This window comes from Vidua macroura, chromosome 3, assembly GCF_024509145.1.
Source record: "Vidua macroura isolate BioBank_ID:100142 chromosome 3, ASM2450914v1, whole genome shotgun sequence".
In the NCBI taxonomy this organism is placed as follows: domain Eukaryota; kingdom Metazoa; phylum Chordata; class Aves; order Passeriformes; family Viduidae; genus Vidua; species Vidua macroura.
The window spans coordinates 85,640,237-85,873,341 of NC_071573.1; the positions used below are offsets into that span (position 1 = coordinate 85,640,237).

The 233,105-nt window shown below is 40.3% G+C and overlaps 2 protein-coding genes across 4 annotated transcripts; one reads left to right on the forward strand and one right to left on the reverse strand.

The window, feature by feature from the left end:
• Nucleotides 1-122,577: 122,577 nt before the first annotated feature.
• B3GAT2 (beta-1,3-glucuronyltransferase 2) lies at nucleotides 122,578-141,387 on the forward strand. Its single transcript, XM_053973269.1, has 4 exons — nucleotides 122,578-123,214; nucleotides 134,326-134,470; nucleotides 140,817-140,965; nucleotides 141,045-141,387. Exons 1-4 carry the CDS (start codon nucleotides 122,675-122,677, stop codon nucleotides 141,129-141,131), a joined length of 921 nt encoding a protein of 306 aa, XP_053829244.1. The 5' UTR covers nucleotides 122,578-122,674; the 3' UTR covers nucleotides 141,132-141,387.
• Nucleotides 141,388-141,596: 209 nt separating this feature from the next.
• SMAP1 (small ArfGAP 1) lies at nucleotides 141,597-232,841 on the reverse strand. 3 transcript variants are annotated; one of them, XM_053973266.1, is made up of 11 exons: nucleotides 232,364-232,841; nucleotides 205,661-205,794; nucleotides 204,876-204,961; nucleotides 201,853-201,928; nucleotides 189,764-189,838; nucleotides 185,518-185,598; nucleotides 163,796-163,880; nucleotides 154,396-154,523; nucleotides 145,824-145,992; nucleotides 144,875-145,206; nucleotides 141,597-142,580 (listed from the first exon to the last, which is right to left on the reverse strand). In XM_053973266.1, the coding sequence occupies exons 1-11, from the start codon at nucleotides 232,479-232,481 to the stop codon at nucleotides 142,446-142,448; spliced, it is 1,419 nt and encodes a 472-aa protein (XP_053829241.1). In that variant the 5' UTR covers nucleotides 232,482-232,841; the 3' UTR covers nucleotides 141,597-142,445. The 3 variants fall into 3 exon arrangements, with proteins under 3 accessions (XP_053829241.1, XP_053829242.1, XP_053829243.1); XM_053973267.1 differs by lacking the exon at nucleotides 189,764-189,838; XM_053973268.1 differs by lacking the exons at nucleotides 185,518-185,598; nucleotides 189,764-189,838 and having other exon boundaries at nucleotides 232,364-232,840.
• Nucleotides 232,842-233,105: the final 264 nt, after the last annotated feature.

Here is a 233,105-nt window from a genome sequence, read left to right on the forward strand (position 1 = left end):
TCCTGTGCCCTGGGAGTGTAAACTGCACTAAAAAGGGCCAGGGCCTCTGAGGAAACACTCACTGATGTTGCTGGCTGAAGCACCTGCAACTCCAGACTTTGAGCATGTCTGCTGTAAAAATGCTGCTCTTGCCTGAGCACAGACCCTCCTGAGTGCCAGAGGCACTTGTGAAGTTTTGTTGGTGCTCATTCCAAGAGTAAGAGCCTAAACTGATATCCCAAATTTAGCTGGCCCTTAGTTAAATTAAGCCTGAGCAGCTTCTGGAGGAGGTGCAACAAGGGCTGATGAGCTCAGCACCCTGTGCCTTGCCCACTGCCTCCCCCAGCCCAAGGGCAGGCAGCCAGTGTGGAGCTCAGCCACACAGCCTGTCGGGGCCTTCAGCTGTCCCTCCCACCTGCATCTCGCAGGGCATCCATTCACATCCTTTGCTTTATTCTGGGGGGCGAAATCTAGAGAATTTCCAGCTGCTGGGGTGATGGTGACACACAGAGCTCATTGTGCAGTGGAGGGGAGAGCACGCAAGGAGGGACCGAAGTGGCAGCGCTTGTGTCTGTGCAAGGTGAGCTGGGAAGCACTTTTGTTATGCACAGAGTGGTGGTGGAGACAGCCAGAATAAATGGCAACTACCTCTGTGGTTTAGGGAGCTAAACTACAAAGTTTTGTTTTGAAATTGTTCCACTGAAATACTTTTCTAACAGAGCTGTGCCATGAAACTGGGATGAGAATGTTTTTATTTTGAGGATCTTGAGAAAGGTCTAAAACATCTATAAAGGCCACATTAATTGCAAAAATGTGATTTAGCTAACCAAACCTGGGAATACTCTTCTTAAAATTACATTTTAATTTATTTATTTTGCTTTGTTTGCCAGGGATGGGTAATAAACTGGAAGAAAAAATATTTAGTATCTTCATTCTCTGGGGTTAATCAGGCCAACTATTATCCCTGCAAAGTTAAAGCAGTAAGTATGACTGGAGAGTATCTGCAGTTTAAAAATAATCATCCAAAGAAGCAGTAAAAGTATCTACCAAAGTATTTTGCAACTAAATAAAGACACATAATGGTATTGCTTTTTAGATGTTACATTCACATATCTTCAGAGTTGCATTACATTGTAGGCAAAACTTCAGCATGACTTTATTGCCTCATCTGTACTTATAAGGGAACTGGAGCTTCAGCTCCATGAAACCTGTTCTTTAACATAAGTCACTCTTCAGTGGGGGCAGGTGGATTGGATGTTTAGAAACACTGGTGTGCCCTGCTTTGTCTGCCCCTTGGAGGGCTGTCACTCCTGGCTGGCACAGTCTGGGGCCAGAGTCATGGCCCTGCTCCCACCTCTGCAAAGATGCTGTAATCCAACATGCCTCATTGCCCCAAAAGGAGATGAGCTGAAGATCTGACCTTCTCAGAGGGATCTGGTCAGGATCCAGGGCTGGCGTGGGGATTGTCCTGCCTCACCCCTGGGCTCTGATTCCTGAAGGCTGTTATGTGCCCTGTGAGTTTATTGACCTGTCCAAGAGCAGTAACTTCCAACAATTAATGGCAGCTCAGATCTTTCCGTATGTTTAATCTTGGACTGCACTTTAAGGTGAGGTTAAAAATAAAACTATTTTTCACTTTGAAAAGCCAATTTAAGAAGGTTTAATTAGGCCCAAGTATTTACCTCTGATAAACTCTCAGAATGCTTTTAAAATATTTTTTATATTGTATATGCAATGCATTAGGCATTTTTGCAGGAAATATTCTATAGACATTGTAATTTCTAGTCTTACTGAATGTGGGGGAAATGTTTAAAATTCAACTGGCTCTTTCTATTTTTATTTAATGTATAAATCAGACATAATTCATGCATAGTTCCTTCCAGGTTTAGACATTTATTGAGCACTATGTATGGTTATAAACATTTTGTGACAGCTGTTACAAATCTTAGAATAGAAAAAAAAAAAAAAAACCCTCACATTTTCATTTCTCCTATTTCCTCTGAAAGCTTACACAAGGAAGCCTTGAATTCTCAGCATCCAAACTGGCAGCTGAAATTAGAGCCTCGAATTACTTCTGAGAACTAGGACTTGGGATCCTTAGTCCTACGTGGGACCCTCAGTCCATTGTAGGCAGATCTGTAGTACTTAGCTAACTGAAAATGCAGAAATGTAGTAGAATTGTTCAAAACTATAAGGCACCTAATGCTGATACTTAATAACAGGTGCTCTTAGGAAGTCAGTGAAGGGTTTTTCTGCTTCTAAGGGAGCTCAGAAGCAGTCTAGTTCTTCAGTCAGGTTTTAAAATATTATTATGGACCCCTGTATTTTAACTCTACTTAAAATAAGTTTCTATTTTTCTCCTTTTCTCTTTTATGGTAAGGACACCGTGATAATGGAACTTTTTTTTTTTTTTTTTTACAGTTTAAAATGTCAAAATAACCCCTTTGTTATGCTGGCACACATTAACAACACCCACCTCCCCACCTCTGGTGGCTGCTTCTTACTCCTCCTCAGTCAGCACCATACCACGCCCAAAGCTGGCATTTCTCAGTGATCCTGCCCGGGTCTGTGAGTGCCCAACACCATGGAGGTGACCTGTGGAACTGGCACAGGGGGGCATGGTCCTGCATGGCCTCAGGCACTGCTGTGGAGCTGATCACAGCCAGTTCTTCAATGAGGAAAGCTATATCTACAGTAAACATCTGGTTTTTTCTTCCTCCTCCCCTAATTTGACCCTTTTATATGGTTAAATTTTGAGGCAATTCCCAGCACTTGACCTCCTCCCAAGGCTACACACTGCCTGGTCTTGGAGGGGACACTACATTGCAGTTTCTTGCTGTTCTTTCCTTGCCCAGCTCCTGCTCCCTTTTCCAAAGCAGAAGCAGCTTCTCCCAGCTTTCCACGTTGCCTGTCTAAATGATAGGTGGTAGCCTGTCTGTGCATTGTTATGTGTTTTGGGACTCTCTGCTCAATCACTGTCCATATTTTCAAGGCCTTTGCTGTTATCCCACCTTTAGACCGTGCAGCCACCTGGTGCCAAGCTCTGCTCACCCACGACCCCTGTGCCAGGCGGCGCAGCCTTGCCAACACTGAGGAGCAGCAAGAGAAGGCCACAGTCCCTTGGGAAACAGAGAGCCCAGCCCAGCCCAGCCCAGCCTACCAGAGGGTTCCATTGCTTCTAAGGACAGAGGTGTAGGAGGTTGCAAAAATGAGCCTTCCTCTGGCTTTATATGAAATTTCCCAGAGGGCCACACTCAGGTATCAGAGTTTGTTTATGGTAACAGAGGCCCAGTGCTATAAAGCTGGCAAGAATACGTCCCAAAAGTGCTTTTTTGAAGCTTTTCACCACTTTGGATAAAATGCTGCTGACAACATTTCAATCTTGAAGTCTCCTGCAACAATCAGATAATTAAGAAATGTTGCTGAGTCACACCCTCTTAGCGTAAGTGCCTCCCTGGGGCACGGCTGGGAATGCTGCTGCCTATTTCAGATGTGTCCCCAAACACGGCAGATGGGCATGATTGAGTAACATACCCAGTGGCACATTCTCTGCTGACTCATTTGCTGCACTGCTACTGAGATAATAGGGCTCCTACCAGGTAAATTCAAGGCATAGTTTGGAAAGAACTTTGCAAAGATCTTTTAATATAAACTCAGAAGAATGATAAATTTATATAGTAAAAGTCACACTGTAGTTCAAGGATCTTTGCTGGAGAGCATCTGTCTCCTCTGGGACATGTTTGTTGAAGCTAGATGTAAGATGAAAGCTGTGTCAGAGACTATTCTCCCATTGGCGCCTGAGTAAATCCCAGTGAGCATCATACACTTTTTTCAGAAATAATTTGGGAAATTATACAAATCCCAGTGTTTTGGTATAAACAGACTGAGAGCAAAGGTAAAAATAGGATTTTGCTGACTGAATCCTTTGGTATAAAATTAAAATATAGAATTTTTAAAATATCATATCAAATGTGAAATTTGTGACCAGATAACTCCAGTTTGGTGGTTGCCTAACCCTAAATTGTCTTATCTATTAAGTGAAATGTTTCCAGCATCCCTGAAATCCCACTTGTGGGCAGTCTCTGATGGTAAAATTCCAGCATCAAGAGGCAGCTGGGAATTAATGAAACATTACAAGGTTCTGTACAGAGAGATGAGAGAGCAGACACAGAAAGGAGTGTATTGAAATGGAGAGTTTCTGACCCAAGGATATTTTTTAAGTAATGGCTTGAGAATGAAAAGAGGAGCTTTCATGCCACTGTGAGGTGGGGTGTGGATAGACTAGAGGTGGGCACTCCCCTTCTCCCTTACTCTCTTTCTCATCCAGCACTGACTGGATGTCACTGGCATGGAGATAAGTAGAAATGATGAGTGTTTCAAAAGAGGCTTATGTTACATTCAATATCTGATGCGTTTATGGATCTACAAATATAATTTTGCCTTCCTGTAACTTGAACTAAAGGCTTTATTTAAAAGTCCTGAGCCTACCTTGAACAGGATTTCTGCAAGGGTGGAAACTTGTAAACCCTTATGGAACAACTATCCTTATGATTCTTCATTTTTTTGGTCCTGAATGCACCAACAGCCTCTGCAGTATTCCATGTGGGGTTTGGTTGTCTGTGTTCAATGCAGCCCTGACCCGTTGCAGTGCTGTAACGTGGGATCACACCACTGCAAAAAGAGCTGTGTGAGAAAACCAGGAGACCCCTCAGTGGGCACCTCCACTGGAGCTGGCATTGAGCTCAGGCACAGGTTCCTGGGCTTTGCCTGTGCCCAACCATGCTCCTCACTGAGCCTAACAGGATGGCTTGGCTCATGGCTTGTCTGGACCTGCCTCTTCATTATTGTTAATTTTTTTTTTTTTTTTTTTTTTTTTTTTTTTTTTTTTTTTTTTTTTTTTTTTGTTATTTGGAGACTAGACAAGGGAAAGAGGAAATTAAACAAAGCAATTGAATAGTGTTTGCTGCAAATGTAATGAGATAGCCTGCTTGTAAAACACTCTGATGCCTCAGACACCCGCCTGGAGAGCCCCTGAGAACATTTTCTCCTCCTCAAACACCCTTGTCCCATACCACAGCCCCAGACCATGGCACCAGCCAGAGCAGCAGCTGTGAGCGTCTGCATCACTACTGGTGCTTGCTCCCTTCTGGCTCCACAGCCCAAGAGCCTGCTGACTTACATCATGGCCCATGGCTAGTGGATTTACTTGCACTTCTGGCCTCAGGCTTTCTCTTTCCCTATTATTACTGGGAAAACTTGAGTTTTCCTTGTCCTTGCTGCTTGACTTTGTCCCATTTGTTTGTCCCATTTCCCTTCACTCACTCTTGTCTGCATTCCTTTTCAACAAAAAGTCTCAGAAGACAGCCCAATATGAGGCTGAAACCAGTGGCAGTTGCATATGTTCACATCTATGTTAGTGCCAGTCCTGTTAGCCATAGCTGTGTCACAGCCTTTCTCTCAGCCCTGGTAATCATGTGGATGGTGGCTTCACTCAGCTGCAGACTGCATTGGGCCTGCAGATACCACCCCAGGCTCAAAGAGTCAAAACTCACAGCAGAAAAACAAGGTAGTTGTCACAATGTTTAGGATTTACACAGCACTGTTCACACAGGTCTTGTCAGCATTTTGATTTTTATGTTCATTTGGCACTGTTTTCCTCCTGATTTTGCAAGGATAACTATGGCCAAGATAAGAGAACCTTTGCTTCTCTTTCAGATTTTAGTCTCCTGTGAGAGAGAATTAGTGAAAATCAGCTGAACCCTTGAAGTGGTCTCTTTTCATGGCTGAAAAGTGGGAAGCTGTTGAGAGGTTAAGGTCATTATTTGAAAAATAATCCTCAGTTTCTGAAGTAAAGGATTCTTTGATTTTCTGTCTCAAATTTGCTTTGCCTCTCTCTCCTTTATATATATCTACAGTGAAAGATGAAAATATCTCAGGATGGGGATGGCTTGTAAAGAAATGCAACGAGACCATAGGAAACTGATGAGATGCTTTCTCTGGAAGCCAAGCTGCAGGACAAGAGAGGCAATTCACAAGTGGTAGAACAGCTGGCAACTCCAACCCACACCATCTGGATTTGTGTGATTTTATGATATTTATTGTCACTAACTCTGAGAGGAGTATGAATAGAGCTGGCTGCAAATGGAAATGAGCTGGCTTTTCAATAGAGTGGATTGTGTGTGGAGCCTTGGCAGGGGGAGCATCTGACACCAGCTGGCCAGCCATGCAGTACCTCTTCACTGGTCAGGCTGGCTGTGTGAAGCAACAGCAGAAACACTGTCAGTCAGGCAAGGGAAGTCCTGCTGGAAAACTGGCATTTCAAATCTATCATTTGGAGAGGGGAGATATAAAGTTGCCAGCTCTCCATCTTTATTCTTGTGTGAAGCTTGTGAGAGGCATATCATTTTTCCTGAAAACCTTAACATCGGTAAATGTCAGATTACTCCAGAATCTTACAGTTGAAAAAATTCTTTTTGAGTCTTATGGTTAAGAAAATCTGTGGCCCACCTCAACCTAACACCTGCAGAAAATGGAAGAATCCCTGAGTGCATTTTTTTTTAAGTCCTCTAATTTGAGACAGTTTGTGGTTTTGGGGTTCTTATGTGTGACAGTGAAAACAGTGAGTTGTCAGTGTTGAGCATATTTGTGTAAGTAGTGTGATTGCTGCTTTAGGAAACTCTTCTCTGAGGTGCCTGTTTTGCTCCATGAATGCCAAAGGGAACACTGCTGCTCCTAACACAGCTGTCCCAGTTGGAGCTTCCAACTGGGAGAGGAAGAATTTAGGCTTTTATGTTTCTGTTCTTCATCTGTGAAATGGGATAACATGGTTTTCTCCTTTCTTCAGATCAGCCAAAGGATAAATTATTCTTCTTCTGATACCACAATCTTGGAATTTTATGAAAGTTCAGCTGGTCTTACTTTTACTTTCAAATGTTTTTACTTCTAGAGGGGCATTAGAAAAGCTTAAAACTTCAAGTCCTTCCTTCCTGCCTTCCTGCCTGCCTTCCCTGCCTTCCCTGTTCTCTTTTCTGGGATTCACTAGTATTTGTAGTACATCAATTTACAAAAGCTGTTAGGCTGAAGAATAGTGTAGTGATACATGAATGCCAGAGAAGATGGAGTGCCTAGCAGACAAAAATACATCTTATGTCTTGCTTGGGCTGGCTGCAATGCCTCAAAAGCAAAAGGACAGAGAGTGGCACTGGCTTTGCTGTCCTTAGCTAGCAGAAATGGGTAATAAAAGCAACAGCAGAGAGGAGTGAAAAGATCTGGCACTGGCCATATTATATTAACAAAATAGCCTCTAGAGAAGTCTGCAATGGGGACAGAAATATCTTCAGCATTGAGTAACTAGTAACTAGTACAGTAACTAGTGTGTTAAGAGGACACTGAGGAGAAGACCAAGTTTGTGTATCTAACTCAGGCCCCACGGTGAAGTTAAATCAAGAAGCAAAGAAGGAAACTCAGCTGTTTCTGTCAGCTCTCTCAGCATGGGGTGAGCTGGCTGTGCATCCATTAAAAAGGGAGAGTTCTGCTAGAGGAGCAGCAAGAGGGTCAGAAGGCACAGCCTATGTGAAACATTTACTCTTCTCCAAAAAAGGCCCAGAGCAAAACCAACCTGTGCCTGGGATGGTCCCACTCTGGAGTGCCCTGTTCCACTCTTCAGGATCAGGGTTTGTCTCTGAAAACATCTGTGCAGCTGTGAAGGCAAATGGAGAAGAGGGGATCCTGAGCAAGGTTCAGACAGGTTCAGCCACTCAAAGCAGCTGCCTGCACAATAGAAGTTTTGAAAACCATTGTGAGAGAGAAATGCTCTGTTGAAATGAATGCTTCATGTAGGTACATATTAGGCATGCCTTTCTCAAGGGAATAGAAGAGCCCTGACAGCAGGAGTGCTCGAATAGACAAAGCATTTTCAAATCTCTCTTCCCTTACTGAGTGATATCACTCTTCCACTTCAAGATGAAGGACTGGGAATTTTTCAGTCTGACATTGAGTTCATCCATTTTACTGGGACATTTTACCAGTTTTTATGCCCCTCTGGTGAAATCTCATTGTGGCTGAAAAAATAGCAAATCTCGAGGCACACATTAAAGAAGGGGATCCCAGCTGTTCTTCCTGGGCACAGGACACCTCCTGCTCTGAATGCCTCGTGTGTGTAAGCCAGGATCTGTCCCTCCCAAAGGCTTTTCCTGAATGAGGCTGTGTAATACTAAAGAAGTTCCTTTATGATAAATTTCCCAAGGGCATTTTGAACAACGTTCCATCACAAAACTGTAAGTTTATTCATTTTGTATTGCGTTTTATGGAAGGAGGGAAAAAAACAGTCCTGTTTCACAAATGCTGGCATGTGCAGACAGAGGGAAAGATAAAGTGGACAGCAGCATCTTCTCTTTTTCCTGATCAGACGAGCTCACCTAGAGCCCCAGCTTCCAGCAGCAGCTCAGACATTCCCAGGCACAAAGTGCTGATTTGTGACAGGTTTCAGAGGGTGAAGAGGGCAGGCTGGTGCTAGCCCAGGCAGCTGTTCTGGGCTTCCCAAAGGTCTCTCTCTCCTTCACCTCAGTAGTCTGTGCTTCATGCCACAGGAGACTCAGTGTCTGAGTGAGTGAGTCTTTATGTGTCCTCAGCCATTAAACAAAGCGTCAATGTGGTCTTGAAACAAAATTATTCAGTTGAAAATCATTGTTAGAAATCATTCAGTCAGATCCATAACACTGTAATTCCTGTTCAGATATAGTACAAATTGTAGGTGAAAAACGATTTCACTAATTTATATTTTATATATTTTATATTTTATTTTTCGCCTTTCACCAATATTTTATATTTCACCTTTCACTAGGTGAAATATATTCAGATATATTCAGATATTCAGATATAAATATCCAGATATTCCACAGGCAGATAGCACATCCACCAAAGAATAGAAGAGTTGTATCTTTTCTTTTTAAGTGCTGCTGTTGAGCAGACAAATGGAAACGTGACCATTATATAGAACAAGATGTGCAGTTAAGAGAACAAATCCTTCAGATCCTTGGTAACAAGATTGTGTTTAAACATATTCAGCATATTGTCCAGGCATGTCCAGAAAAAAACAGTCTTATGATCAATATGCCACAAGAATCTCATATCTCATTTTTAAATTTTTCTCTCTAAGGGATTCATTTTTGATCCTTTTGATCAGACAAGAACAATTACTGTGCCTCTAAGCACTTCCCTGCCTCTAGTCTCCAATTAGTCACATCTGATATCATTTTTTCAATGTAAAAATAAGGTTATCTCTTCAATTGTTTATGTCTAAATCAGGCAATGCTATCATAACTACAGACCAACAGCCAGCCCAGGGCTTTCTGCATTCAGGTTTTCAGAATCGTTATCTTTTAAAAACTTTTTTTCAGGGCTGTAGGAAAGCCACTGATTGAATTTTTGTTTGCTTGAGATGCTTTTGTTTGCTTTTTTGTTTGTTTGTTTCCTGGTGTTTTGAGAAGAGGCTAAGCCAAGAACTTGGCTGGCTGTGTTTCATTTCGCTAAACAGGGCTTCTGAGATCAGTGGTGTACCAATCCCAAATAGAGCCTGTACTTAAATGCAGTAAATTCCAGAATTATCTCCTCCATACTTTCCCAGTTTGTTTACCTCTTTTCAAAACTTTGAACCCTGATATGCATCTGTTCTTCATCTGTTCTTTCAATTCTATCACGGAAAGAGGTTACAGTGTTCACAGTTTTTTGGTTTTCCTTTCTAATTTCAGTCAGGCCTCGAAGGCAGGAGTTTTTCACCTACACATGTACAAGATGAAAAGGATATTGGACATGATGGCACATGAGCTTATTGTTGAAACACTTCCCCTCCCCATCAGGGTATCCTTTTCCTTTAGGCAAGTACCAACAAAGATTGCCAACCATTCAAAATGAAATGGTACTGGGAAAAAAAAAAAACTATAACTTTTTATTCAAAAAAGGTCGTGAAAAATGAAAGAAAAGGCTCACAAAATCCCCAACTCTTCTCCTTTCATATGGGGCCTGTCTCTTCCTCTGATCTGGGGCAAAGATGGGCTCTGCTGCAGAGCCAAGCCTGAGCCTCACTGTGAGGACGCAGACCCTCCTACCCAGTGTGCCTTTACTGCCCCAAAGACCTCAGAGGTGCAAATCTCCTGCCCTCACCCTTGTGCATGGCACTGCCAGGGAGCCAGAGCAGGAGATACCTGACAGCAAAGGTAACACAGGCAGCCAACAGCAGCTGCTGCCTTCAGCTTCGAGATCTGTGAAATCCTGGGATCTTAGGAAGACTCCTGGGAGCTCCTTGGAGATAAAGCTAAAAGTTAATTACAGGAGGTTTGCTGAGGACTTTTTGATCTGGGGTGTTGTGGAGAGGCTCCCAAGTCTTGTCAGCTTTGGGATTTTCACCTCGGGGAGGTCAGGGGAGACATGGAGCATATCAAGCCTGACTACACGGATCCAAGGGTGGTAGCCAAGGGCGCAGAGGCCAAAGCATCAGTGAGAGGACCATCAGTGAGTACCATCACCACGTGAGTACCATCACCATGTGAGGACCATCAGTGAGTACCATCACCAAGGTACCATCAGTGAGAGGAGGGTCTTGAGGCAGAGTGGAGGAATCCTATATGTCCACAAAGGGATTGCATAGTTGGTGGCAACAACAAGATTTGTATTCAAGAACTTGGAAGCCTTTCTGATGATTGTGAACTTCTGGGAAGGGATTTTATTCCTCTGACCAAACAGGGAAAAAATGTCCTTGCCGATGTGCTGGCCAACCTGGAGAAGAGAAGTTGTACAGTAGAAGTGATGGAGGAGAGAGGTGATGATGATTTACAATAAAGTGAGGAAGTGACTGGCAAGGAAAGAATGTGGGGTGATACAGATGAGAGATCTTACATCCAACATAAGGCAGAAAGAAGAAATGGGGCCATCCTGATGGTATGCACACAAATAAGGTCAGTCTCCATGACAGCATGGTGGGGCAAGACCTCATTCATTTTCTGGGAAATCAGAACAACTGGGAGTTGCCTTTATATCAGAGAGCAAGTAGGGTGCAGCTGTATCTGCCTTGGGGAGGGCAAGGAGCCAGCTGAAAGCTTATGGGTCAGGGTTAGAAAGTAGATCATCATGGATGACATTGTGATGGGTGTCTGTTACAGACCACCTGAGCAGGAAGAAGTAGAAAAAGCCTTCTTCAGACAACTGGAAGAACCAAAACACATGAATGGTGTGTATATATAGCCAAAACCAGAAAAGTTTTAATACATAATCCTGAGACAGTGGTGAGGCACCATGGGATATGGTCTCCTACCTGGGAGGAAGCCTGGCCCTCAGCAACTGGAGACCTCATTGCAGGTAGAGTTGTGTGGGAGGATGCCACAGAACCAAGGATGCTGTGCCAAGTCTCAGGCACAGCACCAGGCAGTACCTGGTTACTGCCCTGGGGCTCAGGCTGGGGACAGTGATGGTGTCCTTGTGGCAGGACATGCAGTGGGAGCTTTGGCAGGCAAAGGAGTTGCAGAGGAGGTGAGCAGCTGCACACTGTCAGGACAAGTGAGCAAGAGATCAACAGGCTCTTTGCAGAGGCTGAACAGCCCCCAGGTCCCCTCTAAATGGAATTATTCATAGAAGCATGAAGGAAACGGTGAGCACAGGTAATTTAGTGATAGGTCATATGAACAGATTTGTAGACCTACAGTAACTGAACCTTAATAACACTGAATAATGCTGAAAGGATAACCTAGAGGTCTCAAGCCAAGGTTTTGTACTCAGCTTTGAGGATGATGTGGAGCAACAAGAGTACTGAGATGGCTAAAAATATAACTTGCAAAGAAATATTAAACAGACTCACACTGTTAACCGAAAGAAGACAAATCGAATGAAAAAACATTGTAGGAGTCTGCAAATGCTTCAAACTATACTTGGACAGTTCCAAAGAGGAAAGTAATCACTTAGTCTGTACTTGTGCTAGATATTGCAAAAATGCAGCATTCTAAATCTTCACAGACTAGTAAAACACTGGCCTTTTATCTATTGCCATGTGGGCAGCCTATCACATGGAAAGCCCCTAGCAGCAAGGAAGGAGTTTTTGTTATGTGTTTTCACCCACTGAACAAAATGCTATAACCCACTACACTTACCTGAGTTCCAGATGTGGATAATTGCCTTTTGCTTGTGGAAACAAATTGTCTCCTTGGTTTGCCCATTTCCAGGAGAAATCTGGGAAGCTTAGTTTTACCTTCAGGTTCCACATTGCTTTGCAGCAGTATTCTTTAGCTGAGGCAGATGGTGGCAGCTCAAAGCATTATCAGGCTACATGTCTTCATTAACAGAACCCTAAGCACAAGAAGGAAATGAATATTCATGGAACCACTGCCTCCATAAACGTAAACAAACATGTAGGGGAAGTGAGGCAAGGGATTAGGAGAGTTAGTTACAAAGAGATGGAGTTTTTAGGGTATGTTTTTATCCCCTATGGAAAATATCTAGCTGAGTGAAGATCCTGTATTTTCTCCACACCCCTATCTGATGGGTTGATCTTGGCCAGCTGCTAGATACTAAACCAGCTGCTCTCTCACTCCCCAGTCCTCAGCAAGATAGCAGGGAAAATAATTATCACGGATTGAGATAAGGACAGGGAAATTGCTCACTGTTTACCATTATGGGCAAAATATACTGACCATGGGGAAGATTATTTTAAGTTATTGCCAAACACAATAGAGTTGGATGATGAGAAGCAGAGACAAAACCTAAACCATCCAAAATCCCCACCTTCTTCTCAGCTTCAACTTCACCCCTCCATTCCCAAGTTGTCCAAAGCTGCCATTAAAGAAGGTTCACATTCCTATGCAGGAACTTGAAGAAGCTGTTGTGGTTAGATGCAGCTGACCATAATATGTACAATATATTGAACAGAAAACATAATAATGGAATGTATACGTTCCTGTTTTCTTTCTTTTCACTAGTAAAGAAGTGTGTTCCTGTAAGGGTTAGGAAATAAGATTATTTTTGTAACTTACATTTGTCTTTCTCATTTGTCTTCTGAAATTTCCCTTTAACATACTGGACAGTACCATTCATCATTGTATGAAAGCAGCCAGTGACCAACAAAGACCCAGCTAAGTAAAAAATTGGACAGGCACCTCTCCAATCCCCCCCAAATTGCTCATAGGTGTCCCTTACATATACTCTCAACTCTTTGGTGCTTGAAAGGTGAGGAGCCAGAGAATACAGCTCATTTTTTTGACAGAAGGTCAGTGCTTCCTCAATAAGCCCAACACATGGAGGAGACCTCAGACCTACTCTGCAAATGCCTGTCACTTGAGCAGTAGATGTGTGGCAGCCTGGCTACACCCTGGCCATTGCAGACTCTGTGGGCATGTTCATAAACTTCTGTTCAGGAGCTCTGGGACAGAAATGCATCAGGTCTGTGATATAGGTCTACTCAATAAAAGTCATATTTTAAAAAGCATCTAACTAACAGCATAAGGTGCATAGTCAAGAATCATACATTCTAGAGTTTGCTTCATCAGAATAGGATTTAGTGTATGTTTTCCCATAGTGCTTACATTGTTTGTGTTTTAAAATTTACAGTGTTTATGGCTGTGGGCTCCCTGAGGTTTGCTACTAGTTCGATAGAGAAATATTATCTAATATCTTATCAAAATACGTACAAGGTCATTTCAATCTATCATTTTTTTAAGCAGGAGCCCTACAGAAAACAGCTGAACAATAATCATACTAATGGTCCTGAATGTGCTTGTATCAATATGTTATTTCACTGCACAAAGAAATCAATGTTATTAAAAAAAAAAAACATAGCAATTATAGGGACAGCCAATTTGAGAGTGCTATTTACTGAATAGCTAGTGACCGATTTTCCAGTCCTCCTATTTAAATTAATGAATATTTAAAGATGAGACTAATTCAATTTCCTTAGAACCTGCCCAGTTTCATTAACACAGCAGGGAAAACACAAAATATGTACTTGAATGCTTTATTCTTCAGGAGAAGCAATTCTACCTCAGATGTGTGGAAGATTAAAAGAAACCAGAGATTAAAATTGTATTAACACATTTTGTAGCACTCCTGTTATTTTTCAGTCTTAAACTCTGGCAAATGAAAGATGGTTGAAGTCCTATTTTTGAGACTTTTCATACAATAATATACAAGCTTTATGAGAAGGCTGAAAAAACAGCTTTTTTATTTTTTTTTTTTTTTTAATCACTAAGCAGCAACAACCATTTGGAGGGGAGTGTGACTCCAACATGGCAAAGCCTTGTGCTGGCTAGGATGTCTCCCAAGTACAGTGATACTGTATTAAAGCCATTTGGAATGCCAGCATGCTTCGCTGTGCGTGGAGACTGTAAATGATACCAAAGCAGTACCTTATCTGGGTAGAACAAAGGCTGTCCAAAAAATGTTCCTTTCTTTTTCTTTTTTTTTTTTTTTCAGGATGAATTTCATTTACCTTTTCAATGGATTTTAAATCTTTTGTAAAATACTCCAAGGGCGCATAACACAGTGTGAGACTTGTAATCAGCCTGAAAAGAGTGACAGAAAGCTGGCTCATTTGGTGTCTCCCAATGCTTTCCTTTATTCTAACCTGTCTGTTTACAGCTGAAATCAAAGGAAATTTGAGTTTTTAACTCTTACAGCAGGTAGCAGAAAAAAGCATAAAGGAACCTGAGCAAAATATTTGAAGTAAAATCTACATTCAGAAGAAAATCAAGGGCATGACTCACCTGCAAAAACCAATTATTGTACATGCATAACCTTCTTTTGTTGTTGACTCACCTGACAAGTGAATGCCTAGATTTAACATGAAAAAAATACCATGCTTAGCTTTTCATAATGAAAATAACTAACTGAGTAAAGACAATTTGGGGGCAGGAAGGGAATTTATTAGCTGTTGAATAGTATGAATAACAAGGTCTTGGTGTGGAGCTCTAGCAAGAAGAGCTGAAGTGTCTATGGCTGATACTTACCAGTCTGTTTGTAAAAGCATAATACAGGTCAGAGGTGTGCCTCAGCCAGCTTTGGGTCCCTAAGGAAGTGTTTGCAAGGAAACATTTGTGGTTTGCCTCTTTACATCCTGCCTAAATAAATAGATGCATATATTTTAGATTTTATCTTCAACCTCTTGGGATGAACACTGTCTTTCTGTTCTGTGTTGGCACAATAGCTGCTCTGCTGCATGCCTGGGCTTTCCAGGAGAAACAAATTGTGTAGAGGAACAGAGTGAAGTCTGGCAATAGCTACCAAGATGAGAAATATATCACTGTATCAGGTCCCTTTGTGTGAGACTGTGACAGCTGCATTTTGCCTTTCTCAATTCCATCTGGAACTTCATGCACATGCTTCCCTAGGGATATTTTCTTTGCCACTGTGTTGTGGTTTAACTCCAGCTGGCAACAAAGCTCCACATCCACTCACTCACTTTTCCCCAGTGGGATGGGGAAGAGAATTGGAAGGCTAAAAGTGAGAAAACTTGTGGGTTGAGATAGAGACGGTTCAACAGGTAAAGCAAAAGCCTCACATGCAAGCAAAGCAAACCAAATAATTCATCCATCAGTTCCCGTAGGAAGGCAAATGTTCAGCCATCCCCAGGAGAGCAGGGTCCCATCATGTGTAATGGTGACTTAGAAAAGCAAATGCCATCACTCCAAAGGTCCCTTCCCTTCCTTCCTTCTGCTTCCCCCAGCTTTACATGCTGGGCATGATGCCATATGGTATGGGATGTTTCTGTGGTAGCTGGCATCACCTGGCCTGGCTGTGTCCCCTCCTGAGTCCTTGTGTACCCCCAGCCTCCTCACTGGTGGGGTGGAGTGAGGAGCTTGACTCTGTCCAAGCACTGCTCAGCAATGACTAAAACATCCCTGTTATTACCAGTATTTCCAGCACAAATCCAAAACACAGCCCCCCATTCCAGCTACTCTGAAGAAAATTAACTCTACCTTAACTAAAACCAGGACACACTGCTATTTCTTTGTTTTCTCTTTAAAATAAAAACATAATTTAATTTTTAAGAAATACATGCTGAAGCCACTAAAACCAGTCTTTTTCATACAATGTTATCAATATTAAATGCAACTACTTTGCTCCACAGCTAGAGCACAGAACAGGAGGGATAGGCTATTGTCTGATAACGTAATTGAACATCCCCATTGGTACACACCTACATAACCTGAAGGTCTCTGTATCTAATATAAAAGTTCAAAATAAAAGTGAATGCTCACACTGTATGTGAATCAACTAAGACAGTACTTTCAAACAACTAAGAACTTCAAAATCAATAACATTAATAAATGGCTTCATGAAAAACATGTCCTCTGTAAGTCTGAGCAGACTCTAATGGAAGTAAAATTAGAACCCAAATTTTCTAAAAGAGCAGGTGTCAAGCCATGCTACAGGTTATGTACTTGTTCTTTCATCCAGCTTTGCTCATCAGGGAGAAATTTTGCTTTTCAGGTCCTCTGTAGGCTACACCTACAGAGCCAGACACAGCTGGCCACAAGGGAACTGAGCACCCTCTGGAGGGCCAACTCTCTTGTTTAGTTAGGAAGCGTGCTTCATGGAACAGCTTCAGCTCATTCCAGCTGCACATCCCCAGACAAGGCTCCCAGTGGGCACTCTGGGTGTACCTGGTTTGCATGGTAAGGTTTTGGTAGTGGTACTGCTGCAGGGGTGGCTGCTGTGAGAAGATGCTAGAAACTTTCCCCCCTGTCCAACAGAGCCAAGAACAGCCAGCTCTGAGATGGACCCACTGCTGGCCAAGGCCAAGCCCATCAAGAGGTAGCACCTCTTGAATAAGGTACTTGATAAGGGTCAAAAAAACTTCTGCAGAAATGCAGCCAGAGATAGGAGTGAGCATACATGAGGGCAAAAACCCCACAGACCCCGAGGTCAGTGAAAGAGGAGGAGGAGGTGCTACTGATGCCAGAGCTGAGATTGCCCTGCAGCCCATGGAGGGGACCCACGCTGGAGCAGGTGGATGCACAAAAGAGGTTGTGATCCATGGGAAGCCCTTCCTAGGAGCAGGCTCCTGGCAGGATCTGTGGCCCCACAGAGAGAGGAGCACGTGCGGGAGCAGGTTTGGTGTCAGGAGTTGTGACCCCATGGGGGACCCTCACTGAAACAATTCATGAAGGACTGCAGCCTGTAGGAAGCAGCCACACTGGAAAAGTTCATGGAGGATTGTCTCCCAAGGGAGAGACCCCATGCTGGAGCAGGGGAAGAAATGTGAGGAGTCTTCCCCTTGAGGAGTGATAAACTGACCAGAGCCCCCATTCCCTGTCCCCTTGCACCAGTGGGAAAGAGGAGGTAGAGAAATCAGGAACAAAGTTGAGCCTGGGGAGAAGAGGGGGAAGGCAGGGAATGGAAAGTGTTTTTTTGAGATTTGGTTTTATTTCTCATTACCCTACTCTGATTTGACTTACAATAAATTAAATTAATTTCCCCAAGTCTGTGTTACCTGTGATAGGAACTGGTGAGTGATCGCTCCCTGCCCATCTTTTGTTATATTTTCTGTCTCCTGTCCACCTCAGGAGAGAAGTGATAGAGCACCTGGTACCCATCCAGGGTCAACCCAAGACACTGGGTAAAATCACCCTGCTTTGGGACAAAAGAGCATTCTTTAAAGAGCCCTTTGCCCATATTATTTGTTAGTTCTGACATGGTCATGAAGACCAACATCCAAGAAAAGCAACTACTGCCACGCACAGACAGGGATGCAGAATCACAAGGTAGATCAAATGGTAGCCAGTAGGGTTGTTTCCACTTATGGCACTCAAAGATTTGGCAGTTAGTGGTAATTTTACTTACATACCACAACAAAAGCTGTGATTAATTAATTTGTCCATTAAGCTTTGGGCAGGACATATAGAGTCACTTAGAATCTGTAAGAAATTCTATAATTTCTACAGAAAAAGATTGCTCTTTTTCAGCCAAATTCACTTTAAACCAAAACCCACCAGCTTATTCCAAACCAGATTGATCTGCTGTGCAATTGAAAATGTAGAATTTGCAGGGGAACGGGTGCGGACTGTGCACATCCTTTCAGCCATCTCTGGCATGGGAGTGGCCACAGTGAGCAGAGGCTTGTGGCACTAGGGCCTGAAATAGTGTTGCATATTTCCAGAGTCACTTTGTGCTTATCACATTAGACATTTTCATGAAGTGCAATGTCAGTTCTGCTCCTGAGTACAAAAGTACAACTGAACCCAATATTAAACTGTGGATTAAACCTTTTAGCTCAGACATCTAGGCATTCATGTTCTCTATTTGGCAGTTTATGTAAACAACAGCATTTCTGGCCCCATTAAAAAAGACACAGGAATTGAATTTTTTTCACTTACATTCAGTTTCAGTTCTATTCTCCAGAAATAGTTTTCTAATCAACAGCAAAACACTCCCCCAGTGGCAAATTTGATTTTGAAAGACAAGCTGTTTTCTTAAAGGTGATTTGGTAACATGTGAAAAAGGACTGCCATCAAGAAGTTACATTACAAAACTGATCTCTGTCTAGTAAATAAAAATAAGATACATAGCAATCTTTCTCTTACTCTAGCAGAGATGGTTCAACTAAATAATTTTCATCCTATCAGTGAGGAGGAGACTGCTTTTAAAAATCATGTAAAGTGCTTCAGTAGTGTTCTTTTGAGCTTTGACAATGTCACCATTGAGCGTGGTGATGTTCAACACAGATATCTGAGAATGCTGACTTAAGAAGCAGCATGTCTGCACACTTTTGTTACATTTTTTTCCATATCAAAATGAGCTTCACTTTGGTGTGGTAATGTAGGAGCTTTTCCAGGCTTATCTGTGAGGAGCTGCAACCAGATTAATATTAGTCCTCTGTATTATTTAAAAGGATCCACAGTTCTGCAAGCCACTTTATTTGTACAGAGCATATTTTTAACAGCAGCAGCTTCTGGTATTTTCTGCTTAAACTGCTGGGATTATGTGAAAGAAGCTGGAATTATCTCAGCAGATGTTTTGTCTGGACAAGACCATAACAAGTGTGATCTTCCTGTATGAAACTTTGGATTAAAAAAAGCCATCCTACCATGGTCATCATTCCAACTGATCTGAGACTACTGCATCCTCTTCTCATTTAAATCCTCTCTTACAGATTTGGAAAAATGATCCCTTTCAAAGACCTGAATGTGTGAAACACAAGCTTCAAACTCACTGGTGAGGTTGTTTCTTTCTTTCTTTCTAAACTTCTCAGAACTGAAGCTGTATGGGATATTACACCATGAATGATGAATTGATGAACTGTTTTATTTTGTAATCTTTCCAAAGCAGGGACATCAGTGTGAATGTTACTGGTAGCACCCTGCATCCTTGTATATATTGCATTTCAGCATGAAGAGCTGGCAAACGTGTATGACAATAAGAAGGACACAGTGGTAAGGGAGTCTTGATGGAGCTGTCTGAGAAACTGATCTTCTTTACACAGCATGAATTTTTGTAACAACTGAATTCAAAAACAGACACCCACTTCCAGAAGCTGGGAGTACACAGGCTTATTTACAGAATCTCTGAATGTGTGCTGTAAACTTGACTCTAAAAATGGATTTTGTGCTTGTAGCAAAGGACAAATTGAATATAAATTCCAAGTGGAAAAATCTACTTCTGTTGACGGGTGCATTAGTAGTAGAAGGAGTGGGTGGGGATATCTTCTCTGCTTGATATGAGAATTTGTACAGTTCTGTGTTGCTACACATCTCAACTAGCACTCATGATTTAACAGAAAGAAATATAGTGGAAACTAGCTGTTCAGATAACCTGTGCATCTAATTAGACACCTTCAGAAGGCATCCAGCCTTCCTAGATGCCTGAGAGTCGTGGGAATAATTGTCTCCTGGCACTGGCTTTTTAACTTCGTTGACTGGATAGAGACCCAGAACTATTACGTTAGACAAGACACCTGTGTTTTAGATGACTAAATTTAGATTATTTAAATTCTATTTGCAATGTCCATGTTTCCTAAAGGATGTTCACATGCTGGAGATCGTACAAAAATTATTTTGCAACTTTTGGAAAAACCTTTCGTGTTATTCACACAGAGCTTGATGAATTTAGCTTATCCAAAAGACACTCAAAATAAGAGGACTATAGTGTAATTATATAAGGGAATAGATTAGGTATTGAAAGATCTTCTACTGAGGAGAAAGAGAGGGCAGAAGGAACAGCTAGTTGGAACCTAGAGTGAGTCACCCTCACTCTCTACTCAGTTTTGTAAGCAGTCTGAATGAATAATTTGGGAACAACTTTCAGGGAAAGGGTGTCTTCTCCATTGCTTGGCACATTCAGGTTGGAGCTAAATGACTTGCTGAAGTACATGCTTGCTGGGTTTGGCTGGGATAGAGTTATTTTCTTCAGCTGGCATGGGGCTGTGATTTGGATTTGTGCTGGAAACAGTGTTAATAACAGGGATGTTTTAGTCATTGCTGAGCAGTGCTTGGACAGAGTCAAGGCCTTTTCTGCTCCTCACGCCACCCCACCAGCAAGGAGGGGGTGCACAGGGAGTTGGGAGGGGACACAGCCAGAAGAGTTGCCCACAGCTGACCAGAAGGGCATCCCACACCATCTGATGTCATGCTCAGCATATAAATCTGGGAGAAGAAGAAGGAAGGGCTGGACCTTTGGAGGGATGGTGTTGTCTGCCCATGTCACATTACATGTGATGGTGCCCTGCTTTCCTGGAGATGTCTGAACACCTGCCTGCCCGTCGGGATTGGTGAATGAATTCCTTGATTTGTTTTGCTTGCACATGTGGCTTTAGTTTTACCTATTAAACTGTCTTTTCTCAGCCCATGAGTTTTCTCACTTTAACCCTTCCCATTTTCTCCTCATCCCATCAAGGGGGAATGAGCGAGTGGCTATTGCTGGCTGGGATTAAACCACAACAACCTACTACAGTGAAATCCAAACTACTGTGCTCAAAACAAGGTTGAGTGGATAGTTTTCTCAGCCTGCTAGCTTGAGAAAAAAGACGGTAGCTTAAAGACATGAACAGGATCACAGGGAACGGTCCATTTCACAGGATTGGATTACAGTATTCTTCTAGAATTTAAAAGGAAGATGAATCTAGTCAGTCTTCTTTTCAGCACTTGCTTATCTGTTCTTCTGCCTGATTAAATGTTTACAAGGTGGGAGAATCTTAACTTTTTTTTTAACACTAGAAGCAAAACACCTCGCATCACAGTATGAACAAATGATGCCTAGCAACAAGAAATACAGTGCAATGTGGGCTCCTTGGTTTCAGATTTCACTGATTAGTTTTTATTTTAACATATTCGATATAAAGAAATAAAATTCATGACTGCACCATCTTTCTATTTTATGCTGTAGAGTTTCATTCTATAGAGCAATGTATTGTTGCTGTTCACTAGCTCCTTAAAAATGTAGACATTGTTTCTGCTACTTCACAGAAATAATCAGGTTTTTTTCAGTTTCCCCTGTGATATATGGAAACATAATATATACACATGCTTTATACCCTAATCACATTAGTTCCATCTCTCCTGTCACCTCTCTTCTCACTACATTATATCCCCAGTTTGCACATATCAGAGAATCACAAGATCATTTAGGTCAGAAAAGATCTCAAAGATCCTTGAGTCCAACCTGTGACCAAACAACACCATGTTAAATAGACCATGGCACTGAGTGTGACATCCGGTTATTTCTTGGACACCTCCAGGAATGGGACGCCACCACCTCCCTGGCAAGTCCACTGCAATGCTTAATAACTCTTTCCATGAATAAATTCCTGGTTTCAAAACTAAACCTTCCCTGGTGCAGCTTGAGGCCATGCCCTCTTGACATGTCCCAGGTTGCCTGAGAGAAAAGACTGACCCCCACCTGGCGATAACCAGGCTGTTGTAGAGAGTGATTCTTTTCTCCAGCATAAACACCCCCAGCTCCCTCAGCTGCTCCTCACAGGACTGGTGCTCCAGACCCTTCACCAGCTCCATTGCTCTTCTCTGGACTCACTCCAGCACCTCAAAGTCCTTCTTGCAGTGTAGGGACAGGATTTGAGGTGCAGCCTCACCAGTGCTGAGTACAGGGGTGCAATCACTGCCCTGGTCCTGCTGGCCACACTGCTGCTGACACAGGCCAGGATGCCACTGGCCTTCTTGGCCACCTGGGCACACCCTGGCTCATGTTCAACTGCTGTTGAGCAGCACATGGTCAGTTCATACACAGGTATTGCCCTCTTTGCTGCTTCCTGTGGTTGCCTGGCTAATAAAGCTGTAGAAAAATACTCTGGCTTATCACACAGGCTGCTGTGATCCTTTGATTGAAGCTGTATCTGTAATCCTGTGCCGTCACCCCTCACTGAAGGTCATATGTGTGATTCCTTCACAGTGGTCCTAGGTCATTTCAAGGGGTATCAGTATAGAAGAGTCACAAATGCTGGTGATCCTAAAGACTTGAGGAGAGGATTCTCGTGCTGTGTGAGGGGAGTCATCAACAAATCATCCCAGAAGACATGGTAATTAACTGGGGTGGGGTTAGATGGTCCTGCTTAATTCAGCATGTGTTCTGTCAGGCACCTAATCAATCATCATCTCCCAGAACATCCTGAAACCATTGTTGTAAGCCTGAGGTGAAATGGGTCTATAAGTTGAAATTATATGAGGAAAACATTGTCCAAAAAATCTTGGAAGCAAAAAAAAAAAGAAACTTGGTTTGGGTTCATGGACTGAATGTGTCTCCTTGTTTCAGACAATAAGGATTCCTTTAGAGCAGCTGAATAGCAGGTTTCACAGCATCCCTCAGGATATTATGAGAAATTCAATAGTTGAGTTAGAAAATTACTGTGGGGATAAAAGGAAAAACAATCTTGCATTAGACATGCCAGTTTTTACTGCTCTTTGTTAGCATTCTCATCTGAATCCTTTTTATCAAGACTTTTCAACTGCCATTTCCAATTACATTGGACTGAAATTTGTCCATCAGGATGGGAATGATTGATTGAAATTCTATTTAAGTTTCTTTAACCTCTTTCAATAAGAAGAGGAACAGTGAACTGTTTACTTTAATATGCTTTCAGAGTTTTCCTTGTTCCACTGTGGGAGCTCTTCAGAAAGTAATTTGGTACAGTGGCTTGAGGTGAGACTGGTGAACTCCTGAAACTGATGGTCACAATTCTGGCATTCTTTCTTACTGGGCAAGGTCTTTGGGGTGGCTACACCTCTTTACTTCTGCTTTGCCTCCTCCAGCTACTTTATATGTGTGAAGACAGTGATAGGAAGAAAAGCCAAAGTGCTTCTCTTGTGTCGTTGCACCATTGTGACCTATTTCTTCCATGCCCCACTTTATCTTTCATTTGTTGTCATCACTTTCTATGTTTAGTCTCATTAATATTTTAAGGTCTGAAGTCAAGGCCTGTCACCTTTATTTGTCTATGAAGTTTCAGGAACGTTACTTGTGCTTTGCAGGTAAAATTAGAATAATAAGTAATATTAATACCAGTTTAAGATTCTGAACACTGGGCACTCTATCTGCAAAATATATTCCTTTCTGCTTTTTATTATTATCCATTTTGAAGTGGCAGCTTAATACTTCAAGTGGACTAACAGCATCTCTCAAAAGCACAGTTTAATTGCAGCATACTATTTTTTTTCTTCCTTTGTAACTATGAATTTGATGTAGACCAGCAAAACTAAAAAAAAAATTCTGTCTATCTAAGTGTCATTTGGAATGGGATTTATCAGTTCAAATTCAGGTTCTTGCAATGTAGGTATCTGCATGTAAACAAGGCATGTAAGATCCAATTTACCTGACACAAATCCTTCTAGGGAGTTCTGCTTAGTCCCTGTGCTATGCAGGGCTTCTGGCCAAGTAACTCATCTCTATGGTGAGGATATTTCAAGTTAGGTAAGATAAATACTTAAATACTATAGTGGTGCTCTCTTCAGCATTTTTGTGCTCCAATTCCAGTCTCAAGGTAAATTGTTGCTTACTTTAGAATTCTAATTAGCACCTTAAAAAAAAAAAATCATAAATTGGATGAGTGTTGCAATGAGTGAACTTTTCTCCTGTGAGGCAGCTCCTTCCTGGTAAGCACTTGTTTGGATAGTGTGGAAAGGAGGATGACTGGGGTCCTGCAGTTTGCAATATTCTTGTCATGTGGCTAAGAGCTGCAGTCTATAAAGCTGTCTGTCTGGTGGATTTTTACCAACAGACATCTCATTTGAAAGTGAGACTGGAAGAAAGGACATCACTAGTAAACAGTATCTGTCTATGTTAGGAGCCTGTGCTTGTCTAGGGAGTGGTTTTGATCCCAAGGTACTTCAAACAGCATATCTGGAATGTTAAGTGACTAAAATACTGCAAGGGACAAGCTATTACTTTATGTCAGCAAGGACTGAAGCTTGCAGACACTTGTAAGTTGGCTCCTCTCACTGAAAATGTCAACATCAGCCAAGCCTCAGACTAATTCAATTATTTTCCCTTTACAGTGTGATGTCCAAAGGAAGAGTTCACAGTGCTTCAATGTCTTCAGCTTCCCTGCACATTTCAGTCTGTCTCACAGAATGATGCCTTCAGATCTGACCCCCTGTCTGCTTTGCTGAGTGCAGAGAGCAGCCACAGGAACTGATGAGTGTCATGATTTCCCTTGGTCATTCCATTGCTCTGCTTTTGAATAAATGTTCAATTTATCAGTGTCTAGGGTCTATGTATTGAGAACTCCAACTTGTAGGGACTAGTAAGAAACAAAATTCTCTATATTAAGAATATTAAATTTATCTGCTTCATTGAAGGATGAAGCAGATTGAATAAAGGAGTGGTCATTGCACAGACCCTGGGGGCTTAGGGCATCAGTACAGGAAATGTTATTATTTGTTGCTGTGTATTTTAGAGTACTTTCAAAGTTTGAATCATCCTTGTAATTTGAAATCAGTTTGGATTTATCAGAACTTATCAAAAAATTGGCAGAAATTAAAACCCAGAACTTTATAAAATCTGAAAGTGTTTGAGCAAGGCTAGCAGAGATGAGTGAACATCTCTGCAATTGACACAGAGATGTTGCAGAGAAAAAGGGTAAAGATTAGGTTTTGGACCAAAATGTTGATGCTGTAACTGATCTTCTATTCTTGCAGCTTCCTTGAACATACCACTGAGGCTTTTGGCCTTTTAGCCAAAACAGGGAATTGAAATAGCAAAGCATTCTCTGGTATGGCAAGAAAGTGCAACAGAAGCTAGAGAGCTTTTCCCTTTTTAATATCAAATTCACCATGCCTCAAGAGAATAGGTTTGAGTTTGTTAATTAAACTCTCCACCTCTTTGCTGCCAAGATTTAAAACATTTTTTAGCTACTTTATCAGCTACTTTATCAGCATTTACATCCCCTGCTGCCATCCAGCATGTCATCCTTTTCTTTGCTCCTGTGTTCAGCAAAGGTCCATCTTCACACTCGTGGTAAAAACAAGACTTCTTTTACAAGGTCAGTGCTTTTTTTCTGCCAGAGTAGATCTGTCAGCAACATAGATCCTATTCTAGATTTGCTAAAGCTTTTTGATTATACCTGGGGGTGACTTCCAGCAATGAGACCCGTTGCTGGAGGCACCGTGCCTTGCTGGGTCACTACCTGGAGGAAATCCCATGACCTTGGTTGTCCAAAAAGCAGTTTTCAAGAGTTTCTTCTTTTGAAATTAATTCCCTAAAATGGGACAAGACTGCCTTCTCTCACCCAGAGCCATAGCTCTCTTGTGCTAACTGTAGGTTTCCTGTGGGCTACCCCCTCAGCCCTGCCCCAGACACAGAGTGAGATCCTTGTGAGATTTGTAAGAGATTTATGGTTGAGTGGCCTGTAAAATCCACAGAGCTTTGGAGAAATGTCCCACCCTCCATTGTCTAAAAAGAATGTCTTAATAGATTAATATAACCATATCATATGCTTTATTTAAAGCATTCATATGCTTTATTTACTTTATGCTTTATCTACCTGCTTTATTTTTCAAGCTGTCAAGTACATATTACACTCCTCAAACAAACATGTAAGGAGAGATCCTGCCAAGAGCTGAAATCCATATTTGGCACAATCCAGTGAATAATGTTGATTATGAGATAAGAGTGGAGGAGACACAAGGGATGAGAGCTGTTGCTAAGACAGGTGTTTGGCAAAATTGGGAAAGAGATCTTCCAAAGAAATTTGGAAGACCTGAAAGCACTGACAAAACTGTTTTGGGCAGAAGGAAAGATGGCCCTAGATGGTTGGGAGGGGAGGACAACAGAAAACAGTAAGGCTTACTTATGGTGGTAGAAAAGTGAAAAGAGTAGAGGAAACAGAGTTAAACTAAAATTGTTTAGAAAATCAGGACTGAGGACTGGCATCCAGGTCCAGTCTGTGAATTGAGCCCTGCAACCACAACCAATTTAAAGCAGTAGCAGAAACCACATTTTTGCACAGCTGGAAGTAGAGCTTCAAACTGCTCCCCTGTGCTCCTATTTCTAAGACTTGTATAGATTATTGTCTTCTCTGTTTCTCTTTTTACTAAACCCATTTCAAAAGTTTGAATAGGTAGTGAAACAAAACCACCAGAATTCAGAAAAATTTACTGCTTTATTATAAATTACAATTCCTAGTCTAAAATGAAATACATAGAAAGAATGATTGGCAGTCTTCTGCTTTACTTCTAGTATTTACTGTCTGCCATTTTTTCTGCTATTATGTGTAAACCCCCTCCCGCCTTGTATCTGTCCTTATGATGTGTATTAAAAATATTCTATGTCCAGGGACAGCTAAAAGGAGAGAGTCCCATACAAAGAGAGGAACTGCACAAAGGCAGGGTCAGAAACATTGCCAGACCCAAAGAAATAATAAGAAATAGGTTGGGAGGCATATGGCTAAGTGATTTACCCACTGTCACGGCGGGGAAGCAGGAAGAAGAGGACAACATGCCTGTTGCCTCCACCCAGCACAGATTTGAGCAGGGTGCATACAGCAGCTCTGCAGCTCGGCAGCCTCACGTTGCCTTGGCCACTGCCCAATTTAGCAACCTTGGCAGCTTCCACAGGCTTGTTCTTTCCCCTTTTTCTTCCCATTATACATGAGTCACACAAAGAGATCCAAACCCACACATCTCTTCATTAGCTTCTGCTACTTTCTCTAAGGGGGATGTGTGGGTTAAGTAAAACATCTCAACCAAGCCAGACACCCTGTTTATGGATCTCAGAGTAATCTCATGCATTTTGCAGGGTTAATCTGCACAATTCAACTACAAAATCCAAAAACCAATCAAACAGCAGAACTAAATACTGGACAGGGTAATTTGTTGTTGTCCACCAGAAACCGAAAAGAGGAAGCATCATCTTTCTTCCAGGTTCTGCTGCGCTTTCATTGAGGCAACAGCAGCAGGATGAGTCAACATGCAGCTAAATAATCTATGTTGGAACAAGGGTATCTCTGGAGAGAAATCTTCCTATCTGAATTATATCTACACCTGCACAGGAGTAAAACATGGAGTTTCCTTTTGTACAACTCCTGGGAAACATGCAGCAGCTCCTGCACTCCTCTCGAGGGTGGTTACTAGTCCTGCTGTGCAGTAAGGACAGTGAGCTCTTCAAGTAGTTTGGACTTGTGGGAGAGTTTTTTAATCAGCTGAGCCTGTAATCCTTCACAGCTGCAATGAAATAGCCTCTGACACAAGGAGCAAAGGGATTTCTTTGGAGAGATGTAAATGTGTCCTATATTGCTAGTTAGGCTGTGAGATTCTCAGTCTAGAAAAGGCAACCACATTTGCTATTTTTGCACAATAGAGGCAGGTTTTAGCTGGGGCCTCTTCCTGTATGTATCATATCACAACCAGGAATAAGTAGCATAATTTTACCTGTGTTGAGAACTGTAGGAACTTTCTGGGAAGAAAGAGCATGTGAATAGCCCTCAGCAGAGACAGGTGTGAATTGCTAGGCAAGACATGTGTGTGGAAACAAGTGCCTTTGCCCACATTGGTACAGCAGGGGGAGGTGGCCCAGGTGGAGCTCTTAGTCAGAGCTGGATTCTCTTACTGGGCTCTGTCCTTCTCTTCATTCACTGCATCCAAAGGGATGCCACTGCTGCATTCCAGCTGAGTCACCAGAGTTGCTGTCACTTGTCACTTAAGTGAATTCTACCCCACACATCTGTATAAAAGGGGATACTGGCATGACTACTACTTTTTTTGATGATGCCAAAGAAAGCTACTTCTTAACATGAATACCAGTAACTCGCTATCTTCCTTAAATTTTGCTTTTATTACAAATATATGCAATACATTTATGGGATATAATACAATGTCAGCAAATATTGAGTAAGGGGCTTTTAAAGGTAACATTATAAAATAGTTGCTTCTTACCTCTCATTATTATTGAGCAATAAATTTCCACCCAGTATGCACAGTCTTGTAAAAAGGTTATTGTCCCTAGGCTAATAATTCTGCCTATAATAACAAGTGATAGGACATGGTTGAACAAATTACACATTTCAGAACAAAGCCCACTAAGGCAATTTTTTTAAAAATAAAGAATACTTACACTGGACTGCCTTCAAGATATAGTTTTAGTTGTCCTAAATAATTGCATTCTCTAGATATTTGGTTAGTTAGGATGTTACTTTCTGATGTATGTTGTATCATTAAAATCAATGACCATAGGATTTTAAAATTACGTTGGTTACTTCTTTAATCTGCAAGAAAGGGTCAAACCTTAGCAAGGTGAGCAACCACCATCAGAAATTCTCACTGGGCTATAGTTAAAGTAGAAAGCTACAAAGCAGCATCTGCATTCTAGAGAGACTGGGGAGTATAGGAGCTCATTGTGTGGACAAGAAGAACAAACAGGAGCTCCTTTTCATAACATCTCTAGAGTTTTCTTCCCTGACTAAACCCTCTCCGAAGCTGTTTGCTGGGCTAGTTCTCCTTTTAAGTCTCCCTGAATCCTCTAACCCTTCATCACCTGAAAAAGAACTTACTGACAAGCTTGTCCAGCTAATTTTCCTCAACTATATCAGTTTCCATAATGAAAGAGACTTTTCCCTATAAACTGTGCTTTGCTTAGTCACAGGCAGTGGTTGGAAATCCCTGTTTACTTCACCATTTACATGCAAACTCACTGGGAGAAAAAGCATGAGGATTAGTCTTAAAAATACTCTGCAGTCTGCTCTGCACAGGGGAGGCCTCCCCTTGAGTCCTGTGTGCAGTTTTGGACATCACAACATGAAAAACATATTGATCTGTTAGAGACAGTCCAAAGGAGGGCAATGAGGATGGTGAAGGGCCTTGAGGGGAAGCTGCATGAGGAGAGACTGAGAGCATTTAGCTTGTTTGACATGGAGCAGACAAAACTGCAAGAGATTCTCTTTGCTTGAGGCTGTCCCTCAGTGCCACAGAATGTCCCACTGGCTCACAACATGTGCCCTCTCAAGCAGCACACAGGGCTGCATATTTCTTTGTATGGAAGTTGTCTTCTCCCATGAACAAATCTACACAGAACCTAGTCAGAGCAGTTTTGTTTTTTAAAAGCACATAAAATGCTATACCTTTAAGCATGAGATAGCATAGCTTCGGTATTATTTGGTTCAGCTTCCCAACATTATCTGAAGTGTCTTGAAGAGTATGAAAAGATGATCATAACGGGAACAATTCACTTCAAAATTCACTACTAAAATATGCCTAGCCTTATGACCACTGTACAGTCTGTCTCCCTTTTTAGGTACTTTGACCACTGCTAAGAAAGCGGCTGTGGGATATCACTTATCCTGGAATATTTTTACTAACTATTAATAAGAAACCTAGGACTTGACTTTATTTCTGTTTATACAGAAAACACTTCAGACTTCCGTCCGTTTGCTACTTATCCTTTTATTTATTTTCTTACTCTGGAACATAATCACTGTTACTATTGTTTCTCAATAGAATTTGAGACATGATGGCATCCAAAATCTTACTTCAACTGGGAACAAGATCCCCTAGAACTGGAAAGACTATGGATACATGTGAAGACATTGTCTGCATCCCAAAATTTTAAAATGGAATTCAAAACAAGTTGTAAGGATGAAGAACTAGATGAAAGATGAGCACAGTGGTGAGCTGAATAATCACAATGCTGTGGTTACATAAAGCACATAAGCATATGTGTGCTGCCAGGGTGACTAAGGCTGACTCTATAAGTATAATATAAGAAGACCCCAAGAATATCAGCTTCAGTGTGTATTGGCTATCAATGGATGACCAATTTCTTGAAGGCTACACATGTAGGCTGCAGAAAGCAGTGATGTCTTGAGCAGGGTTTTGAGCAGGATCACTCTGGGCTGAGCACAGCAGGTACAAGGAGAGACGTGCAAAGATTACAGTCTTTTGTGAGTGAGACAGCAAAGGAAGCCTTCAGTGCTGGTAGCATGATAATGAAAGCCATAAGGGTGACAGGTTCTAAGATAAAATCAGTAAAGTGGGACAAGGTAAAACTGTGCAAAGCCTCAATGTAACATCTCAAGCTCAGTAGCAGGAAAGGGGAACTTGTGAAGACTTCCAACAGGGTGGGAGAGCTGGGCTGCTGCCTCAGAAACACAAGGCTTTAGTCTTACTTTTTTATAGTTTGAAAGTAATACAGGCAAGGGAAGCAAATGTATCACTGTGGGCTTGGCTGTTATGGGAGGTAAGGTGGGTCTGAACAGCAATGTGTGAAGCATCAAAAGTGATTGCTCTAGAAGGAGTTCTTGCTAGATTTGAATGTGGTCTGCATGTTTGGAGAAACAAGGAAAATAAAGCATGCAGTGTCCAAAGCAAAGCAATACAAGAACAGTGGCAGTGGCAGTAGCTGTAGATAATGAGAGTTTGAGGATTTGACAGAGAAGAGGAGTTTTGTTTTTTCTCAGTTAAGCCCATGATTAGATATCTCCAAGGGGGGACATTGAATACAGACCAAATTTCAATGCCTGGTGAAAGTGGGTAATGGAAGAGGTAGTTTTGAATTGCAGCAAGCTGTAGAGGAAAAAGGCTAAAGTGAATTTGACTGGAAAGTCACCATTCTAGCTGATCATGGAAAGCTTAAAGGAGGACAATAATTTAGAAAGAAAATTTATTAATTTGCATAGAAAGCATCTATGGAGGTAAAAGACAGGTATTTTTGTGGAGATACCAGCTTTCAGGTTGACTGTTTTAATAGGTCTTATAATGCTTAATTACATGTAGGTCTTTGTTTAGGAACTCAGGGAGAGTGCTTTGTGATTCTTTACAATGGAACAATATAATTATTGTGGATCAGCTCAGCATCTTCATCCTTCCCTCACACTACAGTGGGACGTGAAAGCTACATAGTTAAAAGGATAAGCTATTGTTCCAGAAACCAAAGCTCGATAAAACGCAGAACAAGTTTGCCATAAGGCTACAATTAAATTAATAAAAACCTTGTGATATAAAAAGCTTTGGCAATGAGAATGAAGAAACAAGAGGCTTGCAAGATTTTAACATGTAATTATTGCTAATAACCTAGATTTAATGTAGAATTCTTCAAATTAAAAGCTCCCAAAATGTCTTAGATACTACCTTGTAAACGGTTTTTAGGGTTTCATTCAAAAAACCTTTTAAGGGTTTCATTTTGAGCTTTTTATAGTTGGACAAGGTAGTAACAGTACTTGCAAAATCACCACAGTGAGTAGAAAGGAAATCACTGGCCATTCAAAAAACATGGTGCAATTTTGCCTAGCCTTGAGTGCAAGCCCTCCATCGCATATCTTCCAATTACTTCACTGGGGTTTTTTTTCGCTTTTCCCACTCCCAAGTTCCCACTCATTTCCCTTTCCTTCACTGTCATTCTTTCCTTAGTTCTCATGCCATTTTTCATGATCCCTTCCTGTCAAAAGACAGGCATAATATGGATCTAATATGACAGAGTGTATTTTCTGTATTTATTCTTGCATTCAGTGTCAGCTTTGCTCAGTGAGGGTGTAAATGCAGGGGGACAAGGCACAGTGCTGTTTTAGGCCAAGCAAAAGCCCAGGACTGGGCAGGCACATTGCTGATTGATCCTGGACACACCACAGCCTACCTGCCAGAGGAGTAAGAAACTCAATGGCAAATGGGAAATACATTAAATTAAAGGATGTCTTTATACAAGTGACCTGTTCTTGTTTGTTTGTTTTTTTTTCCTGGGGGAACACAATCCAGCTCCACACCAACATTTTTTTTTTAAAGCAGCTTGTTATTTTAGAATAGGAAGTGAAGAAGAGCAAATTAATTTCCTGAAGGCACTTCTAAATGTAAAGAAATCACTCCTCTGACTCCTTTGCCAAGTCCTGTATATAGCTGGTCAGGACTCACATATGTCATCTGAAATAAACATTTACAAAAGCACCACATCCCCATCACAGTCATAGAACACTGTTGTGAAGCTGGCTTATGGGGAAAGATCAGGAAAAATCTCTTTTTCTGGTGTTTCCTTGCAAGCACTTTGCTCTCCTGGTGACAAGCACTGCTCAGTGCTCATTTATTATCTATTTAATACACTAGAATGTTCAAGATAGTGTTGCATTTCCATTACTGAGGCTAATGGAAATATATTTTTGCTATTGTTTATTTTTCCTTTCCTGCTGTGTTACAGACCAGACATAGTCAGGTGGATTTTTTCAAAATAGCATTCATTTTCAGTGGTCTGATGGATCCAAGGTGCAATCACTAAACTTCTTTTCACCAAAATGTAAATTGATGTGCCAAGGAAAATCAGCTCAGCATGACACTGCCATCTGAGAAGGGTTCTGGAAAGGAAAATGGTTTGGTCCTGGCTAATGCAATTTTTGATCCTGATAAAGCACTATATATTTCTTTGAATCTGGTTATTAATTCCAACACTGTAACTTCACTTATCAGGTCTGTTAAATATCCTCTGCAGTTCTAATTTCTGCACCACTGTTGTGGTTTGACATGGAAGTGAATTTTTTCCAGGAAGTTGGGTCAAACCAATCAGTGGTCAGGTTTGGATATTGGCACCTGGAGTGACCACTGAAAGTATGGACACGCCTCTGAGAACACAGGGGGTTAAAAGCAAGAACTCCCAGGAGAACTGTCTCTTTTGGTTCCGGTCGTCAGAGAGTGCAGACTCTCCCCTGCCCAGCTACGGGCTGGGTGGGGGAGGGGAAGCCATGCAGCCTTGTCCAGGTAGGCCGAGGGGCTGAGGGTCTGGAACCGAGCCAGCTCCTGTGGACGGAAGGGTGGAGAGAAGTGGAGATGCCTTTGCCCCCCCCCCCCCCCCCCCAAGAGGGAAAGAGACAGAGAGCCTGGCGGCACCTGGAAATTTGCCGGCAGAGGAGAAGGAGAAGGGGGGGGATGGTGCCCAGCGTGGGAGGCGGAACGCCGGACCGAGATATCAGCCGTCCAAAGAGTCTGAACTTTTAACCCTTTCCAGGAAATGAGGGCTTTTTAAAAGTATTACTCCTCCTTGATTTGTAGTGGAAGAGAGATAGTCCGGGAACTGAGATGTTAGAAGAAGAAATATTTAGGTGGGAAGAGATGATGAAGTAGCTTTGGCTGGACTTTTCTTGTTAGCCATGGACTGAACCAAAATCTCCTGCAATAGAGACTGCATTTTAGGGGGATGCAGTGGTGACTCAAGGAGACCTGCTTCAGCTTCGAGCAGCACAAGAATGGCGAGAAACGAAGAAAGCTGAAGAGGGAATGGTGATACCCTCTGTCTTCGGGAAGAAGATGAGTCCTGTTTTTGGACCCCTCGGCCCCAGGGGAAAATGGGGGGGACTGTAGTCCCAGGATGAGAAGCTGAACTGTTGTATCTTTGGGTCTGTGGCAAAGCATCCTTAAAGGAGCCCTATGAGCAGTCTGTCCATGCACGGTGGTGAGAGCACTGTGACATGGAATGGAGAGTGTCACACTGGCAGATTTTTTCCGGGCGGTTGCCATGTGTGACAGGGAAACACAGGGGGGCAGCTGTGTTTCCTGGGGGGTCTGTGGTGCAAGAGAGACTTCTCTCTCCCTTGATAGCTTGAGTATTGGTTATCTGAAAGGTGGTAATTTGATCAGGAATCCCGGGTGATGTTTCATGCTGGGTGTTTTTGGAATTGGGAGGAGGAGGGGTGGTTTAAAAGGTCTTCATCCTGGATTTAGTTTATGTGTTTTCTGTATTAGTAGTAGTTTAATAAAGTTTTTTTTCCTTTGTTATTAAGCTTGGGCCTGCTCTGCTCTGTTCCTGATAACATCTCACAGCATTTATTTAGGGAAGGTGCATTTTCATGGGGACACTGGCATTGCGCCAGTGTCCAACCATGACAACCACTTTAATAAGATTTGATTCAAACAAAAAAAGCAAGCGTGACACAAATGAAACAAAACACTTTTATGTATTAACAAAACTGTAGTAAAATCTCCTTCCTATAGTCTTTTTACATTCATCTATTTACATCAGAAAGCAAGAAGTTTTATATGTTTATATTTCTCTGTTATCTAGTAAACTGAAGCAGGTCTTCAGTACTGCATCAAATACAAATTCTGAGCTAAGTGGTCATTCATTGCTGCATCAAGATTAATTTGACAATTTGTATAATGGACCAGGGAATGTAGTGTGGAAATATAGAACCCAGTCTTGTAAAATGCTGAAATCCCTGATTTGAATGGAAATTGAGGGCATTTGGACTCAATTTTGAAACATTCAATTCTTGCTATCATCTTTATGTTTATACTTGCCCAGCAAACTTGTGTTACCTCAGACCAGAGTAAAACTCCCAGAGTCAAAATCAAACACAAAAAGAAGATGACAAAAATGCAACAGGACACACTTGTGCTGGAGTTCATTTAAATTTCAAAACAAAACTTCTCACAAGCTGAGTTCTGTACAATACTTGAGTAGGAAATTAGGAATAGAAAAAAGTGTGTGGTAGACTGTGTGTCTGTCATACCAGACATTTTGGGGAGTCATGAGCTCCTTGACTGAACCTGACATGGACACTCTGTGTGACCATGAGTAAGACTTTGATTTTCCTTCGTGTAAAAATCAGCAAAATGTTGGGTGGATGGGAAGGTTGAGTGATGCTACCTGTGCATTCCCACTTGCTTCACTAAGTGGAAGAAAGGGCAGCAATTGTATATGAAATATGGAGACAGTCATTTGAGGAAGGTGTTCCACAAGTTCAATTTTGATCTTAGGCAACCTATGAAGTCCTACTCTAGAATAAACCGACTGAACACATTAATATCTTGGTGGCAGAGATCCTACAGAGCAGAGAACATTCCCTCTATCCAGTCAGAGATTTCCAGAGGTCCAGATGGAAGAGAAAGAGCATGATAGGGTTTTTTATTATTTATTAGCCCTTTCTAGTTTGCTGTAAAATATTCTGGGTCATTTGATGTACTTGTATTTGCACTCCTTCCATTGATATGGGTGCTGCTTCTGTCTCTTCTTTTAATGATGCAAATAAATAAAGACAGACCAGGGCCCTGGTGATGGTGTGAATGGCTGTGTCTGGGGATGTGTGGAAGAATGAGTGTTTGCATAGCTGGAAGAGAATGTACTGCTTCATATCATTTATCAGAGAAAGCTGAGATCAAAGTCTTGGGGAGAGAGAATAAACATGAAGCTCTTGTGCTAGATATGATTTCAGCAATCTCATTTCAATTATAAAAGCCACGTAAACAGCAGGAGAATCATAAGGGCAGCACTAAGCAAAAATGTGTTCACATGAGTCCTGATTTAGCAGTTCTGGCATTTTTATAGAGGATGCTTCATCTTTGTCATTGCTATGGGAATAAAGAGGAGAGGAAATAATAAGAGCCTCCTGAATTTCCTCTGATTAATCCCCTATATTTTTTCTTGTCTATTAGCAAGAGTTCAAAAATAACTGCTAGACATAACAGTTTGACAACACAAGGGAATTATCAAGGGAATTTTATATCCTCATTAGCCCATCATGGAAAATACAATTTCTCTGATATTGCATCCAGATCACTCCTTTTTCAAACACCTTAAATCAGTAGCAGTACTGTACTGAATTTGAGGCCAGAGTGAGCATTACATTGTTAGAGAGTGGCCTTCTGTATGACCAGGCTGAAGGCTTTCTCCCCACTGCATTTTACAGTAAGCCAAATAGCTCATTTTTAATATAATGATTTTCCTAAATGCCTTCAAGACCTGATGTGAATATAATGAGAGAGGGAAAACTACCACTGAGAATTTTTAGCAATGGCCAAGCAGACTCATCATTAAGAAACTGTCTTGTTCCCCATTTAAATTTGTCTGCCTTGCTTCCTGGCATGACTTTCCCAGAATGGCTAAAGATGCAGTCCTCAGTATTTTTTCCTAATAAGGGATGTACACCTTGCAGTTAATTTGCTTCTCAAGCTCCCTTTTGATACACAACACAGAGAGACCTTTTGAAGAATTAGGTCAAACAACAGGAACTGTGACACAAAGCTCAGCATAGTAACTAGACTGTAAAATACTGAAAATGTCCTTACCAAGAGCATTTGCTCCCACTCTCAATCATTACTGGGAAACTTTTACACTTATTCTCTAATATTTCAACCTTATGCCAAAATGAGTTGCTACACATGTGGAACAACCCCTTACCAGGCTCATTTGTCCCTGGTGTAAAAGTATCTGTTTGCCACTGCTCAGTGTCCTCTCTTAACACTAAGATTGGCATTTTTCTTCACAGTGGCCTCATTTCACTTTTTCACTCTTCCTAATCCCTAAGGAGGGATGCACCCCTTTTCTTGGTGTGGGCTAAAGTTTATGTTCCTGTATATTAGGATGTACTAGGTGCATGAAAATATTTGCTTTATGAATGGGCTTACATATTAAGTTATTCAGATTCCTTCTCAAAAGTCTGTTTAGCCTTCCTTAATATTTGCCACTTCAATGGGATCATCCAAAGTTTCTGTCAGGAATGATCTCTGGATTGTCTTCAGATCTTTGCACAACTTTTGGTAGTATTTAGTCTACAGGCAAAGTTTGCAGAATATTTGCCAGTGATTCTCCACTGAAAGTTGCTTTAATTTGGATTGCTAGACAATTTTGAATCCATTCTAAGATGTATTTTTTACCATAATGGTGTCTTTTACTAAGGAGTCTGGATGGATTACAGGTAAGTGGTATCTTTAATAACTAAATTTGCAAACCTATCAGAGAGGAAATTGTGTTTGACTGAGCCTATTTCCCATGCTTTACCAGTATTAATTATACTGTCAACATTTAGTTCTTTAACTAGTAAGTCCCAAACAGCTGTCAGATTGATGTCAAGCACAGCCCACATATAATTACCTGGGTCATTCTGCTCCCACTATGAGTATTCGTGTTCTTACTCTGCAGGAATTTTCATGGCATATCAAGGCACAAAGGTAGCAGTGAGGGACAAATCTCCATAGTTCATCATCGACCCCACAGCTGATTCCAAGTTTGCAGGAGTTTTTATGGATGTCATTGCACTCTCTGAGTCACTGAAAATAGCTAGGACTAAGCTGTTATGAAATCTTCTCTTTCCAGGCAAGGTGCACTGCGTTCCTGTGTATTAAAGAGTACAATTATCCTATGGCTGAGCTGTCATTCTCAAACCAGATTACTTTCCTGCAGTTTAACATGGAGAACTACAAAGCCTTGCACTGCTATCTGCATTTTCCTTCCTCCATGTAATGGCTAATTCCTGGAACCAATTTTGTGGTTCCATTAAATCCCTTAATGCTTTCATCAGAGTTCCAGGTCAAGGCTCATCAGATGAGCAATTGCTAGACATACTGGATAATGATTTACATTCAATATAAAAAAAAAAAAAAAAAAAAAAAAAAAAGAAAAAAAAAAAAAGAAAAGAACACTCCACAGATAAAATATGTTTTAATAAGGGACTTCTTTACTTTATTTCTTACACAATGATTTGTGGTGTCAGATATTAATTCACCTCTCTTCTCCCTTAAACAATTTATTGAATATTAGAATAAGCAGGGAAGGAGAAATGGTGAAAATAAGGAAGTAATAATCAAGATTCTAGGGTTTAATGAAAAAATAAGTGAATGAGAAATTTGGGGTATTCTGATGGAAATATTGCAAAAATAAAATGCCTACTGTTCTTGAGAATTTTGAAAGTTGTTCTCAAATTCTAAAAATGTAGCCTTTTCATTAAAAAAATGTGTAAAATTTATATATACATATATATATTTCAGTAATTCACAACTCTTCTACTGATTTTTAAAAGCCATCAAAAATTATTTTGACCCTCTAATCAGACTTACTACAATATAAAGAGGAACTCCAACTTATTTCTTGCTTCTATCCATCTGGTATCAGTTGGTAAAGATCAAACTTTTTAGAAAGACATCCCTAGAGCTGCTCTAGCACCTCTGTGTGGTATACCAGATCAAATTATCTTGCCTGCTAAATTTTCTAACTTATTTCTCTTGTGAATTTCTTTTACCTCAAATTTCAGCCACGTCTTCTTATACTAAGTCTAAAGATCCTCCATTAGCAACATTTTCTTCCTTTTATAGGTACTTCTGAAGTGAAAACAGACTTTTCCTTAACCTACCCTTTGATAATCCAAATATATTGACATTTTGAGGGACTTGTCACAAGGCATACCTTTCAATCCTTTAATCATTATCAGAGCTTTCTTCTCTGAGTTATGTCCAATTTCTCAGTGTTTCTATTGAAGTAAAGATGCCTAGAAGAAATTGAATTACTGTCAAATATATTTTTTTCAAGTTCTGCTTGGTATGCCTTCCTTTGTGTATTGGTACCACACCTAAAGCTGTGGCCTGCATTCAACTTGCTAACAATCACGACCCATTTTTCAGAACCTGTGACTTTCAGAACCCATATAAATCTCACACTCCTACATTCTTTTTATGCTGAAACATTACTTCTACTTGTCCACAGCAAATTACATAGAGGGTATTTTTGTTCTCCTTTGTAAGCAATCCAGATCTCTAATTACTGTCCTTTTGTGGGGTTTTTTTTGGTCATGTATCAAGATTATATGTTTCTATCACCTGAATGGTTTTTGGCAATAAGGACATATCTGTTTCTAGATCACTGATGAAAAAGTTAAGTCAAACAGGGCAGGACCTGGGTCCTACTACATCCTTACTAAACAGAAACTTACTTCATACTAATTTAGTAATGAACAAAGATCACTGTTCCTTTTACTCCTACTACTAATGTTCAGAAAATTACTCTCCTTTGACCTTACCTGGCCACTGATTCATCCATGTTTGGTTTTCTTTTTCTTACTAGCTTTTGAGAATTCTGATTTTTCATTTATACCACTTTTCATGCATTTGCCCTCTTGTCTGAATATGTTCATGTGTGCATGCACAGTAATTGTTTGCAACTATTTCTAGGTTAATTTTCTAATACCCTACCCTCCAGGGTTTGAGTGTAGCTTTTTCTGGAACCAGTATCAGAAAAATACTGAGAAAAATTCTGAGATATCAGAAGGGGCTCCCCATTCCCTTGTTTTGAATTGCAGTCTTTCTTTTGGATAATGTGCCTCACAATTACATTGTGTGGTCCAACTACAAAGGCAATTAATAAACCCAGAAGGAAAGAAATACTACAGTGGAGAAGAGGGACAGGCTCGAAATGAGAAAGGAGCAGGTCTTCTAAAACGAGGAACAAAGCCTGCTAATTACACTAATCAGCTCAGTGACTGTCACAAGGCAGATGACTTGGCAAGAAAAGCTCCTGTCATACCTCAAAATAAATAAATAATAACTTTAAAACATCTAACTGTAAGCATTCTACCTCTTGAAAAAGGGAAAAAAGCTTAGTACCTGAAATGAGACATAATCAGCTGAATACTTGCTCAGGACCCCTAAGACACAGCTGTATGCTTTTCAGACTCCGAATAACATAAAAATACCATGGATATCCACTCACTCTCCAGCAGATGCTCAGTTAATTGGCAAAAGTGGTTTGAAGCAGTTTCAGACCAGCTTATATCAGCCTGGAGGACCATAGAAAATCATTTGTGCAGGAATATCCAAGCTGATTTTTTATCAGTATGAAGCTATGCCCACACCAGGAGCGTTTTGCTGGCGTGTGTTGCAGCATACCTGGAGCAGAAATTTGAGCTCTGGGATTGCTGAAATGTCAGATGCTAAATGCCTTTTCCCTAACATACAGGTGTAGGTCAGATGCCAGGTGGATGGATTTAGACACCCTGCTTGAGCCTGTGCTGGCTGTAAAACCTGAGAGGGACACTTTGCAATCAGAACACATACATTAATAAATATCAGTAAATGCTTGAAACAAATTATGAAGAGGTGCAATAAGGATAATAATGAGTGCTGCAAATAGCCAGGAGCTGTGACATGGCTGCACTTTATTATACTGAAAGTGCTTTGTAATAAGGATTAAGTGGGCATCATTTAATCAGCTCAATTTTTCTTACCAAGCAGATTATCCCATTGGGATAAACCTGCCTGCATGGTTTAATAAAGCACATTATAGGCAAGAATTATATCCAATGATAATTCAACTTGTAAATTCAAATGAAAAAATGAGGTTAAAGTTTGGAGAGAAGAGTTGATAAAACTTCATCATTTACTCCAACTACCATTAAAACCTTAGATTTATTGTTTTTAATTAAGCAGCCTAGCTGTTCCCTAGTCTGACCAGCCATCCTTTGTCTATTTTAAGGTCATGACAAAAAGATCAGCAGTCTGCAAGGAGATACCATCAATGGACAGGAGAAGATATTAAAATTATGTATGATTGTGTCTTTTGGTCCTATATTCTGGGGGAATATTCAGGAAAGATTATCATGGATGCTCAAATCTGGGAAAATCTCCCGTATCTTTGGCTGAAAGAACAAGTAGAGAAAGTTTGTACCCCTGAAAAGATAAAATAGGAGTAAAAAGAAATAATCTGGATGTATAAAATCACAGTGGCAAAAAGAAAGTGAAGAAGTAGCAATTGCTTCTTCTGCTAAAAGAAGTAGGAGCCTACAAATACAGCTAACAGGAACCTGGTGCAAAACAAAACCAGGAAAAGTTGTGGTGGTGGGCTTGGGACACCTCCTGCCAGTGGCAGCCATAAGTGCAAAGTGTTTGTATAGGTTTAGGGAGAGGCTGTGGAGGAGGGATCCGCTTTGGATCACTCAGCACAAAAAACACATCAGGCTCAGAAACTCTCTAAGCTGAAATTAGTTGTGCAACAGGAGATTACTCAAGGTATCAAATTCTCCTCTCCTGTCCCCACATTCTCTGGGATTCACTTGTAACTGAGATAGGATATTGGGCAAGTTGAGCTCTTGCTCTCACCAGGAATAGCCATTCTGATTTTCATTGAAGTAGATTAACTCACTGATTTCAAATTGGAAGACTCCTGAAAATGTCCCTCTATCTGGCCACTCATTTTAACTCATTAACTACATTATTTGGGACCCTGGCACTTGTTTTCCTTTTCTGAGACAGCCAGTCCTTCTTTGATCCTTTGTACCATAATGAACCATTGCACCTGGAGTTAAAAAAAACCTTTCTCCACTGGAAGGGAAAGATATTTCAAAAATCTTTTTGCAAAGCTTTAGCACAATTGAACCCTGATCTTTGACAGGGCAGTGATTTTACACATCATAATTAGTAGGAAGAAAGTAAAGACAGGAAGCCTCATTTCCTAATCTGTTGTGGCCTGTTGAATTTCAGAGAAAAGTAAAGGATCCCAGTACAAGTTGCCACCTGAATCAGCCTTACTTTACAAATATCCTTCAATGCATCAACCAAAGTTAGATATGGGAAAAAGTAGGAGTTCCCAAGGGATTATTCAATAGTAACCAGCGCTTCTTCACTCATGCTTGTAATCTCCAGCAATACTGCACATTTTTCCAGTCTCCTCTAACTGCCCTAGAGCACTGTAGCCTGGGATTTCAGAAGCCACTCTCTGCCAAGGACCAGCTGGGTGCTGCTGGAAGGTGACTGTCTCCTGGAGTTTCATTCTGTGCCTAACAGAATTGACAGACAGGTGATTATTTCTACTTTGGTTAGGAAAACATGGATTCTGCTTACTGTATCAACTTGGAATTAGATATAAATGTGTCTACTTTATAAATGCTTTCTACCTATAGCTGCAAGCAGGAGCAAGGTGCAGGGCAGGAACCTCTGGGAGCTCAGGGTATTTGCCTTCAGCCTCCCTCTTACACTGCTCCCTGAGCTGTCCCCAGCCCTGCAAACACCAGGGGCTGTTGCAGGACAGCAGAAGGCTCCCAAATGTACAGCTGGGGGAAGGAAAGGTGATGTCCTGTCCTTTCCTGTAACAAAACAGCCCCTAAAAGCTGACAGCTCATCTGAAACCCACCTGCTGCAGTTCCTGACCATGGAAAACCTTTGGCTAAACCTCTTACAATGAACATACATGACCTCAGTCAAAAAGTACACAATACAGTAAAACTGGGACAGGAATATGTGAAAGTAATTTACTACTAAAAGTCTGCTTGGGCTCCTTCATGGCATAAGGAAAGGACAGGGCTTCTGCCACACTTTCTCATGGACAGGGAAGGTGCCCTGAAATTGCCAGGAAGCTGAGGGGTGTGAGGAGAGAACACAGCCAAAGCTACACACACACACACACACATGCACCTATGTGCACGTGGAACATGGCTCTGGCCACCTTCCTCTAGAAGGGGATTTAAATTCTGTTGCTCAAAACGATTATAGATAAAATTCAGCAGCCTTGATAGAAACTGCAGTTCCACTTTGCTGTGGAGTATGTCGAGTTTTGCTTTAAGCAGGTGAGGAGAGGTGGCTCATCCTTGCAGGACATTGTTGAAATGAAGATGCCAGGAAGTAGAAGAGCATTTAGTGAAGAGCAGGTGCAAGTTGCCATTTTAAGGCTCCACTGTGTACTTGGGAGGACAAACACAGAGACTGAGCCCCAGGTATTACCTAGGACTTGGACAAGGGGAGGTCATGAATAACCCTGCAGTATCTGAGGTATAACTAGGAAAAGATAAGACTAACAGAGGATACCAAAACTCACAGCAAAACAGTACCCTCCACTTCCAGCATCTGCACAAGGCAACATGGTGTCAGTAAGGATGATGAGAGTAAGCAAATGGATAATGAGATAGAAGGACTGTTTCAAAACTTAACAAAAAATGGGCAGAAAAAGAAGTCTGGTCGATATTAAAGAATACATTTAAATCTCCCAGTATATCAGTCTCCCAGTCAATATCAAGCTATTGTATTGTCCACAGGATTGAGATCAGTTGATAGAAGCCCTGTCACAATCTCCTCAGTTTCTAAGGAAAACCTTTAGTAAAACATATAGTAAAACTGATTTAGTGGTATAGAGCAGTCTGTGATAAAGCTGCTAGAACTTGGCTCTCCAGTATGTATTAGCCTGCTGTAATTATACTTGCTGCAGTGGTATTTCCTTTGGGCAAATCCTCCTGCAAAAGCCGAGGCGGGGGGGGGGTTCTATGTCTATGGCAGAAATTGTGTTATTTTTACTTCACTGTGGGATTTTATAAATGTTTCCACCTGTTAAATAGAAATTAATTCTCCTAGGGAGAAAAGTAAAGCTCGTGTAGAGCAAGGGCACTTTTCTGAATATCTCTTTCCTATAGCTGTTGAAGAAGGAATTCACAAAAACAAGTCACAACCTATAAATTTTGACAATTTTGTGATGAAAATTTTTCTATTTTCATGATAAACAAACACTTGAGACCTGGAGTTCACCACCAACAACTAATATTTACTACAGAGTGGTAAATCACTGCACAATCACTATAAATGACATAAATGGTGCCACTTAGGCACTAGTTTGAGAAGCAATCAGTGCGTGGCTACATGAGCAATGTGGGACAACACCTAGATGATTGTGCTTAAGATATGGCATTTTTGCAATATGTAATGGAAGATTGCAGGCCATTTCTCTGTGTGACATACCTCTGTTTTGCAATTCTGTGCCAGGGTATTTCACCCCTAAGGTGCTGAGTGCAACTGAGTTGATGCATTCTCCGACAGCATCACCTCACTTCCCAGTCAGTAACAATAAGGCACAGCTGGGGCAGATGAGCTGACAGCTCAGACCTACTGACCTGAAGGTCCTGTGTGAGCTTTGAGGACTGTTGACACCTGTCACAGGCTTGCACATCTACTAGGTTCCTGGTTTCAGCATGAGATATATCTATTCAAGAATGACAAAGAAGAGAATTAAATTCTGCGCCAGAGCTATGCTGTCCTCACAAGAGTTGCTGAGGAATCAGGTTAGAGTTTGCAGTAGGTAAAAAGTGTAGAAAAAGAGCAGCATGCAGGTTGTCTGCAGTTGTCTTAGTCTGTGGTTTGACATTTGGAGCTAAAAATGTATATGGGATGTGTCAGAAAGAACATTTTAACTGGACCTCAAAGACATTCCCTATCCTTGAGTTATTAATTCTCCTGTACATATAGCAGCAGTAATACCAATTCCTTCATAAACATGGAACCTATGAAAGTGAATTCATTAAAAATTGTGAGGTAGCCAGATACTAGTGGTATCTGCTCTTGAGGTATCTGAGGTGGGTAAAAAAAAGGTCACAAGTATTTGGAAGTCAAAAATAGGCAAAAGTCTCTCACTCACACTGAAATACTTTGAGGTGATGAACTAAGGTTTTCAAAAATATGTGAAAAAAAAATAATTAAGTTTACCTTTAGGATATGTTATATCACAAATTATGGTATCAGTATAATCAATATATTTTGTTCTACTTTGACTTTTTGTCCCAGTGTAAGACGAAAACAAAATTTGAAAAATTCCATGCATTTCTAATGGAAGAGAGAGTGTGTTTATTTTTAGTTTTATGTGGGAGATGTGCTGGAGTTCTTGGTTGAGGAAGAACTGTGACTTTGGGGAGGTCTATCCATGCTCAACTGCAGTAATGAAAGTCACATTCAAAGCTAAAGGTATTACATTCATGCACTACACCAAGTGCAGACTCCCAGGGGAATTGGTTAATACCTTATGATCTATGTGTAGGTGTATATAAAGTCTGGTAATGAAAAGTTCCCAAAGAAAAACATCTGCAGTTGAGGCTGTCAAGTACAAGGGCTCTTCCTGCAAGAGATGTGTTTCCTTGCACCTATGACTCTGGGTTGCCAGCTTTCAAATATTTAGTGCAAAGCTAGAGGGAAAGTGGAGCTATGTGCTTTGCATCAATATGCTGATCACTTCTCAGTGTGAAAACAGAAATGGAGAGGAAAAGCACTTGGCATTAAACCTTGCAAATGTCATGCCTGCTACAGAGCCAACATGAAAGTTGTTGATTTGGCTGTATTCAGCTCCACATATGAGGAAGGTACACATCATTTCAGTTTCCCTCTTCCTTTGGTGGGTGTTACAGACAGTCTCCCAGTGAGCTCTGTGCTCCTCTCTCTGCTAAGCCAGCACCCATTTCCAGAACACAATGCAGCCTGGCAGGCACCCTGCAAGTGCAGATGCTTGTCAGCTCTGGACTGCAGGAGAAACACCACGGCAGGATTTCAGAACACAACTAACCCTGTAAGAAGATCTTTATGTCGGAAAAGAAATTCCTTAGCTGAAGTAGAACCCATTTAACCAAATTCTGATTTTACCAGAATGTTCCTTCTTATGATCAAATAATAATATGGGTTGGAGGGTGAAGGAGAACTCACATTAGATTGTAATCTTTCCTTTTCAACAGAGACAGTTTCCTGTGGGACACCTACTATGTTTTCCACACTACAGATATAATTGTCCCAAGAAGCTCGATCACCTCTTCCAGGAAAATCATCTCCATTTTTTTTCACTTTAAAAAAAGTGAGCAATAGAAAAGTTTGGATGGTGTGCTATTTTGTATTTCTTCTAATGTTTTGTTTTGTTTTTTTTTTTTTACTTCCAAATTCATTAGAAGGCAGATGGAGGTGAAAGAAAAGCTATATGTAACAGAAGGAGAGCATACAACAAATGGCATATTGAAGGCTGATATATTAATGTCTTTTTTTTTCTTTTTTTTTTTTTTTTTGGCTGTGGTTCTCACAAAAGCAATTGTTTCCAGAAACCAATAAATATATATTAAAAAAAATACAAAACTGAGCCAAGGAAAAAGTATTTTGAACAATAATTAGCCAAATTCAATCTTTCATGTCATGTTGAAATACTGTCCTGCCTAGCATACTAGGCTGAATATATAGAATCATGGGATGTAGTAAGACTTTATCCAAGAAGCCTTACTAAAAGGCTAAAAAGATAAAATTCTCTCTCAGAATTTAAAGCATGTAATAATTCACTTGCTCACTATTAAATTCTTCCTTGGAGTGGATCTACTGAACCCAGTAATGCCCCCTGACAGGTAGCAGAGGGCTGGATTGCTGTGGGAGCCCCAAAGCTGTGGGACAGAGGGAACTCCAGGAAAGCCAGGAATGCCTCCCTCATCTGCATGAGCTGTGGCACAGCACCAGGGATGTGGTGGGGAAGACCATGGACAGCCTTGAAGCACCATTGCAGAGCCACAAGCTGTGGGTCAGGGTGAATTTGAGCCAGAAGAAGCCAACAGAGACAATCTGAAGAGTGTATCTTTGAAAACACATAGAGTGCAAGAAGAAATTTCAGAGGACAGAAAATGACAGACATGGTTTCTGCCTTTAGAAAGGGAATAAAGGAAGCCATTGAAATTTTTGGAGAACTCAGCATAATTTCAGTATCTGAAAAGATCCTGGAACAAATTATTATGTGATTACATTATTACATGTATCATATAGGCACTCAGAGAATAAAGTGATAAGAAACAGCATGGGTTAGTGAAAAATAAGTCATGTTAAACCTATCTGATTTCCTCTCTTTACAAGCCTGCAGCAGAAGAGAACTGTCACTGCGATTACTTCAGATGGGCTTTTGACACTGTTCTGTATAATGTTCTCCAACATTTCACAGCACCGTGGGAGACAGCCTCACTGAAATTACTGTACAATGGACATGTTGCTTGAAAAAACATAGAATGATTCACATTCTTATCAACACTCTCTATCAAACCAGACAAGCATTTTATACGGGCTCCTGTGGGGGGCTATCTCGGGCCAGTTCTGTTCAATAATTTCATTAGCAGTTTAAAAGATGGAATAGCATGTATACTAATTTGCTGATGACACCAAACTGGGAGGGCTTGCAAACCCTGTGGAGGACAAGTTTAGAATTTGAAATGGTCTTGACAAATTGGAGAAATGGCCTGAAATCAATAAGATGAACTGAAATAAAGACAAGTACAAAGTACTGCACTTAGAGAGGAAAAAATCAAAGGCACAAATAGAAGCTTGAACATATATACAGAGAGTATCTGTGATTACTCTGCAGAAGAGAATCTAGGATTACACTGAATCACCATTTTAACAAGAGACAAAGGTAGTAATCTGCTGCTCAAAAAGAAAAATGTCATGAAATGTGTTGTTAGAAGTGTCAGATAAGATGTAGAAGTTAATATTTTAAAGGAGTTAATAAAATTTGGCCATTTCTGGTGTTGCTGAGATACTGTGTCCAGCTTTAGTCCTGTCCTTTGAGAAAAGAGGATCCACAGAAAGAGAGCAATGCATTTTGGACACCTTGACTTCTAAGGAAAGGCTCAAATATATTATTGTTTTCATTAGAAAATGGAAGCTAGGGGGAATATAATAATGGTCCTGAAATACTGAAGAAAAATTGGATAGTGTTTGACTATATTTCTTGTCTACTGAAAACAAGAGGACAGCTAGATTTGCAGTAATGCAAAATTATCTTCCATATCATGAAGCATTTTCCAGTTTTCAGTAAGGCATTGGAATTTTGAGGACAGGTTCTATATCACCTTTACTGGACATTTAAGAAGAGATTAAACATATCTCATGGATCATACAAAAATACTTGGTTCTGCTCTAAAGCTCTGCAGGATTTTTAAAGTCTCTTTCAGTGTTAAAATTGTATGATTTCTGGGAAGCTTATCCTGATAGTCTCCCTCCATTTTTAAATGCGTACTTCACAATCCTTTTCTCCTGAATAATTCTTTTCCAAACACGTACATTGCCACCATATTTCTAACAACAGATGCTTTGACTTAGGGCTCTGGGTGAACACAGTGTTGGAAATCCTGCTGACTCTAATGGGGTTTTCAAGAGCCCAGTTCAAAATGTCTTTGCTTTAGTAAAGGCTGAGCTATAAGCTTCCTTCAGAAAAAAATATTATGTGATCCCTGCTACTTGGCTTCTGCTAGAGAGTGGCTGTTGGTGTTGTATCAGACAAAGCTGGGTTGAGCTAACGCCTGTTAGAACTGCTAATGGTCCATTATGCTATTTAAAGAGTGCTACAGCATGTTTATCTGGTGCTGTTAACCAGTCGTATTTCATCTGATAATCACATCAAGAAAAAAAAAAAGCCATATTTTTTCATTACACCAACTCTCTAGGTTCCTCACCTGCTCCAGACTAATCCTGTTAGAGCTGCATCTTGGCAGAGGCACTTCTGGCAAGGCACAGTCCAGAGACAGGAAAAAACTCTATCTGTCCTGCCAAGCTGAAATTACAAGGTTATTAAAAACTGTATAAGCAGCTACCAAAGTGCAAATGTCTGCTGCACAGTTTTGCAGATAATTGGTTTGCTGGTGTCCCTGGCACAAGGAGGGTCTGGATCGTGCACAGTACCCAAAACAACAGTAGGAGACCCCACAGGATTCCCACACTGTGACAGAGCATCAAACTTTGTCTGCAGTCTAATTCAAAATGTAATGAGTGATTCCAGCAAGAAACTCAAGCAGACAAAATAATTCAGTAATTAACAACAAACCATCTTGCAACATGTTAGCTATTAGGAAATTTATTTCCTGTGAGGCTGGTGAGACACTGGCACAAGTTACCCAGAGAAGTTGTGGATGCCCCATCTCTTGAAGCATTCAAGGCCAGGTTGTATAGTTTTGAACCACCTGGTCTAGTGGAAGGTGTCCCTGCCTGTAGGAGGAGCACTGGAACAAAATGATCTTTACCTTCCAATCCAAGCCAAGCCATTTTATAATTATATAATTGACACCGTTGAGCCAGACGGGAACAGAGAACTCCAGATCAGAAGGCTAAGAAAACCTTTCTCTTTCTCTCTGACTGAGCTGAGAATATCCATATATGATATCAAATAAAACTTGGTTGCAAAGAATGAAAATTCTTCATCTATATACTATACATTCAGAAGAATCAACTTGTCCAGTCTCAAATGCATTTGGCCTCAGAAATCTGCGATTTTCTCCACCAAAACTGACTTGCAGCAGCCGCTTCTTGAGACACTTTGATGCTTTGCAGAAATAAATGGAGGCTTGCGCCTGCCCTGTCACCAAGTGCAACACAGTGCCAAGTAGACAAGAGTAACAGTGCTCAGGAATTTTCTGGGAGCTGGTAGACTACAGCCTGAAATTGCCATGACAGCACTAATATATTAAGTCCTAAAAAAAATTGCAACTTTGTTTTTATCAGTTCCCCTAGGCCATATTGCCCTGGGAGGGATCTGCACAAACAGCTTCTGCTTTGCTGTGTTTCAGATGTGTCTCCAGGGTCCCTGAAATCCCATTTCAGTCAAGAGGGTTTTGGCTGTAGAACGTCTCCTCTCCCTTTCTGCTTTGCCAGAAGAGAGATGCGCTAGTCCTCTGGGCATACAGCTTAGTCTGTCTTTTCCTGAGGCTGAAACTGATAGATGAAGGTTTGGGTTAAAGTTTAATCAACTCACTTTATACATATACATATACATATACATATACATATACATATACACATCCACATATACATATACATATACACATACACATACATATACATATACACATACACATATCCTTGTGTGCATGTGTGTATCTTGTTTAGAAGATTTCAACCCTTCCTCTCTTTATTTTAAATTACGGCATAAGTAACCCTAAAATTTTATATGTAAACACTGTAGATCCAACAGTGATTTGGACAGTGAGGCTGCAGCTTTTTTGAAAGGAGATGGTGAAGCTGTGACTCACCAGGGAGCCTTGGAGTTCTCAAGACCCTGGGCTCAAGGATATTCTGGAAACATGCTCCCAGGACTAATACAAGCATATTAATTGTTGAGTGTGCTGAAATCGGATTTTGGAAAATCAGATCTACCTGTGTTTGTCAGTACAGCAGAAGTACAAGGCTCTACAGCCCAGGTTTTTTTATTCATATGTCTGCATTCAGAAAAATCTGCAGAAGCCTGGCGGGCAAAACCCCTGTGGGGTTTTGGGCAGCCCTAGGAGGCTTGTTGGTGGCAGGGCTAGGACACAGGCAGCCTGGGACAAGAACCACCAGGAGGTGTGCTTGTGTGTCCCAAAACCTCAAAGGCCTTCTGTAAGCTGGATGTGTGGTAAAAGAGCATCCTTCCCATGCACACAGACCTAGCTAAGTCCTTGCTCAGAGCCCTTTACTTCATTAGCCTTTGAGGATTTATCCTCCTTAGCAGGTTGCTGTAAATGAATGACTTGCTTTATACTTTTTAGCAGATAGCCAATACTATTTGTGGATCAGTTTATGGTGTGTGTTTGACATGCAGGATTACCTTATCTCTGGGGGCTGAAGCTGGTAAGAAAAACCTTTTTTTTTTTTTACCCTTACTCTAATATTTCCTTCTCCTGATACATAGGTATTCTTACTAATCACTCTAATTATATGAGTACACAAAGCCTGCTTTGTTAGCTTCCTTCTTGATGGCACATAGTCCATTAAAGAAGCTGTGCCTGTTACTCTGTGCTCTGCAATGAGAAGATAACTACTTTGATTACTTATGGTTATAATTTTTATATATTTTGCATATTTTGATATTTATTTCAGCATAAATGTGACCTTAGTCCAACTCCATGTTTACTTTTATTCTTCCCTTAAAATACAATAAAAATAAAATTATTGCATTTATTCATACAAATTTTCTAAATATTCTTGTTACTGATGGAATCAAAACCTGATGTAAGGAACCATTGTTTTTTGGTTTTATAAGAATGTGAAAAGTTGTATGCAAAGAAGGAGCCTATATAACCAATATTCAATGAAAAGAAGGGGTGTAAGCAGAGAAACATCCACAGACATGGGTTATAATATCCAAGAAAGAGTTTGAAGTGAAGTGAATGAAATTACATCATTTCAGGCTGTCACAAGTTCATAATAAAAAACCAAAAGGCTGTAGAATTTCCAAATAATCTCACAACACTGTTAAAATGTCACATAATGAAAGATTAAATTGAATGTAGGACAGATCGCTGCTGTTAAATTAACTGACAGAAATGCAAGGCAGAAGGCAGCTTTCTCTACCTCAGCACTACAGTACTCTAAATCAAATAAATCATAGGAAAGAAAATGAACACCACCATGGATATTTCATTGAAAAAGTTTCAACAGGAAATAAGAAAGCAGATCAATTGAAAGTTAAGCTGTAATAAGAAGGGGACAAAGAATAGTGCCAAATCAAAAGAACACCAAATGCACTGGAGCCCTATTAACTAATGTAGTAGGAGGTCTCTAGGGTGTATAGTTTCAAATACTCCAGCTAAAAACACTACAGCTGAAACCAGAGGAAAGGATAATATTAAAAATATGCATGGAATGCTTTCTTCTGTATGAGTGAGATTTTAAAATTTAGGACAGGAAAATGAGCAAGCATATAATGCAGAAAAAAGGGTAGAAATTGGAGTCTACTATTGATGCTTTCAAACTTAAGAAAAGAAACCACCTTTGTATATATCAGAAATTGCTCAAAGATAACTCTTGCCTGTGTATTATACAACTGTCATGTGGAATTCACCACCACAAACCACTCTTGAAAGCTTTGCAATAATTAGATAATTCTGTGCTGAATAGAGTAAGTGGGCTCTATCAGTCTCTGCCACGTGATGGGGAAGGGCTCTGCAGTTATATCACAGTCACCACAGCTGCCAGCAGCCTTAATGGGATTAACTGTTGCCGTGTTGGCCAAGATGGAAAATGCATGAGGCAAATGTGCCTTCCTGTTCTCCATGGATGGAAAATGCATGAGGCAAATGTGCCTTCCTGTTCTCCATGGATGGAAAATGCATGAGGCAAATGTGCCTTCCTGTTCTCCATGGCTTGCACTGAAGAGCAGTAGTTGCTTAGCCTTCCTTTTGGAGCTACAAAGCTTAAAACCAAACATACTGTGCAAAAACAGTTTGCTGCTGGCCATGCCTGGAGGCAAAAAAACCTGGATACAATTGGTCTGATTGCATATAGTGCAACTCCTCAGGTTTCTGCCAAGCACAGTTGTCATTTATTCTTCTGGGAGGGGATAGGAATATATAACCACTTAGTCATTGTGTATTCTCTTTGAATTTTTTTTTCCTAATATTCAGATTGCTGGAGCCTGGTGTGAATTTTAAATTAAGGAACTAGAGGGGGAGAATGCATTTCTTTTTGTTAATGGCTTTTTCTTTCAAGCCACATTATTATTCAGTTGCCATGGTTTATCTGATTTTGTAAAGTACCCAGGGAGATGTGACAATGATTGGGTACTTAGAAATACACTGATAGATAGACATAGCCTATCTGTGAAGGGTAGAATACTAACATTTTCTATGTTGGTGACCGCCTACTGCCTTGGTAAGCTAAAATCAGGATCCTTTCCCCTTTACTTGTTATATTGACTGCTAACAAATATTACTCTCTACTGTAAAACTATTTACTGTTACAATTCCTGCTTAAGCAGAAAAGACCAGACACCCATCAGAACTATTCCTCCTTTGGAAACAAATACGTATTTTTAAAGTAAAAAACACTTTTTGATTTCAAATGTAAACTTGCCAGTGCTTGCTCATTTGTGTTGCTCTTGCTTTAAAAGCTGCATTTGTTAACTCTCCTGCACTCATTAAGACAGCACGTACATGGTAAAGCTTTGTGCAGTTCATTTCCCACAGCTGTCTTCAGAACCTACTGGTCCACTGCAATCTTGACAACTTATTTACAAGTCCTTTGTGTAGGATAAAAAAAAAAAAAAAAGAAAACTCAAAAGAGAATGTTTGTGGTTTTAACAAGGATATGTATGTGGTACCCCAAAGCCAGCACAAGTCCAGCACACTCCACCCCAAATGGTTTTTCTCAATGCCAGCAAGACTCCCATCTCCAGCATACAAACCTTCCTGCACCAAGCTGATGCTCTTGGCAGTTTTTTTCTACCGCCATCTCACACTGGTCTTGTGGGCACGAAGATCTTCTAGACTATCATCAAATGTTATAAAATGAACAACAATAGTCCAAGCTAGTGCAAATTAGGGCATGTGCCTGAAAGATGCTGTACCAGGCTCTGGCTGGCAGTGCCAGCTGAAAAGCAGCTCATTTAACAAGCTCAGTTCTTCTTTTGGCCTTTTGCCTATATATTTTGAAGAATTTTTATCTTCCAAAAATGCTCCCAAAATACATTTGTTTCATGCAGCCATTCTGCTCTTTTGTTGAGTGGATTCATACCATGATGAATAACATGATCAATGGCCAAGCAAATTTAGGATCCAGCCCTGCATACACCTATTGCCACATGTGGGAGTACCACTGCAGAGCAAGTGTGCTCCTACAAGGGGCAGAGCACCCCACTTCTGCTCTCCCCACAGACTTGCCCTAGCTTTAAGCACTTAACTTGTGCTTCAGGTTCAGAGGAGCAATTTGCATGGTTAAGCCATAAGCTTGTATTTTAGAGCATTATTGCTCCCAGCAGATTGCTCATCTTCTGCAGGACCAGTTCCCCAGGGGTGCAGGCTGTGCAGGTGAGCAGAGAGGAGCACAGCAGTGAGGTTGCACTGCATCCTGGCATTTTCAATGAGAGCATCACTTCAGCCTGCACACAAAGTGGAAAGAATTTTGTATTGTAGATGATAAAAATCACATAATTCCAAAATATTTATATTACATAGAAACACTATATGCTCCAGTAACCACTGTCTGTCAGACTATTAAATGTGGGTCTGCTGTATTTTTATAGGAGGGGTGTATGCTGATAGGTGCACCCACACTAGTGCATATAAGGGTTTTATACCTATTTCCTTCCTTCCTTCCTTCCTTCCTTCCTTCCTTCCTTCCTTCCTTCCTTCCTTCCTTCCTTCCTTCCTTCCTTCCTTCCTTCCTTCCTTCCTTCCTTCCTTCCTTCCTTCCTTCCTTCCTTCCTTCCTTCCTTCCTTCCTTCCTTCCTTCCTTCCTTCCTTCCTTCCTTCCTTCCTTCCTTCCTTCCTTCCTTCCTTCCTTCCTTCCTTCCTTCCTTCCTTCCTTCCTTCCTTCCTTCCTTCCTTCCTTCCTTCCTTCCTTCCTTCCTTCCTTCCTTCCTTCCTTCCTTCCTTCCTTCCTTCCTTCCTTCCTTCCTTCCTTCCTTCCTTCCTTCCTTCCTTCCTTCCTTCCTTCCTTCCTTCCTTCCTTCCTTCCTTCCTTCCTTCCTTCCTTCCTTCCTTCCTTCCTTCCTTCCTTCCTTCCTTCCTTCCTTCCTTCCTTCCTTCCTTCCTTCCTTCCTTCCTTCCTTCCTTCCTTCCTTCCTTCCTTCCTTCCCTGTGGGTGTGGCTTTCATGTTACTCTGTAAAATTGTTAGGATGATCCAGTATTTTTTACTATTTGATAGAAAATAACTCACTAGAAAATGCAAATGTATTTTTATGTCCTTAATTTTTAATCACTTTAAAATAAATTATCAGATAATATAATAATCAGATTAAAATAAAAGCAAAGATAAGTAAATGTAGTAATAGGATACATTGTAATCAATAAAAGTAGTTTACAAAAATGTCCAGTTACAATATATTTTCTGCTTCAAATGTAATTTATTAATATTCATTTACTCTTTTGCTTGTTTTTTACTAGACACTAATTATTTGAATTTCTAATTAATTAAACCCTTTGTAGACAGACAGGAGCAGCCTCACACCCAAGTTCCTCAATCCTCATGGGAAAATTCAACCACCCTGTGGTTGGGACCATGATATCTGTTGTATGGACAACATAGCAGAGAAGAAGCAATCCAGGAGGATCCTGGAATGCATTAATGATCATTTCCTTCTCTGAATGAGAGAAGACCTAACAACAAGAGGTGCTAAGCTGGACCTTGTTCTCAACAAGAAGGAGAGGTTGGTGGGGAGCATGAATCTCAAAAGAGCAGCCTGGGCTGCAGTGACCATGAAATGGTGGAGTTTTAAAAAGCCTTAGGGCAGGGAGTAGTGTACAGCACAAGCTGTACCCTGGACTTCTGGAGAGCAGACTTTGCTCTTCAGGGATCTGCTTAGTAGAGTGCCATAGGATAAAGCCCTAGAGGGAAAAGGTGCCCAAGAAAGCTTGTCAGTTTTGAAGGATCACTTCCCCCCAGCTCAGGAGTCATGCATCCCAACAAAGAGGAAGTGAGGCAAAACCCCCAGGAGGCCAGCATGGATGAACAAAGGAGCCCTGGGCAAATTCAAACTTTAAAAGGAAGCCTACAGAGGGTGGAAACAAGGACAGGTCAGAGAGTGGAAACACGAACAGGTAGCCTTGGAGGAATACAGAGAGATTGCCTAGCAGACAGGGATCAGGTTGGGAAAGATAAAACCCTTATAGAATTAAATCCAGCCAGGATATCAAAGGCAACAAAATAAATCTTCTACAGGTATGTCAGTGATAAAAGGGAAACTAAGAAAATTGTGGGCCCACTCCAGAAGGAAATGGGAGCCTCGGTTACCTGGGATGTGGAGAGGGCTAAGGCACTCAATGACTTTTCTTCCCTCAGTCTTCACTGACAAGTGCTCCAGCCACACTGCCCAGGTTGCAGAGAGAAAAGTGGGAACCAGGAGAATGAAAAACTGTCCACTGCAGAAGATCAGGTCTGAGACAATCTAAGTAACCTGAAAGTGCAAAAGGGACTTGTGCAAAGTCCATGGGACTTGTGAAAAACATTTGGCACTGTCCTGCATGATATCTATGTTTCTAAACTGGAAAGACATGGGTTTGATTGATGGACCATGTCGTGCAGAAGGAATTGGCTGAATGGTCACACTGAAAGAGTTGCAGGCAGGAGTTTGATGTCCCAAGTGGAGAATAGTGATGAGTGGTGTTCCTCAGGGTCAGTATTGGGACAGGCACTATTTATCTTTGTCAGTGACACATACACTGGGATCAAGCACACCCTCAGCAAGTTTGCTGATGACACCAAGCTCTCTGGTGCAATTGACACATTGGAGGGAAGGGATGTAATCCAGAGGGACCTTGACATGCTTGAGAGACAGCCCATGTGAACCCCATGAAATTCAACAAAGACAAGTTGTGCTGATCCTGCACCTGGATCAGGACAATCCTAAGCACAAATTCAGGCTGGGCAGAGAATGGATTGAGAGCAGCCCTGAGGAGAAGGACTTGGAGATGTTGGTTGACAAGAAATTTAATGTGATACAGCAACGTGAGCTCATGGTCCAGAAAGCCAAACACATCCTGGGTGAAGAAGTGTGACCAGCAGGTCAAGGGAGGTGATTCTCTCCCACTCTGCTCTCGTGCGATCCCACCTGGAGTACTGTGTCCAGCTCTGGAGCCCCCAGCACAAGAAGGACATGAAGCTGTTGGAGTCTCTTGTTGGAGCAAGTCCAGAGTAGGGCCATGAGGATGATCAGAGGGCTGGAGCACCTCTCCTATGAAGACAGGCTGAGAGAATTGGAATCGTCAGAGATGAGAGGATTAGAGAGGAGAAGACGTTGGGGAAACCTTAAAGTGGCCCTCCAGTACCTAAAGGGGGCCACTTCTTCCAAGGAAAGGCCCTTTTTACAAGGGCGTGTAATGTCAGGACAAGGTGGAATGGCTTCAAACTGAAAAAGAGTAGGCTTGCATCAGATGTTAGGAAAAAATTCTTTAATGTCAGGCTGCTGGGGTACTAGAACAGGTTGCCCAGAGAAGCTGTGGCTGCTCCATCCCTGGAAGTGTTCAAAGCCAGTTTGCATGGAGCTTTGAGCAATCTGGTCTAGTGGGAGGTATCCCTGTCTTAAGGTCCCTCCCAACTCAAACCATTCTGTGATTCTAGGATTATACAGGGATAGACTCCTTTGGCTTCAATGACCTTGCAAAAGCCTATGTTCATTTTCAGAGGAGGAATTCTAGAGTTTGTGGCTGCCTCACTTTCCAAATATTTTGGAATTTTATTTTTGAAGAGCAGGCAGTGCTCTTGATCAGACTTGGAATGTGATCTGAACTTTGGCCAGTTGAGCAAAAATCTACCTTGTTCTTGCTCAGGCAAAACTTGAAAAATAATTTTCTTGTAATCTGTGGTGCATTTCAGGCTCACATCTTTTCTCTGCCAAGTCAATTAAAAATAGGGAGGTATTGCTACATTGGAAAGCAGTCAAAGAAAGACAACAAAGACTTATAATTACAAAGTAGACCCACAGCCTCCAGGGCAAAATAGAATAAACTTAATGCAGGACACAGAAAGCCAGCACAGAAAAGCAACTCCAAAGAGGCAGAGTAAAGTATCCAGAAGATAATACCAAAAGAAAGAGCATGAGTTGTTTTAGGTAGCCAAAAGCAAGCCTTTGAAATAAAGTGTTTTACTAAATCTGGATTGTTAGGGATGGAGTTATTTAAACAGAGAACTGAAGGGATGATTTTCCAAGGCACCCTGCTGAGGCAGGGTGCTCCAACCAGGTGCTCCAAGCCCAATCTGGTAAAACACAAAATGTGTTATAGTAATAGAGGGCTATAACAACCTGTAGTACTGGAAGGAAGTTGTTTACACAGCAGAAGTAACAGTGAATCAGAGAGCTTGTCTTAGAAAGAGAAATTTAAAAAGCTAGATAATGAATACCATAGGAAAGCAAAAAAAGGACTTCTTAGCTGAATACTGATCTCTAGGGACATAATCTACTTTACAGTTTAATGAGGGATGTAGGATGGAGTCAACTTCATCAGCTTGAGTGCTTTGCTCAACTTGGTAGTATCTACCTACATCCTTTAAGTACTTGGTTCACACGCTCCCTCTAAAATCTTTTGTGTAACCCAAAAGAACTGCTGAAAGGTAAAGACTTGAAAGTGAGGAGGGGCACATTTGGGCCATGTGCAGAAGCAGCAGCACTATGAAGCTGAAGGGCCTCATGAGTGTTATCTCCACACATGCACAGCTCCCTGAGGAGTTTTTGGGCACCTTATCTAGGGCAGAAAAGCTGAAAAGGCCCAAAAGCCAAGCAGAGAGTCAGCCGAAAGGGAAGTGGCTGAAGAAAGGTGCACGTGTGTCTTTGGCTTTGTCACTCTGAGCCTGAAGAGTAGTCTCCAATCTGGATTCACACCCAGGACTACTGTGCTGATTGCCTGAACCACTGCTTCCAAGAAAGAGCTGCTGAAAGGGAGAGGGAACATGGCTGTGTGAATAGAGGGAAAAGGCTGAAAGAACAGAAAAAAAGAAATAGGGGAGAGCGAGAGGAAATACGAATCAACATTAATCTGCAGGTAAAGCAGGGAGAAATTTACATGGAGACGCCAGGTTTCTGCCCACACCTAGACAGATATCTACAGGGGCTGGCATTTCTGTGTGTCCTAGCCACTGTGTTACAGTTATTCCCGCTCTTTGCCTCCAGGAGTACCTACTGTTAGCACAAGCATTTCTGTGAACACCCAGGAGCAGACAACAGGACTCTCTGGGGACTTCGCAGAAGAACATTTACTGCTCACTTCAGTTGCTTGAGCATAAACATTTAGCACCATGTCCATGCCTTAAGCTTTCCCTCCCCTTCTCCTTGGGTCCTCTTGTAAGTCCTGCACTGCTGTGTGTGCAAGGATGTCCTGAGGACATCCAAGGGGTCTCAGGTCACCACATTCTGCATCTCCAGCAACTGCTAGGAGGTGACACCAGCCCTTGTGTTCATGCAGGAGCCTCAGGGTAGGTGTGTGCAGGTGTCTCTGGCAGTTGGGCACACCTCACCCATGGTACAGAGCAAATTCAACAGGGTGACCTGACATAGGTTTGCCCTCATCAGGACCAGAGAGTCTCAGTTCAAGAGAGCTGCCAAGGACAAATAAACAGGCTGTTTAAAACAACAAAGAGGGCACTGTTTTTTAAGCCTTCTGCAAGAAGTAGAAAGCAATACACCTTTTTATCTGATGTCAAAGTTATCCAGAAAATTCATGCCACTATCAAGACTGTCACATTTAATTGGACAGCAGCTTGAGGTTTTTTTAATGATCTTGTCTCTCTTCTGCACCCTGGGGAATTCCTGCTACTGTTTGCTCTCCAGTGCTGAGACTTATCAGAGCAATCACTTAACCCTCCCTGCATTTCAGCACTCCAACACTCCAGCACTCCAACAAATGGTGTATTTTATGAAAACACCATTATAGCCTCTTAGTGACTTTCAAAAATTAGGTCATTGCCAGATCAATGCAGCTATGTTTACTTCATTTCAGGGATTGATTTTGGTGCTCTAAGAGGATAAGCAAATGGCTAAGAGTAGTTGACTCTCTTTGGTACTGCAGCATTGAGCAGTTTGACTGTAGGCTGAACCAGTAAATCTCTGGATCTTTTAAATTTCATTTCTAATCAGTTTTAGAGCAAAATTTATGCTCCTGACCTGCAAATGATGTTTTGCTTCTGGTACTATTCTTTTATATACTGAAAACTCCCATTGATATACAGAAAAGACAATATTAGAGTCAGGAGCCATGCTGCATATCTAAGAAATTATATTGCTTTTATGATGCCCTTACACGGGGTGAAATGCCTCTGCAAGAAAGTGGCACACAGCATTAGAGTTTACTATCATTCAGCAGCTTCCAGAAGAGATGTGCTCCGGTTACAAATAAAACCTTACCAGCCCTGTGGGCTCACACTGGGCTCTGTGGTTCAAGTCTTTCCTTCTCATTTGCCACGTCTAGTCATAAAGTGCCGTGAGTCATTTCAGCCCTCAGAGTCACTTGTGTACATCTGTTTTCCTTCAGCCCAGATGCAAAAATGTTAGGATTCAGTAAATGACTCAGTTGAGGATGTTTCACAATGAAAAGCATCCGGCTAATATCCCATCATGATGTCAGATATTTTGGGGCAACAGGAATGAAACTGTAAAAAATGAAAGTAGTTGTAACACTCCAGGAAGGGCTGATGAGCCTTAAAAATGGGCTGTGGATATGGTTATTGTCTACAGTGGCTTTTCAAAACAGGGTAAGGCTAATGATTGTCACATTGTTATATCATCCTCCTTAGCTATCACACGTGGCTATTGTGAAAGGTGGCCTTCATCCTGGGGAGATGAAGATTTATTGAGAGCAAGCTGCCCTTGTGTGGAGTTTTGCTACTGTGGGGAGCCAGGCACTGCGACCTTCACCTCTTGTGGCAGAGCATCCCCACGTGCAGAGACCATCTTGCTGCCTTCCTGAACCACCACACAGTGCTAAGAGGCCTCTCCTGCAGATATTTTATCCAACAGAAATTAGGCTTTTCATCTGATCTATTGTTGTTGTTGTTGTTATTATTATTATTAATTTTGCCACATTATATTTGGAGGTACAAAATACATTTAGTCAGAAGAAAATAGGGCTTTATGGCATTCTGAATAGTTTCCCATTAAAAAATTCATTTCCCAGAAGAAATAAAAGTCCTGAATCTCTCATAAATCATCCCAAGACACTTTTGTTACAAAGTAATTGAGAATCCGGAGCCTCTTAACCTTCTTTTAGCCCTGTTTTTCATCATATCTCCTAGAGCCAAAGAAAGCCTTGCTTGTGGTAGGATACCATATTTAATACATTACACTACATGCCCTTGCTGGACCTCAACACTCTTTCCAGTACTTTCCAAGGTAATACGATTTATGCTTTCTTTAAATCTCTTCCAGTGCTATTTTTTTTTTTAATAAACCACAGTCAGCTTTAGGAAGTCCAACTTTAACAGAAGTGATTCAATATCCTCTCAATTGCCTTGGGCTTCTTCAAAGAGTGCTTGAAAGGGAGGATGTGGTGAGACTGATAATGGGATATGGCATCCTTCACTTTCGAGCTGCCAGCTTGCCACCAACACTCTTGAGGCCACTCTGACTGGAAAAACTATCTGAAATGTGCTCACCTTCACTTTCTTAATGCCTGATGTTTACTGCAGAAATACCTACCACTGCAATGGGCAGAGTTATGCTACAGCCAGAGCAAAGGGGCAGCAGGTGAAGATGAAAAGGGCTATGCTTGCAGCCTGTTGTAGGGCTTGTGACAGTGAGTATGAAACTACCCTCTGGTTTGGTTGGCTCTTTATTATAAAATAAAATATGCTCCCAGAAAGGATGAATAATAATGGTATTTTCAAATGTACAGCATTTTCAAAATTTTAGTGGTTTGCCAGGTAGTGTAACTGCTTCAGGAGGCTGCCTTTGTTTCTGAACATTACAGCATAATATGGGAGGAGGAAATTATGGAGACACTTTTCTTTAAAGGGTGGTGCTTGTAGATCAGGTGAATAAAGACAAAGACATCAGCAAAGCAGTGTGGAAAACCTGTCCTGAACAGCTTGAGCCATAGGTGCTCTGTGAGAATAACATTCATGCTGCTCCCAAACATCCAAACAACCAGATGGAATATTTGATGCTTTGGGCGTCCTGGGATACACAACACAACCTGCATTGCACCTGCCTGTGAAAGGACAAAATAACTTTTGTAGCACAAAGAGGATGAAGAGACTTCTTGGAGTGTCTGTAGGTCCAGGTCTGCCTTTGTGGCAACACAGAATTTATTTGCCATCCCTGCCAAATTAACACCTTTAATAAGCCAATTCAGCATCCTAGACTTGACCCTTCATGGAGCTGATGTAGAATTTAAGGGATGTGAGAGGCAAATTACAATCTGAATGTACCTACAGGTTATACATTTGTCTCACTTAATGCTTTCAATCAAAGTAACTTATTTCAACCAACCCTTCTCCCCTGGTAATGTTCTTCCCATCCAGTAGCACGACAGATTATTTCCAGGATGGCAGCAGTACATGGCAGGAAAATTCAACATAGCTAAGGAAGCTTTGTTTGTCAGTCCCAAGGGTTTAGCAGCCAGTGAAATGCCCTTAACAGCAATATTCTGCTGCCCCCCAGGGGAAGGAAGGAACATGTATGGATGGGCTCCGAGTGACCTGTACCACTCACCCCCAGCTTCAGAGCTGAACTTCTGCTGCTGGACCTGTTTTCTCTAGACTTTATGCCTCTGGGAAACAATGTTTAAAACGTCAGTGTTTAAATGACTGAGCCAGAGACTGTGACGACAGTAGGTGCTGCAAGACTCTTTATTGCCATTTCACACAATGAAATACTGAATGATGATTGCTTACCTGGGTCTGTGTCAAGGAAGGCAAGGGAATGAATATGTATGAGAAACCAAACTGTTTGCAGAAATAGCAATACTAATGTCAACAGGCACAAGAATAACTTTCCATTGCCAAATAACATGCATTATTTAGCATTAATACATGTGCATAAACAAGAAAGTGCAGCAGGTATGTGTTTGCATTCTTTTCTTTGCTTCTGAAAAATATTTGTTAATGGCGCAATAAAAATGTTGTTCATAAAAGTAGACAAGGCCAATCTACTATACAGTTATCTACACATTCACATAAAAATATAATGTTCAAAATAGTAGCTCTGCTCTGCTTAGGATCACCCTAAATAAATGACATCTGAAGGCCCCAGTACATGACATACAAACTGGAGTTTTCATGGCTTTCCAAGAGAATTTTATTTTTATATAAATTCCTGCTATCTGCTCAGATGGCTTCTTCTCTGTATTTAAGAACATCACATGTTGTTCAGACCAATGTTAAAGGATTCTGGAAAATTACTTAGGTCAGTTTGATTTATTCCTCAATAATCAGTTTCTTTATCATAAGAATAAGTTTATACTGGATCATCATGTTGTTACTCAGCTGGCAAAGGTCTGAGAGCTCAGTTATGGGAATGCATGAAGAGTGAGAATGTGAGCTCTTCAGTCCTTACAAGCTAAATTGAAGCAATTGGCAATGCAAGAGAAAAAAGTAACACCTGACCCTTGGAAGCAATAATAAAACAACAACTCATGTTTCATGTGATTATTCCTCCTCCACAGAGACAGATTCATTAATCCGTGTTAGACAGACTGTTTTTCCAGTTTCACCTGAAAAGTGAAAGCACCTAAGTAAAAGCAATGCAAAACAAACCTGAGAAAATCCATGTTCATGAAATTCCTATGAAATGTAAGACATGGAAGCTGCATTATCTTTGTTGAAGGTAAGAAACTGCACTCGATGACAAGGTTTCAATGCCAGGTCCCCAAAGTTAGGGAATATGTATGTGTCAGGGGCTGAATTAGGGCTGTGGCATAATTCTGAGTATTTGCTTGCATTTCTGCCTTGCCTGTTTATCTCAGACATCCCCAAGGAGTGCACTGGTGGGTACCACAGTGGCTGTAAGTGCCCCCCAGCCCTTGGCCAGCTCCACACAGCCAGTAGCAAGCAGGGCATGACAGTGTGGAGGGAGCACACCCTGCCCACTGCCTCCCCGAGGTCTTTGCTGCTGGGGGCTGCTAAATCTTCCACAAGCACCCATGGGCAGGGCAGAGCTTTCCATGGTGTCTGACACTTGGTGCACACTCAAGGAAGCTTTCACAGGGACAGAGAAATGCATATCCCTGGCATGAATGTGATCAGACCAGAATGTGTCTGCCAGAAAGCATGACAGACCTTGTAAAGAAATTACTTAGGATCATTTATTTACTTTCCTTAGCATTTACAATGAGCTTACTCTTGGAAGACTTAAAGTGTGTCATTCTTTATTTTTTTTTAAGTCAAAAAGGTAGAATGGGGCTGCTGGCTGCCATGAAAAATGTCATGGCTGATATGCAAGTAAATAAGACCTGGTCCTTTGGTAGTCAGAGGTGGTTCAGGGTTGCCCTTACTGCAGGGCATGCCTTCACTCCTTGCCCGTGTGTGTTGACATGCAACTCTTTCCCGTGCTTGGATCTGTTTCCAGGTCTCCAGTGAGGTGACCCCAGGCTGTGGGCCTGCTCTATAGGAGAGCTCCTGCCTTGGCACAGCCCATGCAGGCTCCTGCTGGTGACAGAAACCTCCTTGTAAGTGGGTTCATTGAAACTATCAAGCCAAAGAAGTCTTAAAGTCTTTTGTAAACGTGACATTTAAAAGACTCCCATCTGCATAGAAGCATAGCTGCCTGTCCTATAACCACTTGGGAAACATCATCTTTCTGCTGCCTCAAAATCATTCTTGTCACTCCTGCTAAGACAAGCTGTGTCTAGCCTGTCTTCTCCAATGCAGTGTTCTTCAGATCAGAAGGATATATATTATGTATGCATTGAATTAGAGGTTTAAGCCATGTCTAGGATGGTGATTATTCATTCCTACCATCTATTTCCAGGAGATTTGCAGGACTGCATGGTCTCAAAACACTTGGATATGGTCTATTAAAAGTTCTCCTTTTTGTTAAGAAGATTTGAAAACTCTGCAGCCTAAGCAAGTAGGCTTCCTGACAAGATTATTTCATATTAGGTACACTTGGTTTTATCCGAAGCTGACTGTAATTTATTAAGATACAGTACACAAAGAAATTAAACTATAAACTTTAAAGCATCCATCAATTTCAATTTAATTTGTTTAAAAAAGCTAAATTATGGGTTAACTCAGAAGGTAATAGAATTCAGAAAGAGAGTACTTGTGATACAAGGAGTCCCTTCATACATTAATTTTCATTTTTGGTGAGATGAAGTTTGAAATTAGATTCAGATTGCAAATTATAGCTTTGTATGGGCTCCCTATTGCTAGCTCATGAAATACTTAGATTCCTGAGGATGAAGCAATTTTGCTTCTCATAATAGACTGCAAAAGCCTTATTTCCCACTGGTAAAATAATAGGTCTGCAGCTTGAAGTGGGAGTGAGCCATGTCTTTGCTCCTTGACTTGGTCACCAACAGGGATACATTACACTAAAAGATACAAGTGAAGAAGAAATAGTGACATATGGTGGGGTTTTTTTTAATTCAAAGCTTATCCTTTTCAGTTCTCCACTACAAATAACATTACAGCCTGGATTCTGTGAAGGAGGCAGCATATGACTTCATGTCATACCTTATTTACCTTACCCTATACATTGCTAAATTCTTGCCTTGTACCAGTTTTTGGGCTCCACAGCAATCACAGACATAGAAGGAGAAAGTAATTTGTCTCCTAGCATAAACTGATGGACTCATTTAGCAGAAAAGATCCATTACATTTAGGGAAGGCAGGAGAAGTAATGCTTATGGCAACAAAGCAGATGTGTGATGATCTGTAACCCTGGAGGCAACATCGAGTCTATAAATTGTCTTCCTGTGGTCTCCTAAACATCCATGGTTGTATTAATCTATTATTATCCCCCTCCTAGGCGCAGCAGGGAGGAAGGCTGTGTGGAACCACACCTCAGCAGATGCTGGCAAGAGCCAGGTCCTTCGTTAGGCAGAGGTTCAGGAGCTGAAATCATGATCAGACAAAGCCAAAATACCAAATGAAACTGTTCTGCTGTCTTCTGCAGCTTAAAGCAAAATTGTGTGTACAAAACCAAAATTATCTAAGAAGATTTCCCAGAAGAAGAATGGAACAGATTTAAAGAAAAAATTATGGTGAAATTCTCCAGAAATGTGGAAAATTACTGGAGAAGGTTTGACTTTGGTGTCTGATGCAGAAAAAGACTACAGATGCTAAGAGACTAAAAGACTACAGTTGTGACTTTTGCTGGTACTGAAGCATTTTCTGGTTTTAATAGCTTGCAATTAACTCAGACTGATAATGAAATCATGTTACTGCATTAAAAAAAAGAGGAATAGTGGTGAAATGAAGTGTCAGATTTGCTTCCAGAGTACAAAACAGACTTTTTGTCAGATTTCTGATCATGCAACACATCTTATAATGTTAGCAATTTATATTCCTGAGCAGAGGATGGGGAACTGGAGCAAATGTTTTAAAGCAGAATTCCAGCAAGACACAGGATTAATCCTCAACAGATTTTTCCACGTAAAATTGAAGTCCAGTCTGGTATGAAGGCTCCAATATGTGCTACCTCTTTGACAGCCAAGAGTCACGTACATTGATAAAAAGGAAGCAAATCTTGAAGCTGCAACTTTCAGAAATCTGGATGTCCTTTAGCCAACACCACAAGCTATGACAAGGTCTGACCTTTGGAAAGTAATACAAGAACTATGGCAGAGTATATTGAGAGTTAAAAGAAAGCCTCTATAAGGGTACACAGACTATATGGGGAAAAAAAAAAAAAACCACCATGAATTTCACTGAAAACCTTTTTACAGTGGACACAATGCAGGGAAATGGAGCCTGAAAGCAAATGGAGTTTTAATTCTTTTTTAACTGAGTAAAACCAACATAGTGCTAAAAGCAGTGATACTAATGTTAAATGAAATACAGGGAATAGAAGGCAAATAGCTAAAGTTCAGGATGGAGGTTGAGAAGTCAAATATCTCTGAAGTGGGATGGAAGCCTCAGGTGAAAAAACAGTTAGGAAAAACTTACACACAGGGGAAATGTCTGCATTCCTCTGATGGAAACATTTCTGTCCCTGGGTCTTTTAAAAGCATGCCCTCATTTGAGAAGCTGGGAACCAGAGACACAAAGAGATGTGGGAATGTATTCCAGGGAAGAAGGGATCTGCTAGCAGAGTACAGGGCAAACCTGGAAAGAACACCTGCCATGTGATTCCCACCTTTAAGGACATTATTCTTATGTAAGGCAAAAGTAAGAAAAGAGGACTGTTTCATTATTCTGGAGACCTCAGAGCTAAAGAATCAGAAATATTATGCTGAATATATGTAAAAAGACATAATTCTTCACTGATGCATGGTATCAGAAGGATTTAGATCAGTATGCGCACAAAAAAATTCCTCCAACTACAACTCTTGAACAGCTAAAAGAAATGGAAGGTATTTGTCTTGCTTCATGCATCAGAACAGTGACATTTTCTCACTAGACATCCTCACTGGAGTGCCAGTCAAAGCCAATGAGTCTCCAGCATCCCTTGGTGCCTGTCTTTGGAAAAACTGAACAAGCCACTAGTAAAAGTAGTCAATGTAGCCAGAAAGCTAGAGATAGTAGGTAACACACAAATACTGAGCAATGTCTGAGGTGCCTCAGGGCATCTGGTCCATCCTGCATAAGGCTGTTCAAAATAACACAAGCTTTAACAATAAATGTGAGGCAGATAGATAGATAGAAAGAAATAGAACGGGGAGGGAGACCAAGCAGAAGATAGTCACCACCCATGGATCCAGCAACATCCCATTTATCCTTCTATACCCTGGGCTTCTCAGTGGTGGGTTTCCTGGAGCTGTTCTTCTGGGGGTATCACCTTTATGCAGTCCAAGTTCTGGGTATCCACAGGGTGGTCTCAGATGCCATTCCCATAACCTCGGGTGATCCTTGACTGGTGATATGCATATAAGGAGTTGCTTCCTTCCCCACAGTTTAGTCAGTAGGAATTTTTGTCCAGATGCATTAAGCAGGTTGTGCTAAACAGATCTCGCCTCTGTCAGGCCTGGAATTAGCGCTCTCCTGTCACAAGTCCCCTCTATGCTTATCTCAAGTTCTCACTGTGGTGACTTATCTTATGGCAAGTTCCTTCTATAGCCTTGACAGTGTTTGAGACAGGGAACTGTGTTTTTTTAAGTCCTATAAGTGTGCAGGTGTGTGATGGCTCTGATGTGCAGCTTCTCGTGGAAAGGGAAAGAAGATGATGGAAGAATTCAGAGCTGGAAAGCACCAGACAGTTGTACGTGGATGCCTCCATGCAGAATATTTTCACATCCTCTTGCAGTTATGAGGTCAAAACTGAAGATTGGTAGTTAATGTGCTGTATGTTCTGCCAAAAGTAGGCTGTTGGCATGTTAAGGAGGAGGTCTTGGATTTTTTCTGTATGTTTTCATGTCTCTTTTTTATGTGAGCCAAGTGTTGCTGAAACTGATCATAAACAGTTAGTGCCAGTACCAAAAAGATGCCAGCACCAGCTCAAGATCTGAGGAAAAAGGGATTCATTTTTTTCCAGGACTAACATACTTTTGACTGCACATCACCCATCTCAGAGAAGGAGAACTAGAAATTACACAAAAATGGAGAGGAAGGTACCAAGTGACTTCCACAAGAGGAGCAATTAAACAACCAAGCACTCCTGGAATCATGAATATAGTTGAGGACTTAAGAAGAAAATTATCATTCATAGAATCTGAATAGTTTAGGTTGGAAGGGATTTCTAAAGGTCATCAAGTCCAAGTCCCTGGTCAAAGCAGGTCCAGAATGACAATGTTGTTCAGGGAGTTTCCCAGCTAAGAGCTGAAACCTCCAGGGATGGAGACTCTACAACTTTTCTGTGCAACGTGGTCCAGTGTCTGACCACGCTCATGATGAACATCTCATGTTTCTGCTTGTATCCATTGCCTCCTGACTTGTCACCAAGAACTCTCCAAGAGACTCTGTCTTCTGTAACCTTCCATGAGGTTTGATGAGTTTCCCCTAAGCCTTCTCCAGGTTGTACAGTCCCAGTTCTCACATCTCTTCATGTCACAGATGCTCCACTCCCTTAAACATCTTAATGACACTTCATTCAACTCTTCCCAGTTTGTCCATTTCTCCCTTCTACTGTGGAGTCCAGAACTGGACACAGCATTCCAGGTGTGGCATCACCAGTTCTGAGCAGAGATGAAGGATCAGCTCCCTTGACCTGCTGGCTGACTCTTGGTTAAAGTGTGCTGTATCCATTACCACACTCAATGAGAGAGCCCCATTGCGATGCTCATGCAGCTGCACTAATGCAATCAGAAGTTCTTTTTCACAAGCCACACAACATAACTGTGGAACTAAACATTATGACCTATTTTAGAAGCCAGAAATATAAATTTGTTTTAAAAAGGACTGAATGGTGAAGTAGTTTAACATCAACCAAATAGAGGTCCAAAGAAGCCACTCCCCTTTCCTCCTCCCCTTCCTGTCAGAGAAGAACAAAGGCAGAGACCTTGGGCTGGGATAGCAATTACTGAAAGCAAGCAGCAATGGAATAAGAGTGCTCCTTGCCAGCAGCAATATTTATAACATAGATATACAGAAAGAGAAGATGCTTTACCCACAAAAAGGGGTTTACTACCTCAGCTTCCTCATGGGCACCAGAACAAAGGCAAGATGATGGACACCTATGCCATCCAACAGTGTTTGCTGTTTTCAGAGCTGTGTTCTCCAAGAACCAGGAAGGCACCGGCAGCGATGAGAGAGGGCAGGGTCTGTAGATGCTGATCCCCTGCAACCCCTTGGAGGAAGAGAGGGAAACAAAATGACACTTCCAGGGGCGAACTCAGCTCTTCACCCTGAAGCCACGCCCTGGCAATGATAGGAGTGGTATAGAATAGCAACCTATAGCCACACCTATATGCTCCACCCCTGCTCTCCAAACACAAGAGATGGGGGTTTTGCCTATTGCTGCCTGTTAAACATCACAATTCAGACACAAACTCCAGCCCAGGATGCTGCTAAGCTGCCAGCTGCTGGAAGCCAGCAGGACACGCCAAGGGGAAGGAGCACACCTCCCTCTGCCTTTTCTCATCACAATTGCTGTATTTCATCACCCTCACTGAACTACCATGGAAGGATGAGCTAATGTCTGGCCTGGAAACGCTGAGGTCTCATTGAATTCGAGAATAATAAAGCCCAGGTGTATCAGCTGGGGTCAGAGGCTCAGTAGGAAAAGACAGGAGGAGAGTGCTGAACAGCGCATGTCTGACAGCACCACCAGCCCTTGGAGGTGTTCACTGATGCTTTCCTAGAGGCATGAAAATAAAGGGCCACAAAAATAGCTCCAGGGTTGGCAGGTACAGGTTGTATCTTTTTGTTTCCCTGTATGGCTGACTGCATAGGGCTTTAAAAGAAGTATGTACACTGACAGGATGAGGGGAAGAGGGCAGCCAGACTCTGGAGAAATTGCAGTTCTATGCATTCATCTATGTTAAGATATTCCTCATGTTACTGAAATATGCATAGTGAGGGGCCCTCCAACACACACTGTGAAAAAATGATGCAGCATCCCTAAATGCTTTGGCAAAATGTATTGCTGGAGGCAGGAGGGTACACTGGCTGGTGGCTGCTCTGACTTTCTGGGGTAGGAAAATTCTTACACAAATAGAATACAAATTAGGGAGGATTTGGGAAAGACAGATATGCTTGTAAAAAGCTTGACAGAAATGCAGTGGAGCCAACACTTGAGCGAAACAATGTTCAAGGCAATCTGATTTCTTAAAAAAAAATCCCCAAACTGGTCATGGCCCAGCCAAAACATGGATCACTGGTTGCCAGAGTTGTTGATTAAGGCTTTTATCAGGTGTCTGGGGTGGCATATTCCCAGACTTTTTATCAATGTAAAAAAAAACCTTGAAAAGGAGGCAGAATTTGGGTTGAAGGCAACTGAATGGGAAACATTAAGGTATTATAATTTTTTGAGGAAAATGTGAAAGTTTTTATAAATAAAATGCTTTTATAAATAAAAGTTTTTATAAATAAAATAAATAAATGTGGAAGTTTTTTTAAGACTGACTTATTTTATGTCAGTCTTAGATGGACAGCAATGTAGAAGGAGTTGCTTAAGTTTATTGCATGTGCCAAAGACAAGAGGTCAAAGCATGTATTAAATCCTGGACTGGTAACACTGGGGAAAAAAAATCAAGTCCTTTGTGCAAAGTACATCTAGTTGTGCTTTTGGAAAAATATAACCCAGCTGTCCAAGAGCTGCTTCCCTCTGTTTCTGCTAGGGCTCATCTAGCCAGTACTAGTTGCTTGGGCCACAGGTTAGAGACAAGAAAAAAACCCAGAATAATTGCAATTTTTAGAAATAACAAGAAATCTCTGTTGTGCCCCGATTCAAGGGAAAGTGAGAAACAAAACTGCCACTCATTGGGGCTGGGCACAGAGCCTTTCCCATGGAGCAGCCTCGGGGAGCAGAGCATAGTCAGAATTCAGTGCCTACTTATGGCTATACCTCTGAGCAGCAGCAGGGGAGCACAAGGTGTCCTCTCTTGTGTTGCAGTCAAGAGAAAATTGAAAACAAGGATACTTGCCAGTTGGAAACCAATGCCAGAGCCCCAAGGAACCCGAAGAAATAAAATGTGAAAGAAAAATGTGGGTATGACTTAGAATCCTAGAGAACCCCATCTCTTCCTCAGAACGAAACTGTGCAGAGCCACTGTGGGAACTAGGAATCACAGGAAACAGCAGTGTCCCCATCAGCTGTGAGGCTGCTGATCATATTGTGTAGAAATGGTTGTTACCTTTTTCCAGCCCCAAAGGGAAAGAATTAAGAGGTATGAAATTACACATTTTGTTGCAAATAACTCACAAAGCTTCCCCAGGCTAGTACACACAGCAAACATATAATTCAATCCAAGAAAATAGCAATACCGATTGCTGCCCTGATACCATGCAGAGGCAAAGGAGAAGTTTTAAGCAGGACTTCACAAAGGATGATAACAATCTTGCAGTTCTTCCAAAAGCATGGGAGAAACCAAAATACCATGTGTTAAAAAATGTAAAAACGTGAACCCTGATGAAAGGTACTCTGTTTCACATGGCTTTTTAATTTATGTTGTTGTCTTGATTGCACATAAACTCCTTCTCTCTGTGTTAACCACTTTGTCCTACTTTATCTACATAGATTTTGCTTCCTCTTGTTTTGATGTGCCAGTGCTCCTCAGCCTGAAAGGAGGAAGGCACAATTAACAGAGCTGAGCCTTAGCATGCAGCCATCTCTCCCTAAGTCTCAGGTCTTGTGCTGAGGCATTGTGCCTTTGCTTCAGAACAGAATCACAAATGCAGGCAACCTCTAAGGAGCAAGGTGCAGAGTTTTCTTCAAAGATAAGCACCACGATGCTACCCCAAGTTCTGGAAGCATTCCTTCTTGCCCTGGCTTAATCTGCATTTCAACTTCAGGCCAGGTCTGTTTGTTACCCACAGCAGATCTCTACAGAGCTGACAACCAGATTAAACTGCAGCAGACAGCTTTCAGGAGCTGAGCTAGTTTTTTTAAGTCTTACTGAAGTATCTCTACATTACAATGCAAACTGCACTGTGTATATAGTTTGACTAGCTTTATTTACACATATCTGTGATCTTGAGAAGAAGCAGCCAGACAGCATGCGAGGCAATTCCTCTTGCAGGAGTTGTACCAAAAAGAAAATTCCTGTTTCCCAGAGGTCAACTTTGCTTTAGGGACAGATGCAAATCAGCACCTCCAGCAGAGAGCAAACTTTTTTGCTGCTCATGCAATTCCCTCTCCCCCTAAGCTGATTCTGTATAAAACCATCACATAACTTGAAACTCGTGGTCTTAAGAACAATAATTTGAAGACTGCATTTAACAGAGCAAGCGTGTGATGTCTAGCATAATAATATATTTATTCATGAGCTATCTAATAACTGAGGATGCATATTTTATCATAATGCTCTGATACAGAAAAACAAACACTCTATGTAGTTCTGCACTGCTTTGCATGCTTTGGTATATTGATAGAGCTAATGACCACAGTTTGTGCCTTCTTTGCTAGGCACAGAAAATCCCTGCTTTGATAACACTGTGCTGTGGCAGAACGATAAGGATTAGGGTAGTGCACCAGAGAGCCTGGTTCCTCAGCAGAGTGACTTTGAGTGGCAGCACCAGAGCAGCAGAGAAGTGTGGGGTCCCTAAAGCCCCAAAGAGCAGGCAGGGGCTCTGCCAGGGAGCAGCCAAAACCATGGAGAAAGCACCAGCAGAGGATCATAGACAAAACTCAGGAGTGATGAAAGGTTGGAATATGTGTATATATGCAAGCAGCTCAGGGCTAGGGGAAATCTGATTGTATCAATTATGCTAAAAAAACCCAACCATTCACACTCTTTCTATTACCCTATGATAATTCACCCCCTTTGGATTAAGGCTGTTACATGTACTGACACCTGTTTGTACAACTTGGATGAGGACAGCGGACCATTTCTGTTCATGTAAAACATATGTAAGAATGGGCCAGACACAGTATATCATTTCCCAAGAAAATTATCACTGGAGGAAAATTTACAGTTTATGATGCATTTAATTTCTACATAATTAACTTCTTTGCCAGAAATCCTGGGCTTTACCTTAGTTCCCCAGGGACCAAAGATGTTTTGCCACTGCTCTGAATGGGAATAAGTCAAAAACATTTTAGAATGTCCTGACCTCCTGGAACAGTTGTTCCCCTCAGTTCCCAACATGCAGTGTGCACAGAAGCTTGCTTTCAGAGCTGTAGGAGGAAAAAATCTGCATGATGTATTGATACAAGCTGCACTGTAGGAGCAGGGAGACAACAACAGATTAGACTGGTATATAAAAACACCTTTCCAAAGATTAAGATAAGTTTGCCTCTGTGCTGGCAGTGAATGAACAGAATTCTCCATTTGCTTTCCCAATAGACAGGAGCACCTGAGGTAAAGGTTTATTACAAATACACCCCTTGGGAGACTGATGTTGTGTTTTCTGATGGCCCGTCAGCTTTCTACTTTCCCTTGATTTATTTGAGCTGTGGTGTGTGTCTATCTACAGGGTGCATATTTAGAGAGAGTATCTATTCAATTACTACAGGTGAAGATTTGGCTGCTTGGAGGTACACTCTCTTTTTACTCCTAACCATCAGTTTGGATGACAATCTCTCAAAGTCATGGTTCAAAAGAAGTCACAGATGATTCATTCAATTTGAATCTTATCCTTGGTTTGAAATGTCTGTATGTCTTACTCCTTATCTAATTAGCCCTGCAAAATCTCAGTTTGTAAACACTAATTTGAAGCATGCAAGGATAAGTGTCTATGTAAATCCTCCTCCACATTTTTGATGTATCAGGTGCTACAGGCCAATAAATCTGACACCAGAAAAATGCCCAGGAAGTTTTGCCTATGCAACTGTAAAATTTGAGCCTGTATGTGAAAAGAAAAGGATCTTGTGTTAAAGCCAGTTTAGAATAGGAGTCAGGAAGAGTTATGGAGAGGCTGAAAATTGCAGATAGTAAAGGGGGCAAAGTGATAGCAAAGCCACAATTTGTAGACCCTATAATTAGCAGTAGTAGCATAATGCAGACATAAATTAATAAAAATTGTTAGTGGAGTGTCTGGCTCAGGGGCCTGATAATAAGACTGTATTTTGAGCTTAGTGTCTCCTGCCAGAGAGTCACTGATTCTGAGAATGCCAGTAGCAAAGATCACTCCTGTCTGTTGAAGAATTAGATTACTGTCTCAGTTTAGTGTTTCATGTAAGCTCTGTTGTTTGCTGACTCCAAGAAGTGGCCAAAGGCTCAAGAGATGGAAAATGAAAACTGCACCTTAACAGAGACTGCATTTTAACAGAGAAACACATGCCTGAACAGGTATGGAATAGATTAAGAGGCAAATTTTCATACTTTCTACCTACAATAAATGTGATTTTAAATATGCAGTTGCTATTTCTAGTGCTGTCAGTCAGAGCTTTTGGAGAATTACTAGCAAAACTAGGGATATAGCAACAGCAAATCATTGGGAAGGGTAAAACTTAAAAATTTAAACTCATATTTTTAAACATCTGGTTGATGAATTCTGGCACAAAATACTAGAAAAATAAGCTCTTGATATTGAGGCATAGAGAAGATATATTCTGAAAGAAATGTTCCATGTTACTGCCTTTACATTATCAGCTTTGTGCAGGGGTACCTAAGTAATAATAAACTATATATATTATAAAAGATATCTACCTATTGACATGGGCAGCCTGTCTTTTAATTATGAAAAATACATGAGAGTGAGGATACTTCAGTAAGCAGAGAAATTATTTCAATTACTGCTGGATTATACAGAAATTATGCAGAAAAATTACCGAGAAACAGCCTGTGGCAGTGATTTGGTAAAACTTGTGGAGGTGCGATAATTTCACATAAGTTTCTCTTAACCAATTGAAACTAAATTTAATGTGTCCCTCCGTCTTATCACAACTTTGGTCAGTGTCTTCAGTGGCATATAAAGCTCGAATATTCTTTCATCAAACATAAGATTATTCTGTGGCTAAGTGACACTTCCACATCACCTGGCCTATCCTTTCTGTAAGTTCTACTTTAAGTCCATAACTTTCTTGGCTGTGTTATGCTTTGGCAATGCCAAAGGTACAGTACCCCTTCTGCAACAGATACAGCTCCAATTCATTGGTCTTATTATATAAAGATATTTATATTTATTATATAAAGATTTCCAGCAATCTTTGTTGTAATAGATATTTTATATTTCTTTTCTTTCTCCTACAATTCTCTGTTCTTCCTCATTGTCCTTTGCAAGCTTTGCCTACAGTTCAGGTCTTTATGGGCCTAAGTCTGATAAAACTTTGTGCTGGACAATTTTTCACTACAAAATTGATTCTTGATTTACAGTGGTATAAATAAAACATGACCTCAGGTTTTTGTCTTGTGATTTCTATCTTTCTCATCACTAACACTTAAAAATGCTATTGGGTGATTTCTGCTAATACATTCAGCTCAGATGCAACACTTTGTCTCCCTCCAGGCCTCCCACATTAAAAAAAAAAAAAAATAGAAAAGATGTATTGCTTTATCTTCCTATGAAAATACAAGAAACTGAAGGAGGGGATTGAGATGCTTTGAGAGCATTAAGAACGGTGTTTGTCATCTCAAGTGATAGAAAGAACTTAGTCACCATGAAATCTATTAACCATAAACCACACAAACTTCACACACATTTTGTGTTATTAGTATTACAAAGCATTTATATGGTGCCATACATTTCCACAGCCATTTCTTCCAAGCAGATAAAGCACATTCCTTTCCTGAGACAGCCTGCACTCCACATAAGTCAAGACAAATATTGTACATGATAAAAATAGAGGACAAAAGTTCAGGAGGGATTGATGTGTGAGACAGCTGATAAGGAGAAGAGTGGAAAGAAAAATGTTGTTTGGGATCCTTTCAAAACTAGGGAAAGCTGCTGAGAGCTGCTGGCTGCATACATCTGGAAAACCTGCTGATCCAGGGCAAAGCAGAAAATTTCCCAAAGAGTGTGGCTTCAGGATCCATGTCCCACAGATGGGGATGACTGTGGGGCTTCCCAAACCCAGCTTAACCCAGGGGGTGGACATGGCTGTAGCATTTTTGGGACACCTCGTGTTTGTGGGGCACCTGGTGCCATGGCAGCCACCTGGAGATGCTCCAAGTGCTGGTGTTTGTGCCTCAGGAAAATGCTTGTACCTGAACACCCTTCTGCCTGCCCTGCCAGGACAGGAAGCCACCAGCTCACGTTAGGGTCTTCCCCTGGGAAGGGAGGCTGCACTGCCTGTAGCAAACCAGCAAGGGGCAGAGACAGATGGTGCAGAGCCAGAGCCCAAACCTGGTGGCAGAGCATCCATGCAGAGGATGCCAGTCCGGGCCCCCCATGCCTGCACTGCCAGGCAGCCTTCAGCTTAATGGCCCATCCCCGATGTCCTCCAAAGCTGCAGCTGCCTTACACGCCTCGCTGTTGCCGAGGAGACTGCCCTCAGGAAATCCATGACAGGGCTTCACTGCTCAAGCAAGCTCTCACTGATTTCTAACTTTGCTTTATTATTTATATTAAGATTCTTTCTGTGACTTGCTTGAGGCGGCATAAGCAAAAGCACAGCTATTTGGATATGCATCCTCAGGGCATCTACCCAAAGTCATATGGGTTATTCAGAATTTCTGGATAACTGCTTAAATGTCTCAGATAAAGCAAAACTGATGAACATGTTGTAAGTTTGTAGGCAGGTACTCATCTGTAAATCTATGATACTTATGTCAGTGCATACGATAAGAAAAGGTTTTCTGGGGTACATAGTTTGCAATAGAGATTGGGAAGCAAAAACAACATAAGAACAGGAGAAAAAGGAAACTTGCAATAAAGTTGAATATCCAGAAACAAACAGGAAAGGAGGATGTAAACAACATCAATACACACATAATTTAAGAAACATTGTCTGAAAATGCACATTTCACTTTTAAAAACACTTCTAATTATGAAAGCCACAGGGAGGAGAGGAAGAAAGAGAAGATATCAAATAGTAGCTTTTGATTAGGTCTGCTTAAGAGAAGCAATATTGAAGTTCAGAACCTCTAAATATGCAATTTTTTACATATTCTTATTATGCATATAGTAAAGGTATACACAAAATACACAACCAGAACTAGCCAAATACTTCAAAATATATCGGTATAGGCATAGAGGTTTGGGACCTCCACCTTCTTGATGAGCCAAGACATTGTCTAATTGTGAAAAATGTTGATCTCTTCTTACAAAATGCTGATTATCTTCAGCACACTACAGAACAAAAGGAGTCAGTGGAAACTGCAGTTAAATAAACAAAATAGTATCCCCTTAAATCGGAGAGAGTTTTTTTCAAAACTGCAGGGAAATAGTATTTCTCAAAGCAGCAGGCATGACAAATGGGAAATAAGTGCCAAGTTTAATTCATTCACCTCCTTTTAGATAGCAAGCCCACACACAGAAGTTAAAAAAAAAAAAAAAAAGAATGAGAGAAAAAAAGTGGAGACAAAAATAAATCCCACGTTTTTTTAATCACTCATTCTTGTTGGGAGACAACATGGCATTTCAATGTGGAAATATAATAGTAGCATTTGGTAGAGATGCATTTCATCATTGTTTCCTACTTTAAAGAAACACCTCCCCTCAGCTCAGATTGCATCCTAGTGGTAGATATTAGGGGTATTTCCAATTTCTAAATCTTCTTGGAACTATTTTCAGTGCCACAAATTTTTAATATGGCCCTCCATTTCACACTCTATGATTAGACACTTTACATGTCTAATCATACCTTAGAGAAAATCCTGCACATGATGACTGAATCCACTGCAAACATGGAAAAATCATACTGAGGAAAATATTTTGAGAAAATACTTACTCAATGCAAATGGGCATTGCTCACCAAGATGCTGAGCATCCTGGATTTCCAACTCAATAGGCTGGGGGGGGGCAATTCAGGACAGGAGCACATGAGACTTCACTGCTGGGAGAAGTTCCTGGGGGGAAGGCAGAACAAAGGAAAGGACAGGAGCCAGGCACCAGACAGGCTGCAAAGACAGCACCAGGTTTGGGAGAGTTTTGGAGTGCACATATTTTCTAGGCCTAAGTTTAGATGTGTGGTTGACTGTGCACCTAATTTTAAGTATATGAGTAGTTTCACATAGCTGAATTTAGATTAAATGCTATTTGATAATTTGTAAATAGTATTTTCTTTATTTTTGCTTCTTGTTTACTTATTCTGTGAAGAAAATGAGAGATGCCTCAGTTCCAGTATAGGGGGAAGCTATGAATTGATATCATAACGTTTTGTCAGAGATGGATATTTGCAGTTAATACATTTCATGCAGTTCCTTAATGCACTCAGTGAACATTCAGGAAGTAGAACTTAACAGACAAATAAAGAATTAATTAAATATAAAAACCAGAAAAAAATTTGACACTGTGCTTTGGTCCATCTTAATTTAGCACAGAAAGTATTTAATAGATTTTGCAATCTTCCTATAAATATTGTGTGCCTAAATGAGCATTTCCTTTTGTGCTGTAAAGGCCTAAGGGAAGCAAATTAAAAGCAGTTCATACAGATACATTTCTTTTGCCTCTTGGAATAGGATTTCCCTTCTCCCTCTGCAATACCTTGGGTACTCACCAAGTCATAAGTTACTAAGATGAGAGGACTCCTCTCCACCCCAGACCTTGGGGGCTGCCATGAATGTGGTCAATCGAACCCTACCGGGGATGTACACATCTCAAATCCCTATGAAATGCAAAAATTAAAGAGTTCTTTTCAGAGCACACCACTTTGCAGCCTTTCTTCTTCATAAGAAGCAGCATGCAAGGTCAGGTCACAAATCCTCTGTGTCCCAGAGGACATGGGTCACAGACTTTCCCAAAGACAATGAAAGGGGATCGTTTGCTGTGTTGCAAATGAAATTCAAGGAGGAACAGCAGCTAGGGAAAGAACACACATGAGAGTGGATGTAAATATCCATGGTTACTGGTACTAGCAATGACTCCTGGGGTTCAGCCTCTCCAGTCTTCAGCCAGAACCAACTTCCACCTAAAATCGGCTTGATTTCCTGCCTTGGTAGGAGACAAAGGCTTCATAAGAAAGTCACATCCCCTTTCAGGAAGGGCTAGTGAGGAGTTCTGCCGTGGTCTGCAGTAGCACCCACTGCCCCCACTTCTCTCCCTTTGTGTCTCTAAAGGAGTTTGCTTGGGATCTCTTAGAGTAAATGTCAACTTTAACAAGAAATATATTGATCAGATTGAAAATCTGGGTAAAAAAACTACAGGCATACACTTATGAAACACAGAGCCATTGCAAAGCCTCCTCCTTATTTTTTAGGTTAAAATTTTATTTTGGTAATCAAGTTCTACTCAGAGCAGTAATTGTTTAAAAGCTGGCTGTGCTATGTACACCTTGTTTATACTGCACATGCTATCAAGAAAAAAATCATTAATATGTAATGTACACTTCCCTTTCCTGCAAGCCTAACCAGATCAGACCAAAGACTTTGATGGAGTGAAGGAAAGCCATTAGGTTGTCTCTCCTGTTTGATATTCTGCAGATTGCTGCTGTAAGTTGGTAGACAATCTGTCTGGGAACAGACAGGCTTTGACAAATCAAAGCCACCACTGTCTGCTTGCAGAAGCTCATGCAATAAAGATGCACCTTTTCCTAGGCAGATGGGTCCCTCCTTGCACCTGAACCCTAAACCCTAATGACAACTTCAGACAGATGCTGAGGTTCCATGGGTGGCCTAGAAGAGAAAGATGTGGAGAGATAAATGTTGGTGCAGCACCATGCTCTCCATGTCATACCTTTTCCAGGCCCAGTGTCCCTAAGATGCAAGTTTTGTGGTTCTCTAAAACCTAACCTTAACCCTAACCCGAATTTGCAGGCTGAAGCCCCAAGCCCCATGGGGGGCCCAGTTTAGATAGACATGAAGATCAATGTTTGTGCAGTGTCGTGCTCTCCTTGATGTACCTTTTCCAGCCCCAGCCCCTGGAGCTGTAGCCTTGGTGGTTCCCTGAGCACTAACCCCAACACTAACTTGTGGCCAGTGTCAGTATTTCCCCTTTCCTCTCTCAGATTTAGTATGCCCCAATCCAACTGGTCATACTCAGTTTGTCTATGCTTTGGAATATCAGGAAGAACTTATCAGGATCATATGTTAAAATGATTCTTGTTGTTTAAAAAGTCCAAATAAAATTAGATGTTACAATTCACTTTGAAATCTCCGTTTCTGGCTGGATCATGTAAGTGATAAACTATTCACCTGAAATTTTGTGTAATGAAAATATCAGATCATATTTATAAATGATAAAGTGATTAAGATTTTATATATCTCAGTTACATGCTGATGGTAATATTTTCATTAATATAAGATGTCACAGGTTTAAGAATTATTTCTGGAAAAACCATATTCACAGAATTTAACAAAATAGCTGTATAGCTACTCTTTCTCCCCTGATTATTTATCTCCATCCAGATGCACAGAAACAGTTTTGACTCCAGAGCAGGCTCTATATTTTGGTAATAATAGAACATATGATAATAATGGAGCACAGGCTCTGGCTGAATCATAATTCCAGCTCTTCTCCTGTTCAGGCAGGCCCTTGATTTCCATGCATGAAATTAATGACTGCAAGAGGCAGAAAGAAAATTCTTCATGGAGCACACTGTTGCACTACTGTGACATGCAACTCTTGAACTATAACTCATTTTTCAGACACACTAAATTTAGGTCCCTACCTTGCAATGTAGCAGATGGCAGCCTGTCCATGTTAGCCCATACTGCAGTGCTAGTGCTTCTGCAGCAGTAAGTGACCATCACCTGCCCAGTCTTAGCCACTGAGCATTGCCTTTCCCAAGTTTTAGGACAGAAAAAGAGGAACCAGTGGCAAGTGGTGGACACCAAACAAACAGCAGCATGCCCTTGCTGCAAAGACAGCTAATGGTATCCTGGGCTGCACTGGGAGGTTAACAGAGGTGATCCTTCCCCTCTGCTCAGCGTTGGTGATGCCCCACTTGGAGTGCTGTGTCTACTTCTGGGCTGCTCAGTACACAAGTGACATGAACACGCTGGAGAGGGTCCAACAAATGGTCACTAAGGGACTGAAGCATCTCTGTTATGAGAAAGGGCTGAGAAAGTTGGGACTGTTCATCCTGGAGGAGAAAGTACAGGGAGGATTTCAATGTGTATGAATATCTGAAGGGAGGGTGCAAAGAACTCACAGCAGGTTCTTTCCAGTGGTGCTCAGTGAGGCAAAAGGCCCAAAACATGGGAGATTCCATCTGAACATCAGGGAACACTTTTTCTCTGTGAGAGTGGCCAAGCACTGGCACAGGTTGCCCAGAGAGATTGAGAAGTCTCCTTGGAAATTCTGGACACATCCATGGAAAACTGCCTCTACGTGGTCCTGCACGAGCAGGAGGTTGGACAAAGTTACTGTCAGAGGCCCCTTCCAACTTCAACAGTTCTCTGTTTTTGTGAATTCAGCAGTGCTTTAAACCACCCATGAACTGCGATATCCTGCTGATGGTGAGAATCCAGGATATTTGATTCTCATTACTTCTTCACTTCACACTCTGTTTATGTTTTTGATCTTTTGATCTCTTACAACTTTCTCAACCAACCTGTTGACCAGACTGCAGACTGCAGTTTAACGGCATCAAAGAGAAAATATTGTGATAGAGTCAGATTGCTTCAATACAACTTTTTTTCCTCACCAAGACCTAGCTAAATTCTGTTTCTGTGAGCTCTAAAGTAGCATACACCCTTGATCTGGATGGCACAGATATCTTTAAAGCAGATTGCTGTTATTTTAGCTGCCTTCTCCCCACTGCCATGTCAAACCTCTCTAAAGAATAGCAGAGTGGTTACCTGTCTCTATCATGATCCAGAGATGTATAGGAGATCTAACCCACCTTGTAACAAAGCCTGGCACACAGCACATACTAGATCAGTTTGTGGTTTACAGGGCTGAATTTTTCTATTTCTGAGTAAACATCATACTGAGTTAAAGCTTTTCCTCACCTCCTCACTGCTTTGCTTGATTTATAGATTAGAAAAAAAATCCACAGATCTCTTCTGACAGATACCCCTTCTCACAGTTTTTATAATTCAGAGTGCTATCATGCAAGCAATCAGTTTCCTAGTAGAAGACTTTATGATGAAATATGGAGACCATTCTGTTAGAAACGAGGGGTGCATTTCTGCTCTAGAGCCAGTGATGCCAATCAGGACTGCCAATCTCCTTTGAAGCTGATAGAATAAAAATGGCTAAAATCAGGGAAAGATGTTTTCCATGAGAAAGGCCCAGGAACTATCCCAGATTAATTTTAGGGTGAAAATTCGACCCTGCTGCACTGAATCTATACCAGTGTAGGAAAGCCTAGCACTGTCTTACCATTACCAACAGTAAGGTAAAAGATGAAGAGACAACAGACAAACAATAGGTAAGAGTTTCTGAGGTATTAAGGTTGTGGTATCCTTTTGAATGAGCTCCATGGGGCAGTTTTTATCCCTCCCAAACTCAGATACTGTCAGACACAAATGGGCTGAGCCATCCCACAGTGCCATGGCTGGGCTGCACCCAGGTATGGGACGGCCTGGCCCCGTGGTTCAGTCCCCACTGCTGGCTTGGTCCCAACGTCACCAGATCCCCAGCTCCCTGTAGCACCACCCACCAGAGCACAATGCATCAGTGGGTAAATTCAGTGTCCTGACAGATTCTCCCGTTTTTTAGGATCCCCTCTGTTAAATTTTGAATAACAAAAATAGCCAAATTTAAACACATCACTTCTTTTTGTCAAGACTCTGAAAGATGCTTCTTTTCATGCCAGGATGATAACAGCAGAGTCAATTACTTGTTTTGGAATTGATATTGCTATCAAATAAAATACTCCTCCTCTTTTCTCTTCAAACATCCTCTCTTATTAGAAAATCACAATAATTCTGCTGATGCACTTTGGAAAGACCATGTCTTCTGAATAAATGTTACAGTAGTTGTATGGTGCCTCCAGGATGTCATGTTTCCAGTGAGCATAAGGTCAGGAAATCTCACAGCGGTACTGCCCAAAACTGCCAGGTACCAACACTCCTTTCCACACAGCCTTTCTTCTTATTACCCCATCCTCACATTCCCATCACAAGTGGAGCTGAAGTCACCCCTGAAAAATGAATTTACCATTTGTCATGCAAGAAGTTTACAAGGATCATGTAAATCAGCACCAGCCACAAAAAAGATCTGTACAGTTGCCTTCAGTAGAGGAAAATCTAATATCATTTTTAATGGCACAAAGTTATTTATCTCATTATTTCAAATGAAATGCATAATGAGGAGAGTTGATAACAGAACACGGTCTTTCACTTCATCAATGTTTCTGAGCAAGTATTTTCTAGTCCTTTCTTATGCAAGACATTTAGCCTGCTCTCTGCTTGCAAATTATTTGTCAACAAACTTCAGTCTTAAAATATGGTATTTTGTTGTTCTGAAACAGTTTTACAAACAGATTTCAGTCTCTTGAGTTCTTAATTTAGGATATTTGCTATTCACTTTTCATCCAGACCCCACCATAATTTTGATTCCCTGACCAGACCAGAAATTCAGCCTGTCAGCCAGCTTCCTATAAAATAAACATATGTGCTATTTATTTTTTCATCTTCTTCAGCTTTCCTTTCATATTTTCTTATCTCATTTCCTTTTCAACAGTTTCCCCCCTACCTCTCTTTTTAAGTGCCTCTTTTTCTTTTTCCTTTCTCCTTGTCCCTATTTCATTCCATCCTCCCCCAGTCTCCCATCCAACAGTTTCTCAAGTGTCATTGAAGTTTAGAAAAACGTGTTTTCTGCAAGTTTTCCAAACTTGTATGAGAAGTCTTCCAAGAAGAGAGGGCTTCCTAAGTGCCTGTTCTCTGGAGGCTGCCACAAGAGCAGAGTTGCTAAGAAAGTCTAGAAAGCAGAAGTTAATGGTTTCAGACACGCTAATGTTGCCTACAAGTGTGTGTTTTTTTAAGAATGTAATAAACCTTTACCAGCAGCTGAAGTCCAATGATACATATTTATTAGTTACCTATAGCCATACAAATGTCATTAACACAAGAAAATTCTTCTGTTAGGAAGCACTCCTTGCAACATATTATAATGAAAAACATTTTGGCAGTTTTCTGAAAACTGCTGGGTCATTGATGGGAGTTTGTTATAGAGGAAAGGTCCTGCAGAGAACCTCAGAAAACCTCAGTATGATATTAATGGTTCTGGTAAGCAGTCTTTTCCATCCATTGAGCTGATGTATCTGAAGTCAATAAAGAGTAACACTGCAAGAGTTGCAAGTAATAATTTATTAAAGCAGATATGTCATGGGGAAAAACAAGCAGTGATCAGCTTTACTTTCTGATCAATTAACAGCACTCAGACAAGCAGAACTCAAATTTTTCTGAAACCCCAAATGAACTGATCTAGTCATTAGGAAGTCTGTGGTGTTACTTCATGCAAGCAGCTGTTCATTTTATCATATTTACTTTTACAAATGACTGTTATCAACCTGCAACCTTAGCGTTATGGCTCTTTGGAAACTACCCAAAGTTTAATTTTTAAGGACTCTATATGCAGTTTAATCTATTTCAAGAGAGAATATTGAAAATTTTGAACAAATTGGAATTGCAGGAGGAAATGTTTTAACAACTTTTTGCAGGTCATAAAAATGCGATGTAAGCTCCCAGTAAGTCCCTTCACAGCAATGGACTTTCTAATCAAGGAATTCAGTCCAACATTACAGGCAAACCTCTGGGATGAGGAACTGTCTGACAGCTGCTCCCATTTCTGACATCCTTACCTCAAAATGGCCTGCAGAAACCCATCCCCAAGGCCAACCAACCTTCTACTCTACATGTTCTCACTGCCTTCATGCTACCACCATTTGTTTAACCCGTAGTGCCTCTGTTCTCTTCCTTGCTTTCCCAGGGGCCTGAATAACACCATGCTTATTGTCCAATGAGGATCATTGTGGATTTAACTTCCCAGAGGAATGGAAGCAGAACCTTTGGGATGGGGTATGTTGGAAATGGGAGGGAAGTAATACATAAAACACAACCTCTGCTCTTACTACAGCAGTGCCTTAAAACCTAGAAAATGGGATAATTCAGTGCAGCTGGCCAGTGCTACCAGCATCCTGTTCCAGCAAGCACCCAGCTGGAGAAGCCCAGAGCAGTGCAGAACATGTAAATGAGCTACAGGATGAGTCAAATGCACCCTCCTTTCAGAACTACCTTTCTTCCTCTCATTTTCACTTTTATTGTTACTATGGTTGTTATTTTAAGAATGCAAATGTGAAGAGGAAAAGGAAAATGAAAAGAAAGGGCAGGTGGAAAGGGATATAAAGAGCAATTCAAGGAGAAAAGAAGATAACTAGGACAGAGGCAAGAACTTGCTGAAAATCTACATGTTGCCTTCTCCTTTGGTAAAATTTAGCTTTCAGGTACTCCTGGATCCTTTATTTCCTACATGCAGGTGGCTTTTTAAGATGGATTGCTTGGCATTCACAGGGTTTTTTTTCCCAATCTCTTCATTTGGCAGCACACATTGAAGCTACTAATGCATGTAGTCCAAGAAAAACAATTCAGCTGCAGAAAAGTAGCTTGTAAGTCTATTGTGTTGTAGAGATACAGAATCTTTGGGAAAGAAACTGCACTGCTGGTGGTGCTCTGTTATCCCTTGGTGACAGCACATGGTGGGCATTGACCTCTGCCCTTGGACACCAGTTCTGCCACAAGGGATGAAATATTAACCCTTTAAGAGCGGCAGCCTCTGCTCCCATTCCCCATGACAACTATCCTTTAGCACCAGGAGCAGAGCCCTGGAGCCAGGCAAGGGGGGCTGTGCAGGCACAGAGGCACTCAGCAATGCCTCAGTGCGCATCCTCATCCATCTCAAGCTCAGCCAGAGGCAGCAGCGATGGCAGGAGGGGCTTCAGCTGGGCTGCCATGTAGCCAACAGCAAGGCACAAGCCAGTGCACTAGTTTTACTAGATATATTTTTATCCTGAAAAAAAAGCTTCATTTTTCTCTAGCTAGGCAGCTGAAGCGTGCTTGCTTGCACATGCTCTACTATAGATGAGGTTAATTCAATATTATCTTTATTTTGTGTGGGTGAAGCACTGGCTGCTGAAAAGACGAAAAGCTCTGTGCATCTGTTGCTACTTCTTGCTGAAATGCTGGATGGGGCTGCACTTTGTTAAACAAGACAGAAATTATCTACCCAAGGGAAGAAGTCCATCTATCTGTCTGAGCCCAGGAGAGAAATTCAGTCTTTAATATGGGTCTTTCCTAAATTATTTATTCCTGTTAGGATAGTGTAAGGTTTCCATAGTCACTGGCTGTCTTGTGATCTCTAAAGCATGGCTCACTGCAGGGATCCTCACTCACTAGCTCATTTCCAGTTGTCTTGCTTTCCCTTTGTACAGGGGGATTTAATTGTAGAGAACTATTGTAGTATTACTGCCCTTTGGTCCTTATTTACTTCCTCAGCCATTTAGAGTTGTTGGGGGTCTGCAGACAGCTAGTAATTATTTCTTAGGTTGTTAAATACTGGGAACATGCTTAGTGCCATTCAGGACACCTGAGCCACAGCCCTCCGAGCTAAAATCCCTCTCCAAGGAGCACTGCTCTCCAGACTCTGCACCAGGGCTGGTCTCACCCTAAACACAAACTCACCCACCCAGGGGCTTCTCAATTCCCCTATGTGATGGATATAGGGCTGAAGTGGAATCTATATTCATTATGAAGTTCTATTGAAGTTCTATTTCCTTTGTAGAGAAGGATCTGCAGATCCTGATGGACAACAAGCTCTCCATGAGCCAGCAGTGCCCTTGTGGCCAAGCAGGCCAATGGTGTCCTGTGGTGCATTAGGAAGAACATTGCCAGCAGGTCAAGGGAGGTGATCCTGCCCCTCAGCCCTGGTGAGGCACATCTGGAGTGCTGTGTCCAGTTCTGGGTTCCTCAGTGCAAGTGAGACATGGAGCTCTTGGAGCTAGAGGGCAGCAAAGATGTTTAAGGGATTGGAGCATCTCTCCTACAAGGACAGGCTGAGGGAGATGGGCCTGTTTGTCCTTGAGAATAGATGACTGAGAGAGTACCTCATCACTGTCAATAATAAATATCTGAAGGGAGGGTGTCAAGACGATGTTGACAGGTTCTTCCCACTGGCGCCAAGCAATAGGACAAGAGGCAATGGGCAAAAACTGATGCACAGGAAGTTCCACCTGAATGTGAGGAAGAATTTCTTTGTTGTGCAAGTGACTTTGCACTGCCACAGACTGCCCAGAGAGGCTGTGAAGTCTCCCTCACTGGAGCTATTCAAGAGCCATCTGGATATAATCCCGTGCCATGTGCTCAAGGATGACCCTGCTAAAGCAGGAAGGTTGGACCAGGTGACCCACTGTAGTCTCTTCTAACACAACCCATTCTCTGTTTCTGTGAAAGGATCTAGGAGAGGAGCCAGCAGGAAGGGGAGGGCTGGAGGGGATCCCACGCTCCTCTCTCCTGTGCCCAGACAAGGCATCCTGTGAATGCTTCAGTTTCCTATCACCCACAGCAGAAGTGTCAGTGCCAAAACTCAGCAGAAACCTTGGCTTCACACAGAGCTAGGTAAAAGAAGAGAACACCAGGGACAATAAAACAGCAACTCCAAAACAGTTTGTTTGTGTAGAATCCTGAGACAGCTTTGGCAAGCTTGTTTACAGGGTTAAGTCACGAAAGTTCCTGGATTAAACACCTGCCTCCTAGTGCAATTGCCAGCAGAAGACTTCTTGACCTAAGTGGCAAAATGCTGGCACAGACGCATATATGTTTATAACTAACACTGCAACAGGACCCCAGCTTGGCCTCAGTCCTGACACCTACATCTTGTTCTTATCAAACCAAAGGCACAAAAAACATCATTTATTAGAACATAATTTAAAAGTCTTTGCATTTGCAATAGAGAAAACTTAGTGGGTTTGGTATCATTTTGGAAAGGAAAAAGGTTTGGGACACGACAGTGTGAGAAAAAAAATCTGTTTGGAAAAAACATCCTTGCAGATATGTTTTATGTGTTGGTCATGCAATTAGAGCCAGTCTCACACAGCCCACAACTTACTACCTCCTTCACCTCTAAATAGGCGAGGGGCCTTTTGAAAGATTGCATCATCCTGCATCTTTAATAAAAGAGAATTATCCTCCCAGGATGCAGGCAAGCAACAATACATCTTCCTCAGAAACAAGGGCCATCACACCACAGTGTTGCTGAAATTGCATTTTCTAGCCACACAAAAAGATCCACGTGGGAGAGTCTTGGCCCCCAAAGCTATAATCTAGAAAATCCATTGTCCTTCCAGGATTTGATAAAAGAGATACGAGGACGATTTGCCTGGACAAATGCTAAGCAATGAGCTGAGGAAGGAAAGTTCAGACATACATATGCCTATGTTTTTTGAGAACCACCAAGACCATTCCCCATTTCCACTTTCAGCTCATGCATAATTCACTCAGCACTCACTTTGCTACATTCACATGATGCTCTACTGTAACATCATGCATATGGAAAAGCTTTGAGCCTTGCCATGAGAAATTATTAAAAATTTGGGGTTTTTTTGCTTTCTTAGATTAGCTGATCATTTTTGCTCACAAATTCTGCTGGGTCTGGACCTCCTGTACCATTATTTATAGCCATGACTAAAGAGTGAGCTGAAGAGGGGAAAAAGTCCTAGAAATTAGTTGCTTCCCTGATCAGTCTCTGATTTGTATCAAAGGAAACATTTGTTGGTTCCAGTAATTCATTAAGTCTCTATTGTTTCACAGTGCACACAGCAAAATCTTTGTAAAGTGTTTTACCATTAAATCCCTTGCTGCTATTTGTGGCTCTGCTGCTATTCAACGAGGTTTTCAAGGCTCTGGCTCACAGCCTTGTGTACAGCTTCTTATAAAGGCTGCTACTATGGGAATCAAAGACTCCATTATATCAATAGATGGTACCTGTTACTTTGTAACATGCTTTTTATGGCAGGATATTTATTTTTCAAAGATGCATTCCTCCAGCTGTAATCCTACATGTTCCTCCTTTACGCTTGCAATGTGCCAGGCTTTAAAGCAAAGGACAAAGCAGCTGAAAATAGGAGTCTTTCCACCCACCCAGCCCATTTCTTTTCAGATAGTGAGAAATTAAAACACAGGGCTTTGTGGATGAATTGCTGTCAGAGTCATTTGATAACTAGGATCTCAGTAGAAGCTTTTATAACAACATTAATAAAGATGTGCTAGCACTAAGATCCCTGCGTGCCGCATACCAATAACACCAGTTAGAATCACTGCCTTCAGATAATGAATCACAATTTTTTTAGAAGACAAAAAATTTTATTAAATCTGTCTTCCCTCCCTTCTCGCCAGGATTCGATAATGACTGGGGTTTTTTTCAAAAAAGGTGCTCAGAAGCACAATGTTGCAGCATCACTGCCATCCTGATGGCTGCACTTCCTGAGTCCTGTGGTGGAGCAATTAATTCAGAAGAGTTTAAAATAAACACCCCACCATAATTTGAAATCTGTTTCCTCCTTCACTTGTGTCACTGAAACCAGGACAACTAAATAGTGGGGCAGATTTTGTTAACAAGAGACAGTGGCATGGGCTGGGGCTGAAGGGCAGAGTGCCATCCAAGCCACAGTGGCTTGGGAAGGCAGAAATGATGTCTGCAGCAGAGTGCAACCTGTCTGTCTTTACACTCCCAAGGTGCAAGAAGTCAAACATGAATTATGGCAGTCTGAGGTGATACTGCCTTGCAGAGGAAAGGTCAGGCACTGTGATCTCTTCCTCCTTCTCCCTGCAGCTGAAGGCTGGGCCAAGCAAGCTCTAGTGTTGCCAAAGGAGCTGACTCTGGAATGGGGAGATCCAGCAGTGAGGGAGAGGAGATTCCAGATCTGAATATTGCACCTAGCTCCTGGACAATTTAATTGGGTCATTTCTGGGATGTTTGTTAAGCTGGGATGCACATGCTCCACAGAAAGCCCACTAGCTACTTGCAGCATGGAGACACAGCAGAGGACAAAGGTACCAGACTACTGCAGCTCTGGAGGAGGGGTGCTTGGCACTTGTCTCAGAGGGATAAACAGCAGCTGGGTTGTGGATAAATGAGATTGAACCAATTTTGCTTCTCTCCCAGCTCCCACAGCAAGCCCAGCTCCAAGGAAGAAGACCAGGATGGCTGAGTTTTAACCAACAGGCCTAGATCTGATGTTCCAGACCAGCAGCATTGATTCTTCTGGGATATGAGAGTCTCTATCTATTTCTATGCAGTGCCAGTTGGAGGCGTATCAACCTGGAAAGGAGCTCCTGAGCCTGAAATACCAATAATTTGCCAAATATGCTGGTCAAAGTATTTCATGAGCTGACAGAACTTTGTTTTAATGATGACCAGGTTTTATATCACCACTATACTATTCCAGATCCTCAGTACACTGATAAGGAAAAATAATTTATGAAGTCTTCCTTAAGTGTATTTCCAGTTGTTTCTATGTGAATTATATTCTTTGACTTAAATAGCTTTTGTTTTCCTGTTTCTCCAGAATTTAGCAGCATGATGTGCTTGCAGGGAATAATTAATCTCTTTGCAGGTTCAGAAAGACTAAACCAAGCCCTTTTCCCTACCACATCCATCCTATGGGCTGTCCTCTGCAGCTCTCCCAGCCTTCATGAATGGGGATGCCACCATTCATAAGGCTGGAGGCACCAGTGCTACTTCCACTCCACTGGAAACAAGTCATCAAGGATATCCTCAGCCTGGATTTGCCCTTCATGGCTGGAACACATTGATGACAATATTCATCCTGACTGGCTCAGTGACCCAGTGCTTTCTACTCATTTCCATTTCCAGCTGACAAAATCACTTTTTTTTAGTGTAAATTCTCCACACTAGTCTTTAAATGACATTGCCCTTCATTCCACTGATGTTTATCACATTGTTTGACTCTTTGGGACAGGCATTTTCTTCTGCCCACTATCCTCATCTTCTCATACTGAGGATGCCTCCCACCTTCTTGTCACCCACAAACTTCAGAAAAACCCTCTTACTAATCGTTTTAAGGATCATTCATGAACCTCTATCCCAACTTAATAATTCTATAGTAGATATGTTTTACCAAGTTAATTGAAAATTTAATTAATTAGGTATTTCCTAATTTTTTAAGATGAGCATCAATATTTTATTCTGTTCCTTAAAGAGTAATGATTGCTTTATGTCTGAGGTTATTTTATATTTAGGTCAATCCTGAAGCAGTTTATCCCCCTGTTCTCCTTAGTATTAGCACTTTCACTCTTTATACTGTCCAGCCTCTCATCTTCTGTACTTCCATTATAGATTCTTATACTGTTGTTTATTTGATTTTTCCCTTTTTTTACATTAGATCCTCAGGCATGGAGATAAAAGAAGTCCCTTCTATCCAGTTCCCTTCTTTTCCAAGTTAAATTTCTTATCATCATGTATGTCAGCTTTGAGCGAAGAGGATAGTGCCCCAGTTGACAGGCAGCTTTCTACTTCTTGCAGTGATACACAGAATCAGGCACTCAGCATATTTTTGTGAGTAAAAGACATAAAAATGCACCCAAGTGGAGTGGGTTTTTTTGTTTGGGTTTTTGGTTTTTTAATTCTGGGCACATACCCTAGAAAGACTCTGAAATCTGTACCATTTCCCTGAGTACCAGTGTAAACATGACCACAATACAGTATTTCATTTGCCTATGAAATCAACTCTCAGTCTTGATGGGACTTTAATGTAACAACATCAGGAGATGCAGGAAGAGAGGAGCAGTTTTTATAATGCTTATACAATTAAAAAAAAATCCTTTGAATTTTTAGACAGATGAGCAAGACCCCTGTGAAACTGGGGCTGCCCATGTGTCAGTGGTGGGACTGGCCCAGGCTGACAACACCAGGTAAAATGGGTGTGAATGTGGATGCAAAGAGCAGGGAGCCAGTCTTGGGTGACAGCTTTGAGTCCTGCACACCTGCATGTGCCAGGGACTAAGATTTTCTGGCCAAACCTTGTGAGTGGAAGCAAAGTAGCACCTTTGACTCTGTTATTTGCCTTAAGTAACTACCATGCTATCCCACCACTGTGACTATTAAGAGAAGAGAGAGAATATGTGAAAGAACCATAAACCCTGCATGCTGTGCTGCAGACACAACTGCCTTTTGTTTGTACATATAGCCACTGTTACTGTTCAGCTAACAAATTTGATTTGTGGCCCTTAATATCTTCAAAGTAATGCTCTTGCTAATGGTAGTCATGTTATTGATTTTCATAGGGGCATTTTAATCCATATGAATCCATTGCTTTTAACACAATTAATCATGCATCGCTAACTTAACTGCAATGGCAGTTTTAATGTGAATATTCAAGTAGTGCTTCACTTCAGGGTTTGTCAACAGCTACCATTTGAAGACAATTTCAAAGCCTTAAGAAACTGCTTAATATAGCTATTGGATGCTTACCAGTTCATAACACCCTGCCCCAGCTGCCTCATATATTTTATGCAGAACAAAATCTTCTAATTAAGTAGATGAAAGGAAAGAATTAACATACCACCTAGGGGACTGAACATACATGATTATTAAGCACTATAAAAAAGTTTAAAAGTCTCGCCCAGCTCAAAAAAAAAAAAAAAAAAAAGGATTAAAAATGAGCTGACTGGGGGAGCAAACCATCATTACACTGCAACAGGGAAATGAAAGAGTTCAGACAGACCTAATACCACAACTGATACTGCAGGGATGTGCTGAAAGTAAGGTATAAGATTATTTGAAGCAGCTGTATATGCTTTTTAATTTCCTGAATCCACTTTCATTTCCCTTTTTGGGATATATTATGGAGATTTACTCAAAGGGCCCCACACAGCTCCCTGTGGGTGTAGTGATCCTCCCCACCTGTTGGGATCCCACATCCCACCCTCATGTCTGACTGCTGCAATCCCTGTTAGAATCAAAGGCCTCCATTTTCAGTCCAGGTCCAACAGCTAAACAGGGCAAATATGTGTTCCCCTGACCTTCCACAAAGAGTCTGAGCAGCTCCTGTCCTGCTCTGAGCCTAAAGACTTCTACTGCTTCAGCAGCAATGCTTGCTACCACATCAGTGGTGACAGTCATGTTGCCTGCACCATCACACCAAGCTCCAGCCTTCTCCCACGCCACGTGCATAGGCTGTATGTCTGGCAAGCACAGGGGTGATGAACAGAGCCAGACCACTGGTTGCAACCAAACATAAACACAGAGCTACCTGCCAACTCCTTTGGGATGGAGACCATGGGAAAGAGGTATTTTCATTTCAGGTTTAATGCAACAAACTTAATGACAGAAATTACAAGTGTGGTTTGTCCATCCCAGCTTCCATTACCTCCAGCTTTCATTGCATGCCTGCAGAAATGGTTACCTTCATTAGAGCTTTTTCCAGCTTCTCCACAAACAAATATAAGTCTTTGACCACATCAAGAGACTTGCTTGTTCTTTAATGGGTAACAGGCACATTAGGGATATGCTCTTGTAACTCACACACAGGGAGGGAAGTAGACATCATCTCAGTATCTGAAGGATAGTCAAAATGAGAATTAGTCCATACTAGACTGGGCTCATACAGTCACAACTTTGAGAGTAGAGATCTTGAGCAAACTTAAACAAAAGAGGCGAGAACTTGAAATAATTTTTGAAGAAAAACTACATTTGTGAAGATGGATGGAAGAGCAATGCAACATATGTGTCAGATGAGCCTAGCATCTTTCTTAGAAACTATAATTGATATTTTTAACTGTTATTATTATGCAACACTAAGACCAAAATTTCATTTATCTGAACATCTGTGAAACATCTGCTATACAGCCACACACAAGATAATTTTATTTTGAGCAGAGCAAGTACAAGCCATGTAGTGTAAGGATGCTTGAAGGGACAATGTCAATGCGATGGGCTGGAAGAAGATGATGGCAAGGTTTTTCAAGAGCTGGATCTGGTTTAGTTCTAGCAATATTAATAGTATGAAAAGTGGACAAGTGGTAACAAAACTTGCCAAGTACACTGTCCTCAGTATGGAGGAGACTGTCACACAGGGAGAAGAGCTCATGAGGACAGTAGGAATCCCAGCAGAGTACCATAACACACAAGGACATGCACTTCCACAATAGAAATAAAAACATGCACCACAATCTGAGAGCTCCTCAGCTGGCAGCAAACACATAAAACAATGTGTGCATGTGTCTGGATGCACATGAGCACTTACATGAGCATGTACATTTGTGAGTACACACAAGAACATGTGTATTCACAGATGTTTCCACACCTTGCAGCCATGACAAAGGCAAGTTGTAGTTGTAGTGACTCCAGCAAAACACACACTGTTCTTGGGGTCTCACACAGTTCCAGCCACCTACATACAAGAAATCTGAGTTTAAACTGGACTAGGCACAGGAGAGAGCTTTTAGGATGAACAGAGATACTCACTGTGTTTAGTAGAGAGGACCAGTACAACTTGGGTTGCTTCACTGAGCAAGACCTACAGGAAGGACAAGGCTCCTCTGCCTCAGATGGTAAACTATGGAAAGGGAAAAGCTATTTCAGATAAAATACAACATTGGCACAACAGCAACAAAAGGCACAAACCAACCAGGAAAAAATGAGATTTGAAATCAGGAGGTTGTCTCTGACCACTGGAGCCAATGAAAGCCACAGAGTGAGGCCAAGGCAGTCTCAAGGGAGAAGACAATGCAGAGAACCTTTCTGGATTGTACACATAGGAACGTCATGGGCTCAGCAGCCCATTGCAGATGATTTAGTGGTTATAGCTGGGGATTTCTAGATGAAGGGTGCTTCATTCTGTGATGATACCAAGGTAAATTTCAAGTGACTCCATCCATTGCAAACATCTCATGCAGCTCTTTTATTCCTTAATTAGCATACTAAAATACATTACAGGAAGAAATCTGTTGCCTCGGGCCTTTAATAAGGCTTTTAAATGTGCCCTCTTTAGTCCTGTTGCTGCCTGCTTGAAATATATAAATAAATAATCAGTACATTGATTATTTCTATTTTATAATCAAAATGTAAAATTCCTCTGTCAAATACTCTTGTTTTTTTAATCTCTCTGTGATGTCTAAAATAGAATTAGATAACTAATAAAAACTATACTATTTAACAATTATATTTAAGAAAAGTCTTGAGGACTCCACAGCAAACATTACACAAAATTACAAAGAGATAAATGAAGCATAAATAGCACTCTGTTGCAAGGGGCACTAGTGTTTTCTTCAATATTAGGGAATTAATTAGGACATCTTACCCAACTCTTTATCAATGTGGATAATAGTACAATATCCCTTTTGTATTTCAGGCACATAAAGTTATCCAGAATCTGCAAACTCTTCTTTCAGATCAACCTTCTTGGACAGAAAGAGGTGTACAAGAATAACTAAAAACTGTTTATCATCACTGACTGTGTCTAGCCCTCTAAAATATTTTCCTCCTGTTGTGAGCATGAGTGACCTAATTCTTTTAGTAATTCTTATTTATATAATGTAGAACTGTTTTAGCAGGGTGGGTGAAGAAGCCCCAGTTTCATATCCAAGAATGAGAACATAACTAAAACCACTATTTTCAACAGAAAATAATTAAAATAAACCCATTTCCTTCATGTCAGTTATCTGTGAATGGATTTAAATGTCACTCATTCACCTTTATTCAAAATTTTCTAGGGATTTCAGTAGATCTCTTTCAGATCAAGGAATTCTGAGTGTTAATTCACCTCTTACATGGGGGTGTCTAGACACAAAACAATGGCAGCATTCTCCTGCATGCAGAGGAATAAATGGTACCTTCTAAATGCAGAAGGACTGCCTACAAAATCTTTATGTCAACAGAAGCCTAAACACACCCTTACCCAACTACTTAACCATTTCTTCCTAAATTACATCATTATTATTATTATAATTATTATTATTATCATTATGTTAACAGAAAGTGAAATATTTTTAAAAGATGAAATTATTTTCACTTAAAATAATAACCACACTTTGATATAGATAGATAGATAGATAGATAGATAGATAGATAGACAGACAGATATATTTATACATAGATGTGCATGTGTGTGTGTTCAGTATCTTCTCAGCATGAGCAGAGATGTGTGATTCGGTGGAGTCAGTTTTTCCTGAGAAGTAACTTCTGGCTCTGTGGCAGCTAGTAACAATACTGTGCTCTGGAGTGTTGGTACAATTACAGCTCTGAAGATGTCATGATGACAAAAGTTAAGATCTTTGTATATCTTTATGAAATTCTACTTATCTCTGTGGGTAGTAACATATCCTCAGGTACAGAAGAACATGTCTTCAGTGCATTAATATTGATAGTATTATTTGTGTCTTAGAATTATGAATGCAGGATGTTAAAAGAAAATATCTTTAGTACTAAGAAGTGTTATGTTGCTTCAAAGATAATACTCCAGGGATAGATCCCAAATGTCAGCTTTATAAAGCTTCACACAGTGCATAAACGTAAGAGCAGGAGGGCTGCAGGGAGTGAGGTAAAGAAGTTGCATTGTAAATACAACTTTGCAAACGTGATTCTTATCTAATTTTGTTGATTTATATGGATTTTGTATCTTTCATAGAGTGGAAGAAGTTGACAAAAGACTTGGTTCCATCTGGTTCGGTCTATAAAACTGGAGATGTGAGTGCACATGAATATAAGAAGAGACCCAAAAAAGACCATTTTCCATCCTTTGTCTTTTTTTTCTCTCTAAAGGACAATTCAATGCTGTCTGAGCTGGAGAACAGTGGAGAACAATATCTTACAGTCATAAGGATCTTCTCACATCTGAAAATACCACTACTGCTACTTATTTTTCTCTACAATTCCCTGTTTTCCTGTTGATCAAGCTGTGCTGCAGAGCCACGAGAGAGAAGTGCCACAGCTGGCTAAATTTGGACCACTTGCTGTTCTTCAGATGGAAAAAAAATGGGAAAAAAATGTGCTCCCAAATTACTGTTTCTTTTTCCATGTCCTGGCCAAAGGCAAACAGCTGCACACTGAGAGTCACAACATTATTGTGCATTATTATAGACTAACAGGGGATGCTGAGATCAGCTCCGGCATAGCCCCAAGGAGAATCACTTGGCAGCACACAGGGTGTGACTGCACAAAGCACTCCATCACCCCAGCAGCACTGGGAACACTCTTGGCTGCTTTTGGGCAGTGACTGAGACCCAACATCTCGAAGAAATCTCTAAGAAAGAATTTTTAAACACCCCAAAATGAGTAATATCAAGCTGAAGAGGCACTGACAGAGTTTGGAAAACAGCAGAGGAAGAAAGCATTTCAGAGAAACTGCATGGAAAAGGAGTGATCCACATAAAAGCAGAACACTCTGCTGAAAACATGTTTAAGGGAAAAAAAAAATTAAAAAATCAAAAGAAGAAAAGGCACAGAAATATTAGATTGAAAACAAGTAAGTGTAGCTTGAAATAGAGATTACTAGTATCTAAACAGGAGGTATATCACTACAGGGAAGAGAGAGAAACAGTTGCAAGAAACCCCCAGGTTTTTTTTTAGGAAGTCCTATTCAGAGAGGATCTGAAGCTTATATAGCCTTCCAGGCCAGGCCATATAACCAACCCCCAGCAAACCTGGACCTTTTTAGCTGTATTGCAAACTCTTCTAACAGAGCAAAACAAAAAGTTCTAAAGGTTTTGCCATGGGCAAGTCAGCTAGGAGTACCCTGGGTTGGACCAGGAGCAGGCAGGGAGATCTCCTGCTCAGCACCCCCTGCCAGAAGTGAGGCCCTTCCCAGCAAAGGCAGCACTCCAGGAAAGCAAGGAGTATCAGCTGATGAACCTTCAGCACCCAGAAACAAGGGCAGTGTCAGCTGTGAGCTTGTCCAGCTCACAGGGCCAGGCAGCCATGGAAACCCAGGAGAACATCCCCAGCTGGGGTGCCCCACAGTACCCCCATTTAAGCAGCTTTTTGGGACACCCAAAACCACCTGAGAGTGAGCACCTGATACTGGTACCACTAACCAGGGAGATGACTATCCTGATTAATCAATAACCAGGGAATGACAAGGAGAGCCCAGGTCTGCCTTGGAGCAGGGGGAGGAGGAGTGACCTTGTTGGGGCACTGCCAGGCCTCACCCCCAGCACGCCCAGCAGCACACAGCCCGTGTCCCAGAGCACGGGGTGGCACAGGGGTGCACCATTCCTTGGGGTGCACCACTCCTCGGGGTGCACATGGGGCCATGAGGGACACTGCCCTGGGCAGGGTGAGGCAGCAGCTCTGCTGTGGGCACAGCCTGTGCCCCACAGGAGGGGCTGCACATGGGCACCTGCACCCACACACAAAGCGTGCACAAATGGAGCCTCTTAAATGCTGGGGGATAAGGGCATGCTTAGAAATCTGCAGGCATTTACTAACATTTTGCAAGTGTCTGGTGCTGTGGTTTATATGATACATCACTGGTAACAGGTTGAATATGCACTGCTAATAAATCAATAAATTGCTTTAATTTCAGTTGGACTTAAACCATGTAAGCTGACCAGTTTTTCCACGGAGTAGGGCTGCATGTGCCATTGGTGCTGTATGAACCAGGACTGTTTTTGCCATAGTGACATCACTAATTGTGACACTGGATACACTAACTTCCACAAGCAATTTTAGCATCTAACCTGCCTTCCAATGTTCTCCTGATGGTGATCACTGGAGTTGTGCACAGTGCTCTTTGTGTCAAGCTCCAGGATAATTCTTTTATAGCTCAGGTTTCAAAGAGACATTTTGTCTCTTTCCAGTTTCCTGGAGTGGTTGCACAGTATTGGATTATTTCAGATAAAAGTTCCAGTAGTGGGTAAATGAACTTGTGATTCTTAATGACAGCTGTGAGAGCTCACATCTTTGCTACTGTCATTGTGCTGCTGGACCATGACTGAAGAAACAGCCACAGTTTGATCTATCGGAGAAATGCAGAGTAACAGGGGCTGTGTGCATATTGTCAAGGTACCTAAAATAGATGCAAGCCAGCCCTCACTCTCTGCTGACTGCTGGACAGCTAAAAATCTGATCCAAAGCAGAACATCTTCTAGATCATGAAATTATAATTTTTATACCAAAAAGTGTGAAAGAGCACTGCCCTGTTTCTATTATGCAGCACTATACTGATGCTGACACTCTCCTGGGTAAATGTCAGCGTAAGCTCTGCATTGTGGACATATTTCAATGAAGTTCTTGAGTATATTACTCAGGGAAATTAGAAAAAAGACTACAAAAGAAGAATTTCAGAATGTTGTGGTTCTGGTCAGGTTTCATAAAAAGAATCCCAAATCCCAGCAGCTGGTGATAAAAATCTCCATTACAGACCTAACTAAAATAAATAGGCAAATCTATATGGTCCAGATCAGCACTTGTTTGCCTGAGTGAACCATCAAAATTGATCTATACAGAGAAGAAAAGCAATCAGAAGACTCTATCTCATTGAACACCTTATGAATATTTCTACTGCATTAAAAAAAAAAAAAAAAAAAAAAAAAAGAGAGAGAAGCTTGCTTTGCTAACTGAATTCTATCAGAGGAAAATTATGTATTTCTCAGGGCTGCTATGAATTGACTGGAAAACTACCAACATCCACCAAACATAGGGTTTTACGTGGAATATGCCTCATCTTCCATCCTGCTTCCCAGTTCAACAGTGAATTTGCTCTAATTTGTTAACTACAAACATGAAATGTACTTCCATGTCTCCTGTGAACTGGGAGCTGCTCTATTTGAGCAGTGACCCCAGAACACCCCGTAGCTCCCAACATGGATCAACTCGCTCCTTTGGGCCAGAGGTGCTCCCGGTAGCATTTCACCATTCAATGCTTGCCAGCTGCAACGGCTGACTTCCTATTCTATGGAAAGAGCAGCTGGAAAATCAATAGTTCTTTGCTGATTAATAACTGATTTTTCCACTGATCAAAATGTAGCATTGGCTCCACTGCAGCAGTCAGCACAAGTCATGCATGGCTGCAGCTCCACTATTAATGTGACAGAACTGAAAATTCCTTCCTTCCTTCCTTCCTTCCTTCCTTCCTTCCTTCCTTCCTTCCTTCCTTCCTTCCTTCCTTCCTTCCTTCCTTCCTTCCTTCCTTCCTTCCTTCCTTCCTTCCTTCCTTCCTTCCTTCCTTCCTTCCTTCCTTCCTTCCTTCCTTCCTTCCTTCCTTCCTTCCTTCCTTCCTTCCTTCCTTCCTTCCTTCCTTCCTTCCTTCCTTCCTTCCTTCCTTCCTTCCTTCCTTCCTTCCTTCCTTCCTTCCTTCCTTCCTTCCTTCCTTCCTTCCTTCCTTCCTTCCTTCCTTCCTTCCTTCCTTCCTTCCTTCCTTCCTTCCTTCCTTCCTTCCTTCCTTCCTTCCTTCCTTCCTTCCTTCCTTCCTTCCTTCCTTCCTTCCTTCCTTCCTTCCTTCCTTCCTTCCTTCCTTCCTCCCTCCCTCCCTCCCTCCCTCCCTCCCTCCCTCCCTCCATCCATCCATCCATCCATCCATCCATCCATCCATCCATCCATCCATCCATCCATCCATTGCAGGCATTGCAGGAAGTGCGGGAACTGCAGGAATTGCACGATCCGTAGGAATTGCAGAGCCGCAGGAACAGCGCAGCTCCCCCGGCCCGCCGGCCCCGCCGCGGCCGCCAGGTGGCGCTGCCGCCCGCCCTTTGCGCCTGGCCCCGGCCCGGGGCTGAGGGAGCGCGGCCCGGCCCGGCCCGGCCCGCAGGGCCCCTCCGCGGAGCGCTTGCGGACAGGGTTTTAGTTTGAGCCAGTTTACTCCTGTTCCCATCTGTTTCATCTCGCTGTAGGCGTGAGGAAGGGACTGTCCAGGAAGCTGCAGGACATGTCCCGGTCAGTCTTCCCGGATAGTGTGGCAGATAATGCTGAAGACCTCAGGTCAGGCGATGCGGGCTCTGGCGCTCCATGCACTATCTGGAAAGTGGGGACTGGTGTTTCTGTTTCGGCACAGCAGCGCCAAGGCTGGCGAGGATGCTGGCCAAGCGCTCCGGCGTCCTGCGGCTCTGAGCAAGCCCAGCGGGGTTGCTGCGCTCGGAGGCTGAGGAGCTCTTTGGGCAGTAACCCTGCGGAGCTCCGCGCTGCGCACAGCTCTGGGGCAGGATTTCATTAGCCCCGCTTTAGGAAGCGCCTGCCCGCGCTGAGGCGGCCGGGCACAGGAGGCTGAAGGCTGCACGCACCACCGCTCCCCATCTGGCGCCAGGGCACCCGGCCGTGATGGACAGCCGGAGCAAATGGCTCACAGGGATTAAAGTCAAGGCTGTTAGACCACCTAGGCAAATATTTATTTAATATGAGCCCTTTAATTTGCTGAGGGTTTCCTCTTCTGAGCTCTAAGTATGTCCCCTGATAAAGTATGTTTTCTTGCAAGGTATCCAGCATGGATAACCAGAAATGGAGAGTTCACAACCCACATCTCAACCCACATCAACACAAGCTTATTCAGCTTTGCCATTGCAGACATGCTTCATTTTCCATTTGATTTTGTTACATTTTATCCACCTGCCTGTGGTTCCTATAATACCTTTGCCCAGTAGTTCTAAGAGTTCTTTAGCACCTGGATTTTTCTTCTTGTGGAGGTATTTACGAGACAGCTCTGGATCTTTCTCATAACCCCATTAGCAAGGCTTGTCCTGTGCTACAGGGCAATCCCCCCGAGCCTTGTTTCAGCCTCATGAGGCCTTCTGCACTGCTTACAATTTTTCAGCAAATGTACGACTGCCCTCACTTCTTGCAAACAGTGTTAGTGTGTAACATGCCAAATAGAAACATGCACCAGGATGTAAAATCAAAGGTCCTGATTCCTGTTCACACTGGAGACCTTTAACTAACTCTGACAAATTACTTTTCATTTAGATCCAATGTACAGCTCCCCTAAAATGTTGGTGTTGGAAAGGGGCCAAACTGTAAATAAGAGTTGACTCTCAATTATTTTTATTGACTGAATACCAAACCACTGACCGTACCTTTAGGGTTACTGCACTTTTGCTCCTTTACACTATTATACTGGCACTCACATACCAAGAGTTGTCTGTGCACTCATCCTAGTATTTTATAGTGAAATACAAAGATTTATTTCCATCTTGTCTTATTTAGTGGGAGTAAAAGTGCAGTTCCTGAGAGGGCTGCTGCTCTGTATTAGATTGGAAATGGGAGACCTGACCGATTTGTCTCCATCCCTACCTTGGCATAACTTCTTTCACTCCTTCAGCGGATACACATGCCTGATTTATGTCAGCTTTAATAAAATAATAATCAGATCTGCTGCTTGTGCCCTAAATTTCCATTACCCTGGACCACCTGCAAAGACATCCTTGCTTCTGCATTCAGAAATTTCCTTTGTTCCCTTTCAATACGCCATTAGTAACAGCTAAATAGGGGGGCTGAAAGGCGATAAATACATCTGCATTTCTAAGCATGGCTGATGCTTTCTTTCCTTAAAATTACTAACATGTGGCATCCATTTGCCTGAGTCATTAATTCTCCTTTTACGGAGACTGCCTCTGTTATTTTTATGCTTTGTCCTTGATGTTTGCTTACACTGTCCCTGTTTTCCATGTCAGAGAGCACAAGGTGCTGTACCCCATTAAGGATGACTAATACACAGACGGAGAGGAAAAAAGAGAAAGATTAAACCAGAAAGAAATGCATACTAAAACCATCACAGAGTACTTAACTGAAAAACCCTGCTGCTCACATGAAAGCAGTCTGGGAAAGGAGACTATCAGAAAATGAATGCACATGACTGAGGTGGAAATACAATTAAACCACCAGAGTAAAATAACAGAAAATGTAGTAGTAAGGTTAATAATAAACTCCCGTCATGAAAGCACAAAGTGTAGAAGGGAAATTACACTGCCAGTCATCATCTCTTTATTAGGAAACTCATTAAAACCAGAGCAGTACCACTCCTCTTAATGGAAAATTTGGATGGGCATGAGCAACACCCAACTGGTAAGAGGCAGCCATATCCAGGGGAGCTCTATGCAGATTTAAAGAAAGGATAATCCTGCTGCAGATGCTAATGCAATATTTTCATTAATTGGTTTATGCACTTATGGTGCATGTGCATCAAAGCACAGCTTATTGCTCACTACTACTCCCTTGGCTTCCTTTTATCTCATTCTGCCTCACCTACCTTGCAATTTAAAGCCCTATATTTCAATTTCATGACAGGACAATCTGTAGCAAAATCTTTGCTCCTCTCTGCTTCAATCACCTCGGCTTATCTGATTCCTGTTTCACCAGTACTCAGCTCTCTTCATATTGCCTGTCCCAGTTTCATGCTTTGCACTCCGAAATCATCTCCTTCAGTTTATTTTCCCTGTCTCTGCTTTTATTAGAAGCTAGCCCAATGCACTTGGCTACTTGTGCAGCTTGATCACCTTTTGTCAGGAATTGGAGGTGTTAATAGATAGGAGAAATCAGGAACCTTGTGGTGGGAAAGAAGGGGACTAGGGATGGGGATGTGCATAAATGTGGCTGCCTGCGCAGCTTTTGCCCAATATAAAAGTCAATAACAGTGAAATAAAAATTTTGATGAAAACAACACATTTACAAAAGCATTTCAGGTCTGTTTTTTATTGAAAGCGAAAGCTCTGTCAATACAATTTGCTGAGGCTCAGAGACCTTTAAATAATTAGAATAACTCTTCTGCATCTAATTTGAAAAGTGCAAGGGTTGCCAAAATAGATGTTGTTTCTGTGTATTCCTCTGTGGGTATATATTATAAGCACACACTCAAATATGCATTCATATTGGGAGCTTGTAATCCTTAGCTGTAATTCTCCAACTACAAATTCCCAAGGTAAGGATACCAGCGCAAATTTCACTTTTTTTTTTTTTTTCATTTTTACCATTATAATAATGTTTTAAAACAATATAGCTACAGTGCCAATTGACAAGTCATTTACAAATTGCTTTAAACCCAAATGTTAAGCACCCAGGGAGGCTTAAAAATACAGAGTTGGGGCTGAGTGCACCATTCCCAATGACCTTCATAGCCCTTCCAAAACCTTCTTCAACACTGTTAGAAGTGCATCTGACTTCAGCAGGAGATTCTCACATTCTGTGCTCTTTCTAGATGTAGAAAACTACTGAAACTATTGCCTCCATGTTTATCTGCTGTACTATTCTGTACTTTCAGATGGTGAATACTGTCATGGACTTATCCTTGGCCACATGCTTTGTAGTGTTCAAGCATGACCTCACTGGTCACAGCAGTGACACTCCGAGGTGTACCTTCTCCAATGTGGCCTCATCCTTAGGCCACATCCCTTCAGAAGTACAACTACTGCAGCACAGATATTTCAGGTGTCCTGCACCCACATTCACTCACTGGTCAGAGTGTGTTCAGCTCAAGCTCTCACCAGGATTCCAGCCTGTCCAGTACGGCAGCACAGAAACAGCAGCAATGTCCTGGCCATCAGCCAGCCCAGGCTGTTATCAAAACATTCCCAAGCACAGCAGAGTAAGATGATAAGCAGCACAGCAGCACAGCAAGCAGCGAAAGCAGAAAGCAGCCACTAACAAGCACTCAGCTCTGATACACAGTCAGGCAAGCGAGCCTCATGGCAAGCACAGAAGCCTGCCCATTAGCTAAACAGCAAGAACAGCTACAAATCCAATCCAGCACATTCTAATCAAATCTGTCATTATCGTGGACACTTTGAGCCCCATGTTGGGCACCAAAAAGAAATGTTGTGGTTTAAGCCCAGCCACCAAGTTCCACACAGCTGCTTGGTCTGCCCCCTCACCTCAGTGGGATGGGGAAAGAATTGGAAGAGTAAAAGTGAGAAAACTCATGGATTGAGATAAAGACAGTTTAACAGGTAAAGGGAAAAAGCAAAACCAGGAATTCATCCACCACTTCCCATGGGCAGGCAGGTGTACGGATATCCCCAGGAAATCAGGGCTCCATCACGTGTGACAGTGACTTGGGAAGATAAACCTCTTCCCTCTAAAAGTCTCCCTTGCCTTTTTCTTTCCACTGCTTTACCTACTACTTTATATATAGCGTGACATCATGTGTTTGGTATGGAATATTCCTTTGGTAGTTGGGGTCACCTGTCCTGGCCATGTCCCTTCTAACTCTTTGTGCACCCCCAGCCTCCTCACTGGTAGGGTAGGGTCAGAAAAGGTCTGGACACTGTGCAAGCACTGCTTGGCAATACTGAAAAGATCTCTGTGTAATCAACTTTGTTTCCAGCACAAATCCAAAACATGGCCTCATAACTGGCTCCTGTAAAGAAAATTAACTCTACCCCAGCCAAAACCAGCACAACGCTTCGAAGAGGGGTCCCATTTATATAAATATATATATGTAAAGATTACATATATGTGAATGGAACACTGCATTCAATCTGAAAATGGGTAACTTAACACATGGACAGTGGGGTTGAATGCCCTCTCAGCAAATTTGAAGATGATGCCATGTTGAGTGGTGTGGTTGACTCACTACAGGGAAGCTATGGCACCCACAGGGACCTTGACAGGCTTGAGAAGTGGCCCATGCAAACCTCGTGAAGTTCAACAAGACCACGTACGAGGATGTTTCATCACTGGAATTTCTCAGCTCCAGGCTGCATGGGACTTTGAGCAATGCGGTCTAGTGGAAGGTGGTGTCCCTTTTCATGGCAGGAAGGCTGGTCCTTGAAGATGCCTTCCAACCAAAACTATTTTATGAACACCAGATATGTAATATTCTCTCTCCAGTTGCCTTTCCTATCCTGAAGAGAGAAAGAATCTGACTATAAGGATGTGGAAAGCCAGCTGGAGCTGTGACCTCCCTACTGCTTTCACCTCCACTCCTGTCCAGGCTGCTGAGGGAGCATGGACTTGCACACCCCACTGGTGTCCCAGCCCCTCCACAACAGGTCTGATGAGGAAGCTGCCAAAGGTTAAAAAAACAGTCAGACCCAAGAGAAAAGTGATGGAGAAATTCATGAGAGCAGAACTGTCTAATGTTTCATAGTATCTTGTTTTTCATGTGGGGGATACTTATACAGGAGGGGTGAGAGTAAGCGGCAGCTTTGTTTCCAAGAACTGCCTTTTGCTCCAGCTGTTTGTTGGACTTGCCACTGGCAGGATTTGGTCTTGCATGCTGTTTTCTCTTTTGATTTTAGCTCGCTGTGCCCTGGGGGAGCCTTGGAGAGCTGCATCCCTTCCCCCTGCCTGCCTTTATTGCTGGTGTTCTCTGTTTTCCTGCAAATTGTTTTCTCTGCTGCTGCAATGGGTTTTCACACTTTGAATTTCTTTCTAAGGTTTTCAAGGCTGTGATGGCCCCCGGTAAGAGATCCCTGGAAGCAAATGAGTTTGGATCAACCAAATGAGTTTGAATCAATCAGACCTGGACAAAAGGAAGTGTAATTAACACTTAAAGTCATCAACGCCACAGCTCATAGCAACGTGGTGGTAAAGCCAGGCCTTTAGTCATCAGATCATGATAGGGCTTTGCTGTAGGGCTGGCCTAATTGAGCCCCCTCACAGAGTACATGGATGCTACCAAGTTATGGTGACCACAGGGATCCTGGTACCAGCAGTGGGCCCTGCAGCCAGTGCTGTGGTCACCATCCTCCTCTGCTGTGCTCCTGCCAGCCTGACCCCTTGAAAGGCTGGTCACAGAGGAATGGGCAGTGATGTGAAGGCACAGGGTGCAAGGGAATGATGCCTCCTTTTAAACACACTGTAGACATGTAGGCTGTCTCCCAGGAGAAACACTAGAAATACTCGTTCATAAACTAAGAGAAAGAACTAAAATAGCTGGAGAAAGCAGACCCCATATTTTATTTAATACCCTGGTGATCAGTGAAACCTCAGTTTTAGAAAGAGAGAAATGCAGGGTCAGCACCTCCACAGCATGGCAGAGCTCTGAACAGCACTTCCCATCATATCAGGTGGGAGCACCAGGTGATATGAAATCCCTTTCTCCTACCTCTCTGGCCCTGTGATTCCTGGCCTCGCTACCATCCACCCGCTGGCATCACTTCAGTCAGTCTATAGAAATCACAGTTTCTATAGAACATCACAATTTTCTATAAAAATGACAATTTCTTTCCTTCCTTCATTCCTGGCATGACTAGCATATATCCTCATGGAGAGGAGATGCTTTTGGAAGGTGAAAAAGGTAGGCTTGAGGCATCTCAGCTAGGTTTGGACTGAAGGTAGTTGCTGTGCTACTCAGTCAAAGAGATGCAAGAGTAAAACTGGTTCATTGAATCTGGAACTGGCACATGGGGATGCATCCCCACTTTAGGTGTCAACAAGATGATGCTGAAGCTCAAAAAAAAAAAGGTTTGTGAGCGGCATTGAGTAACAAAATTTAGGTTAGGAGAATCAGACCTTTCATAAATGCTAGCCCTAATAGTGGAAAAAGGGGAAGAATCCCTGGTGTGCATTTCAATTGACTGTACAGTAGTATAGCCTCTACATTTATTTCTCCTTCAGTTAAGCTTAGGCTTTAGGAGAAACACTTAAAAACATGTAAATACGAAGTGACAGAATGCAGACCTTAAACCCCTACTCTGATAACCTAAAAGAAGCTTTTAGTAGAGGGGAAAGTAATCCTCTGACAGAAAATAAACCTTAGGGAGAAAAAATATGCACAAGCTGAAATTCAAGGGTGACAGAAAAGGGTATTCCTTTGGGATTGAAATAGGATCCAGAAATCATACTTAAAAAAAAAAAAAAATCTCCAGAAAAACCCTGTCAAACCTAAATTGTGCTAGTATTTGCAGTCCCTGAACAGCTCCATCTTCCCTCTCTTGCAGTGGGTGAAGTTCTCACTATATGGCCTTCTTTGCAATGAAATTTAAATTACTTAACTATAAATTGCTTTCCAAACAATAGCACCTTGTATTTTAGTCAAAGTCAGTGGTGATATTTCTACGTTTCCTAGAAATGCATTCAGAAAGACTTCTATTGATTTAGACCTTCACACAGATCTATTATTCTCAGCAAAATTCTCCAGGGGGTGACGTTTGTTTTTCAGACCGTGCTCGTGCCAAACAATCCTGCACCAATCAGATAGGGCATTTGACAAAAGTGGCTTGGGGAAGATAGAGACGTGGAGAAAATAATGTAAGAAAATCGTATTATTCTGGATGTTTCATTTGATTTTCTTCCTCCTGGTTTCACCCCTAGACTTTTTTTCTGGTGTGAGGCTGGAATGAGTAACTGAGCCTGACTGTGGCACACACGTATTTCACAGTGTGAATTAGTTTGGCCCCAGCCTTGTGAACCTTGTGCAGGTGTAAAAATTCTGTCTGCATTTATGGACTAAGGAGTCCATGTAAGGTCAAACCCTCTGCAGGTTGATGAAGGGGGCCTCTCAGCCACCTGGGAGAGTCCTCAGGAGACTGCTGGAGAAAAGAGTTGGAGAAAAGAGTAGAGCTCCAAGAAGCTGCAGGGGACAGAAGTACCTACAGACGAGGGAGCTCTTTGCCAGCCTTTTATGTTCTGCATTAAACGAGCACTGAGCACAACTCTGTTTTGGGAAGGTTTGATAATGAGACCTCAGGAAAACAAGAATAGGGAATTGCTAAGGATGAAGCTTCTCCTTGGGAAGGTGTCTCTTAGGCAGGGCTGTGTGTCTGTCTGAGTGCTCTGCACTCAGGTATCACCTCTTGGATCAGCAGCAGTGACAAAGCAAAGGGCAGCACAGCTGAGACCAGCACTGCAGCCCTGTCTGAGGAACACCCCTTGGGCCAGGGCTCACTGAAGGAGGTGAGAGGCAAGAAGCACCAAAGTTTTGGGGTTTGTCTTTGAATTTCTTTTTTCTATGACTGGGGAAGTGTTGCTCATCAAGAGGAGGCAGATAAAGTAATTTGGTCTCCTGGGTTTCTAGGCTGTACTCTGAGCCAGTGCTGTTTCATTTTTTCAGGGTAGGGAATTTAACCTCATGCAATCTTCTGCAAAGAAGCCTCTTGTCAGAAAAGTGATATCACTGTCCCTAAACTTACTTAATCTTTATGTTTTGAAACCTGAGATACTGGACAACCTTTATTTCTGGGGTTCTTTTTCTGCTTATTAAATATTTCACATGTTCCTTATATCACTTTAGTGTCTGCTTCTATTTTGTTTGTTTTCTCTTAATTGTGATGGTAAGAAATCACACAAGTTTTATTTTGAGAAAACTATAAGCAGCTGAAGAAAATATTTTAATAATGAAAATGCCTGGTTTATTGCATTTCTGTCTAAAGCAGCAGTTCCTAGAAGATATAAAAAGCACATAGCTCCTTTTTAAGGAGAAAAGGTCTATTAAACACACACACAGAAAGCCTTTTTAGCATTGAGGGAAGTGTCTTATTTTTCTGTAAGAGTTTAAAAACTTCTCAAGCTTCCTTTAGTTTTCTACCTCTGTGCTAAAGTCACTTATTGCCTCTGAAATTAGATTATGCTGTGACTGGAGCTTCTTTATGTGCAACCAGTTCTGTGAGACTTTCATCCTGGTGCATTCTGAGACTTGTTCCCTGAAATGAAATAGTGAACAAGTGAGGACAGATGCCTGTATTGACCCTGTAGTTGTATGAATGACACAGCAGCAATGTTACATGGAAGGCTTTGCACAGACAGTGGCTGATGATCTGACGCTGTTAAAGTCAGTGGCAGTGCCCCCACCAAGCTACCAAACGGCAAAAAATTATTTTAGATATTAAAATTACTCTTGGCATCTGGAGTATCTGACATTGTGAGCATGCACCTATATGGAGAGCCTGTGTGTGAGCAGAAGGAGCACAGCCAGGTGATGTTTTGCATATTGGGAAAAAAAACTCTGGCATAAGAAGGAGGAGCTTTGTTTAAACATAAAAAAAAAAAAAAACTGCATAAAAATGTAAAAGAGTAAAATTTATATCAGTCACAAAAACCTTCGCAAGAACATGAGGAATCTGAAAAAATAGGGATGATCATTGCTATGTGATACATCCAAGCAGAGATATTAAGTGATTTTCAAAAGTATTTTAATCTTGCTTTCTGCCTGAGCCAACTTAATTCATGCACACTATAAATACAGGTAGAAGTGAAGGCAATGAATTATGAGGAGAGAAAGGACTAGCAAACCCAGCTCTTAAAACAATATATATAATTTAATATTTAATCCTTTAAAGGATTCTGAGAAAGAGAAATAATTCGAACGTTAAATAGTGGTCTAAAAAGGACTAGTCTCGTGGAATGAATTTGGCAACTGTGACTCCATCTCTACATTGCAATCTAGTTATAATAGTGAAATTAACATATTTATCAGACAGAGCTCAGGGTGGAATTTGAAATCACTGAATTATTTGTTCATGGGAGTCTGCATCATAGATGAGGTTTTCTGAAAAATCTACTTAAGAATGCATACTATTTGAAAAGCAATATGATTGATGGACACTCAATGGAGTTCTTTTTTTTCCTTTATTAATCACAAAATAAAGTTAATTTTGACCAGATACATCCATGAATTAATTTCAACAAGAGGAAGAGATAGATTAGCACAGACTAGCTCTATTCATGTGAGCTTGTTCTGAGGAAATTTCTCCAAGAGTATTTCAGGATTTATCCTGATCAACCTCTCAACTGTTAATGATCATTTATGAAAATTGCAGGTGGACAGGGAGGTTTTTACTGTGAAAAGTGAAAAAAAAACCTATATTTAGAGCAAGACTAGAAAGAAATCTATGGGACTACAGTGATGGATGAATTTAACTTCAGTACCTGGAAATGCTGTCACTGAGCAGTCACTTAATAACCAACAAAACAGAAAATATACAGGTTTTTAAAGAGCAAATCACATTATACCATCCTAAAAAAAATCTAAAACATGAATAGAAACATACTAAACCTTGAGGAACCACAGACAGAATTTATATTGACTGTACCACAGCTTTTGATAATCCCATACAATGTTTTCAGAAGCAAGCTGAAGAAAAATGATTCATATAAAATTATGAGGTGTATGAATGTTTGTCATTCAGTGTGTCTTTAAATGTGATGAGTCAAGAGTTAGGGGCCTGTAGAAGTTGTCCTGATGTGTTTGCTCTTTTCTGCTGCAGAAAAAGATTCAGAAGATGACAATAGATTGCAATTGGTGCTAAATATAGTACTGCTGCAAGACATTCAAATACCCTTCTGGGATGCATTAGCAGGTATAAAATATAGGAACTTGTTCTTTTACTCAGCTTGGCATTAGTGACCTCAGCTGGAAAACTGTGTCCATTTTTGGGCTAGGTATTTTTAGAAGAATGTAGCTCCATGAATCACAGAGCTCAGAGGTGAGCAACACGTATCGTAAGGCATGTGACTTCTTGGGAATGGCTGAAAGAATTGAATCTGTTGTCTAGAAAACAAGGATGATGTGGATCTTCACACGCATGAGAAATGTGCTCTTTCTCCAAATTCATCAGATAAACAAGTAATCTCATTTGCTGAGGGAAGGTAATATAGATTAGAAGTTGTCCTTTTAACTGAAAGGCCATTTGAGCACTGGTTACCACAGAGGCGACCAGCATCCTCTACACTGAATGTTTTTAAAAGCAGATGAGGATGGTGTGAATCTGTTCCATTTTGCCTCAAGGCTGGGGATAGACTGAATCAGGGATGCTTGTTCTGATGACCATCCATAGATTGCTTGGATAGTTTGCCCAGTGCATTGCCAGCCAGAAGCCAACGAGCCCTGGCTGAACCTTTGGGCGTGGCAGCCTCTGACCAGCTCACAGTTGCATAGAAAGATCTCTGATATGGTGGGTGAATGTCATCTTCCCTGACCAAGGAAGGACCAGAGCTATTTAAGAAGGGTGATGTTTGGGAGCAGGCTGTGGCCCGTGCTGTTTGTCTGCTCAGACTTCATTCTCTCCTCAAGGATCACCTTGAAAATGAAGGAGCCAAGAACAAGTCATATGAATTATAAAGGTGGCAGCAGGATACACACAAATCTGCAGGAGGAGGTGATGAGCAGATCTTCCTGGTCTCAAGATACCTATATTGAGATCTCAGAATACCTAGTGGCCCATGAGCCTGGAGTTCAGTTGTCCATAACTGGCTATAGAATTGAGATGAAGTTATCCCCCACTAGCTAAAACATGTGGGAATCATGAGATAAAATGATTTCTTGAGGTCATTTTCAACCTTTCAATCTAGAGATTTCTATGAAGCAGTGGAATAATTTCACTCCTCTTTGGAATAACAGCAGGACTAAATATGGAAGAACAAAAAACAGATTTAAAAATGGTGCAGTTCTAGTATCCAGTATTGATAGAGCAAGTTCATGAGAACTCATACTATGTATAACAGATACATGCAGATTTAGAAGAGCTGGTGTGTAAAATTGTGGTATTTGAGAATTATACTGTATCTTATCTTTAATGAAAAATTCAGGCAAATAGCTCAACTACGTCAAGCTGGATTACTTGAGAATTACAAAAAGTAAGTTGAGAGGAAGGTTGTAACAGATACAACTTTGCCTTGTTTTCACAAAAAGGATGAAATGCTTTTTTCTTCTCAAATGCCAAAACTGGTTAAGGATTTATGAAAGAATAATATTCCTTAAAACATAAAGTTCCACCTGCCAGGGAAGAAAAACCCCAAAGTTTCTGCATATAGTATCTCAGTGATATGTACTGAATTGCAGGCTGCAGGGCAAGAAATCTGTTTGGATCCTAATTTTGGTAACACACGTCTCTGAAAGCTTTGGTATCATTACACTGGCACATGGGGTTGGATGAGGGTATATTTTTATTTGGGACCTGCTTCTTGTGCCTATCAGAGAAGTCCCCTAGCATGCCAACATCTGGCACAGACCTGTGCTCTGAAGGAGGGACTGATCTATCTGACAATATGCCCCAAGTGCCATCTAAAGTCACAGCCCTACGTGCAAGTCCTGCAGAGCACAGCAGGGGTGGCCCATCCCTAATGCAGGAGTGTGCTTTCATCCTGCCCTAATGAATTGCAGTAGGTGCTACCACATCCCTGTATACAGTCCTCACACTTAAAGAGATAAGAAATCAAAGTGTACAAACATGGTGAAGAGGAGTGTAAGCTGTTTATATAATCACTGTTTACATTCTGTTAGAGGTGACAAAATCATCACGAAAGAAACTGTCACTGTTGATAAAGACCGTATCAGTAAACAGCAGATTAAGCAGGACACAGAGAGCCTTACAGACCAATTATACATAATTTGCCATGGACATGGTTGGAGAAAGAAATGCACACAATGACTTAAAGAAAATTGCTTAGCTTGGCTGCATCCTTATTAACAAAACAAAAGTGCCCAAGGGCACATTGTCCTTGGAAAAATAACTCCTGGGAATAATAGCATGTCCTCAACCTTTGCCTAGTGATGAAGAAGAGCCTTTTCCTCCCATTCCCCACCCCCTGAAGCTATCCTGAGTGTTTGCAAGTCTACCTGACCCGTGTTTGCCCACAGCTTCTGAGACATCCTCTCACCCTTGGAAAGCCAAACTATGCATTACTAATCTGTCACAGGCCTTCGGCAGCTCTTTTGGGAGGATCTGTGCAGGAATTTCCTCCTAGATTACATCCCAGGTACCACAGGTTTGGGAGATTGTGAGAGCTCTCCCATCCCTCGTCTGCTGTTTCACCCAGTGATCATTTCTGCATCCTGACTAAAGTATTACTCTCACTTTTCCTGCACTCATGCATCAACTGCAAGCACAAAGGCAAATCAAATGACCAGGGGAGTGAGTGTATGAGCCTATCAGCAACCTACAGAAAAAGTCTCTGCTGCTGTATTTTATCCCAGCTTTTAATGAAAAATGTTCCATTACACCTTCTGTGATGATCCTGTGGGGAATTTGTTGATCATATTTCAGAGTGACAGTCAGATTACAACAAGTTTTCAAAATCAGAACATTTTGATGAGGAGAAAGGTCATTATTTGTTTTCCACAGTTTGCAGGTACTGAAAAGGATAATTTAGAAAACCTTTAAAATTCCATTAAATTAACACAAATATTAAAGATAGATTTTTAAAAATTATAGCCTAAATAGGACTGAATTAATATTTCCTAAAGATATTAACTATGATCTATTGACTAACAATCTTTAAAATTAATAACGAAAGAACAGCCTAGGAATAGGAAAGGAATCCTTTAGGGAATACTTGGATGAGCTGAAATTACTTAAATTGCTTTACCTGTGGGGGAAAAGTCACAGAAATCACTGAACATTTTGTGAGTTTGTGAGGAAAGGGGAAATGTCTAAGGAAAAAGGACATGAACAAGAACAATCCTGAACAACACAGCCATATGATCACCTTGAAAAGGAGGGAGTAGGATTATGTACAGAACACCTGACTATGGAAGAGTACCATAGAAATGGAGCTATAACAGATAACAAAAAGAATTTAACTCTTCCAATTATCATATGAAAGGCATGGATGCTAAATATTGTACTTGACATGGCACTGATAAGATCTTGATCAGAGCAATATTCCTTGTATTGAAGTCCACATTTTAAGAAATACACAGCTGTAGTGAAAAGACCTTTATTTATTATGAATTTTAAAAGTAATTTCTAGGATTTTTTTTTTTTTTTTTTTTTTTTTTTTTTTTTTTTTGTAGAAAAGCAGATATGAAGGGGCAGTATTGGTGCTAGTTGTCTAAAATGTTGCTATAAATGGGAAAGTGGTCAGCTATTTTCAATTTGCAAGGAGACAGTAACCTATGAATGTACAGTAGCAATAAGGCTTGTGTAAAATATCAGGAGAACTTTCTTACCATCAACATGGTTAGGTACTGCATCAGGAGATGGCTGGATTATCATTGTGGGAAGTTTAGACAATTGCTCCTGGCTTGAGACCAGTCATTGGTCTACATTTCCTTTTGTGTCTGGCATCTTTACAATTTGTTTCTTCCTAGCGACATACCTTGATTTTTAAAGCAATTCACTTTGTGCCACATTCAAATTCCAGCTGCAAGCTCTTTGTTTTGTTGGCCATATGCTTTCAAGCACAGAGCAGTGTGCTGTGCTTGACAAGCTGGAAGGCTCCAGAGACATCCTGCTGGGACAGAGAGGAAATACTGGGAAGGTGAGTGAAGAGGGAAGGAGCAATATATTATCTCTGTGGCTCAGTGGCAGTGCTACAAACACCCCCAACACAGAGCCTGTTCCTCAGTGCTGCTAAACCCAGCTAATCTCGAGCTGAGTGTGTGAGCTCAGTGCAAGGCTACTGTGTAACTTTGATATTTACTGTATCATGGCCACTGCTAGGGTTCAATGAGAATTTCAGCGTGGCAGAAGATGCCATGAACAGATGGAAAGGCAGCAGTAATCCACAGATATATTGACAAGGCATGCAGGCCAACTGGGTGCTGACCAAGGCCAGCTGTCCCTTCTTTTTCATCTGGAGTATTTGAGAGGAAAAAAGAGACAGAGTTTCAAGTAATACTCCCCGCCCATGAGTTTCTGCTTGGTGTTGATACAGTGACCCTTTTCTCATGGCCTGTCTTGCCCAAGACAAGAATGCCATCTTCACTGCCTTAGAAGCACCACCATTCACAGTCTGCACCAGGAGGCAGCAAACTCCTCTTTCTTTTTTTTGTATTGGATCTGCACAGGCAAGCCTGTCTAGAGGAGAAAAATGTGAGCTTAGGGAGGAGATGATTTGAAAAGGTGCCTGCTCTTCCCTAGCCATAATAAATCCTTGGTTGTTTTGGGACCATAGGGTTATTGGACAGACATCACACCTTCATATGTGCCTTTTCACATTGCCTGCCTAATGTCTCCCAGGATCTTATACAATTACCTATACAACACTCATAAAAAACATAAGATAAAGAGATATCCCCAGTTTTGCCAACCAGCTCCCCAAACTTCAGGTTTGAAGAGGCATGTGTATGCCCTAGGTCTTTGAAATGATGTGACAGTGTCCAGCTGCTCAAACATTACAGTGCCATAAATCACTCAGAGATGCCATAAAACACTTACCACCGCAGAGATACATCCTCAACACCCATTTTCAAAATACATCTTTATAAAAAACAGAGCAGTGTCAGCCAGTTCTTTTCTTATGGTAAGGGCCAACCCAGAATTAAATATTATGTTATGAAATCTAGCCAAGACAAGAAACCTTCCTATCTGCGGGTTCACAATATGAGGTGTCACCCAGCTGCCTTGCAAGAGAGTTTGCAAGCCTTGTCATATAATAGCCACTTACCATGGTGATTGCAAGCTGTCTCAGTGTTACTGCTGTCAGCCCAGATCCGGTTTTGAACAGTGAGATGGAAGATAAGAGATTCACGCAGCGCTGATTTAGGCTTGCCGAGAAGTTTGATTGCATCTGGCAGTGCTGGTTTAAGTCCGTGCCTGGTTATGCCAAAACTATTCATTCTGTCAATAAAGCCTCAAGCGGGTCTGAAGCATAAAGATGTGGGAGGTTCCTTTATGATTTCAAGAGAAACTGGAGCAGAATCTTTGACTTCTCAAGGACAAAAAACAAACTAAACCAAGCCAAACCAGAAATCATCAGCTTGAAGTCCTTAGAAAAAAACAAAACACAGTGAAAGAAAACATTATCTTCGTGAGGAGTAATTCCATAGAGTATCTTGAAACTGATCCTCTTTTGAGGTCTTTTTTTGTTTTTGAGGGCTCTTTGAGACCCAAAGAAAAATTTGTATGCCTGAACACTCATCTGCTTTGGTTCTTTTTTACTGTATCATGTAGTCTACTAAAAGATACATCTCCTTAAAAGCTCACTTGACATTTGCTAGGACACTGGTGCTGCAACAACATTACCTCATTAATACAACATTACATTGCAAAAAAACCCACATGGAATAAAACAATCAACCCCCTTCATATGAAGGCCAAGGGTCAAGTAGCCTTTTTCAACCATACAGCTTTTAACTTTCATCTCTTCATACTCAGGGTCTACTCAAAATATAAGCAAATTTAGGTAGGTACCAGAACATAAGGAGGGCTCAGGGGCTTCTGATATGAGTTATGTGAACACAGGGAGGGGCAGGCAAACAGCATAAGAATGGTCCTCGTCAATATTATCCAAAAAGACATTTAAAAGAAGATGAAGAGTTTGCATTTCTAATATTCTTGTAACCAGGGTCGGGGTGGAGGAGAGGGAATGGGTTGTGCATTAATTTTTCTAGGCAGATAAGCAAAGAAACACTTTAATTTTGTGTAAGTATGTTGCCCCTGAGGGTTGTCTCTGGACACCATGTTTTGCTCAGCCCCACACACCTTTGCCACTTGAACAAATGCTGTAGTTATGAGATGTCACCTGGAATGTGGCTCAGTGCCAGCAAGAAGGTCACAGACAGAGGTTTCAGATGTGTTTGCTGTCAGCAGATGTTTGGTAAGAGTGTTGATTTTCATCCATACCCGTGCCTGCAGGACCTCCTCTGATCACGTTATTTGTACATCCATTTCCCACCTCTTCCAGTCCTCATCACCAGAGTCCATGTCACAGAAGGATAATTGAATTTCAATCTTTCCCGTTCAGGATTCAGCTCTGCACTTCAAACTTACTGTGCCTTGTGTATAGCAGGTTTATTTTCATTTAAAACAAAAATATTTCGTTTTGTGACGGCTTCCATCAAGCTATGCTTAGCCCTGTTCACTCTGCGCATCCCCCTCACACTGTGTCACACACTGTCATGCCTGCCTCTGTCACACCCTGCTCTTTCCCTTCGTGGCACTTCAGAGCTCTGGGGGGCAGGTGTGACACTTTGCTCATACCAACCACCTGTGGCCACAGAGGTCCAAATGGGCATTTTGCAGCTCTTCTTTCCAGGAATCTGTCACTGGTTGCCATAGTGATAAACAAGTTGGCTTATTAGGAAAAGGAACAAAGAACTAGAGAAAATTATTTCAAAATGGCCTACATGCATAGATAAACATGTCATCTCACTTCTCATTGTCAGCTTGGGCAGCTGGTTTGCTGTTTCTGGAGCAGCATAGACTCCTCATACGTTATTTTAGCAAGTCCAGCCCAGCCTCCACAGCCTGTGTTTTCTGACACACAGTGTCCTGTATGAGGGTGTGGGGCTTTCTCTTCTGAGCTGGATGATTAAACTTCTCAGGGGCTCCCATAACTGGATACTATAGGAAAATGTGCTTTCTTAGACAAACTGTTAGGTGGTCTAATGAGGCTGAAATAAGTGTAAAGGAGTAGAAGAGGACACAAGAAATTATGCTTTTACTTATCCTGTGCTGCAGCTTCATTTTTTGGTACTTTTTTTGCCTCTTGCTGATGCCAAGATACCTCTGTGCAGACACTTGGAGCGGTGATCTGTGCCTGTCAGATGGCAGAACATCACCTTCTCAGTAGGATGCCTGGCTTACACATTGGTCTTCACTAACGTGGAATAAATCTGTTCTCATTTGAATCCCTGGATACACTGTGGCTCCACTGAGATCAGGCTTTTGCACTTGAGTGTGCAGTACGCAGCGGATGTTCCCTGACACTCCTGTGGGATGCAGCCTCAATGCCCTTTTTTTGGCTAATGGCACATTTTGATTGACTGAGCAATGCCAAAAGGTGTAACTGCGAACACTAGAAACTACACTGCCTATATTTCATTCAGACAGGCGGGGTGCTCTTTTGCCTGCTGTGATTTGAGTCACCTGGCATGTGGATTTACCCATCACAGAAGCCAGGTCGGTGAGACCTCTTTGCGTGCCAGAGCTAATTACCCACCTCCAGTCACCACCAGTCACTGCTTTTGAAAGAAAAATATGAAATAGCCCAAAGAAATGAACCATCCTTGGGTTTAATCTATTCAATTACAGCCATGTGAAATAGAAACTATTTCTCTCCAGTGTTTCATCCACTAGTTAAAAATAATTGCACATTTTTATGTTTATCCAACTGATTTTTCTTCTGCTTCCCATGGGACTATAATAGTTCTATCAGCTACAGAACCCATGAAACAATAAATTTTAATAGCTTTATTTCAAATGCTATCATATAACTCCACCAACTTTCCAATAACTGAGGGGAAAAAAAGCCCAAACAACACAGTTTTTAATGTACCTAGCTTTAGCAAATCCTGATGTTCAGGAACTGGGGAAATTCAAATGGAGCAAGCAAAAGGCTTGGCCAGCTTGTCTCTTGCCAGGCATGCCCAGCTGAGAGGCTGGATGGGAGTGCAGCAGAAGTCTCTACACAGAGCTGCCTGATGGGTGGGTGACCCTGAGTCAGGAGGGGGACAAAGGCAAAAAGAGCTGAATTGTTTTAAGAATGGTGGAACTGTACATCTACTGCACAGCTAAGGCAACTCTCCTGCCACACCTATCCTTTTTTACAGACATTGGCAAGACTGAAAGCAATGAAGAAGAAAGGAGCCAGGGCACAACATTGCTGGCTAGCATTACACAACCCCTTACTGCATCCAGCCAGCATCTTCTGTGTGCTCCTGTTTGAAACAGGAAGCCTCTGTGGGCCTGTGGAGAGCATTCCTAGGGATGGGATTTCTTTAGTATGGGTGTGCATATACACACTTGCACACACAGGCTGCTTTCTAGGACTGTGTTAAGCATTCTCCTGCCAGAGTCATGCATCCTCTGCTGGCAAGAAGCACAAGAAATTGAAGTAGAGGTAGCTTTTTTTGAAAACAAATGAAAAATTGGATGCCGAGTCCTGACACATCTCTGAAAAAAAATCTTTGGAGAATGGAGGCAGCAATCACAACTCCATAATAGATGACCCAAAACATAAACTACTGCAAACAAACAATTCTGGACCAGATCCTAAAGAGAAATGCCTGCCCACACACTCTGATACTACCCAGAATATGCACTGTGCTGCATACTATGTGTGAAACCATAGGAACAGCCTGAGTCACGCAGTGATTGGTACCATCCATCACAAGTTAGAAACTTGTCCTTTGTTTCAGAGTTGCACCTGAGGCCTCAAATCAAATGTGACAATTTTTATAATAACCAGCGCTAAGGTGTTCAGCTGAAAAAAGTATCTCTGTAGACAGTTTGCCCCCACAAATGGAGTGGCAATTTGACTGGATTCTTCCAGTTTCCAGAGGAAGAACATTCTGCTTTGCTTAACAAGAAACAACAATTTAATACAAGCAGTTGGTTGTATGTAGTGCCTTCATTATCTTTTACCATTCCATCTGAAATAATCTGCACGTGAAGCTAATGGGAAAATGCTGCTACATTATTAGATATCACACCTGATGTATCTGGCTCATGACCTCCGAGCCTGTTCTGTGGCACCTGAAAGTGTTACAATGGTTGTGAGGGGAAAATGTAGTCATTGCAATTTGTTATCAAATAACTATGTGTCTCATATTGCTGTTACAGCAGCCCTGACAGGAGTAAGGGCAGTATTTGTTGGCAAGCATAGAGAGACAGAGTTGCCAGCTTTCAGGAATACAATTAAAGAGATGGAAGATCACAGCTCATCGGGATACCTCCCTGGTGCTTACTGTTTGTGCTCCTTCCTAAACTGCTGCAATTACGTTCAGCTATTCTTATTGCTGCTTTTACTAAGGCCTTACAGCCATAAACTATTAAGTATCCTCTATAGGCTCTGAATACAACACACAGGTTAACTAAAGATAATATTTTGGATGAAAGGTAATATAAAGGGGAAAACCAGTATTTTAAAAATATTTTAATATGTTTGGCTATAAAGAATGTCAATTAAACACATTAATTTGTAACCCTTAGTTTCGAGGTTCTGTCCCAATAATTTTGTAAGAATCCTGACATGGTATCATAGAGTATCTAGAAATGACAAGCTTAGAATTAACTTCTCCAAATGATTGCTAACTTGCAAATGATACCAAGCAATACCTTCTTGGTATGCTGCTTTGATACACATGTTTGCATTATTTGAATGAATTATCTCTGTAAATAGAATTGTACTGGAAATGAGAAAACAATGGTGTGTTCAGTCGCTGGAAAGACACAGTTTAGGTGATTGTCCTCTAGATAAACAGCATCAGCACAAAACAGGCAACTGTAATTTTGTGTCTGAGATATTCTTGATTTGAATATATTGAACTACTTATGCTTGCTCCATTCCTCCATATTATTTCATTAATCACATAACAACCCCTCCACTCCTCCACAGAACATGCTAACTCTAATTATCTCTTTGCTACACAGATGTTTCTTCGTTCAGATGTTCAGTGCCCGGCCAGGTGTCGCCCTCACTTTCTCATGAATTTCAGCTTACATTACAACAGATCGATGTCCTCTGTGTGTGTGTCCTTTTGAATAACAAATCGATTTGGGATAGATATGAATGATAGATAGACAGAGTGTCCACGTTATCTACATTTGCTATACACATGCAAATGTGAAGGCTGAATATAAAACAGGAAAGAAAGCAGTGGTGTAAGCCCAGGAGGCTGGAGTGCAGGCATCCCCCATTTCTGCAAGCCATGCCATTCCTACCAAAAATCAAAGTATCAGTGATGAATCATTCTATTTCTTATCTCAAATAGCTCAGAAGCCAGTGAGAACATCAATCGATCTCTACGTTTTAATCAGAGAATCGTGTAGAACTCAGTAATTTGCAAACTCTACTGCTGTGCTTCTGTGTTCTTATGCAGCATGAAGTTTTAAAAGCATAATTCAAGCTGTAAGGAACTGTTTAGTTATGACAGCAGGGAGTGTTGAAAAATGCATCGGAAACTTCCCCGCGAGGAAAGGATTTGTAAGAGGTTTTAGATTGTGCATTTCATGTGTGTTGCAGCACCTGATGAATGCCTTTTCCTCAAAATAAAGACAGGCGGATTATTACGAAATTCTGATATACGTATGCTTTTTAAGAAGGAGCTCTCAATTCCATGTGACCTCCGGGGAAGCTGCACGCCCGAACAACGGGAGATGCGGTCAAGGGAGCGCGGGCGGTGCGGGGCGGGGGGCGACACCGACAGACGGGCACCGAGGGGAGCTGCGGCAAACCGCCGCCTTATTTACAACTTCTTACTTCGGCCGAGGTAGGAAAAAACCCCAAACCCAAACCGAAGCAGAAATGAAGCGAGCGGCTCTCCGCCGCTCCGAGGAGTAAGTACTCGAGCACGGACGCGTCCGCCTACCCCAGCCCTGCCCGTCGGCCGGCCGGCGCTGTCCGGGGAAGGTGTCCCGGCCGCCGGCCGATGCTGTCGCCCGCCGCGGAGAGAAGCAGCACCCCGTAGCCACGCGAGTCCCCGTCCCCGCCGGCCGGAGCCCGGCGCCGCCCCCGAGGACGCCGAGCGCGGAGCTCCCCGAGCCGGCAGCCGGAGCGGGGCGGGGCGGGAGCCCCCGCCCGCGGAGACCCTCCCTCCCGCCTCCCCGCCCGCCCTCCCCTCCACGCCCCCGCGCACCGCCAGAGCCGCCCGGGGAAGCAGAGGAGAAGGAGCGTCTCCCCAGAGCCCCCCGCCGAGCCCCGGTCCGGCGATGCCGAGGGTGAAGAGAGAGGAGGAAGAGGAGGAGGAAGGGCGGCCGCTCGCAGAATAGAGGAGCGGCGGGAGCGGGGCCGGCAGCTGCCCCGCCGGGCTGCCGCAGGCACCGCGGGGCTCCCCGACCCGCCCCGCCGGCGGCCCCCCGCGCCCGCGGGAGGGAGGGAGCGCCCGCCCCGGCCGCCGCCGCCGCCGCCGCCCGGGCGCCCCGCGGAGCAGCGCGGTGGGGCAGCCCCGCCGCGCCCGTCTATGGGGCGGCGCTGAGCGGCGGCGCGGCGGGAGGGCGCCGGGGGCAGCATGAAGTCCCTGCTCTTCAGCCGCTTCCTCCTGCTGCTGCCCTGGGTGCTCATCGTCATCATCGTGCTGGACATCGACAGCAGCCGGGCTCCGCTGCCCGCGCTGTCCCCCCGCGGCGGGGCCGAGGGCGGTAGCGGCGGGGCGCGGCCGCCCGCCCCGCGGCGGCGGCCCGAGGCCGCGCTGCCCACCATCTATGCCATCACGCCCACCTACAGCCGCCCGGTGCAGAAGGCCGAGCTCACCCGCCTGGCCAACACCTTCCGGCAGGTGTCGCGGCTCCACTGGATCCTGGTGGAGGACGCGGCGGCGCGCAGCGAGCTGGTGACCCGCTTCGTGGCGGGCGCCGGGCTGCCCTGCACGCACCTGCACGTCCCCACGCCGCGCCGCTACAAGCGCCCGGGGCTGCCCCGCGCCACCGAGCAGCGCAACGCCGGCCTGGCCTGGCTGCGGCAGCGGCACCAGCACCTGCCGCCCCCGCAGCCCGGGGTGCTCTTCTTCGCCGACGACGACAACACCTACAGCCTGGAGCTGTTCCAGGAGGTGCGTGCGGGACAGGGGGGCGCGCTCGGCCGCCACGCTCCACCGCTCCCCGCAGCCGCCCTCCGCGTCCCCATCCCCGCTCCCGGCCGCTCCCCGCCTCCCCTCTGGCTCCTGCCGTTCCCCCTCCTCAGGCTCCCGCGCGGGGCCGTTCCCCATCCCCGATTTGCGGCGAACTCGGTGTCCCTTATCCAAAAATTCCGGGCACGGGGGGAGTCAAGCCCGCTCGCCGCCTGGAGACCTTGCAGCGCCCGTCCCTCACCCGGCCTTCCCGGGGCTGCCTCTCTGTGACCACCGCTCTCTTGATTTTAAGTTTCTTGTCCATCCTCTTCATACTCCCCCAACTTTTTACTGCTGTTTTCTCACTTCGCTGCCGAGCGAGGCAAGTTTAAGGTTTATAAAAGGGATCCTGTGTTTTTTGTCAAAACTGGGTCGAAAAGTGCTCCTTGGTTTGTTATTTTCAGGCTGCATCCCTCTCCCTGTAGGGCAACTCGCATCAGGAGTCTCCATCCTTCACAGTTTTTTTTTTGCTTGGCGCTAATGAATTAAGCCAGAGCCGGCTTCTTCACTTGGAGCTGCCTTTCTGAAGCCTTTCGCTCTTAAAAGCAGCAAATCGCTTGTGTAACGACTGAACGCCCTTTCAGGAGTCTCTTTTGTGAAGGGACCTGTTTTTGTCTTCATTGCCTCCCCTTGGTGAAGGGCTTTTTTTTCATTTTGGTGGGAACTGGCAGGCGCTCGGGGCAGAGGATATCCAGCTTTCTTTCTGGCTTCCCCCTGGCAGGAAGGAGGGTGTTTAATAGGTGGACATAAAACAGTAGAAGAAAGATCATGTACATCTTCTGTGACAGCTAGGAGAGTAACCTTGGCAGAGAAATGAGGGACGTAAACAGGAAAGCAAGTTGGCAGCAGAGGACTTCAGACATGCTGCGGTGTGTGCGTTGTGCCGGGGACAGAGGTGTAGTCCGAGGTGAACACCCCTCCCCTGCCGCTGGCTGCCGAGCTGTGCCCCTCCTCGCGTGCTTTACAGTCACTGAGTTCAAGTGATACACAGAAATGTGAAGCACATGCAATTCCTTAGGGAAAGCTGGTTAGAAATGCTTAGGCTCGTTTGTGTTTAGGTTCATAATGCAGCCCTTTCCATTTCCAGTGTGTGGGCAGGTGCAGGCTCCCCATTCAACAGGGATACCCTACTTCTTTTGCCCACTTGGCATTCAGCATTGAAGCTGCTAATTTAAGGACCTTTGCCTAGAGGCTAAACCTTTGTTGCAATTGATTTTTTAAAAATTCTCATAGCTGTGCTCAGTACATTATAATGCAGAGTAATTTCACGTACTTTTCTTTGATGTTATGAGAGTGCTCACATGTATTTGTAGAAATAAGGTTAATTTGACTGAATCTTAGGGAGTCTGTTAATAGAAACAGAAAATACACTTTGGCACAATGAGTAATGTGGGACAGAAGATATTTGGTAAATACTTACTGTTTGTTTGGATTTGTTTGTTTGTTTGTTTGTTTTTTGTTGAGTACCAATGTTAGGGACAAGCTGAAGGAACAGTATTGGCTGGCATTTCTCTTGAGTGCTCCACAGCTATTGAAAAGGAGTCTGGCCATGTTTATTCTTTTAAAATTTCTATCATTATTCTACTAATTGCTGTGAATCATAGGTACAAAATAGAGGTACAAATTACCTCTCTATTTAGCTAGGAAATGCAGGAAAATGAAGGGATAAAACTGTCTGAAGGGTTAACCTTGAGAATTGCTAGCACAACAGGCAACCTGTGTTTCCTCTTGCTAACAAGGATTGTAACCTCCAGCATGAACCTGTAACCTCCAGCATGAACCTCTGCAACCCTAAGGCTTCCCTTTCCCCTGTGTTGAGCTGCTGGGAAAGAGCTGTTTGTTCTGAGCCTTGTGTTCACAGACAGACACACATGCATGAATGAGTTTTCCCTGAGAAATGGGGAGCTGGGAAAGCTCAGTTACAGGAGCAGAGGAGGAGCTTTTGCTTCAGTTGCCGCTGCGAGTTCCTGCGGGTGTTTTTTGGGGTCACTAAGGAGCTGCTGGCAGGGTCTCTGGGATGCACTGGTAGCAACACGGGGAATGCCTTGCAGACCTGGCAAAGTTAACAGAAGTCCATTGGCAGGCTTTGCCGACGGGATGCGCCTTTACGTGTGGGAGGTTACATTCAGAGGGAGCCAGGAGCCTGATTTTGCAGTCGAGGCACTGCTAGAGGGCTGGTTGCTTGTTGACTCAATAAAAGAAAATCCATGTATTCATGGATTCTGGCTTGACAACTTTGTGGTAAATCCTGATCTCCCCTTCAGGTATTGATTGATTTATGAACATAAATTATACTTGTCTTCTCCAAGCATGAAAACAACAGCTTCAGAATGCATTGTTTGCAGATGAAATCTGGTAGTAATTCCTCTTATGAAAATGGTGGTAACTATACCTGAGAGGGAATTTTTTCAGTTTGTTGCCCTGCCAGGAACAATTCTCCAGACCGGCAGCTGCTTTCCCTAAGGAGGTCTGATTAACTGTAGTCTCCTCACTAGGAGGGAGAAGTTTAAATGTAGGATGAGACAGGAGCTCTGAACTCTCATCCAAGCAGCATCGTGTGCTGGCTGTGTGACTTTCAGCAGGTGGCTGCCACGGGCACAGGGATGTGCAGCCCCCACGGTGCCAGCAGCACCGCGTGCAGGCAGGTGCCTACATTGAACATTTGCTGCTTTATGAGATAGCAGGTCTGGCCTCTCTGTGATGCTTGCTGCTGAGTCAAAGCTGGTTCCAGGGGCAGCAGTGGGGCCTCGGGGAGATGGGAACCAAGGTTGGTTAGGACTGTAAAGCCAGCATGAGAGGAACATTTGCGTTAGGGAAATGTTTTGCTCAGAGGTCAAACAAGCAGGACTGCGGAGCAGAAGGCGAGCAAGGGAACTGCACGTCGTGAAGGATTGGGTTTAAGGAAGGTCTTTTGCTGTGGGTTTCCCTGGTGTCCTTACAGGAGATGGAGCCTTTTAACAAAGAAAGATCAGCAAAGGCTTTCCTGTGAGCTGTAGTGTATAAACCACGAGGCCATGATCAAAAAGGAGCATGCTTTGACATGGAATGCCATGGGATACTTCTGAGAGCTTTTGATGAAGAAATTCTAATCTCTGTCCAAAGTACTTCTGCCTGGTGCTTATAGGAATGAGTACTTTATATCTGATGTGGAGCGTGCTGGGCCCAGTAGACCTAGGCTGAGTGTGTTTCATGGAAATCAGGAAAAAAAAACCCAGCTTACAGTAGCCTGGAAAATGTCACCTTCTGTAGTAAATCTGGAACCCTTGACTGCTGTTTATCTTTTTTCCTAAGACCTACAATGGCATGTGGGTGGATAGGTCAGTTTTTGACTGGTGAAACAATGTCCTCAAAGTCAAACTGGGCAGGCTCTAAACAGTTTTAATTGTCCCCTGTAGAATAAGGTGGAAAGCCTGGTTTGTCTTTCTGCTACTACAGCATTGGCTCTGTTTAGCATTTTGTTAGGAAAGGTTCATCTTCCATGGAAAGGCTGCAAAGAAGGAACCAACCTGTCCAGTGATTGTGAAATTCTTTAGAGTACTAAATGAGGCCTCAGCAATGACGAAGAAATATTTCCAGGAGTAGAGGTGTGGCTTTTAAGTTATTCCCAACTCTTTCTGCTTGAGAGTGTAGTGGTGGTCAGGTGAAAAATCATGCTTTTACTTTAATGCCTGTGGTCTGGCATATTGTGTTTTGTCATTTATTATTTTGGGGTCGAGACCTCAGAAATAATTTATGTATTTTCTGTTCCAGTATGATCTGTTCATCTGGAGGTGTCCGTGTGCATCTCTCCATCAAAAACAAGTCTGCTTTCAAAAAATACCTGTTATGTTAAAAGTCAGCCTGCATTCATAAAAAAGCCACTGAGAGGCCTGGAATTCCACCTATTGTATTTAAAATGTTTTACAAATGTTTCCACATGACTCACCATAGCTTCTATTTTTTACCACACACTGTTCATTTTGGAGTGATTCTTATAGTTTCTGGTGCATTTGTGCTTCATCTTATTCCTGAATGCAAGTTACTGCAATATTGTGACTGATGCCTAGCAACTGCTGATTTCACATTTTAAACTTCCAGAGGGAAAAAACCTTAGATAATACTGGCATTCCACCTTCACAGAGAGATTTTAAAAACAGGATTAACCTAAGCACTGGAAACTGAAGATAGACAGCTAAGTTCCACTTCCCTTAACTCTTCACAGAATTCCTGTGTTTCTCTGTCTCAGGAATTTTCTCTGCTCTTTCCATATGTTGAGTAGCTGGCTAAAGGCCATCACTTGCATGGTCCATGTTTGGATATGTGTGCAAATTGGAGGAATTAGTGTTGGAAATCCACTCTGCTGTTGATTGTGCAGACTGCCCTGAAAACTTCGAAGGTGAGGGGTGAGCAGCATGAGGAGAAAAGGTCTTCAGTATCTGTCTGAAAGTGAGCTTGCTGCTTTCAAAAACACACTGAGTTTTAGACATTCCTGTCTAGGTTATTTCTGCCACTTTTGCTTGTGTTTTGTTCAGACACCTAAGCTGAGATATATTTGAAATGAAGATGCTCATATCTAAAACCATGTTCCCTCTCCCTGCCACCCTCAGGCTTCTGGTCATCAATGTCCAGAATTTCATAGCAATGTTTGCTGGGTGCCCAGAGCATGCAAGTGTGGCACATTCCACTGCCTTGTCTGAGTGCAAGGAGAGGATTTGCAGACTGGGTCTCCTTAGAGATATCCACACTCTAAGGTGTGATGTGGATACAGCCTTGCAGCATGGAATTCAGAGTAGATCACAGCCCTAATTGTTATTTCTAAGGGGTAAAGAAACCCAACCCAAACTTGAGCAGCTTAGCAGTTAGTCCTATTGCCCACTGAATTGTGGACCAGAATTCAATTTGCTGTAGCTGTTTCCTGCACAAGAGTGCCCTAATATGATGGTAGAGTTGAAGCTGGAAAGGAGGTATGAGAGGACAGATCTCATCCTGCTCTCCCTAAGCTCAGGTAGTCTTTACAGATAGCTCAAGATTCAAAGAGCTATAGAATCAGACCGAAAGAATTTTCTTGTGTCCCTGCCCTTCCCTCTCAAAAGGTATATATGAAGGTGGAAGATATTCTAATGGCTTTTAACAGCCATTTTAGTAGCCTAAAAAAAGAATTCCTTGTTTATTAAAAATAGAAGAGAAATACTTGCAGGCATTGCATGTCACACAGGCTTCAGTTTTCCCGTGATCATCTTTGTAAAATATTTTGAGGGGAACTCAAAAAAATGCATTGTAGAAAAGGTGAATATTTACTATTTATTCCAGCTTTGACTAGGGAAGTGTTAGTGTTCCTTCAATAACACTTACATAACTGTCCTAATTTTTATACACTGTATTACACTAACTTCTGTGTATTTTTTACTGCATATATTTATGCAAAATATTTAAAAGTAGTATAAGTGAATCTCTTTATCTTTGAAAACATGAAAATCTGTTGTTGTATCTCTTGGAGCTGGTTGGAAAAATCAGATTATTATAATAATCTTAAAAATAACATTCAGTAGTCTAGACAGAATTAAATATTAGCTGGCAGTCATTAGTTATTTTCTTCAGAAGAAAAAGTGATCCAAATATGAGTTAGCAGTGCATTAAATACCTTTCTAGTATATAAATGATTTAGAAGTACATGACAGATTTTAAATGCACACTGACATTTTTCTTCCACGTAGACATGTAATACCTATGCTAAAGAGGCTGGATTAGAAAAGACTGGCAGAGAATTAAATAGCTTAAAAATGAGAGGAAACAGTGACCAAAAAAGGGGGGGAAAAAAAGGCTATTTGAAACAGGTTTTTGCTTGGTTACAAAGTACCAAGGACTCTCTGTTTCTGCACTGGCAGCAGCAGTTTTACCTGTGAAACTGATACTGTTACTGTGAAATTAATTACACCGGGTCAGCTGCTCTTCAGAGGTACAGTGAACACAACCCAGTAGAATGATAGGGAGTAGAATGAGGCAACCCGTAAATAGAAGGGCCCAGAAGTAAAATGAGTAGCAAATGTTTTGGAAGTTGTCCCAGTCCACAGAAATTGGCTGCTAACTGCTTCAGTTAAATTTGGTAGTTTTCTTCTGCAGGGAAGCAATATTGACATTTGTGCCCAAGGATGCTGGTATAATTTAGAAACATTAGTCATGTACCTTATATATAAAATGTTGCTGAAGAAAAGGGAGAATTAATCTATCCTCCCTCTGCAATGTAGATTGTGTACAAATCAGCAGAGGAGGTTTAGAGCAGATGCTTGGAAAGAAAGTTTTCTAGCAGGGAGAATGGTGAAGCAGAGCACCTGTGAGACCTGCAGAAGAAGCTACATCAAGGAATGACAATTTTTGGATTTGTAGATCCCTTCTACAAATGTTCCCATGGACAATACACTTCACAGTCAAATTTGCCAACAACAAACTTGCCTTTTGAAGTTCCTAACCCCTTAGCATCCCAGTCCCTGGACCACAAAAGCCACTGACACAGGTTTTCTATGCCTTAGTACCTCCTTTGAAATGATGGTAAGCGGGGGGCAGGAGCTCAGCCCAAAGCCTCAGTAAACAGCCACAGCATCAGGCTGAGCTCTCTGGCTGAGCCACAGTGCTCTCTTGTAAGTTTTGTTGAAGCAGAATTTGGCTTTAAATGGCCTGTGAGTAATGCAGAGAACTGTGTGAGAACTGACAGGGAACCTGACTGTGCTTATGCTTTAACCCATAAAATTTTGTCCTAAGGAACTGTCGTAGTGAAGGAGATCTAGATCCTGTCTTTGGTAGTAATAAATCAGAATTTTGCATATAAATCTGCTGGAGTGTCAGTGGGATGGGCAGGGGTGTGGGGTAGGATGGTGAACATGGATGTGAATCTGTAGCCTGAGCAGGACAGATCAGAAATCACACAGGGGTTGAAATGACAGGGACAAAAAGCTTACGAGGTGTGGCAGCAGGTTTGCCCTTGCAGAGGGCTTTGAATCTGTACACATTGACATCATGCTGCAAAAACAGCAGGATGGTTGTTCCAGTCTGGAAGCCTTTTCACTGTAGGAAGTACAGCCATGCTTCCTTTTCTCTGTCATTTGCCTTCATTCCCTCTGGGCTTTTATATTTTGTTACTGGCTTGGTATCTTCCCTATCCATCAGTCCAGTGCATCCCATTAAGCAGCTTTTCTTGATTGACTAATGAGATGCTAAATTTAGCAATGCTTTTCTCACTGTCTTTTATTGCTCAGCTCCATTTCCTCCATTTCATTTGCTATTCTTCAGTGATTACTCTGTTGTTACTGTACTTATTGCTGTATACCCATCACCTCACTGGCATTTCTTCAGTCAGTTGTTACTCATCTCTCCTGTCATTTCCTTGCCCACTCCTTCCCAGTTCTCCTCCCCCTCCTATTTCATTCAGGTTTGCTCTGCCATCTTCCCCACCCAGTACATCACTCTCCTCCTATGCCCAAGACCCCCTTTCAAATGGTAAACAGAGGACAAAAGCATTTCTACCTAAAGAGAGCTGTCAAGCCAGGCAGGATGAATCCTGCTGGTGGGGTCCTATCTCTGCTTGTTAACTGCAGACATCTTAACTAGGACAGGGCAGATGCTTGACTTGCAGAGAGTGAAGTGTAAGTAAGATGAATACCATTCATGTAAGCTACCAGGACTTTAAATGCTGAGTGTTAACACAGCTTGTGCTACCGTTGTCATTACAATGACAAATAGAAAAGTCATTTAGGAAGCTGTTTTTGGCAGTTGTTTAACCCACGGCTCTAAAGCTATTCAGATTTAACACATTTTTGAATCACTTTTTTGTGTCCCAATGATTAGCAGCATAAAATTCCAGGTGCAAGCTGGCCTTTTAATCCAAATAATAGCTTTTTCCCCATCATACAAAAATACAGCCTTCACATATCAGTATGTTAACTGCAGTAATGCTACTCTCAGAAGATTAAAAGAAATATTCCTACTTTCATCTGCCTAGCATATCCCAAGGCTGTGAGGTATTTCAGAATTAGCATAAATACTGGTCTAGATGTGCTAGTTCAGCTTTTACTTAAAGGAATTGCTGTATTCTTGACACCTGCTTATTTCATTCTTCAAAAATGTAACCTGTAAGAATAAAGTCACCCAAGGACAGAAGCAGGAGCTCTGTAAGGGGTTACTTGCATCTGACATGTGGTGGCTTTACGGACATAACTCATAGACACTGAGATTGACCCACAATTATGAGTTTAAAACTTCTTGGGTCATTTACATGCTGGTTTTACGAGGTCAGTGAAATACTTTTCATTGACAAGGCTTTCCAAAACACTGTGTATTGTAAAGTATTAATGTAAATCTATCTTGTTCTGCCAGCATAGATGCTGAGGCCACTATTGACCCAGTTCAGAAGTCCTGTGTAACCTGGCTCGTTTTGTAGGAGAGCTCCCAAACTTTTACTGTGCACACAAGGCAGTGCATGGGTGCACTGTGCTCTGGCCACTCTCTTGCAGTCAGAGTATGCCTGCCCTTGTCTTGTGGCATTTTGAGTTTAGGTACAGACAGTTGGCACAGGATGGCCAAAGTACTGCAATTCTGAACACTAATAATTTGTTCAGGTATCCACACCCTCCAGGAAGTATTAATGGCACCATGTGTGTTTATCTTGTGGTATTTACTGGTGTAGCATAGTTAGGTGAATGTAGCTTGATGGTGCTGTGTAGATATGCCCAGGAGGATGATTCTCTGTGTCCACGTTTGGATGTTAATGTAAACATGCTGTTAGCAAAATAAGCAAAAAAGATGTGTCATTAAAACCAGAGCTAAAAGATCTTCATGAGAAGGTTTGGCCGATGTCCATACCCAAATAGCCAATTGCTAACTTTGCATTTACTACACGGAGGAGTGGGAGAGATCGGAAAGTTAAGCAGGGAGAACAGTTGCAGGTAAATACATTTATCAATAACCTTAGAAAGATTCATGGCAGCCTCTCACTGGCAATTAACCAGGCAATGGCTTGGAGAGAATCCTTATCACAAGAATTCCCTATATTGCCAGCTGAATACATACTCTGCTCTTATGCACTATGGGCTGCTGCTACTGAGTGAAATGTTCTAGCTTGCTGCAACAGTTACTAGGGTGGAAGAGAGGAATTTTTGATAAACAAATCTGAAGATACACAAATAATCAGAGGGAGAGAAGGTGCATGTCTTTCTTCTGTGTGTGCCTACATTTTTGTGGATTTTTAAATATGTATTTTATACTTTATGTGAAAGTTCTAAGAATCTGCTAATGTTTCTAGCTTAGAAATGTGAATCACGCTGACGTGATGTCTTTGTTTTTTCCTGGTGTGACTCCTGCAAGTCTTGATAATATGCATGATAAATCTTTCACCTTGGCAGAGAGAGAGGGAAGTGTTTAATATTTAACCAAGGTTGTCTTTTATTTCAGCATCCATCAATAGGGGACTGCGGTTACAAATATGTAAAACTGTGTTTGTTTTTGCTGAGAAGAGTGCTTGGAAGGAAAAAGGGATAACCTTTCCCCAAGGAATAAGTTTCAATTACAACAAAAGATGAGACTGTTTTTAGAATAGATCAAATTAAGCCCACATTACACTGAAATAGTTTAATACTTGTTTAAATAGAACCATATTTAAAGCACAGTAGTTAAAACAGTGGCTTTTGAACCAGTGTGGTTAAGTTGTGCAAGTTGCTGTGTCAGTGCACTCGCTTGCTCCAGTTCTCACGCCAGACAGTCTGATTTTCCCATGGGGAGCAGTGTGTCAAGGTTTGTGTCATATTATCTCCTGTTTACTGGGGAAAATGGACCACTGAACCAGTTATCTGAAGTCACTGAATCAGACTCATAATCTTTACGGTTAGAAAATACCTCCAAGATCGAGTCCAGTCTCATCAATTCAACCATAGCACTAAGTGCCATATCCACTTTATTGAACACTTCCAGGGATGGTCACTTCATCACTTCTCTGGGCAGCCCATTCCAGTGCCTGACAACACTTTCAGTGAAGTATTTTTCCCTGATGGCAATGTGAACCTTCTCTGGCACAGCATGAGGCAGTTTCCTAATGGTACCTGGGAGAAGAGGCTGACACCCACCTGGCTCCACCCCACTTTCAGACAGTTGTAATGTGATAAGGTCCCCCTGAGCCTGCTTTCCTCCAGGCTGAGCACCCCTGGCTCCCTCAGCTGCTCCTTAGAGGACTCACTTTCTAGACCCTTCCCCAGTTTTGCTGCCCTTCTCTGGACATGCCTCTGCACTTCAGTGCCCTTCTTGAAGTGGCTCCCAGTCATGGATACTTCTTGCTACAGTCATTTTTTTCATACCTATGGCTTCTTCTATGCTAGATAGGGATCACACTTCCAGTTTTGCATTTAGTTAATTTACATCACTGGGAAAAACTGCTGCTGGTGATAATAAGCATCCTGCCTGGCCTGCTTTTTGTCCTTCTCAGAAATTTAGCAGAGGTTTTAAAGGGAAAATACAGAAGTTAAAAAGACTTAGGCTTAGCAATCTTTTTTCATGAATCCTTAATAGATCTGAGCTGCATCTCAGGTCTGCTGCAGGTTGGAAGGAGTTGTGTGTCATAATTTCCTCTATTCAATGCATTTTTAACAAGTCCCAAACTAATTGTACTTGTCCTAGTGAAGTGTGTATTAATCATTATTATTGTATTTTTCTCTCACTGGGTTTCTATATTATCTCAGCTTCTACAGCTATAAGCCCACTGCCAGAATACTGCAGTCTTGCAGATAAAAAAGATCTACTATGCCTTTGAAAACCCAAACAAACAAGAACAAAACTCCCTGTTTTTTCACAGCTTTAAAAACTCTTGGTATAAAAGATAACATGAATAGGGTGTTTAAAGTAGAACTGAGATGCCTATGGACTACAGAGCCGGAGATTTCACAGAAAATGAGTGGGCACACACAGCTCTTGGGCCGCAGTCTGTAAGCTAGAATTGCTTTTGAATTCCTAGCCTTGATGATTGGTGTGGGTTTGCAGCAGCACTCAGGAGAGCCCGCTGGGAGCGCCGGCAGTGACGCTGTGCCTGCCTCTTGCAGATGCGGACGACGCGCAAGGTGTCCGTGTGGCCCGTGGGGCTGGTGGGAGGCCGGCGCTACGAGCGCCCGGTCGTGGAGAACGGCAAAGTCGTCGGCTGGTACACGGGCTGGAGAGCTGACAGGCCCTTTGCTATTGACATGGCAGGTGAGGCTCACTTGATGTTTCCATTTCTCAATTTAAGCAGCTTCTTAAACATCCGAAGTGCTGGCAGAGTGTGCAGCCCTTTGGCCCTAACTATCCTGGAAGTCTAAGCTTGTACATCTTGTCTAATTAATTTGCTGCTTGGTGGTATCTGAACTTACTTTGTTTTTATTTTTATGTGGCAACTTGGCTTTTATGTTGTGTGAATTGTCTATCTGAAACAAGTTAATTGTAAATTAATTCATCCTAGCAATTCTTGCAAGGAGTCCCTGCCTGTCATTTTGTCATCAGTCTAAACCAGGCAACATAAATGCAGACCTTCTTAGACCTCATGTTGTAAAATGCTACTTTATCATGAAATTATTCATGTTGCATTGGTTATTTGGAATGACAGTGATAACTGTAGATGGATATAGTTTGAAACACTGGGCTTAGAGGAAAAATCACTGACAGCTGTTGCCTGGTAGATGAAGGCAGAAAAGCTTCAAAATGAATATAATCAATCTTCTGCAGTGAAGTTTGCACACCACACAGCTCTGTCTTGCTGACAGTCCATGCTTAGACAATCTTTTGTATACATTCACAACTGCCACATGAATCACCACTGTGCACAGGTCCAATTTCTGATAGAGCAGAAGCTGGTTTCCCAGCAAATGATACGGTATTTGCCCTTAGACATCTTCTGTACTCAGGAGAGAAAAGTAGGAATACAAGGGCAAGAATAGGGTAGAAATAGCCACCTTTTTTAATCCTGATAACCCTATGTTTTGAGAGAGGGAAATTATTGATAAAAGTATGTACAGTATTTACAGTCCAAGTAGTTAAAGAGTAAATAAAGGAGGACTAATGGTTGTTATCACCTCAAAGACAAAAAGGTTATCAGGTGAATTTTTCTGCACTGTAGAGGCATTTCACATCAATACTACAACCTGGCATAAAAATAAGTATTTGGGTGTTCACATAAAGGCATTCCTCAGGGGTGAAGCAGGTATTCAATGCCCAAAACCATGCAGTGTGTCAGGGACTGCAGCTGTGCAGTTGAACAGACCCTGTGGATTTACAGATACATATTGATACTGGACTCTAGAAGGTATTACTGATGGCATTATAAAGGTGAGAGTGTGGTCCATAATTCATCAGCAACAGGCAGAAAGCCATTACACAACATGGGCCAAGGGACTCTAAGTTAGACATGAAGGTTTACATGGAAAGTTCTGAAGTTGTTTACCTTGCAGATGCTGGCTAAATCACTGGCATCAGGGAACAGCAGGTCCATTAGGAGCATTCCCTGCTTGTGCTTTGACCAAAGTCATGTCAGGGAGGGTCATATGGACAAACCCCCCCCCAAACTTACAGGAAGTTACTGCACAACCACAAACAAACAGTTACTATTTTGCAAGAGAACTTGTACTTAGTCTTCAAAAAATACTGAAGAAATTGAATTTAATTTTTCATTTCAGCAAGGAAAGAAATGGATGCAGTGTAGACTGCTAAAAAAATGATGTGAAATTTGCATCTTCATTCCCCTCAGGAATAGTGTGTCAGGCATGAACAGAACTGCAAATCCAGAACTCCACAGGTGTCTGAGCAGGTGCAGGGTACAGGATGTGTGTCAACCTGCAGTTTCCTACCCTCACCCTTCCCTCCTGACTTCCCAACACACCTCCAGGGACTTGCTACCAAACCTAAGTCCATGCTGTAGTCCACTGTTGGCATTTTTCCATACACAAGCAACTTAGGTTATACTGAATGCTGCACATAAGGAACATCAAGGATCTCTTTTAAAAATATTGCCATGCAAACAGGATAGGTGCATACAGTAATGCTGATATGGAGATATGTCAGCTGTCTACAGTTAATGTTCTGTGCTCATGTCCCAGTGCACTGGTAAGGAGGCTCCCTTTGGTTTAGTGAAAGATCTTTCACAGTGATTATCACAAGAATTTGATCATGACACTGAGTAGGAACAGAGTGATGGCTTAAAAGGTTTGGGATCACCAATTTAACTTGTGGCTGCTCAGAGAAGCACATCCTTGACTTTTAAGCACATAAAATTCTTATTCTAGACAGCAAAATACAAGGCCAAATTCAGGTCCTGCTGATTTCATTGGGCTCAGCTCAATGACCCTAATTGGCCAACCTCCCCAGATTCTTTGAAACACACTTGCTCATGGCAATCACATTAGGTCAGTTCATTAAACATTGGTTATTTATTTTGAGAAATTTGTGGCTGATACTACTAATCTCCAATGCTAAACTGGATTCAGAAAGCAAAATAGTAATTTCCTGTGCTGCTTCTTTCCTGGCAACCAACACACCATATGAATTAGTTCTGGTATTTCCAAAGTTCTGCTTCAGTTTTCAATCAAGGTGGGTTCTAGAGTTTGACACAGACTTGCTTACCCTCAGGGAAGAAAAGTGAGAGAGAAGGTAGAAAGCAAAAACTGTGGAAAAAACTTATTTAGTATGGATCTGATTCCAAGTCTTCTGTATTAAATGTTGTTTTACTTCTGGCCTGTTCCTAGTGCCAGATTTTGGATCACTCAAGGAAATAAGTTAGATTGTGATTCTCCTAATGTGAAGGTTGTTCAAGAAGGCAGATGCTTGCTTTGCATTAGCATTTCAGGAGCTACTTCAGTCACAGAGATTAATATGTGACTGTAAATCACTGGGCCAACAGATTTTGGACTCTGGGTCCAGAGCTCAGCCACTGTGTCCTAGGCATCTCTGCTAGGGCCTGAGCAACCACCTTTATTATTGTATTTTCTTAAAATTTTGTTATAGTCATGAGATCTTCAGTACATCTCATATTTCTTAGGGTTCCCTGAGCAAAATGCCAGACTATTCACAGCACTGCAAAACATGGCATATTTTAACTGAATCTGAAAGAGTCACTTGCTGGAAGTCACAAACAAAAAAAATTTAAGTGGTATGGCAGCCAAAACCAAAGCAAAACCAAAACACCAACCTCCCCTCCCATCCAAGGATAAATACTGTTTTAAACACTGAGTTTATAATCAAGTGCCTTTTTCATGGTGAATTAATGCCAGCAGATCCATTTGTTCCTAACTACAAAACCTCCTGGTTAGACATCTCTGCCTTATTGCAACCCAAAAAGTACACCAGAGGGAGAACAGAACTTGAAAGCCATAAAGTCCAAGCCAAAGGTGGGATCTTGATCTATGAGGAAACCAGAACATCTGTTCCAACGTCAGCACAGAGCATTAGCATTTATACACTCCAAAAATGATAAACACTCAAGTTTCTAGCTTGCCTTCAGCTACTATCCTGTCTAGAACATCCAGGAAGCAATGGCATTAACCATGGCAATAAAATCTTTAAACCCTGGCCCAAGTTTAACTGGATGAAGAAAAATAGTTCTGCCTTTTAACAGAAGCCATTGGTCTAACACAAGTCAAGGTGTGAATAAACAGAAACAGCTTACATTCAAAGAAGAACAGATGTATTACCTGCCATGTCTCCCAGGTATCTTGTCCTCCAACAAATTAATTCCAATCTAGGTGGCTCTTCAGCCAATTAGATTTAATTTATAACCTTGCATTAAACACCAAAAAACCCCTGAAACACCTCTTCACACTCCAGCTATGAAATTGTCTTGCGGCATTTCATGTGAAGTTAAGCCCAGTATGACCTTGTAGGAAAAATGACTTAAGTAAAATAACTGTATGCATGTAAGCACTGTTCAATTATGCTACACTGGAGACAGTAATCCCAGATAAATCCCTGTTTAGTGATAGAATTCAAAACAACAGTGTCTTTTCATCTATTAGCACAGGATCATTATCTACTGAGAGAAATAATTAGTGCCAGTCTGGTCAAAACTTGAGCTGTCTCTTCTATTTCTGGCATCAATATGATACATCTGATAAAGTCAACTTAAAGTTGTCACTAGAAAGTGGTTTTCTCTCAAATCCATCTTACAAAATGTCATACATGTGAAAATAAAGCCATTATAAAGCAGGGCTGAAGAACTAGAGAGCCAAGAGATAAGTCTCCTTGAATTATTTTGTCTCTTTAAGTTGCTGCTTTATTGGATTCTTTTAACAAAAAAAAGACTGCATGGACCATGACCAAGGAAACAAACCTTAGGCCAGTCAGTGCACAGTAGCCCACGTTCTTGCCACCTTCAACACTCAGTTTATAATTTAACTTTTACTTGATGGCACCAATAGTTTTCACAGCACCCTCAAATGACAATTTGCAGTAGCATGGTACCAAGGGCACATGTCACATGCAAGGGCCATGGCCCACTTGAACATCTGTGTGTAGGAGAAATCCACCCTCAGAACTCAGTGCAATTTTCTCAACAGAGGAGCAAGCCTTGCAACAAGAGAAATTATTGTATGGCTAAGTATAGGCTATGGGTCAGGGAGCCACACTGACACCGCAAAGATAAACAGCAGAAAATCTGCATTTCTTCTGCTTAGAGGGAGATTATTTCTGTGCACTAAAATCTGGGACACTAATTTTGATGTTTACTTCATTTTCTTTATGCATGGGCAGCTTGAATCTTAAATATATTTAAAAAGAAAGAGCAGCTCACACAGCTGATCAGGGTTCCAAAAATGCCTTCCCATGCAAAAGAACTTTTTTTTTTGTGCCCAAAATTATTAAAGCCCAGTTGCATTCAAAATTTATAGTTTGTTTTATGTGAGGAAAAAAGGCCAACAAAACCTAACCAAAAGCACTAAACTGAAGCAGACTGTTTTGTTCATCAGTACTAATTCCCCAGGCCCCTTTGAAGGTGCAGCAAGCTGACTGTACATACTGTCTGTAGCTGAGGGAGTTTAAACTCTCACCCTCAGCTCTTCCCAAATGATTACATTTGGTTACCAAGAGCACTGAGATAGAGCCCACCTTGTGCTCCATCATGGCCAGGCTACAAGGAATGAGAAGAAAGTCTGCACTGCAGTGGGTAAGCCCTGTCCATGCAGACACCTATTCTCTACCTCAGGCAGGACAGGGTGTATAAAGCTACATCAAAGATTTAATGTATAAATGTTTTCTGTGTCCATCAGTGAACTGGGACCTGTTCACATCCAACCCATAGACTTCATCAGGGTCCAAATCCTTATTGAAAACAAACAAACTTCCTGGTGTCTTCCTTTGCTTCCTACAAGCAAGACCATGATAAAGTGGTTTCAGTGTGCCTTTCTTTACATGTGATGTAGTAATTACTTCTTTATATTTTCCTCTTCAAAAGGCTCCCGTAAAAGTCTCAGATACTTTCAAGGAAAATACAGCAGCAAGACATTTCTACTAAAAAGGGCTCACAATTACATTAAGTTACAGAAAGTTATGCTAAATTTTAAACTGATAATTTTTTAATACTGGCTTTAGAATTAAATGTTCTTGGAGTTTTCCAGAACTGATGTCAAAACTGTTACTACATGTGTCATAAAGGGACAGCTGGAACCACTCTGACCTGATGAAGAAAGGATTTCTTTGGTAGACTTGGCAATCAGACAAAAGGAGTTACAAATGTAATTTTTCTTTACAAGTCTATCAGTCGAGTTTTTGAGTCATAGTTAAAGAAGCACACATATGACTGAGCATTGCTGAAGGAAAACAGGAGAGTTCTATAAATAATGGCAAATCAGAGATTCATGGTAGCTTCTTCAGAGAGGGTGAGTTTGTTCAAACCAGTGATTTCTCAGTTTGCAGTCTTCCTTCAAGGAACCTGTTGCATGTTAGTAGAGAAAGCATTGCAGAGAGGTCTGTACACTGAATAAATCCTTTAAGCCATGCTGTGGCCAGGCTCAGACCAGCTGAGACTGCCTGGCAGACCACTGCTGCTGAAAGTCATTCCCAAGGCAGAGCATTAGTATGACTTGTCTTTCCTCAACAAGGCTGTTAAAAGTCTACAGGCTAAAGCTATCTAAATATCACAGTTGTAACATATTTTAACCTTTTTTCCTGACTCTCACCTTGAAGTGTAGAATGGTTTGTACAGTATGAATTTCATATATTTTATTTTACTTATAATTGAGTTTTATTTCTTAATTAAAAGTAGAAAGGAAAAATAACCCAAGATTTTAGCAATACCTGACTTTCAGGCAAAAGAACATATATTACCTACATGATGGGAAATTAAGATTTAACAGGTTGAAAATATGGTGCAATTAAAAAAAATCTGATCATATCTTAAGGGCACACCAAAACAAAACAATACAATGTAGGATGTACAAACCTACACACACAATCAGATTTACACATTTTTAAAAAGAGCATGGGAGCATGGGAGATTTCTAGACATAAGTATAACTGCACAAAAATGTAAGGCTTAAAGGTTTTTCTCAACCTTTTTCCCTGTCTCCCTCTCTCAAAGGATTTGCTGTGAGTCTTCAAGTGATCCTGTCGCATCCCAAAGCCGTATTCAAGCGTCGTGGTTCTCAACCAGGAATGCAAGAATCTGATTTTCTGAAACAGATAACAACAGTGGAGGAACTGGAGCCAAAAGCAAACAACTGCACAAAGGTACCGATTGCTAGACTTTGTGAAAAGCTGTTGTGTCATCTCTGCAGATGACTTTACTGACACACATGGTATTTCCTAGGTTCTTGTATGGCACACCCGAACAGAGAAAGTGAATCTAGCCAACGAGCCAAAGCACCACCTGGACACAGTCAGCATTGAGGTATGACCGGGGAACAGTCCCATGGCAAGGGCGGGACAATGGACGCACCAGCGCGTGTTCCAGTTCGGACAGCTAAAATCATCTGCTTCTGCCTGAGACCTCACAGACTTCTGTGGAAACAAAAGGAAGCTTTCAGAGACTCTAGTAAGCAAATCAAGTGGGTGTGCTTTGTTCTAACTTGTCTGCATGCATTTCTGAACTCTCAGCTTAATAAACTGACACTTACCTTTGCTTTAATGCTGTTTCCACATAGATAAACATGGCTGCAATGGAGTATTTTAAAAATCATTATTTATGTATATACTTTTTATATTTATCCAGCTTAATGGTGTAATTATAAAATGATTTTAACTCACGAACTGTTGGTCTAAATATCTGTACAAATGGATCCTCCAAACTGAACATGTTCTACTTCATTAAAAGCAGCAGTCAAACAGGTCATACAACAATGAAATAAAAAACCCACAATCATTTATGGATTTATCCTTTTAATATAGGGAAATAACATTTTATCATTACGAGGCACCATAAAATGTAAACACAATCACTGTCATAAACCTGGATCTCTCTGCAAGACAAAATATATCTGTTCACACTGAGTTACCTTGAATGCATATTGTGCTGTCAGTTCTCTTTTAACACTGTGCGCCTGTGTCCTGAGCCAGGTCAGAGACTTTACCACAGGAAATGCAAATGCATCAAATGCTCATCTTTAAAAGAATAAACTATTGATTTGTAGAACTACAGTAACATCCAGGTTTATCTTTCTTTCAATAACCACATTCCCTGTTATGCACACCATAACAACATCACAGTGAAATGTATGATGAAACAAAATTTCTTTGATACACTAGAAAACATTGCTCAGTGATACATTTACATTCTATTTATATATGATTAAACATTTGTTCATACAGTACCTTCTACAGGATTACTGGGTAATTTTGGGGGGTTGGGGGTTCATATTTTTGGATATTACTAACATGATAGCTACATCCCTTATATGCAAACATTTGATCTAGAATTTTGAGGGGAAAAAAACATCAGTACGTGGTTAAGCAGCTTCTTAATATGGTCTATGAAATCATATGCATTGTATGAAAATGCTTCCAATGATGTAGAAATATATTTGATCTGCTTTTCACTACATCAAATTTAAATCAATATAGACCACAACACGGTCAGTCAGTTATATTCTTATCTGAACAGCTGGGGAAAAAGAAAAACAATATATATGTACATGGAAGGAACAGCAAAAGTAAATGTATTTGAACAAGGAATGTTAGGTGGCTGTTCTGGGAAAGATTTCTATTGCAACTTTCATTTCCACAGTTGTGTGCTGAGAGTCTGGCCAGAGGAGCTTCCAGTCCATCCTGCGGCTGTGTTGGGGGGCTGGCCAAAGCCCATCACGTTGCTGGAACTGCTGAGGTTCATTCCAGCCATTTGCTGATTCATCTGCAAAGCACACACACACACACACACACGAGCCTGGTTAGCACTGGCACTGAAACACAGCACGCTGCTGGCCAAAAGCAGTCCTGCCTCCAACCAGCCACCCAGTTACATTTCCCTAAAAATATTTCTCATTAAATAAAAATATTGACTCCATCTTAGTTTCTAAGCTTTATACTACCAGCTTTTCAACCATCAACATACATCAGCTGATGGGCTGCAGCACTTGGTGTATGTGTCCCCTGAGAACTGACAGCATGTGAAGGAGGTGGCCAGTGTGGCTGGTTGGTAAAAGGTTGCTTTCACAGGTTCAAAGATAATGAACAAACCTGTTGTAACTGCAATAAAGAAACAGCAAAGCCGGTAATGTAGTCTTGTCTGCACTTGCAGCTCCAGATTTTTTTTTTTTTCAGTGACATTTCTTTGGAGACTTCATAACCTTGACTACACCAGTTTTTACAGAAATTGTCCATTTAGGTGACAATCAACAAAGAATGAGGTGGATTTATAAACTTGAGTTTTATCCAACCATCCTTGCTAAAGCATCTACTCAAGATACTGTAATTCCTTAAAAAACAAGTAAAATAATCCACATCAAATTAAATTCACATGAATTTAACATCTAGTTAAAGGTGGGAAGGAATTCAAAATTCAGCACATTCACTTCAGGGCTGCTGCAAAACTATTTTTAGTCTTTACAAATATCTAGTCACTGTAATTTTAAGTGCTCAATGTCAAAATGAGTTTAAAAGCAAAAGAGCTTTTGGAGCAATTAATAATCAGAGCCAATGAAAAGAGATGTTGGATAAGTAACATTTGATTCAAACTAAAGGCAGCACTAGGTAAAAATCAGAGTTCATTTAAACATGAGTGAACAATACCAGGCTGCAAAATGAAACTGAAACAGTGGTGAAAAATTCAAGTAAATTGCAAACTAGTATTTCAGGGTAAAATTAAGTTCCATGTGCTTTCACACAGAACTGTGTATCTGCAGAAAACAAGCCACCACTGAACTTGGAAATACAAAAAAAGGTGATAAAAACATGCTCTACCCAGTGGTTCACCTCTTCTGCAGTAGAATTCTTAAGCAGCAGACTATACAGTTAGTCTGGTAAAGCAAGCTCTCCCCCTTTCAACTAAAGTCAGAGTTTAGATCAGAGTTCTGCAGACTGTGGAATGCCATCATACTGACAACATCTGATGTGCAAGGGGTACAGGAACATGTGAAGAGCTTGTTCAAGGAGCCAAGTTTTAACATGTAATTGATAAGAGGCAAGATTTTAATTTCAAAGCTGATATGGGTCTTTTTAAAGCTAGCTACCTATGAAAAGATTGCCCCAGTATATCCACAGATTTTTTTGATCTGACATTTTGAAATTCTCACCTTTAAGAATTACCTTTCAAAGAATGACAGCCTGCATTTTCAAACAGGGGCTGTTTTATCCATGTAGAAAATGCTGTTTACCTTCATGAACATTCACACCGTAAGACGGAGCAGAACAGTAAAAATTCATATCATCCAATTTAAGTCAGTCACTAAGGTTCTCTTCCTGCATTACTAAGTAAGCAGCATGGAATTATTATATTGTTATCATAATACAAACAATAGGATGAAAAAATAGTTGCTGAAAAAATCATCCATGCTGAACTCCAAGGGAATAATTTAAGTCTGATCCCTCTGCCTCACCCTGCCCCAGTAAATGCTCAAATACTTGATTTCAAGATGTTTCCTTGGAAAATATATAAATACAGTACTACATGTACATTAACCCTTCTCAAGAACCTTTGAAACATGTTTAATACATAGAATGGAAATGTTACAGATAAATAACAGATGCACCTAAGCAAATTATCTACAGGAAAATGTTAAGAGCAGAAAGCACTTCACATTCCACCAGAATTTATCCTGAAATCTGTGAATGAAAGTATTCATTGTTAATGGTTATTCCCAAGTAGTTAAATTTTGCTTTTAGTTATAAGGCTGTGTTTCATTTCCAAATTTTGTAACTCTACCTAAGCTAAGCTTTTTACTTGGCTGGCTCTGATGACAGGATGAGAAGAGCTATGGAAGCAGAGTACTGAGTTTGGTCTACCGTGGCAAAATTATTCTCTGCTTTCATAGTAGTTATCTTTCATTGAACTATTCACTGGTTTGTTAACATGTGCCTCTGAGCAGTTCACAGTCCAGTAGTCTTTAACTTGGCTACACTTAACCTTCCTCCTACAGCCACACATTTTCTATCTGAAAAGCATCATTCTTCCTAAAGCACTCTTGTCTGGGAATGGCCAGTCTTTACCTGAGAGAGATTCCATTGAGCTTGTTGGTTTTGTTGCAATCCATACTTGTTTTGTGGTGGTGTGACCATCTGTCCCACCATTCCACCTTGAGGTCCAACGACAGTTTGAGGAAGTCCCATCACACCAGTCGGTGCAGTACCAGTAAATCCATTGGGCACTCCCACTCCTACCATCACACCTGTGCTTTGTCCCATGACTGGCACTGATTGTCCCATCATGTTTCCCATCATCCCAGTTGCTGCTGGCACAGGAACTCCCATGGCTGGAAAGCCTTGAAAGTGAGTTGATGGTTGTGTGGTAAATGGCATAGAAGACGACCCCATGAACATACCTGTACCAGGGAAGAGAAGATTTCAGCAGAAGTGTCTTATGATTTTCCACCCCCACCCCATCAGTCAGAAGTGCACCAAAATAATTGCAAGGATAACTCTGTCCATCTGTATGTCAGTGCTGCCAATTTAGCTTCTGGTAAAAGCAAAACATTACTTTACAACTCTCACCACAAGATTAACTGCTAAGAAATTCTGGCATCCCCGTGGTGAACCCGAATCTTTCAATTGCTGTATTGGAGGTCTTTGTATTCACACAAACCCAGCTAAACCAAAGCTCTGACAGTTCTGCAGGGATCCTGACAGACTGCCTGCACACTGGGGACTCAGATCCTCACTGATTAATTGCATGGCAGAATCAGACTTCACAAATCTTTCAGTAAATTGCACACTTGATAATTTGAACAGCTATAAATAAATTAAAATCACATATATGTTTTTCTTTAGCATCCATATTACATTTCAGTAATTTTTGTCAGTTTCATAAAAGCTGAAAATAAAAACCTTAATTTGAATATAGTTAGCAGGTATCCAACCTTAGCTTCATACTTGTAGAAGGTAACTTTTCTAGATAAAGATTAAAATAGGACTGCACAGAAACTTTCACAACATTATTTACCCGGAGCATTTTGCTGCTGCATTGTTCCTGTGCCATACAGTGATAAAATGGAGTCTTTGGAGAGTTGTTTCTTTGCTGACTCTTCGGATTTTGTTGTTTGCTCAGTAAATAGATCAAGATCCCCGGCTGCTCCAGACAAGGTGGCAGCTGCTGGTTTAGTGGAAGCACTCTGGGAAATAAAAGACAAGACAGACTACTGAAGGAAAACAGCAAAAGATGATGTTAAATATTTGCTGTACAGCCTTGCCCCTCTACTTAATAAAACCTCATTAATTTACAAAAACTAAATTTAAGTGAATGAGAATTTAAAAGTATGTGGTATGACTAAAGACAGAAAAAAGCAGTACAGGCAATATGGAAGACCATCAGACCAGATGGAGGTTACAAAACAAAAAAAACCTAAATCCTCAACCAGCTTCAGGGCATACACATAGAGATTATTCATTCCTGTTGCTTCTACATTTTTCATCAGTGAGAAGCATAAATCAAGAGCTGGAGTTAGATTATGAAAAATAATTAGGAAATCAATAAGGAGATTAAAATTCACATCTCATTAATCCTCTCATAGGCAGAACAGATTAGAGAAGAGCTAAAACAAAAGATTAAGTGCTTTGAAATGTATCTTTGGAGAAAAGGCAAGATTTTAGTTATCTACTTCAAGTAATGAAATTTCTAAAATACATTGTTTATAATTGGCCTAGAGTTCTTTAAGCACGTTTCACTTATTGAGAAAGCATAATTATCTAAAACTTACTGCAATTTACAAATAAAAAACTAAAATACAGGCAGGCTGGCAGGCTTTGTACTGCTCTTGCAATAGAATGTTTTGTAAGCAAATTACATCCTGTCTCTTAGTGCTGTTCCTACTTAGTTATGTTGCTGTTCATACCCATACAGTTTCTCAGGGAACCAAGTAATACACAGGTTCTTGTTATATTCCTTAAAATACACAACTCATCCTGTTATCAGTGGGAACTTTTAATACAAATCAACTGCATGCACAATGAAAAAGAGCCAGGACTGCAAATCATACTTAAACTATCGTCCTATTTTAGTCCAGCTAAGTGATCCCCAGCTGCTTAGCATATACCTACTGCACTCACAGCTTGCATGAGTTTCAACTCTTCTCCATACTAAAGGAAAATCTTCCTTGGAATACCACTGTCAATGAACTCAACATGTAACCAGGTCTGTTCATTGAGATCCCATACCCAAGTTTAGCAGACAGACAAAGCACACCACAAAATACACAGATATGGAACACCCCTATAATCTTCCTTAAAGCAACTATCTCAGATCTTCTGCTTTTGCTGGTGTGCTGCTGACTAAGCCCTGAGAAGTCCACTATGGTCACACTGGATTTGTTACAAACACCACAATACATATATTCAATATGCAGCTTCAAAAAACACATTAAATGTGTGACTTCTGAAGTGCTAAAACCTGTAGCATAAGGCAGTGCCATAGATTAGGAAAAATAACAAACCACAAAACAATTCTATTACCAGCTAAATTTGCAAGAAACCAGCAAGAGAAAGGACTGCAGATTCACACAGTTGACGGTGAAAAATTTCCAAAACTGCTGTAGAAAGGGAAGAAAAAAACCAAACAAACAAAAAAAAACCAAAAAAAAACAAAAAAAAAAAAAACCAAAAAAAAAAAAAAAAAATTGGGTACTTTCTGGAAAGTGAAAAATCTCCATTTATACTACAGCCAATTTAGGCCAAAGTCAGTAGGACTTAGTGGGCAACCAAGAGTGGGCTGACAGCACTGCAGAAGGAAAGCAAACAGAAAAATACCTATGAAACCTCTCTGGTCAGTATACAGTTAAATTTTCCATTTTTTTCTGTACATACTAAAAAAACTTCTTCCTCTTCCTTCTCACAATAATTTCTGATTGCAAAGCAAATAAATTTTTATTTAAGGGGGTAGTAGGAAGCCCTATTTGAGAAAATTTTTTATCAGTGTGATATAACCAGTTTTTAAAAATACCAGAATCAGATTTAACGATACATTCAGGTAAAAGCCCATTACTGAATTGTTCCCTGCTGACACAGATCTCCCGTGGTGCCTGCCCAGGTCAGCCCCTGTGTGGCAGCTGTGCCCAGCAGGCTGCAGGGAGGAGGACACAGGAGCACTGCAAGTGGGTGAACAGAGGGAGCTGCCCCTCTGCAACCTGCAGGCAGCAAGGCAGGACTTTGCTTTTCTCTAGAAGGCAGAGCTGGAAGCCTGGAGGTCTGATCATGTTATGTTTACAACCTAAGATTAAATGTTCATTTACGTCTCTTCATTCAGTTTGGTTTTAGAAGACCCTCAAAGGAGCCAAAGCACCGGACAAGCACTCCCTGAAGTGTTCATCAGCTGAAAAAAAATGGAAGGCAATGCAAAATACATGGCAAGAAAACAGCAGGTAGCATCCAAGTTAAAAAACAAGCAACATTAACATGATTTTTGTATCTCTAACATTGTCATGCTACCCAAGACCTCTATAAAAACACACCTGGCACTCATATAATCATTTTCCTACACACAGTGCTCTCAGAGAGTCATTATGCTAAACCTAATGCTCATCCATCAGCTGCTTAAGGATCATACTGATAAGCAGTTTCATGATATCAGTGCAACAGAATTTTTCCTGCAAATTGAAAGAGGGAAGTGGGACACATGGATTTGAAAGAAGGACTGGAAGAGAGAAAAAAGCACATGTGCACTTTCTTGCTACCAGCATGTCTCTGGCTCTGGCTGGTATCTAGGAAAGCAGGGACAGCCTGCAGAAAAGCCAGGCCTCTACTGTTTTCCATTTGTATGGTGATAAATAATAGCCCCACACAACATTTTCAATTTCTCCCTGCTGACTGGAAGAGCTATTTGCATTGGGAAAATACAGCCTAGCACACAATTATTATGTAAGCAAGGTACTAAGTACATTATTATTAAATTCTATATACCATTCTTACCTTTTTTATCTTCGCACTGAAAATGGACTTGATGTTTATTTCAACACTTCCTGGTTTGATTTTGCATATTTTGTTTTTAGACATCTACCCAGTTCCATTAATAATAATCAACTTTTATTTCCTGTTAATAACTATGGAAGAAATGAGCACTCAACTATATTCAGTTCAGAAAGAAAAACACTAAGAAATCTCATGTGTTCTCTTGCTTTTAGGAATTATCAGCAATATCTGAAAAAGGTTAAGATTTCTATCACTCAGATCACATCCAAGAATATAATTAACCTTACAATAAGATTAAAAATTCAACTTTATTTTTTGCTGCATGTCCAGTACTCACAACAAGCAATACATTTCCTTTGCAATCATCCTTGTCTAGGCTTGAAAACATTTATCTTCCCTGCAGTCCCATTTTCAACTCCTTCTTCAGACCTCCCTTCTCTAGAACTCAAAATAAATTTTTGTTCCTCTAGAGTCTGTTCAGCTGACTCCTGGTTCTGGAGTATGATGCCTGCTCTTCCACTGCGCTCCACCTAAGGCATTTAAAACACCTAAGAGAGTATAATCATGGATTCATAAATGGTTTGGGTTGGAGGGGATCTTAAAAATCATCAAGTTCCAACCCCTTGACATGGGCAGATCACCAGATCAGGTTACTCAGAGTCCTGTCCAATCTGGCCTTGAACACTCCCAAGGATGGGGGCATCCACAACTTCTCTGGGCAACCTGTTTCAGAGTCTCACCACCCTAACAGTAAAGAACTTCCTCCTAGTATTTAATCTAAACCTATCCTTGTTCAATTGGAAGCCATTTTCCTTTATCCTGTCAATAGACACCCTAAAAAGGAGTCTCTCCTCATCTTTCCTGTAGTCCACCTTCAAATACTGAAAGATCACTGTAAGGTGTCTCCAGAGCCTTCTCTTTTCTCCAGGTTGAACAACCCCAACTGTTTCAGCCTCACTTCACAGGACCAGTGCTCCATCCCTCTGAGCATCTTTGTGGGCCCCCTCTGGACCTGCTCCAATAGCTCCATGTCCTTTCTATGTTGGAAGCCCCAGACTTGGATGCAGCACTGCAGGAAGGGCTCTCATAAGAGGTAGCAGAGTTGAGGAATCACCTCCCTTGACTTGCTGGTCACACTTCTCCTGATGCAGCCCAGGATACTGCTGGGTTTCCAGGCTGAAAGTGCACATTGCCAGCTCACACTCAGATATGCACCCACCAGCCCCCACCAAGTCCCTCTGTGCAGGCCTGGTCTCAGTTTATTGCCCAGCCTGTAGTCATGTTTGGAACTGCTCTAACTCTATTTGAAGGAACAAAACTTTTGCTTTCAGATACCTGAAAATATTGACAGGGGTAAAGCAAACATAAGCACAAGCTACAAGCATTTCAACTGATCATATTGGAATAGGACTACATAGCTCTCCAGTCCTGCCCTGCTTAAATAGCACTCATGATAAAGCAAATTTCTGAAACAATACATTTTTACATAAAATCTGAGGACTTTGACACATTAACATAACCACAATTTATTAATAAGTTGAAGCTTGTCTGCTGATCTATGGCAACCATGCTAGGTACACACACCTGACCTCAGGGAAAAATGAGTATTTATGAACATCTCTTTATCTAAAATATGCCACCAAAGTTTTTCAGATATGAATCATGAAAAACATACATCACCTCTATGAAAATACACTTTTGTAACCATTGAACTGAATCTCAGCTCATACTCAAGACAGTATAATTTAAATCAGCCCCCCCGCACCACACACACAAAATCCAAGAAAGTTTAAGTTGACTAGATTTGAGTATCCTGCTTGGAGAAAGACATATATTAAACATTTCACTGAATTAATACTTCCAAACTTAATACCTCACAGTTCTCCCCTTCTCTTCCTCCCTACAAATTTCACTGAAGAAAGATCATCACACTTTTGCTGGAAGATACACCATACAAAATCTGAAATCAACATCTGGCTAAAACAATTTAGGAAATTGTTTTAAGTATAGATAAAAATGATAGACTTTTGCTCAGTTCCTATACAACATTTGGCAACAAACCCTAATTTAATACCTATAATTAAGCTATACCCACTTTACATGAAAAAACATTGTTAAACACATGAAACGTTCTTCTTTCCTTTCTGTGCCCATGAATAATGCATCATTTATAGCACATGCCTTTTATCTAGTTCTACTTTAGGAGCTGCTTAAAGTAACTCTTTTTAAACCCTCCTGAGTTTGCAAATAGGCAAAATTCCATAAAACACCAAATTACTCTGTCACATATTGTTCTTTACCAGTCCTTTACAAATTCAACTGTTTGCATAATAGCATCGAGCTATACAGAACAGTGGAAAGAAACATTTTAAATGTTTTTGAGAACATATCTGAAAGCAGAGTCAAAGTACTCATGATCATCAATGCTCAAGTCACATTTGAAAAAGGAGAAACAAATGCTTTTGTTTTCACTTGAAAAATATGCTTTGGCTATGACAATGGACATAAATCTCAAGTTTTGCAGACATCATGATGTTTCAGTCTCATAATAAAACATTCAAACAGACATTTCTGTGCTCCACAGTGCCATAAAACAGAGTGCATTTAGCATTAAATGCTGCCTTTCAGGTTAAAATGGAGAAGCAAAGCAATCTTGTGAAAACTCGAGGGTCATACAGATCAGTTTGAGGAGCACGAATAAATTCCCTTCTTTTTCAGAAGAAAAGCTCTCAAATCCCACTGTGGCACCTCAGACACACCTCCAATGTAGAACATAATGATAAATATCTCAGTGAAAAAGCAAGCTATGCTATTCCACATTTCATCCCCTTCTTCTACTTAATTTTTTAAAATTTCAATACATTCTGTTAATAGATATTCAAACAAGTTCAAATTAGGGTTTGGCCATGGACTTCTACTTCAAATTTTCCAATTTCAAGCACAAGAACTGAATGTTAGGGTTACTCAACTGCTGATCTGAGCTCATGCCCATTTCACCAATTACAGCCTTGCACAAAATAATTAGACCAAGCTCTTAAACCCTCTCATAATAAGGCACCCTGTATTCTCCTAACTCTTCTCTGAATCCCATAAAACTTTTATCCATGTTGCAAGGTGAAAGATCTTACAAAATACTTTATAGCACTGCCAAATGAGAGGAAACTTCTCCCCAGTCTCAGTTCCCAGACTAGATACCACCATCCTGAAACAGAACACATGCAAGGTCTTGATAACCTTGAAGAAAAACAGAATAATATTCTCTTTGCCCCACTTTAGCAAGCAACCCATGTAATCACCATCAGAAACTTGTCTTCTGCTACCTACCCGTTTTCCTGTCTCTTATCTGTAGGTTATCTGATTATATTACATTTTCTCTGAGATTACTGATTAAAAATGGAAGATAACCAAGAATTAAATCTTGCAATACATCATAAGGATCATGTGCTTGATAAAAACATGCTTGCTGAAAGTTCTGTTTGTTCCTCCTGATTACAGCACTCAGAAGAAAGAAAAATGTCACTACAAATCTGGACAGGTTTGTTTACAGCATGTGAATATATTCATAGTTTCTAGTATGTAAACAAGGTGATACCAGATTTTGAGAATAATATTGTCCTTTCTACCACTTTTAAATCAATTTAGTAAGTACCATACTTCTTCTAGAAACCAGCAATAAGATGAACAACATGTCAAAATATTCCTCTCACAAAAGGTCCAGTGACCAAATCTTTGTCACAGAAACGCATTTAAAATGTTATATATACATATAATTCAGTATGCTTTAGCAGCTACTCCATTATTTAACCCATCACTAGTCATCATCACCTAGGGTATCACCCTTCACTTTGCTTTTTTTCACTCTTAAATATTTAGCCTTCTTTTGGATTTCCTGCATTCCTGCTAAATCAATCTTTAACCAGCAGGTCACATCACATGTCCAAGGAACAGAAACAAAAGAAGGCTTTTCTTTCTCAGGCTGCTCTTTTCTCCTGGGCACACAGTAACTACATACAGCAGTCATAATTTCCAGCTTCAGAACAGCTGGAAAAGGGGAAAACCAGAATTCAGTGCTACCCATTATGTACCCATTGGCCCGTTTATTTTGAGAGCAAGTGCAAACTTCACGATTCTAGATTTAAATTTGCTCAATCTACACCCAAATGTAATAAATTAAAAACTAAGGGAAGCTAGAAAGGGGTTACTGCTTTTCACATCTAGCTCTACAGGGATCAATTTTGACATAAGGCATTAGAGTAACAGACAAGAAGAACTCCAGTATTGCTGTTCCTGGTACTTTGACCAGAGATTTCCAGAAGAGATAAGAAAATCTACACCAACAATTTCCTTTGCAATTTTAGCTAACACATCCAAATCTAAATGCAAATATACATGTTATTTCCCTCACTGTTTATGGGTAGCTTAATGCATGGTGGGAAGTTTGCTCTATCTGTAGCATCATGCTTAAAAAGAAATGTGATTTCAGTCTCTGAAACCCTCACTAGCATGTTGCACATAGTCAACCCTCAGCAGCAAGCAGGAAAAGGGAGAGTAAAGGGTAACAAAATCTCTTGAACAACATGTATATGCTTTAAAACACTTTTCATCATTATTCCTTCCATTGTACATACTATGAAAACTAAAGGATGAAGAGAGTACAGATCACATGTCCCAAAATCATAAATTCAAGAATACACACTATTCTTCCTGGTTCAGCAGAGTGAGATAGGAAGCCCTACACAAAAATAAGCTTCTAAATGACCTTAACAATATGCCCCAGATGGGGAAGTTAGACCAGCACTACTCCAAAACCTCCCTCTCAGAAGAAAGTCTGGGTTAAGGAAGTCTGCACATGTCCATTACCAAAACATTGCTCTTTGAGTCATACAGCTACTTTAGGAGAGCTGCAGCTTCAAGCAGTTTCTTTGTGTGTCCCAAAGCTGCCTCTCCAGGCTACAACAGGCATGGTGATGGGTTTGCTTCCAAACGATCACAGCTATAAGAAGGAGCAAGCCAGATGCAGGAGTTATGCTATTCTCCCTTAAGAAAATAAGACATACAAGTTCCAAGATGATACAAAAGACAGATCAGCCCTGGTAGCAATATAAATTTTTCTTGATATCTGCTCTTGATTTTGAGTATGAAACCTCAGATGCCAAATTTTTAGCAGGTCTAAGAGAGAAGTATCTGCTGCAGCCTTTCCTAAATATCAGCATCACAAAGCAATAAGAGGTCTTTAAAAGGATGACTTGATGCCCAATAACCTGAGAACATAAAGTTACATTCAGCAATACCTATTAAAAAAAGAACAAGACCAAAGAATATAAATGAAATTAAAACATTACTACCATCACCAGGGTAAGACAGAATCCAATTTAGCTGAATAACCAGAAGGGAAGACCACACCATCTACTTCTATATCCAAGCAGTCCAGAAGCTTGAAGAGGTGAGAAAAATATCAGTGTTACAGTTTAAGCATCTCTAATCATGAGATGCTTAAGATGTGTTGAGAAGTGTGCACTCCATTTGTGTGAATGAACAATTTCCTGAAGGAAAGTACACATGTGAATGCACATATTTACACATACATATAACTAAATACACTTAATAAATTTTACCTGAGCAGGAGGTACTGCAGCTGCTGGTAAAGGATTAGAGATCATTGGGCCAAAGATATCCAGGTCATCATTCAGTGTTGTGACAGCAGCAGTGCCTCCATTTGTAACAGATGCTTCAGCTGGACCATCTAAAAAGCAACAGAATCACTTTTAAAGTGAAAATCATGAATATCTTAACACCATGAGAATAATTAAAGCTGTCTATTCTCTGCTACCCAGCCCCCTTCAAAAAAGTGCTCCATTTCTGAGATATTTTTCAGACTGTGATATTGTTTGGATTTTGTAAAGACCTCTTTCCCAAAGAAGATGGCAACATTACTGTCCTTCAGAAAAAAAAAAACAAACAAAAACCAACCAGTGACAAAATACCACTTAAAACTTCCCTAAGGACAACCACACCAACTATGCAGTACACAGTACTCATTTTTCAGGAGTCTCTGCAATCTCTGCACACCAACATTTTCGTAAGAATTTAAATAGATGTCTTACTGAGAAGGTCCAAATTTGGTGGCCATGTATCAGACAAAATACACTCATCTGTGCTCCGGAATTAAAAATTGCATTTTAGAATCCATGAAGTTATTCTTGATATGCTATTTTACTCAAGAGTACATAAATTAACTTTGCATTAGGGAAAAGGTCCATTCTTCCCCTTTTTCAAAAGTACTTTGCACAGACTTTATTCTATAGCTCCATATGAGCACACTTGTCAGGCACACTGAGATAATAATCCATAAGAACCTATGGCTCTCACTCTGAGCCTTGGTGTCTGTAAACCACTTTCACACATGAACACACTTACTGATCTAGGTGGACGTGGATGCATGCATGACAAAAAAGAAGAATTATGCCTTAAAGAGAATCTGCAATGAAGTACTTTAAAAGATACAGGGGCAAAAATATCACAGAAGTATTTTTAAGGAACAGAGCAACCATTCTCTTCTGATTTCAAGCTGCTCAAGAAAAAGGCATAAGAATTGGCTAATAAATTTATATCTATGCATATCACAAGTGGGTTCCCATTACATAGAGCTTGACAAATACAAAGGTGACTCTAGATTCTGCTGAGCTTTATAATGACTGAATAGTCCTAACAGCAAGTTTAAGAAAGCTTTTACAGGCAATAGAAGAAGTTAAGTCTAAAATTAACCAATCTCAGTGCAGAAGTCAGACTTCTCTGGCAGAACAAACTAGCTGAATTAAGTCAAAACTTCCTCTGCAAAAGAAACACTGCCATGACTGGCACAGCTGTTCATACATCACAGGAGGGTCAGTATTCCAAAAGCCCTAAAGTACAGTATACTGGAAACACTACACTGCTACTAATATTGTAAGACTGCATTCTGAAACAATCCACTCAGAAGACCATTACCCACGGATTCTGCACCCACGGTGCTGGTTTTGGCTGAGACAGAGTTAATGCTTCTCTCAGTAGCCAGTATGGGCTTTGATTTGGATTTGTGCTGGAAAAAATTGGTAACACAAGGATGTTTTCAGTATTGCCAAGCAGTGCTTGCAAAGTCAAAGACTTTCCTGCTCCCTACCCCACCTCACCAATGAGGAGGCTGGGGGTGTACAAGGATTTGTGAGGGGACACAGCCAGGACAGTGAGGTCAACTACCAAAGGGATATTCCATACCCAACACTTGATGTCATGCTCAGTATATAAAGCAGTGGGAAGAAGAAGGAGGAGGAGGAACACCTTTGGAGTGATGACATTTGTATTCTCAAGTCACTGTTACACATGATGGAGCACCAATTTCCTGGGGAAGTCTGAACACCATGGAAAGTGGTGGATGAATTCCTAGTTTTGTTTTCCTTACATGCACAGCTTTTGCTTTACCTGTTAAATTATTTTTATCTCAACCAGCAAGTTTTCTCACTTTTACCCTCCTGATTCTCTTCCACATCCCATGAGGGAAGTGAGCAAGTGGCTGTGTGGGGCTTAGTTGCCAGCTGGGCTCAAACCATGACAGATGCCTTCTCATTTCTGTCTGCCCTTGATGAAGGCAACATGGCCATGGGAATGAGTTGACACTGCTAGATCTTCTATGCTGAGTAAAAAAAGTGAGCAGCTTGAGGAATGTGAAGTAGCCACCTCAGTAGTTTTATTACTCTTCTGTGATTTGACTTTGCTGGGGGACTGCTGTTGCATGATTCGGAAAAGCAAAGTTACAAACTCAGCCATGATTAAAGTAGAGCTCCTTACACCTTAATGCAAAGGTCTCCTCTTTCCCTTATTTCTGATGAATGGAAGCCAGTGGACAGCAAAATGACCATCTGTATAATCTGCTGCACCATTTGATGCACATTAGTGCTGTGAGATGTGTGTAAATAAATGTACTGGTCATTTAAGCATAAGCTTCTTTTGAGGTCATTCTGCAGACTGGCAGTTCCAAAAACATCTCCCTAAAGGTTCACTGTTTCAGATAAATTTAGGAATGACCTGTGTGTAATTTTGAAGCTAAAGGACTGTCAGGAAATAATAATTTAATGTTCTCATTTTCTCAGTCAGGTACACGTATTAAAAAAATCTTTCCTGTCATATTCCAAAGTAGTTTAGATTTCCTGAATGTAAAGGTGTTTAACATAGAAGACTGAAAATTTAAATGCAATCATTTACTGAAATAAGCACTTCATATATTTAGAACAGTCATGACAGAACCCATTTGCAAAAATATAGTATTTTTCAAGTATTTAATATGCTGCTTATAAACTAATATTATGAAAACTCAGATTTTTGCTAGATTTGTTCTGTAAGAATGTAATTTGTTAATGCACATGCCTTTCATCTCTTACTGAATAAACACCTCCCTGTCTCCACTGGTGCAGAAACCAGACATTTTGAATTACTGTTTACAACCCTGTTTTAAGCCTGTATGAATAGTATTAACAGATGATCCTGTTTTACTCATTTCTCAAAATGTAATAGTTGGAATATTTATATCTATTAAAAAGAGACTCCAAAAACCTTCCTCCTTCCCTACTGAAAGAACTAAGTTTCAGAATACAGAAGAAAACCTAACAGTGTTTTCACTCTAGTTTATTACTTGTAGCAATATTAGTATTTCCATTTAAATATATTTGCATGCAGGCACATACAGTCTTGTTTTTCAACATAATAATTCACAGTTCTTATACACAGATATGGATAGTTTCAACTTCAACACACTAGGTCATGGATTAGGATGTATTACCTCCTTTCCCTTCTCATTTTAAAATATTTCTGTAATATAAGAAAGATACTTCAGCAGAGTTCTCAGTTTTAATTTATTCTAAGTATATCACTATTCATTCAACTTGTGCCACCTACCATTGAAACCTGATTAGAAGAGGTGGTGTGTATATGACAGAAGGAAACACAGCTGTAGCCTTTCCAGGGAACAGGTAAACATCAGACTAGCTTACATGGGCCTGTCTAAGTATTTTGAGAAATTTATAGCTTCAGCCACCACAGGATTACTTTGAAGCAATTAGCTTTTGAGAAACAGTACTTCCATCACTTTTCTGGAGAACACATAGCTATGAATGAAATGTTAGATGTAGCAAAACCCACTGCAATGAGAGCAGATGCAAAGCAGAGCTTCCATGCTCAGTCAGAGAAGGGAATGTGAAGAGTCAATAGATGCTGTTCTTCACCCTTGCTCCTAGGTGTGGTTCCAAAACTTCTCTTCTTACAGTTTATGACAATATTGCATATAATATGTGACTGCTGTCTGCCACACTGTAACAGCAGATGATGCTTCTGATTTCAGATTTGGAAGTCTTGTTTCAGTTTGATAGCAGGAACTATTTACCAGGTTGTATTTAATAATATAGTCAAGGGTTCCAGTGAAGTTTACCTTTACAGTTCTTTTTCTGTATAGATTTTATTAATCCCTGACATGATAATTTCCAATTCAGTGCTGCCTTCTGTTATTCATATACATCATAGCTTTCATATACATCATCAATCCTTTGTATATTAATCTGCACCAATAGTGAAAAAGACCAGCAGAAGGGCTTCAAAGGGACAGCAAGAGAGGAAACAGAGAAAAAGCAGATCTGGTCTTAAACTCTGCATTTCTGAAACTCATTTTTTATGAACCAAACTATTTACAAGAACTTGGTTACTAAGCAGCCATGTATTTTTATACATACAATCATTTACAACAGCCATACCAAGACTTTCAATAGAGAGAATATGCATATGATTTTCTACACCAAATTACTAGAAAGGCAGAACTGAGAGAAATAGGTCAATAGTTCCGACAAAAATCTGGGGCAAAGATGCAAATAAGGTCTGTCTGGCCAAATTATTGCTGAATTATTTAATGCATTAGTAAAATTTTATTTACTGCTAAAACCTTTGCAGAAGGGAAAAAGCAATCACAGGGGGGCAATTTCTACATAATATTTCTGAAAATAAATTGTGAAAAGCCAGAAAGCTAGTAATGCCTCAAGTGGTTGTAAATGTTTTCCTTTTGGGTAGATATATTGCTTACCTAAGCATAATCTGAACATTGCAGCAATACTATAAATATTAACATATTTACAAGCTCAAGAAGTGGGGCCATGCAAACCTCATCAGGTTCAACCAGGCCAAATGCAAGGTCCTGCACCAGGTCAGGGCAACCTATGCTATAAATATAGGCTTGAGGATGAATGGATTGAGAACAGTCCTGCAGAGTAGGAACTATGGATCCTGGAGGATGAAAATCTGGACATGGGCAGGCAATGTGCAGTCCATAAACTCAACTGTATTCTGGGCTGCATCCAAAACAGCATGGCCCGCAGGTCGAGAGAAGGGATTCTACTTCTCTTCTCCACTCTGGTGAGACCCCAGCTGGAATGCTGCATGCAGCTCAGAGGTCCCCAGCACAGGAAAGACATGGACCTCTTGCAGCAGGTTCAGAGAAAGGCCATGAACGTGATCAGAGGAATTTCTCCTGTAAGGAAAGTCTGAGATAGTTGGGGCTGTTCAGCATGGAGAAGAGAAGGCTCCAGGGAGATATTATGGCCTTCCAGTACTTAAAGACCTACAGGAAAGATCGGGACAGACATTTTATTAGGGTCTGCAGTGACACAACAAGGGGTAATGGTTCTAAACTAAACCAGGATAGATTCAGACTAGATATAAGAAAGACATTTTTCACAATGAGGGTTGTGAAAGGTTGACCTGAGACATGGTAGCTGCCCTTCCCTGCAAACATTCAAGGCCAGGTTAGATGGGGCTCTGAGTAACCTGATCTAGTTGAAGATGTCCCTACTTATGGCAGGGGGGTTGGACTAGATGATCTTTAAAGATCCCTTCCAACCCAAACTATTCTAGGATTCTAGGAGTCTATGATCTGTATGTGCATATATGATATTTATGTATTTACAAATCTATCTTTACTATTTCTTAAGTGCAACTCTCCAACTTGGGACCAACCATGCTGCTTTGGTACTTACCCAGCAGTCCTGACAAAAATACATCTCTCAGCTATGCAACATTCAGCTATGTTTCATATCACAATTAAGCTCTCAAAACTTCAGAGAACTCTTTCAGAGAATATTTCCCATGCAGAAGCAGAGAAGCAGCTTTTAGCATATCATATTTTACCTCCAGCCATGCCAGACGAATGTCCCACACATCAAATTCAGTAAATACCATAATAAATGTTTTCTTCTAGTTATTAATTTTAACTACAGTGGTTAATCCAGAATATGAAATTGTTTATTTTTTGAAGGGCACATCTAAACATGGCAAATGATGCAGAATACATAAAATGCACTTTTCTTCCTGGTAATTCTGTAAGGTAATATAATTTAAAACCATTATTTTTTTCCTTTTTTTCCTCTCTATGTCAAAGTAATTTCTACGTGGCATATCTTGGCAAACACAATGATCACAAACTGCCTGTGTAACATTCCAATATTCCACGGACATTTGTAAATAGCTATCATACCATTTTTTACAAAATATTAAGAAATCATTTACATCAACCTGGCATAAGTGGAGACATCTACCTTGTAAGTAAAAAAAAAACCAAAAAAGAGCACAGAGCACAAGGTTAACACTAGAGAGATGAAAATACAGCACTGCCAATTATTTAAGTGTTGAAGAACTGTGGTTTACACACTGTGACTTTAAAACCAAAGAGTGTTTCCTATAATTATCCTATTAAAAAATCATTTTATAACATCCTGTATTATTGATTTTAGTGTCAATTTTAGATCTCCACATTTTCAGCAGGGCATTCTTCCAGCATGGGTAAGATCCAAATAATTGTAGAGATGACTAAAAAAGCAGCTTCAGGCTTGGCCTACAGAAACAGGTTGTTGTTCCCCGCTGCTTGGGAAGAAAGGGAAGGAATCTGGGGTTGCACAGCAAGAACACTGACACTGCTGCCTGTACAGAGTATAACAATATTTAGCTTGTTCATGTGCATTTCCCCACCTTTCTGTATGAGGAGTTCTGAACTAAAATCTATTCTGAATCAGAAAGCCAAAACCCATGAATGTTGTTGCATCATCAAAAAGTGAGTATCTAAACAGCATCTCAGTAACAACCCCCTAATGAGGAAATCAAGGGAACCACACAGATCTATTCAAAAGGGCTCAGAACAAACACAAAAGTGATACTACAGTCACTGAGGATATTATGCCTCTTCTCCTATTACAAGATTTAAAGGTACAATTCCCCAAGGCATATTTTCTTGAAAATTTTGCAATTTGTAAAGAAAAGTGAAAGAGAGTTTCCTTTTAGAAAATTGTCCAGGTACAATTTTCATAGGATAAGTTCTATCTAAGGAAGTTTACTTTCTGATGAGGTCACTACTGCAAAACCAACTGAGACAAAAAGAACAATGACCCAGAGACTAACACCATACCCAAAGCTAGCAGTGAGGGTTACTCAAGAAAATACTTTGCCAAGAAGCTGGGCTGTTCTGAAAACCAAAATTAGTTTAGCATGAATTCTGATCCATTAAACTTACTTAACCTGCTATCACAAGTGATTTTGAGCTGCCCTACTAAAAGCTAGTGCTATTTTTCACTTGCAGAAATGAAATCCTAAGAGAATGAATTCTCATTAGAAAAATGTCTGCTCAGTAAGAAGAACGAGCTAAGCAATCATATCCCTTTTAATATTATTTGATATGACATATCAAACATTTTAATCAGTAGCGCATCATTGCAGCAAAAAAGGTGAGTGAAGTTCTGGGATGTATCCACAGGGGTGTTACTTGCTGAGGCAAAGTTGTGATCATCCCACTCAACTCAGCACTTCCCAGGCTTCACCTGGAGGCTGTGTCCAGTTCTGGCTCCCACAATTCAAGACAGACACAGACTGGAGAGGGTCCAAAGGAGAGGCAAGAAGACAGCCAAAGGGCAGCAGGACCTGCTCTGTGAGGAAAGACTGAAGGAGGTCGGTCTTTTCTCCCTGGAGAAGGGAAGGCTCAGGAAGACTCTCATCCCAGCAAGCCAGTACCTAAAGGGCAGCTATGAAGAGGACACAGCCTCTCTCTTCACAACACACAGAGCCACACAGGGAAGACAGAGGGCAACAGGTACAAGTTTGTCAACGTAAGAAAGATTTTTTTTACCATGAGATCAGTTACTAGAACAACTCCACGTGTGGCAGAGTTCCCATCATTGGAGGTTTGCAGGCTGTGTGCCCAGATAGGATGCTAGATAATTTCTACACTCCCCTTCCCATGGACTCCTTGGACCAGAAGGTCATTTGAGGTCCCTTCCAACCTGGACTACTCTATGGTCTATGATATACTGAGTTGATGTGACCTCTCTTTTAATACTATCTGAAATCTTCTATTGCAGGTGCTAATTAAAAGACAACTCTTGAAATGAAATATGCAGGTCTGCTCTCATTAACAAATACCTCATTTGCAGTTCAGTGGATTCCAAGTGCTACTGGCTTATTACACTGCTTTTCAATTTGTTATTTAAAAGATCTTTAAGCATTCCCTCCTCTAAAATTATGGGGTTTTAACATACATATTATAAACTTTGCCCTTTTTATATCTCACTGAAGAAGCAGAGCTGTTGAACACCAATTATAATACGATTTTCATTGCACATTACATCTCAAGTTAGCCAATGTAATCTGAGTTCATTATTGTATCATAAAACAGTGTTACCAAGATACTTTTCAAATCATGACCAACAGAATACAGAAGCCTAGCAATCTCAAAACCACGCATTGATTAAATTTTCGGTTTTAATTAGGTTGTTGGTCTGCTAAAGGAAAATAAAGGAGAATCAGCTTTCCATCAGGTCTAAATTATTTTTTTTTTTTTAATAGGCTCATTCTACATTCGTTCTACGGTGTTAATTAAGATTTGTACGCCTATAGTAGCAATTACTTGGAATGAGATATGGACAACATACACATAACCCATGCAGAAATGGTACTTTACATCAGCTCTACATCAGAGGGAAGAAACCACGCATTTTGGATGAGAATGTGAATTTTAAAACAGAGAAAGCATTTACTGTTTTGTCACATTATTCATACCTTGAAACAAAAAATTAAAAAAAACCCCAAAAGACTCTTCTTCAAAGTGAAGTTTTCAGAACTGCATTTAAGAGACTTATTAGCCTCCTCCAATATAATGTAGAAATCATGTAGAAAATTAAGAGTAACCATTACATGGATAGAAAGTGAATACTCTTAATATCCATTCACAACTTGTAGAAGATTTTCCTAATAGGAATTTCAAAAGGAAATAAAAATACTGTAATATTTTATTTTTCCATTTACATTTTAAGATTCCATCAAATGGAAAAAAACACATTTAGAGCAACACTAGATAGATGAAAGACATATTTTATGGGAATGGCCTGAACACAACAGTATAGGCAGACAGTGCCAATTAAATTATTTTACTAGAAGCTACTTTATTTACAGGACAAACCCATAGTTACCTGCCAGTCAGAAAATAAAAAGGTGGATCAGATAAAAATGAATGATGGTTGCAGTCAGTACAGAACATTGAAATGGCCACTATATTAAGTTTTACAAGTTATTAGTCTGACAGTTTACCATTCTTTTAACCAGCACTGGAAATGTATGATATTATGTCTTTTACAGATACATAATTCAGATGACCTCAGCATTTTCATTAAAAAGTACACTTGTACCACAAACAATGAAATACTACAATCCACAAGGCCTCTGAAGATCACTTTGATAACTTCCTCTTCCCACAGGATCTCATTACTCTCCCTAGCAAAACATAAGTACTGATATACTCACATCCCAATGGCATTTTCTGATACAGTTTTAAATTCATGCATGCAATCTTATGGTTTTCAAATTAATCTTTCAGTAATCAAAGAAAAAACAAAGTATATCTACTAAAATACAAAATTACAGATCTATGTTTGATTTCAAACCAAGCAATTATGTATTGCTTACCAAGGCCTAAAAGGTCAATAGTGGGTTCTGATGACTTTTTTGGACTTGCTTTAGCTTCTGATTGCTGATCCTCTTTCTTCTGTGGCTTGTAAGGGAAAAAAAAAATAAACACAAGTAACATGTCTGAAAAGATTCAGTGCTTAAAAAATTTTCATTAAAGACTCTGCTTCAGTATCAGAAGTAAAAGTCCTTTTCCATATTTGTTTATCATAATGAATTTGATTTGTAATGAAATATGTGGCAGTTATGGTCAAAAGGGACATGGCACATGACTGTAAAAATTATTGTTGTACTTTCACTGGTATGTACTAAATTTTTAAATAAATCTAAGTTTGAGGATAGCTTAAAATAAACTGAAGTCTTAAAATGAACCACTGCATATCGTGCAGTAGGCAAAAAGCTGTCTGTAATTTATCAACCCATTTCAGCAACCAAACTATATAGTTCTGCAGCATTAAAGAGTAAAAAAATAAAGTGTTTAAAAGCTTAAATTTAAAAATTAGAAGCATACTAATGACATCAATTCACCTTTCTGCAAAGAACATCGGCAGAACATGCAGAATTTAGAGATACTAAGCACCAAAGCACACAACCTGAGTTAGTTCATGACCTTTTCCTCTATAAACCTGAATGCTAATAACAGAATTCTTCTCTGTCTGAAAAGGGAATTCCTAGTCTTTTCTTGCCTAGAGATGTCAAAACGTATGATGATATTGTTGTGAAATTTGAATATGAAAATTACTTCATAAATCTGTTTATAGTTCTTCTCACACCAGTATCAGGCTGATCCCCTGAATCCATCAAAACATCAGTTTCTAAAATGAAGATGAACTGGTTAATAGTAGTGACACGACAAATCCAATTCTTTGTGTGCATTTAATGTGCCTTTGCTCCAAACTTATCACAAAAACCTGAAGTGGACTGGTTGATCAATGAGTACAGCCTTTAACTAGAAGAGATGACCAGTAACAGTGGCAGGACACTGTCAGGCTGGGCACTGGGCAGACACCAACAGACCTGCTTCACTCACACCTTTAATCACATACATAACGTGGCTTTCACAGGATCACTGAGGCTCCTCAGGTTGGAGAAGTCATTGAATCTTAGTATTTAGTATTAGAGGAGCTTTAAAGTTCAACACAATCCTATAAAGATCTGTTTTAGGTAATCCTTTACTTTCTTCCTCTCCTGCCAAAGGGGAATAAAGAGTAAGGAGCTTGGTGTTTGTAAAGAGCAGTGATGAAACTCAAGAGTATTCAAAGGCAGCCCAAGTGAACAGAAGCCTGTTACATTACAGACACTCCTCTTGAAAATCCCCACTGAAAACCTTCAGCAAAGAGTCCAAATTAACCCAACTCCATTCCTGCAGCTACTGCAAACAGGTATCATCACACATAATCTGACCCTTGCTAATCTCTCAGAGAAATTCTTGCTCCCTCTTGCCAAAAATCCTTAGTTTGACTTTACATATCTTGCTCGAGATCCAGCTGTTTGGGAAATAACCTGATAAAAAAACAGTCCAGGAATTCCCTCATTCTATTGTGTATTGTAGCTTTCAACACTGTGTTTACAATCTGGAGCATAGCACTCAAAAAAAGTTATCATCTTTGAAAGTAAACCATGACAGCATATCAAGAATTTTTTAAAAGTGACAATTCAAAATGAAGTTTTCTACAATTGATCATATCTTAGTAAATATGCCATAAACCAACAAAATTATTATAAACACTAATCAGAATTAACAGTCAGTACTTCAAAACAGAATGTGCCATAAAACCTTGAACATTTGAGTCTTCTCCATCTCTGTAAGAAACACTATGGGTCACAGAAGTTGTAAAAAGAAGCATTTCTGACATGTTCCTTTATTTCATGAAACTTGCTTGTTTTCCTTTTGCTTAAACAGCTTAAAGTTTATGAATATAGAATGATTGCTTTCAACTGAAAAGAAAAACCATTAGAATTCTATTAAATGTGCAAATTTTCATGACACTGTGTTAGATTTCTAACTACCTAAAACCATAAGTTTGAAACAATTTTAAGCTTGACAGGTTAGTTTTGAATGCAAACTTTTCACAGAAGTCAAACACTTCTGCATACATTAATAAGAACTAAAGAGAGAAAGTTCAAATAGCACTTTCTTTTATTGGTACTTATTACTGTGGCAAATTAATCTCATTATCTGAACTAAAAATATAAAAATATGGGAGGAATAATCTACTTAGGTCCTCTGCTTTGTCAAATAAACATTTTCAATACATATTAAATGCATATTTGTGTTTCATCACTCTCTAAATAAGAAAGGCAATGAAGATACAAGGTATAAAAATATGAATTTCTATTAAAAATATCATCCCTTAAGACGCCCTTTTCCAATATTGTAACTATTATTTCTTGATCAAAAGTTTCTGTCCCATTTTGCTCCCTTTGCCAGTATATAAACTACTAGATTTTAAGGTTAATTCATAGTTAATTACTTTAAGAAAAACTGCAAAATTATTTTCAAGGTCATTAGTACATCAAATATTTCTAGCCATTAATACTGCATTTGTTTCCTTGGTGAAGATTTTCTCCTTTTAGCACTATTCAGTATCTTTGCAGCTACAAAGTTTTCACCAACATTCTAACCTTCATTCTGGAAAATGAAAAAACACATTAGTCACCTAACATTTACCAATAATTCATCTGTATAACAGCAGACACATAAAGCAATATTCAGCAGCTATTTGGAACAAAATATCTTCCTCTTTAATTTTACCTGCAAAATTATTTTGGTCCCCCATTCTCTCACCATAATAAACACTATTTCCTGGAATTTCCTATCTTCCTGTCTGAGATTTCAATCAATTCTGTAATTTGGCATGCCTTTATTTCTGTTTAAGATGCTTCATGGTACATAGAAGGGCTCTTGTGCAAATTCAAAAGACATTTGTTTGGTGCTTAAGGTCTGCCATGATTCACAGATCGACAGGGACTTCTCTAAAGTCACCTGCACTTAGGCATAAACTAGGTAAGGCACCAGTGGGATGAGTTAGAACAAAAAACTTGCATACACACAATTACTCTTAAGAATACCTAAATGACCCTCACTACCATGCTGCTTCTTGAGAGTCTTGTTCTCTGTTCAGTCCCATGGATTCTGCACTGTGGTCCACCTGAAGTAGATATAACAAAAAGCAATGGCTTACTTCAGTGCTCTGCAGCAGAGATCATGCCGTGTTTCTGGGTTGAGGAGAGAACATCAAGAGGTCTCTTCCAGCCCATATAATTCTGGCATAAACAAAGTATTGAAACTTTTGGACAAGAACAGAAAGGAAGCCACACTGGAGTCACTAGAAAGTTTTGCTTCAAATCAGAAAGAGAAATGTGATGTTTAATTTCTTTTTAGCAGTTTTGCCCCAATAGGACTCATTCACGACTAAGCTTTATGTAGAGAGTGGCCTTTCAAGATATTAAGTGCTGCACTCAGTGAGCACGGAAGTGTGCAACAAGAAAAAAACCTGCATAACATTTCTTAAATTTACTGTTTAATTTGGTGTTGTGTTCTATCTAAAAAATACCACATTTTGTAGAGATGCAAGGTAGCGTGACAAATGCTTGGGAGTCTTGCTGCATTAAGATTCATCTCACTTTCTATTACTAGTTAGTCTCCTTGAATCCCACAGCAATTATTTTTAAGTATTGACACCAGTACACTCATAATAGATAACCTATTCCCTGTTATGTCCTTTGGAATAAGACCACATTAAAAACAGGAGACTAAGCAGCATTAAGTGAACTAAAAATAGCATTAAGAATCAGATATGAAAAAGGCAAGTAGAAGGAACAGGTGCACAGTTTTGTGCATTTATTTTCAAGTGGAGCCTTCAAGGTTACTGGTGCTACTATTTTTTTATGACATTCAAGATTGTCTTAGTAATATATGTGGGTTTAGTGAATGAAGTACATGGTCATAGCAATTTCTAGATATATTTACTTCAGGTCATGTATTAACAGCTTCTCATTCAAAATGATTTTTATGCTGCTGGTACATTCTTCAGAAATACTGTCCTTGCAAACAGCAGAACATCAATACATCTTTGATATGCAGGTCTTACATGGCCATTTTTCACAGTTGTCACCAATGGGCACTACATTACCCTTCAGGGTTCTTCTCATGTTGGAGATCTACTGAAAGCAAGCAATGTCCACTGCCTTTAATTATTCTGAGATTATTGAAAACAGTTTGTTTGCAAGTATCACTGAAAGGAACCGAAGCCAAAACAAGCTTCCAGGGAGTTGATTCTTTTACATCTTCCACATGATCAGCTTATTTTCTAGCATCACTTGGAATTTTTTACCTAAAAAAATTGAGTCCTTGCTATGAAAAGAACCACAAAACCTAAATTAATTACCCCTCCATCAGCAGGTATTAGATACTTTGGCCAAATTAAGCAGGCAAATAATGAATTAACCTTTCAACCTCTTACAAGTATTTTCACCTATAAAGCACATATTTTCAGTACAGGAGTAGGGACACACTCATTACTCAGATCCAGTATGGGCACTATAAATTTTTGCAATCCTGTAGATGACAGGTAACTGGGATACAATAATGTTTCATTGTTTTATTTTCCAATGCAGTCCTTTTAACCTCCCACTCTTACGCTCTTCTTCCAGTCCTTTCTTCAGGGCCAAGAAGCAAGACCCAGGGAACAACTGGTTGCTCAGTCTTACCTCAATACCTAGGAAGGCAATGGAACAACTAACCTGGAAACCAATTCCAGGCACATAAAGGACAAGAATGTTAATGGAAGAAATCAGCATGGCTTCATCAAGAGGAAGCCCTGCTTGACCAAACCAACACTTTTAACAGTGTCATGACTGGCTTGGCAGTCAAGGGCAGAGCATCACAGGGTGTCTTCCTTTACTTCAATAAGCTTTTTTGATGGCATTGATAACTGATAAAGGTGCCATCAGGGAAAAAATTCCCTATTCAAGCTCCTGCTCCCATTTGATTCTTAGTATCCAGTGATGAATGACTCCCAATTTTATACCCAAATCAAGCGATGTCTTAATCCTGTCTGCTGTACATCTACAAAACAATAATGTGACAGTATGGTGCTAATACCACATCTGTAAGTAGTCCTCACACAACAAGACTGATCATCTTTCAGAATCTAAAAAGCAAATATTTAAAAATATTTGTGAACTCTTCATAACTCTACCAAAATGAACAACTGAGAAATTATGTCTACACATAAGAAGCAGCATCTCTTTCCTATTTAATTAAAATGGAAATGCAGAAATTAGTATTTGGACCTTCACCTAACTTCCCCTAATTTTACTGTCATTGTAAATCAACTGGCTTGAAATTACTGGGTAGAAATTTATATGCTGGTAATCTCCATATACCTCCATAGTGCACCTTGGCCAACTACAAGGTTCTGTGCTAAGAAACCATCACAAACAAAATCCAAAAGCAGGCAACAGTGGAGAAGACCAGGTCACCTCTAACTTATCTGATTTTAACACAACCAAGTGCACAAGCCTACTTTAATATCACACTGAGACGATGCCTTCATTAGTGGAAGCTGCAACAGTCAGTCTTCTTGTAATTCATAGAGATATTGTCTATGATTTAATTAATCTTGCTCATTTCCCTACCATTAGAAAATGTCAGGGTTAGTCACCTATCAATCTTGTTCATTTATCCAACATTAGCTCTAAGACTTTAAGGTAATCTCCAGTCTATCAGGTTTTGATGGATAAGCTATGAAAATCTGTACCAAAGTTTTGAGGTTTATTCTGTTGCAGTTCTGGCTTCATCCTTAAAGATAAAAAGAACACTATTGTCAAAAACTTCCCAATTTACACAGAATCCGAAAGTTTTCCATTCCATTTCCATCAGAAAGTTTTGCATTACTGTGCCACCCTCCTTTATTCTTTTTATTCTTCCTTTACTAATTTTGTACAACAACAGAAGTTATATGAGGTTTAATTTTGAAAAAATGGGTAAGAACACCAGGTTAGGTCAGCAAAAAAAAAAAAAAAAAAAAAGGTCTCTACTAGGTCTCAAATTAAAAAAAGCTCCATTTCACAGGAATCAATATTGGCCTTTATTGAGCTTTCACAATGTATTGCTCTCAATATACTAGTTACACCATTCTAGTTGTATTTATGTAAAATACTTTTCTTGAGTTAAATGAAACCAAATAAATCAGCAAGTAACAATGTTAACTACTTTATTCACACCTTAAGTTCTAGAGTTGATTTTACAGACTTGTTTCTCTCTCTTGTATGTTACTCTAAAGCAAATTATTGGTGAATAAAGATGTTTCTTTGATAAGGACAAGGATACTGATAGGCATTTTATACTGTATGTTTTTCAAACTAATTGCTTTTATGGCTGGGATGGAATTCACATTCTTCACGATGCTATACTTTGCATTTGTGGCTACAACACTGTTGGTAACACACTGGTGTTTTGTTGCTGAGTGGTGATACTTTGATAACTGTATCATTTTAGTTTTGCTAGCTTTGCACAATCATATTTCTTGTTTTGCTTACTGAAGCCAGCTGGTCTCCAAGCACCTCATTAAGTACATTCAAGAACTACACACACACACAGACAGACATACATATACACTTAAGAGTCAGCAGTACTTCCCTACTGGTAGATTTTCTTCACAACCTTCTCCTCCCTTTTTCTTGTACTCTATAGACTTTGTTAAACAGATGCAAGGAGCACGAGTCAAGTGAATCAACCTACACACAAACCTCATCCAGCAAACTAGAGTGAATTCTCAAATTCAGTTTTCCCATTGAAGCTCAGTATACACAAGCCTCAAAGATCTGAATCTGAGTATTATAGTTTTGCAGTTGACTCATCCAAAGTAAACTCCAACTCCCTGAAATGGGCAGCAGTGCTTTCTCACAAAAACTTGAACTGCAAGTCTGCAGGAGATGGGATTGTGAAGAAAATTGAGTAACACCTGAAGCATAAGTCACATTCTGTAGGAAGCCAGTGGGGTATTCAATCAAATTTTCTTCAGCCAGCTATTTTTGGAGATAACCATTAAATGAGTGATTCATTCTGCCTCAGAAAAAAAAAAAGAAAAAAAAAATGAAAGCAATGCCAAGTCAATTCTCTTCCTTCCTCCATACAAAGATTATAGTACAGCACATAGGATGTTGCCAATAGGGGATATATGGGCAAGACCAAAAGGAGGGTCAGTACCACCGGGACTGACTGTCACACACCTATTAAATTCACATACAAAACACAATGCTATGAGGTCTATGGCTCCTGCAACCGAAATTCCCTTACTGCAAAACAAGTTTGTCCTTTCCCAACTTTCATCACTGTGCCCAAACATATCTGGCTATTAGGCGCAGAAGATGGGCAGGGAAGGACAAGAGGCAAGTAGAAAGCTTTACACCTGCTTGCTTGGTTGACAGAACAGACAACATACATCAGGTGCTCTGTTAAGTGTTACATTTTTAATGATAAAACAGTAAGACTATTCAGATCTAGCATCAAATATATTGCTCTGCAGTTAAACCAACTGCCTTTTTAAAATTACTATTGTAAAATAGGAAAATAATACAAGTTTGTTAAGTAAGTAAGGACACTGGGATCCTTTCAGAACATTGTTTAATATGATCATACATTCTAGGGCCTATGGTCTAAATCTATGGGCCACTCTTCTGCACATCCCTGTTCCCCAGAATTCTCTCCTCTGACAGGCAGCTGAGGACATTTTGCACTGAAATTGTGAACAAACCTTTTTCGTAAGGCCTGGTTCAGAAGTGCCAGCACACAGTGAAAATACTATGATTATTTTTCTTTATAAACGGAAGAGTCAAGTTTCCATTTTCTGCTTCTGTAACTTTATGTGAGTTACCATCATATGTACAGATTTTAAGGGTTTAACAGTTGTAAAAGATATGACATTCAGTAAAAATGTCAACCACATCAAATACTTTAAAAACAAGCAGAATTTTGCCAAATTCACTACTGCAAGATGATAATGTAAATAATTTAGCAGATTTCAACACCAGCATTTAGAATTATCAGTCACCTTATTCTCATTTACACTGTGTGAGAGCATTTAAAGGGGTAGCATACATAATGCAGGACATCAGGCACATGATTAATACCTCTAAAGTAGAAAAACACTACAGTTGGAGAAGTCATAAGTTACTAATCTAAAAATCTCTCCTACTCTCAAGCAAGATATCAGTCACTGTCAAAAATCTGATTCATCAGCTGTCCAGTCCACTTATCTGCTCCCATTTTCCTTCACATTTTTTCCTCAATTTTCCATTTTAATGAAAAATTCATAAAAATGTACAACTCAGTCTGTTTAAAATGCATCTGATTACCACTGTATTTCTAACTCATATTCCCTACCTTAACGACAAGAAGCCTTATGAAAGGTGAGGATACATAAAAAAATTTTGTTAAAAGCATTTCTAACTTACTTAAAAGCAATTTCCAGTTTACTCACTAGAGCTCATATAAGCCTCTACAGTTACTGAACAAAAGCTCTCCTTTGCTCTTAATACATAGAAATTGTATGCCCTGTGCATAAAGCAATTGCATTCCTTCCCTCTTCATTACCTGCTTGCAATAAAACTTGCAGGAGAGCATAAACATTTGAGAATTGCCATATGAGAAAATAATGTTAGTAATTTACTTTATCTTGCATTAAGTTTGTAGATATGATTTTTCCTGACACACTCCAAAAAGTTTAGTCCATATCCATTTACAGCATTACCCATGTAGGCACACCCTAGAATTTTAAAAGAATATTTTTATAGCTTTCATACCTGACCTGAAAATAAGTAAAAATTAATATTTTAATAATATTTTACTTAAACAGCATTAAAGATTAAATGTGTTATATTGTTCACACTCCTGTAAAATACCATGACTTGTTTTTTCAGATTTGCAACTAAAGATACAGAAATTTAGAAATCAGACTAACTCTTCAGAACTGAGGATACTTTTAGCAAGTGATGAACGCCTATTTTGCCTAACTAGCAAAAAGGCCAGAAAACTGACATACTATATTGAAACACAAGTAAAACTATGTTGGTATCACTGTGAAGTTGCATAGACTACAGCAACTCTGCAATAAAACTCTGATGCAACAACAAAAAAAAGCCACAATTCTTATTTATCAAACTAGAATTATCTTGAACCAAGGAGCCAAGCCAAGGGGAAAACGTAAATTGATTATTTAAGAGTCTATTGTGATTATTTCAGTTAATCACTCACAGACACTGAACTACTCACACTCACCTGGGTAAGCCTATTTAAGGCATTCACACTAAGTAAACAAAAAAACACCAAATTACCTTTTGTTGTTGCTAAATATGATTTTGTACACATGAAGGTCCTTCAGTCAAAATACATACCCAAAGGAAAAACGTTTAAAGTGGTCCTTGATCGACATCTTCACTTTAAAAAACCTGGGTATGTGAATTTCATTAGATTTTCACAGTTAGAGCAAGATACTTGAGCAAGATTATGTAAAATCCATTATATCTTTAGTAATTTGAATAAAAAACTTCATGGCAGAAATAACAGACCTTGCACCATAATCTTATTCCATTAATATGATTTTAGCTGGGTCTAGGCTAATACACTAATCATTTCTGTGAAAATGGATTAAGACTATCCTTTGTTCTTACTTATTGAACAAGCAGTACTAACATTGTATTTTAACTGAATTTAAAATGTTAGCTCAGATCTCATTTACTTTAGTCAATATATTCCAAGAAGGCTTAAAACCTTTTATGTCTTGTACTTAGCTGAATTGGTTTAGCTCCTTTCTAATGCATGAGACAATCTCAGAGGCCCTTTTACCTTGCTCAAAATGACGTATAAACCATGTAGAAGTACAATTTCCTACAATTAAGTTGGCTTTCTTTTTATACTTACCGCTGAGACTACAGAAAACTATCAGAGATAAATCCTTATTCTTTTATTCATGCATCAAATCTATATAATAACAACCACATTTGAAACAACAGTTCTATACATTCAGATTCAAATATATAAGGTTCTTAAAGTGGAAAAGTGCAGAATAGGGTCTGAAAAAAAGAGGAAAAGCTCTTTTTCCTAAGTCTGATACTAGATAAAAGCATCTAAAGATAGCAAGATGATTCCTAGGTAATGGTCACAAGATGTAGCAACTTGAAGCTGAGCTAGGGATGGCAAGACTGCAGAACAGGAGAGGCACACAGTCTGAGTGCAGAGGTATTCAAGTTTTCCAGAGATTCTGGGGGCAAAGACTTGAGAAGAGTTTCCTGTGGCTGTAAATCTTTGAAATTACTGCATTTGAGCCCAAAAGCAAGGACCTGTTTACAAGGACATAAAAGGCAGAGAAAAAGCTATTTATCAACCCTTTTCCTATTTTGTATTATCTTGTCATGGAACTTGATTTAGATAAAATGGAAGAATTCTGCTTTTAATCCAATAAAACCTGGGGTTTGCATCTTACAGAAGAAATCACTATGAAGCAGAAAACCTTGAAAGATCCATCTTACAGCTAATCCAGCGTCCCGTTATGAGATCTATAAATCGGGTTAGGGTCAAAGTATTTTAATGCATCTCAGTTTGCAAGCTGTGAAATGCAATAAACATGGTTTGTAATTTTGTAAGCTATTTTAAATACACCTTCAGTTTTCAAATCACATATTATGGTTATATGAACTCAGCTTACACATTTCTTCTTGATTTCTGTTGTGCTCATTAGCCTTAGCAAGATTACAATAATGCAGCTATATTAGTTCCAGTTCCTCATTAAACTATTTTCTTTTATAACTTTCCTTTCAAAAACCTTTCAAGTAATAGATGAAACAACATCATGGTACCCAATCAGAACTAAAGGGCATTTATTTCTAATTCCTTTTTCACATATTTCCAGACAAGAATGAGCTGTTTCAGGCATGGTACCTGACTGAGCTTACAGTACAAAACAAAGAAATGCTTTCCATCCCTATCCACATAGGTATGTTTCTCAGTATTTTCGTTAATTATAACAGAAATGCTTTTTTTGCTGAAATTTTTTTTTATGTGGAACTTCATTCAATATCAAGACCCTACACCCTTAGCCAGCAATCAGTTCATACCTTAGAACTTTCCACGTGCTTGTATCTTACTCACTGGTTAGTCCAGTGTGAAATGTGCTACCTGTTAACACACATCAGGTGTGATCACAGTATGTTTGTCTCTGGCAGCTGGTGTTAGACATGCTGCCTTTGCATGCTGGCTTCTAGATAATGGTCTCTGCAGGTGCTGACCCTCAAATTCCTCAGGCCTGCAGCCTCTTTCCAGTGTCCAGCACCAGCCTCTTACTCTACTTGTCTGGTAGCTGAACTTGAAGTTTGCAAGTGCTCACACACAAGCAAAGAAGAGACAATGCACTCAGGCTCAGTAGTTGCAAACAGCATTTGGCAAGAATACAGAATAGCCTGCAGAGACCAAGGGAAGGCTCAGACAATCCTACTGCCCAGCAACCTGCCCAACCAGCACGTATGTGACTGCCCCTTTTTATCCATTTCCCCCTTGCTTCCTCAAGCTTCTTACACCCCAATCCACCTTGATTTCTGTATTCCCCTGGTTTGGTCTGTGTCACCTAAACATCCCATAATAAGCTGTGTACAATATTCTGTCCCATCCCCAAACTCTTGTCTCTCTAAAACCCACAAGTCCTATACCCTATTATGCAATCACCCCTTACTTGCCTGGTATTCCTGGGAAATAATCTTTTTCCTTGACCCACCTCACTACTTTCCTTGGATGTACTAGAAGCAGATCACTGGCTCTCTTTTTACTGATTAGATTACTCCACTTCACCCCCTGTTGTTGTTAATCTGATTCTTACAGTCTTTATCTTTTAGTCAGTCTTACAACATCACACTGCACAGTGTTTCATAGAAACAACCTCTGAGTTAGAACATTTCACTCAGAGTGTTGGACTCATACTCAGTGCTGGTATCATTTCTACATTATCACAAACAGTATACTACAAATACTTTATGAAGTCTAAGCATACTATTTTTCTGATGATATATTTGAAAAAGCCTCTCAGTTAGCTCCACAGAAATTTAATTCTCTCCAAGACAGCTAACAAGACTGAAATAGTCCCACAGGTTTATTTTCCTTACTTCTGTATCAGCTTGTTGCTTTCTTGAACTACTGGACTAGTTAGTTCTTGAACTACTAGAGAAGTTAGGAGAGAGCTGATGAGTACTTTATCATCCTTACTTACGTATACATAATTCTGTTTCACAAATGCAGAACTTCGTGAGAGGGAAAAATGTTTAATAAATACTTATGCATCATTAGCTACATTAATTTCTTCTGCCAGTCAGGGTATTTTTCCTCAATTTTGCTCTCATTTCAAAGTTAATCACTTTGAAACAATTACTTTAAAAGCTAAGTAATTTTAACTGATCATATGCAATACCAAAATGGATTTCTCTTTATTTGGGCAAGCACCATTTTCTTTGTCTTCATTCTCCATGCCATCATAATCTTTAACATGAACTATCAATAAGCACTGCAGCCTCCATCTCAACTGGGAATGAGTCATGCATCTTTCTGCTTCTAATCCTCCAGTTTAAATAAATGTGAACCTGTATGAAATTTCTGTATATTCTCAAATAGAATACTTAAGTCATCCTTACAAAATGTAAAAGCCTTTTACAGCTTTTATCTTCACAGCTTCAAAGATGCCGAAGTTTTTAAACTGGCCCTTCAGAGTGATATTACAACACCTCTGATTTGTTTGTTCCATCATCTATTTCTACATTTATGGTAAGATTCAGCCCCATGTGTTTAATTTAAGCGAAAATAAACCAATTTTAAACCAAAGAAAAAGATACAGTGATATCTACTTACGGTGTAAACTGAGTGTTAAATAGTTAAGACAAAAAATTGTGTATTTTCTCTTGAACAGAAGTCACCCATGTTACTACTCTGTGTAAAATACACTTTCTGCCTAGCAGGCAAGCCTGCAGTACCTTAATCTGACATGAAGTACAATACTCTCAAGTTGAGAGACAATAATTGTTGAGTAGAGAGGCAGACAGATTTATTTTACAACAGTACAGTGGCATGCCTAGGGACCAACCTCAGAACTGCCCCATTTTCTTCTAACTTCAGGTACCTATTTCATAAAAGAAAAATTTCAAGTAAAACTGAAACACAAACTTGTGCAGTTGCAATTCTTTTTTCAACAGAGCCAAGAGGCAATTCACTGCAGATGGGTTAACATTTCTGACTGATATATGTAAGGTATTATCATTAAAGAGCTGCCAGTTATTTGAACAACTAGGCAACTGGTAACTTTTCATCTGACAAAATCATCTGGTGTGAGAAACTTGTCAATTTCCTTCAAATTGTGTTGAAAGACCCTGCTTCTATCTTTTCTTGCTTCTACCTCTACCACAGCTACAGTGCTATTTTCCAACTACCTTTGAGTTAACTTTGTGAAGATATAATTATGCAGCAGTATGAATGTCAGAGTCATCAAAGGTTCCACACAACTCTTCTAGTGCCAAAAGCAACTATCAAAATGCAATAAATCCAACAGTCCGAAGAAATATTCTTTTTAGCAAAAAGGCACACAATCAATACCTATGTCAACTACAAATTTAAGCTGGAAGACACACAGAGTTGGTTCCATGACACTGGAAGATTGCTGGAACATCTTCTGGCATATTATCATCGTCACCATCCATTTAAAGCTTAAGCTCATGTTGGAGATTTAATGTTGCCAGTGACATCTAAAATAATTTTTTATGAAAAACAAGTCAGTATCTTTACTCTTCAGTGAGATTTGCACTTCTGACAGGATTTCCCACTATGCCATTGCCCTATCTTGATGGTCACACACTACTGGTGAGTGAGACTGAGCACGTTCTAGCTTAAGCATGGCAAAATGAAACAGAACACACAAAAGCACTTGATTGCTTTGCCCATGCTCCAGTACTTGCATTATTTTAGGAAAACAAAGGTAGCTTATTATTCAAAACAAGATAAGTTTATTATTTTGAGTGACATTATTTAAATTAAAGTAATTTTCCTCTTATCAGATTCATCTTATCTAATCCTTATCCTTCTTTACATTCAGTTCCATGTATCAGTACCACTTAGGTAAATTCATCCATTTTGTTCCTGCACATTTGATTGACTGTACACAATCTCCTAACTAGTACTGTAATTTTTATAAAACTTTGTACATGTGATTGTATATTTGCAGTTTTCATCATGCATGGTCCTGTGGTTTCAAATTTCTCAGAACATATTTTTTCTAAAGACAGCATCCACCCATGAATAAGGCTGATATAGTACATGCTTGTTTAGATGTGTCCACCTAATTTTGTTCAATATACAAATAAGCATATGTAATGTTGCCTTAATTGTCTCAAAGTCACCAGGAAAAATGATGAAGCTTATCACAAGCTGAAAATGCCATCTATTTATAAGTATTAACAACTGAAACCCAAGGCAGTATTATGTTTTGAACTGGCATGGAGCAAAAGTGTAACAGAGGCTCAATGAAAACTAAGCAAACTTAAACCAGCTTTCTGTTAAAAGCAGTTTGGCAAGTTGAACAAAAGCAAATGTAACCAAAGCAGCCCATACTCAAGCTTTTTCTCATTGTTTTTAGATTCTACTTGCATAGAATTTAAAAATTGCATTAAAATACTGTTCTTCTGCAAGACCAGAGTTGAGAGGATCAAGCTGATACAGCAAACACACACATGGCTGAAGGAAAGAAGTGATATCCTTCCTGAACGCTGACTCCTTTTCCAACATCAAAAAGATAAAAACTTCTCTTTTTTTTCTGACAAAAAGCGAGTTTCTTTCATTGCTTCTACCTGCAATATCTGTTTCTTAATTTCTTTGTCTACAACTGCAAATACGTAATAAGAGCCATGACAGATTAATTCCATTAAGTAAGACTATTTTTCATGGCAATCCTCTAACAGAAGAAGTCCTTTGTTACATGCAAAAGGAATGAATAGCACCGTTTTGGGAAGAATCTAATTTGATTTGCTTTCCTCCAGATTAGCATTCAAAACAACCAAAGAACCCAAAAAAATCTGATCTCTTCCGTAAGACTGAGAAGGTATGATTAGAAATGTAAAACCTGGCTGGGAGAGGTCCACAGACTGTAAAATGCAGACTGAGAGAATTAGAAGGCTTAAAACTCTTCACTGGATGTGGGGGCAGGAGGCAGGGAAACAGGCTGCCCTATGTCTTATCACATACTCCTAAATCCTGAGCTTTATTTCTTATCTGCTTAGTCTGAATTTATGAAAACAAGGACTAAGATCATAAATAAGACTATGTATTCAGAGAGCAAAACAGGCTTCTATTTTTCTGTTCCCATGATATACATGATTTTTTTTTAATTGCAATTTAAAGTAATTTCATTTTATATAAAAATAAAAGGTATTTTATAAAGAAATCACTTGGAAATAATGCTAAGATGTCTAGAGAAATTATACTATCAACTGTTCAAGTGATTTAGCAAATTATCAACAATACAGAATCAAAACAAAGAAAACATACTATTTATAACAGGATTCTGTATTTAAATTATCATCCAGGTCAATATTTGTGAATTCACTTATTCTTACAAGTTAAAAGCAAACACTTAAACAGTTCACTTTCACCAAACTGGTGTTTAGGTGGACACCAAATATTTTGCAGGCTTTCATTTCTTCCATGCATTCTTACAGTGCTACTCAATTCTAAAGAAGTGAAGAACACTACAACAGTATTTGCTCAAACTCATTTCCCCTTGTACAAAATTATTAGGATGATAACCTGTAATACTTTGGATAAGAAAATTACATCCCAGAGAAATAAAGGGGACTGATATTTTCTTTTGCCTCAATAGTCCAACAGGTTGGACTATTTGTGGGAGTTTTAGCTGTCTTTGGGGGAAAACAAACACACCATCCTAAAAAGCCACGTTAATCTCTTCCTATTTGGTTAAATGAGAATTTGAGATATTGTTTTTCCTATACAAAGGGAAAAGCTGCTAGTATGACTTGCTCCCATTTTTGAGGGGTTCTCCAGTACATTTTGAAGGCAAATAAACCAATGTCTGAACCTCTAATACAGGCAATCTGGTGCTGCCTGGTACCAGCTGACTGAGAGGCAGCAACCCACTGTTACTGTCAAGTTTAATCTGCCAATTTAGTCTTCATTTTGGGGAAGAAAAACAGCATTTGATATACTACCATTGAAAAATAACCTCCAACTGACCCATTCCTGTCACTTGAAGTAACTTTATACAAAAACAAGAGCCAGTTTCAAATTCAAAATGCAATATAATAAAACAAACTAACTCACTGTGTCATTTTGAACTTCAGTTAATCAAGTGTAACTGCTGCAGTCTTTCAGAACCATTAATCATCCTGGTATGTTTAGCAGAATGAAAAAATCTTTAACTTTGAATGTTGATATTAATCAAAAATTTGAGTGTTGAGTTTGCAAATACACAAATACTTAGTGAAAAAAAAAAAGTTGTTTGTTCTTTATATTCTAACCATTTAACTTTACTGTCCCTGTACAACACAATCTTGCCTTAAAGGGGTTTACTTCCATAACTTAGATGTCCTCAACATGCAGTATTTTACAGAGAAAACATCACAATATTTTTATGACAGTACTCAACTCCTGTGAAACCTCTAAACTAAGCAGCAGAGAAAGCTACACAGTGCTGAACCCAAACACTTCCAAAGCATTCAGTGTCATGGACTTAGCTGAACTTTCTAATTTTGGATATTAGAAATACTTACCAAGTTTTCCATGGACAATTTTTCAAATAACTTCTGGCTTAATTCTGGGTTGCTAGCACTGTTGCACATTACATTCTCTTTATTTAAAAATTAGACTACATAAAAAGTTCAACCCTACACAAATCTGAACATTTAGGCACACCAATTTTCCTCTTCTTTACTCTGGGAGCACTCCAGAGCCTTAGAGCATCATACCTAGTGATGCCTTCTTTATCTGAATTGTACTGTGGAAGTGCATAAACAGATATATCTTGAATAACTAAACAGTCCTGGTTGCTCTGAAATTCAGTAAGTCATTCATACAGATCAGTCCAACTTCTCTGTTCTATGTAGTGCAAAGCAAATGCCTTTACTAAATGAAGTATTATTCCTTATATTCTCGGACTGCTTGTGAACAATATTCCTCAGTTCACTCTGCACTCCTGTTTGTCCTTGGGGCACACAGTCTCCCCAGCTCACACGCTGGCCATGCCCCTGATGGCTCAGCCCAAACGACCTACATGCACCTCATCTACTTTTCTGTGCTCCCTTTCAGTGCAAAACAGGTACAAGGCAGATGGAGTGCACACACAGCCTGCTCCAACCTGCTGCATGAAGAATAGCATGGAGCTTACCTGAAGTGCTCCAAGAAGAAATTTTACCTAAAGTATCTACACAAGTTAAACTGTATTTCAGAAAACTACAATGAGGCTTTGAGAGCTCTCTCATGCACAAGTAGATGTACTCTCATGCACATGTACTTATACTACATATTCTTTTTTAAATCACCAAATAATTCTAAATTGAACACATCCAATTACTCAAGGATGAACAAAAATTCTACTCACACCAGAAATAAAAAAGGAGTTCAGTGGTTTACTCTCTTCCTGAACAGAGAACTTGTTCAGCTTAAGCAGAAAAGAAAGGGGGAAAAAATCATGGCTGATTGGGGAAATTTCACTACCTTCAGCTGTACAGAAGAGTAATTAATAAGAAAGGAAAGCTCTTCAGCAGCTGATGAAAGGGCAGGCAGGATGATGAAGTTTAAAAATGGCTTGCAGAAGTCCAGCTGCTTTTTCCTGCCTCCAAATTAAAGATTTTCTTATGTAACTACCAACAAAATATGTAAGATTGGTGGCCAACCTACAGACTTCCTTCCCCTCCCCACTAATAAAATGCACTCATGCAACATGAGATTTACTTTTTTAGTCAATTTAAAATCTCTTATCCTTAACTGTCTGTACTGAACATGTAAAACTTGCTTTCACTACATGACAGTCTGCCTTATGCTATTACCCTGCTGTTGGCCCATGGAAACATTAAGAAGCACACAATTATCTCAGTTTGATTATTTATTCCTGCAATTCAACACATTTTTTATATTGCTAAAGATCTGCACTTCTGTTGCTTGCAAACAAGCTGGGTTTTGAGTGAACATGTCAGCCTCAAATAACCTGGCCCCAGTTTTCATGTCATGAAACACTACATAACAATAATTGTTACAGCAGTTTACTTGCAGTATTTTTCCTGTTTCTTTGAAGTAACTGTAAGGATAAGGTTTTTTTAGGCAGAAGCACTAAGGAAACTTGAGATCTGCAATGGTGGAAATAGCATTGGCAGAGAGGGAGGAAAGACCCTGGGTAACTTATGCAAGTTTCTTAACTTTCTTCAGTTAGATTAAAAAAAACCTTATGGCTGCCAGTAGCTTGGCAATGTCATGTGTTTTATTAAGAGTTCTGCAGATCTAATGTGGAACATCTTGTTGTTGGCTGCTTCTAATAAAATGCTGATCACTGGACTAGACTCAATCAGTAGCTGAAATAGTAAGATCTTGTTATATCACAAATTACCCAGTAATCTCATCAAAGTGAACAGCCCACAAAAACAGAGTCAAGCAAGTATCCTTGCTACTCACTATTCTGCAGTAGATCTCTTTGATCTTGAGGAAACTCTACACTGCATCTGAAGTCTCCAATGTGAATGCTCACAAAAAAATATTTCTCCTGAAACCCACTTCAAGCACATGATGATTCTTTACTGAAAAGCAATTTCAGTAAGAAAATTCACTATAACTAAATAAATCAAAAAATTATGGTCTTTGTTTATCAAAGCACGATACTTTGTTGATTATCTTTTATGCCATAATTGCCTGACACATGAATGTAATATTAGGATCATAAACTTACTACATCAATGCTAGAAGCTTTCAGTAATATTTGAAAATGTAAAAGAAATCATGCTAGACATTTAGCTTGCTAAAGGCTAAGGATCAGTTAGTGACAGGACCTAGTTAGTGACAAGAGAAAGACTCTCAAATGGATGTAGGAGCAAATTAGTCAGCTCTATGAAGCAGAGATAAGAACATGAAAATTGAATGTGAACATCTTAAATTTTTAGGATGCATATTCTTATTTTATGAGCTAAAAAATTTAATCTCAACAAAAGATAAAACTGAAGTCGCTAGGAACTGAAGACTTGTAGGAGTACATGACACTTGAGAATAGATCTGAAGTTTTCTCTAGATTCATCTTTTTATGAGTTTAAGACCTCTAATGTGTTCCATCTTTAGTGATTCCTCTGTAGGATAGCTAAAGCATTGCTTGAATTACCTTAATCTAAAAGAAGTCTCAGAACTGCGACGGAACTGCCAACTGCTTGCTCACATATTTTCAATTCATTAACTTCCCAAGACTGGAATAACTTGACTGGAGGTAAACCATGTCTGTAGTAAAGGCAACCAGTGACTTTAAATATGAAGTTTGTAGACTTCTCATATTGTTTCCTCCTCCAGGAACTGGGAAAAATAACTATCTACTGCTTGATGTGGCTGCTGAAAACATGATAAATACTATGGTCAAGATGCTTGCACTCTCCTGCTGATTCAGGAGGCAATCTTTAAAAGATCCTATAGTGAGTCTCTACCTGGATGTGAAGTGTATCATTATTACTGAAATACTAATGTTTATCAGCTCCCTAAAGCAGAATCACACTGCAAAAGCAGCAATGTATTATTCCATGTATGAAAATAAAACCTATGTTTTCTACCTTACCAACAAGGTCCAGCAGAAATAAATATATGATACAGCTCTCTTTCATTCAGATTACAGAAAGCAACTAGACTTTTAAAATGTATAAAGTTTACAGTCTGAAAGCAGTTTATTTTGAATGAATGATCCTTTAAAAGCCCAAGCTTTAAGAATGTCTTAAATTAAAAAGATGGCACCCAGATGAGTTCCATTTGAGCAGTCAATGCTGACACATTAATAATGAAATAAAATATGCTGCAGTACTTCAAACAATTTACAGCTGCTACAACAGCATGATTATCTAACATGGATATATTTACCAAATTCCACATTTTGTAGTACAAGCATTTAAAATCAAAATACTTATTTTTATTTGCCTAATCATTAACTGGTAATCTAATGACTTTTCAAATGTAAATCTAATCAGTAGCATTAGAATTGGTTTTTTATTTCAAGTGGTAGGATAATCCCACAGCTGTAACTATGCTCTGTTGTCACTTCCCCTCACTTAACCAAATATTCCCAGCCACATAGCAAAGTTCACGTATCCTTACAAAGTGAAACCTTCTCTCCCACTCCAAAAGTAGATCTTTGGGCTCTAGAAAGTTAATGTTTCCAAACCACAGCAATGTTTTTAGCCTTTATAACTAAAGTATGTTATTATAAGGACCAAAATAAAACATTTAACTTGGCTGGACACCCCCATAAAGTTTCAGTAATCAACAATTGTAATATTTTTACTGTCATCCATAATCTTACTTTAACCTCGTACCATATCAGTAACAATAGCTCAGTGAGGCTTCACAAATTGTCATAACAAAATTTGCTTCTGCACTAATTCATTCCAAACTTGCCTTCTAATTGAGGAAAAATGATATTTGTATTGGGGAGGGGCTTTTTTTCCCCTCCAAGTATGCATGTATATATTTTTGTATCTTGTTTTATTATGTAAAATGAAAAAATACTCTACTTGAAAACTGAATTAGAAATACATCTGCAATCATAGTCTTTGAACAGACAACATTTTTCATAATTGTAACACAGCACTATGGGGGAATAAACTGACAGATGGAGACTCCAATGCATTCTGCAGACTGCACTTCAGACCTGAACACATTACTAGATTCACAAGATCAGAGAGAAAACATCTGTATTAAAAGAAATTAATATATTTAATGCTAAAAGTACCCATTTCATATTTGTTTAATATTAAACTCTGCAGAAGTGCACATGAAATTTAAATTGTACCTACATTGCTAAGGCTGCTCATTATGTTTTAACATAACTATGGAAAGAAGCACCTTAAGTTGTTTGCTTATCATGTTTTGTGACATCATCTTAGTTGTAAATGTTCAAGTTACTTAGAGTTACTAATTAAATTCTATAGATTTTACATTTATGTTTAGAATGGATTAATATATCAAAGACAGTTTTAGATGATAATACAGGACTCAATAAACTGACAATTTTCTGTACAAGAATAGCAGTGGTCCATGACCCTGAGGTTTTAACTCAGCTGGTCAGAGCACGGTGCCACCAACACCAAGGTTGGGGGTTCAATCCCCATAGGGGCTGTGCACTTAATAGCTGGACTTGATGATCCTTGTGGGTCCCTTCCAACTCAAGACTATTCTGTGTTCTTAAAAACCTTAATTAGATTTATGGTCTGAGCCTAAACTTTGACAAAGCTTAATCCATTTCCCTCTTCTCCTAAACACATTCCTCATTGTATGGTCAACCAACCTTTGTATGCAAGCAACAGCACAAGCAAACAATTTATGTGGATTAACCAGATTACAGCTCATATACACACACACACACATTATTTTTCCCCAAATGTCTGAACATACCTAATACTATGTGCCATTTTTAAATAACTGGGAAAAAAGAAACTCTAATTACCTTTTCAGCTGTTAACTGTTTTGATGGTTTTTCTGATTCTCTCTCTCTCTTTTTCTCTTCTTTCTTTTTTTCTTTTTCCTTCTGCAAAAAGAAAAAGCATTTTGCTAGCACCCAATTTGCAAACATATTGAATGTCTCCAGCCATACAGACTATAAACAGAGATCTTCAGTTACTCCCTTTTAAATCAGAGTTTATGCTTTTATCTGCTCTCCTTCCAGAAGTGACTCATTTTGCTCAAATACTAACACTAAAAATACTGTGACTTTTAGATTAAATTCAAGAAATTCACTTTTTCATCTGCTCATCTGCTTTTCTGCTTAATAAGCAGAAGGAAAAAAGAACCAGTATTGATTCTCCTAAGCTAAGCAGAGCTGAAGAGAAAAAACCATCTACAAGTATAAGTATCTCTGTTAACTCTGATAGCCTCTGTCATTGAGGATGTCAGCTGCTTTGACCAAAGAACTAGACTAAGGTAAATTGCATGCTGCCTTTTACAGAAAGGTACTAATTTTTAAAAGCCAATCTAGTAGTCCTAAAAAATACTCCTGAATGTAAAAAAAGTTGCCTTGGGCCATATGACAGGCCAGTTGAATCATGAGACATTATCTTATTCTAGAAAGTGAACATCTAAAGATCCTTTTACTTTGAATGCATCATAATGACATGACAGAAATTTTTTCACTTTAGTTTTTAATGAATAAATGTGCCAAAATTACTGACTCATCTGACTGAAGCATAACATAAAATATACCTTAAGGAATAACATGAAGAAGATGGAGACTTTCTAGGTTAGCAATTTCTTTTGACAAAGTGTTAGTCTGCCTGCATTTACCTTGTACAGCTACAGTGTAGTACTGGTGAGTATATTTGAACACTAAATGCATGAAACAAGGATTTACCATCTGTAATAAAGAAAATGAAACAGTAGCTCCTAAATGCTCTTTCAGCCATTAGACTTGCACCCCTTGTTCAAAGCTTCAAAACAGCCTTGTTTCAGAAAATACTACTGTTTACAACCGTCCCAGTATTAGGAGGAAGGTTGAGAGGCTAGATCTGTCCATGCAGCTCCAGTACTAAAAATAAGAGTTAATAGTTTGTTTCAGTAAGGGATATTTGTGGGTCTTTTCTTTTTTTTTATGTTTTTAACATCCAGTATATAAAATTTAATATTTTTTTATAGCATGCTATCTACTTAATATTGTTCTAACACTCAGATGAAGGTTTTGCGGTTTTTTGGTTGGTTTTGTTTGGTTGTTTTCGTTTGTTTATGGTTTTGTTTGGGGTTATTTTTTTGGTGGTGACCAAGCAAAGTGGGATCCAAGTAACACATTCTTCAAAACTTCCAGTAATCCATTTTCAAACCTTCCACCATATTTACTGGATGGATTGGGGCTACAAAAGTCCCAACTAACCCATGTGAATTATTTCATCAGGCATTAATCTGAACACTCAGTTCCTGGCAAATCAGACTACCACACCAAGCACCTGCTTACAAGCAACACAAAGCAATGACCACAGTCATGAAACCCCCATAGGGAAATTTGGAACCTTTGTTTTGATGAAAAGAAACAGACACCAACTTTCACTGAATAAAAGAACACAAAAGTGAACACAGTGGTCCAAACTAGAGGCCTCGCCAATACTGTATCTCGCCTGTGGTAGTGCAAAGTGTTCCAGAAATGTCTGTATGACTGGGACAAGTATAGAGCAGTATTTTATTTTGAGGCCACACAATAACCTGAGACTTGCAGTCTTATTTAACTGGCATTACAAATGGATAGCCACACCTTTCAATGAAGCTCAGCCTTTCTTCCATTACTGTTTCACTGACCCTAGTACCAACCTGCATTCTAATATACACACAAATTACTGTCAGAACAACAACTTTTCAGAGTCTTTCATTTTCTGTTCCCACATCCCACTCCAACCTTCTCAAGCGGAATAATTCAAATAAACATAATCTCTTCTCCCATGGAAACTTAAGACAACTGCATCAAAGGAAGTGTGACCAGCAGGTCAAGGGACATGATTCTCCTCCTCTGCTCTGCTCTCACAGACCCTTCCTCTGCAGCTGGGGCTCCCAACATCAGAGGGACAGCGACCCACTGCAGCCCAGAGAAGGGCCACAAAAATGACTGGAGGCTGGAGCACCTCTCTCTGAAGACAAGCTGAGAAAATTGAGGTTGTATGGGTCTGGAGAAGAAAGAAGACTCTGGGGACTCTTTATAGCAGTCTTCCTATAGTAGTACCTAAAGGGGGCTTCAGGAACAAAAGGTAAGGACTCTGTCAGGACAGTGACAAGAGAAGGGGAAATGGTTTTAAACTGAAAGAGAGCAGGTTTAGATTAGATAGGTTTAGGTTTAGATTAGATTTTTTTTTTTTTACTGTGAGGATGGTGAGGCACTGGAACAGATTTCCCAGGGAGGCTGTGGATCAACCTGGTCTAGTGGATGGTGTCCCTGTTCGTAGCAGGGGGTTGGAACTACATGACCTTTAAGGGCCTTTCCAACTCAAACCATTCTATGGCTCTACAATTCTATGATTTGACTCCTCTCCTCCCAGGAAAGGTTGTTTGAAGTGTCATATAGGTACTCTTACTTTTCAATCACAGTAACTTAAATTTCCATGAATATGTTTAAGGGAAAGCAGAGTTAAAGTTTTTGCATTTTTTTCAGTATGTCCTGATTTCCAGTTTGACTTCAACATTTTTTTAAAGTAAGTTTTGTCAAAGTAACCTCACTTCTGGAGTAAAAAGTATCTGGAAACACTTATTTTTCAAGGATTCAAGAACAAGGAGGGTTTGCAGCTAGTTTCATATGGCAAACACTCCGTAAAGGTGACCAAATATAAATGTATGCCTCTTGTTGCCCTTAACAAATCTTTGAAAGCTTAATAGTGAATATATTAATACTTAAAATAAACTGTTTTCCTGTGTTTCTATTTCCACACCTCACAGAGTCTACAGAAACAGTCTTGATTCCTACCAACTTTATTTTAATTTATTTAATTTTCACTGTAGACTTGAAAACTCACTTGAAAGTCCTTCATCTTCACACTTCCTGATTTCAATATTCAAGCTTTCTGCCTCAGCTCCATTAGATAAAAATGAATTCAGACTAAATAAAAAAAATTCTCAGATGTTGCATTCATGCCAGAACTTCAAGTGCTTCATTACTTGCAAAAGCAGTCAAAAAGCACTATGAAGATAATAAAATTAAATTGACTTTATACTGATCTTAAATTCTAAACAAAGATTATTGATCTTTTTCCAAGTTTCATTCCTAATAACATGGCATACTAGTTATACAGAAGAACTTTCAAATGTGAATGCACCAATAGAGGTAAATAAAGTAAAAGCAAATTTCATTCTTAGTGGCTGCTGCTACTCCTGGTACAACTTAAAACACATGACAAATTCAACAAGGCTTGTGGTCTAAGTCCATGACACTGACATTTAAATTTTAATTAATGTTTAAATATAGCTGAACTAAAATAATTTATAACTTCTGTCCAATTTTTTTTGTATTTAGAAGGAAAAAGCTTGATTTATGTTCACATCAGAAATTATTTCATATATTGTATAATCTCAATTTAGAGTGAAGTATCTAAAAGAAGCTAACACTGGATATTCACATTCTAAATATGCATTTTATTATTGTTGCAAATTGCAACATTTACTGAAAGTTGATATAAATGATGTCTGATCTACTACTTGCTTGTGTGTTTTGATTTTCAAAGATCCATCTAAACAGTAAATGTGTTAGCATACACTCATATCCCAGCCAGAAGAGATATTAAAACCAGTGTGAGTCAAATTAATTCTATATTTATCTCCAAGGAGAATGAACTAAATGGCTGGAACAATACTGATAATTTATAACCTGGAATAAGCAAGTAATACCAAAAAAGGTATCAGAAATTATTCCTGATGAGACAGGACAGTATCACTCACGCCCATTAGCTGGGAATTAAGTGGTTTTTCCACAGTTTTGTGACATTAAATCAGAAGAGAACCAGAATTTTGACATATAAACAGCAAGAAGGAAGAACCACACACATACTCTGCCGTTGTATTGGGTCTTTTCATTTAGCTAGTCCAAGACAAAAGGAGAGATGTATTTCAAATGTGTGAAGTATTAACAACAATTCAAACTCTCAAGTTACCTCAGTGAAATTACTCTATAGAGATGTAAACATTTGTGCAAAGCAGTAACCTGGTAAGAGTTACACCCAAAACCAATATACCTCTGCTTTGCTCTTCTCAGCAGCAGCTTGCAGAGAAGGAGAAGATGCCAAAGGCTGAGCAGCATCAGATGATATCTGTACAAAACAGAGGAAAGAAATGAGAAAGAAAATAAGCAAGAACAGCTGGGAAGGGAGGCAGTAGAGACCGCTAAGAGACATGATTTTCTTTTTTTTTTTTTTTCTCAATAATATTGATGGTAGTGGTTACACGACACAGAAGAAACATAAAGAGGAGACAAAGGTGGTTTTTTTTTTTTTTTTCCTGGGTACAATATTTAAAGGAAATGTTTCAGGTAGGATAGTGTGACTTAAAATGAAATTCACTAGGACAGAATATAAGAAAATGAACCTGGATAAGATCATATCAGAGGCCTAAGAAAAATAATTAGGTTTCACCTATTGTTCAATTTTTATACAGTGTAACTACTGAAATATTAATGTCCTGAAGCATGAAGGCAGACTGCCCCAGAGGAGGGGGAGAGAAGAGAGTGCCTTTGTTCTCGTTCAATGCAACAGAATATTTTTATTAAGAGGAATGCAAAATAACTCTGAAAGTTATACATTAATTCAAGTTCTAATTAACTCTTCTCTAAGAACCTTCCAAGTACATAAAGAGCTTAGGGTTAATATAAAACCACTTCTCAGCAGCAGGTTGAAGATTCTCAGACATGTGACACTTCTTTTCTAGGAATTGGTATGTAAATTTGCTATTAACACCACTGGACTTCCAGAACTCTCCAAAAGGTGTAAGTTAAATATGCAACAGATACAGTTTGCTAAAAAAATAGGATTTGTCTAAAGGCATTTTCATACATCTTCCTATCAAATTTTTTAATGCATAGCTGATTACTGTAATGGAAACATTATCTTTCTATTTCTGTTATTATAAAAACGCAACTGAAATACATTTTCCAAATATGTAGAAGATCTTCAGAGCTATAAAGCTGACACTTCTACACTATTTTGTATCACCTCTATTATCTAGAAGGAAAATTTAGAAAGAATTGAAGCTATAACAGAGTAGATCGTTATGTTTGACCAAAATAAGCAATTTAAATGACATGTTTTTATTTAGTTTTAAAAAAGTAGCTCGCCCTAAATGGAAACTGAAAGCTGATAAAAAAAACCATCATATCTTGTGTCTAAATACCCCATATTTCTTACAGAAAATCCTACCAATTTCTTTACTAATACAGCTGGAATATTCATAGAATTTATATATTTAGTATTTTTACGAAGTCAAAAACTATGCCTATACTGGAAGGTGGTGCACAGCTGCAGGAAAGATATTTATAAGGTTTTATTTTAAAACCAAATTTTACCTGCAGAAATATGAAACAGAATTCTCATTTTTAAATTTACTGTTTTAAAATCCTCGGGTTATTAGCAGAGTTATGGATACATCTGCTGCAATGATGCAGTTTCACAAACAGTAGCATTCTGTTGCTATAGGAACATTGGGATCCTGTTTATTATGACTGCACCACATTGTAACCAAATTATGTCTGAAAAATTATTAGGTAACTACACAATATACTGAACTATGTACTCTAACATCATGCTTTTGAGGTTTCAATTAGATAAAAATGTGTAAAATTCTGATAATGAATCATCATCTTTCAAGCTGCTAACAAGTGGGATTTTTGGTTTGGGTTTGGGGTTTTTTCATTCTTTTGTATACTTCAGATTTTAGGAGAATTTAAGCCTGATAGCCCTCACAGGTGAACAGCAGCTAACAGCTACTTGCCACCCAGAATACAGAAGGCAGAATTTCATTTGGGAGTTAGGTGGAAAATCAGCACCATAGGTGTTTGTCAATTTTCATCCTCCCATAATAGTTCTTAATCTTCACATCCTCTTCATAATATAAAGGATTATCTAACCTAGAAGAAGGTAATTCTATGAAGGCCTGAAAGCAATTATTATAGTTTTGCCAATCAAGTAATGGAATCATAGAACTAATGAAGAAGTGTCATGCAAGCTGTCAGAGCTGTGAGACAGAGTGAAAAGCAGTTGCTGTCTAGCCTGGGATATGGAACAAGATGTACAAGTTGAGAAATGCCCAAGCATAATGTTTAAAGACAACCACTTCAGGCAAAAAAAGAGCATTTGAAAGCACCCTTCACACACGCAAATATTCAACTAAGCCAGAGAACAAAAGACATATGACTGAAGCTAATCTTTAAGAGAAAACACATTACAATGTATAAAGAACAGATTAAGTTTATATAATGAAAGCAACAGTACAAGGTTGTGCTGCTCAACAGCTTTATCACCACTGCATCATGCTGAATTTGTTATCTACCAGGCTGCACCAGATAAGGAAAGCTGAATGAAAAGATCAAATCAAACCGAGTGGCTAGACAAAGCTAAACACTTAAATTTTGTCTACCTAGAATTTTGCAAAGACTTTGACATCATTTTCCAGAGCATTCTCCTGGAGGAACTGGCTGCTCATGGCTTAGACAGGTGTGCTATTCTCTGGGTACACAGGGGCTGGGTGGCTGGGCCCAGAGAGCAGTGGTGAATGGAGTCACAACCAAAGACTGGTCAGTCACTACTGGGGTTCCCCAGGGTTTAGTATTGAGGCCAGTCCTGTTTAGTATCTTTATTTATGCAGGATGTGGATGAGGGGATGGAATGCACCAGCATTCAGTTTACAGATGTCACCAAGCTGGGCAGGAGTGCTGATCTGCTGAAGGACAGGAAGACTCCACAGAGGGATCTGGACAGGCTGGAGCAACGGCCCGCAGCCAACAGTACAAAGCTCTTGTGAATTTCCAGGTTTTGCACTTGGGACTCTTTGAGATGAGTGACTGGACAATTTCCCTGGGGGAAAAAGATCTGGCAATGCTGGTTGACAGATACCTAAATTTCTCCATGACAATCCAAACAGCAATTCTCAACCCTATTCCAGAACCCAAGTGGAAAAATACACACTGATCTACTCTGACAACATGTTTGCACTATGCTCTAAAAAGCAGTCAACTAAAGACTTCTTTGATTATTGGCACCTTAAAGCACCAAATGGTGACCTCTGCAACTAATCATACATACTGCCAGAAGAAGAATAAAGTTGGGTGATTGTGCACATTACCAATGTACTGCAGAATGACAAGTAGCATATGAATACATCATTTTAACTTTTAGTAGTGACATCTTTTGATTAAGAAATTCAGAATTGCCTAAAACAAAGAATGATGGCAAGGAGCTGTTTCTTAAGTTTCCACATTTCTCTTTTTTTCACAAAATTTTGATTGCATTTCAGACCATAACACTTGCAGTCATTTATTTTTTAGTAATTCTTGATTCTTCTTCCATTGTTTGTGTTTTAGGACTCCTTTCTATAAAGAGGTTACAGCAAAAATAAGCATTTTGCATAATGAAATTCAATATTCTCTTTAAAGCATCTCGTACCTTTAGTGCTGAGCAAGAAATTACATACACATGCAACAGTACTGTAAGATTTCACCTGTGCTCAGTGAGAAACCCTTTGGTGCACAAAAACTATAAGATCAGAAAAGAAAGAATCTGCAGATTTACAGTATTAGTCCAGTTCCCAGTCCCTTTTACATATAAATGTGTTACCTGTCCCCATTTTCCTCCCTAAAACACTTTTGTATTATCTGTTATTACTTAGTGGTGGCACTACCCAAATACATACTAAGGTAACAGTTTGTGTAAAAGCAACAGCACAAACAGTAGTTGGCCCAATGTCTTAATGTACTCTGTTGACCAGACTACTATTCCAAGTAAAAAAAAAAGTAAGATTTAAACAAGAACTAAATGAAGTTACCAGAAAACATAACAAAAACTAAGAATGATTTTAGTTTAGTTTAGTTTGTACTGACATGTTTGTGATGCTATGTAACAGTCACACAAACACCATCGGTCACTAAGGTGTAAGTACTTCATAAAGTTTTCACCTGCTTTTATTTGTACTTTTTCCAAAATCCAGCATTGATGTAATGCATGTCATTATTCAACCTTTTATAAAAAAAGATTCAAGTTGAAGCTCTGTAAGTCTACACTAATCTTCCATTTAAATATGAAATGCAGGCTGCTATCACACAAGATTCAAGACATTAAAGAATAAGTGCATTATCAAACCACTCAGGAAGTCCACAGCAGAACCGAATACAAAAGTGCCCTCGAGTGGCCAGTTTATACACACACAATATGCAGGGAATTTGCCTAAATGAAGAGGACTATTCTGCTTTCATTTGACAGGTTTTAAGTTTAGCTGCTACATATGTTTTTCTTATTTCAGCAGACTTTTGCCTTTATTACTATGTATCTCCAACAAATGTTGACAATACTAAAATCAGCAATTTATCCTAAAGCAGTAGTAATTATAGACTGCTAGTAGATGGATATAAACACACAAACCAATTGCTTGATATTTTTTAAGAGGTCTATTCTTGGAATACTGAAAGGAGCATAAGAATACTAATGTACTATTAACAACACTTACCCATGAATTTTTGGAAGTTAAGGCTAACTGGCAAGGCATTTTTTTTAATTATTAAATTGTCTCCCTATGCTGGTTTTGGTAGGGGTAGAATTAATTTTTTTTGAAGTGGCTAGTACAGGGCTGTGTTTTAGATTTGTGCTGAATGCAGGGTTGATTAATTATACAGATGTTTCTGGTATTGCTGAGCAGAGCTTACAAAGAGCCAAGACCTTTTCTGCTTTTCACACTGCCAGGCTGGCAAGGAAGTAGGTGTTGTATGGGAGGTTGGGAGGGGACACAGCCTAGACAGGTGACCCAAACTGACCTAAGGGATATTCCGTATCGCAGGACATCATGCTCAGTATTCCAAGTGTGAGGAAGGAGGAGGAAGGGCGACATTCAGAGTGATGCCCTTTGTTGCCAAGTCATCATTACACAAAGCAGCCGAACACCTGCCTGCCATTGGGAAGCAGTGAATTAATTCCTTATTTTGCTTTGTTTGTGTGCATGGCTTTTGTTCTCCTATTAAGCTGTCTTTATCTCAACCCACAAGTTTTCTGGCTTTTACCCTTTTCAATTTTCTTCCCAATCCTGCTGGTGGCAGAGTGAGCGAGCAGCTGTGTAGCCCTTGGCTGCTGACTGGGGTGAAACCACAAGACTCCCCTATTCTATGCTGTAACACTGGACACCCGTAAGAGAGATCCAGAATCCTGTGTTTCACAAAGCAGAGCAGTGGTTGGCTATGAAAGAAGCCAGTACTGCTCTTCTGTCAATATTGTGAACACACTCAGCACTCCCCTATCTCTTCAGAGTTACCATCCTAATTATAGGAATAGATGATGCTTATGCACAAGCCAGTTGTAGTTCTGAACACGTGGAAAGCTATAGATGTAAATGTTTGTAACATTTACATCAAACATAGATGCAATTATACACTGTTCTGGGAAATACAGATATATTTAATAGACTTTAGAAAAACATACTTTTTCACAATTCTAACCCAGAACATCCACACCTATTGCTGCCCACTTTTTTTTAGGTTATTTATTTTCTCCTTTTGATAACCACCTCTCTGAGATATTAGAGAGAGTCACCATGGCTTAGTTAAATGTTGACACTAGGTAAACAAAACAGATGCTTTTAATCTCTTACTGAATTGCCCTCCATTTCTCCTGTCCAGCCTAACCAGTGTTTTCTGCATTTGTTCCAGGGAAAATTTAGTGAGAATTTCCCTGCACTTTAGAACACCTTCTTTTCCCCTAAGTGGCTTGCTTGGCTGCATGCAAGATCATTTACATTTTCATGATCCATGTTCAACTGGCAAGGTAGTCACTAGAGATTTCATCTTTGGCAAAGTTTTGTTTACTTGGACATAGCAACTTGTAGCTATGTGGTCCAGCTGTGTGAAGTACTTATGGAAGTGGGGAAAACAAGACTCTGCATGTAGGAGCTACTGGGAATGCAGCTGGCTTACTGAAAATCCAGTCTGGCTTCTCCAGCTCCTTCATTTATTCCACCGCTTGGCAAAGTGCTGCTGAAGGGCTGTCACTTGTGGTACACCCAGGCACTGATACTAGGGCAAACACTATTTAACTTCTTCAGTAATAAGCCATGCAGTGGTGCAGAGTACAGGTTTGCAAAGGGTACAAAACAGGAGGAGTGGTTCATGCACTAATAGAGGTGTACTGCCATTCAGGGCACCACTAACAGGATGGGCCATCAGGAGTCACCTGATGTTCAAAGGAAAGCGCCAAGCCTTGCACCATATGGTGGTGCAGTAGCTTCATGCACCAGTATGGGGTCAGTATCAAGTGGATGGAAAGCAGATTTGCAGAAAAGGACCTGGAGGTCCTGGTGGACAAGCTGGATGTGAGCTTGCACCATGGCCAATTCTGGGCTCACAAGTACAGGAGAGACAAGGGCACACTGAAGCAAGTCCAGCAAAGACACACTAAGATGATTAAAGGACTGGAGCACCTTTCAGACAAGGAAAGGCTTAGTGAGTTCAGATTGTTTAGTCTGGAGGAAAGAAAACCGGAGGGTGGGGAATGAGCAGGGAACAAAGACTAAACCAGACAGTCTGTTGCCTTTGACATTCAGAAACAGGACCAAGAGGCACTGAACATAAACTGAAACAGAGGAAACTCCACTGAAACATAAGAATAAATTTCTTTCATTCTTTTACTCTGGAGGTCATTGAATACTGGAACAGGTAGCCCAGAGAGGTCTTGTAGTCTCCAGCCCTGGAGATATTCAAAACTCAATTCTATATGGGACTCAACAACCTGTTCTAGATGACTCTTACTTGGAGCAGGATGATGTCCAAGGGTTGCTTCCAACCCTAGCTATTCTGCTATTCTATAATTTAACCCATTCTAACAAAATGATCTTGAAAATAATTTACCCTGCTTTCCCTATCCCTGCCTTCAAGTCATAATTCTTGTAGGGAATTTCAGTGCCCCTTATTGATGCCTATCTTGACTAGCATATTTTAAAAACACTTCTTATCACTTGATTCCGAAGTTTTTCATAGACCACGACAAACCGCAGTAAATTTACTGCACTTTTGCGAGAGGTAACTGGTAACCACTCCCTCCACAATAATGACTGCATGCTTCTGAATGCTGGCTACTAGAACCTGAAGTGTTCATGTGCCCTTTCATACCCAAATTTGTATATCTTAAGATGCCTCCCTAACATATTTTAGTGCAGTAAATGTATTACAGATTTCATCTCCTTTAAGATAACTTTCTGGAAAGTGTGTCATCACAATCTCTAAATGCACAGCACATTTTAGCCAGTTGCCTAAGTTCAAACTTCTTAAATTATACACAATGTCTTAGGAAAACATGTAAAATGTAGACCCATAATTCTTTTCCTTCAGTGAACTTAAGAGTTACATGAAACTTCTGCTCCATACATAATTCATACCCTTTCTTAAATACAGAAACTTCGTTTCCTATTCTCTAAACATTGTCAGGATGTGATAACATATTCCCACTTCATGTAGTGGAATAGATTGTACCAGTTCAAAATTTTTGAGACTGAAAGTATTTGAAATCTACTTCAGCTGAATCATCATCCAGCCTGAATAAGGTGATTCCTATATGCATTCTCCTATATACTTATTTTTATTAAAAGCTGTAGAGATTGTTTATGATGATACCTACATAGCTAACCTTTATCCTCACTCAACACAGTGACCTCACTGCTTTTCCTCATTACTTATATGCCATAAAGGGTCATAAAAAAAACAACAGTTGAAGAAAGATTGTCTTTTTACAGGTTTTATTTTACATTAAAGGGGAGGTGCTTTTTTTTTTTTTTTTGATTCACTTTCCCTGCTTTAAGCTTGATTTCCTGAATCTCTGTGCAACTTTAGTAAACTTTTAACTTAGCAGCATACAGACAGGGCCAAATTCTATTACTAGGGTTGTGAATCACAAAAAACTTCTTTAGTGCAGTCCTGTGTCTCAAGGAGTAACCCCAGCAGTTCTTACTGCATATTCTAGAACAACGTTCTAGACAGATTTTACTCTTTCTGAAAGCTTGGTTCTAAAAATTACACATTTCCTCTTTATTTATTGATAAATTGTAATCATCTACTTCAAAGCTGAAAGAGTCCTCTAGGCCAGTAATTTTTGAAGATCCTTAGTAACTCCACAAAACCTAAAACAAGGATTTGCCACTTCTCTTGGCCACTGCATCTAAGATTGTGAGCCTCATTAACATCTGTTCCTCCACATAACCAGATGCATAGCTCTGGTAAATATTTGGGACTCAATACAGAGATTGTCAGTCAAGATGAATACTCTGTTCAGCTATTACTTTCATAAAACCCCACACTCCAGAGCATTTCTCCATGGCTCATATTTTCCTCACTTCTATTTATTGCAACCATTCTGAAAAGATCCATCAAGTCATTTATTTAAGCATACAAGTTCAGATTCCTGGGGAAAGGTGTTTGTCTAATTGTAAGCTGTGCTCTTTCAAGAGTGTTCCAGGAGACAATAAACTAAAGGAGCATAAGCAGCTTCTAATGAGAGTCCAAAGCAAACAAAAGGTTTAACAGTCTTCAGGACTAAGATGGTTATAGACCAAACAGTTCTGCAAACTTTACCCTTTAGGATTGCTGTGTACAAAAACCCCTATGATGAATATAAAAGGATTTATGGGTGCTTCAAAGTGATGATCAAGTACGATTCTGAAGTGGAACGGTATTCCCAGTTTCATGTCTGTACTACCTGAAGGATAGTTTTATCATCCAAAATCACCTCTTGTGACTTGAACTATAGCAAAACTGTCTGTTGTTAACTACAGAAGCAATGCAAGCTCCCGCTTTCATTTTAGAAGCTTTCAAGAATAAATTAAGTCAAAAAGCACAGCATATTGCACAGGAAACTGTTCTTGTTACTGTATCTTAGATGCACCATTTATAAAGATGCCCTAATTGTTTCACTACTATGTGAAGTTCAATTTACTGGATTCTATGCTGTACTTTACATCATTCATAACTTATGCCTAAAAATTGAGAATGAGGTCAGGCAGAAAATTAATTCCAGGACAACAGTATTATGCTGAAGACATTTAAAATACATTTACTTGCCAATAGCTATTGCTGCTCCTAAGCTGATTTTTCAAAGAACAAAACCAGTTCTTTCCAATAAACAATACCACATCTCATGTGTTATTCACAGGACAAATATACATACATTGTTCCAGGGTATTAGCCTCTGAGCTAATTTCTGTAAATTAGCCACAAGCCTGCGCTGGGTCTAAGCAAGAAAATGAGAGTAACTATTTACTGATAACCCACTTAAAACAGTTGAGTAAATTATACCACACATTTAGTCCTAAACAGTGATACAGAACAAGCATCTCACATTTTTCCAAAAATGATGCACCAGAAAACTGAGATAATATGCATTTTAATAGATTTAAAAGATTTTTAAAGTCCAGTTGCTTTCAGTCAGCATTAGATTATTCTAATGTATATTTGATTTCTACTTAAATGCACTATTCTATTTAAAATGTAACTAGCCAATAAAATCACATATGCCTTTTTTGCCCACAGCTTTATCCTTCATCACTTTTTAGTGAACCATGAAAAAAAAATTCATACTTGCATATTTTTAGTCTGCATGCTTGATGGACTCTGCACTAGCTAACTTTGCTATTATACTGTGCCACTCTAAAAATCAAACTTAGTAATACAACAGTCTTGTCAGAAAAGAAAAGATCTTCTATACTTAAGAATAAAAAAATTAAAAATTTGCAAAAAAAAAACATTTGTAACTCATTGTAATAAATGAATCCTGACAGTCAAAAACTGAACCTTGATATATACTCCTGGGCTTCAAAACACAGAATACAATCAGAGATATAGACAAACTTGAAAAGCTTATGAACCCACCAAAATCACACAAAGAGAAATACTGTACTGCATGTTTTAAAATAATCTATTCAAAACAACTTTTATGCTACAGGAAGCTTTTACCACAAGCAACTTGCAACGGTGGATGAAATCTGGGAAAGCCCCTTAAATTTTCACATGCCACCTCAGTGAAATTACCACATTAAGGAAAGTGACCCTTAGGCATTGCAAACCTCTTTCTGCACTTCTGTATCATCTGCTTATACCTAGAAAGGATTCATTTTACCAAAAGACAATATACGTATGCACCTCTAACTTAAATTAGTCCTAATCCAAGCTGAAGGCATTTCCTTTTCAAAGGTGACAACAAAAAGCGTGCTAAAAAGCTCACGTGTCCCACCAAGAATACCAATTTTGATTAAAAATAAGGTACAAGATGGTCTTTGCAAAAATAAGTAGAGCAAAGAAATTTTCCGGAAAAGCAGAAATGCAGAGTACCAGACAAGCAGAATGGAGGCTCAGCTTCACCTTTTCTTCTTGTTCCTTGTCAGGCCCAGCAGAAAGACAATCACTGAACAGCAGGTGCAGCACTATAGGCACACGTGAGCTGGGCCAGGGCCAGAGCCAGGGAGGACAACCCAGCACAAGCATCAGACAACAGGAGGTGCTACGCTAGTCCAGCTCATTTACTATTGTGTACATTTAGCATCTGCCATAACTGTGACTACAGACTGTCCACCTCAAACCTGATGCCTTGTGGTCTTTAACAAACACAGGTGACTCTGAAAGTGTATGACTCACCTGTTGCTAAAATATTTTATTATCAGATTTTGTTCTCAGAAAGATTATGCCGTTTATACTAGTCAATGAAAGAAAAGCCCACGTGGGAAGAAAGTACTCAGCAGTAACATATATGTATCTCTTCAGCTTGTCTGGATGCTATCCTTGCTGCTATGGCAGGTAAGTGATTCATCTTACTCTGCAATATGATAAAGCTGATTACTCCTTCAAACATATTAAGGCAGGAGTGAACTGCTACGTTAGACACCAAGGTTCTCTATTTAGAAAGATCTTGAGTGTCTTTAAAACTTTTTTAAGAAGTATAATTTTAAATTCTTCTTCCTAGTTTCTATTTTGGAATAAAAGTAAAGAAGGGTAACCCATTTGTAATTCAAACCAAATTGTATCTTACATCTTAAGAGAAGCAATTTTCCTCCAGGTCAACAGTACTTACTGAAATACTCTTCTGTTTGCTTTTTTTAACCCTTCTAAAACAAAACCATCGTTCAAAGATCCACTTTCTCAAATGGGAAATGCAGTATAAGCTCTCATGCTTTCTCTGATGGGAGATCAGGCTAAGTGAAATACAAAGTTGCACAACTACATCAGCAGAGATTCTGATTTTCTACTGCATCTGTAAATTCCAGTTCTCCAGGAGTTATATACCAGCAAGACTTGCACTTGTCCCTGTAAAAGTTCACTGCCTATTAAGGCAGAGTAGTAAAGCTATGTGTCAGGCCATACTTAAATAAAGCAGGTACACAGCTGTATATGTTTAAACATAAATAGAACTATAGAATGAAAAGTGTATGAACTAGACATTATATGACATTATAGATGATGTATCCCAGATACAGATGTATCAAAAAACAAACAAACAAACCTAAGAAGACGCTGAACTTCAGTAAAGGTGCAAATTCTCAAAACTCCTTTGCTGGAGAAGCACTCACCAACTTACTGTAGTGAACACACAGCTACAGGATTTAATGGCAGGCTCATTGTACTGCCTGTGTTTGCTACTACAGTGCACCTCACCACAAGCAACAGCTTGGAATTCAGCAGAAGAAGGGCTCAAAACATCCTAGGATTTCTCATCAAGGTTTACAGAGAATGAGGAAAGACCAATTATGTCACCATAAATTGTAATCCTATCTTACCCTTGTAACATGGAAAAAGATAGATAAAAAAGACTCAAACTATACTGTTAAAGAAATACCCATAAGTGAAAACCACAATATAAAGTATCATAAATAAGCCACCTGTTGGATCATAATGCTTTGCTGATGTAAATGGAATAGACAGTGTAGGTAAAACTTATGGAACCTAGGAATAGTCTTCAAAATATAGAGAAGAAAGCACTTAACTCTGAGTCAAATGGTTTTCAAATGTAAAAGACATTTTAACATGCATAATGTTTGCTACATTTCACTTACATAGCTTTCAAAAAAAAGGTGACAATTCTTGGTTAAAGTGTTTACTTACATTGAAGGCATTAACTGCATTTTTGTCATAATACTTCTTCTTTTCATACTTATCCCTGATGAAAAATTCCACAGCTCTGAAGTAGGTAGTTTAAGGAAAATATGCATTCATATAAATAGTAATATCAACCACTCTACACTGTGGTTTTGTACTACACAAAATTAATCAGTTTAATCTCTGAAGAAAACAATATGAGAAAGATATAAGTATATATAAGTATATACTTATATATATATATATATAAGTATATATAAGTAACTCAGTGTTTCACAATTAGGGTATTTTCACCTGGTATTTATAATCTACATGGCTGTAGGACTGAAAATACTTGAACAATGGTACTCATATATGGCAAATAATTATAGTTTACCATATTAACTTGGGAAAAAATACTTTTTCTTCATAAAAGAGATGAAATATATGTACCTGTTCTCTGATTTGCATGTTATACCATTTATCAAATGCTGATCATAAACACTTCTCCAAGATCACTAAGTCCTCCATGAGAGTCTCCTGTTAAAACAAACATCCCTGTGGAAGGGGAAAAAAAGCCAAAACAACTAGTGATAAAAAGATATTGAAGCAAAGATGGAAGTAGCAGCAAGCATATTGCTGTAGAAAACCAGAACTGACAACTCAGTAGCTCAAATGCAAAAAAGACAGCCAGTTTTCCTCAATTATTCTCTCAGCTTCATAAAGCAGCTCATCCAAAGCAGTGTGAATTCTTTCAATTTAGTAAAGCTGACTCTCTAAGATCTGAAGAATAAATTTTAACTACTTTGTCCAGCAATGTGATTATCCATTCAAAAACTGATATTGTAACTGTGGAAGCTCAGACTCGTTGGCTCAAACTTCCAAAGCATTTTTCCGCAATCGATGGAAGGACACCCTTAAGCGCCACATACTGTGTCCTAGGATTAACACCGAATTCAGAGCACTCAGTCTCTTCTGTGCATCAAATTATATTGTCAAAAATCATAGCTTCAAACTGTATGCAAATGTCACCTGAAGACAATTTCATAAAAGTCACAAAAATCAAAACACTGCTTTCCATTTCTTTCCAAATTTATATAAATTGTAAAGGCCTTCCTGAGCACTTTGAAGGTACAACTGTATTAGTACTAATAGTGCGAAAAAATTTACTGTTGGAAAAAATAGTTTTCAACAGGAAACTAAAGCTGCCATACCAAAAAAAAAAAAAAATCATAATTATCCTGAAAGTTAGTTTCTACATTACAGAAATTAATTTTTTCTTCCCTGCCAAGTACCAGGAAAGAAAAAAAAAAAAAAAGGCTTAGAAAGGTCACTCTTGTGATTAAGAAGCAGAAATGAGGAGGGATCTTTAGCAGGAGACTTTGGGTAGATCCCACAAACACATTCCTCCTGTGTCTCCACTTTACTACCTTAAAACTAGAAGTATATTTATACTGCTACATGAATTTAAACACTAATACAGATGAACATATACAAAATTGATCATCACATGCAAAATATTTTCAACGTTTATCCAAAATAATGTTCAGAATATAAGAATATTCACAAGCAGAACACTGATGACACATACTAAGCATCACTACTATTTTGTAGTGATACAACGGGCAAATAAAAAAGGCAAAAAACATCCATAACACAACAGCTTGTCATGAATGCCAAGTCGGTAAGTAGCTGCCAAAGTTATGGGAAAACTGATAAATAAAGCAGAAATTGTTGCAATTACCTCTCATGGCAGTGCAGTGTTAATAAAGAAAACACAGGCAATTAAGTATATTCAGTTAACTAAGTCCACAACTATTCAAAAAGGTACGTAATTAATTCAAGGCATACAGCGTGAAAAAAAATTATTTTCAAAGTCTAAAAATTAGACTTTTGGTCTGATCTGAGAAGAAAAGCTTAAAGCATTATTACTTCTCCTGCAGTAGCACCAGTGAATTTAAGTTAGCTTCAACAAAAAAAATATACATCTTCAAGACCCATTTTGGGATAAGTTTTAGTCAAAATATTTCAATCATACGGCTAAAATAAAGTTACAGAATATTACAGCTAGAATACTATGGTGCTATCTGATTCTTTTCGTATGTTTAATGCAAAGGCTACTAAAATATGAAAAAAGTATCTGTTTTGCTCAAGTGCATTTTTTTAATGAGGAGTCTAACTCTTCCAAAAAAAGAAATCCTCTGTCATAACATATCAAGTGCAGTATCTAATAAACAGAAGAACCAGAATCATCTTTGTATACAGCAAATTTAGATCAAATTACAACTAAGTCTGTTTATCAGCTCCTGTAGCTGGGCAAAGACTCAGCTCCCTTAAGAGTAGGTGTTTAGGATCTCATTATAATTAAAGAGTTACAATAAGATCAGGTGAAGCAAATCCTACCTATGGAGTAACTTCACTAAATCAAGAAAAAAATCCCAGATTTAAATTAATGTCATTATTATCCTAGTGATTCAGTAAAGGTATTTTGTGAGTTATTTATTGCCAGCAGACGGTTTTTCTTCCAACCCTTCCTGTACAGGTACACAGTGATAACCACACACAAACACAACTGGCAGCCCTCAGAGACCTTGGGTTTATTTATGTATTCCCATGCAGTCACCTAGAGAAAGAAATCCATGCTTCACTGGAGTAAGATGCAATGGCTTATTTTACTGTAGCATTCAGCTCATTATTTGCTGATCAAATGCTTCTAAATTTCAGATGGCAGTTACTCAAGACAAAGAAAATATTCAAGAGCTCTCCAATATCACTCTAACTTCCTACATACAAGAAATTTATGAAGTCACCTCTTCTGAAAGCAAAAATAAATGGTGCTTGCCAAATCTCATTACGAAGTAGATTTGCTGTGACTGAAGTGATTTAAATCTTTTCTGAACTGTTCTCAACTTTCACTGTCATTTCTTATACAACAATATCAATGAAATAAATAACATAAGCTGACAAATGTAGCAGTTCCTTGAAACACTCATAACATCTCAATTGCATTAAAAGTCATTTCAATGTGAAAGCCAAAACAAAAAGGATACTGATCTGTTTGAGGTCTTCGGAAGTTCTCTGGCAGATTGGCTTCATAGAGTAGTCTTGCTTTAGTATTTCCCATTTCCTGCATGCACTGGGGAAAAGTGGTAGAAAACAGTTCATGTCCGTCAATAGTTTAAACTCTGAAACAGTGAGAATGCTACTGTGGAGTGCTTAAATGACATTACAAGTTTCTAACTTGGAGACCTCCCTGTTACCATAGGTCTTGGGAGATATGACCATGGCACAGGAGGGCTGCCTGCCCAGACTTGATGGACAAAGCTAGCAACATAGATCCTGTTTGCAGTGTAAACTAACCCATCCAGGGAAAGACAAGCTTTGACCTCTCAGGATGGCTCTTCAGACCAGGAAGACAAAGAATAATAAAATTTGCCTGATGGCAGGAAGAGGCTTCAGACTGGAACATACCTGGAAGAGTCAGTGCTTGATACATCAAAAGAACACCAACAGGCATCACACAGATATGCGAGTGCTACTGTCCTGTCCCTTACTAAAAAGGCTTACAACACTTTTTCTACAAATACAACCAAGAAGTAGTTTTCAGAGTCCTTGGGGTAAGGTAGAATACCTCTAAAATGATACAGAAATGAGAGGTAAACCAACTTCTGAAGAGAGTTTTATGAACGTAGGCTCGCTACAGTAGAAGTATGATACATGCAAAAGCTAATAGGATTGTAAAACATGTAAGGGGGGCATCATGATAAATGCAAATCCTTTCAGAAGTACTCCTGACATCCTTTCCAAACTGGAAACATATTTGAAGATATTTTACCTGTATTTGCTCTGGCGTCCATTGATCCAAGTTGACAGACTTGACCCTTGATATATGAACCCCAAGATTTCGATGTATTCCAGCACATCTGATGCAGATAAAAACACCAGTGTTCCAAGAAGCCCATCTTGGTCCTAAAAGGAATGGGGAAATAAATAAATTATTTTCAAAATTCCACATACTGTGAGGATTTTCTCTGGCATAATTCTATACCGACAACGTGAACAAAGAGGCTTGAATAAAGGCTCACCTCTGCCTCTCTAGAATACCTATCACTTTTAACAATTTCCAGTGTTAACAATTTTATTCACAGATTTCTACTTCTAAATAATGTCACAAAACATTAACTAGACAGATGTATCTAGAAAGTTGTATGTTGCATCCACCTCCGAAACAATACAACAAACAAAATTTCTAAAGTTGGTTTACTAGCAGTAAGATTTTTGCTTGCATCTTGAATAATTTTTATGGCTCAGATGAAGCATCAACATAAACCAGTAGAAGTTGCTCAATTTAAAAGCTTCTTAAGACATGCATCTGTACTTAACTTGAAATTAACTGCAGGGCAATCTTATATTAATGCAACAAATACCTCATATAGCACAGGCTCTACAACAGTAGCATGCAAGCTCTTAGGAAATGATTATACAGAGATTTGCAAAACCAACTGATAAAAATATCCATCTAAAAATGGTGGAAAACTGAGTATGTTCAATATCCTTGATTTCTAAACTACCATTTACAGCCAAATGGATTTTCTAACAGAATCAGGCTGATTTATTAACCACCATTGTTTCTCAACTGTGCTGGCATGTTGAGACAGTTAAAGTATGCTGGCCTGAATTTTCACGGTGACACTTAGGATTTTTCACTTGAAACTACTATTCATTCTCTAAACACATTGATATCATTTTATTCCAGCCCTGTATACCACCACTGTTAAAACTACTACTTTGAAGTCCATCTAGTTCAGAGCTCTAAGGAGTTAAAAGATTAAATAATTACCATCAAAAGCAAGAAGGCATATTGAAGAGTTGGAAAACATTTCAAGCAGTTAGTTTGTGCTTTTGTATGACAGATGTGCTCCTAGACCACTCCTGCAACTGCAGCCATTTGCATTTCAATATCAATATATTGTATGAACACTTTCCTGGGACCTACAGAAGAGCTTTATGCTTCCCTCTCCTGATCTTTTGCTTAGGACTGTGTTGGTTTGACCTGGCAAACACCCATAGAGCTGCTCATTCACTCTCCTCTCCTACAGAACAGGGAGAAAAGAGCAGGAAGGTGAGAAGACTTGCAGATTGAGATAACAGTTTTATAAGTGAAGCAAAAACTGCAGACAAAAGGGGGAAAAAAAGAAAAGAAAGGATTTCTTCATTACTTCCCATGTCCAGGCAGCTGTCCAGCCACTTCCTAAAAAGCTGTGCTTCAGCACCCACAACACTTGTTTTGAACACCACCATAACCAACATTGTCCTTTCTTCCCTTCCTTGAGCACTTTATCACATGGCATAGAGTGGTCAATTTGAGTCAGCAGACATCTCAGCTGTACTTCCTGCCCACCCACTACTCAGCCTTTAAACTCTGGGGAACAGAAGGAGAAAAGCGAAGTTCTGATAGTGTTCAAGCAATAGCCAGAATAAGGAAGCAGGAGAAATCCTTTCAGTTAGATTCCATTCTTTAGAATTGGTATTTGAAAATCCCAAGACACATTCACACATTCCCTCATTTGCTCAAGAAGCATTACTCTTACTAGTAGAAATACTAGCATTATTTTGCATAATCACCTTGCTTTTAATTTATCTTGCTCAATATCTCAAAAAGTCAGAACACTTGATGTCCACTGCTTGACCTTTAAGACCATAATCATTAAAATGACTGTCAGCCTTCAAAGGAAGTGCTACTGTCATAAAATTTGATTTCAAGGGTCAAAAGATCTAGGAATCACTCACCAAAACTAACACATCTTTTCCCATATGACTATTTTATCTTACAACTACTACTAGTCAGGTAAGAATGGTGAGACTCTTTGCAATGTGTCTTAAATACTTCAACAACTAGCAACCTATTGATCTGCCTTTTTATTTCCCCCTATAAAACACTACAGACACAAAATACTCGCTCTTACACTTGGTAGATTTTTATTACAAGAAATTCTCACTTAAAATTTATACCACTTTTAGTTTTAGTGCTCCAGGATAGAGTTTTGCAGGTCATTTTCCTCAACCTATTAATCAAGTTTCAGCTAAAATAGTGCACCAGAAGAAACTTAATAAAAAAACCTTCATAGCCACTCCACTAAGGTAGATGAAGTACTTCAGTTCATGCAAAAGATTAATCTAGCCATGACAGTTTAGAAAGAGATAAGATAAAGTCTTGTGTACCCAACAGCTTCTCCAGTTTTCCCCTTGAAGTAACCCATGTGCCTTCTAAAAACTGGAGCCAGTTTGATCAGGTTACTAGGGACAAGAAGGTGTTTAACTATAGCACCTGTGTGCTGTCCAAGTTTCTACCCCTATAGGGTGTTTACAAAACCACTATGAACATTTTACCACAAATGAGTTTGTACAACTACACATCACATGAATTTCCTATTCTCCAAGTACTGCCTCAGCTATGAAATTCCAGACAGGCAAATTCTACATTAATGAGACAAGACTGGAAGGAAGACTTGACATGACTGAAGTCTAAATAAATTAAGGGAGAGATTATTAATTGTAGTTAAAGTATTACACTTGAAACTTTGTTAAAAAGTACAACAACTTTTGAAGTAGATGGCTTTCTCCTGAAAAAGAGTAGTTTTGTATTTCCCCAAAAGCTCGAATTTCATTAATTAGTACTTATTTATGAAATAAATTTTGGAAATCAAATCTATTCAAGCAATGAAGGAACAAATTAAACAGTGGAATAACAGGCAAACCTGAGGCCAGATAAAAATATTCATGTGTAACCTCTGAATTTAATTCTGAGTAATGACAATATGCAATATTAAACACTTTAAATGAAAAATGTTTTCATTAATCTAAATCAATCATAACCACAGTTAAGCACTAGGCAAGAGAAAACATTTTCTGTGTGTTCATCATACCAACTATGCTTGACTTAACCAAACAGTCAACTAAAGCCTAGGCTGCAAACATTTCTGTGTGAAAAATGTTTAACAGTAATTCAGAGTGATTCAATAAACAATATACAGTTTTGTCAAGGATCCTTATTTCTCAACACAGAAAATATTTTGCACTAACAGAAATATTTACAGGTTTCTTTTTGTTGGGTCCTTAAAGATATTTGGTTTCCTTTAGAAAAATTTTCAAGAGTAACCTGGTTTAACTGCTGCATGTATTTTTGCTAGGCAATTAAGAAGACAGATATTTGGCTTCAGAAATGAAGACTGGACATCAAGAATCTCGGTGACTGCTGTTTTCTACTATTTAAAACACCTTTATATATCATTAGTTACACTATCTTACCTACCAAGAACTGCACTATACACTGCAACTTGAGTCAGCCAAAAATAACACAAAATACTTGTCATGTTTGATGTAAGTTTTTATAGAATTGTAATTTTGTTCTTCTGAAAGTAATTTGAATTTTTACTAGAAGCGTCAACGTGGACTAGAGCAGCTTGCTGCACCACTCCAATATAAAAATACACTTAAAGTTATTTCTTCAGTCATCTAAGATATAGACAATTGCTCAAAAATATTTTCAGTCTCTTTCATCCTTTACTAAAGTTAATTTTAGGAAAAAGGCCATAGGACTGAAAATGACCAATATTTATACTAGACTATATACTAGAATACTGTGAAGTCCCTGGAATACTGCCCAGATGAACAAAGGAATAAACTTCAGCAACCCAAAGACAGATTGCTGCTTCCAAGAGAAGAATCAATTTTTTTTTCTTCATGCTAAACTTTCTTTTCCATATTTCTATACATCATCTACTGGTTAGACCTAAATTCCTATTTCAGTTCTTAGCTGGTGGTTGTGAAGGTGTGTGCTGTCTTCCAGAGAAATCATGACAAGATTCTGAATGCACTAGGTCATATACAATTTAAAGAATCCTTAAAATAACTAGGTTATTTTTTAGGCGTACAAGGTTTATTGCGTGTATTTAGTCTTACTGACAACTGCAATTTAGTTGCCTTCATAAAAAGGAGTGATGAATTTTGACTGGAAATTTAAACACAGCACAAATGCAAGTTTCTTGTAAGAGCTAAACAGAAAGGTGGATTTGAGCCATCATATAGCTTCACAAAAATTAATTTGGAGTCTTGGCTATTGCATGTTAAATGAAAAGCACCAAGCAACATTTCCCAGTATTGGGCTTGGCTGGGATGGAGTTAACTTGCTGCATTGCAGCTCCTATGGAGATATGTTTTAGATTTGTGACCAAAACAGTGCTGGTAACAGTAATGCTTTGGCTACAGCTGGACAGTGCTTGCACAATCAAGGATTGCTTTTCTATCCCTACCCAGCAGGCAGGGAGTGGGCAAGAGGCCAGGAGGGAAGAATCAGGGACATCACAAATATGTACCAGAATTCAATCAGGTGCATAGAAACAGCACTAACTGTGACATATTTAAGGTATTTAAAGAGTCCTTTATTAGAGACCATCTGGGCTCTGAGAATTAAATAATTATGTAGCCACCAAGAAACAATGTAGCCTGTTATATCTTTAAGTTTTCAGAGGTTTTAGATAACTCATGAATTTAAGAAAAATCCTGGAGAGTTTATTTCTAGTTACAGTAGACTTCCATGCCAGTACAGTTATTGTGTAGAACCAACATTCTCCCTACTCACAGAAATATCTACAGCTAATAAAAAAAACTGTGAACATTTCAAAAACCAACTTCAGCTGTTTAAAACTTAAGCAATAAAAAGCTTGAAAGCAATTTACATAATTTTAGCTAAAATTCTTCAGATAAGTTGATTTCAAGCCAATTTTTAAATTGCTGGAAAAGTTATCCAATCTCACATGCCATTCTTTCATTCTAAAGTGCACATCAAAGTGTGAATTCTGTGAAAAAGGCATCGTTTTTACATATTCTCTGGTGAGGCAAAAGCTTTTTTCTCAGCATATTTCAAAATCTTTCCCACTTTTCCCTCACACTTTCCTTTTTTCAGGATACGTCTTTTGATGACAGATTTCTCCTTCGTATTATTTAAACTGGACTCATACCTCACATATGCTTAATGTTTGTGCACGTACTCCCAAATACCACTTTCTTCTCTGTCCCCATTAACTCACTCAGTAAGGACCATGTGTTCTGCTCCACCTATTTTAGAAATAAGCTGACTGAAGAAGCCACAATAAAAATTCATACATTGCTGACAAACCCTCCTAATGCACTTCTACATGATATTTGTGAGTACAGCTGACATACATCTTTGGGCCAGCATAATGATAGGAATTGTAATGCTGAAGCTGGTATAGTGCATTGTCAAAGGAAATAAAACACGAAGTACATTAGTGTTTGTATGTCCAAGATTTAAGTTTTACTCCAACTGCTCAAGCTTTATTTTGCACAGCACATGCATAGTACTGCATCAGGTACAAAACAAGGCTTACACAGTACAGTTCATTTAAAATGCTGAGGAAAAAGTACTTTTCTCATCATTACAAAAATGTGAAAGCCTCATATACTAACTGCATATGAATCCAAGCAGTCAATACAGTGTGAAGCATTGCTTTAGCTCTCCATTTGCTTAGTTTAAAAAATCTTTTAAGTCTTTTAAACATCTCAGTCAGCACTCCATTCTCTACTCAGCTTCGAGCTGCAGTTAGAAATTAGCAAGAAATATTATACACTATCAGGCAAGACTGGGCCAGAGTAGGAGAACCTGCCACACAAACATGCTAGGGAAAAAAAAAAAAAAAAAAAAAGGAATACAAAAAAGCAAGCAGCAGAGACCAGAACAGAACAAACTAAAAATAGGCAAAAGAAAATGAAAATTATTTGAACATGACGTAACTGGGAGACATCCACAAAAGAGCAAGAGTAAGGTCACTGCAGATTTGACTACAAAGTCGAATGATGATGGTTGCTTCCCTTATTACAGCAATTCAGAGTTTACTTCCCTCCACCAGTCCCCCACCATCTGTTCAGCTTTCTGTAACTGCAGTTAATACTGAAACACTCCTTTTGCTCAATACAGGTACTGACCCCTCTCACCGACCATCTCAAGTTATAGAGAGAACACAGATGTCTGCATTGGGGTGAAAATAGCAAGCATGAAGCCTTTCAATTTTACACGTGTCGTCAAAGGAAAGGACAACCGTTTTACATCTCAGCAAACAATTCTCTATCCTTTACAATATGTGCATAAAACCAGCTCACCAGGAAACTAGTAAGTTTTGAGACAAAGTTTTAAATGAAAAAAGCTTGTCAAAACTAGCTTTAAATATGATAGAGACACATAAACACAAAGTTAGTTTTCACTTTACATTCTTGCAGTTACCAGTTAGAAATTCTACAAGGAAGCCAAGTATTACACATAACAGATTACTAACTTTGCATCTCTAATATTGTCTGTAGCAAACTTATCTTGAGCCAACATCTTTAAAAACTTCTGACAGACTACAATTCCTTTTTTCTCTCAACAGCACCTCGCCTGTCCTTTACCCATATATGCAGTGAAGTTACTTTAACTCTCATTTGTTTCCCCAAATCCTGCTGCTGTTTGACAGACTTGATTTCCCAAAGAACTGGCTCCATCTTGTGGAACTGAGAATTAACTACAAGAAAATCTTCACACCTCACTCATCCCGAGTGGCTCTTAGTTCCCAAAAACTATCACTTTTGGCCAAAGAAAGCCTCAGTTGTTGCATCAATCCACGCATACCTATACAGCGCTCTCTCTCTTTGCATTACCCCCACACCCAGTTCATACTGCTCAAGTGTTCTGCTACTCAAGATTTCAACTAAGTTAGGAAAGACTGTATTTCAAAAATATCTGTAAGATACAAATAAAGATTGTGAACAGGAGACAAGCACCCTTTCATAGCAGGTAGAGAGAAAAGAAGGAACACAAGTAAGCAGCAGTTGTATTTTATGCAATTCAATTCAATACAAGAAGAGTCAACACAAAACAGTCCCTTCTCCAGTGGCAACTTAGGGAAGAATAAAAGAACAAAGCAGAACTTAGAGATTCCTCCAAGTTTCTCTGCTCAAAATATAACACATTAGAGACAGCAATTAAATCAAAATAATACTGAAGTGCTCCAAACAAATAATTTACTATCATGCTTTTTCAGTCTAATCCTGCTGGTTCAAAGACCATCTCTTACTAGTTTCATTGGCAGTTGCTAAGTTTTTCATACAAAAAGTAGATCCACCATCTCCATTTCTGATTCATAGACTCCTGGGCTCGATGGGGTGGGGGGATTGAAACAAATCCTGCAAGAAAACAGCACCCACCCACACCCAAGACAAAAAGCTTAATTGCAATATTAATGTCCACTGAAAGATTTTGTGAATTAAGCAAACCTTTGAAAGAATAAAGTATCTTGCATAAAGATCTTAAAGCAAAGGAAATCATGCAAGAACCACAGTACAAGACTCTTTATTCTACTAAATGTTCTTTAAGGTCCTTGAACCTTAAATCTTTTGAGACTACAGATAAAGGACTATTTACTCGTCACTTGATCCAATGAATTTAGTTTCTGATTAAACAGAACAAATAGCCTGAAGCATGTTTTCATGTCACATCTACTCCAACATTAAGCATAACTTCCTTTACAGTAGAAGAGGCTTCCTTGCTTTATTTCCATACATATGACTGGGAAAACCACACAAGCTCAGTCTTTATGTGCTTTTGAGGTGTCAAAGTATGCAGTAAAATACTTTTTGATATACACAAAGGCAACAAAGGGCATAAATGGTAGTTGTTAGCAGTCTCCCACAGCTGGCTTAGTAAGCTTGTGTTCAGAGAGTCAAGACCAGAATTTGAGAACTTAAAATTTACCACATTTAGAAAAGTGTGACAGGAGCTCAAACAAGAACTGTTTGTAACAGGCTGTTTTTATATTTTTAAGTAAAGTCAAACTCAACAGCACGAAATTCTCTGAAGGCAGACAACTCAAAAGTACACTGTTCCAGAGCCCAGCTTAATAGCAGCTAGATTCATGTGGTTCAAGGTATACTGCAGAAACAGTGGGAAGACAAGCCTTAGACGCATTGCTTAGCTATTTTTAGCCAGTGTCTCATAGGTGGTAAAGAATTTCAAGGACAGAATTCCTCCAAGTTTGTGTTTTGGTTTGGATAATCATTTTTCATGAAAACCATCAAAAAAAATCCATTAAGTGCAGACCTATTCATAACTCCAAATAGGCTCTTTAGAAGTACCATGAATGAAACTCTTCCCCTGCACAACTCTGTCCCACCTCTATTAGTCAGAGAGAGAAATATGTATCAGTTTCAATTATTCCTTCAGCTCACTTATGCACTTGCTTCTGTAGCATCAAAAATTGCTAAAAACATTTCAAAGAAATTTCAAAGGTTGTATCAAGCCTCACCTAGAAAAGAAGTACAGTGGCATGAATGTTCCTTCAATTCTATGTTTGAGCCAGAAAATCAAGTGGCTTCATAACAACTTTAATTCTGGAATGTATCCAAGTAATTTCAAACAGCAAAAGCTTTATACAGAAAATTAAGTGTGGAATATGAAAGTGCAGTTTGTTAATCAGAGGACTGGTTGGTTACATTAGCTATCAGAGATATATAGGTAATGTCAGTTTATTCTTGAAATGAACAGGTCTTTTTCTTGTCTAACAGCCATTTGGCACAAGCAATCTAGCAAGATAACAAAGCAAAATAATTTTGTTTTGCTTTTTTAACAAATTCCTTTTCCAAAATAAAGTCATTTTTTCAAATATTAGGTGATTATAAGACATAAAAGCTAAGTTGTGAAATAAAATACAATATTTAGAGTTCACCATAAAGTTATATACACAAATACACAGTTGATCCCTCCTCATGTAAATTACAAGAAAAAGGAGATTATGATGGTTTTTTCTGAATTGTTCCCCAAAGACCTCCTATTTATCTTAGAAATCAAATGACAGGATTTAAAAAGAACACCTACCTCATTAAAACACTTATTTTTAATGAAAATATCAGTTTAACTTGGTGTTTTGCAATGCAACTTCCTTTAAAACCATCCCCCAAAGTTTGCATTCCTGACTTGGAAGTACTTCACACCTCAGATTTCACCCATCCTCATACTACCCAGGTAAGCAGAATCATAAGCAACTTCTGAATTGTCAAGAGAGAAGTTCCTGACCTTTGGCTGGCAACCACGCCTGGATAGCCTGAGCATGTGTGACTGTACAGGGAGAACACATGGACACAGCCACAGCACTCCTACCAGCCTTGTGGGTGCTACTGCACCACTTTACTTTGGAAAGTAAAGTCAGTGCCCCAAGTATCAGAGATGATAGGGGTGCCAACCCTGGTCCATTCAATAACCTAACAGCTTCAGAAATAAAATTTCAATTTGGCTAAGGGGTAGCACTCCAATTTTATTCTGCCTGCTCACTCGTGAAGAGAAAGACTGCTTGTGTCAGAGTTCAGGCTGCAAGAACAAGGTGTGCAAGCCGTCATTTCCTGTTAGCAGCATTTGGTACTTTCTAAAACAGAGAGGGTTATGTAGCATATTACAGTATTAGCAGGAAGCCTCTGGAGCAGGTCTTGACTGCAATTTTTCCCTTGTCAGCAAGGAAATGCTAAAACACTGTTTTAAGTTTACAATTTATATTCCTTTTATATGCAGAAATAAAAGAAAAATGGGCAACAGTGAGCTCTTACAAAATGTTTTCATAAGCTGATAGCTAAGCATTAAGTAAAAGCATCACTGAAAAGAAAAAGAAATTTATAAATCTACACTATTTTGTTAGGATGTATCAAACCCTCTGCACACCCAGGCAAAAGATAAAGATTATATAAGCCCCTGCCTCAAAAAAAACCTTCAGTAAGTAATTGAAGTTCTTCCTTTAACTATGACAAAAACCCCAGAGATATTATTTGTCTGCAAGACAGGCTTATAATGTAGCCTGTTTGCCATAAACAAGAATGAACCTTTCTCTACCAGAGACATTATCTAGCAATTGCATTAATCAGCTTTCCTTTACCTTTTTTCCTCAAATATAACTGAAGAGACCCTTAAGTGAACACTCCACAAACTGTACAAGCTCTGTGCAGTCCTCAGTGACTCCAGAAATGTGCTTTCTCACACACAACAAAGAAGGTAAATGTACTCCCTTAATCCCTCCAAGAAGAACCTAAATTTGAAAAAAGATGCAGAGGAATCAGAGATTGAAGTTTCTTTATCCAAGAGCCATAAAATCAGAGTCTTTAAGTTTGGAAAAGACATCTTAAAGGTCCACCATTAACCAAGCATGGCCAAGTACCACATCTACCTGTTCTTTAATACTTCCAGGGATAAAGATTCAGCACTTCAGGCAGTGGAGCTGGGCAGCCTGTTCCAATGCCTGACCAACTTTTCAGATAAGATATCTTCCCCAATATCTAATCTATACCTTCCCTGGCATAATTTGAGGCCACTTCCTCCTGTCCTGCACTGGCTGCCTGGGAGAAAGGACCAACCTTCACCCGGCTACCTCCTTTCAGAGAATTGCAGAGAGTGATTAGGGCTCCCCTGAGCCTCCTCCTCTCCACGCTAAACAACCACAGCTCCCTCAGCTGCTCCTCACAGGACTTGTGCTCCAGACCCTTCACCAGCTCTGCTGCCCCTCTCTAGACTCACTCCAGCACCTCAGCGTCCTTCATGTAGTGAGGGGCCCAGAACTGGACAGGATTTGAGGTGCAGCCCCACCAGTGACAAGCAAAGAGGGACAATCCTGCTGGCCACACTATTACTGATACAGGCCAGGATGCCATTGGCCTTCTTGGCCACCTGGGCACACCCTGGCTCACGTTCAGCTGCTGTCAAACCAGCACCTCCAGGTCCTCTTGCATCAGTCAACTTTCCAACCACTCTACCCCAGCCTGTAGCACTGCAGGGCGTTGTTGTGACCCAAGGGCAGGACCCAGCTCTTGGCCTTGTTGAACCTCATACAACTGATCTCGGCCCATGGATAGAGCCCCATGTTGAGATCCCTCTGTGGAGCCCTCCTGCCTCCTTCCAGCACATTAACAGCCCCACCCAACTTGGTATCATCTGTAGACTGACTGAGGGTGCACTCAAGCCACTCATCTAGATCACTGATAGAGATATTAAATAGGACTGGACCAAAGACTAAACCCTGGTGAACCCCACAAGTGACCAGATGGATGCCACTCTCTGGGCCTGGCCATCCAGTCAGTTTATACTGAGCAAAAAGTACACCTGTTCAAGCAGCCATGAGCAGGCCAAAGTAAAGTGCCAAATTTCAGGCTCCAGACAGTAGAAATATACTGAAAACATCTATAATGACCAGCCAGATTGTTTCTTGTACCAATCCTCTCTGCTTTATTAGTTTGTGTGCGGATGGAGTTAATTTTTTTCATAGAAACCCCCACAGTGGTGTGTTCTGAATCTGCAACCAAAACAGCATCAATAACACCAATGTTTTAGCTATTGCTGAGCAGTGCTTACATAATGTTGAAGCCTTTTCTGCTCTTCAAACTGTCCTGCCAGTAAGGAGGCTGGAGGTGGGCAAGAGGCCAGAAGGGGACACAGCTGAGACATCTGACCCCATCTGACCAAAGGGGCATCTCAAACAACACTGTGCTCAGCAATAAAAGCTGGAATAAGAAGGAAAAAGGAGAGACATTTGGAGTGAGTAGCTACATAACTGCTACATGTGACAGAACCCTGCTTTCCTGGAGAAGGCTGAACACCCACCTGCTGATGCTAAGTAGTGAATTAATTCCTTATTTTGCTTTTCTTGTGGGCACAGCTTTTGCTTTACCTGTCTTTATCTCAACCCATGAGTTTTCCCACTCTTACTTTTCTGAATCTCTCTGCCATCCCACTGGCATCCATATAATCCACATTCACTACAGACATTCATCTACATTCCTCCTCTACATACAGTCTCACTTCCTCTTCGGGTTATGTAGATCAGATCAAGTAGATTTTTAGGCTGCACCATTCAGCTGTCTTACCTACAGAGAGCTCATTGGCCCACCCTCAAATATACCCACTAATATACCACAGTTCTCAGGAACAGCCTACCTCACAAATAGTCTGACCCCTGAGTTTACTGTAACTATATTATCAATCTTCAGAGCAGAACTTTCAGTGGAGCTCAGGGTACTAAATTAACAGAAGACACGGGGAAAAGAATAGGCTGAAGAGGACAGGCAGAATCACACCTTTTCTCCACTTGAAGCTCCAGTGTCATAGACACAAACCCTTCCCACAAATGCCCAGGACCTGCATGTCAGGATAGCTACACCCCAATACTGCAGTCTGCCCAAGTCTCAGCAAATGGATCACACCTTGGAGTGCTTCAATACCCCTCCCTGAATTTAGGTTTAAGCCAATACACACAACAGAAGGTATCTATGCTCTGTGAAATCTAGATTTTAAAGAGCAGGTGTTAACTTCTGCATTTCCTTAGTCAGTGAACAAAAGAACTATAATCTAGGCATAAATGAACTTCCTGAGGTCACTTAGAGTAACTTGATGTTTCAATCAGATCTAATTAGATCATGCTGCTTAGGGCTTTGTTCAGTTGTTTTGAACAACTCTAAGGTCTATTTCACCAACTCTTTGAGGAAAAGCTCAGTCCACTATTTGAAAATTTGTTAAATCACAAAGTAGCTTGTTTATATCCAATTCAAATGCATCATGCCACACATTCAAGGCTTAAATGTGCTTTGCATTTTTCTAAAGGCATCTTCTTGCTTCCTACAACTATGTTAGTCTCCTGCATGATGATACTAAATTAAATATAATTCAAACTAACACAGTTAAACATTCCAGCATGACAATCATCAATACTCAGACATCATTATATCAGCTACATGTGACTGAGAAAGGAAAGAAGAAATTTACTTTTAAGTAGAGCTCTTCATAGCTGATTTACCTAGATTTGTGTTTCAGAAAAGGGGAGAGAAAGTTGGGAGGGTTTTTTGTGCAAGTTGTTTTTCCAAAGTGATCTTCCGTACATTGTGTAGAAAATAAGTTGTCGCTGTACAGTATTTTTTCTCAAAATACCATTTTCTTCAGATGCCAGAAGAGAAATGGAATACAATACCAAAGCAGTCGGGAATACAGACCCAGGAGTATGAGTTCAAAGCAGGATTAAGATTGTTTGAGAAGTTAACAATTCTCCAAATGTACTCTCAAAACTCTGCAAGCCTCTCAGGCATGAGATCTTGGATCTGTTGTATTTTTCAAATTCCCATTTAAGACCAAACACTTGACAAAATCCTTTCATTCCATAAATACATTTTTGGAGTAACCTTTTTAAAACAAGGACTCCATGAACACCCAAGCTCCACAGAAATAGCAGTGAAAAAGACAAGTGTCAAGGGGTATTTAGCATCACTTCTTTCAGAAGTTGCTTGCTCTATGCTGCAGAACACCTAGAAAATGGAACCAAGGCTTCATAGTCTTTGTTAATGAGAATGACAGTTACTTTGTACTTAGACCACACAAGAAACCCTCAGCAGTTGTGGTGGATAAATCTTGTCTGGTCATCATGCACCCTCCAAAGAGGAGAAAATAAGATGGGTCAAGATAAAGGCAGTTTAATAAAGAAAAGCAAAGACCATGTGCAGAAAGAAGAAAAATATTTATTCTCCTATCAGCAGGTGATCTCCACTTCCTAGGAAGTCAGGTCTCAGTACACAGTTGGTTTCTCTGGAAGACAAACACCCTAACAACAAAACCACCCCATTCCCCTGCTTCCTCTTAGCTTTACTTTGTCAATTGTTACAGCCTATTCCTTAGGTTTGTTTGGGTCAGCTGTCCTGGTTACGTCCCCTCACAAACTTTCACCCCCCACAAGCCCAGTGGTCTTTGGGGGGAAGCTGAAGAGACAGCCTGGATGCTGCACTTGCACTGCTCAGCACCAGCTGAAACACTGGTTATGTCATCAACACCCCTCTAGAGCTGCAAAGCACAGCACCATGAGTGCTGCTATGGAAAGGTCCCCCCTTTCCATAGACAGACAACACCAGTACAGCAGCTCAATGCATTTAACGTTGAGGATAACCCACGTATCACTTGGCAATGAGAACAACGACCAAAAAGCCTGCACTCAGTGTCTTACTGATATACCCCTTTGCTTTCACCCCAAGCACGCTTCCTCTGAAGATCTAAAGAGTGCAGTGTGGCATTTGCCATGTTTAAAGGGATATTTCGGTCATTCTACTGGCAACTGAGCAAATACCCCATATATATACACCTTAATGGGATAATCAGTCCCTATACTATAAAAGCATCATTACTTATCAATACATTGGTTGCTTCTATGAATTGTTATGAATGACAAATTTAGACCCAAATGACTTCAGCACACATTGCCAGGAGCTTATTTCAAATGATCATTCATTCCTGATTGTCCCTTACTGCCATGTTTTGAATCCACCTGCAAGTTCAGTGGCACTCATTAATACCAGGTTACATGATTAATCACTTCCATTGTCTTTTGCACAATTTCTTATAGGACTACTACTGCCTTTAATCCTACCAATGAAGTCCTTTATTTATGAAACTTTATTCATTTCCATTCAAAGACTTCAGTAAAAATGCATTAGATTCTTCTATAGCAATCAGTAGCTGAATGTGGAATATTGCATTCCTTTTCTCATCCATGCAAGAGAGAAAGTTACCTACTCCATTTTTTTTTCTTCTTTCTTAAACACAAAATCATAGCCTGACACAGCTTTTAGAGGAAGAACTGCTCCTTTACCAAATCACACCTGCAAAGTCAGTTGCTTGGCAACATTGCCTCCAGCTATCACACATGGCTGTCCACAGCTCCACTGTAGCAGGCACTGAGCTACAGTCTGTACCTCTTTTTTCTCCATCTGCTAGAAGCAAACACCTTTTCTGAAGAGAGGAAAGGGGCAATTGACAGTTTAAGACTATTGAGACAGGCAGAATACAAAAACTACACAGATCAGCTTCCCCCACAAAACTTGTCACAGACTCCATAAGCTACAAACATCAGCACTCCCTATATCCTATATCCACATCTACCACAGACTTTGCAGCACAGTAATGTTCTCTGTTCCTCCAAGTTCTTCCTCCTCTTCAGATCATTACCTCAGAGCAGAAAAGCATCTGGCTTCTCTGGTCAGAGGAAGACAAAACTCAGTGTTTTGGATAAGCAGGAAACAAGGCAGGAACTCGGGTTCTCTTGATTGGGTTGTTTCATAGCACTGGGCAGGAGCTCCTTGAGAATACGTACTCAGACATACAAGTTTATCATGTAATGGAAAGCAACAAGTGATCAAGACAAGACAGTGGAAGATAAGCAGGAGCTAGCAGTATATCATATAACCAGAGTCTACTGTAAACAAAGATGGATATAAATAGGTATCCATTCAAATTTTAAATTTGCCAAGTTATCGCTAAGACAATAAAGCAGTTTTGTTTGAATGGATTTTTGTGAAGCCATTCAAGAGAAAAATGTTAAGAGAACTAATATTGCTCAAGCTCTCAGCAAACAATCAAATAAGAGGCCAGAATGGAAGAAAAATAGAAATCCTTAGTATCTTTTGTAGATCTGTAGAATCTTTTTTGCCTCAGACTTCCACAGGAAATTGTTGTTAGTCATAACAGAATCCAGAGAAATTTCTGACACAAGGAAAAGTAGCTCTAAGCAACTTTCTACCAGCTCCACAGAGCAGTTAAAGTTGTGAAGGCATTCTCCTAGCTAGACTTAAACATTTCAGTCAAATGCAATATATGAGTAACCCTTTTATCATAGCATCTCAATTCCCAGTTGCTTTAAATGGCTAGATTTGAACCTTTTTGTCTCTGGATGCACAAACAACATCAAGATTTCTCTATTGAAAACTCAAAGCTCTACTACAGTCTGTATTTACTACTGTTTAATCACTTTCTCATAAAGGACTTCAACTTTAAACAAAGAATTTACTTTGAGTTGACATAGACTGATACTTGCACACTGGGAAGAAAGAGGAAATAAATTACATGGTATCTGCAGTGGGACTCCATATGAGCTTGTGAGTGATACAACAACTGAAAGGGGTCTGAAGTAGCAGAGACTGGAAAGGATCCTGGAAGATCAGCTAGTCCAAGCCCTGGTGCTCACAGCTCAAAGCACAGCAGGTTGCTTAAGGCTGTTCCCAGCCAGATTTCTGTGACTTCCACATTGCATGCTCCACAGCCTCTCCAGGTAATCTGATCCTAGTCAGCCTTTCCCAGAGGAAAAAAAAAAAAAAAAAAAAAAAAAAAGACAAACCGAAATAAAAAAAAAAAAAAAACAAAATACCCAAACAAAACAAACAAAAAATCACCAAAACAACAACAAAAAACCTTATCTTTCAGTGGTATATTCTGTGTTTTAATTTGCATTCATTGCCTATTGGTCTTATCACTAAATATCACAGACAAGTTTGCCTCCATCACCTTTACTTTCTGTCACCAGGTATTTATTATACACATGCATAAATAAGAACCCCCCAGCAGTGTTCTCTCCTCCAGATTAAACACTGTCAGTGCCCTCAGCCTCTACTTGACTGTAAGGCATACTGACCTTCCCCTTCATGCCACTTTGCTAGGTTTGCTCCAGTCTGTCCCTGTCTCTTTGTGGAGCCCAGAATGGCACAGCACTACAGATGCAGTCTCACCAGTGCTGAGGAAAGAATCTCCTAGACCCACACACTGACCACTCTCTTCTGGAAATTCAGTCCAAGATGTTTGCCTTCTTTGTGCCAAAGGTGCATTACTGATTCATGACCAATTTTTGATCCACAGCATCTCTTCTGCACTGCCAACACCCCCTCCCTAGGGACAGAGCTTTGCATTTCCCTTTGTTGAACTTTATAACACTCCTGTTGGCTCATTTCTTCCACTTGTTCACTTGCCTGCTCCTGAGTAGCAGCACATCCATCTGGTTTATCAACCACTCCTCCTAGTGGATATCCCATCATGTTTGCCAAGGGAGGGGTCTATCCGGTCACACAGGTTATTAATGAAGATGTTAAACAGTGCTGGCCTCAATAATAATCCCTCAGCTACACCAAAAGGGACTGGCCTCCCACTCAACTTTAGGATGTTGATCACCACCCTGAGCCTGGCATTTCAGCCTCTAAGCTATTTGCAATCCACCTCACTGTGTCTTCACCCAGAAAGCATTTCATCAACTGATCAAAGAAGTTACAAGACAGTTTCCAAAGCCTCATGAAAGGTCAAGGGAAGAAAACACCCACCATTCTCATCCAAGTAGCCAGTCATCTTGCTTGGTTCAGTGTGGAAGGCTGTTATCAGGTTGGTCACACATTACAGCCCCTTGATTAATCCATACCAACTACTGTCCATCATTTTTCTTCATGTGTTTTCAGGATTACTTGGTCTGTCACTTTTCCAGGAACAGAGGCAAAGCTGACTGGCTTGCGGTTCCCTAGACATTCCTTCTTGCCCTCTTCAGAGATAGTAAGGACATTTGCTTGAGTTCAGCTCCCAAAACCCACCCCCACACTCACCATTACCTTAGTTAATGAGTCACCACAAAATTACCTTGGCTACCCCATCTCACTCCTGGCTGCATCCTATCAGAGCCCACAGACTTGTGTACATCCAGTTTCTACAAGTGATCCCAAACCTGATCCTTCTCTACTGAGAGTACACTTTCCTTGCCTAGAATCACTGAAAACAAGTCTAACTAGGAAAGAACAAAGTGAAGAAGACATTGTTGTTTCCACATCCCTTATGAGCAGTTCCCCTCCCCATTCAGCAGCAGGCCTACATTTTCTCCATTCTTTTTTCTGCCAGTTAGCTGTAAATACCTCCCTTGTTGCCATTCACATGAACCTTGTAAGATTAAACCCCACATGGACATTTGATTTCTGACCTGGACACATTTGCATGCTTGGATGATGCCTCCAGGCTCTCCCCAGGCCAACACGTTTCTGCTTCCACCTGGTTATATGCGTCCTTTTTGTGTCTGAGTTTTTTCAGAAGCTCCTCATTCATTCAAGCAGGACCCCTGGTGCCTTTGTACCATTTCCTATTCATTGCAATATGCCACACCAGAGCTTAAAGAAGTAGTCAACCAGCTTTCCTGGCTCCCTCTGCTCAGAACCATCTTCCAAATTATTCTTCCAAGAAGATCCTTGAATGGAAGAGAATCTTCCTTCCTGAAGATTATGGCTGTAATCCTACTCTTTGCTTTGCTGTCTGCAATTCAGATCCTGAACTCTTCTACCTTATGACCACCACAGCCAAGACTACTCCTAACCTTTACATCCTCAACCTGCCATTGCTTGTTTGCAAGAAACAGGTCCTTAACCACTTATATTGAGATATGGGCATCAATGCATGCCAGAAGCTTCCTTGATTACTTATTCCCTGCTGTGCTTTTCCCCCAGAAAAAAATAAGAATGGTACAAGTACCCTAAAAGCAAAAAAAAGCCTGTGAACATTAGGCTTGCACTATCTGAGGAAATCCTCATTACTACTCCTGACCCATAAACTCTCAACTGGCTCACCCATCTCCAGGTAAAGCTGCAGGCAGCCCCACTGCTCTCACAGCAAATGGCAATTCCCCTTTACCACCATCCCAGCGTGCCCTTCCTAAGCACCTGTACTTACCCACTGCAGTCCTCCAGCTGTGAGCTATCCCACTTACAAATGCCAGTAAAAATCATAGCTCAGTCCTAACTCATTTTACTCTGCCATAGTATCAGCAAACAACTTGCTGACAGTACAGTGGAAACAGATTTAACTAGTCATGGGGTTCATCAGCCTACCTCTTCAGAATCACCTCAACATGAGCAACTTTACCTGTTCACAAGGGAAAATCATTATGTCTAGGAGAATTTAGTTATGGCCACAAGAGACACTGTGAAGCACCAGAGTTCTTAAAGTAAAGCTGAATCATGCTCAAATGAACCTTATGGAGCCAGTCTAAGACAATGTGACACCTGAGCTAAATCAACTGTTGACTACTCCCTGAGTAATGTCTGATAATTGACTCTCTTAAATCCTATAGGATGCATGCATTAAAGAGGGAGTCACCTTTCCAGGAAAGGGTACCTCCCTAAAAGGCTGCTTATCACGTAGATATGTCTAATTGCTTCCTCTGTATAATTCACAAGGACATGATACAGGCTGCAGCACAGTTGCTCACTCTTCTTTATAGCATTCAGACCAAACATGGAAGACTGCATCATTCCATTCTGCAAAAGGAAATTCAAGAACAAAGCAAAGACCAAATGGTACAAACAGCATCCTGCAGCTTTTTCACATCACTGAAGAGTGGCACAACTGCAGCTTCAGGACAACTTGAAGACACGCACCTGGAGCCCTGAACAAAAGAACTGGGGTGTTTTGCACTTCAAAAAGGCAAGAGCATGGTCTCACCAATAGCAATAATCACTTTTAAGGAACCGTCCCATCCTTATGGTCCACACAACAGAAACAGCTTAGATTGCCAATAATTTCTGAACATAGGGTGGCAAACTAAGTACATAGCGATTTCCTCAGAGAATCTAAAGATTTGCAACATAATAAAAAAAAAATAAGAAGTCCCACAAATATTTCTATTAGTAGTCACAGAAATAATTAGGCTGAAAGAGATCTCTGGAGGTTACCTAGTCTGGCCTATTGTCAAAGCAATGCTAAGTTCAAACCTAAATCATGCTGCTTTGGGTCTCACACAGTCAAGTCAGTTTAAGTCCTGAAAAATAGAGATTGCATCCACTTCAGGAAAAAATCCTTCAACTTTGCAAATAATCCAATTCTATTACAAGCTAAACATATTTCCTATGACTTATTTGAAAATATTTTTCTGCACTGTAAGAGTCAGGAGATGGAAACAAGACCCTTCATTACACAGGCTGCTAGTGTCACCCAACACTGCAACACCCCATTCAGAAGTTCTAAGCTAAGGCTGCCATACTTTCTTCCCACTAAATGAGGTGTCTTAAGGGCTCTTTTCTTGGGGGAGACAATTATCCCTCTCAGGGCTGCAACAGCAACAAATTCCTAAGTTTCAGTCTCATCCAACCAGTGTCAGCAACAGGTTAAGAGCAAATGGAACGAGAGCATTGAGGTAGTTTTATTTAGTAGCAGGAAATCAGGAAACAAATCCTGGTTATATAGCCCCAAGAGAGACCAAAGTGAGTTTCTGGTCCCTAAGAGTCTCTGAAGGCACTGTCTTTGACAAAAAGGCCAGAAAACTATCAGCTAAGTACCAGATCATCACTAGGACTTCTAGTGATACAGTTACTTACTATTATTAGAGTTCAAGATATATAATTTCATTTGTTAAGCTTAAGTAAGAACAACCCTGAATCAAAATGCTTTGCCTTCATTATTCCTTATGGAAGGATAAGGAATAATGGCTCCTCACTGGAGAGCCAGAGTCCAGTTGTATCTGTCAATTCATGTTCCAGGCTGTTACACTCACATGATCTTTCCCAAGCTTGCAGAAATAATGTGAACCCTGCAACAGAAACACCAGCAATTTCTTGATCTGAGTGACCTGCAGTAACATCTGCTATTTGCAACAACTGGTACAGAATATTCATACAGCACAATCAGCTACTAGTAAGCTAGTACTTTGTGTTTCAACTTCAATATAGGGCTTGAAGTTGCAGCAGAGATGACACGTGAAACTGACCTCCAGCATAGTCCAGCTGCGTTCTGCTCCCCCTAGAATACTCCCAGGGGTTTCTCCACCTGAGGAGGGAGACAGGAAAGATTTGCACCTGAGGAGGTACAGCAGCCAGTGCCTTGCCCTAGTGTGAGCTCTGTCAACGAGCTGTCACAAAGCTTTCTTACACTGACAATGAAGCAAAAGCTGATGCCTTGCACAGGCTGAGGGCAGTGAGCTGTAAAGAGTTATTCATCTGCTTGAGAAAGAAGTACATTATCCATTAAAGTATACAGGCAAGATTAAAACAGTTAAAAGACCAGACTCCAAACAAGTAAACAGCAAAGCAGCTTCACAAAAAGTGACCATCATACACAAATATTTAAGTTGGTCTCCTAGCCATAGAAGAGATCATATGCAAGACTTGAATGTCTACTCAAAGGAGTCTGAACAGCTGTAAACATTTCTGGGATATTCCAGATTTCTTTCCATAGCTAGTTTGCCCCCTTACTCAAACTATATTTCCTTTCTCCCCCTGCTAAGAGACACCACGCTTAGGATTGGTTAGTTGTTAGGGGAGTTATCTTTAAGTTCTAGTTATACAAATGTTAGTACCACAATCTTTCCTGCTGAGTCTCTCTCCACACTCCCAAGTGCCTGTACCTGCTACTCTTAAGACAGAAGGCCAAGTCTTCAGGCACATACGGATATTCAATGACTGTACAGTACAACTATAAATACTGAAAAGTATTTTCATTAATATTCTAACCAAAGTAAACCAATTTTAATCTGGCTGAACAAGCAACAGTGTCAATGTGCTACAATTTTGGTAACAGATCATTTAAACAGGCTTCAAGCACTATCAAGCATGAAGTAAGTAAACATTAAAAAAATCCAAAAAAACAAGAAACCCAGAACTTCCTCTGATCCAGAAACTTATTCACCTTTTCTGAAAGCCCAAAACATCTACAGTTGTTTACACTAAGGTCTGAAAGGTTCCAATTATGTTATTTTAACTTGATTACAGTTTAAAAAAATCTAAAGCAGTTGACAGCTCAGGTAATTGATTTCTTGACAGGGAGATGAATTTACAGACTTCAGTAGTCAATCCATTGGTATTAAAGACAACATCCAAATACAAGCATAACAGACAGAAAAGGTATATTCTGTCTGAGGTAGCAGCTCAGACAGCTCTCAGCTCAAAGAGAAAATTCACATTGTTTTTTCTTAGAAGGGGACAAGATATTCAGCAGAATCGAAGGACTGTCTAAGCAAGTAAGTCTGTAAACTGAAGGCCATCAGACCTGGACTACTGTGACTGTCTCTGTAAATGGGGAGCATAAGACTCTGATTACTGTTCCTAATGATGTTTGAAACTAATCTCCTTTTGTGCTTCATCACACACCTCAACTTCTAAGTACTTGATTCAGTATTTAATTTCAGCATCCTAACAACACCAGTCTTGCTGTCAAACAATAAGAACTACAAGTCTAAGAGACTTCTGGCATGTTGTAAGCAGGTACTAACTACATAGAAATAGCAAATTATAGCCCCTATAGTCAAAGGGTCTCTGACTGATGTTAACAGTTCAAGGTTTTTTTATTTTGGCTTCATTTGACAGATTTCTAAGAGGTGTTATTGCTTAAGGGATTCAAATATCAGGATTGAAACAACAATTAAAAAAAAATGCATTACACTCCCTCTACAATGAAAAGTAAGAAAAATTCAAATGCTTTACAATAGCTTTCAGCATAGTCTACATACCTGATACAGCTTCTCCTACATCCTTCCAATTCCTGCCAGCTTTATTTAGTTATACAAACAAAAGGATCACAAAGGAATTTCAGTTGCCTCTTTCAAAACTTCAGGGTGACTTAAGCTACTGTCAACATACCCTACTATTTCCTACAAGTATCAGAAACAGTAGTGTAACTTCTTCCCAGTAATGTAACTCTGGGAAGACATCTATTGCCTTATGCAGACAGCAGTTCAGATAGGGATGTAAAGAACAGACAGTACACAGACAAGAACTGCCTTGTCAAATGTCATCCCAGGCTCCTCACTCTTTCAAAAGTCTCAGTGATTGCAAAGACAGTTCCAGAACCTTTTTCAGGTTTCTTCCCCACAGAAGTATCATCTAGCCTTTCTGACAGCTGCAAGATTTACAATTTGAAGGTGACATATGGTAACTACCGTATGGCCCTACAACAGGTAGTTCCCAACACATTTTAGCAGCAACACTCAGATTCATAGCAGCTATTTAAACAGGCAAAAGGCAAATACAGAATAAAAATCACTTCCAGAAACTGTTGCTAGAGTCAACAATCCTAATTATTACTTAATGCTACTCTGGCAGATGCGTCCTCAGCTGTATTCTTCACCTTACAAAGCCATCCAATGTATCTGCATACCTCACACTTGAAGAAGCAGACTACAAATCAAAGGATGGATTTATTCTTGATACAAGACCACTGTTAATGACAGAAAGATTACTTTGAGGATGACCAAGAAATAACTTTTCTAATTCTTACACAGAGCAAGCATGCAATAAATACTGGAAAGGTGCATACTTCAAACTTCTTTGCAGGCAATGCATATGGCATGGGCAAGCTAACTCAGTAACTCAGGAGTGACAGGATGGTAGTGAGATCCTCTATCACCTGTTTTAATGCAAGAAGTAAAAGCCAGCAGAAAAGCCTTATTGGTATGAAGGCAGAGTTCAACAGCACCATTCCAGGAGATGCAATGAAACCAATGAGTGGTAAATATGCTAATAGGACCACATTACATTTTTTAGGGTCAAAAGGATATTTTGTAAGATTTTAAATTATGTCTAGCTACTTAAGAATTGTCAGAGCCTCAAAGAACAGCAGTTAGATATACAAGTACAATCTGCAAGACTTCCACAACCTTTGGATGTGACTGTATCTGAAAAGCAGCCCAGGGTAAATGTAATACTTCAGATTTAAGAGCTACTGTAATACCTAGGGTAAGAGAAAGGAATTAGTTTCAATTAAATGCCCATGCTGAACTGACAGCTATCTGAAAGACCATACTGAAAACAATGTTTTTAAATACTGCCAGAATAAGATCCAAGACAACTGCAACTCAGTCAAAACAACTAGAGTTAATCATGAAGATGTGACCCCACAATTAGGTGAACAGAAAAAGAAACAAAACACAGAACTTGGAGGGTCCTACTGAGCAGCAGAAAGGAGAAGGACAGGCAAAGCAGCAAAGCTCACATAAAAGAGGAAAGTAACAGAAACTAAAGTGGACAACGCTGCAAAGAAAAAAAGAATATATTACATTAAGAAAACTAAAGACTGAACTAGGACTGACAGAAGAGAAGTCCTTCACATTTTGTCATGTTAATGACAAATAGCTTCATGTTAATTTCTGCAGAATCCAGGATGAAGAGGCTCTCCAGTGGAACTGACCATAGGGAACTCCAGACTACTAAACACGACTAGAGATGAAAGGGGTGCTGTTAGTGTCGCAAGATGTGAAGGAGACCTCACAGGCTGGGGAATGGCAGACAGCTGGCAGGCTCCGGTTAGCTAACAGAGCCACGTTACTAGCTGCTGCCTCAGACAGCTCTGCATTCCAGGACTAGCAAAACTACAGCTTTGCCAGACAGCAGCAAGTCATGAGCACTCAAACACCATGGATCAAACACAAAACATATTAGGAAAAAACAGCTGACTGCAGCCTTTGAGCAAGAGTTCCACAGTGGCATGCTCATGACAAACTTGATTTTCAGCTTAACAACTGATAATGTTTCCTTTTTTCTGGGCTGTCTCCTGGAAGTATACAGAAATCTAGACTTCAGGATATAATGGAAGCATCTCAGCATTGTTCACACAACCCTCCTTCCCAGAAGGAAACTTCCTAAACTTCAAGTAAGACATCTCCACAAACTGTGTATATATGGGCACATCTCAGGTGCTTTTAGAAGAGCTGCAACTAAAGCAAGTTTATCATTCCACACTCTTCCTTCCAACTATAAAAAAAAACCCCAAAGATACACAGTACAGGCAAAGTCAGATAGCACTACAAAGCTAATACGATACAAGATTTAAAATAAAAATTGCTACAACGGGATGAAGCAAATGCAAATTAAACTTGAAGGGAAGAATAGAATAAATAAAAAAGAAACCACCAAACCACAAGTCCCTCACATTGCATCACCCAGCATTTTCATGCCAGCTTTCCTGGGGACAGCGTGAAAGCAAGCCTTGCTTCTGGCATACAGAGACAGCAAAAGAGAAAAGCAAGAGGCTTTCAAAAGTGCCATCAGATTTGAATAGGTACCTAAGTAAAAGAGTCTACTAGAAATTTGAAAACGGAATGAATATGTACTAGCGGAATACAGCCTGGTCAAGATATTGGTAGATCCTCCAGAACCTGAACAGGAAAAAAAAAACCAAATTTAAGACACACCAAAGCTTGATCTTACAAAAGAAAGCACCAAAAAAAAGAACAGTGCATAAAACCACTAATTAACACAAATATAAGGAAAAGGAAGCTGAAAGTGTCAGCACTGCTGAACTGAAAGGACAAAAGACCCGGAGCACCGAGGGCTACAGAGACGTACAAGCATTTTGACTGAGCGAGAGTCAGAAAGAGAAAATTTGGAAGACAGGAAAAGTAATTGGAGAATTCTGGACTCCAATCTTGAGCAACACAGCCCTCAGGCCAATGCTACAGAACAACTTATGTATGTATCAGCAAGCAACACCAAGCAGCATTCAGCACGGAAATACGAAGTGCCAATAATACATAAAATATACAAATGTGCTTTTTCCAGAAAGTCACTGGTTACAAAGAGTCATTTACATGGTAACCAGCTGTCAGGGGGCAAGAGGAGCTGTGTTAGGGAATGGCTAGGCAGAGTTATTTACAAAATATAAAGACCCACTTTCTTTGGTGCAATCCATATCACGTACTTCTAAGAGTTTATATTAGGACAATACAGTCTTCTCTCTGATCATGCACTGCATGACTTGTGTGCACAGTGAAAAATAGTAGCACCCACAGATGGGAAGAGGATTTACAAACACAGCACCATTTCTGGTTGCTCAAACAAAGCTCACTCACACTTCACCTCCACTTTATGTGGAGAAGGACTGAACAAGGCAGCTCTGGCATTAATCATACAGTGTGAACTTCCAATTGTAATTCGGGAAGCATTAGACTTAATAACTTACTGTGCAGCCACCTTACCTAAAGATCTTAATAAACTGACTCTAGATGAAAGAGGGATGTGCTACAATTTTCCATTTGAAAGCAACAGAATCCAAGGTAAATACAAATACAAATATCTACTTTTGTGCAGGAAAAAAAATATATACTAAAGCACTGTAAGATTTGCCAGTGATACAATCTTTAAAATACCATTCATCGCCAAAGCCACATCTGTGACACATTTAACCAGTCAGACATCCAGATTCACAGAGCCTGACATTCTGACTGAGTCAGCAAGGCAGGGTATATTGTTTTGGACACTCGACATTCAACTCATCTGGCAACTACCCCTGGCATCGGCCAGTCCCTTCGCGAAGGCCACAGCCCGCTCCAGATCGATACCTGGCAGCGCAGGAAGCGGACGCGGCCGTGAAACTTCAGGAAAGGGCTGGGCCAGTCATTGCATAAAGCCCGGCTGGGGGCTCCTCGCTGGAGGACAAGGCGGCTGCAGCCCAGCCCATGAAGAGCGGAACGCGGCTCACACGGACAGGTCAGGCTGTCTGTCTGTCTGCCCGCCCCGCCGCTGCCCCCGAGCCCGACCCCGCTGCCGCCCCCGGGCCCGCTGTCGGCAGGAGCCGCCCGCCGGTCCCGCCGCCCCTGCGGACGTGGCGCGGCCCCGAGCCAGCCCCCGCAGCCGCCCCGAGCCGGGACCCGCCGGGGGCAGCGCCGCGGCCGGGCCGGGCCCCCGCACCCCCCGCCCCGCGTACCCTTGGCCTCGCAGTCCGCGCAGTACTTGTTGTCCTCCTCCCGCAGCAGCTTGGCCAGGATGGCCTGGTGCTGCTCGTTCTGCTTCTGCGCCTTCTCCCGGCAGGAGCGGGTGGCCATGGCGGGGCTGGAGCGGGGCCGGAGCGGGGCCGGGAACGCTCCTGCCCTGGCGCGGCCACGGGAACCGGCGGCCGCGAGCGCTGACTTCCTCAACCGGAACTATTTGCGGACGCGGACGCCTCCGCCTCCCTCCCTCCCTCCCTCCCCGCCCGCTACCGGGATGGCGCGCGCGCACACGCCCACCCTGGCCACGACCGTCCCTTATTCCGGAGGTGACAAATAGTCCGCCGGGTCCCTAAGGCCGCGCCGCGATGTCGCCCCTGCGCGGCGCTTCCCAAAGAGCGCCAAAACGCCGGCCTGGCTTTAGAAGGGCACGGAGCGGTGCCCGGGCATGAGGGGTCGGCCGTAGCAGCAAGTGATGTATCCATCCGCCGGCGCGTGAGCCCGCCCCCCAGGTGGTGCCCGGGGCAAGGGCGGGGCCCGGCGCGAGCCGCCGCACCTGTGCGCGCGCCGCCCCGCCCCGCCCCGCCCCGCCCCGCCCCGCCCGGCAGGGAGAGGCTGCGGGGAGTCCTGGGGCGCGCGGCTCCAGCGGGGTAAATACCCCAAACACACCGCCGAGGGGTGGACAGCGCTGTCCTTGTGTTTACCAAACACCCCAGAGCACTGCCAAGGGATCTGCCGGCG

Bases quoted from the DNA above. Each gene is read 5' to 3' on its own strand.
- B3GAT2 (XM_053973269.1), top strand. From the start codon at position 122,675: ATGAAGTCCCTGCTCTTCAGCCGCTTCCTCCTGCTGCTGCCCTGGGTG. The intron at 123,215-134,325 runs GTGCGTGCGGGA...TGCCTCTTGCAG, and splicing joins GCCTGGAGCTGTTCCAGGAG to ATGCGGACGACGCGCAAGGT. The intron at 140,966-141,044 runs GTACCGATTGCT...GGTATTTCCTAG, and splicing joins AAGCAAACAACTGCACAAAG to GTTCTTGTATGGCACACCCG.
- SMAP1 (XM_053973266.1), bottom strand. From the start codon at position 232,481: ATGGCCACCCGCTCCTGCCGGGAGAAGGCGCAGAAGCAGAACGAGCAG. The intron at 189,839-201,852 runs GTAAGTAAACAC...TGTTTTGTACAG, and splicing joins ATGCAGTTAATGCCTTCAAT to ATATCATCTGATGCTGCTCA. The intron at 163,881-185,517 runs GTAATTAGAGTT...TTCCCTTACAAG, and splicing joins AACAGTTAACAGCTGAAAAG to CCACAGAAGAAAGAGGATCA.